The sequence below is a fragment of the Glycine max genome, chromosome 6 (assembly GCF_000004515.6).
Source record: "Glycine max cultivar Williams 82 chromosome 6, Glycine_max_v4.0, whole genome shotgun sequence".
Lineage (NCBI taxonomy): Eukaryota > Viridiplantae > Streptophyta > Magnoliopsida > Fabales > Fabaceae > Glycine > Glycine max.
In genome coordinates, this window is record NC_038242.2 from 3,742,148 (window position 1) to 4,015,046 (window position 272,899).

Genomic DNA, 272,899 nt, shown 5'->3' on the forward strand with positions numbered 1-272,899 from the left:
TGTAAATATTTTTTTGTTTTATCCTAAAAATATAACACTTTTTATTTTAGTCCATGATAACATCATCACAATAATATGTTTATTAAATTATTTTTGAATTACTTATCAAATTATTTATTGAATTTTGTGTAAATAAATTATATTTTATCTTACAAAATATTATTGAAGATTAATAAAAAGGTTTTAAATATTTTATCTTGTAAAATTAATGCTTAAATTTATGTAACAAATTTATATACAATAAAATAATTTAAATCTGATTTTAAATTATTTTTTATTGATTAAAATATTCTTTGGACATTTTTATAACTAAAGTTTTTATATTTATATATTTTAATACTTTTATTTATTTTTGTTATCATTAAAATAAACTTATGTATATTTAATTAATTTTCTATAAATTTTTATTTTAATCAATATATTGTTTACTTTGTGATACAATTAATTTTAAACATTTTTAAATTTTATTTACCAAACAACTTTCGGCATAAAATAAGCTTTAAAACTAAAATTAAAAAATACCGAACGATATTTACTTTATTTTTAAAATATCTTATTTTGAGCTTTACTTTAAAATAAGTTTAAGTTAAAAAAAAGTTGAGTCGAACACAACTTTAGGGAAAAAAAGTTCCAATAGATATTTTTAACACATATTCAATGCTCTTCATATTCAATTATTCATATATATAATAAGCAACCCATGTTATCTCAATTTTATGCAATCTAATCATTTTTTCTTTCAATGAGAATTTCTATAAATAAGATAATGTTTAACTCACAGGTATTCTCTCTAATCACCATTCCATATTCTCTCATCTATATTTAACACACATGCTAAGTAATTAATAAGGAGTCATTGCTTATATAATTAATTCTTTCCAATTTTAAATAACCTAAAATCACACTGACACTTCCTAAAAGATCACATATTTTGTAAAAAAAAATAATTACATATATGACACCCCAAATAATATTTTAGTAATAAATAGCAAATGTAGCTAAGATCCCATTATAGATTAGCTTGGAGCTATTTGGTAGAAACATTTTATATAATAATTAATAATAATAATACTATAATATAATATAAAATAAAATCTGATTAGTAGAAACTTTTGTATGTATTGAGAGCTAATTTAGGAACCAATTAATAAGAAGACTTTGTTTATATTTTAAATGCAACATATCAAAAAGGTAAAGATTCTTCTTTGAAATTTACGTAAGTATTTCAGAATTTTATCTTAATTTCTCTTTTAATTCACATGTTTCACCTTATATGTGATTTTAATCTACCTAATTTTACAAAACTCAATTTAAATATTACGCTTATTAATTAAATACCACTACATGACGCCAATATGCCCGCCTTTCAGTTCACTATGTTATATTTGTCATTTTCTTTTTTTACCATGCTATATATATATATATTATATATATTAGGAGATCATTTGATAGTGATAAAATTCTGGGAACAGCAAGCAATAAGGCAGTTCTGCCTTGTCCCTATATGTAAAATCAATGTTATTACCAAAATTTTGCTAAAATAATGCAGAAGCTGCTAGCTTAAGCCTTGTTTTTAAGATAGCTTTAGTCAATTTCTAATTTATTCTGTGGCAGAGTAAAGTTTGTTTTTAAGCATTTTTTAAAATTTTAATTTTTTTTTCGTTGTTGTTACAATTTTCCTGCTGATAAAAGAAAATACGAACATATTCTCAAAAAATGTAAATAAATTAATATTAGAAGAAAAAGTTAGTACGTACATTATATTTAACTATTTGTATATATATTATAGATGCAGATAACCTCAAAAGAATAAAATAGTTAAATATGAAATTAGTTCCATATTTTTACTCACTTTTTAATGTTATCTTAAATGGTTTATTCCGTATCCACTCTTCAATTAAATGATATATTAAAAATGTAGGAAGTTATGGGTAATTTATAGCAGCTTAAAGTGAAATACGTGGAGAGCTAATGTTAAAGAGAGAATAAAAAATAAGAAAATAATTTATTAATAAATCATTTAATGAATGTTTTAATAAATCAATAATTTTTTATGCGTAAATCAATAAATTTCTAACAAAACAACGTTGTTGTTAATTAATTAATCGGTCAACCATTGATGGGTGCAAGAATTCCATAATGTCAAGAACAACAAAAAAGATACCTATAATGCCTATAATATGGAATGTCAGACCTAGCTTCTTGCCGCAATCTACGTGCCTTATAAATATAAATTATATATTAATAATTTGCTTATAAATAACAAAAGAATTTAATTTTACTTCTTGGTTTTAGATTTGAAGACTATATCTTTGATATTTTAGCAAGATTGAAACCACTGTATAGCCTGCATATTATTGTATCAGAATATAAAAACATGTCAGCTTAACTATATATATATAAAAGTTTAAGATAAAATACCAAATTACCAACAAATATAACAATAGGAATTTAAAAATCGAAATATTATTTTTATTTTTTATTTTTTAACCAGGTACTAAGACACAAATAATTACCACCATGCACATACGGACTGCAGATTGCTTGATGATGTCAGAAGACGCGGTTATTCACATTGTCGGGCTCATGTCTCATAGTGTTCTTGCCGTTATAAATACACAACCCAAGCAGACTATTATTTTCACCATACCTTCCTAAGTTTTTGTTCCATTACCCGTGATCACTCACTCACAATTGTGTTTCCGGTTCTCGATTAGGTTTGCTTACGCAGGCTAATTTAGTAGGTACACTTTGTAGTGTCTGTGATATGAACATGCTGTCTAGGAAGGCTAGTCATGACTCTCATGGCCAAGACTCTTCTTACTTTCTAGGGTGGCAAGAGTACGAGAAGAATCCTTACCACCCCATTCAAAATCCAACCGGAATCATTCAGATGGGACTTGCAGAGAATCAGGTTAGCTTATTCGTATCTTGAGTTAAAACTGAAGTTGTGGTTATAACTTATATGTGTGATTTGGATTCAGAAATTAGGATTCCTTGGTACTAACAAGTATTACTGTTATTTTTAGCTACTTTTACCGGGAAATAAAAGAAGAAAATATATTAACATGGTAAGTAATTGTTGATAGATAATTATGTTCGTTAATTAAATATGTGATTAACAGGTTAATAATATAAATTACATATATACCTTAAGAAAAATCAATTCTAATCTATCTCAAAATAATAGTCTTTATTCTTAACTAAAAGATATATATATATATATATATATATATATATATATATATATATATATATCGAGTTATGAAAAAAGAAAAGAAGTAAATATACATAAACTAGAAAAAACAAAAACAAATAGAAAGTCCCATATGGGAGACACAAAGACAGGAGAATGTTTTAAGCTTTTATTTACAAGCATGCTTGACCAGTTGACCTAACAACAAGGGGTTGGAACATGTCAACACAATGTTTTTTAAGTGCGGTGCACATGTGAATTTCCTTGGTGTGCGGCTTAATTATAGCAGCTATATTATATATCAATTATATCAAGCACAACAAAAGGGAGCTATATATTCTCAGTGTGTATTGTTTCATTCTCTATATCTAGCTGTGTCCAAAAAATTTGCTGACATTTTTTAATTTGCAGCTTTCATTTGACCTTCTTAAATCATGGCTTCGAAGAAATTCTGACATAGTAGGGATGAAGAAAGATGGAATATCCGTCTTTAGAGAGCTTGCTCTATTTCAAGATTACCATGGGTTACCTGCTTTAAAAAATGTAAGACGAAAAAGAGAATGGGGTGATCAAATTTTCTTTCCTTTAATTTTGAGGTATATTTTTTAAAATTAAAACTAAAAAGTAAAATTGAAATTAAAACAAAAAATAATTATATACAATGTCACATATAATATTAATTATTTTATATTCAAATCATAGAATTACAATGAATTATCGGTTCAGTTCAGTGTTTTATTTTCTACCATTCAAACAAATAAGACTAACAGTTTACTTTAAAAAAAATAATAAAGAATACATCTTCTTATATACAATGATAGTATTAAAGTTTTTACTTAAGATCTCATACTAATCGACTAGCAATTAATATCGGGGCACATATATATATATATATATATATATGCCCCATTTTTATTTTTTATTTTTACTTTTCATTTTTTTACATTTACTTTACACTTCTTTTTATTTGTTTCAGTTCTTCCCATATTACATTTATTAGAATTGAAAGAAGAAGAAACTAAAAACATTACCTATCACTTTTAATATTTTTTTCTCTCCTCGTACAAATCTATCTCCTTGCAAAGGTGCGCATATGTTAATTAGCTGTTCAATGGTATTTTTTCTTAAATGGTACGTGGAGACTTTTTCACTTCCAACACAACATACTTGTTTTGCCATCGTATTGTACATGATCTTGAAGTAAGCTAAGAGTGACATTGAACTAAAAACAAAGAGATAAAACTCAGGTACACTTATAAGTTATTCTTTTATTAAAATTTTATCTTGGAAACTAAAGTTGATAACTTTTTATAGTACAAATTATTGAGATAAAACTTTATTTTTTTATTAAAAAATAAAAAAAATGCAATATCATATTAAATGCATCTATGTTTTCTTTTTTCTTTTATATGCATCTTTCTTTGATTTTTTACATTTTAATTGTTTTATATTTATTTATACTTCATTTATTTGTTTCAGTTTTTCTTATTATATTTCTTGTCACATATATTATTTTCATCTCTTCTCTTCGAATGTCTCTGGCTCTCCTCCCAAAGGTCGTGCGTACGTTGTTATAAGGTGTTCAATGATATTTTTCTTATATATGGTACATGAAGATTTTAATTTCTTTGTCCAACATGATATGTTTGTGTTGCTATCATTGTTTGTACTAGATCTTGAAATAAATCTAAAAACATTGAACTTAAAAATAAAATAAAAAAACTCATGTGGTACAATGCTATAAGTATTTTTACTGCTATTCTTTCATTAAAATTAAAATTTTATCTCAATAACTTGTATTGACTTTTATTATAAAACTTTGGTTTTGATTCAAAAAAATACAACAAACGTATGTAGTATTGTATCTAAGTTTTTAATTTTAATAATATTGGGACATATATAGATGCACCATTATTTTTTATATTTTTTTACATTTCGTGTTTGATATTTAATTTGAACTTTTTTTAATTTTTTTTAGTTTTTCTTATATTACATTACTTATCATATCTATTATTTTTTCCTCTATCCTTCCAAAGGGTGTACAGACATTGTTAAGGTGTTCAATGTTATTTTTCTTACATGATATATATATGAAGATTTTTCTATCATCTATAACATTACATGTTAGTGTTGCGGGTTAAAATCTTCTACATTTCTTTTCTTCTATTCATTTACTCCATTATTAATAAGGTTTTGGGGAAATAAATGAAAGATGTTGAATCCACAAAATCCACAAAAAATTATCATTTTGTGGTAAATTTTAACTAATAAGATAAAATATGTTTAAAAGAGTGTATCACATAATATATTTCTAACATTTTTCTTAATGAAATGGGCATAATACATATTTCATGAAAATATCATTTATTTTCTAAAACCATAATAATAGATGAAATGAGATGATATTTTTCCCTGTGTTGCTGTCGTTGTTTGAACTTGATCTTTAAGTTGGGTAAGAGAAACATTTAACTAAAAAAAGAGAGATAAAACTAAGGTGCAATGATATGGGTTTTAATGTTATTCTTTTATTAATTTTGTTTATCTTGATAACTCTTATTAACTTTATTATGCAAACTATTGAGAAAAAAAAAACTCTAATTTTGATTGAAAACAATAAAAAAATAGTTATATAACACCTACATATGTTGTTTTTCTGAAGAAAAAAAAAGGTAATGATAGTTATAGTGTGATAGGGACTAGGAAAATAAAAATAAAGTATTATTTTAAAATTTTATATGTATACAAAATATTTATTTTATTAAAATATAATTTATTTAATATTTATTTTTTAAGTAATTAAAAATATTTAATAATATACACTAAATATGTTACTTAGTAAAACTTTTCAAAACTAAGCGATGAAATTAATTGTGTTGACATGTGTTGCATGCGTGCATGCAACATCTAAAGGTATTTTTAATAGCATATGGGAATATTCCAGCGTGAATTTTTAACAATTAATCTGTTAATTTGACATTTAAAAAATAGATATATTTTTAACATGGCTCTCGATCTACCTTTCCTACGTAACATAACGTATACTTTTTATAATAATAATAATAATAATAAGAAAAATCTAGACAGTTATTTCAGATGTTTTTTAGTTGCTTTTATTTTGATAATTTACGTAATAAAAAATGACATTTAAAATTACCATAGACTTGTTGAAGTAAAATTTTAACTTTGATAGGAAGAATTATTTAGATTCATTAGTAAACTGTTCCTATTTTTTTTTTAAATACCATCATTTATATTTTATTTTAGAAGATATATTCTTAGTTACTAAAGTTTTTTTCCCTTCCTTCAAGGAACTGGTGGACTTTATGGCAAAAATAAGAGAAAATGGCATCAAATTTGCTTCGGAGAAGCTCGTTCTCACTGCCGGCGCAACTCCCGCGAATGAGATTCTGATGTTTTGCCTTGCTGATCCTGGGGAAGCTTTCATTCTTCCCACACCCTATTACCCTGGGTATAACTTCCTTTCATTTTTAAATAACGCTAACTTTGAATATCTTACACTTCATACACGAAGTTGAGTTTGATTATGAAAATCACTGATATTTTTAGCTTATTTCCCATATAACGTTATATGACATGTGTGTTTTATTGCTCATCTACTTCATTAAGTGATTTTAATATTTTAAAAAAATTGCATTTCTGTCCCAACGTCTTATTTGCATTATTATTTTTTATATAATATTGATTCATCTGTGTGTTTGACTGACAATGAAGTTTGTGATGCAATATTCTTAAAAAATCACTTGACATCACAGATCACAGTCATCGCACTATTGTTGAAATGCTTGAAATAAAAATATTATATTGCCCTTGTAATTAAGCAACGAATTGAAGACACAATAAGTTATAATTTCATCGACTAAATAAAAAGAAAAATCCAAATCCTTCTTAACTTTCATTTCTTCTTAACTTTTCATTTCATATTACATTAGCATGCATGCAAGTTTCTCATTTTCAATCATTTTGGCAGGTTTGATAGAGATCTGAAATGGAGAACCGGGGTTGAGATTGTTCCAATGCATTGCTCCAGCTCAAATGGCTTTAGAATCACTTCCTCTGCTTTAGAACAAGCCTACCAACAAGCACAAAAACTGAATCTCAAAATCAAAGGGGTTTTAGTAACCAACCCCTCAAACCCACTGGGCATAACCATGACCAAAACTGAGCTCAACCACCTAGTAGATTTCGCAATTGACAAAAACATTCACATAATAAGCGACGAAATCTACTCGGGTACTGTCTTCGACTCACCCAAATTCGTAAGCATCACAGAAGTTGTGAACGAGAGAATTACTACTGTCAACAACAATAGCATTACCAGCATTTGGAACCGCATTCACATTGTTTATGGTTTCTCCAAAGACCTTGGCATACCAGGATTTCGTGTGGGAATGATTTTCTCCAACAACGAAACTGTTGTGGCTGCTGCCACCAAAATGTCAAGCTTCGGATTGGTGTCTTCACAAACTCAGTATTTGGTGGCAAACTTGCTTAAGGACAAGAAATTCACTTGCAAGCACATGGAAGAGACTCAGAAGAGACTGAAGAGGCGAAAGGAGATGCTTGTGTCTGGCCTCAGAAACGCGGGGATTAGGTGTTTGAAAAGCAATGCTGGGTTGTTCTGTTGGGTTGACATGAGACACTTATTGGGCTCTGCCACTACTTTTGAGGCAGAGAAGGAGCTTTGGATGAACATTCTTTGCAAAGTTGGGTTGAACATATCTCCTGGCTCTTCTTGCCACTGCTGTGAACCAGGTTGGTTCAGGGTATGCTTTGCCAACATGTCTGAAGACACGTTAGAAGTTGCAATGCGGCGCATAAAGGCTTTTGCGGACTCAATTACCATCTCTACTAGTGTCGTAAGAGGATCCATTGCTAAGTGGGAAAATTAATTAATGTGGTTGAAGTTGATGAGTCTGTTTTCTCTCCAATTTAATAATAGAGAGAGACGTAGAGTGAATGAATATATTATACGAATTATAAGGGTGATGATTTCCTAGAATATATATTGCCGTAAGAAATCCTCCTAATGATCAAAGTTAAAATCACTCTTTCATGTTATGATTTCTTAAATATGTACATGATTTGTTAAATATATATCTACTAATTAATTATATGAAATTCTCTTAATGTGCCTTGTAACTTATTTCTTAAATGTGTATATAACTTTCTAAATATTTGCAAATATGTATATGGAACATGGGAATCTCAAATTGCCTAGTAGAGATAATCAAATTGTTTGTCAAGAACTTTGGTCAAGATAGTGCAAGCTAACTCTATCAGGATATAGCCATATGGGCATGTGTAGTGACAATATTACTAGCTTGGATTTCATCATAATGAAGTAATTAATACTCTACCTCAATATTAATGAAAATTGTATATGATATTAGTAAAATATTTGCTTCACATATTTTCTTGTGTTCTTGTTTTATTATTCATTGATGAAAACGAGTTTTATAAACTTCAGTAAAAAGATCCAATACAAGATTAACGTCAATATTTTGACAAGACTGTTATCACACCCTGAAGAATAAGACGAAACGTCATACTCTGAATGGAGAGAAATGTTTCTTTTGTTCACAACAAAAGTGACTTTTAAGGGAATATTCCGTTGAAACCTTCTATACGTCATTTTCTTAAATTCAAATATTATGAATTCAAAAATAAATCAAACAAATATAATTTGAATGAAATAGTATATGTTTACTTTTCTTTTTCGTCATACTCAGTTGTTGAAACTCGACTCGTTAATTTACCTTAAGATATTGTATTATACTGATTTAGATGAGGGTAAACCCTCACAAGATATAATGCGTTGAATGCTAGATTAAAATAGAACATATTTTCTATAAATGTTGTAAACTCCTTTAACATAATAATCCTATCCATTTGTCAAAACTCATTAAAATATCAATAATTTATACTTATTATGATACATCAAAATTCAAGGTGGATGAAATGAGTGATCGTCCAAACCTAACATTACTTTTATAATTCTTAATATATTTTTTGTTGATAAAAAATTCTTTTTTTTTTTACAAATTGATAGAAAATTATTAAATATTATTAGTATAATTTTTTCTTGCAAGTGCTTAGTTTTCAGCCAAAAATATGTGTAATATTTATTATAGATGGAGTATTTTATATCTTCAATAATATTACATAATTAAACTTAAAAAATTTAAAATTATTAAAAATATTATTTTAAAATAATTAACAATTATATCTATTTAATACAAATACACTATTTCAATAAATTTTAATTTTAATAATAAATACATTTAAAACTTTTTACTCATTAACATTATATTAACAATAAATAAAATAGATATAAATTTAATATTTATGTTGTATTAAATATTCATATTTATTATTTTTAGATTCTTTTTGAAATTCTACTTTTCATATAGAAAAAATATACTCGAAAATTAAAAAAAATTATCATACTTTTACTCTCACTTACTTCATATATTGATTATGAGTGATAAATTATTAATATTATTATTATTATGTTTTTAGAACTATTATTATGATTATGTACTATGAAATTAGACTTGTATCCTTAAGGATTTTAGAATTATGCTAATTATTTTAAATTTTTATAATTTTCTTGTTATTTAAATTTTGATAAATACGATATGAGAAAATATTTGATAAGTTTATTTAATAAATTATAATATTTGATATATTTTATTTTTAATGATAATCTCATGCAAAAAATTGAGCCCTGCTTAATTTTTGTTAAGTTCACGTAATACTTACAAATTACATTTATAATGAATTGTTTATAATAAATGATAAAATGATAACAATATTATTTTAAAAATATTTCATGTATTTAAATGATCTGTTAATATTTAAATAAACTAGTATAAAGAGCAAATTTTTAATAAAATGTAATCTAAATAATTATAAACTTATATTTATTGTGAATTATATTTCATATATATGTATATTATCACTATTGTTACCTTCACACAAAATAAATCATGATAAATTTCAAATAGGCTTAATATTTTTAAAATAACATATATTCAATTAGAAATATAATTAATCTTTTATACAAATTTTTAATGTAAGCCCATGACATACTTACTTTGTTGACTGGACTGTCTTCAACACAGAGATAGAAAGAACACGTTATCATTAAACGTTTAAACCAAACGCATAAATGTTCATGTTTCCCTTGAACCGGTTTCTGCATAAAACCTTTCCGTGAAGGCGAAATCCGTTCACGTTTTCTTTTCTTCGACACTGGTTTTTCTTCCAAAGTTTTCCCTAATTTCACGCCCTTCACCAACCAATTGTTCATTCTACGCAGGTACATTCTTTCTCAAATATTTTTGTGCTTGTTTTCCCCTGTTTTACGTAACAATGAAGTAACCATTAATTTTGTGTATAGGTGCCTAAGTTTATTTAATTTTACTAATTAGTATTTGTTTGAAAACTTTTTCAGTTGAACTTAACGCCAATCCATCCTCCTCCCCTTTCCTTTTATGTTTGTGCATTGGAATGTTAGAAACCTCCATTTGACAGGGTGCAAACGGATTCCCAAACACACCCTAGGTAATTTACTGCACAAGTTTTTTGCCCCTTTTTTTCAGGTTTCCTAATCCTACCTTTCGGTTACGTACACTACCAGTTTTAACTCTGATTTCATGAAAACCAAGTAGATTAGTTACAATACCACATTTATGAATTATATAGACTCTCTGGTTTTCTTTGGTAAATTGCGCGAGGGTATTAACTATGATGAAAGGTTTGCAATACTTGATGCAATGTGGCTTTGCTTTTAAGCTTCACTTCTTTCGATTGGTTTTGGTGTGTGATAGTTTCAGATGAATGATCATTCTTTTCATTTCCAAAAAAATCCTTTGCTTCTCTGTATTTTTGCCTATTGTTTTTAAGGTAAAATTCACAAAGGTTATAAGGTGCAACTTAACCATATAATTAAAGGAAAGGATATTTCAATGCCGTGCTCCTGAACTTATCCAAAGAAAGCCATTTTTTACTGGGACATTAATTAGAGTTTACTGTCAAGTGATGGATATGATTTTGATACCTTATGTCTGTTTTCTCAGGTAACGAGATCTGTCGAGTTTGCCTCAGTAGGCAGAGATGGACATTGCTGCTCTTTTAACTTCTGCTGGAGTTAACATCTCTGTGTGTCTGGTGATCTTTTCACTCTATTCAGTATTACGGAAACAACCCAGCAATGTCCATGTGTACTTTTGAAGAAAGGTAGCTTCTCGGCGTTCAAAAAGCCGTGATCTTTGTTTGGAAAGATTTGTTCCCTCTCCGACTTGGGTAATGAAAGCATGGGAAACAACTCAAGATGAAATGCTGACTGCCGGTGGTTTTTAAGAGAATGGTTGTGTTCAGGTTGTTCAATCATTTTAAAATTGAAACTTTTTTGAAGCTTCATGTCTTATACTGTGGCAGGCTATGGTGAAATGGTTATACTATAAGTTTTAATCTGAAATCCACAAGATGTCAGCCTACTAAGTGAAGTTATCTTAATCCTATATAAGTTGAAGTGAATAGATGGTATGGTATTAGGCTCAATTATTTTGATATTTCCTTTGTTTTTGAAGTCTACTTTCTGGATGCACCTGGTCCCAGGAATCATATGCCAGGAGTACATGTTTTGATAACATGGCACCAACATCATGCACTACAAAAACTCTTGATCAATATTTATTAAAATGCTGAATGTTTTGCATAACAATTTTATGATTTGCTCAAGTCTCAGAAATAAAGGAAGCCAAACATTAAAAGTGACCAGGAAGTCCAAAGCGGGATAGTGTTGCAAGTCACACTTCACCAACTGTATTTACCCCTAGGCCTAGACTCCGAGGAGTCCATCATGGTCTCTCCCTCCTGATTCAGGTGTAATCCAAAAAATATTTTAACACATAGACTCTACCTATGAATTATGCAATACACACAATTACTCAATTATTTTTCAAAATTATTTTAACTCATCGCGCCTCAAGTGATTAAACTCGTCAGGTTTTCACCGTGGAACCCATCACAAACTCATTGCGCATTAACTCGAAGGATCTTACAGTTGTATGATTGCATAATTCATGACTCACAACTCAATACATACAACATCTCAACATCCATGTATTTCACAATTCATTACATACTAAAATTTATCAATTATAGACAATCTCAATCATAATTTCATAATCAATAAAATGGTTAGAATTAATTCATTGAGACCGTGCAAATCAAATTGGAATGTCACTTTCGGTTATATACATATGATTATTATTATTATATAATTCAAATTGAAATCAAAGCATTGAAACAACAAATAATTCACATGAAATCAAAACTTGCAACATAGGTAAATAAGTCAAATTTGCACAAGTGAAATTCAATCACAATGACAAGCGAAAAATTTAGGAAAAATAGAGTTTAATTTAAAAAAGAAACAACCCAAAATAACTTAAAATTAATCCTCTAGGGATCCCTATACATGTTCATTCTAATCCCTAAGCGTGAGTAATTCATCACTTATCTCGATGTAATTGTTCAAGCGTTATTTGTTAGCAATGTTGGCGTTTCTGGTACTCTTTGGAGGTTCTCCTCCGATTGGGATTCTTGTATGTCAAAGAAAAAAAGAACAAAAAATGTTGTGTAAAAACTCTCTAGGTTAAAAGTTTTTTTATACAGTGAGAGAACTAATGAGTTAATTTTTATTTTTTTTTTATTTAAATGAAAAATCAAAAGACACAATTGTTCCATGGTGAACTACCATGCTAAGAAATTTCTTGATCTAATTCTAATATTGATATCTAAACCTCTTTATCTCAATTTGATTTTTGGTGATTCACTTAATTATTTTCTCTTCTGTGACACTGTTTACCTGGGAAACAAGTTTAAACTGTTTGTAACAGAATTTTGTCTAGGCCTCCAACATAACGTATAATTACCTTTTAATGTGAACATAGAAAAGCCAGGTTACTTATGTAACTTGGAGGAACAAAACAATGAAAGCATCATCAAAGGAGCTTCATTCTTTGAAATCTGTAGAATAAAAGTCGTTCTTGGACCAGCTCGTAACCATTTTAGCTGTTAGAACGAATTGGTTCTTGACACAGTATTTAAGCCTTTTTTTTTAACTATTTAAGAGTTTGATCTTGCTGTTTCCGTTATTTATCATTAAGAATTAATTTTAGTATATGGTAAAGTTGGTCTGTGTATTAGCTAGACTCCAAGTCTTAGGGGCTCTAGCTTAAGGGGGCGTGAGATAAAAGAAAAAAAGAAAGAAAAAGCATTCAAATGCCTCAATCTAACAACTTGAATTATTAGGAGAGTTGGTCTTGGACAACTGGACAAAGATACCATAGATTGGATTATTTAGGGGCGAATAGCTGACAAATAGTTTCTTTTGGGGTCATTCTTAGAAGATTAATGTGTATTAGATTGATAGATGTCTATCCGAAAATAAGAAATTTAAGAAAGTGACAAGTGCTGAAAATATTCAATATATTATAAGGTTCATCATGTATTTTGCACAGGTTCGTGACTTTATTTCAAACTTATTATTTGGCTGAATCTATCTCTAATTTCTAAGCCTCTGGATCTGGTCGTCTGATACATTAAAATACTTGTAATATTTACTACTTGTGTATTAAGCCACAAATCAGGCAGTCATTACTGGGATTTGTTTGGACACTGCAATTATACAAGTACATATAGAATCACACTCCTTTTGGTCCTAGAATTGCATTTTATGTGATGTTAAAAGTTTATGCCCATTTAATAAATAAAAAAACATGCACACGTTTTGGACTCTAATACAGGAGTGCAGCTGCTTTCGTGTTCTTTAAAAGTCGGTATGCTGCTCTTACGGTTGCCCAAAATCTTCAAACATCAAATCCCATGTTATGGGTCACAGACCTAGCTACCGAACCACAGGATGTTTACTGGGCCAACCTTTGCATATCATACAGGCAACTATGGATTCGTAGGATATCTATATTTGTGGCTTCTGTCACCTTCGTGCTTGTATTCCTTATCCCTGTCACATTCGCACAAGGCTTTACTCAACTGGACAAGCTAGAGAGAATGTTGCCTTTTCTGGCAGGAACGCTTCAAAAGTAAGATTTTGCTCTTTCACAAGGGACAAGTTTTTCTCAATATTTATGGATTTGAATTTTGAAAGAAATAATTATGCATGATAAATTAAATGTGGAGATTTATTTAATAAACCCTTTCTCTGAGCAACAAAGGTGCATTATATTGGTATCCATATACGATTCTAGGCCTACCACAAATTTTGTTTTGCACATTTCAAGATTTCTGAACTTATTATATACTCTATAACTCTACAAATTATAGAGCTAAACCTGTAATTGCAATATGCCCCCATAAATAGATGATATTGAAGAATTTGTTAAAGCTGAGTAGATCTTCAAAAAAAGCTATAAAGAAGAAATACAAAACTGTAATTCTTGATAAAAATGTTTCCATTTAGGAATTGATCAACTCACTGCATGTTTGGTTGTGGATTAGGGACGTGAATTTCCATGTCCAAGTTAATGTTGGCTGTCTTAGCTTTAACGTATTCTTGAAAATTGACGTGGCTTTTAGGTTCTCAGAAGTGTTTCCAAACACGCTGTCAACTGGTTAACTATGTTGATGAGTGGTTAGTGAGTAACTACTTGCTGACTTAACTCTTTATTCGTATTACCAAAGGTGGAAGTATTTTTTTTACCAAGAATTCATTCTTTGTAATTTCCCCCCTAGATTTTAAGCCATTCTATTAGTTACTGTCATCTGCTCTGCTTGTTTGGCAGACCTGGTGTTTGTATATTTGAATACTAGTTGAAGTTGCTTATTGTTTGTCCTTCTACTTCACCTAATTTTAGTTTATAATTTTACACATACGCACTTTGTTTTTTACCTGATAAAAGAATAATTCATTAAGCCAAAGAAAAGAACTACAAAGAGATGGGAGGATGAAGGATCCTCCCTGGCATAAGAAAAAAACATGTAACGACAAAGGGAGAAGAGAAAAATGAAAACAGCAAAGGGGGTGGCTTAAGAACAATTTTAATGAAGATAATCTGGATTCCAAATAACTGCGAAGGAAATAGGAATTGGACTTTCCGGGAAAGTTTATCCTATTTTCGATGTAATTGTAAATTGTGAATATGCATTATATGATAACAACACAAAGGCTAATTTTTTGTTAAGTGCTAAATATATAAATAAGGATTTTACCTCCTTATGCTCTTTTTTAACGTAAATAAATATGCATGATAATTAACAGCATGTTTGGAGACGATTTCTGACCCACATTTGGCGTAAAAATTCACGTATTCACAGAAGCAGCTAGCTAGCTGTTGCTTTCACGTTTTTTATCCTGTGGAAGTGGAAAACTGCGTGTTCAAATATTTTTTTTCCAAACACCCACTAAGGTAATTTAGAGAAAGGCTACTTTGTTTGGATACGCGATACTGAAAGCACAAGTATTCAGAACGAAGTTCTTCTCAAAACATGTCAGAAAGGGAAATTAAAAGACAACAGTTCTTGGGTTCTTATTATTTGGGTACAAGTCTTGGGTCTTATTTTTCATCTGTATTACTTTAATTACGTGAGATTTTACTTTACAAAATACTGGAGTTCGGCTATCGAATGTAAATTAAGGAATGTTTAATATATTAAACATTGTTCATTATTTAAAAGAAGAAAATAATATATATTTTCTTAAACATGACTATCCTTGTGTTGCAGTAATCTGGATCACCCTATAGATGTGTTACGAAAAGAATGGTTATTCTTCTTCTTTTTTTTCGACAAAGAATGGTTATTCTTTTGACACTAAGCCAAAATTCACCAATTCATTTGCGAATAGTTAGTTCTATTGGAGAACATGGGGAAAATAATTTTTTTAATGTGGAATTAGTCAAGGAACGAGTGTGTCTGTCCCAATGAACGACGAAGGTAAATCCTATACTTTCTTTATAAAAAGTAAATCATTTACTTGGATTATAGATTCTAGAGCAACAGATCATGTTTGCAGTTCTTTCCGTCTGCTTGAATCTCATAAGCAAATCAATTTGCCTGCAATTATTAGAATTTCAGAAACTTTATTGCTAAAAGATATATATTGCTTGTCCCACATTTTGGCTTCAATTTGCCGTACGTGGAAGCGTTTGTTTAAGTTAAAAAATTGTATTCTCAAGAATTACATTTCCAGGAATTAATATTATTTCCATAAATATGTCTGGTTATCATTAGGAATTTTAGAAAGAAATATTTAATTAAAAAATCAAAAAATAAAAGTGAAATAAGAAATCTGAAGAAAGAAGTGGGAATAAATAATTATTATAGAGAATAACTTTCATTCCCATAAAAATGCAAGATGTTCACCTCTTAGCATGTATGAAAATAGAACATAGCATAAACATGTGCATTTCATATTTTCTAAAAATCAATTATTTCTGAAAATATTTTTGTAGAACTTGTGGACTTGATAGCAAACATGAGAATATGATATTCTCAAGTTTATATTCTCAAAAATATTGGGATCTCTATTCTCTAAACTCGTTGGATTAATGTAGTGCTTCTTCATTTTTATTGTCTTTAGTTGTGTTATTTAGTATTTTCTTGTGAGGAGGATTAGTTCGAGTAACTTACATCAAGGCCTTCATCATGTTTTAAATCTCAAATCTAGAATAATTTTTAATTAGTTACTGATGTAAAAATCTTTAAAATAATAACATATCAACATTACTATTTTTTTTTAAAAAAAACTATATATTGAACATATTGTAGATATTAAATAGCATGAGCCAAAAAAGGCTGGAGGATAACTGTTATGCATAAATATATTTTGTGATTAAATTATATAAAAATTGTTAAATTTTTCCTCTTTTATTGCTTCTTTTTATGTGAATAATTAAAATTTTAACAACATTTGAAATTTTGTCCAATAAGTATTAAATTGGTATATTTATACTATTTTGATGGTGTATTTGTTGCAAGAACACAGAAGAAAACTTAGAAGAGAAATTGAAGATTTGAAAATTCTCGTTCAACGTATCATATGCGCTCAGCGGACAACACTCGTTCAGCACAAAGAAGTCACATGGAGAAGTCCGATACATGAAAGCGTCCTTAGAACGACTCGCACGCTAAGCGCATGACCACCGTCTCACTCGCTTAGCGAGACAGTCGCGTTTAGCGCAAGGTAGCGTAAAAATTAAGCTAATTGCGCCTTATAAAAGAAGGAGGAAGCAAAGGAAAAAAAGACACAACTAGACACTAAGATCCATGAAATTAGTGCACGAATATGAAGAATCCACCCTTAAGAGTCGTTCCTTCCCTTCATCTCCATCTCTCTCTACCCTTTTCTTTTCTCATCACCCTCTTACAATTGTAAAGTTTCTCATGACAATAAAAAACTAAACCTCCATTATTGGGAGCCTGACAACCAAACCATGAGTTTAATTTGATTGATTGTGACTTAATCACCTATATTCATAGTATGTTTTAAGGGTTTAGGCACTGAAAAATGTTACTCTCTTAGAAATTGGGAAAAAATATCTAAATAGCTCATGTCTAGGGATAAAATGATATTAGTCTATTTTATGCATATCTGTTTCTAATGCAATTATTTACTTAGTTTATTCTCTTAAGGGATTAAGAGAGAAATTAGATAAATTTAACTTTTCACTTGAAGGATCATGATTAGAGTATACAGGTAGATGCATGTGATAATTGAAATAATATTAAATAGAGAAAAATCATTATTATATTAAGAATAGTTTTGTTAAGTTATATCCAAATATATTCGCATCCTGAATCAACCTTCATGTCACAACCCTCAAAGTGTTTATTTTTCTTGCTCTTGCTTGTTTTAAATCATTAGTTTAAATTTATGTCAATCTATTTTTAATTTTCCATCTCTTAAATCTTTAAATCAATTCATTAATTATTTGAAAATTAAATATACATCAATCTAAATATAAATAAGTTCATGTAGACTCAAGGTTAGAATTTCCGTTTTACTCTACTAATTGGAACAATTTGATGAACTTTGTCAATAAATTAATGGAAGAGAATGAATCACGATTCTAAGATATGATATATTATCTTTGGCAACTTTGACAAAAAAAGAAATAGAGTGAGCCAACGTCGGCTATCATTTTCTCGGTATTAAAAATTGTCTGCAGCTATTCTGAGGCAATGTAAGAAATGCAATTAACGAACAAAACATGTTTGTCAGGTCTAAGGGCGGGACTGAATTTTGATATGTTTACATGTTAGTGAGTGTCATTATCACAACATAAACAAATAAGGCCATTTCAAATTCCCATTGATTATATGATACGGATTTAAATTTGCTTAGGATTCAGAATCCAGATAGAAGGTGACTTATTATTAAAAGAATGACAGATGAAATATGCTATAAGAGAAGTCGTCGTTTGGCTGTTGTCAGGTTTAGGGCATGCCCTTCCTATATGGCCTCAATCACGGATCGGTGTTAATTAGTTTTGTTTTGTTGTTCAATTATTAATTATTATATTTCTGTAAAGTATGAGCTAACTCACAAGTCAAGTTTTTAAATCCTTGTTTTATGTTGTAGGATTGTTCTTTCATGTTTTTTCTGGCTTTGGGATATTCCTTTTTACTTTACAGAACGAAATTATTCATATTGTAAACTATATTTTTTAAATAATTACTAATTGCTTATAGTTTATTAAGCATGCATTTTTTAGATGTTTTTATTTTATTTATTTTTTAGCTCTTTGGCGTGCTTCAATTAAATTTATGTAGCTATATATGCAATGTTAAACTACTTGAAAGTTCAGTTACTGATGGTTATAGATATTATGTGTGCGTGTCATCAGTTAATTAGAATTAAGGAGAAAGTATTAATTAGAGCTTTTTTTTATGATGTGATTGAATAAAATGCTATCTTCTTTCTAGAATCACTTCAACAGCTCTGATCCTACCCAACACACATACTCCTCTAGAATCAGTTACTTCAATGTTGCTATATTATTAGTGTAAATATTTATTCACATCATTAATTGAGGCTAGGAAAATATGGTAAGGAAAGGGAACTTTAGAGGGATATTCTAAGAAGTTAGTAAATTATATATTGAAGAGGTTGGATCAGTTAATGGGACCGAAGTTTAAAACTGTTGACAAACTCATAATAATTAGACCCGGATCATTCACACATATGTCAACCAATTCTAACAAATCATGACCATTACTTACCAGATAATATCCATAGTCAACAAAAATTCATCTAAAAATCATTACAACTGTAATCAACTACACATTTGCACACGCGGTCAGTCAAAATATATATGAGCTATTATATGACAATGACTGCTTTGACCTTTTGAGCAAACAAGTAAAAAATGGTATCGGTTGGTCCATAGACTAAATATTTCGTGTTGGATATGCGATATATATGACCGATGATGTAAAGCTGAATCATCTCTTTGTTTCATCTTTTCTTTGTTTTTCACACTAGCTAGCTGAGATTCAGCTAATTAATAGGCACAATATTTGAAAGTTACCAAAAACTTTTCGTAATTTTGGGAAGTGTGTATAAAAATCCCTCATTATTTGAATACATGACTAAAGTGTCTTTTTAATCGACTCAGGGTTCTTAACTTAACTTTAGAACTTGAGTAGTAAAAACTTGATAAACTTTTAAATAATACTACAATAATTGTAAAAGATGGTGAAACCCGCACTAATAGTATGTTGTCTTAATGTTTTTTGTTTTAATTTCTGTACTCATACCAGAATTGTTGTAAAAAAAACATTAAGTATAGCAGAAATCAACGACTTTCTTAATAATGATGGAAACCAACTATTAGAAGCTCCATGTGTTATTATCATCTATCAGTAAGTCTTAAAACTTGAAGCGCGCACATCACTATTTATATCCTCTATTATTTTCTCGGGGAAGGGGGGGAGAGAGAATAAAATACATGTGGGATATACCTTGTTTGTAGAACATATAATCAAAGGGAATTTCTCGAACTTGCCGCAAATGCAAATCTAGCTAGCTCTGACCGATTGAGCAAAGATATACAAAAATCAAGTATGGGGTTGGAGTATAAACTAATCTGATTTTGGCAGCATTTACTATATACTTGCATTCCAATCTTGCAAAGAAAACAACCATTATTAGACGAATCTTCTGAAACGTTCAGCATTCCAGTAGATAATATACATATAACTTCACAATGTGTACGTTGTTACTTGTTAGTTGTTACTTATAATTGTTTTCGTGGTTAAAAACCATATCGTACGTCCAAAAGATAACTAGCTGTGTACTTAGCTTCGACTAATCTGAATAAATACATGATGAGATTAATAAGTGCATGCTTAGATACTTCATAAGAAATCTGGACCATATATGACATTTCATTGTTTATAATAAAGATCAGTCTCAAAGGTTAATCTCAAGCCCCATCGATGTTAAATATTAGTGCTAAAGAGGAACTAATCCCTAAGAAGGTATTAGTGATAAGAGAAGAGTCATGGTAGGTTGTTTAAGTTTTGTACTCAAGACCAATTATTTTCTCAGTGACACTGAGTCGATAATGATCTAACTGAGCTTCTCACCCATAGAAGGCTACTCGCCAATAATATAGAATTGCGAAATTTCTACGTAAAAGTTACTTAACAATATAAAATTTACTTATTGATTGCCAGAAATATAATGCTAAACAGAAATGAACTTCTGAGCATGTGCCCTTTGACCAAAAAAAACCATCTTGCATTTATGAGTCGCATATACCTATACCTACCATGTTATCAAGGGATGACTACAGACTATATGGCACCGTCCCTAGTGCCCCTTTCCAACGATTACCTAGAATTTAATTTTATCTTCTATAGGTATATGAATAAATAAACGTGTGAAAATAATTAAACAGTACGTACATGGTTAAGTTTTTCTGACAAATGCGACCGTTGTAGTAACTAAAAAGGAAATGAATCCTTTATATTTGTCCAGCTTAAAAGATAATGTGAACTAGTTTGTATACTTGAATTTAGGTCTAATGCTGCAAAATACCTAGTTAGCTAGCTTGGAACATAAAAGGATATATTTAAATGACTCTCAAGATTACAACCAAATAATACACAAACAAATCAGATAATTAAACTGCACTGCCACTAAGGGATCAGCACATGAGAAAGTCTCACATAGCGGACAAGTCTCTAGTTATATATAAATCAAGCTGATTTTTATTATCTATATGGGAATCAAATACAAAGTTAATTCCCTTTTGCTAGCTTCAATTTGGATACATATAATCCCAACCTCCACCAATTGATAACAAATAATGTACACACATGCTATTGCGCCCCCGGGTAGCTCAACTCTTGAAAAGCACATTCTCGTGGCATCTCTTGCCGCACACCCTCGTAATTCGAAGCAACAAGAGAAGGATACATCAGAGAACTACTGGTTTCACCCCAATTAGTACTTTGCCCACAACTTGAAGAAGCACAAGCACCCATTATCTTATTATCAGTAATCATTTCCTCCCCATAGAAGAACTCCAACGACCCACCTAATAACCTTCGAGAATAATCATTAGAAGAAACCATTTCCCCAATTGCTGTGGTAATGAAACTCCCTTGTCCTTGCACCAACTCAGCACAGTACTCATTACTCTGACCAAATTGTACTTGATTGTGGCCAATAGAGTTCATGCACCCTAGTGCAGAAGAACCAACATGGACTTGCTCCTCTTGAATTTGTTGTGTTGATGAGAGAGAATTTGAACCATGTGGGAACTGAAGATTCAACCCATCTAGGATGGGTTGATAATCATCGGAGAATCTCCCTCCAAGCTTGATTAGAAGCTTTCTAATGGAATCTTGGTCGTTGAAACTTGGACTTTGGTTTGTGTACGGTGATGAAAGTGGCAGCACTGGAATCTGTGGCCAACATGGATGTAATTGTTGAGCACTGTTTTGCTGAAGCAAGAGCGAGGAACTGTTCTCCTGTTTAAGGATACCACCGTTTCCTTTGTTGCGTGCCTGTAGTTCCTTACGGTGTTTCCCTAGAAGCTTCTTCTTCAGCCTCGTGTTCCAATAGTTCTTTATGTCATTATCAGTTCTTCCCGGCAATTGTGCTGCAATGACCGACCACCTGCGTTACATGACATCAACAGGGTTCATTGTCAAACTCACATGTATCAAGTTTATTTTAGAAAAATAATATTGTCAAGAACTTTTTGAAGATTTTTTTCTTTCTTTCAAACATTTATCCTCTTTCTGAAACAATCTTAGTGAGAGCTTAGTTACACTCAAGACTTTTCACTCTTCTCCAAAGATGTGTTTTGTGGTGATGTAACCCTTGACTCATTTCGCAAACTCAGACTGCCGGTGTTGTAAACTGAATCTCACACGCGTTAAGTTAGATTATATTGTAAGACCTACCTGCTTCCAATGCTAACGTAGAGGCTGCAAATGATGTTGTCTTCTTCTTCGGAGAAACCACCGTGTCTGATGTTAGGGCGGAGGTAGTTTAGCCACCTGAGACGGCAACTCTTGCCACATCGTTTAAGGCCTGATTCAGAAATGAACATACGTAAGCCGAAAACAAAGAAACTTATAGAAAAGTTAATTTGTTTACTGAATGATATAATTGGTGGTGACAAATAAATAGGGTTACTTGAGTAGTAGTGTGTAATATGTATGTGTATAATACCAATCTTTTGTGGCAAAGCGATCCAGTTTCCTCCGGTTCCGTGCTGTTCGATGTAGGATTTGAGTTTGGTATCTTCTTCTGGCGACCAAGGACCTTTCTTCACGTTTGCTTTGTCACAGCAAGGTGCCCTCCCCATGTTGTTGTTGCTCTCAGCTAGTGCCAATTAGATTGATTTACTTGAGATAACCCTTCTCTATTTACTGTCAGAAATAATTGAGAAAGAGAGAGAAACTTGTGTGTGAGAGAGAGAGAGACAGAGTGTTATTTAATTATAAAACTAGGAGCGGATAAGCATGATTCCAATTGAACATCCCATCGTACAATTTTAATAAAAGGGTGTGGCAGAAAAGGTGTTTATATAGAAAATTCCAGCTATTTAGTATTGCTAGGACAGGAGAATAAGGGTCGTTCTTCTTGTCTTTCTTAAACCGGAATCAATTTTTTCTTGCACCTTTTTAAAGTCCACTCCACTCTGACCCCTTGCTGTACAAGGATATACGAGCATATATACGACATGCCTATAACTCTTTCTTTTGGTCACTATTTCCTGTTTCTATGCAAAATTAATTGGTATGTACATTGCTCTCCTTTTTTTTTTTTATGTAAACACATTGCACTCCTTAAACCATGATTTACATTTTATAGCGTTAATTATTGGAACATTATGTTAACATGAGATGCTGCAACTTTTTTTTATTTGGCCAGGGATAATAGGATGTAGAGATATTGATTTTATAAATTGCTTATGGAGTAAATTGTTCTACCATCTGATTCAATTTTGTTATAAAAAACAAATATTAATTATCACCTTGTTCAACTACATATTTTTTATGGTAGAGTAATAGCATTAAAAGACGTTGAATTAAGTTTTTAAATCTGGATCGATGGAGGATCGAGTTTCTGTAGTTTCCCCCCACGAAGACATACCAGAAGCATTTAAAATTTTATTTGTTCTAACATTCACTCAAAAATACAAATAAGCATATTCTAGTATGGTTAGATAAGTTTTTGGACAGAAGAATAGGAAGAGTTGAAATTTCTAAAAAATTAACAATCCAAACACTTCTGTCAGTGAGTGATTTATGTTTGAAGAGAATACAATATTAAAGCATTATATATATATATATATATATATATAAATTTCATGCAGCAAGTCTAATTATATAATTATGAAAGGTTACAAGGTTCTATTTTAAAACACATGTATGGTTTAGCATGTCATTAAAAACGAAGGAGATTTTACTGTTCATCATATTGATTTTCCTCAACTTAATTTAGATTATTCCAATACCATGTAGCGTTCGGATACTGGAAGTCATAAGAAATAAAAAAAGATTTAACAAGTTAGAAAATATGATTATTTTTTTATAACTCTTGCTTTGATTTATATAGCCAATTAGCCATAATAAAATTTGTATAATTTTTGTTAACCACTACCCTCAATAAATCAATTGGTAAAAAAAACATTGAAGATCATAATAAAAATGCGTTGTAACATTATATTTTACATTGATTAACTATTTTTAATTCTTTCCATTTCAATTAATCATTAATTTTGCTCAATATTCAATTATTTTATTTTTTTGTCTATCATTAAAACTCTTCTCACGTATTACGTCGATGTAACGTTCTTTGAGTTGCTTTGCTGTATCACTTCAATAACGGAAACAATAATTAATAGAAATGAAAATGAAAAAAATAGAAAGAAGAAAATATTTTTTGGGTATTTATAAATTCATAAGGGGAATGACGAATACAAGGAAAATATGGGTAAAAAACACTTTTTCCCTTAACTATTATCTTATTAGTTCAATTTCTATCCTCCTATATCAAATTAAGTTTAATTAATACACTTTAACTTAACACAATTTATTGTAAAAATTCTTTTCCATCCATTTTAATAGTAAAGTTTAATTAATCAACCTTAGTTTAGCACAATTTATAGTAAAAATACTTTTTCATTCGTTTTAGCCGTTAATTTTAATAGGGTTACACGCACATGCTTTGCACATAACTTTTTGACAAAAAGATGTTAAAAGACGAAAACACACTTATAGTATATATTTGGAAAAAGGACTATAAGCTCTTTAAGCCATAGGAAGCAAGCAATCCTAGAAGATATATAGATGCCGAGTAATTGATGCTGTTCTTGTAAGCTTCAAAGAGTACGCTTTGACGGATTTTGGAGGGTAAAGTGAGAGTGTTCAATTTCATTACGTAACCTCTTTTCTTTCTCTCTCTCTCTCTCTTTTTTTTTTTGCCTTAATTGTGGGCAACATTTGGTAAAAGTTTTTTTTCTCTTGCAAATACATTTGTTTATCATGGTATCCGTATAAAGTAAGTCTCATTAAAAATTATGATTTATTTTTGTTGAAGATCATAAAATTCACACAAAATGAATATTTTCTTCTCAATATAATTTATTTCATTCTAGTCAATCAAGACACTTAATTAAATTAAATGAAAGATAAAATTATATTTCCTTCGTTCTTATATATAAGACTCAATTATCTATTTCGTTACGATTAAAAAATGATTATTTTAGTTTATAGTAATAAATTTATCTTAAATTTATAAATTATTTTAAAATTTTTATTTCTCACTCTTTTAATGGATGTTGTTAATATATTTTCTTCCTTCTTTTAATGAGGTGTATTTTTAATTTAAAAATAATTAATGTAAAGGATATTATAGATTGAGTCTTATAAAAATGAAGTAAATATCATTTTAAATTTAGATATTATAAATAAGAATGAAAGGAGTAATAAGTTGCGTTAAATTGAAGTATACTAAGCTTATTTTGATACATGATGATGAAAATTACATGTAAATACAAAGTTTTTTTTTTTAAAAAAAATGTGTCATTAATTTGTTTCAGAAGTCCAATATTTTGGAAGGAATAATACTGGAGGAACTTGGAATATAAGCGAGCCTTGTTCCATTGGTTTTTTTTTTTTTTTCATCGCTCCCCTCTTGTATGGGATAAAGACTTTCAAAAATTGTTGCGAAGGCAACTGTTGACACCCCTGCCTTCATGGTTAGGCTCTTCAAAAAAAAAATCAAAGCCTCTTAATTCCTCTTTTCAAAGTAGCCTTTTGAAAAAAAAACTATGCACTTCAATAAATAAAAACAAGAAACAAAATTGACGAACAAGGATTTGCATAAGCCCATAACAGCAAAAAAATGATAAGATATGTATAATTTAACTCTCAAAAGAAGAAAAGAATTTGCTTGGTCTAAGATTTTGATAGAAAACCCTGAATACGGGATTATTTTCAAATCTGTGAACAGAAGCTCCATTTAGTTGCTGTGAAAAAAAAAAGAAAAAAAGAAGAAGCTCCATTTAGTTAAAAACTCCTCTGAGTTTGATTTGCCGATAAACAAATCAAGTCGTCCATCGTCTTTTAAGGACGTTTGGATTATATGTTAGTTCACATTTTTTCACGTCATTCTTGATGGTACTATTTTTTTATTATTAATGAAATGATATAAGTTATCTTTCTAAAAAGAATTTTGATAGAAAAGGAGAAAAGTCAGACTTGAGAGAGGAAGAGAACTTAGATGTTAATTTTGTAGGGCCAGTAACTCACTAACCAAACTTCACCCAGACGAGAAATTTAAAAGCACGATGTTGAAAATTATCATCAACTATGAAATCAATCTCGTTGCTTTTGCAATCCATGTATTTTAAAATTGGAAGGTTATAGAGTTTCTAGAAGCAAGAAATACAAGATACAAGCAGCATTGAAATTATATGGAAAAATTGTACGATTTTCTTCGTTGTGGTTGGTGAACAAATAACCAACAAAGCAACAAGATAAAAGAATGCCGTGAGGACCGAGGCAGCAGGTTGACCAACGAACAAGCTTCCACTCTTTCCCCTGTATTCTGTATACCGCCCCCAGTTGTCTGATTTTCAAAGTCCAAACCATGACACTAATAAAAAAAATAGGAAGGGTAGAAATAAAAAAAAGTGTTATATAAATAAATGGAAGTAAAAAAAAAAGAAGTACAATAGAATTCTGTTTATTTGAATAAATAAATTATATAAAAAAGTAATATTAATTATAAAATAATTTCTTACTCTATTAATAAAAAATATACTAAATTTAAGAGATTAAAAACGTAATTAAATTTTACTTTTTTATATATTTCACAAAACGACAAACATATCCCTATCACACGTTTCTTCTCATCCGTACAATATTTCATGCCATTGGAATAAATTTTAGAAAAATTTCCTTTGGACACCCAAGGATACCCAATATGTAGGGAGATAAAAAAAATATAAAAGATGAATTATCAATATAATTAATTATGGAACGTAACAAGAATATAGAGATAAGAAAAATACTATCAATCGAATACGTGCCTTTTTATTCTTTCTCTCCCATTTCGATTTTTAATTTTATGCTCTTGTTATACATTTATTTTGTGTCTCTTGTTATTATTCTATCAAATTACTTATTTTATTTTTATATTAGGAAAAAAAGAGAGAAACAACTTTATACCTCTTCATTTTTTTAAAATAAAACCACACGCGTTTTCCAAAATCAGAACAAATTTAGGTTGAATGGAAATAATATAGGATCTATTAGTACTTTCTTATTTTATTTTTTCTTATTTTTATTTATCTCTTTATTTCTTTTCATTTTTTCTATATATTAACACTTTTAATTGTAATTTATTTTTTACCTATTTTCATACAATTTTTTTAACCACTTTATTTCCGTCCATTATGCCAAATAAGCCCAAACTTTTCTGCTGTTTAGTGGGTAGAGAGGCTAGTGTCACGTCAGGGACGTCATTTGATTGACTTTTGGGTTCTGTGTATCCTCAGCGTCCAGGTTGGTTTGGTTTGGCCACATGTTAGTGCCTTACAGACTTGAATGAGAACCAGCGCAGCCATGTAATAGTAACCATTTACAAGCTTGGCACGACGCAACAAAATTTGTTATTTCACACGTATTTCACGCTCGAAAAATGTTTGATAAATACGTATTGTGCTATTTAATACCTAGAAAGAAATAAAATAAATAAAATAAATAAATATAATACAATTTATGATATAATAAAAAGAGAGATAAAAAATAAAAAATAAAAAAATTTATTTTTTCAGATCTAAGATTTTTTATATGAAGATGCCTTGTTTTGTCTCTTTTATCATTTATGAAGAGACATAGGACTGGTTGCTATGTTGACACTTGACAGCGCCGAAAAAGTCTGAATTAAACAACACATATCAAGCTAATTCATGTTTTTTGTTAATATTTTTATGTGCATTAAAGGTATATACTTTTTTTTTATAATTAGATATTATTTTTTTCAAAGACTTAATTTATATTTTATACATTGACATTACTAAACTAAGTTTTATCAAGCGTGACGGGCTTTATTAGTAAATGGCGTGTGTTTTTAACCCATAGTAAGTAAAGAATTCCTACCACTTAGAATACTTGTCTTTATTGACCAATCATCATTTAAAACATAAAACAAAGATGCAGTCAAAATTAAAATAAAATGATGCTATAGAAAAAACGATGATATTGAGGGGGGGGGGGGGGGACAAAAGCTTTGTAATAAGACTTGCCCAAAGAATCCGATGGTTTGGCAGAAAATACAAGTAAGCTCAAATGTATAATGGTAAATAAATAATTGAAGAATAACGACAGAGGTCTCTGCTGACTATTTGGGCCATATCATGCTCTAATTTCCATGCTTGATTTGACCTGCAAGTTTGAAAAATCAATCATTTCTTGACAATCTCATTCCTCAGTAGTCACTTGTACAGCTGAAGCGATTTTTCTCTCTGAATTTATGTTTTATTTTAATTTTCAAAACTAAAAGAAACTTAAATGTGTTTGGATAGAAAATTTTAATTGAGAAAAATAATTTATCAAAAAAATTAAAATTCTTTAATTTAAAATTATTGTTTGAATTTTTTTTATGAAGAATTTAAATTTTTTAAATTGTAAAGCATAATTTAAACAATTAAAAATATGAAATTCTCTCGTACCTTTCTCTTCACTAGCTTGCTTTCGTCGCAAATGAAACACGGGCTGTGCGTTTTAACCAATTCTAGAACCATCGCCAATGTCACTCTCCATCAACCTTCTTTCATTCCCGCCAATGCCACTGTCGTCATTGTCACTTTTCATGGCCACTTTTTGATATCCTCTCCATGTTTGCCACCTTCCTCCACCACGATTCTCCAGCGGCAATCTTGAATGCCTTTATCGTGTTCCTTCCTGGACCATAAGGGTAGATCGTCAGTAGACTCGTTGTAGGGAGACTTCTCGTTGCGAGCACAGTGTTCGTGATTTTTGCGTTGTTCAACAACTTGTTGTATCATCGGCTTTCGTCAGAGGAGGATGCACAAAACAACTCTCTGGCAACGCGCAGAGACGTGCAATCTCCACCGATTTCCAATGGCGATGTGGAAAGCGAGTACATTCGAGCTAAGTTATGTATGTATAACTGTCGCCTTCCTTCGGATGTGATTTAGGCTCCAACCTTAAAGAAATTTAATTTTTTTTATTCAAATACAAAATTTTAAAAATAAAAAAATTTCGAATCATTTAAAATTCTTAAAATTTTAAATTAACTTATCCAAACACACTCTAAATAATTTTTAGAATTTCATTTCTAATATATTCCTACAACACGTATGGTTGCATTGATCAGGACAATCATAAGTTAGTTACTTAGAGTGAACTTAAGAACGGAATTATAGTTGAATAGAAAAAATGATTGATTGGATCATATTCCGCATTGAAGAAGAACCAGCTATAGCTTCTTATGAAGCTGCTGGTTTAATTGTCATAAAGTGACTGCGGATTTGGAACCTCGTGGGAAACTTGTGGGTGCTGAAAAGGGTTAAAGAGTCGGACAACTTGACTTTTTCATGGTGGATTGGGATGGGTGCATTGAACAGTGATTAGTAGGCTAATTTTTCTACGTGACGGCTTTGAGTAGCTGTAGGTCCTACTAGGCTTAGTTGATGCGTTAACATAGTGCATGCACTTGACCCAGCGAAGGTTTATATACTTTTTTTAGTTTCTAATTATAACACATTTTTAATTAATTTATATTCTTTTTAAAAAATAATTATCAATACTAACATTTAAAAATTACTATTTTACTCTTTTTATTCACTTATTTGTTTTTAAGTGATATTTAAAAAAATAATTAAGTAAGGATATATAAAAATAATAATTAATATATTTAGAAATTAAAAAATAATCTTATAAAAAGATAAATAATTTTTTAAAAATGATCTTATAATTAAAGACAAAAAAAAGTATATTATAATTTATAGACAGGAATTGATAAAAAGTTGTGGTACAAGTAGTTTTATACTTCAGGTTTTTCACAAAGGTTTAAGTTTCATAAAAAAAAAGTTTCAGTTTCGATTCTCAGTTTAAGAATGAATTACAACTAAATGTGCCATTTATTTTTAAAATGGGCTTAAGAAGAAGATATTTTTTTTATCATTGAGAATAACCAAAGAAAAAGATTAATTGGGTGTCTAATAAGATTTTCGAATATCTTTTGATTATATAAAACAATAGATTTTTAAGATTAAAGTTCGTTAAATTGAGTTTTATTATTTAAATTATTTATACACACAATTAAAAACTAAATATGATCGATATAATTAAAATACTCAGTATTTACTAATTATGTCAAGTTTTATTTGTAAAATTTACATTTTATGTTTCCATAGAACGATAAATTTATATTAAATTTCTCTATTTTTTTAAAAAAAATATGCCAAACATAATGTTACAAAATATGTAAAAAAGTAAAAATATCTTTATTAATTAATTAAAAACATAAAATAATAGGTAAGAAACTTTAAAATATCTTTTTCCTTTTTTATTCTATAATGTTAAATTGAAGAATATAATAACAATTAATTTTTTTTCTTAGAAGTAAATTAACTAAATTATAAATTATAAATTATAAACGTATCGAATAGATCTATTTTATTATTTTAAATTTAAAATAATTTTTGTAATTTAACAAAAATCAGTTCAAACACTACGTACATAAATATTGAACATTATTATGTGGTGAAAAATCATGATAAAGTACCACCGAGCAAACAGACTCAAGTGATACAGGTTTGGTAGCTAGGAATCAAATTACATGTCTCAATCAAAAAAAAATTCTCTAATATATAAAAAATAATAACACATTAGTGGGGAAAAACTAGCTGGTATTTAAAAAAGAAATGTTGAGTAGTGAATTATTTTTCGTTTAGCAAAAGAGAGAGAAAGATCAGAAAAAGATAGAAGGTAATTGCAATGAAGGTTTCTTTCTAAAAAAAATCTATATTTGATCTCAACAAAAACAACTTCCTTTTGCCGGTTTTTTAATCCACTTCAGTAAGAGAGAAATACACACAAAAGAAAATATAAGTGTGAATTTTTTTTATCATTTAATCTTTTATATGTATCCCCTACTAAAAATTTCCAATACTAGAGAATACACACTCCCCACCCATACACAAAGCAAAAACAAGCTTTAAATTGTTTATGAGCCTACTATATATGGAAGTATATATCATGCTCAAGGCCACAAATAAGAAATCTCGAAAAACAACACAAACAAACTACAATATACTTAGTTTATGGTTCTTTCGCATTGGCCATGTTCAATCTAATTGATTATCATTGTTGCGGCTATTTTATTTTATATATTTGTCTCTGTTTATTAATTGGATTCAGAATTATAAGGAATCTATCTCAATTAATTAAACATAATGTATGAAATTTGTAAATATTTTAATATCATATTCAATTTTTATAAAAAAAAAAAAAAAAGAGTTCAGAACTCTGAAAATGCAAGATGTATTTTAGAAGACAAACTGTTAACCGATAGTTATTGATTAAACAATCAGAAGTTCAGAACAAAGAAATGAAACGAAATCAAATTCTTTTTTTTTTCATCTTTTAACTTTATTTTTTTTCTTTTGCTTTTATATTTCCATTTATTTTCAACCCGAGTTATTTTCTAATTTTTATTCTTTTCCATCTTTACAAATGCTGTGTACAATTTGTGGCATTCGCCCAGCACCAAGCAACAAAAGTTAACAGCTAAAAATAAAAATAAAAACTTGATAATTAATTTATTATAGAGAGAAAATGGAATTTAGAAAATACATTGAGGCATTGACAAATAGTGGTAGCTAGTTAGGGAGGAGGAGATGAAATCAACGACAGAGAACATGCATGGGAAACGGAAGAAGAAAGCGACGGGTTGGAGTTGTCACCGGGGTTGTTCACCGATTAAACGACGATATATGATTAAGAAGCTGCCACGTGCATTCGATTATCTTTGATCACTGAGTCAGAAGAATCTCCGTTTATGAGGTCATGAAGATGTGAACGACAAGCTAGCAAGTCAAGAGCGAAACATAAAAAATAAAAAATAACCAGAAGTTCATATTCGATATTAATTTTGATATCCATCAGAAATACTATCTGAGGAGAAATATGGTTTTTGTAAAAGCATATTTCTAATTACTACTTCTCAATCAAATCAAGGGAAGAATGAATGTTTAAGTGACTGGAGAAAAAAATATAATTTAAAGGAGGAAACCTATTCTCTGAAAAAGTATATTTTATTCTTTTTTTAAAAAAAATATTAATGCTATGAACCAAAAATCCCTTAATGGATTTCTAAGTACATGTTGTGAATTATTTATTTATGTATTTATTTATAATAAAAGAGATAGAAGAGGGGCAAAGGAGATGTGGAAATTATATCTCAATTATATTGGCACTCCAATCTCAACAGTTCCAAAACACTCCCCTTTTCCAAATATATTAAGTAACAGAGAAGTAGAAAACAATTGATAGCACCAAACAATTGGAAGTACAAAACGTGTGGTAGTGAAACTCTTATTTACAAGAGGCTTGTGAAATAATACTTTGATTGAATTGATATGTGAAAATTAAATTCTCAAAAAAATTTCTCACTTAAATGTAGATCGAGTAGATTTATTTTTAGACGTTTAAATTTAAAATGATTTTTTAATCACGTAATTTGAAAAAAAAAACTATTTTAGCCTCTATGCCTAAATAAATGTCTCATGTGTCGTCAAAATCAATACTTTGAAAGAAAAACACACGTGATAAAGTGTTTGATAATAAAAATACAAAATCAAAGTGAATTGTTGTATAAGCGACTTATGATTTGTTAATTACATAGGTAAAATCTATAATGATATTAGGGCAAAAGAATTAAAACATACTCTATTTTTTTCAAATTACAAAGACTGAAAATAATAATTTTAAATTTGGATGAATAAAAACATATTTTTTGACAGATTTAAAAGATTAAAAACATATTTAAATCTTAATAATGCATGCTTGATTAGAAGTATATGTTAGAAGGAAGAAATTATAGTGCATTAAAGACTAAAGAAAAACTATAGATAAAATAAAATAACAACTCAAACTTTTCATTCATACCAAAAAGATAAAGGGAATATAATTCAAAACCTAATTAATACTAATGATGATTCTACAAGTGTCATCATCCTATAACCTAATAGATATTTTAATATTTTAACTCCAACCTATAAAGTCTTTCAACTATTTTCTTTTAGGCCTAAAATCCATCCTGATACTAATACAACTTTTACTCATAGCAAAACAACATTAAAGTTTAAAGAGAAATCTACAAGAAGATAAAATAACGATTAAGATTTTTTATTCATACCAAAAGGATAGAATTTTTCAAATTACTTTTAAAAAAATAAATATTTTTAAAATAACTTTAAAAAGTGATAAAAAATAAATGCTTATTTGTTTTTTCTGATTGAATGGGGATTAAAAGCCCAAAAGTTTAATAAATGTTTATTTCTTAAAATAAAGTAAAACAAGCACGTGAACGATTTATTTAACAAAATTATAATGATTTAATATTTTAAATAAACTTTAATAAATAGAATAGAAAACAACATTAGACAAAATAAAATTCAAACTTTTTCGAACTCAAATTTTTCTCGGAATATGATTTGCAAGTCCTTTACTTTATATAATCATTATAATTTATAATGTGCACATCATTTTACATATATATGTATCCAAAAAAAACATTTTACACATATAACATGCTTTTAGATAACGAACAACAGTATATGCGCCATTTTTCGTATGGGCAATCATTATTACAGTTTAAAATTGGTTTAATAACATTGGAATAAACAATTATAAATTATAAACACTCGTTGTTAATCAACTTCGACAATCCATCCCTTCTTATCTTCAATAGTACCCGTTTGAATTCCTGAAATGGTATTGTTCAGCTCTTGACAAATGGTTCCAGAACCTGTTATATATTCCATCCTGCATATATACAACATAATGTTTCATGAAAATTTGGACCCGTGTGACGCATTTATACTCGCGTGTTTCCTGTTTCTTTTCTGTTTCGTGAATTTAATTTCTGAAGCATAAAAAAATACTCTCGTGTCCTAAAAAATACAATAAGACTGATAATATATGTTTCTCGTCATAACGGCTATTTTTAAATTCAAATATACATTACAAATAAAAACAAATTAAAGAAAATAATAATTACTTTTAGTATTAATAAAGTTCAAATTTCAAATTAGAATTAAATGGAAATATAACTTTAATTATGAGAAGTCTCTGTTTTTACTTTTAGTTAGTTATGTGTAAGCGTGGGTGTTACCGTTATTTTACCTTTTATCCTGGTATGTGATACTCCCTACTGGAGCAACACCGACCGCAGTTCCTGTGCAGAAAACTTCATCAGCCTCAATCAATTCATCCACGGCAACAGCACGCTCTTCTACCTGAACAAATTTCTAACTTGGTAAAATCTATGATGTCTTTCTAGTAACTAAGTGTGTGTTTGTGTTTCGAATGTCAGGCCAGAAAAAACTGTCTTGTGATCAGTTTTCAACTTTTTTTTTTACTCTTCAACTAAATAATTTTTTTTATCACTATTTCTATTTTCTCTCGTCTCTATTTTCATAGTTTCATTCAAATAGACAACTTTTTCTTTTGCCGCTCATCCAAACAGACAATTAAAGAAAATTCATTTTTAATGTGAGTAAATAAATAAAAAATTGTAAATTTCAAATTAGTTTAACGTATACCATGACTTAAATTCACCAAAATTTATGATAAAATAAAAGTTCTTACTTATTTTAAAATAAACTTACCTTACAAGAGTGTTTTTCTTTTATCTTTATAGCATTGCTTTTTTTATTTTTTTCTTTTGACAAATAATCTTTTGTAACGTTTATTTTACTAGTTTATAAGACAAGATTAGCTATCCTTGTACGTGTTTGGTGAAAACGTCAACAAAAAAGGATTCTTCAAGTTCACACTTCACACTGTATGTGAGAAAGGGTGGTCAGGAACTTAAAAAACATTAAGCAAGAAACTATTAAAGGCTGAATGAGTAATTATATAGGTCCCGTTATCATGTAGGAGCCACATATATGCAGCTATGTATATAATACCTGGTAACTTGAAGCAAAAAAAAATAAAAAATGTATTACCTGATAGCCATGATCGCGAGCAATTTCAATGACACTTTTTCGGGTAATTCCGGAAAGAATAGTTCCATTAGTAGCAGGTGTTGAGATGCATTTGCCCTGTGAAATTGGAAGCAAGTTAGATTAATCGGTCAGTTGTAAGCGTATATGGCTGAAATTGTCGTACAGAGTAATTTCAATTTTCATCAAATTGTTAGGAACGTGCTCTATTGGAAAAGTAACAATTCAACCCAACTGCAATTATCTAAAATCCATTTTTGTTTATCAATCTTATGTTTCTTATCCCAGGCTGCATGATTGATTATATAATCTATTAAATATAGTAAATAGCTCTCCTTCATTCCTATCATGCATATTAATTACTAGTAAAAAGAATTTGATAACACTTTTCGTCCTTTTACTATCTGCTTTCTTTCTTTTCTCAGTTGTCACTGTGTGTACTTTTCTAGCATTAAACTAGATGAGCAGATGGCACCTTAATATGTTAACTAGTGGTTCTGAATGACTTGACATATATGCCCACATTAACTCACAAACACTAGTTTTAACATCGTGTATTTTTCTTCTGTTTCTTCTGGTCACACATCATATATCGAGGCGCAATATGTTCAAACACACACGCTAACACACCTGAACACACATGATCTGTCTTTATAATTAATTAGAGAGAAAAGATGAATAATTGGAAAAATACCTTGGCAATAAAAATGTTACAAGAAGAGACCTCCTCGAGATTTTTCTTGGTGTCTGAATCAAGGTATAGCACATCCGAAAATCCTCTTTTCTTGGCTTGAATTTGTGCCATCAAGACCTACACGTCAAGACAAGAAGTAAATTGAGTACGTTAATATGCATAAGATTTGAAACCCATCAAAGTCATCTCTGCTCCTTTCATTTGTTGACGTGTTTCTTAATTAGTTAAATTAAGGATAAAACTTATATCTAATTTCATAGGTGTTTTTAGTGTTAGTTTCACCCGGCTAATTTGCGGTATCATTAAAAGGAAATCTTTATTATATCACATTACTAAAGTGAAACTTCAACATGCACCTAAATTTTGTCCTTAAATTAATCTAGGATCCACTAAAGAAAAAATTATAAGTAATTTTTTATCCATAAATATTAATTGTTAACAATTAATTTTTTTATGAGCGGGAGAATAAATCTACAACATTTCCCTCCCTCACTTCTCCTTTTACCATAAGCGATTTGCAACAATGTTTTGTACACATAGCAAATTCATTGATTTATGTTTTTGGTCAAAAGACATACCGGTGCATAATTGGAAATGGTTTTAACGTTTCCAGTGCCGCGGCTAGAAGCACGGTCAAAGTTTTCCTCCACGTACAAGTTGAGTGGAGCAGAGCCCTCCTACGATGCGAAAAAACCATTCGAAATGTTGAGGTAATTGTTAGATATAGCTAGCTAACCACAACGAGCACAAGAAAGAAATTAAAGTTTCAGAGACCTTGAAATAGTTGCGAACAGGGGAAGCAAATATGAGGAATGTGTATTCAGGTGCAGGAGCCAAACCCAAAACCGGACCAGTTCCTAGGAGCAGAGGCCTAAGGTACAAGGATCCTTTGCCCGGTGGAGGAACCTGCTCGATCAGTCCAACTACACATTAAGTTCAATATGCAAAGCATTCTGTGTCATTTATTTTAGAATTGAAACTCGAGATTAATAAATATTAATATTAATACCCAACGCTTATTAGCCAAGACAGTTTGCTTCAAAGCATCAACAAAATGATCAATGGAAGGCGATGCCATGCACATTCTTTGGGCACCAGTCTTCATGCGAATGGCATTTTCTTCTGGACGGAAGAGTAGCAAGCCCCCATTTTCTTTTCTGTATGCTTTCGTGCCTTCGAATAAACCCTGTTTTCAGATTTCAACAACAATACCACCACTCAAACATAAAAATGATTAACAAAAGAAAATTATTGAAGAAGATTTTAAATTATATTTATCACTCCATACAGGAATTGAGTTTGCGTTTGTTGGTTTAGTTAATTGTATTTAGGCACATGATTCCTAAGAGAATTATGCGTGGCTTAGGTGTTTTTTTTTTTCACTTTTAAGAATGATTTATTCCAAAAATAAAAAATAAAAAAATTCAAGCTGTATTATCTTTCTTTTTTGGATTTGTCTTCACGGTTATACCAGATATGGTTTGGCACCTTTAAAGTTGAAGTAATTAGTTTCTTAAGAGAATACCAAACCATACCTGACCATAATTTAGGACACCAGCTGATGGACTGAGTTCAATGTTCCCATAACGACTGAGTTGTCCTTGTCCAAAATTTTGGCCCTCACAACATTTAGTAATATACATATAATCAGTGGGCATCAGTCCAAATCCAAGACTGTCCCAGTCCACATCAGCATACTCGTCATCACTGTTAACATTATTTAAAAAAAGAAAAAAACAGAATGAAGAGTAATTTAATACACATTAATCCTGAATAAAATTAACTTTAAATACTATATATTAACTTTTGTGTCAATAACTTTTTCATTTATATTTGTAGGAGAAAAAAACAAAATAAATAAATAAAATAGTTTGAGCTTTTCTCAAAAACTAAAATTAATGTATGTATTTAACTAATAGAAGTTCAGTTTATTTTGTATTCTTATTTTTCTTTCCTTTTCTTTTATTAGCATATGTGAAGAAATTATTCTAAACAAAATCATAATCAGTACTTATGTATTTGTAATCTTGTTAGTAGGTAATATGTTTACTTTACCGGTAACTAGGGTTGTGGCTCGGTAGAGGGGAGGACTGAGAAGCAAAGCAATTGTAAGTTCCGATCTGTTACAATATAAATTTGTTTAGATCACAGTCTGAATTAATCTAACAATCCACTCCACGATAATAGGATTTATTTTTAGTGAATCAAATTATTTGATCCAAAAAATGAGCAGTCTGATTAAGGAGCATTAAATATCAATACATTTAATCTAAAATATCTTTATTTAATGTAAGATGTATATAAATGTAACATGTGGTTTATTGAAGTGCATTTTAAATAAGATGCAAGTGTAATATTTCTTATTAATATCAAATCTAATTGTTTTAAATAGCGTAATAATGTCGGCTAAATAATTAAGTTCCATCTTTATTATTGCTATTAAACACACAAAAAAAATCTAATTATTTTTAATGTGGGTACATTAAAAAAAATATAATTGATAAGACTTAAAATTTATAAAACATCACTAATTAAAAAAAAACTAAAACATAAAAAAAATAGAATGGAAGAAGTAAGAAGTAACAATAGAAACGTCTAATTAAAAAACACAAAACAATAAAGCGAGAAAAGGAAAACACTAGAAACATCTTCCCAACAGATGAGGATAAGGGAGGTGGAAGCATCGTCATCGACATGGTAACTGGCAAGTGAGGGAGCCTACCAGGATTAACAAGATTATCTGCATTCTGATTTGTCGATGATAATAAACATATTTAATTTGGTTTTGTTCTATTGATTACGTGCTCCACAGAAATAAAGAGATAATGTTTTTTCCTTAAATTTCTTACACAAAATTTATAAACAAAAACAAATGAATTGAATACGCAAAATACTTAGATTTCCAAAAAAGAAAAAATATTGTCGCATAAAAAATTTGGTAATTTCAAATTATCCAGTGAAAGTTTATAAGTTATCATGAGAAATAACAATTAAAAACTTGGATAATATGCCAACAAATCAAAAGTTACCTTTTGACATAACTCTTAAGATAATAGTTATTATAAAAGTAAAAAAATTAACATATATAATAATTTATAACTAGACGATAATACAAAGAAAATTATAATGTCAGTATATATATTATATTCTTTTATACTTAAATGGTCAATGATAAAAGTTAATTACTAGTATTACTCATAGGATTAGTAAAAATATTTAATATTTTAATTTTGATAATTTAATAATATATTTACTTTTCGGACTAAATGGAGTTTTTAATTATTCGATAAGGTTCATTCCAAAAGTAAGATAAGGACAAGATTTAAGTAGAGTTCAAAACGACAACAAGTTTCTCGTCCTATCCATGCTCCAGAGTTCGTACACTTGTGCCCACGGCGGCATGGGTCACTGCCCATAATGCCAACCCATATTTATAAAACTTCTATCATGTTTGGAAGTGCGTTTGGGAAAAAATCCACATGCGTGTTTGAAAACACGTGGTATACTATCGTTAATGCGTTATTGAGAAAAATCACGTCCAACACGCACAGTATGTGACTTAGATCAGATCCGAAAACAACCATGTCTTCTTGCATTTATTTCAGGACTCGACACAGAAGTTACTTGAACGCTTCTTACATTTAAATTTAGAATGAGCATTTGAATTTAGAATAATGTAATTACTCAAACTCCAACTATTATGGAATATGGACTATAGTGGATTTGAGTTTGAATATAAGCCACTAAGGGGCAGTGGTTTAAGTCTAATGCATAAAAAAAATTGTATTGTTTTTATTTATTATTAATTTAGGTGATAATTTTGACGATAATCTTCAGTAAGAATCTATTTTATGTTATCTAAAAATTAAATGCCAATAAGTGTATTTTTAAGAAAATAAAAGTATAAAATAGTTATAAAAAAAGTACTATTTATTATTTCATCTGTTTTTATTAATAAGACTCAAGTTTATTTCATCTGTTTTTATTAATAAGACTCAAATTTAAAATGATGTATATTTTTTTATAAGATTTAGTTTATAATGATTATTGTACTAATTATTTTTAAATTAGAAATATTTCTCATTAATATATATATATATATATATATATATATATATATAATATTAACAAAAGAGAAAAAAGTATTAATAACAATGATAATTTTAGAAAAAATTATAAATTTAAAATAAGTTTATTGTTATCAATTAGATTAATCTTGATGAATTAGATATTTAAGTCTTATACATAGGAACAAGAAAAATATGTTAAAAAAATATTTAACGCTCATTTGTTAAAATAATTAAAAGCATTTATGAATATTTGCATATTTATTAGTCAATATCTTCAAATCATTTATTACAATGGTATTTTGCCCCAAAAAAACTTCTTACCATGGTCTTAAAACAATTCCTTGGTCAACATAATGAATAATGCTGGTTTTGAATCTTATAAATAAATTATTATCGTAATTATCTCAATTAATTATATTCTTAATAACTATTTTAATTATTATTTTCAAGCATTGTGACCTGAAAAATAATGCAAAATTCTTTCAGTCGTTTTGACCTCTCCTTAAACTTAATTATCGCCATTAAAGATAAGAAAGATAGAATTGAAATGAAAAAATATAGTATTATTCAAATAAATAAATAAAAAATATAAATATAAAATTTATCTCCACTTATTTAGCTAAATGAAAGAAAATATAAAAAATAAACTGATATTTTAGCTCCAAAACCTCCAAACTTTTTATCCGTTATTGTTTTAGCATTAATTTTTTTTTTTTGTGTTATACTAAAATATTTAATTTTTTAAAAACTCGAAAGAAAAAAAATACCACCTACCATTCTGGTATTTTGGAATTAAAAGGTTAAAATCAAATATTCAAAATGAAATTTATATTAGCCATGGATGGACACATTATTAGATATTCACTGTAAATAATCCTGAATTATATATATATATATATATATATATATATATATATATATATTGATAATGTAAAAAAAAAAAAAAAAAAAAAAAAAGCGTGCCCATGCAACAGATAAGGAAGCGGAAAACAGAGATAAGAATGTGTTGTATTTCAGCCTTAAATGAAATATATATGGATGAAAGAGAAAGAGTAAGCGTAAGAAAGTATGACATTGATCACCTTGGACGAAGCAGATTTAGAACAACCAGCCCGAAGAAGCAATTTCCTTAAACTGGGAAAGGACACAGTTCTTTGAATCATTCTGCTCTCTATCCTTCTGCTAAAACTCAGTGTTGGTGGTGGTGGGGTGTGTGTGTGTCTAGAGCATGCACACCAAATAATGGAGAGAAATATATAAATAAAAATGGAGAGAGAAAGAGATACGCACGATAGATAGGAGGAGTAACGGGCAACGCCAGCTCTACAATCTGAATAGCCATTTATACAACCTCGAGTGTTTTGCTCCTTTTTGGAACATTGCATATAGAAAACATTATTTTCAATTTTATATTAATGTTAGGAGCCACTCACCTACTTTTCCTAAAACAGGACTAACGTATTAATATTTTTTAATTGTTAATTGTCACTTATTTTGTTATAAATATTCATATTCAGACACCAGTTAAGAATTTGAATTGAATTTTGAGTATTTTTCTAATATAATTGAAGATAAGGATAAAGAAAACTTTACCATCCAATTCGCTTACAGGTTAGATACTTGGATGTAAAAGTTAAACGATGAATACTAGAAGGCCAGCACTGATAGAGGTGGCAGTACATATCCAAAATGCTCCATTACCTACCTCCACGTCGATCACTCCATCCATATCCTCTTTTAGCCGTTATAGGAAATTAATAATTCTTAAATATAAATATCTTACACAATGTAAACATCTTATTATCACTTTTAATTGAATATATAAACAAACGAGGGACTAAAAACAATCACTTTGTAAAAAAAAGAAGTTACTGCTCCCTCAAACTCTCCAATGATGTAGTGAGTTACTAAGCTGTGAACATCACGTCATCACTAGTAAGGATTATTCACGAATTGGATTAAATTGATTTTGAAAGAAAAAAAATTTAATCCAATCAATTTGATTTTGTTAATTTATTGTTCAATTGGTTCAAGTCAAAATTTTAATTTGATCCAATTTAAAATAATTTAGATAATTGATTTTTTAACACCTTTGTCACTTACTTAATAACACTAACTAAGCCTGTTAAAAAAAAGGGGACAAAAACGCTAAAAGAAAATTAGAGAATTTTTTTTGTCTTTTAACCCTGGTTCGTTAAAGATCAATAACTTGGTTTAAGTTTTTTAGAGATTAAAAGCAAGAACTCGAAAAAAAATTTAGGAAAAATATATTAAACCTTAATTTAAGGACAAAAAAGTTATTTTACTATATCATTGAATATGATTGGATTAATACTTCATTAATTTGATTTAAATTAATCCGGACCAAGTTTGATGTATCCGCACTTGCGTCGCAGGCCCAATTAAAATGAAGCAAAAAACATGAGAAAACAAGTAAACAGAAACGCAGGCTCAGGCCGAGTTGTAGCGGCGCAAGAAATGGGCTCTGATCCCAATCACGTCTTTCACAAAAAAAAAAAAAAAGGCAAAATAAATGGTTATACTAAAAATTAAAAAAGAAAAAAGATGAAATAAGCCGGGATGATGTTGTACGGAGTGGAGTTCGGTTTCTGTTTGGAGTTGATTGGATCGTTGCTCACTCAAGCGTTTTTTTTTTTTTTTTTCTTTTCATTTTTATGTCTCATTTTACTATGACGATGAACAAATAGAACTGATGCTGCTTGTCTCATTCATGGATGGAACATGTGTTTTGTTTAAACTTTTTTTGCTTTTGGGAATAAGTTACCCTCTCCGTGTGTGTGTGAAAGCAAATTGCAAATTGAAATTACAAGCACAAATATACACACAAGGATTAAAATAGCGAGAGTTGTGTGTTCCAAGAATTCTTTACCATTTTGGTCCTCTTGATCTTTCCCTGCTGCTTTCACTCGTTTCCTTTCCACACTTAATTTTCTGATATTTTGAGTCCCCAACCTTATTTAATTCAATGATATTTATTTATAGGCTAAAAAAGTGCTGAGGGTTAGTCAAAATGATCAGCAAAATATTGGAGAAGCAATTAGGACAATTTTTCAGCATTTTATTTTGGAAATGGAGTGAAGTTTGCAGGTAATGTAATGGCTGAAACTGAAAGTGTACACAGCTGCAGGGAGTCGGTGAGAGCTGACCTTTGTACCAAGAAAAAAAAAACATTTTCCATTTTTATTACTCTTTTTTTAAAAAAATTAAACTTAATACCTCATGCAATTAATCATATTTCATGGATCTTTTCTAAGCACATGTGCAATTCGTTACTTTATCGTATGGAAAACAAATTCTTCATCAAGGTGTCGTACGGTACGGAATTACGGGTAGACTCCTCACTGAAAAAGAAAAGAATGTATATCATGTTTTAAACGTTCTATTAATTTACAGTATTTTAAGTTAAATCTACAGTTCAACTGTCCTTAAAATAATAAATATTATTCTACCCCACAACTCGCTTGAATGTGGAGCAATCTCTAGGCTTGTTTAGTAGTTTTGGTGTGAAAGTTGTGTTGCAGAGAAGATATAAACTTGTAATTCACTAGTTACATGAGATTCAATCTTGTAAAATTAATTTTTAAATTAAGAATTATTTTTTATTTATATATTATTTTAATCACATTAATGTGAGATCTTCAACACATTTTTTTATTTGGAGAATTGAATCTGCAGGTGATCCAATACCAATGACACAATAAATCCACCATCACTTCCTATTAAAATAAGCTTTAATGCTATTTTAAAATGTATGTTATAAGTTTAATTTAATCTTATAAAATAAGAATTATCTTTTATTTATATATAGTATTTTGACGATATCACTTATCAAGGTGAGATTTCTAACATTTTTTCCAATATTTTATTCAATTTGTTGAAAGGAAATGTCGTCGCCCTTGTTGTTGAGTGCGTGACTAGTGTGGGTGGTAGCGTATGAACAAAACATTTGGAGACAATCGGACTTGAAGAAACAAAATAGCATGATGCTCTGTATTCAACCTTGGAGTGTTTGGGTTGCTGAGATTCGTTGATGAGGTGTACAGCTTAAAACCCTAGAAGAGTAAGAGATTTGGACCACACCATTAATTAATTGCGTAAGTCAGATTCAATTTATGTTGAAACCTAATAAGGTGTGGTTATTGTTTGGGAGGATTTTAATGGAAGAGCAAGTGATGATTTGCAACACCAAATTTTGGGCAAAGACAGGGTAGAGAAGAGAGAAAATCTCACATGATTAGTTGTACAGGAGAGAGAGAGGAGTGGTGCAATTAAATCCGGCAATGGTGCTGTGTCTAGGATGCAATTGACAAAACCCTCTTTCGTTTTTAAAATAAATAAATAAATATTTTAACAATTATATGTGCAAAGTAATTAGCCTTGAAGATAAGCCCATAACATTCGGGCATGGGTTTCTTGCTTTGATTCTATTTCTGACCCTCAATGTTGCTTTTTTTAAAAAAAAATAAAAATCCTGAGCAATTATTGCACATTCAAATCTAATTCTTGCTTGTATATGATGTTATATGTTATAATGTTTTATCTGTTATGTCTCATGTACGTGATGAACAGAAGAAGCCATTTGTGTTCAACGCTTGATCGATAATTATCACAATAGACAACAAAATTATGTGAAGATTTTTTTTACACTTTATTATAAGGAAATGAGCTAAAAAGAAAAAGGAGGGATAATATTTAAATAAGATTTTTTACACTTTATATCATTTCATTTATTTTATTATTCTCTTTTCCATAACAGAAAAAAGAGAAGAACGAAGAACACATACAAAAACAGAAGACTCGAGGAAAAAGAATCACCGAATACAACCAGCTTGTGTGCCAATCAGCACTTCAATTATAGTAATCTGAGGAAGTTTTTAGGGAGATAGGTGCACTTGAATTGCTTAGTCATCTTTTTTTATTATGGACGTAAGATTATATATTCTGTCATTTGTTTTCCGTCACACATCCGTTAATATATTAATTTTTATTCAGCACCGGGTAGAATTTTTACATTAAATTTATACATGCGGCACTCATTCGATCTATATCCGCCAAAATTTCATTCAATTACTTTTTTATTTTTAGAATACCAATTAAAGGGCTTCCAAAAGGTAAACAGAAAAAAATAAAATAAAATGATATAATTATAAACATTTGTATAAAGAATGATGTAATTAAGTCTATAATTTAAGTCTCAGATGTATGGATAAGGAATTAGAATCACAGGGATGACATGATTCTGGAAAATTTTCGTCCATTATTCTTTTTCATATACTTCATCCGTTCAGTTGGCTACATCCAAGGTGCATTTGGGGCTTTAGCTTTTCCTTTTGCCAATCACATCGCCATCTAATCATATTATGTGAATGAGCTGTTACGGACTTACGTTTATGTCATTAAGAATTACACACGCAAAAATAAAATCCGATAGAGAATATCTGCTATATAGGTTGTTTCAGTAATTTTATTATTTTAAATTCTTTTCATTAAATTTTTAATAAGTGATAATGACCTTTATACCCTTGATAGGACTAAAACTTTGTGAAATTCTGATGGATTAGAATTTTCTCATAATTTTTAGTTAATAATTTTGTATAAACTAGTTAATAACTTAATTTGAATGTTTAATTATGATAAATTTAAAATCAAGATTTTAATAAATTGTAAATTAGTAGTGATATGTAACCCTAAACTTAAATCCCGTTTATGAACCTTGCACCTCCTTCCGTCGCAAGATCCATAACTTGCCACAGAGAGGAGAGGGGTGCGGTCATCAGCGTCCAACCTTGCATCATAGTAACAGACAAAGTCCCCATTTTTGCCTTTCCATACAGAACCCAAATTTCTGGATACACTTCTTCGCACGAGAAAATTCTGAGAGAAAAACCTAAACATGGATTTTTTTTCTTTTTCTTCACCCCGTTTGGTTTTGTGTTTTCCTCTTCCCCTTCCTCTCCAGTGAGAAAATTGCACATGTGAAGAAAACAATCCAAAATGAAGGGAAAAGCAAAAGTATTGATTGGGTTGTTTTGGGATCAATAGATGCGGTGGTTGGCTTCCCCAATGACGATCCAGAAGACGGTGGCGGTGCACGTCGATGACAACGGTAACGGTTGCGGACCCAAGGTCGTTGATGCACTGCTGATGAGAATCGTCGCATGTGGTGCCGTGGTGGTGATAAAACATTGTATAGAGATCAAGTCTTATGGTGGTGGTTTGTAGGGCTCATAGTTTTTACTTCCGCAAATGATTTTAGATCATACAATTCTTATGCTACTATACTTCTATTCCTAATAAAACACTATAAAAAAAAAAAGTAGAGAAAAGTTATAAAGATGATAAGTAAATTTACTTTTTATTGATAATCTGAATAGAATGTAAACATTATATTATATAGTAACTTTAATAAATGACAAACACACACTTGTCATTATCTAATATTTTTAAGAAATATAAAATAAAACTAAATATTGAAAGAATAATGTCAAATTATATTATATACTCTTAAAAACAATCTATATGGACATAGATAGAAAGGCTCATTCTATCGGCTAATGGGGGATTTCAAACGTGCATTTAGATGTAGTTGAGATATAAAAGCTAGCAATTATCATATTCTTGTAACTACGCAAATGGCTTAAGATGTTTGTAAATTTTTATAAGAAATTAATTAAAATATACTGGAAGCTAGCAATGTATGTATGTATGTGCTGACGTGGAGTGTTGAAATGCTGTTATGACTCTCAATTTTTATATTTAACTCAGCAAGAACTCCGAAATTGTTTAATTCTTCACGCACAAGCACAACACATTGTTACTCTACTCCCATTCATACCATATTACAATTTCCAATCCATTATTAACATTACCTTTTTAAAATTAAAGTCAATTCGTCCAAAAGATTATTGGCAAATAGTAATTAATGCACATGAAATTAATTAAGTAACTAAAAAGAATTTTTTTTTCTTGAGATATATTTCTTCCGTCTTTAATTATAAGATTTTAAAAAAAAATTTATTCGTCTTTTTTATAAGATTTTTTTTAATTTCTAAATGTATTAATTATTTTTTCTATATATTTTTATTTAATTATTTTCTCTCCAAACATTACTAAAAAATAAGTATGTAGTTAGAGATAGGAAAAAAATATAATTTTAAAATGATAGTATAAATAATTGACAAATTTAATGTAATAACTAATTATCTTAAGAGATGTTGATTAATTAAAAAAATCTTATGATTAAAAATAAAAAATACAAAATTACGTTATTCATTATTTTTTATATTTTTTTTTTATCAGTTTCACAATAAATACTTTCTTTTTTAATTCATTAACTAATATCCTAAATATAAATATAGGATAACAAGACCCAAGATTATAATCTACTTATACAAATCAAGAAAACATTAACCAATCCAATTAATCTACTATGACAATTATGGTTAACGCACCAAATATGCCGCGGTGCCAATAATTACCAACATATATCTAAATGTATTCTAATAATTACCACATCATCAATATTTAATATTACCTCTATTTCTATATAAGATATTATATAAATTATAAAAATTAAAAAAAAAAGTAATTAGTTTAGTTTATATTAATAAATTTGTCTTAAATTTATAATTTTTTTCAAAAATATTATTATCATTAATATTTACCTTAATTATTCTCTTTCTTTTCTTAATGAAAAATATTTTTAATCTAAAATAATTAATGTAAGAAACATTACATATCAAGTCTTCTAGAAAGAAAAAATCATTATTCCAAAGTTGAGTCTTACAAATGAAGAGAGTGATATTAGAATTTAGAAGTACCACTTTATCCAAATATCTAACAAAAATTAATAGTAACAGAGATAGATGATAAATATCAAAGAAGTCTAACTTAATTGGTTGATTGATATGTAAGTTGTTATAAATAATAGACTAACCCAATAGGAGGGAGATTACATCTTTGTTATAAAAAAAATAGTAGTAGAGGTAGATCATAGATATCAAAAAAGTCTAATTCATTTTATTAATATGGAAATGGTTATAAACCTTTCATATTATCATTAATTTTTTAATTTCTATGGATAAAGGTTGAGGGAGTGGGTGGGTTTTGTAACGGCTCTCTATAACCTCTATCTCTCTCTGGTGTTGGACCTGGGCCATCGCTCTCTATTGGATTTCATTGCTGTTTATTTGATAATAAATTTGTCAGCACTTAGGCTATTCTGATTTGTTCTTCTTGTTTTGTTTAATTTATGAATGATTATGAAAAAACTACTACTAAATTATAATTTCAATCTTCATAACTTCTATTATGAGATTTTGGTCTCTTTTTTTTCAATTTTAATCTTTAGATTTTAAAAAAATTGTAATTTTTGTCAAATTTTCAATTCCACGCATGTTTTTCTTTTTTACATTTTAATTGATTAAATTATATTTAAAGGCATCTTAAATAAATATACAATTTAAGATTTAACTAGAACAATTCAAAAGAAATAAAATATACATAAATATTGTAGATTTTTTAAATTTTGTGGACTAAGATTACACAAAAAAGATGTTGATAAGGAATTAAATAGATGATAAAGTTACAATTTAGTCAAATAATTAATAACAAACTCAATTACATTGTTCAACAATATGTTTGGATTAAAGTTTGAAAAATATTTTTACTAATTTTAATGCATAATAACGAATTTCAACACATCAAATGATAAGGGAAAAATGTTGCTTTTGAAATAAAAACATTTTTGGTCTCTTTTAATTTTAATTCAAATATACACTAAGTCTATGTTTAATTTTTTGTTTGCGGTACTTCAAACTCAATTTAGAGATTAAACTTATATATATATATATATATATATATATATATATATATATATATATATATATATATATATATATATTGATTAAAAGAAACATATAATCAAATTGAGTTTCCATTATATATTTGGTTTTTCACAAAAATTTAAAAATAAATAAGTAATGTAGAAACTCGTAAACACAATTTATTTTATATTTAATGATGAATTCTGTGTTGTTGGCTCATTTATATCTTGTTAATGTTATATCATTGTCATTAAAACTTTTTTTTCATTTGCCATTAAAAAAAAAAGCACTTTATTTTCATCTGTATCTTGTCCTTATTTAAATATAATGCAAAACTAGGTTTTCTTCCCTCTACCGAACAGAGGCTACAATCATTAGTTTCTGTAATATATTTATTTTGGAACACATTTCGAAACTAGTTTCCATAGTGTATTTCGACACGACCACATTGCGTTTTGGTAATGCATAGTTATACTACTGATTTAAGATTTTACCTTTGAGTGTTAGTGACATAAGCTACCTTTGCACTTTCTAATCAAAGTTCCAAACAATCAATAGACTGGTAAAATCGAGGCTGAGAACAACTAATTTAAGAACAAAATCAGTAAATCTTATTTGATTTCTTTTCCAGGATGGCAGTGTCCAGCAAACAATCATAACATTACATAACCAAGTTTGTATGCAGCAAACCACACAAAGAATTAAGAAAATGTTTAAAAACACGAATGCATGGCAACACAACCAAGAAATGCGACTTCAGGGACGCTTATAAATCGATTGATACCACGAGAGATGAGTCACCCTTGTCAACAACGAATGTCTTGGTAACTTTCTTTGCTAAGGTCACAACTTCAACGTTGTATGTTCCACTGAAGCCTCTGAAGCTGAATTGCCCTTGCTCATCAACATAACCATGGCTGTGAGACAACCACTCTTGTTTAAGAGCAAGGTATCTTTTCCCAGCTTCGTTGAGTTCCCCTTCTGCATTCACCAAGTGTGAATTTTCCCTACTCATAAACAACTCCCAAAATCCCCAGAGCATAACACCATCTATAGCAGGGTGTGCCAAAGATTCCCGCAGCATAACTTCAAGATCATCAGCTCTCACATATTCATTAGTGGAAGACACATCAAGCTCAGTGAACCATATTGGTATGCCAAGAGTTCCCATTTTATCAAGGGCAGAACAAACAATGGGCCCCACAGGGCTATCTATGTGACCTTGAATTCCTATTCCACTAACTGGGGCACCTTGCTCTTTCAAATCAAGAATGTGTTGAATGTACTTTTCTGGTGATGATCTTGTGTCACATCCATCTTCAACATGATAATCATTCACAAAAAGGGTAGCAGATGGATCTATTTGGTGTGCGGTCTTGAACATGTTTGCCCTTATATCTTTGCCTAGTCTATCTTGATAAAATGAACCATGCAACATTTCATTGTTAACATCATAGTGCTTGAACTTGCCCTTGTAGCGAGTTAATAAGCCATTTAAGCGGTTTTGGACAGCTGTCATCAAATCAGTTTTATTCAGTGATTTGATCCATTGTTGAACGGTGTTGTCCACATCCCAGAAGATGCAATGACCCCGAGTGTCTATCTTGTTCTTCTGACATAAGTCTAACATTTCATCGGCATCCTTGTAATTCAGATTCCCTTGTTGTGGCTCAGTCCAATACCACTTCAGCTCATTCCCGAAAACAGCCCAGTTAAAATGTTTCACAAAGAAGTCAACAAAATCTTCGTTGTCAATGTTGCTTCTACTAATGCACGATCCAATGGGGAAATCGTTTTGTACTTGTTTAACTCTCACCAGGGTTCCAAGATTTCCAATTGAATCCAGACCAGAGAATTTTAGGATGATCTCCCGCTTACGGATCTGCATTGGAACAAGTGAGAAATACTTGAAATGAGAAACCGGGGAAAATTACAAGGAATGTAAATGGTCACAGTCACATATCCTATGATTGCAGAATGAATGTAATTAAAAAAAAAAATAGTCATTATAGTCTGAACATAGAATAATAGTAAGCTTCCTGTAACATTTTTTTCCTGCAGTGTCTATCATTTTATTGTTATAATAAAAAGGGCATGAATTGTATCAATTGGCAAAGGCATGGGAAATGGGAAGGAGATAAACATGCATTCTGGTCCCATTTTTATGGACAAGACAACATGGTACATTTTTAAACATTATTCTGCTCCCATGCCAATCTATTAATCATTTTCTAAACATGTTATGAGTTGTGACTACCCTAGGAAGATAAAAACCAAGAAAAAAAAATTTAGGGTTAAAATCAACTTTAGTCATATATTCAGGATTAAAAACATTTAAGTTTAAAATAGACTAAATTTTACCTTGTCTGTCTGTCTCCTTAAATATTTAAACCTTGCATGTCTATCAACAGCAAAAATTTGAAGTCCAGCAAGCATTAAGTCAACACCAGAAGCAGGACCTTGAATATAAACCATAACCTTAGATGGCTGCTTTTCAATTCTAAAGGACCCACCAATTTCATGCCACCTGTCATCAGCAACCTCAACTTGTCCTCCGTTGACCCACTGGTTGTCAACACTAAGGGCAACATTCACATTTTGAGGCCCACTTGATCCATTACCAATTCGGACCCAAGCAGATACTTGATAAGTTAAAAAGAGTTTCAATTTCTCAGTGATCATCTGAGCAGGACCCATCCATGTTTGTGTGCGGTTGGTTACAAGGACGTAACGCCCACTTAAAGATTCATGAGGTCCAAGAGAGTCTCTTGCCATTGGTGGAATGATACGCGGTGAACCAGTTCCAACGCTCAAAGTACAATTACCAAGTGGAAACCACCCATTGGTGCCATTGGCCAGATTACTGTTTTCAATTATATTAACACCAAACGCAGCACCCTGCAAAAAGAAAATCAATCTTTAGGCCATTGAAAGTTGAAACATACATAAATTGGCCATAAACAAAAACTATATCCACATGTGCAGAAAATTTAGTCATTTTTTTTATTTAATGTTTAAGGTTCTCTAACAAGTGTCCTTAGGGGACACTGGTTGGTTAAGGAAGTAAAAAGAAAAAGTATTTAGTATTTAGTATGAGAATCATAAGAGAATTCAAAAAAGAACATGGACAATGTTATTTTATGTATCCCAATAAAAATCTGAAAATCTTTCTACCTTAAGTTTCGTGACTAATGTCCTAGTTAGCATTTACCAAAGTTTAAACAATGAATGAATACAAAGAAATTCCAGGAATTGCAAATTTTACATACTAAAGTAATTTACAGACAATAATTTGAAAGCCCAACCTCACAATCCGGGGGAGTTGAAGGTGGTGTTTTATCTGCATGTTTTATAACAAAAGTATTGACAAGAATGTCAGTGCCTGGAGCGGGACCTTCTAAATAAACTACTACTTTTGATGGAGAACCATTTAGAAGGAACTTTCCCTGCATTTGAACCCAATCTTTATCTGTTGCCTGCACACTTTCAAACACAAGATTTAATTAGCAATTATAGAAGCATTCTGGTATCAATTATTCATGATTTTGAACTACTGCACCAAGCTTCTTTTCTTGTATATACAATTACCAAGAAAATAACCACGACAATCATATATCATTCAGAGTTTTTAATGAAAGGCGGTAATAAGGAAATAAGATAGACACTAACTTGGCAATTCCTATATACTGCTCCCGAAGATCTGGTGCTTGAACATACAAAGTAGCCCTAACATCAGAAGTTGTGACATTGTTCCCGAATATCCGAACTACAGCCGTAACCTCGTAGGCAAGCTTCCGCTGCACTCTTCCAGTGATCTCCTGCTGAATTCCGTTCCAGCTTTGTGTACGTTCTGTTGCAGATGCAAATACTTTACCAGTCTTCGGAAGAATTTTCCCATCTCCCATAGAATCATGTAATGCAATCTTGCAGCCTCTTCCAGACCAATTATTCAGGCCATCATCAAACTGGGGGTTTATTATGATGCTTTCATCTTCACTGGAAACACATCCCTTGCTTGTTGTCTTCTGAAATAAGGGGAAAATGCATCACAAGTTAGTTTGTAGAAAATATAAAAATTTCATGAAACAAAATAGATGTAAAAAAAAAAGTCACATTTATATTTATATTTACAAGGACAATAGTGGGTAATTTAGTTCTAGGTAAACTGTTTATAATTTTATATGATCCATTTATTTCCAATGTTATTATTTGCTATGGTTCCCTATTCGCACACCTTAATGGGTTAATGCGGGACTCTTTCTAACAAATTAAATAAGGTAAAGCAAAACAAGCATATGAAAACTTGCTGAATATTGAGTAGTAAAAGTGCTTGCCTCGGAGTGGTTTTCTGCATTGATCTTCTGCAAGTTTTCCATAGCTTCTCCAAACTTCTAAGGCAATACAACAATCAACCAAGAGACCTTCAATTATGAAGAAAAAACAAATTAATTCATCGTCAAACAAATATGACTCGCTAAGAGAACACTCATGGTGAAGACCATTTTCTTACAGTGGGAGTGAAAGTTGGAGACTCTGCTTGTGAAGCCAAAGGACCACAACCTCTTCAATATATATATATATATATTCCCTGACTCGGCAAATTTGTGAGTGAAGGCTAAGAAAAAATGTGGGGCCAACCGGCCTAACTCATCAACGAGAACCCCATTGTGGGAATGCCGTTAGCTTTTCGTCTCAAATGAATTTCAGAACTGGTTATTATTAATACCCTCTTAAGTAATTAAGTAATCCCAATAAAAGGGAGAAGAAAATGAAGAAAGAAAGAGTTGCCTTTCTGTTTTTGCTTTTATTTTTCCTTCCCTGTTGCTTTGTCTTGCAGATAAGCAATGCTTGAATTGGAATGGAAGCCTAAGTCTCGCAGGTCGAGGAAGAACGCTTTTGTTTCTTAATTTAACATTACCACTGATTCATTCGCACGAGACTTCAAGGTTTTGCAATTGTTAGGTGGACATAGCTGTTCGATCCATTTATTATGTTGGCGAACTTAATACACCTTCAATTTCCTCATGTTAACATATATAAACTCGAATTGCAGACACCCAACATAGAACCATCATGACAATAGTGTCCACTGTTAGTCAAAATGAATAAATAAATGGCTATTAGGACAGTAATGCCTTATCGGCTTAACCACTGATCACATAGATCATTTCGTGCAAAGTTATTTTAACTTACTCAACAAGTTTCGAGTTTGAATCATAAATACGCAACTACGTCAGGGAGGAGGGTTTTATGACTCATAATGGTATTATCCAATTTGAACAAAATCATCCTCCATAGGAAATATCTATGATTTCTTAAAAAAAGAAAACATTGCCTTCGGCTAGGCTTTTTAAAATTATGATGTAACGGAACTCCTGAAGAGCATGTCATATTATCATTCTGTTTTGCAAAAGCCAACTTGCAACCGAAAAAATATCATGGTACAAGGTAGCCAAATTATCCAATTTAGATAAACGAAAAAGGAATTGTTGAAGTTGAGTGTTATCTGTTTGTGTATGATGATCTGATGTATAATGTGACAAAAGATTTCTCGTAAGTTAGGTAAACCGAATATAGCCTTGTGCACACATTGGGGGTTCCTGCTTCTTGAAACTTGCGGTTATTAACAACGATTCGATTATTCACTAATGATGACTGGGTTGACTTAACTAAAATTCACTTTCATTTTTCATTCAACAATACACTTATTGGAGTGGAAGACACCGAAAGAGAAAGAAATCAAAGCTCCCATCATTAAAGAAGGGAAACAATAACCAATGTTTTTATCCTTCGGATTCTAATTAAGGAAGGCAAGAATTGATAATGAAATGGGAGATTCAATGTAAATAACAGAGGCACCTTCCCCCTGCTACATATCAAACAAGTAAATGCATGTGTAAATTTTGAAATTTAACGAAGGTTTTGCCATGCTATATAAAACCACTGGTTGTTTTGGAGCAGCGAAACGAGAATGAAGAACACGGCATTCCATGGTTTCAGCAGATTGTGGTTAAACAGGGGAGACACCACACAAATTGTAAACACAAACGTTGTTCTTTCTCTTTTTTTGTCTTTTTTCTTTTCTTTTCTTTAATTTTTTTCAGCTGAGAAAACTTTTTCTTTATCGACTCTGTTTTTGACTTTTCGGTTTACAATAGTTTATGAAAGGGATATGTTAGAGTGACATCCACTAATAAGCCCAATAGTGCGGATCAAGATTAAAAATCGGGCACTACTATTGACACCCGTATTGCTATTTAGACAAAAATATCTTTTTGGTATTTACCAGTTAAAAATACCTTGACGAAAACATATTTCTTAAAAATTTAATGCAGCGAAAACTTGCTTTAGTTGTATATTTTGAATTCGCATTCCCTACTAATAATTGGAAACTTGTTTTCTGCTGTATTAAAATTTATAAAAAAGAATATAGAAAACATTTTCGTAATGAAAAAATAAAAGCGAAAAGTTGGAATGTTAAAATAGCAATGAGGAAGATGCCAATAGCAATGTCCTTAAAATTTTGAAAATTCAAAGTGTGAATGACTTCGTGCATTTTGTGGCTTGTCTAAATCTAATAAGGTATTACTATAGATCTTAGTCCGTACCAGCCAAGGAGCAAATACCAAAATACCTCTTCCACCCCACCCAAAATACTTCTTCCTTTCCTTTCTTCATTCCTTTTATCTTTTTCCTTTTTCTCCATCTTCATTCATTCATTTCCTCTTTCCCTTTCTTCACTCCTGTATGTCTTTGTTGTTAAGGTATTTTTTTTTCCTTTTCCATATAATGAAATCACAATTTTGTTGTATGACAAAATTGTTACACAATAAAATTTTGACTCCATTGTGATTACATTTTTTCTTAAAAAAAAATGTACAACGGAAGTTGGATTTCGTTGCAAAGTGTATAATGAAATCTCTTTTCTGTTGTATAGTTTTTAAGGAAAAAAATGCACAACAAAAAGTGTGATTTCATTGTATTTTGTGCAACAAAAACATACTTTCATTTTTTATGTTGTATTTACTCCTCCTAACATAATAGGATCACGATTTCGTTATGCGCTTTTTTCATAAACTCATATACACAATGGAATCACGATTCCGCTGCACTAGTGGGAGTAAAAATCAATACATTTTTCGCACCCTTTTAATCCAGTAAAATTGTGATTTCATTGTACATTTTGGGATGGGGCAATTTTGGAATTTTTGAACAACAATAGGGGCCAATAGCAACTTCCGATCAAATACTCTTCAAAATCCAATAGTGATTTGTTTTTGTTCCAGAAAATCCAATACTTTTGTAGCAGCCATCCGTGCTACTTTCTTGAGCAGGATATCATTCTTTTGACCCACCTTACTCTTCGTTTGTTTCTTTCTGTACTTCCCATATTACTTCCAGAATGAAGACTCCCGGAGCAATTGCCTTACTCTTCTTTATACTCCCAGAGAACAAAATAGTATTGCTGATGCCTTTGAATCACCGGGTTTCATTAGTTCTCTGATACACACTGATCTTGCAAGCTGTGTGCTTGCTTCTTGTATAGTTTCTCGGGCTGTTGTACCCCTTTTCCATAAATAAAATAACGTTATTAACAAAAATAAATAAATAAACGCAAATGTCATTGGAAAAAATATGTAAAGGTTGTCAAGATGATACAAAATCTGATAGAATCATAGAACACTATCACAAGTTTGGTACAGATCCATTCTAGCCGATCTATACTGATATTAATTAGTTTTTTTTTTTTGTATTTTGTTTATAACTCTTACCCAAAAAAATAATATTATTCTATATAAATTTATGACATTTATAGGATTTCAGGTTTCGTATTCATAGTACCATGACCGTAATGTTTGATTTGGTTCAGCATTATGATAAACATATAATATATATGATATTGCATAACTTTATGAGTTTGATCGAAATAAAATATAATTCTTTAAAAAAATTAAAAGTTGTTATAAGTAGTTATATATATTTTTTGCAATGGTTTGAATATATTGGGATAGGGAATGGCAAAAGCAAGAATGGGAAAACTATAGAAAATTTAAACTAAGGGATAAACCAAAATAATAATAATTTAAGCTTAACCATGGTCAATACAAAATCTTCATAAACAACCCGTGGGTATAACACAGATTGTGGGTAATTAACCTCACAATTCAATAAACCTTAATTAATTTCATCTTTTTTATAACGTTTGAAGAAACTGCAGCTAGGTATGATTTTTTTTTTTTTCTTATAGTCATAGAGTAAAGGCAAAGAAATGCAGCATTTGTGTCTTAAAGACCTGGAAGACAGTCGCATCCGTTCTTATCCAGAAACATGATAGATGAGTCTAATGTGGCAATATTTAATTTTGCATTGAAATAAACTTGAAAAAATGTATTAAACTAGTCATAACAAAGAAAAAAAATGACCAGTTACAACCTTAAAGTTTAAATTATAAAAGCTCCAATTATACGTACCAGCCTATCACAAATCTAAAATAGATAGAATAGCAAAATACAAAAGCGCTACTTTTTGTCCTGCACTATGAACATTGAATGGCTTATGGCTGGCATTTGTTGTGGTGGTGAGGCTGAAAGTTGAAACTCTAGGTGCAATTGAGCCTAGTTGAGACAACCATTTGGTTCACTGCCCTTACTTGTAACAAAAAATCATCACCTTCAATAACCTACCACCATCCTCGTCACTAGCCAGTTTCATGTATCATCGAAATCGAAAACTAAAACTAGAACAACTACACCACCCTCAAACAGACAGATTCTAGCGTGCAAGACCTGAGGTGCAAAAAGAATTTTAGGCCATTGGATATAGGAGCAAATTGGTTAATGGTAGAGATTTTGCACCGTGCAAGACCTGAGATGGTTTTGCACGCTAGAATCCGCCCCCTCAAACATCCTTCACCACCGACTCTATTTATCCTGGTCATAGGCTCATAGCCCCAGCCACCTATATAAACAGAAGAGTTTTATGTTTTGTCTTTCTATTGTCCATTTATGACTCTAAAATGTTTCTTCGACAATGCTCAGGTCTTATTTCCTTTTGCATAAAAATTAACTAGTTTTTTATCCGTCCAATGCATTGCATGGGTTTTTTTTTAATTACTATTTAAGAATTATTTATAATATAGATTTCATAGATTTAAGAAATAGTAAAAAAATAATTTCATGTTATATTATACTAATACATCCAGCATATTTAAAAAAACAAAGCAAGTGTACTTATCCAAAATGTAGGTGCGCAATAAAAAAAAAATAAGATATTTGTCTCATTTGAATATAAAAATTAATTTTATGAGAAGTATGTTTTAACTTTGTAACTGACTTCTTCCTAGCCAATCTCCTATGTGTGTATCCACATCTAATTTAGGATAAATATGTTTTCCTTTGTCATTACTATTATTTATCAAAGCAGTCACCCTATTAAAATACCATAAACAACAACTAATGAAAAATTGGTATATAATAAAAAAAACAGTAATTCATCTTTAAATTTTATCTCAATTATAATTAACACCTATAAAATTGACATTAAAGTATCAATGGAAAATATATTCTAACCCTTTATTTAATTAAATTTTAGTTATTACATATTAAAATTATAAAAAAGTATTTTTTATAAAAGTAAATAATAATATAAATATACAACACTAGTAGATATATTATGCTGCAAATAATCCACCATAATAAATATATAACACTAGGATCGGAGAAAGCTGATGTAACAGTTAAACTAATCATTCTATTTTTTTAAAAAAAAACCAGCATTCCACTCTTAAACAAAAATCCAAACAAGCCTATATTCCTTTGCAAGTTCCTCATACACGTGCATAGATAGTAACTATCAACCCCGTAACGGAGTATCAATGACTTAACGGAGTTTTAAGAAAATTGAAATAATATTTGTCGTTTTATTGAACAGAGATATATAATGGTCTTAGCGATAAAAACAAAGAAGCTAAAGCTAAAGACGAAGGCTTATAATGCAAGCTAAACAAGGCATGTGGAGAGTGGACACATACATCATCGGGGACTATAGATATTTTGTTGTTACTTAATGTTGACTCAACCCTGGTTAAAGAAACTCTTTATATATTTATTATTGTTACTGACCCAAACAAACTCAACAAAACCATGATCCCAAACGTTGAAATCCCTCACTGGGACGCCGACGGAGGAGGACCACTCTCTCCGTTCATCTCTTCTTCTTCCAATGCTGACAAGTGCTCATTATTATTCTCCTCCGACCATTTCCGAATGTTCCAGTTCAAGGTCCGGATCTGTCCACGTGGCAGGTCCCACGATTGGACGGAGTGTCCCTACGCCCACCCTGCCGAGAAGGCTCGCCGCCGTGACCCCCGCAAGTACCACTACTCCGGCACCGCCTGCCCCGATTACCAGAAGGGGAACTGCAAGAGGGGCGACACTTGTCAGTTCTCGCACGGCGTCTTCGAATGCTGGCTCCATCCTTCTCGCTACCGGACCCACCTCTGCAAAGACGGAACCACTTGCCGCCGCAGAGTCTGCTTCTTCGCTCACACCACCGAACAACTCCGCCTCGTAGTAACGGATTCATCATCGTCCTCCTTTGTTTCCTCTCCCACTTCGGTCCTCAACTCTTCGTCCTTCTCCGATTCTTCGCCGTACAGCTTCGTGCGCGAAATAGTTAACTCAACGCGGAATGTTAAAATCGAGGATTCGGGTTTGACCCGTTGCGTGTTTGGGTCGCCACGTGGCGGGTTTTTAAGTGTGAATGGGTGCGAGGAGGAGCCTGCTATGGAGAGGGTGGAATCTGGGAAAGACATTAGAGCGAGAATCTATGCCAAGCTTAGTAGGGAGAACACGATTGGAGCCTCTGACCCTGACATTGGATGGGTTTCGGAACTCGTCAAATGACCGCATGTTTGTTTCTCCCTTGTTAGATTATTATGTTCGAGACAAAGTCATTTTATCTTTTCTAACTCTAAACCAAATATGCACTGAATGGATTCCGTTGCTTTTCATTTGGGTCTGTATGTATAGTTAAGTTGTATAATGCAATTTGAATAAAATAAAATAAAACTCTATGTACATAGTTGAGACCGTTTGGGTCTCTGTTTTTGTAATTTCTTGTCTGACATTTTTTTTACCCTTGTTCCTGGCTGCCGAAGATTGGGTAGCACATTGTTAGATTTTCTGTTACGATGTATGTGTACGAGGGACATCACAAGATGACAGAAGAATGATGTTTTTTTTTTTTCTTTCTGAACAATCATGTAACGTAAGTATTTTTTTATTCGAGACTTGGAAGCAAAATTCGATTAACTTGGAAGCCAAATTGGTCCAATGTAATTGCTCAATTACCTCATTTTCTGCTTAATTTCTTACCTTCCCGCCTACATTTCTGTATATTAAATCGTTGTGAACCTTAGTTCCTTCAAGTATACACGTTTTGGGATTCTACTAGATTTTTTTTAATGCTCATGTCCCTTTTGTCTGATTTTGGGATTTTTCAGATCATTCACTGTTTAGGGGTTTGAGACCATTTTTTTGGCACTCTATTGTATAAAGTAGAAAGCAAACATTGCTTATCAAACATAGATTTCGCGATTGCAGTGTTTGAAATCTGTGTGCTACAGGTGCGAGCGAAGTTTTGTAATGGATTCTTTTGTTTAAAAGAAGGTATTCTAAGCGACATGAGGCAATGATGGTGACATTTATTGTTTCTTTATCCGAAGGTAAACAATTTGCCCAACGAAACCGCTTTGTTATCTAGGTTAATGTTTGCTTGATGTAACTTGGGGTCTAATAAGTACTGAAACCAAAGATTTTAGATGAGCACTCAATTTAATGATTGATATTTATGAAGCTTCTTCGTGAGTATCAACAGAAATGATAGTAATACCTCCACTCTACTTTTTAATATACTAATTTAAATATATTTTATGATTGCATATAATAATTTATATTAATTAAAATTTATTGTAAATCATAAGATTGCCATAATTGAAGTTTAAAGTAATCATATAAAATTAATTCTAAAAATAGTATAATTATATTGATTAAATGTTTTTTAATTTAGTAGAGAAAAATATACTGTCAGTAAAATCCTAAATTGTCATAATATTGAAAATTATTGGCATTTATATAATTATTTTACAAGTTAAAACCTAAAATGTTATTTTATTAATCGATAGTATAAAAATATTTACATTGATAACTTATTAAAACTAAAATCGTCGTGTTTAATAAAAAATATTATTTTATCAATATTTTTTGTGTCATTTAATATAAACTTCAAATTAGGAGCAAAATTATCAAATAAAATAATCTCGCTGGCTAGATTCAAGAAATTAAATTTTCTAAAAACGTTAGTATTATGTATAAATCACAAACTATATACTCGTTCACAACTAATTTGAGAGTTGAGTTTACTTGATCGTTTGGAGTTAGGGATGAAAAGTGTGTCGAAGTATGATTATTCAAATAATTATGTCAGTGATAATGAAGAAATAATAGAATATTATGAAAATCTCATGACCAGTTGCTTATATATTAATAACGCACTAGATAGGGTTTATCCGAAGCTAGATCAGCTATATTCAAATCAAATTTAAAAAATATATACGATTCAATTTGATTAAATTTTTATTTAAAATAAAATTTAAGTTAAAACAAACTAATATTTTATGATTTGGTTTAATTTAATTTTTTTTTATTTTACTAAAATATTATTTTATTAAAATTTATATAATTTTTTATATTTTAAATAAAATTACATTAAAAAAATTCTTAATAACAATCTACCAAACTTATTAATATGTTAAACCTTATATAATAAAAATTTACAAATTTTTTATTTATCTTAAACTAAATGTATCTAAAAAAATTATATGAAAAAAATAGTATATATAATATAAATTTCATATATATAACACTACAAAAAATGATATACATATAAAATAAATAAATACATAACAGTAAAATAATATAAATCTTGGTATAATTATTGAGATTTGATTCAATTTGAATTTGTTTAAAAAACACAAATCATAAATTAAATCAAACCAATCGATTTGACAAAAAAAATCCAAATAAATAAAAAAAAATCAATTTGATTTGATTTTAGATTTTTTAAAAAGTTTTTAATTTTTATTTTAGATGAATTTGAACTTTAACATCCTATTAAATACAGGACGCGGATGGCGATGCTGACAAGGCGGGACTTATCTCCTATTCTGAGAGACGAATCTTATAGTTTATCCACTTGGTGACATTTGGTGTTGGTACTTACTCTTTCTTTATCGTATTCTATGAGAAAAAATAAAATAATGTTTGATAATATCCACTCATGTGAAAATCTAAGAGTTGGAAGAGACAAGATGTGGTCAAGGATGCATCATTTGCAATGGAGGGGCCCTTTAAGTTCAAACAAAGCAAATGTGGTTGTTTAAATTTAAGTAAGAAGCAATGAAAAAATAGGCTAAGAGGGGACAAGAAGGAGCGATGGTAGGCGACAAATTAGCGTTAATACCTATCGGTAAGAAAGATTATAAATGAAAAACGAGACAAAATGGACGGTGGTTAATTTCTCAATTCCATCGAAAATCGACAACGTTTTCTGAATTTTTAGGAAACGGACGAAAGGTTACTCGAGTTGGTAGATGGAGTGCTGCGTGGAACAATGCCATTATGCCATCGAGAGTATCCATCAACAATCACAATCCACACAGGAAAGGTTTCTTCACCAAGCAATATCCGTATTTAGGATAGTTTGGTGGCTGAAATTTGCTATCAAATTAATAAATCGGATCAATAATATGACAATCTTGCATTGCAAAAAAAAATAAAAATCAGCATGTTATTCAAATAGTTAAGATTATTTTTGACAAAATCAGATAAAAAGTTAGTTAAAGCTTAAAAAAAATTAGTTTTAACTGAAAAATTAATTAGTAATTGAGAGTCGAAAGCTTAAAAGCCAATATAATAAATGAGAAGTATTTGATAAAATTAATTATTAGGGTAGTTTAAAAGTATAAAATGACTGAAAAATAATAAAATCATAATTTATTTTAAAAATGTAACAATGAAAACAAATAAATAAATATATGATGAAAAAAAGTGAAAAAAATATTAAAAAAACTAGAAGCTACTACCATTTTAAAAAACAGGACTTAAGTTGTGTTTTAAAAAAATGATAGAAACTAGTAAAAAAAATCAAAAGTTAGTTTAAATGTCTTATTGAACATAGATTATATTCAACAAAACTAGTTAAAAATTGTAAAACCAAAAAACTAATTGATAGTTGGAAGCTTAAAATTGAAAAACTACTGTGTATTAAATTGTAAGTGTTTAATAAAACTAGTTGTTGAAGTAGTTGAAAAATATAAAATGACCAAAAAATAATAAAATCATGATTAATTTAAAAAAGTAACAAAAAAAATGAATAAATATATCAATGACTAAAGTGAAAAAAAAAACATGAAAAACTAGTGTTTTAAAAAATATTATTTCAAGTAACATTTCAAAAATTGTTAAAAACTACTAATGAGCTACTAAAAAAAGTTTTTTTACTAAACAATCACATAATTTTTTTTTCAACTATTAAAAAAAATTAAAAACTAACTAAAATATCTTATTGAACATAATCATAACCTAAGTTTAGATAATAACACATTAAATTTGAGAGTTAAATTTTGATAGTAACACATGTTAAGTTTGAAAAGAAAATAGTTTAAGTTTGATTCTGACTTTAATACATCATAAAAAGTAATAAAAAAATTTAAACATAACTAAATTCCGAAAAGAGAATTGGTCCTGTTGTACATTTAAATAACTAAAACTTGTTAATGTACTTAGGGTCTTGTCTGTTAAAAAAATCTAACATATCCTTGATTTAAGTATAATTCATCATGAATTTCTTAAACAAAATTTTGAATTTTAGTTTTATAAAAAAAATATAATTAGAAAGAAATATCCTAATAAACACCAATAACATAGAGACAAAAATAATATTATATATAAGAACATAAAATAAAATTTGTAAATCCTACATAAAACATAATAAATGTTTTTATATTTTCTTTTATTACTTTAAATTCGGATATAAAGTTGTTTGATAAAGTAAAAATCATTATTTTTTTGGTTACAGAAAACATAATGAAAGCAAGAAATCATTAAATTGCCATTATATAAAAATTAAACTATAATTTAAATCTAATACTTTTTGTTCAAATTTGATAGGGTGTAATTTTGGTACCAAAAGAAGAAAAAAATAATATAAGTGTTGTTGTTGTTGTTTTAAAAAAATGTTTAAATAAAATAAATCTTGTTGATGAAAAAACGATATAAGCATTTAAATTAATTTAATTTTGACGTTTTGAATATATATATATATATATATAACAAATTTCTATTGCAGTAATATTTTTTATTATGATTTATAAAAAAAATCATATATAATATTGATTAAATTTAAGTATTGAGTAAAAACATTGAAAACAATAATTAAATCACTGATTAGAGAAACATACTAATTTAACTTAATATAGAAGGTCAGAAAACATGACCCGTGTAGATTATATGAAAGAGATTATAAACATATCTTGTGTTCAAAAAATGATTATTCAAAATGTATATCAATAGATGAAGGCAACCCACATTATAACCGTTCATTCGTCTTTCACTTTTATTTGTTTAGTTTATTCTAAAATCTTTTTATATGTTTAATACAAAAATAACAATAATTATACACAAATCAGAAATAAAAAAAGAAAAATATTTGATATAATCTCCATTCATCTAGCCAATTTTATCTCTTTCTCTCAATTCCACCCACTCTCACCAACAGAAGTTACCTATTTACAAAATAATTACACGGCTAGTCACGCTCTCTTCTTTCTTACTTTTTTTTCCCTACTCTTTCTCTTCTTCTCTTTCTAAACCACTCTCTATATACTTTTTTTGACCATTCCATCCCTTTCCCCCTCTAATTATTTTCTTCTTTCTGTGTTTTAACTGCGAATTTGACTATTCGATTTATCAATTAAGGTAATTAATCTGTAGAATAATAGGGAATGGAGATTTGTTTTGCTTTATTATTAAATGTATACTTCAAATTTTTGTTCTAACTCAATTGATTAGTTAAACAGAATGAGTATTATAATTTCTGTCTTGTCCAATTTCTACATATAAAAAAAATAATAAACAAAGGTTAAATAGTGCTAAAAGTAAGAATTTTGAAAAGGTTGTGGATATGCTCCGAGTCCCAGCTTCCCACTTAGCCCAAGAGAATTGGACTGCGGCATACACATTTACACAAATGCAAACAGGCTCTTACTCCCTGCACCTCCATGTTGCTTCATGCACCTTTTACAGAATGCTTTTTACCTTCTGAAAACCCAAATACGACGCATTTTGTAATGTAATTTTACATTCCGAATTGATCATTCTGCAAACCATAAAAGAGATGCAGGAAGTAACTGGGAGGTGCAGGAAGCAATAGCCTATAAGGCCCAAATCAAAGGCCTAAATCAAAAGTAAGTATAAGGGCCGAACCAATTCAATGCAGGAGACAAAGCTAAAGCATGACAGACCAAACTTGAACAGAAAGATCCCCAATGCCTCAGTTTAATGAATGCATTACCTTTTTTTAACACACGAGGTAATGAATGCATTACCTGGTCATCCCTTGAAAGCCAAACACTTTTGTCAGCTATATCTAAAAAAAAAAAAAATGTAAAAATTTACAATTTTTTCAATGAATTGGTGATTATTAAACAACGGGTAATTGGTGTTTCAAGTAAAAAAGGCTGGCAAGGCTTCAATGGTTTGTGATTGTAGTAACTCATAACAAGTGATGCTATGACGATGTTCTGGTGTTTATTATCTCAAAAAATAAAATTTTTATTATAAAAAAAATATTCTGGCTTCCAAATGGATGTGTTCAAACCCTAACTTAATGTTCTTTAAATTAAATTATCATTTACTATTAAACCAAACAGAATAACAGATTAAAAATAATGAATGCCAACAGTGATATAAAATATATAGAAATAACAGGCAAAAATAAACTACCGTGAGACAGAGTGATTTTGTCCCGTTAAGTGTCTAAGTGATACGCAGACTTATTTTAATAATTTATAAATTATTTTCATAAATTGTAACAAAAAAATAAGATAGCATTTCAACAATCACACTTACTTGACACAAGTGATAGGAACATGTGTTCTTTAATCAAGTTTTTTAGAATTTATATTCTGATTGATCAATGAGTATAAAATAAATTAGGTTGAGAAATGAATATTTATTTTATCTATGTGTGCTCATACGTTGTTATTTTTTAATTTTCTCAATTTTATTCTTTTTTTTAATCTTTTTTCTCAATTTAAAAGTCCTTTTGCCCATTTTATTACTCTCACTAATATTTTGTTTAAAAAATATTATTAGAAACCATTTAAATACTAAAGTATATTTTAAATAATATAAGTTTATTTAATTAAGTTTTACCTTTTTAAAGAAAATAAATAAAAATTTGATTTAAAATAATATAAGTTTATTAAAATAAATTAAAAATAGTACTACTCTTTTATAAGTACAATCATAAATTTTTTACTATTCTTTTATAATACAATTTATTTAAAAAATATTTCCCTTTTTTATGAGGACATATTGACATGTTATTAGAAACAAACTAAAATATTGAAACACATATATACATACATATATAATTAATTAAATATGTCTTTTTATTAATTTATTAGTTAATTTGACTCAATAATTTTAATTAAATTAACTATATTATAGACTGGTTTTACCAAATATATTTTAATGTCAAAATGAAATTTTACTAGAAAAAAAGAGTGTTTTGATTTTTCTTTACCTTAAACTATATGTTTTTATCATGAAAAAAAAAAACGCGAATGAATTAAACAAAGTCCAAGACAAGTCAAAGAAATGTACATTGGAAGTTTCAGGCTCTCACATTACGCATAAGAAAGAGTCTTGCAACAAAGAAATGTACAGTTTTTTAATAATAAAAATCACAATAAATGAGAAAAAAGAACACCAAAACCATTTACACCGTATAAATGGCCTATTGAGAAAGGAAATGATTTTGGTATGCAATTCACTAATACAAATCCCATTAATCATTTATCAACCCATCGAATCAATGAAAATATATCATTGTATCCAAAACAAATGGTAAATTAGACGAGGAAATCTAATATTCTTAAAAAAAAGACGAGGAAATCTGATAATATGTTCATTTTTTTATAAATTTCCAAATATGCCCTTAATATAATTTTTCAATACTAAAAATCTCAAAAAATATTTGAAAGAATTATATATCCTTACATGAGAGAAAAACAGCCTCCTCCCTAAAGGTGGATCATAAAGTGAGATTATATTGGATAAGACATTTTAATTAATTTTTAATTTTTTTATTAACCGAATAGATTATCAGCTTAACATATAATTTTATTAGAGGAAATCTTAACATATATTTTTAAGAGAACTTAACATAATTATGCACTTAAGTTTCGGTATTTATTCATGACAATTGATTTTTTTTTACGCTGATCCATGACAATTAATTAAGCCAACGTTGTTTTGTTGGTCATACATCAACCTTCCTTAATTACAACACGTTATATCATATGGCATTTCTGAAAAAAATAATATTATATCATGTGAATATAACAATGTAGTTGTCTCGCGAAAAAACAAAAATACTATTTATCAACAATACTTTCAGTTTCAACCGGTTGTCATTGACAACTTGTGCTTATCCATATGCCAATGTCAAATTTTTATAATAGAAGTGTTGTAATAAAATTAACTTAGAAAAGAAAAAAAGTTATATATTTTTAAAAGAGTAATTGATTTATTGTGACTACTAAATGCCAATGTTCCCGCAATTGGTCGTATGCTCCAATCTCCTTGTTATCTAGTCTTTATTCTGGACAGGGACAAGGAAATTGTGCAAATATTTTATTTGAATTATATAATGTTTTTTCTGCGCTAATTTTAATGAACCTTAGTACAAGTTTTTACTGTCTTAAACAATGTGAGAAAGATTTTTTATGACCTAAGATAGGCATGTTATCTTTGAGAAACAGGCATGGTTATCATATTTATGTCTTGTTAATATGTTGAGTCCTCCTGAGAGAACCATGCTAAGACTTGCATGAAGATATGATATATATAAAAAGTGTAGACCGGAAGATATTCTGCTTAACTGCTAACCGGTTACGTAATGTGATCGGAGATCCTTTGATTTTGGTAGTTAGTGGTTTATATATCGGTGCTTACATGTTCCAACATGATCATATATAGCTCCAGACGCTCAATATTTTCATCAAAGTATTGTTCGTTTTACATAGGAGTTGCTTTACCTGAAAGAGTAGGTGCTCTGTTTTCTCTGTGCTTGGGAGGAGGGTTTTGACCCTTATATATTGCTTGCCTAGAAAACTAGAGATTGTCATACCTATTAGCTGTTATTTCATGTAATCGATCTGGCAGTGGAAATGTTAATCCACTCGATTTGCATCTGATAAATATTTATACAGCTTTAAACATTTTCTTCCCATGGGCACGCGTGCACACCATTCCAATTATTAGCGGATCTCTCTTTGCTTCCGTTTCTTGAATATCGTTAATTCAAATCTACATTCAACGCAGGAGTACGCGTGAACACCGATCAAGGTCCAGTTGATGATTTGAACTAAAGCGAGGAAGAAAATTTAAGTTGGTTCGGAATTTAAAATCACAAACTTAATTCAGTGTTGAATATGGGGACATGGAACTCGATCCAATCCGAATTTATACCCTTTTTATAAAATAATGTTTGTTGTATAATTGTATGTTTCATAAACTCGTTCAATTTTTTTTTTAATTTTCCATTTTTTATTTTATTCACAGACCTAATGACTAATGAGTCCATCATCCAAGTCTAATATGATCAAATTGTATAAAAAAAATGAAAAATAAAACTCAATTGAAATTAAATTGTATAAAAAATGAAAAATTTAACTCAATCGAAATCAAATTGATCATTTTGAGTCTAAATGTTTCATAAACCTGGTTTAACCCTGCCCAGTAGAGGAGCAACCTCCCAATACTGTCTGTAGCCTCACAAGAATAATATGCTGTTCTGTTCATGTTGAACATTGCATTCGTAGCACCTAGGAACTGTGTATGAAAATTACGGTATCATTTCTGGCTATATTTCCAAATTTGCATTCAGTTTCGATTAAGATTATATTATTTATTGTAAGAAACTATTACATAGCGACAGTTTGGCCGAGTGGTCTAAGGCGCCAGATTTAGGCTCTGGTCCGAAAGGGCGTGGGTTCAAATCCCACAGCTGTCAACATGCTTTCTTTTTTATTTAGTTATTAAACTATTGTCATATAATTACTTCATCTTCTAAAAGTCCTAAAATTAATAATAATGCGTTCAAAATTACAGAATATTTATTTATTTATAAGAATGGAAAATGAATTAAGGACAAAAGGGTGGGTTTCGTCCGGGTCCTCCAAAATAAAAGACAGGTTCCTTCCCATAATGGACGTCGTTGAGGGAGCTGTAACAGTAGGGCTCTTCAGCCATAGCATATGCATGCTCAGGATACTTAAGCTGTAGCGAATAATCCTTAATCCTCACATTGCGCATGAAGCACGCGTTCTGAAATCGACCACTTGCGGCATGTCCACTTCCCATTTCTGTTCCCGTGTGAGGGCTTTCATGATTCTTTATATTTGTGCTTGATACTTGTCCACCCCATTCAACCAATATGGCACTGTGCGTTAAAGAACCCAATATTTCAGCCGGCCAATAACCCACTGGGACGTTGTTCTTAATTTTAAGATACCAATTTCCTGAGTCTGGTTCCTGTATCACACCCCCAAAATAAATTGCCACATTAATTTTTTATTATCAGTGTTTAAGATAATTCAATATAAATGCGAATATTAATTACCAGGAACAGTCCAACGTTAAGCTCATACTGTGGGCCCATAATGGATGATATAGGTCCTATGCTAGCACCAAGGGCTACTTGGCCTGTTTGCACAAATCCTGGACAAGTAAGATCAAAGCAACCTATTGACCTGTATGAATCCCTCTGCAACACAGTTCACAAAATCAAGAAATCAAAAACCCTATTTTGATTTTCTCCTTGCCAATATTTGAGGTTATAAATGAACTAAGTTAAGTTATATAATCTTGTCAAAAAAACAAAAAAAGTTATGTAAGAAGATCAACGAACAAAATATATATATATATATATATATATATATATATATATATATATATATATATATATAAATGAATACTTACAGTCCAGGAGACAAAAAACCGGGTGGCTCCGTCATGATATAACTTTGGATTCACCTAAACCATAATAGTAAGCTTAGTCACGTGTGTGTATATACATGCATCAAGTAGTAAGTCAGAGTTTTCATGCAATAAAGTCTAAAATATAAGTAGTAAGTTTTATGACGGGAACTCACCATCCAACCTGATTCTACACTTTCAAAAACTTCACCGTTGTTGTTCTTAAGCCAGATTTGAGCTGTGGTGAAATCGTTTGGCATGGTAACCTTTGGATTCCAAACGTTGATGTCTGCTTCTGCACCGATATAATTGTATCCCAATGTCACAAGATATGATGACTGCATGAGATCACATCAACATATATACCATTAATTGTATTTGCTACATGCAGTATATTATATATATACATTTATGCTGCATAACGTCAAAAAAAAAAAAAGTTGGCTTGCGAAATAAAAAAGGATCATATATGATACGTGTCTTCACAAGACATGCGTTAATTGAGATATATACCGAGCGATTTACAGGAATAAATTCACTGTCGGCATTGGAAAAATTGAGAGAAGCTGGGGGTTTCTGCCCAAATCGGCCAAGAGAAGAAGCTCTGAGTAAGTCTTCCTTTAGAATTCTGCGAATAGGAATGGTTCCTTTTGGACAGCTTCCACTTTTTTGCCATGTCTGAAATATCACTGACTCAGAAGCATCTTCTGTGCTTGGATTTTGGGATTCTAGCAAAAAATCGGGCATCATCTGCACATTCCAATATTCATTAAATTAATTAATATGCACAAATCTATTGATTTCTGAAAGATATTAAAAAATAAAAAATAATAAAAATAAGATGGAAAAAGAAATTGGATATATGTCAACCCCCCATAGGAATTATTCACTTGGCAGACTATAGTTATACTATACATGCTGTGCCATGGCAGAATGGGTGGGACTCTAGAATTGAAATAATAATAATATATAATACCTTAATAGTGTGGTTTTTTAAGGCTGGATGATCAAAAGCAGGTTGATCGTAGATGTTGACGCAATCAATAATATCTCCATCTTCACTCTGCAGGAACAAAAATAATAAATTTTATATATGTCACATATATACTATAAAATAAAGCCTTTCTAACTGATTTTTATTGCTAAAATCAGATATTATACATTCCACATGTTTTTTATTCATTTTTTAAAAAAATTACTATCAAAAGATATCTTTAACAATAAATGTTGAATGAGATATTTCAGACTCTATACAAATAAATATTAATTAATTAATTTTCTAATAACTAATCATATTCTTTAATTTGAAAATACTAGCAAGTACGGAAGTACCGAGATTTATCAGTCAATAATATATATTTTGTACCACTATCTTTTTTATTATTATTTTTTCTCGTACATTGCATGTATATGATCACATTTAGATTTTAAGCAGTTTTTTTTATAGGTTTAGTTAATTATTTAGTCATTATATCTACACCAACTTTTCATTTTATTTCCTACACTTAAAAATCTTACATTTTTTTATGTTTTAATTCTTATGTTTCCATTTTGAGGTAATTTTACACTGCCAAAATACTAGCAACAGAGACTAAAACATAAAGAACTAAATTACATACGGATTAAAGCATAGAATTTTCAGGTATAAGAACTAAAACTAAAAATTGACACAAGTATATGGATGAAATGATTAATTAAATATTTTTTATTTATCATTATTAAAAGTTGTTTTTATTTAACTGCTATATAATAAATTAAGATTTCGAAATAAACTTTTCTATCAAAACTTTCATATGCATAAGTATAATGTTAAAAAATAATTTTAATATTTGTTATAGGTTATTCTTTTCACTTGATTTTTTTTTATAAAAAAAGTAGCACTTTCTCCTTGTGAATTTATTAATTTTTATTCTACATTAAATAATTTCGTTAGTGGCTTCTGCCTTCGTGTGGGATTTTTTTATGATATGATGCTTATGATGATGTAGGTATGTAACAAACCTTTTTATGAAAACGGCATGTTTTCAGAACGGATTGCATATGAAATTCTTTTCAATCTTCGTTAGTTTTATTTAACAAATAGTAAATATTCTGAGAGCATTTAATAAGGTAAAAGCTAGAATGACAAGTGTAATACAAAAGAGTAACTGCAAACCTTAATGGTTTTCACGGCAGGCTTGTTGAGTTGCTTCAATTTGGCTTCGATTTCTGTTTCTAAAGCTGATGATGTTCTTGCTTCAACATTCAACTGCAATTTGATACACAAGACCCAAAGCAACAAGATTGCAACCTTAGTTTTTCCCATTCCACTTTGATATTTTCTCTCCATTTCTCCGTTAATTAATATAAATCGCACCCACATGACAACTTGACAATGCAAGATACATATACATACAATGTGACGTATCAAAATTAATAAGTGCCATTTATTGATGTACTCAATATAAAGTTTTTTTTGACAAAATGTATTCAATAAAAAGTTAGTTCATTTGTACTATTATAATTTTTCGCGGCCAATTCTATTTATCTATTATTATTATAATAGCATAAACAAGTTTGACTACACTACCAACTATATGAGATAAGATTCGTTTAACAGGTGTAAAATATTAAAATATTATATTAATTGTACACTAAATTTCAATCACTCAATTTAAGTAATCTAAAAACTAAAATTGATTCACTTAAAAATTCTAATTAGTAAATAAAGAGATATAATTTTGTTATTTCTAACTAAACTAATTAATCAAAATTATTAATAATAACACCTAATAATATTTGTCAACTTTATCTTCATTAAAATCAGATTTTGAATTCCATCAAAAAAATATTTTTATGTACGTCTTTCTTTGTAAAAAAAAAAAAAATTGAATTTTCTTACAATTTAAGATTGATTCATGCATGCTCAATACATCCAATAATTATTGAATCGTATCAGTACCATAATTAATTTCTGCATAGTTTTATTAAAAAACAAGTAGAATTAGTTTTCTTTAGCCAATAGTAATTCCGTGAAAAATAATATATATTTAATGATACATTTATAGATAATAATTTAATCATTTAAACCCAATGAAACATACTTATTAATGCATTTATCAATCAAATTGAATTATAATGTACATAAAAGATATTTATACTGATATTTAATTATAAATTTTATATATGGTAAGATAGATTGCTTTATTAAATCATTTGTGCGCCAAATCGACTTTTATGGATATATTATTTTTAATTAAATATGAAATTATTTATTACTATATTTTTATTTGTCTTGATATTGTTAATTAAATGATTGAATATATTAATTATATATTAAAATAATTATATTAGTCAATTGATAGTATTTATTTAAGAATTCTAAGATTTTTTAAGAGTTATAACTTATAACAATTAAGATACATATTTAATCAGAACAAGTGTTAATTATATAATTCTATCAAATTTTCTATGAATATTTTTTGTTGGAAAGTAAACAAAAATGGTAGTTGATATATTTTATTAAATATTTTTTGACACAAAATATATTCAATACATCAATACGTTACAAGTCAAATTACATTAACCCAGTCGAATAAAACTTAATATTCAATAAATCAATTTAGCATGAAATTAATATTTAATTATACATTTTAATATTTATTTTTACTTTTGACTAATGTATAAAATTAACTAAAAAGGAAGTAAAAAAATGATCGAAAATTCTGAAAATTAAAGAGATAAGTTAAAAGAAATAAGTATATTTTAATAAGTTAAAATAAATAAGTTAACAACTTAAATAAGTTAAAGAGATAAGTTAAAAGAAATTAATATTTAATTATACATTTTAATATTTATTTACGTTAACTTATATATGCATATTTTAAAAGAAATAAGTTAACAACTTATAATTACAAAATCTTTAAGATATATTTAAGGTGTAACTTGATTATTTTTTTCCAAAAAAAAAACAAGTGAAAATATGTTAACAAAATGGGTATATTAAAAATATAATTTATTCTATAATAATTTATAATTAAATTTTATAAAAAAAATAGTACACACATTTGGGAGAGAGAAAAATAAATGGCTATATTTTTTTAAAAATGACCATAATTGATATTTTTTTAAAAAAATTACCAAAATGGATTAATCGTATTTTAATATATGATTTCATAATAAAAAAAATCATATATCAAAATACGATTTTCATTTTTTTCCTGTAAAAACTAAAATTATATGATAAAATATGATTTCAGTTTTTTTAATAAAAAATAAAATAAACATGTTGAAATCGTGAGACTGAATAAGATTTCAACATTTAATTTTTTGAAAAAAAAAACTCAAATCATGATAATATACACTTTCAGTGTAAAACTTAAAAAAAAAAGGTACTTTGAAGTATAATTTCTTGAAAGTATTTCAAAGTTTTGGTATAAATTTATCCATCATGATGGTGCAAGAGCCTAAATAGAAGCTTTAGACTAAGAGATAAGAGACAGAAGAGTGAGTGGGGGGTGGGCATCTCGTGTCGTGGAATGCGTAATGTCGCGACTTGGCCTTTTCATAAACAGCTGTAAACAATGTATAGAGATTCAAGTTCCATTTTGCCGCTGGAATCCCGCTATTATTTTGGTTTCATCTGTTCTCTATTTTTTTTTTTAATTTCATCTTCTAATTTTTTAAATTAATTCAACTTGTTAATTTAGTAATATTAAATACCAAATACAAAATAACATAAAAAAACATATTTAATTATTTTTTTAATTATACAAACTAAAATTTTTGTAACCATAAAAGTAAAAAAAAATGGTGTTAACAGAAATAAAAGAACATAATTTTTTAAGCTAAATTTGAAATTCTGGCATCAGTATAAATTTTGTATATAATCTATTTTTTGTTTGTTTAAATAAATGATTTTTTACCTATTTTTTATTTCTATTTTAATATTTTTGCAAATAGAATGTTAAACAAAATACACACGTTTAGAAAATTGTTTATTATGCTATTTTTTATGTTAAATATACTTTTATGAAATAATAACTGATTAATGTATTTTAAATTAAAATTTTAATAAATAATTAATATTTTTAAAAAAAATAGATGACAAATAAATAAAATTAAAGAAATATTTTGAAAATGAGAAATTGTTTGTTAGGTACAAGAATTATTGTTCTTTGTACCTGGCGCGTGCTGCCCGTTAGAAGAAGGCAGGTCCTCCTCCTGGCACCAACACCAAGTCACCCTCCTCTCACAATCCTACATGAGTTCTACTCCATCCGTACTAAATATAAAACTGTTTTTTTTAATAACTATATTTGGTGATGGAAAGTGTGATAGGATGAAAAATCGACCATTTGAAAGAAAACTGTAAATTTCATTTTTCAATATGTAAAAAAAAATATAATAAATTAATTCTGTAGTTAAATTTGTGATATTATTTTTATTAAGTTATAAATTTCAAAAATCAATAAGATGATGAGTTCTATTTTTTGAACATTAAAAATCAATTTATCTTAAATTTTTGTAGGATTAAATTTTTATAATTTTATATTTAATGATTAAATTTAATTTTTTATCATTCAATAACCATTTTTCTAGTGTTTGATACTTTAAGGAATAAATTTGATTATTTATTATTATTTTTTGTTTCTTTTTAATAGACTTTTTAAATTTTTATTTCATATTAATTATTTTTTAATACAAATACTTTTAATTAATTTACAATAAATATTTTGTACTAAAGGATAAATATATTATTTCTCTTATAAGAATTAGATAAGAAGAGTATCACACATTAATTAATTGATTAAATGAAAAAATAATTAAATAAGAAAAATTAAGAGTCTTAATAATTTTAAGTGTAATTTTGATAAAATAATATAAATTATTAAAGAAATTAATATTATTAATTATATTAATCAGTTTTCTGCGCAAATTAATTAAAAGAATTTTTAAATTTAAAGAGGAAGAAAATATATTACACTAATCATAAATCATCTCTTAAATTTTGTAAAATTGCATAAATTTACATAATATTTGTAAAGATTAACAACAACAATCTGATTTAGTGTAGAATAGAAAAAGAAGTTGCAGTTGCCTAAGCCTAATTTTGACAACAAAACCAGCTGGCACAGCACAACACCCACTCAAACCACTCTGTTAATTCGTTTACCTTCCCAAACTACCCTCGCCTTCTCTTCTCTTTTCATTTCCCATTCTTTCTTATATAAACATTCTTTCAGACCTCCACCTTCTACTTAACTTCATTCGCCTCAACAATGGCTTCCTCTCAATTCCTAATCATGACCACAATGGCGGTCTTTCTCGCCGTCGTCTCCGCCGCTCACGCCGCCGATGCGCCGGCACCTAGCCCCACCTCTCCCGCCTCCGTCATCTCTCCGTCCTTCGCCGCCGGTTTTCTCACCGCCGCCGTTGCTCTCGTCTTCGGATCTTCTCTCAGGATCTGAACATGTTGCGCTTCGGCCTCTGGATTTTCATTTTCTTTCTAATTTTTTTTTGTGTGGATTTATCAGAGATCGAGGCTTGACTAGTACTAGAGTATTGATGTGCAGAGACTTTATGTGTTCGTTTCTGGATCTTAAGTAATTTTGCTATTTCATGGCTATTATCATTTGTTATCATTGGTTTGGTACATAATGAATTTTATTTGATATTCTATTTTGTGCTTCTTAGTTCTTTCCATATTTTATTTTCAATTTCAATTATATATTCCTTTTCAGTTTTGCTGTGAATTCTTGGCGTGTGGTTAATTCTTCCTAGTGGGCGCTCAAATTTATAATGAATACTAATATGTAATGTCAGAATGATAAATTTGTAAATTTCTATAACATCATTCAATCACAAAGTAGAGATGATTTCGAATTAAACGAGAGTATACTTTTTTCTTACAGACACAGTCTGTAAGTAGTGTTGGTGCTTTTTGCAATAAAGTTAGTTCACAGAGACAATTAAGTGTTCAAATTGTAAGGTCACTGAGATATGTTCATAAAATAAATTTTGAATGGTCTTATACTGATTTTTAATTGGGATTGATTATAAATTAAGTGCTGTCTTAATTTTGTTTCGAATGTCAATTAGAAGTGAAGGAAAAAGAGAGAAGAAAAGAGAAAATTGTTATTACTAACTAAGTTTATAAAATAAATTCTATTCAAATTTAAGTTTACTTGTGTTGACCCTTAATGAACAAGTTTCCGTTCTGAGCAGAACAAATTTGAATAAATTCTATTCAAATTTAAGTTTACTTGTGTTGACGTTTTCTTGAACAGGATAAGAATAGAATACATGAGTTCGTGAAAACTTTTTTTTTTATGCTTCTAATATGCGGTTGCGCCTTTTTCTTTTGGGTATAATTTCGTTCTGCTGAGAACGGAAACTTGTTAAGGGTCAACGATCGCTGCTATTCTTTGCTTGACTTGTGCTTATACTGTTATACATACATCAGTTAAATTAAATAATGCGTTAAGAGCCAAACAGAGACACGTTGCAGCGTTAGTGAATGATATTATTAAAATTTTGATTTTCTGGTTAACAAATGGTAGTACAATGAGACACACAGTACAATCTATGAAACACGGATACTTTCCGACACCGACACGACTTACGTTCTATATTTTGAATATTCCAGATGTCCACGTGTTCGATGTCCGTGTCGGTGTTAGTGTTTTATAGAGTACAATCCACGGTTGGACATTGAGGATGAGCATTGTTCTAAGAATTATTTAAACGCTTACAGGATATCCATCTCAACAATGAATTCCTCTGTCAAACTATTACAAATGTCTCCGATAATTGCCGCGTAATTAGCAGCATTCGGCCTGTCTTTGGAGGTTGTATCTATGTTGAGAAGGTAGGCCCCAAAACAACCTCAACGACTCAAACCAATGTTCCTCCGTCTGTTTCCCACTATAGTTCACAATTAAGCAACGAAACTATCAACGGCTCAAATTATTATTATTTGAACAACATAAATCAATTCAAGACTTCAAATATTATGACCTTTTATAAAATTGAAATTTTTTCAATCTCAATAACATTTTTGACACCAAGAAAAAATTCTGAATTAACACTAACATTTAATAATTGCCTTTTATTTTAACCCGTAAGTATGAATAGCAAAATGGGCTTTGCTCACTAGGCCAACCAATCTTACCCAATTTTTTTAGACGGATTGGAGTATGCTTTTAGCAGGACAAGGCAAGGCCACCCGAGCCAATAATTTTAAAGTAAAAAATAAGTTGTTGTAAGATTTCAAATTTACATTTTAATATGAAAGTAGTGTTATATTTAAAACTCAATACTTTAAGTTAAAATGTTTTTTTAGTTTTTAATTTATAATTTTATTTTATTTTTTATGGTCAATCTATAATTTTTTGTTTTTAAACCCAAAGTACTTATAGAAAACACCATCAAAGAAATGATGAAGGCGAGGAGATTAAGCAGCGGCAAAGCTAAAATATTTTGTATTTCGATTTGGATTCGTTGGCACCTAGCTGAGATGCCATGCCATGCATTTCCTACACATCCTTAGCAAACATAAAGCTTACTTAGCACCTTCACTCATTCTCTATTCAGAGTCCGAGTCCATGTTTCCCATTGCTTTCAAACCTCTTGGTCTCTGCTGCATTAAAACAAAACAAAAATATTTATTTATTTATCGTGCCACAAAAATAATAGCTTCTCATTTTTCATCTAATCAAAGACAGTTTGTAGAAACAGATATTCTTTTTCTTTTCCTCCCTTTCAATTTACCTTTTTGGATATCTTCTTCTCCCTAACCTCGTATCGTTCCAAGGTAAGATCGCACAACCATGCGCCAGGACTAACGAGCTGTAAAGCAAAGCAAAGCATATTCAGAACACAAATCATGCATTTGTCTAGAATTTCAATTTCAATACATAACATCAAAATAACACAAAAATAGAACACAAATAAATAACAGAGTATGGTAGTTAAAAACTTGTCAACAAACTATATGCAAGTAGGGGTTTGAAAACGGGGGAGAGGTTGAGAATTTATAAGAGTAATGATTCTCTCACCACCTAAAGAGTATCCCAACTAATATATACCTCTCATTTCCCTTTATTTTTGTTTCTTATTACAGCAGAACATCAATTATATTAGTTATTCATATGTTTTTTATTCCTATCTTTATTTTCTGGGTGGGTATCTACACAGAAAAGTGGTGAACTAATCTTTTTCCTTCATGAAAATGCCAAAAGAAAAATTTACTAAAAAGAAAGCCAAATATTTAAATTATAAATAAATGTCTTTCATCTTTACTTAATCAAAGACAGGAAAAAGAGTTTAAAATGTGATATGCCTCACACTTTTATCATTCTAAAACAGCGAAAAAAAATGGAATAAGAATGATTTAAATCTTATTTAAAATTTATTACTACACAAGTTATAAATTTAATTTTTGCAACTATTTGTTTACCATGAGTAATAGTGTATTTTCGCTAGATTAGAGTTTCTTCTCTAGTCTTCCAGCTAATGAGACTCAATTTGTCGGTTAGTAAGAACTCGTAGTCTTTTGTTGATAAGTCTCAGTAAAGAGTAAAAAGACTATTCCATCCATCATCAGGGCCATCCATTACAACTGGCACCACTGACGATGCAATCCAGTATGTTCGCTCCTACTTTTCTAACATATATATGCATCCAAACCCCTCCACACGTGTTTTCACACACATCGTCTGTTGTTTCTTTGTGTCTTTGTTTTTGTTCCACCAGAGTCCAACTAATGTGGTGTTGATTAGATAGACATCAAGTGGCCAAATGTCAATAATCCACAACCTCTGTTATGATCCTAATAATAGCATAATAATTTTTATTAAAATGTTTGAATAAGAACACAGTTTATTTTTGCCTTAAGAACCCGAATTTTCACTACCTTGTTTAGGATAAAGCAAAAATTAGAAGACACGTACGACACAAAAAGAGCAACGTATTTTTTTTTAAAGAAAACAGTACAGTGCAAAGATTCTTATAAAAGTCCGGGTAGGTGTGGGCAACTGGGCATCAAATTGAAGTATACTATTCACTTTCCCATAACTGGAATTATTAGTACTATTTTATTATAACTTGTTAGCAAAGAAGTTTATTTTTTATAATTTTGGTTTCCATAATGCCCGTTCCTATTAACTTTCAAATGAAGGTCATTAGTTGTTACTAATTTTTTTTCATAAATTAAAAAATTTAAACGTGTTACGAAAAAACTAGGAACTAACAGGTGGTGGTGGTGTGAGACTCCCTAATAATTTAGGTCAGTCACTATTCGGTGTGAGCCAAGCTCCCCTTGACGCGTGTAAGTCACTCCACAGCTGCCAACCATGTATGGCTTTTCCAGGAAAAGGGAAAAATGAAATACCAAAGGAAAAAGGGGCACTCACCGTAAAGATTAAAGAATATCACCACAAATCACATACTACAATTAAAATACGCTTAGTTTAGTTGGTTTCACAGTTCACACCCGCTCTAATATTTATTATATTATATGTTAACTTACACATCAATTTTTTGCATCAAATGAATTATGCAATTTTCTTGTTAAGGTCTTAAAGCCTCAACAACCAAAGCACTTCATCCAAATTCTAAATTTGGATTCGTCATTAAGACTATTTTTTTGTATTATTGTCATTGTATAAAACTACAAGTCATACTAGAGAATCAAATTATATACTGGACATAAATAAAAATGATCATGTTCATGATGCAATGGATAATAATTAAAGCAGAAAAGGGGCTTACATTGAGGGTTCGTTGAATGAATTTAGCTCTCTTCTTGGGTCTCTGAGGCAGCTTTGAGCCCTTAATGGCGAGAAAATCTTCTTCCTTCTCCTTGTTGGTCAAGGCAATCACGAACTTGGGTGGCCACACCGGCGGAGCAGCCGCATCTCCGCTGCCGGACGGCGACCCTCCCTTCTTGCTATCGTGCGCAGTATCCGATGAGGCCGCGGACTTGTTATTGTCATTATGGGTCCCTCTCTTATCATGCGCACCCCTGTCCGGTGAGGCAATTCCCCTAACACTAACGCCCCCGTTGCTTTGTCCTCCTCTCATGGCACTTGAACTTTCTGAGTTCCTAATTTACAAACAAACACAAAAATTCAAAACAAAACTTCACATGTATAAGTAAGTACTAATTATCTATCCTATCCTATGTGTATTTCTTAATCGTAAGAAGGTGAATCACATCACATAACATAACACGACATAATAAATAGGGCAAACAAAGATGCATTCAGGTGTTTATTTTAGAGTTAAAAAGTATAAACAAATAAGTAAATAAATATAGGGAGTGGTGAGTTTACGGAATTAACCTTGGGAGCTCCTTCGGGAGACTTTGTATTTGTATTTTGCTTTCAACAAGGAGGAGGGTAGTTTAAATTATTTTTCCTTAGATATTTGAGGGGCCTAAGAGAGAAAGTGCGTGTTTGGAGGCGTTGGATTTAGAGAGCTTTTTATTAGGTAACTGAAGATGAAGAGTGCCACGTGGTGGAGTGTTGAAGGAGACGGGCCGGATCTGCGGCCTGGTCCCTCTAATCGAACGGCTATAATGGAAAAGGACTTTTCCTGAACACGTGGAAGGAAACCGTCCATTCCATGTTTCCAACAAAGTCTAATAGTAATTCATGTGAATATGAGGTGCTGCTTCTGGTTCCGCATCCTACCAGAAGCTGCAAATGCCTCTTATCTAAGGGATATTGAATAAACTCGTCCTTAATTACTTTTCTTTCTGAAAATTGAAAGATTTCTTCATAAACAGTAACAAAAACACGAAATTCAATTTCACAATAAATAGAATATCAGGCGAAGATTTCAAAGAGTGAAAATAATTATCCTTGCATCTTCTAGGTTTATTTTACAGATTGAAAAGTCAGAAAATATATAAAACTAGATCTAGCAAAAAAAATAAATGTCGAAGACTAAGTATCACGAAGACCAACCCAAACCTCCTAAGAAATCTCAAATTCCTTGTTAGACGTCAGAAGCAAAGCAGAATGATTGTTAACTTGATTTAGATTATTAGACTTGCTCGTTGCTACCAATGATTCCAAGTTAAAATGTAAAGCAACACATATGATCTCTTTTATTTAAAAAATAACTGGATACCCACTACTAAAGCAATGTCTAAACTCTAAAGGATAAGGATTCCCCTTTGGACTTTGAGAACTTACATGTTAATGTTTCAGCCAACAATTAAGCTAGAATCATAGCCCAACTATATTTCTCTTTATTTTTTTATGCTAAATATCATATAGATTAATCCAAACTCAGAACCCAATATTAATACCCTAGTACCTATTTGTGAGGTAGACATTAGAGTAATGTGTATCTTCTTAGCTTAGTCGTAATAATATCTCTAAATAAATTTTGAGGAAAATAGAAAAGGAGATCTCATGCACTTACGGTGAGTTCCTCAAAAATTCTTTAATTTGGATGAGACATCCGCAAGGAACCTGATCAATTGGAGAGTAGACAGAATATAAGCTTCATTTGACTAGTCACCCAAATTTTATTTTATTTATACTTGTATTTTACATTTTATATATACAATAACGTTTGAAGCTTAAGATTCTTTGCCTGACATGTGTAACTTACAAGTTGCCTCCATGAAGGAAATTTCGTGGCAGACATAGGCACTAAACAAATTCAAAAGCACTGCCAAATATGAGGATGATAGTTCCACGTATCTGCCCCACTACTTGGCACTACACTTTCAACTCATGCTATGGGCACGCTATGCTTTTTCTACTACTTTTGTTTCTAGTGTGTCAAGAAACCACCACTACTTCCACACACGAATTCACTTCCAAAGACTTCATCAGATATTTGACACAAACCCATGTGCTGCTTGGTTGGAATTAATATCTACTGTGAATTTTATATTGAAATATCATCGATGATAAGAACAAAGAAAAAAACATCTTTTCTTTTGCTGAAAAATACATCAACAATACATGTACACGACCGCAATCCAAACTCTGGTTTATTTATTTAATTTAATTAACAAAATAAGACAGAACAAAACCTTGGAGTGAGGAGATATAAGATTTATTTAACAGTTGAAAATGATGAGCTTAAGGATGAAGAGAGGAATCACGAGTTCAAATTCATATTTTTAACAAATTAATATTTTTTGATAAAAAAAAAATGACCCACGCGGCAGTGCGCCACCAACACGAACCTTGCTCTCAAGATAAGTATGGATACTCAACTAGAGAAAAGAAAATAACACGATTAAGATTCAATTTAAGTAACGATTTTAAACTTTATGAAAGTGAACAAAAAAATCATAATTTTCCCCTCTTTTCTAAGTATAAAATCCGGAATCTAGCCAAATTGGCCTCCACCTCATTTCAGATCTCAACCAGTGGGCGTGGGGTAAGTTAACCCATCTCAGTCTCAATCAGAAGGAATAAAAACCAAAGATTAAATCACATTTCATTTCATTTATCTATAAAGCAAGACAAAGTAACAAAGTGAATGGTAGTAATAGCGTTACCTGAGAATTCGTGGTTGCGGCGAAGATGGACGTTGACGGAGATTCGGATACCCGTTACTCTGATGATGATGATTATTATTATTGACACCGAAAGTGAGCTTATTTAAAGAATCCTTGTCGGTTCTAACGACCCGGCGATCCACCCGAACCGTAGTCCTCTGAACCGGACCGGAAGAATCGTCCTTAACCTGCACCTTCATGCACCTTAGCCGCTTCCGATTCCCCCACTGCAACACCAAATCCGACGTCGTTGCTTGCCTAGCGCTATCGGAATTCGCCCTCAACAGCAACGACCCATCCCCTCCGTTTTTTTCTCTAACACTAGACATTGTGTTCGTATTGTTATTGCTCTGAATAATTGACTCGTTCTCCATCTCTTGAACCCGTTCCTGCCATCATCATCATCATTCAACAGATCACTAATTACTAACTCTAACAATAATAATTAAAAAAAGGGAATTGTGCACTGTGAGCATCTGGGACAAGACAAAAATGGATGATGACAATTACGACAGGGAGAACCAGAGATTATGAAAATCTTTTATTATCTTGAGATTCAGTTTGCACATGGAAAAACAGGTTCAATGTTTTTGACAGTATAGCTAAAACAATGTGAAAACGAGGCATCAATTGATTCAATTCAACTGGACTCGTAAGGCTCATCTTTTCAAAGCGACACTCGTTATTGTCTTGTGAGCGATTAAAAATATGAGTTGAGTTATGCGAAAAAGAGATCCAGAAAAACTGAAATGTGTTACCTTAAAAAAGTAGCAATCGTCGAGCAATCAATTCCTTCTGAAACTAAGGGGAAAAGGAGCTGATTTTTCTATCTCCTGCGGCAAATGAGGGCAGGGAGAGAATTTAGAGAACAATAGGCGGAGGGAATGAACATCTAAACTGAATTAACTGCTGCAGCGAACACTGCAAGGTCGCGGTGCGAAACAAATCAATTATTTAGTTATAATTTTGATGAAATACATTAGTTTCTCTCACCTAAGTCTGCTCCTGCTAAAACTTTGTTCAAAGCTGTAGGAAACCTGGAAAATTATCCAGATTTCAGTTCCAGAGCTATGGAAAATGCAAATCTATGCCGAAAACTCAACTACTAATCACATTTCTGAGCTTCTGTCTGCGACGATGGCCAAGTAGCGATCGTCCTTGTCACGTACGACTTGCAAAAAGTTCAGAGTTTCAAAACCCGTCTGAAGAGAAATATATCTGCAGAAGCCCAAAAACAAAAAACAGATAACTTAGCACAGACGCCAAATACAGAGGAACGGAACAAAACAAAAAGCTCTTGGCTCTTATTTACCAACCTTCAAAACTGGGAAATCTTCTGCACCTCGAAAAAATCTCAATGAACAAAGGAAATTTCCACAACAGATTTCAATTGAAAATTTACAATGAAATTCATCTGTGAACAAAAATGAGCCCAAAAAATTAAAAAAAAAAAGAAAAAAGAAAAGAGGGATTAGAGAGTCAAACTACACAAAAACAAGCTTCATGCTTCTCCGTGGCAAAAAAGGAGAAACGAAAGAAGAAGATGAAACAGATATTGAGGCTGTCTAAATGGCAAACCTCATTCTATCTGAAAACCTCATTCTATCTGAAAAAAGTGTCAGATCCTCACCATTTAACTTTGGTTTTATGTGAGTTAGTGTTGTAAATTCCAGAGCAGCGTGAAAGTGGTGGGAGATGATGGAAAGAAGAAGGGTTGAAGAGGAAGCATATAGAACGAACGAAATGGTGTGTTTCCATTGAAGGAGCTTGGATATATATATATATATATATATATATATATATATATATATATATATATATATATATATATATATATATATCTTGTACTACACTTGTTTGCACCAACCGTCCACTCTCTCTCTCTCAGAGTTGATGACCGTAGATCAACAATCTCACGGCTTTCCTCTTTCCTCCCTCTAACCATTCACGGTTTCGCCTCATCCATGCCCTCACGCCGTTCATTGTTTCTCACGACGTTAACCGAATCTCTACACCCCTCCTCACATTCCAATTATTATTTGAATTTCAATCATTTTGAGTTAACCATGCTTATAAAAATACTACTATTGCTTAATAAATCTAGCATATGTATGCATATATAATTCTTTTATATGTTTTTTTTTCTCTTTCTGAAAACAATAAAATAAATTTTACTTCATCCAACAAAATCTTTTAATATAGAATCGAATTCCTGTTTAACATAATTAAAAAAAACAAATTATCTCTCTCCCTGTAAAGTTTTTTTCTCTCACTTGAGTTCATCGCATTCCCGCGCCCTGAAATAATCAGGGTTAGTTAACCTGCTCTTCATATACTAAACCAAACCAAAAACATCGGTTACCTGGCATTGGCAAGTAGCCAAATCTGATTACTTGAATTTAGTAACTACGGACTGACCAAATCCTGGCCATCGATTTGTATATGCCAGCAATTCATAAATCCATTTTCATCTAATTAAAATAAAAATTTAAACATGCGATTTCTTAAATTAAATACACTAAAATATAGAGTAAACTAAATTCCTCCTTACTTACGTTTTTATAATTTTATTCATTTTTAATACTTTTTTTTTGTTTGCTATGTTTTATGTTATCATTGTATTATATTTTTACCAAATACATTTTATTAAGAATTATCCACAGAAAGGGGTTACCATAAAATAAAAATAAAGCGTTGGCTTACAAACACGATATTGTGCCCTGTCATATTAATCAGAATTTCCAAGGTCCTTATGGTTCCACTGCCTCTCCCCAAGTAAAAGTAAAATGCCTTTGTTACAGCATCTATTTTGCACGAAATTACAATGTAAATAGGTTTCCCCAGCGTCCCATGCTTATTAACAGGGTTGGTATAAGAAATCATGTCCAGGTACAGTACATAACGCTCGTAAAGAATAATGTTACAACGACTATACTCTGTCTTCAATGGAGCGGATTCTAGGAATTATGCACTGAAACCCCTGTGCAGAGAACTCCAGGAACTTGCAGGGATACTGACACATGCTTGTGCCGAGGCCTCAGCCATTTGCTCTTTCCGTATTCCAGCGTTGCAGAAGTTTGCAAAGGACCTCATATGTTTCATCCCATACTGAGACAGAGATCCACAATGTGTCTCAAAAGTCCTAACCTGCATCAATAATAGATTAAGGCACAACTCTGTCAGAAATCAAAAGCTTCAGTGCAATCAACATACAAATGCTAATTTATACTTAATAGTTCAAATCAAACATCGTTCATTGGAAGAATAAACTGTTGGAGGCCCTGCTGACATCTCCTACTATAATTATGTGAACTGTACAATTATAACAAACAGAAAAGCAATGATTCAATCAGTCGGATTCTTCCGTGCACAATTCTTAAATTGGAGCATGCATGCACCTAGATTTTTTACTTGTTATTGTAGCTGGCCCATCTATCGTGGACACCTTTCTTTGTCAAATCAATGGCTATAAATTAAAGGTGCATGTTAGAAATAGAAAGGGACTTATACTAACAAACTCAACAAAGTGAATCAAGGGAAACGGTACCAGTGTTTTAAGGCAGTCCCAGTCATCAACAAGTGGTTGCCCAGCAGGTCTAACACTGCTAAGCAGTTCTGGACCCTTTTCAATGCCAAATAAGAGCTTTCCAATAAGTTTCATGTTGTCATCTATATGCATTCTGTGAGACATTGCTTCCAGAATTTCTTTCTCAGCTGCAGCTTTCCTAGAAGAACCCACAGGAGCTTTGCGGAACTGCCAAAGAAGTGAAGAGGAAATCAAGAAGATAGAATATAATTAGCAAAAACAAAGGTTTACAGTAGAAAATAAGCATCAAAGATCCCCCCACCCCCCACCCTCTTTTTCTTGTAGTTTTAGCATTAAAGCAAATTACCAACATTTCAAGAATTAAAAACGAATGACCACTTACTCATGTTACATCTGCATGGGATTCACACAACTTTTCCATATTTATCCAATTAGTTTTATCATTATCTGTTCCAAGATTTCTTATCTAGCAAGTTAAAGTTCTGCTGCATCCCAATAGCTAAATATATGGTTAATGGAAATCAATATATCTACTCTTATGGCACATTTTATACAAGCAATGGGCTAAAATGGAATAGCCATTCCCAGTCTAAAACTCGGCAGCTTCAAAAATGGGATGACACTCAATTGTTTGGTACATGAAATGAATGTGGAATGGAATCAATGGGAATCACCATTCTATTGATTATCTTCTAACTATGAATAGGTCTCCATATTTATATAGTGGGAGCAAAATCATGATGAGGATATGCTTAAGCAATCATGTCATAAAATAAATAATAAAAAAACTATGTTTCAAACATATGATACCTTATCCCAGAAATGGATGAGATCTGCATCACGTTGGTTGACTGCTTTTGAAGGTGGCACCAATGAGTTTTTATGCACAAAAGTAAAATTATCATTAGCAGGATTTGTACCCAAATATAAGACAAGATTGTTCTTGCTAAGCCCTATGTCACCATACTGCATCACGTGGGAACCATAGATTGAATTTCCATTCATAGTCCTTTCTTTGACCTGTGAGCATAGGAGTAAAAAGATATATATCTGTCACACAACTGAAAATTATCTTCTACATTCTTGGACCCATCAAATTTTATACCAGAAACTATATCAAAACAGACAATTTTTTCCCACGTATTTAAGCAACCAAGGCATCAAGTAACATTCAGTTTATATTAGTTGATTGCAAACACGAACTAAGTTAGAAATGGTATCTTACCAAGTCGTATTGTTGATGTAAAGTTTCTGTTCGCAAATTGTGTATGTCACTGTTCAAGAGTGTAGTGGAAAAAATATCAGTCCATAAAAGACCTCAGAGCATTACTCATTAGAAAAAATAATCTTCTAACAAGAAAAAAGTTATAAAGGGCACGAAGCAAAAGTTTTTTTATATATAAAAAAGGGTTTGGTAAAGTACAAAATAATAGGCAAATACAGTTTCATAGTAACATGTTCATGTCACAGGCCTTCAACAAGGTCATGGAAATTCCCTGGGTAAAAGTATTGCATCCAATATATCTTATTTATGACCCCAATATACTTTTATAATAATTTAGATTTTGAGTAATGACTAATATAAGGTAATGCTTCTTTGTTACGCTCAAATAGTCATACCTATCTTCCATCCAAGCAACACTGTACAGGTCACCCAGGCAGGTTTCATATTCAGGGGGAGGACTAGGATACTCCCCAGGACAATATGTTCCCCAACTGCTTTCTTCAGCATTTGAAGCTGTTGTTGCATAGATATTCAGACCTTCTGGAAGAAGACCTTCAAAGATACTCCCAGATTCACATGCCTCTAGATAAAATACCTACACCAATCATTGCATAAATCATAAATACTAAGAATTAGTAAGTAAATAGCAAGAATGAAGATTGATACAAACAGTAAGCAAATCATAATTACCAGTAACTTACTAGGCTTTTATAAGTTCCAGAAGCATGCTTCTTCTTCAAGACTTCAATCAGATCGGATGCATACATGTATGGATTAGTAGGCATCCCTGAAATTCATCCCCAGTTGCCCCACCCCCAATGAAAAAATACCGCATAAGAAATAGAAAAGGGCAGATATTAGGTGTGAATAAACACTGTTGAATAAAGAAAAAAAAATGATACTAGAAGAATCACCAATAAACAGTAGTATGCACTAAAATGATCAAGACAAAATGGATAATAAGGACACAGACACTGAAGACTATATACTCTACTTCACTCTTCCTCTCACTCCTTTTTTTCTTTTCCTTCTCTGTTTTTCTTGGGGGGGTGCTTCCCATTTCATTGTTTACCCTTCATGTTACCCACATAAGGAAGAAGAAATAAACAAACAAATAAATAGAAAGCAGACTTTAATTCGAACATTTTGAAATGCTATTGTTGTTTGATAACATACCATGAAATCAACCAACAAATATGTTACACTGTTCCAGTATGCTGCATAATACAATACTAAGTTCCCTCTTTAAATAAAAATCCAAATTAAGCACTTGAGACAATCTTAGGGATCAAAAAATATCCATAAAACTGGTATGAAATTTGAAATATGTGTTACCAAAAAAAGAATTGAAATATGTTATTTGCAAACCATCATCTTAAGTTCTTAACCAACATATAGAGACTTTTATCTTGGGAAGTATACAGAAATTCCAATTAGAGGAAACTATGTTATAGGTTAGGCTAAAAAATTTCCAATAACTTCATTCTATTCAGAATCAAGCAAAAACATGCATAATCAACCCACCAAAAAAATATGGGAAACACATTTTCCATTAATAATTTCTAACACAAGAAAGCTCACACCATGCTGAAATGCATGTTAAACATACACAATCCTTGATTTTCATAACAAAGTTTCCATGAAAGGATTCAGAACTACCAACCTAGCACTCCCGGACCGCCATGATCAGAGTAGTATATAAATATATGATCATTGGGGCCACTATCCACAACCTTCCCACTGCCACCAGTAAGAGCTGACTTATTTCCAAGTATAGCAGCAAAAAAGTTGTCAACAGTAACATCTTCACCAACGTAATCCTGCCACAACAAGGTTCATATTATGAGTCTATAAAGCTCGAATTGGAAACACAATATGGGATACCCAAGAGTAAGTCAACAGACCTTAGGAACTCCCTTGTAAACATCATTTCCGTGTGGACTGTTAATAATGACTCCAGGCCGTGGGTTCTCTTCATTGAAAGCAATGTCATCATACATAAATACAACAATATTTTCCTCTTTCACACCACCTTTCCTCAGTAGTTGATATGCATGGCAAACATCAGACTGATGAAATGGTAAAGGCCAATCAGTCATCATCAAAATTAACAGGGACATCATGTTCGACGAGAGAACTTTTATAAAAAGTTGAAGTGCACAAGTTGATTTTAACTTATGAGAGAACTTTAATTCATTTTACCTCCTTATTGTCTTCTTCTATAATTTACTTACTAGAAATCTATTCCGTATGATGCGAGTAGAAGGATTTCCTTTCAAATATCAAACTCAAAACCAAGGCAAAAGTCACACTCACAAGTTTACCTTTAGAATACAGTGTCTAAAAGTAATCTATACGAGTGCAGTAATGAACTACATAGAAATCAACCAGACAAATTAAAACAAAATATTATATATATATATATATATATATATATATATATATATATATATATATATATATATATATATATATATATATATATATATATATATATATATATAACTGAGCTCATGGCCGAAATTAAAAAATAATAATTTGATAATTATGATGGAATGATTGAATTTCATGTCCTACCTAAAAGACAGACAAATTAAGGGAAGAATTGAACAGTGAAAAGAGGAGAAATCAGGAAAGTGACCTGGTGCCTGTAATTCCAGTAGCCATTGGAACCGGCAACTAAAACGGCCCACCTGGTGCCCTCATCGTTTTGATCGGCATTAGCAGGTGCTTTGAAGAACCTGGAAGCTTCGGAGGGTAACCGGAGAATATCGTGGCGGGCACCGGAGGCGAGGGTGATGAGGGTGGCGACGAGAAAGAGGATCGGAAAACGGTCCATGATGGGTGTGAAATTGAAGAAGAAGAATAAGGGTAGGTTGGAATGAATGATTATAATGATGATGGGAGGTGAATGAGAGTATCTCCTACCCCCACCCAACCAACCAACCTTCCTTAAACTAGAATTTCATCCTCTATTAATTTAATTCAAGGCACCCACTTGCGTGTTGTGGGAAGCTTCCCTCGTTTTCCGTTATAACTTACTCAAGCCGATTGCTCATTGTATTGCCTCTCTCTCCTATTTTCGAGTCATGCCATAAACAAATTACTAATATTATTATCGATTAATTTAATCTTTGTCATTATACAAATGTTATTTTAATTTAAAATCATTAATAAAATTTAAAAACAAAATACATTTTCTAACACCTTATTGATTACAAATTACTAAAAATTATAAATGAAATTCATCAAAAGTATAATCTACAAATTTTTATATTTCTTGATAAATAAAACTGTAGTAGTATTAAAAAGTGTATCAGTATCATCTCCCTAATTCTTATTGTTAAAAAATAAATCATGGGATAAAAGATTTCCTTATTCAATCGAAAGGGTGAACATCTGCTTTTTTCTTTAATCTAACTTTCCTTTCAAGTTTCAATGTGTTTGACTTTGTTTAAACTTTTGCCTTTGTATTCAAGGTTTGTTGGATTGTTTCACCTGTTATACACTATTATATACTAATCAATTATGAGGGTGAAACTTTCAAGTTTTTAAGTACATAATTTGCATACTTACATCATCTAACTTTTATATTACTTTTTAATATAGTTTTATTTAATTATTAGTTTGACTTTATTGTTCAATCCCAACCCAATGTTTTCATATATCCTCGTTTACATGTAAGGCCCAAAGAAATAATTTGTTTAAATACACTCAAACTTCTTCGGCAATGCTTGCTTCTCGTTCAAAGTTCACTAAGGTGAATTCTAATGCATCTCAGTGTAACAAATGGGTTCCTTCTCAAAACTTTGGTGGAAGAAGACACACCAATAAAACAAACATGCACTTTGTAAGTGAAATCAAACGAGAAGTGCTCGTCCTACAACCCTCCTTGTCTGGCTTGATTGCATGAAGAAAAATTACAATATCTTCTCCGCCTCACTTGCCCTAGGTTAGAGTCTCTTTGGTCTCATCTACCAGTGTCTCTCATGTTCACCACCCCTACACAACCAACTTCTGACTCACTGTTAGAAATATAGTTGAAAAGAAGAGAATAAAGAACACAGTGCCGTGGTAATATAATAACCATTGTCTTCAGAGAAAGTTCCGGTGGACTTCTGGTGTAACCCAATATCTTGTTTGTTCTCCAAGGTTTATACATCGTCGTGTCTGGACTCGTGCACTCAAGGCCAAACACGTTGAAGCCTCACAAGCAACAATGCCCAGAAAATTTACAAGAGAAAAATATATCTAACACCCACCACCGAAACTCCACACAAGTAATTAACAAGGGGTGATCAGAAAAAGAATTTTTCTTCAACGGTAACAAAAAATATTCCTACTGTCATGAACTTTATGGAGATATAAAATTGACATAGCGGGAAATGGTGGGAAATGATGAAGGGAGAGAAGCATATGATGTTGCGTGTCCAATCTTTCGGAGTTAGTGGGTCACCTTCACATGAATCCAAGCTCTACTAAACACAGATCCTTCATTTGATGCAAAAATCCAACATACTTAATTAATTTTGAACACCTTTATCGTTTAAATTCGCATTTAGATATTAGGTCACAAAAAATAATTTTTTATAAATATATATTATTAATTCATGTATTATAAAATACTAAATTTAGACAAAATTCTAACAATTTTGTAAAAGAAATCCCACATTCATGCCTTTTCAAGTTTATTTCTATAAGAAAACACACACATTAAATTACGGTAAAAAAAAGTTTAATATACAAAAATTGTCTATAGAATTATGTGAAGATGTTGTTTGATGTTAATCTGAATTTCAAGAGTAGGGCAAGACTTGCTGCAGTTGCCTACTACTCCGCTTCCTCACATTGGAGCAGTCTCCATCATTCTTTCGGGTTTGATTTTTCACTCAACCCCTGCACTGCAGTTCCAAGGTAACCCTTCAATCCTTTCAATTTCATTTCTCCATTGTTTTGTGTGTGTATCCTTCGTGCAATCGTGCTTGCCTTTGGTTTAAATTCAATTAGTTTTCTTAATTTCTCTATGGAAATAAATGCATACAGCGTTAGGGTTTGGGTGAATATTGTTTTTCTCTGTTGGATGAAAATTGGACGCGAACTTTCGTCTTTTATTTTCTCTCCAATTCTTAAGAGTTAAGCCAATTAAAATCTCAATTTCATCTCCCTTCTCTTTTGTCATTTTTATAGTTTTGTCTTTTGCCTATTGTAGTTGAGATTAGAATTGCGTTTTTTATGTGCTTTGGTTGTGTTTCTGAATGCAGGCTAGCTGTTTGTTATGGAGGACGGGGATAACATTCTGGATGCCATATACGAGGAGGATACCTTAGATGATGACGTTGACATGGTTGATGTTGAAGAAGGAGAGTTGGTGGAGCCTGATTCCCAAAATGTTTTGGGACAAAGCAGTGCCGGAGATATCAACGAACCAAATCAAGAACCTCTCAGTAAGAACCAAAAGCGTAGAGCTAACAAGAAGAAGAATAAGAAGAAAAGGAAGGGTTCAGGATCTAATGCCATGGACATAAACAGGTTTAACATTCTGCACAATTTGAGTTTTAAAAGGAATTTTCTTGTTGGTTAAAATATGATTTACCCACTTAAACTTTAGTTCATGTATGTTTGGCTCCCTAACTTGTAAGGTGTAGTAAAATGCCATGGAATTTATTACTAGAGCTTGGGATTCCTTATTCACAAATGTCATTCAAATAAATGGCATTGAAACCACCAAAAAAGACACTGTTTCAATTCACCCCATATCCAATTTCTGCTGCTCAAAGTTCTTTGCATGAGCTCTAAATCACCAGCTTGGCAACAATTGGAACATGCAGTTGCAACTTTCAATTCCTTCAGCCTTGCATTTTTGCAGTTTTTCTTTGTTTCCTCATACCTTGCCTGACATTTTTGTTTCCATGTTGTGTCTTGTGTGTATTATGAATATATGGCCAAATGGAAGCATAAGTGATGGTAGGTGGAGTCTAGGGCCATATAAACCCCGCACCAGAATCCCATACTTCCAATGTGAGGCTCAAGTCATACCTAGCAATTGGATCCTAACACACTGCTTTTAAAATCATGCAAGTTCTATAAACAAACATGGAAAAGTATCTGCAATTTAAGGGTTGTATCCCCAAAGGCATTACTGTTGGCTTAATAAACTCATTTACCTTTGTAACCCAATAGTTTATGATTGTATTTTGCTTTAATAACGATTCCACAGCTATTCAAATCATGCAAGTTCTATAAGCAAACACGAAAAAGTATCTGCAGTTTATTGGTGTAGCCCCAAAGTCATTACTGATGGCTTAATGAACTCATTTACCTATGTGACCCAATACAATTTGGAATTCTAATATTAAGTATTCAAGAGTTATGTATTTGTTTGTCCTTTTTATATAGTCATATAATGGAGCTTCGCTTACTGCTCATTTGTTATCCTAACTTTAACCTATATAGCATTAACAATCCTCAACCCTGTATGAATATAATATGGATACAAGGTTGTTTTTTCTGTTCGTCCCTTTAAAAAAAGTTTAGCAGCCTTTCTGTCCCTGTGATTGAATTTCTAACAAACTGTATGTTTTTCAGATTTGTGTTAGATACATGTCGACGGCTCAAAGAGAAAAAGTCATACATGGTATACACTGCTGTGGGTTGCCTTGGGGTCTCTGCATTAAGTGATCTTGTCAATGAGGTAGTGAAACCCTGTTATGTACTCAATTTTGATTGAATAAGCCAGCTTACTGTGTTTGTTAGTATCTCTGTTAGATTTTCTGTGAAATACAATGGCCAATTGGAAGTTAGAAAATAATTTAAGAACCACCTAACAACAATGCTTCATACGACTGAATAATATTGATATTTGATAATAGTGTTTAATAACTGGTGTGATAATTACTATCTACCCACTGGATCGACCAACCCAATGATTTGCTTCTGATTGCATTCCAGTACCGGAGTGTGATGTCTCCCTTCAATAAATTTCTCACGTGTTTCTTGTCTTAGTTCCTACTAGTTGTTTCTGTCATCTGTACAATGATTTCATAAGTCTGAATTCTTGCTTTTGCTAAATGTATCTAAGCTTTTTGTTGCTTTAATTGATTTTCTATGGTGATGTTAGTTTGATGGGATTACTCCAAGGTAGCTGCACAGTTGTGATGATTTCTACAACCTCAGCTCTAATCTGACAAATGTTTTGGGGTTTACATGGTCCTATGGCTACTTTCTGAATACTCCAGATCTTGGCTTAAGTCACTGGCATAATGGCCTTCTCTGTTGATTTCCCATTGGAACGTGCTTTGTGTTTCTCGGATATAAATTTTTATTTTTGCGAATTATTTTCATTTCTTCAATGGGCATGTGGTTATGGTTGGGAGGATACATAATTGGTTACCTGTTGTAGGGTTAAGGTTCTACAAGATTTGGGTGAGCCTTGAGCTGGTTATTCTTGTCCACTCTTTCAAGCACCATACGGGTATTCGTATTCTCTGATGTGTGCAATTTTGTCCCTAACCTTGCAGATTTTTCTTCCAGATGCTAGTTTGCTCCTTCCAAACCCCTGCTTGAGCTTTGATGTTCCTGTCTGAACCACTTCATTTTTACTAATTGTGAAGGTTGATGTCGATATTTGTTGTTGCATATTGTCAGTTGTGCATGTGTGGAGAATGTTTTCACTTTTTGGCCCCATAAAGAATTTACTAAGTATGTGCGTTGTTGTGCTGGTGAAGGGGAAACTAATGTTTCCCAGAGGACTGTTTGTTTAAGCGAAAAAAAAATTGATTCTATTATACAATTTCTTTTAATTTTCATTTCAGAAGCTATTAGACTTCTGAAAATAAAAAAGTCACCAAAATGACTAAAGAAGTGTTTTAATTAATAAAACATTTTTCTTTTAAAGAAAAAGCACAAGCAAACAGGGCATTAGTAATTTTTGTTCACTTCAATGTTGCAACTAACCATTTCAAAGCCAAAATTGAATCTCTCTTTAAATTTACTGCTTGTTATTGTGATTATTATTTCACTTTGACAAGATCTCTTCTTTTTAACATTCTTTTCTTTTTCCGAATAGCTTACAGATAAGGAGCTATTGATGGTACAACTAAGAATTTAGATTCAATATGGTAGGCATTATAAGGAATTTTTTATGACTGGGCAGGCAGCATTGAGTTTAAATGGGTTTACCCTAAAACCTAAATGTGGGCTAATCACACTGGTAGTTGCATTTAACTGTGCATCTAGTTTTTTTGTTGGAACAGCCTTTGACTTTTGGGCATCTGGTGGCTTTCTTGTATTATTTTCTTGCCCTTGATCCTGGTTTTGTTCTTCTCCAAACCTGCATCTTCTGTTATGTATTTTCGGACCCAAGGTTCATCATCTTCACTTTTGTTGCTTGACTCCCTGTGCTCTTGCACCTCTTCGGTTCTTCCCATTCCTATACTATTGATCAAAATCATACTCTGGTTGGAACTTTTTGAGCGGCACCTTGACAAATGTCCACCAGGCTGCATTCAAGTTGTGTCATTTCCATGTTAGCTACCAGTTGAGAGAAAGCATCACCGCTAGCTGTTGATAGCTTCTCTTTGTGTTCCAATGGCTTCAAAATACTGCTCTACCTAGATCAACCACGAGTAAGTCTTTTCTCCATCAAATGGTGGAATCATCTTCAAGATTTGATACACAGCTCGAAGATCAGGCTCTGATACCAGTTGATAGAACTGGTTTATAATCATCTTCAATGTGGTTGCAGCTTAGGCTAGGGTTTGAAGATACAAAATGAATGATTTTCTTGGATATTCGAGAGATCAGGACTCTTTCCTCTGTCTAGGAGTCTAATCCTTTCTCAAATCTCAATATCTCCTCTTTGTTTATAGGCAATAAGCTATATGGCTTGTTTCTTTATCTTTTTTATACTATCTCAGCCTGCCCAACTAACCCAACTATGAACTAATTCCCCCCACTAACAGACTCTCAACTAATGGGTATCTATCAGGTTCCCTCCTAATCCCCCAAATCATCATTTTCTACCCAAATATCAGAATTTCATCAAATTTACGGCTCATGAATCTTTCAAATTATTTAATATCTTAAATTCACCCTAAACCACCATTTTTTTTTTTGAGAAATGAAGATTTTTGGCTTTTAGGCTGTGGGAAACAAATGGAAGGACTAGATGTAACAATAATATATATTATGGGACTAAATTTAAGTAAGAAATTACCAGGGGACTGAAATTCATACATTAACTATGGTAAAAGGATCCATAGTACAATCAAGCCTTATATTTTGTTTTATGTACCTCGTGGTTTGTATGGAATCACGGTGGATAATATCCACAATTTGCATATTATTTACTAATGAGTCAAAGGACCCATTTTTGTTCTAATTTATTTTGTTATTTTTTAATCTGGTCAAGTTGATACATTGTAGACTTGTATAATGATGCTTGGAATTTGCAGGTGGATGCAATACAGACTTGTGGAGGCCAGAAAACTGCTGATGGTAGACGATTCCGGACAGGGGGTGGCATATTGTGGAGCATCTTGAAAGTTAGGGAACCAAAGGTCTACAAAGAGATAATAAAAAAAGCAAAGGAGTTTGAGGTTTGTGATTTAACCTTCAAATTTTTGTGATGATACACTCTTTTAAAAAGAAAAGGTGTTATGTTTGGGTGCAACCCCTTGATTCAATTTTAATTAAATGAGGAACCAAGTCTCTGGAAATTGTTCATTGTTTTATCATAACTTTTTGTTTTTGCTATTGTGCATCGTGTTTATCATAATACAGAAACAATTCAGGCAACCTAATGTGATGCAACGACCGGTGCCAAAGAAAGAGGATTCTTCTCAAGGAGTGCCAGTTTCATTTTCTGGCAGGGATCTCGGCAATGTTTCGGACAGCAATATTCTTGCATCCCAGATGCAAAATCAACATCAACCAGCAACTTTGGAAGAAAAACCTGTATCTGCTCATGACAGGTTAAGGATACCTGTATCATATGATGATGATCTTCTTGGAGAGAATCCAATCAATGATGCAACCTGAATCTGGAAGTGAGTGGTCTTATAACTTGGCAAGATTTTCTTTCCTCTTAGAGGGAGATCTACCGATACATCTCTCTCATTCACCTTTGGGACTGGGGCTATACTACTTTCTCCTTTCTTCTGTTCCATTTTTCTCTCCGTCCTTCTCGTTTTCCTTTTTTCGCTTTTGAGAAACGAGTTCGCGGATGGAGCAGTATTTTCCGTTTTGATTTTTTTATTCCCGAAGGAAATTTGACATTTATGCTAGAGAGGTATTTATTTACTTTGCCTTCTAATATACTGGTAGTTACGAGGGGAAATTAGTATGAACCAAAAAATAGAAAGAAAGGAAAAGGATATTTACTGCGGGATGTGTTGTGATTCCTATTGGTCAACGATGTCACAAGTAGCTTTGGTTAGTGCGTGTATACTTCACTTCACTTCAATTCTTTTTTTTTTTTTTTGCCAGATTTCTTAGATTTTTATTTTAAAATTACCTTAAATCAAGTGGATACCGTTACCAAAAATTTATTTAGTGTTAATATTAAGCGCTGAACTAATTGTCTTATTCCAGATGGATTTCTACTGATAATTGAACCTCCAACGTTATGCAAAAGAGTTGAAAACTTAAAGGCCCTTTGTGAAGTCTGAGTTTTATATTTTCCATACAATTGTTACGTATTGGATGCATATATATCACATTTTTTAATATAAGTGGTATGAGAAGATATAACTTTTTAGTTGTTTTGTAAATTTTTATAATATTTTTTTTTTATAATGTCGCTTATTTTAATTTCTTTGAAATTCTGTATAAACTAATTCTACAAAATTTATTCTTCTAATGATATTACAATACAATATTATATATATATATATATATATATATATATATATATATATATATATATATATATATATAAGCCTTATCAATTATCATCCGATTACATTACGTATCAAAATTCTAAGAGAAGATATATATGACACATTAACTTGGTGTGGCTATAATCTAAATAAGAGAGAAGTCGTGTAGAAATAACTCAATATTGTGTATTAAATGGAATAAAAGATTATATGATACGAGATAGATATGATAGGAGAGACACATGGATACTTATAAAGTAAAAGAAAGAAAGTAGAGCAAACTAATAGAAAAACAGAAGCAACACACCCTCTTATCAGCTTTCTATAACTTGTATCTGTCAATGTCATCGAACATCCCAACTAACATGCCAGCTACCAAGTGATGATGTACCCAGCTATAACTTGATGTTCACATGGCAACTTTGTTAGTTACCAAGAAACTGTGGTTTCTTGTGGAGGAAGAGGCAAAGCACAGTGCAGTCATCTACCTTAGAAGAAGGATACTTTTGTTTCCATGCTGCGGTTGCTGCTTCCACTACTGCCCTTGCTGCATCTTTTTCAGTGTCTGCCTCCCACACAACTGAGGAAACCTCCTTGTTGCTTAGTACATCCCACACCTAAAACCAAAATGCAAAAATAAGCAAATAAATCTTACGGTGCAAAATAAAACTATCTTAATTAATCAAGCAAATAACACTTAATTACCCCATCACTTGCAAGTACAACAAACTGGTCGCTGGATGTCAGCGTGCGATATGAAATATCTGGGACGGCAATGATGCCATGGTCTTTGAGCATGAAATCTCCAAAAGCTCGAGACATGGCTAGGCCTGGTGAGTTCTCATTGGGTAACCACACTCTCTGGATGTGTGGTTCTTCCTTCAGCGCAAATACACGACCGTTGCAACTTCTTATTCGTTCTGCCTCGCCTGCATTTCAATATACAATCACAAATATCAGTCGCTTGATCACACGACGTAATTTACCTTTTTTTTATTGGTTTTTTGGTGGGTTAAATTAATTTAATTATTAGTTTTAGCAAAGAGACTCAGCAAGAATGATCATGATATCGTGAAAGAAGCTATATATATATATATATATATATCCTTACGAGGTAATCCAGGTTTCATATCCGTTGTCAATTGAATGGGTATGATTTCACCGTCAGAGATTGTCCCCAAGATTGCTCTCGAGTCACCAAGGTTTGCTATGACAAGATCTTCACCCTGTTAATCAATTATCGTTATGCATGCGTATTACTTATTACACGGGAAAATGAATAGCAAGATTTGGCGCGATGGATGTTTAAAACCTTTACGGTTTGTTTGTTTACCTGTCTTATGACAACTACAGCCGTGGTTCCACTGCAAGTGGAATCTATATTCTCTTGTAGCTTGAGCTCCTTTTCCATCACCCTGAAAGCATCAAGAATAGCCTCTTTCCATTCATGACAATTCGTGTTTGGAGCTGATGAATTGTCTTCATCTGTGTCCACATGGTTTATTTTATCACCCTTTTGAACCGTGTCAATCTTTGCATGCACTTTCTTTTGGCTCAATATGAGCGGAGACAAACGGCTGTTTACTATTTTGCTTACTATGTGACCATTCTTTCCATGCCCATCAAATACGCCACAAAATGCTGCGTTTTCCGTTCCATAACCCTTGTAAATTAAGGCATGGAGGGTCAGGGGAAGAGAATTAAGTTAATTACGCTATTTTTTAATTTATATTAAGTATATGTATACCTGAAAAAGAGTGGCAGCATCTTGGTTAAGTCCTTTGCTACCTTGTTTAGTGTAAGCAGAGCAAAGTCCACTTAGAACCTTGGTTGCTTCAAACACTAACACATTTTCATCACGAGCCTCTTCAGGGGCTCCATGAATCGCTGAAGATTCAGAGGATATGCAGATACCCATTCCACCTGATTTGAGACTTTTTCTTCTCTAATTTATTCTATTCAAAAGATGGAATAAGCCTAACACTTACGAATTTGAGGACCCAATATATAGCAATCATTTGCAATTTAATAAATCAAAGTTGCTTATGTGGTTCCTTGTGGGAAGCATAAGCTAATGTAAATGTAAACTCAATAATAGACGGTTTTTCAATGGTTGTTTATTCAACTGGGATGTCCCAACGCTGGCTTTAAGGGACATGTACGGGTATTCTTCAAAATTAATAATAATCAAATGGGTATGACTTTCTATATTTTAAATTAAGATCTCTAACACCATGAGAGATTCCAACACTTGTGCAAAACTATTCTCTCGTTGAACGAATCATCTATTCTATATTACTATCCATGCGATAAAGTAACATTTTAACTATTCTCTCGTTTGAGTTATGGATGGGCCTTTGGGAAATACGGATATAGTGGGTATTTGGCTTAGCTTATTTTGAAAAAATAATTGTTTATTTCTTGCCACTTTTTTTTTTTATAAAGTTTTTGAAAACTAGACAATTATTTTCTCCCTAAATAATTGTGTCCAAACATGTAATTAATAGCTAAAAACCAAGTCAAGTTTCTTATATTCTTGCAATCAATTAGTTCTTGAATCATATAATGATAATTGAACATTTTTCCCAACATTTTTTTTATGATGATACATTTTTCCCAAAATTTAAAAACTTTTATTGAGTATACGAAAAAATTTAAAAATAATAAACTTTAGATACTTTCAGTGTCATTCTCTGATTAAAACTGACATTTTATTTTAATAATTTCTATTTTCATCTAATTAACTAAAAGTGGTAGGTGTTTTTTTGTGTGTGTGGAAAAAAGTGGTAGGAGCTAATAAGATGAAATGCTGACTTTAATTAAAGAATTACACCAAACAATTCTTATGATATTATATTTAAATTTGTCCATAAGAATAAGTTGAAATTAAAAAAAAAAACATTGGCATGACACTCATTAATTAAAGAGCTTAATAGTAAAAGATAAAGAAATTAATGAAAGTATTGTCCTGATTTAGTTATGATTTTTTTTTGTCGGTAAAGGTGATTTAATTATGATTTGATCTGGTGAATTCTACAACGCACCTAAGAGGTTAAGATGCGTGGAAGCATCTAGTATTTTAACCATTTATTAATTTGACTTTTAAATTAATAAAAAAAATGAGTTGATCGATGATTGACATTATAAACTCTTTGGATGCATGTAGAAGCATATTTATTGATCCTGTAATTAGTACCTTGGCCAAGTGGAACAACATTTCAATACTTAATTGGTGATTGACTTTCTTAAGTGTTATCCCACCCCCACTTTATTGAGTGTTTAAAGTACTGTTTTTTTCCAACATATATTAATTTATCAAGATATAGAGATTTGTTTAAGAATTTAACGTGTTTCAATAAATTCATTTTTATATACACAAATCTAAAAATCAAGTATCTGATTATTTATTTATTTAAGATATATAATTATCTATCAATCATATTATAATAAGATATGTGATTTTTTTCATTTTCCTAAAAATATAAGTTTTTTGTTTTAAATATTATTTTTTTAATTTTCATGTTATTGATAGGATGGATCCAAATTTTTCATATGATTAATCTTCTTCGGTAAATCTGATTAGTCTCAATTTTGAGGCCCTATCATAATTTAGTTTCATTATTCATTCAGTGTCTCTTTTAATAATGTCATCAGCGAAAAATCTCTTTTAATAATGTGTGATATGATTAAACCTGTTAATTTGAATCAACCCAACAATCTGGACTGATTCATCACGGACTAACACAATCTTGATGGGCTGCAAGCCGAACAAAGCTGGCCCATAGGCTACGGACATTTTAAAATATAAAAAACTATCAAAATAAATTAATTTTGATATAGTAAGTAAATAAATATTTTTTACATTATAAACTAAAAAAACCACCATAGTTTATCGTTTGTATAATAGAATAGCTAAATATAACACGTAATAAATTTATAAAAATTTAGATAAATTACACGGTAGTACATCCTATTATAGATCGATGAATTCTTAACTACTCGTGTCCCTTAGGCCAGGCCTGTTTTCTTGCACAATTTCTGAAATGTATACGGTTTCCACTTCAACCTTTTTAACCGCACAAAGTTTTAACCAGATTTATATAATTTATTTTTGAATCCCCAATACATATCATTATAACATATCAATTATCAAATATTTCAATAACCTCATGATATGGCAATGAATACATCTTCTTCTCAATGAACAGAGATTTCTGAAAAAGATTAGGAAAGTGAAAGCATACTCGTTTGCAATGTAAAACTGATACTTCCCCAAAATCATCATATTCCAAATATGCCCTGGTGTTACTGACCAAAACCAGAAAAAAGAAACGGAAGACATATACGTCTAAACGGAGAAATTTCAAAAAACAAAAATTGGATCATTTCTCGATTTGTGGGTGTCATCTTGTGCAGGGCATGCTAATCTTCTCTTTACCCTTTCCCACAAGACTCAGCGCATGTTGTCTCGTCTCATCCAAGTCCCACACCGCCTAAACTTAACACAATATTAGTATTTATAATGACATACAACATTCAAGATGTTGTCCCTTCGGGGACATCCGATAAAATTGGAACGATACAGAGAAGATTAGCATGGCCCCTGCGCAAGGATGACACGCACAAATCGAGAAATGGTCCAAATTTTTTTTGAAATTTCTCCGTTTAGACGTATATTTCTTCCGTTCCTTTTTTCCCCTGCGGTTTTGGTCAGTAGGAGCATATTTTAAACGAGTATGGAAGATTTTAGGCATTTTCATACTTGGGTGTGGAGTGAGCATCTGTTCAGTTCAGGTGCCTTCTCTTTTTGGTTTCCCTACTTTTTCCCATGATTCTGGTGACTAGGGGTGCATTTCAAAGGAGTATGCACTCTTTTTCTTTTGGGCATTTTCATCATTGTTTGTGCTTGCTTTTGAAGTGAGCTCACTACGCATTGCACACCTTGTGGTTTTATGACATTATAAAAATTGGCAGAGTTTCCTTTACATTGCAGAGATAATTTTGTATTTTACAAAAGTTTAATGATGAAATATCATGAGGTAATTGAACTATTATTTAGTTGTGTTCATGTCTCTTATACTACATAACATAATATTATTAATATGACACCGTTTGTCAGCTCATTACATGATTCAGCATTTGAATGAAAGAGTGAAAAACTTGCTCTTCAATTTAAATCGGACAAACTGAATTAATTTGATAGGTGGTTGGGTTGGCTGCATACAAAGATCATCAGAAAACATGTATAGTTAAGTTGGTTGCAGTGGCTCCATTATGAATACCTCTAGTCTCTTATTTAAGCAATTTTTATTCGTACCTTCTGAGCTTCTTAGAATTTATATGCAATTCTTATGATTTCTCTAAAGCAGAACAACGGAAAAAACAGACAAATGTACTGATAAAGACCATATTAGGATGTTTTCCTAGCAATCTATGCCTACCTTCCTTTTCACTTTTCATTATTTATATTCCTTGCATCAATTGCGTTCCACTCCCAGTACGTAATTATTAAGGTGAAACAAGCATGATAGTTAATTGTATGCGGTGCAAGCAGGGTGGGTAAGCTCATCTGCTATGATGCATCCAAAAGGTTCTAGTAGTATTACTATGAATTGGATCATCTTAATGAGAAGAAAAATTTGTGTTTTTGAATTGAAAATTGTACATTTTGAAAGTCTACCCTTTTTGTTCAGCAAGAGTCCTTTTTAGTCTCACATTGATCTGTTAAATGATATGTATTGGTATTTGGGGATTCAAAAGTAGATTACATATGTCTGATTTGTCTGATTAAAAAGGTTGAAGTGGATACGGTATGTGCATCAGTTCAACTATTGACTAATGTTTTTAAAATTGAATAGATGATTAAACCGATTAACATATTGATTTTAGGTTGAATGATTCAATTCAATCATAGTTAAACTGTGGTTATTAATTATATAATATACCTCCTTAGGAATCATATTTAATATAAACATTAATGCTATTATTTTATTGGAAGTATATATATATATATATAAAAGTTATTATTTGAAATATGGTAACAACATTAAAGAGTAAAGACTAACAAAATTATATATGTTAAAATATAAAAACATTGCTAATGCTTACTTATATTAAAATAACTTTTTTATTGATATAAAATCAATTTCAATTATGAAATTGGAGAGAGAAAGGAATTGGGGTAATAATGAAAGGACATATTTTTATTCTCGAGGATGCTGTGGGTTTCCTTGTTAGGATCTCAAGAGAAACTCATCACCGCACACTCAGTCTTTTAGACTTCCAGTAGAGATATAAATAGGATCAAAGGATGCCAAATGCCTGCTGAGTATTTTGCCACACTTCCAGCAGCTAGTTTGTGCATGAACGGAACTTACGTAAGGATCGAAGTAGCTTCATACCGAGAGAAGAAAAAAACTCAGCTGAACCACCTTTTGGTGGGAGCAGCAGAAATTATCACCCACGATTCATTTGGGTTGCCAGGCGGTCACCGGTTGGACCGGCCGGTCCGCTTTTCAAAAACCTTGCAATTGATAATCCGCATTATTGGCCTTAGTAGCAAAAAATTCATCAACTTATTATAGGATGTACTGTCTGTGTAATTCTATCTAAATTGTTATAACTTGTTTTCATGGAGAAATTATTGAATAAAACTAAATAAATAAATTATATATACTATAAAAATAATTTTTATGTTAGATTGAATTAAATACAGTATTAGTGGATATCCTTTAATAAAATAATTTTAGGAAAAAAAAATATTCTAAGCATTAATTAATTATCAATCAAACATAATTAGCCTGCATAAAAAAGTTCAAATAGGAAAATAAACATATTCAATGACACATTTAAAAATGATAAAATGTAAAAGATTAGGTACTTAACATTTTTCTTTATGGGCAAATAAGATTTCATCAAAAGCCAAAAGAGAATATAAGCAATTTAGCTCTAAGATACGCGAGTGTTATAAATTTATTAATATTGTCTTTGTGTTATAAATTTATTAATATTGTCTTTGTCTTTGAAAGTTACCGACAAGAAAAATAAAATAAAATCTAACAGCTTGTGTATAATCACATCCCTTGCTCACTTTCATTACCAGACCTAAACGCTTGATTACTAATGAATATGGATATGTTTGAAAGTACACTTTTCATACATTTGATTCAAAATAGTAAATGGTATCAACTTGAGAACGAAAGAGGGTTGTAGGAATCGAATCCAATTTCAGAAACTGTTACGCTAGTAACAATCATTCCCTTGTCAACCTAGTGACACTAACCTCCAACTTGAACATTGCTGAATTATGATCATATTCCATTCCCCTTAAGAGGTTGACCACATGCAACTGCCATCCACTTCCCAACTCCTGAAATTGAAGTGAAGGAAAAATCAGGTAGAAAATTTGGTGTCAGCATAGACATAGTCTGCCAGCCAGATGCAAAAACTATGAATTAAAACACCAGTGAATTGACCAAGTGGCAATCCATACCCAATAATTTACAGAAAATTTTTCTCTGGTGACAATTTTTCTACAATGTGAATATAAAGAAAATTTAACAGGACATGTTAAACATTATTTTTATTTGGGTACAATAAGGTTTGAATTAAGACCTCAGACAAAAAACTCTCTCATCCCCTCCCCCATTAGACTGACCCTAGTGGGGAATGGGTTCAAGACATGTTAAACATTACTTATATAACATTATCACCAAATCAATACCCTTTGCATATATAAGAAGCAATCACCACATACATACACATGAAACCAACAACTTAAATGACACGAGAGAAGTAACTGTGCAATTACATAGTATTATTGGCTTGATATGGGAGCACTATCTTCAGTAGCCATAGGCTCCACCTGGGGAGGCTTCTTTGCAATTGACTTTGGTATGTCAACATACTCTTGGATGCAACGCTGCTGAGGATGTGACAATAGTATCAGCACATGACGGAATAGAACACGTGCCAACCCCTGTCCACTCTCCAAGATATAACCCTCATATTCACTAACATGTTCAAGTGCCTCCACCAGTGTATCGTAAACCTCCTGGGGGCAGTTATCTGGTCCAGGTTTATCATGAAGGTACATAACATCCAAAGTGAAGAGCTTCTGGTTCACAGGCCACTGATGCTTTGGTCGCTCTGATGATCTACAGTAGAACAAAATCTACAATGGAGTAGTATATTAGGATTCATAATCATAATCATAATACCATGCTAGTGTTATGTTACTCATACATTTTAAATAGAATAAACCACCATTGTTGGTCCCCCATGAAGCAAAGATAAGATACGTGTAATTTTGAAAGTCATAAAAACAAATTGCAAGTTATAAGAAACCATACGTGTAAGATAAATATTTAGATACATATAAAAATTCATAAAACATAATATAAGAAATATATATAATTGCAATTTTGTAAATCCAAGTTAAGAACATAATTCTATTGATGTGTAAAGATTAGTGAGCAAATGCAGATGATGATAATGAATGGACTTACGACTCTTAGGATGCGACCCTGAAGACGGGATTTCTTGGCTTCATGAGCGGCAAGACGGAACAAATGAGTGAGATCGGGTTGGCCGGCGGTGGTGGAAGAAGAAGAAGAAGCTGAAAGAACACGCATTGCTGCAAGTGTTGACTCAATTTCACTGCTAAACTCTTTCCTGACCTGTAATTAGATATTGTTAGGAAATAAGAAAGAAAAGCCCTAAACCAAAATTAATTGAAGGAGAACAGAATAGAAAGAAAGAAACCCAAGAGACGAGGGTGTTGGAGAGAGTGGCGAAGGCAAAACGGTGTTCGGGGTTGATGGTGAGTTTGGCATTGACGAAGAGAACGATGGCTTGTTTGATGGAGTCCAAACGGGTGAGGGGTCTGCCATTGGGACCGGTGGCACCTTTCATTTCGACGAGGCACTGAGGATCGACGTCGACGCAGATCAGAACATCTTCGTTGCAAATTCGCGAGGGTTTCAGACTGTATCTGCTGCTATTTCCTTCAATTCCCTCCATATCTCTCTCACTCCTAATCGCCGATTGCTGGTTTCTTCTCAAAACTAATCTCATCACACCCTTTGCCTTAATCAACTCGCTCTCTTTCCGGATTTTTGTCCCCTTGTAGTATTTATTTATTTCTTCCCCAATTTTTACACACTAATTAGTAGTAATAATTTGGTCTAATTTATATAAGTTATATTTAGTAAAATCGTTTTTTTAGCATTAATGAAATGGTTATTAAATGCTAAATTAGGGTCTTAAATTAGTTTGGTTTTTTTAATTAGGTTCCAAAGTAAATTAAAAAAAAGTGATTTAGTCCTTTAATTTTTTTATAATTGGGTCCCTAAAATTTTAAAAGTGTTAGAATTTAATATATTTTTTATAGTTTCAACTTTCAAGTCATCATAAGTTAATTATTAAAACTTAATTAAAAAATATAAGATCAAGGTTCAATTTCAAAATTTAAAATTTTAAGAACTTAATTACAAATTTTCAAACACTTTAAGACCTTTTGATTAATTTAATCTTATTAAAAATGAATTTAATTAGAATCTATTGATAATATTTTTTATATTTAATAATAGATCGTTATGTATAGTAAATTAGTTAGATTTTACAAATAATAAATTATCCATTATCTTAAGATTTATTTCAACGACAGTAAGTTTTAAGGTTATTTAAATATTACCCTTTACTTCATTTATATCAACTCAATATAACAATATTTTTAATAAATACTAATAGAACAATCTATTTAACCAAAATTATCGAGTTTCTTAACACTGAAAACCGTTAAATATTTGTATAACATTCTCTTTTTCAGCATCTTTAATTTTTATAATGAATCAAGGGTGTTAAACAAGTTATTATCATGCCTATCAAGTTCCTAAGGAATTGTTGAACTTGAGATTTATTGACCTTCTAAATAGTGGAATCAAATGTTATTATATCGCAATGTGCTTTCTAGCATACATGATTTAAGGAATTATTATTACTTTATCTTTATTTAAGTATCTTATGGGATTAATCATTAGTTTTAAACTAAAAAATAGATTGACTTCACAAAAAAACCAAATTAGTTACCAAGTGAATTGTTAGTCTTTCCCGAAAAGTTTTTTTTCCCATTATAAGTAGTAAAAAAATAATATCAATTCTCCTAAAATAGTACAATATAATAACTCAAAAAGAAACAACACTTTAACAAAGGATATAAGGCAAAATTTGATTTTTGTTACAGATTTTATTGTGGATGAAGGGTTGTCTCATTCATTTGAAATTTGTCTCATTAATTTTCTTTGGGTCATCTGGACTATCACAATCAGCTAAGATTTGACAACATAATTGTTTCCTTTAGTGAGATTAGTATTTTCATCTTTGTTGTCGCTCACCTAGCAAGTTCTTCTTCGACATCCAAGCTAAAGTATTTAGTTGAAGAATTCTCTATCCTTGAATCCTTTCCTGTTCCCATTCACCCCCCAACTTGAAACTGATTAAGCAAGTTGATTGGTTCCCTCTTGTGCTCAATACCATCAAGTGTAATGTTAATGGATCAGCCAAGGGTAATCCCGAATATGTTGGTAGTGGTGACATTTTTAGAGATCACGATGGGGTCTGATCGGTTGCTTCTCTTCTTACATTGACATCCAAAGTTTTTGTTTTATTTTGCTAAAATTTTTACAATTATATTGGCTTTGGAGGCTGCTCTTGCTCACAACTGGAGTAGCATTTGGATGAATGCGACTCCAACTTAGTGATTCAAGCTTTCAATAAACCTTCTTTAGTCCTCTGATAGCTCTGTCATCACTGAAAAAATTGTCTTTTTTTTTTGTAAAATATAGTTTTGGTTTACTCTCATATCTTTGGGGAGGGAAACTCTTTCGTTAATTATTTTCAGTGAAATGATACTCGAAGTTTTGTTAGGAGCGAATTCCTTCATAATAGGACAACACTTTCCAATTATAGATTACTTTAGCTTTTTAATTGGGTTTTGGTCTATTCCCTCAATTTGTTGATCCTTTTCTATTATCTTTCAATGTTACTTGGTGTAATCTATGATGGTTTATATGAGTGTCAGCATATTAGTGTATCACTAAAAGACAAGAAAATGGGGAGTTTTTGTGAAACCTCGGTACTCGGTGCGGTGTCCTTGGAATTTGGAACACGTAGACGTTTCTTTCATTCTTTTCTTGGTTTGGTTTGGTATTTGGTATTGACATTTTAACTTTACTTCAACTTTCTTTTCTTTGCCAACACTCCTCCTTTGGTTAGGGGTTTCGATCCGAAATTCCAAATCGCCACGCCATGAACGCAACCTTATACTCTGCTGCTTTTCCTACCACGTTTCGCAGTCTCGATCATCGCAATTTCTCAGCGTAAGTTTCCATCTCACCAATTTTTAACGCTCTCACATTTACATTTCACTTCGATTTAACATCAATTTCCTAAAACCTTCACCAAACCCTAGTTGTGTTCTCCGCATCTTTCTTAATTCGACTTGTGACTTGTTATGATTATTTCTTATTGAATTTCGCCGCCTTAGTCGTTCTATACAGGTTTTCGTAATGAAAGGTGGTGGATGAGGCCACTTTTCATGAAATTGTTACTGCGGTTCCACGATCAGGTACTAGCCTGGATGCCTGCTATATGCAGTAACATTGGCAGCTTTATCAATTGTGGGTTCATACGGCTACACACAACTTGTGTTTTGGCAGTTTTATCAATAAACTTTTTTTGGCTTAAAAAAAACACAAAAACTGAGTCAGCCATTCAATAATAAATAATATGTCATTTTTTTTTTTTTTTGTGAATGTCTACCTGCAGCAAACACTGGTTTCGGATTTATCACTTGTAAGTAGAGTTTGCTAACTGAAATGCTTGGTCACTCCTTATTTTCAGGTTATGTTCGGATATCCAAAATCCTGGCTATGTTGATTACCATTCAAATTCTAATAAGTCTACATCTCAAGCGTCTTTGTTTTTGCGTTCTGATTCCACCAATAGAAGCAATGTCGTGCTTGGTGGAGCACTTTGTGTGAACCCCTCTGGCAGGAGAAACCTAGTTGGTCCGGCTTCTTATTCTGTAGAGACGAGTGCTTATGATGTGGCTTCTTTAGAATCTCCTTCCCATGTCGCTGAAGAAAAAGTTGGTGTGCTGCTTCTCAATCTAGGAGGACCAGAGACATTGAATGACGTTCAACCTTTTCTGTTTAATCTTTTTGCAGATCCTGTATGTTAGTTTGTTTTTGTGCTTTTTCTACGGTTGATTTTTTTTTTCTTTTCCTGTTTCTGTAAATTCCATGTTAGCATTAGTACATGTTCATATGATTTGTATGCTAATGTGTTTCTTGTATTGACATAGGATATCATTCGTCTTCCAAGGTTGTTTCGGTTTCTCCAGCGACCATTGGCAAAATTGATTTCTGTACTTCGGTCTCCTAAATCCAAGGAAGGGTATGCTGCTATTGGTGGTGGCTCTCCTTTACGCAAAATTACAGATGACCAGGTGGAGTTCAATTTTTTTGGTTTTCCCGTTATCTGCTTTGTGGAACTTTTTATCTTTCTGCAACAGGAAACTTTTTTGGCCTTTTCCTGTTACATTCCTTAAAAAATCTATGTATTGGTAATGTGCTGGAACTAACTAAGCTTTTATGGTTCATTGTTCATGTGCAGGCACTCGCAATTAAAATGGCTTTGGAAGCAAAGGGCATCTCTTCAAATGTCTATGTTGGGATGCGGTACTGGTACCCATTTACTGAAGAAGCAATTCAACAAGTAAGTTCTCTTGTTTTTTGGCCAAACGTTGTCTTTCTGCTTATTCACATCATACATCCGTTTTCTCCTTTCATAATTAAATCACATGCAGGATAATTAATCATAAATTACATTATTTATTCTGAGCTCCACTGTATCACCTTAGACATGAGTCTAAAATCAAAAGCTTGTCTTGCGTGACAGATTAAGAGGGACAGAATAACAAGGCTTGTGGTACTACCCCTTTATCCCCAGTTTTCTATATCCACAACTGGTTCAAGCATCCGCATTCTTGAGCATATATTCAGGTACTGCTTATTGGCACTTTGTGAATGCTCTTGGGTGATTCAAGGATTATTCTTAATCAACTGATATCATTTAATTGTCAGGGAAGATGCCTATTTGTCCAAGCTTCCTGTTTCCATTATAAACTCTTGGTATCAACGAGAAGGTTATATTAAGTCAATGGGTAACTTAATTCAGAAAGAGCTTCAGAGTTTTTCTGAACCAAAAGAGGTGGATTATTCTTGTTGAATGCTTTCAACATGGTTCTTACATAAATTGAAGGCTATGTGATGTATTTTACTCCAGTCTGAATCAGAGTGTATCTTGTTTATTCTATATATTAGGTAATGATATTTTTCAGTGCCCACGGTGTACCTGTCAGTTACGTTGAGGATGCTGGGGATCCATACCGAGACCAAATGGAGGAGTGCATCTTCTTGATCATGCAAGAGTTGAAAGCTCGAGGAATTAGTAATGAGCACACTCTTGCTTATCAGGTTTGTTTTGAACCCTTTCAACTTGCTTTTCTTGCATCCTGAGTTAAATGGAGATTTCATATTTAATTGCTGGGTTGTATTCTTGCTTTCTATGGTGTACTTTTTATTTTTCTGATATCATACATTTTTGTTGGATGAATTTTCAGAGTCGAGTGGGTCCTGTACAGTGGCTGAAACCATATACAGATGAAGTTCTCGTTGAGCTTGGCCAAAAAGGTGTGAAGAGTCTTTTAGCTGTTCCAGTGAGGTACATTATTATTATCGATCTTTTATGCTTGTTGATTTCAATTCTAGACAGCCATATGCATTTTTGTTAGTACGTTACCTGTTACATCATTGTTGCAAGTTGTGAATATCCTAGAGAGTATAAGTAATCCTGTCTTCTTGTATCCCAGTTTTGTGAGTGAGCATATTGAAACCCTTGAAGAAATTGACATGGAGTACAAGGAATTGGCTATTGAATCTGGCATCAAGAATTGGGCACGTGTACCTGCCCTTGGTGTTACCCCTTCCTTCATTACAGATTTGGCAGATGCAGTAATAGAAGCTCTCCCGTCAGCAACAGCAATGTATGCACCAACCAGCATCTCTGAAGATGTTGATCATGACCCAGTTAGTTATTTTATCAAGATATTCTGTGGTTCAATCTTGGCATTCATCTTGTTCTTGTCACCCAAAATGATCATGGCATTCAGGAATCAAGTCATTTAGAAGAATTAGAAACTGTTTGCTGAATTCAATCTGCAAGCATATAGATGAAGCCTATTGATAGCAACAAAGTATACTTGGATTTTTTTGTCTTTGTTTTACTCATTTCAACCTCTACTGTATACATCAAAGAGCTATGAAGAAGCAATTTTCCGCAGAGAACTTGAACCTCGGCTTAAAGAGGATTCAAAGAATAATTGTTGACCAGGGATCTATTCAAGAGCCAAGAGGCATTGTCTCGATCTCCGATTTAAACCCGAACAAGTTATTGATTTTTGTTTATTATTTACTTACACTTTTTCTACATTTTAATATCTGCATAAACTGTTTAATTGAGCAATGTTTCTTTCACACGCCAGAAGAATGGGGTGTGAAATGGATGAAAAGAAGAGAGAGAATTAGAGAAATGGGGAAGAAAGAAAAAGTAAGAAATGTGACAGATATTGTGATAACTTGCATTTCTTTTTCATATTTGGCCAGATCAAATCACTCCTTATGGGTATGCAAAATGCAATTCCTTATCAGATAATTCTAGCGATTATGGATAAATTTTTTAAGTATTTTTTTTCACGTTGAAAAATAAATTGAGGGAAAGAGAAAAATATGAAATTCTTGATTTTTAGATGAAATTTAGAATTCTTGAATTTTAGTTAATTAAAATTCTTAAATTAAAATTCCATTTAATGAAATACCCAAACAACAAATTATAGTCCAGAAAAATTTTAAATCACCTGTATTATTTTCCCTTCTTAAAATACTCTATCCAAACCCGCTTGGTGTTCTCTTTAAAGTAAAATAGAAAGAAATACAGCAAAAAAAAGTAAAATAGAAAGGGAAAGAGAAAAAACCCGCCTTGGTGTTCTCTTTAAAGTAAAATAGAAAGAAATACAGCAAAAAAAAGTAAAATAGAAAGAAATACAGCAAAAAAAAGTAAAATAGAAAGAAAGGGAAAGAGAAAAAAAAGATGGAATGATAATAAATAAAAATAACGAAAAAATCGTTACTTGGATAAAAACAAGGGAAAAAATCACTTGTTTAGATGAACCTAGAAAAAACTAGATGAAATAAACTAAAGATAATGAACATTTTAAATTATTGTCACAAGTTCAAATAAGCTTCCCAACTAGTTTTTTCAGTCGCCTCCAAAATGAGTTTCTATTTAACCGTACAAGATATTCAAAAAGTAAAAAAAAAAAAACAATACACCATTTCTTCCATCTAAACAATGCAATGCTACATTGGTGTCACTAGTACCATAAACGGTGAAACACAATAAAAATCGTCTATGAGAAGGGGAGGGGAAGGGTGGCCAAAATATCAAGGGGATGCTTTAGCAATGGCACTCTGGGGTGCCTGAGCATTCCCATTACCATCACCGGTATACGCCGGAGTCTGTGTATAACCAGCACCATAAGAACTGTTGCTGTATGAAGGCAGCGCCTGACCATAACCAGGCTGGCCACCCTGCGGAGCACCATATGTTTGAGGACCGTACCCTGGTTGCACTGCACCACCATAACCAGGCTGTGATTGATTGCCATAAGCTGCTTGGGATGTAGGGGGAACCCCATAACCTGGCTGAGGAGTTCCTTGAGGTGGGTAGTTGGCAGTGTTTGAACTGGGCAGTTGGTTGGTAGGATAACCTTGCTGCGCTACGGTAATTGGTTGGGCAGAAGGAGCTTGGGCTGAATCTCCCTGTACTGCATAGTTTGCAGTGTGGCCCTCTTGTGCCGGGTTGCTTTCACTACCATAGCCTTGCTGCTGATCATATGTAGGTGGCTGCCCATACCCTGATTGTGATTGCGCATTATATGCATTATAGCTGTCCTGTGCATAACCCTGCTGTGCTGATTGGTTATAACCAGAGGAAGGTGGCTGACTGTAATTGTATGCAGAGCCATCAGCTGGAGGGGCAGGACCCCCAGGATTTTGTGGTTGCTGTGGCTGTTGACTATAGTAATAATAACCACCACCATGAGTAGACTGTTGGTGAGGTGGTGCAGTAGACTGATCCCAATTGGTGGAATATCCATCAGGTTGCTGGGGAGGATAGCCTGCATATGGTTGCTGAGGCATGTTATACTGGGGTGATGGACCAGAGTATGCTCCAGGTTGCACGTAGCCATAACCAGGTTGCTGCGTTGGAGCAGGGGGAGCCCAGTTAGATGGTGGTCGAGATTGGTAACCTTGTTGAGGATAACCACCAGACATTGCTGGATTTCTAACACGATTCTGTGGAGACAAAGATTGAAACCAACAATAAAAAGTGTGAATTCAACCAAGGTTCCACATGGTACAAAGTATACAAAGCAACAGATGCACACACATACACAGGATAAAGTTACACAAATAAAAAAAACATATCGAACACAAGATAAAGGATATATGTCTTGCATTAACATTTAGCGTATGGCAAACAAGATCCGAAAGGGATATAAATAACTACATACCGTACCAGTTCGTGATAAAACTGAGTTACTCCAGCAGAAGAACACCCTTTACCTATTTGAATTGAATGGGTACAAAAGGAAGCACAGACCATAGAAGTAGACAAGCATACAATATTTATTGCCTTAAAAGGGTAATCCCTCGTAGTATCTCAAAATATGCAAGATCTTATTCCAATTGCTACACTATATAATATATCATAATCATATTAATTCAACAAGAGACTCTGGACTACAGATATTTCAGTGTATAAGATGGAGCAACCCTAAATGCAAATATACAGACTGCCAAGACAACTTCTCTGTGCTCCCATGTACATCCTCTTAACCTTTCCTCAACCCAATCTAATAGATCAACCTCAAAAGGATCATCAAATAAAAGCAAATAAAATTAAATATTATTTTAATGGAACGGGAATTTAAAATAGGGATAGGGGTAAAAGGCTTGTAAACATATTTACTACGTGCACCTCAAACTTCACAAAAGATTACAGTTAAATGACACAAGAATAAGAAAAAAGAAAAGAAAAGCACACAAGAAATGTACAACCCATTACACACGTCAGAAACAACATAACTTGTTAGTTGAAACAACTACGATTTAAAATGGATAAAATAATAGTATAGGAAAAAACTTAAAGTGCTTCACAATGGGCAAATTTCAGGTTGATATGCCTAATGCAAGTCCAGTATAAGACACAAGGATAAAATACTATTTCAAGTATATGAAGGTTTTTTTTTAGGAGTGAACTGAAAAGCACAAATGGTATAGTTGAAAAGGATTTCAACACAATAATTCAATATTCACTCTAATAATGACACTTTATAGAGTGAAAAATATTAATAGGAGACTTACTGCCCGTGATAATAAATATCAAAACTGAGATTTAGAACCATACCAGGGCATGCTGAGGGAACACCAACAAAGGAATTCATGTTGGTGTCACCAATGGTCCAATAGACACTATAACCCTACAATAGTCCCAATAACAAGATCAGTCATAGGATACACAATTAATAAGCATATTCCATAGTTGAACAGGCTATAATCCCAATGAGTATCCACTTGGACCAAAAAATTGCAACAATTACAGTAGCCTTCATGGCCCCAGGAACCTAAACCCCAAATATGACGAAGGACCCACCTCACCAAAGCACAGGGCTAAGAGCAAAAACTTTACCACAGTTAAAACAGTCTTTGCAAGAGCTTGGTATCTTGGTCAACAAAACTGAACAATGTAATTCTCAAATATTCCCACCAATGTCCTCAGTTTGTGGATATATAAAAAGAGATAATGAGCAAGACATATCATCTACTTATAAAGCAGACAACAGATACACACACAAACAAAAAAGACACGGTTAGCAAGTCAGAATTAGAAAGACTCTGAAAGTTTATGACCATCAACAGAAGCCTAGACTAAACTTAAAAATATATTTGTACATAGTGCATATTACTAATATATCAAGACGGCTAATTGAACAACACAACATGCAGTTGTCAACACCATAATTTATCAAATAAATGAAGGTTACTGTCATGGTCAGTCTCCCTAATCATATTTCCACTCAGCGAGTGAATGCAATTGGAAATTACAAGCAGAAACACCATAACATCCGTTAGCAATTTAATGTATATTCTACCTTTGTGCATTATTTTTATAGTAGTCTTGAAACAACTACACAAAATGAAACTATGCACTAATTTTCTTCTGAGAACAAAATAAGTAACAGAGCTACAACCAATAAAGATGTATCGTACAAGTTAATTAATAATGGTCATGATATGATGCAATACCATAAAAAAAATAATAAGACCCAACAGGCAATCACAAGCACACAGTATTCATCTAACAATCACATAAAGCATGGACATAAATTCACCTAGTTTGATTAAACATTCAAGATTATTAGATTTCCACAATATACAAAACAAAAAACCCAGTAGAAAATCCACAATTTTAAACACTAAACTAGACTTGGCACAAGGCAGGCAAACATGCTATAAGCTAAATGTAAGAAAGAAAGCGCCCTTAACATACCTCGCCACTGATGACTTGATAAACCAACTGCTTTGCAGACTCAATTTGCTCAGGAGTACCATCAATTTTTAATGTTCTTTCAGTTGATGTGTCACCCGGGGGAAGATGCAGAGGTATCACCTGAAAAAATACAAAATATTAGTGAAAAGCAACTGACTATTTTCAAATTATTAGTAATCACAAGGCCACAATAAAAAAACCATAGCAACTAAATCAAAGCTAACTAGGGTTATCCACCTACATCTAACACACAATGAAGATAACAATATAATATTTATCACTTAGAAGTGAAAACCTGAATCCGTGCTCCAGTAGAAGCTTGCATATTCTTTATAGTTTCTCCACCTTTGCCAATTATAAGGCCAACCTGAAGATTCACACAACAAACCATATCAATTCCCAAACACACTGGAGAAAAAAATTATCCTCGATAAAGAACACACAAATAACATAAAACACTGTACAAAGCATAATAAGTTTATACATGTCTCCTTTCCACACCTTATTATTTGGGATTTTCATGACAAATTCATCCGACCCAGCTTGTCCCGTGAATCTTCGAGTAACAATGCCAGAACCCCCAGATTCAGCCTGGTACAGAAACAACTCATCAAGAAACATTACATCAATATCTAAGATAATTGAACAAAATCCTAACCAAAGTGAATAACGTGCAATACCTCAGCAAGAACTTCATTGATGAGTTTCTCGGCAGAGGAAATTGCTTCAGGAGTGCCCATAAGCTCAACCGTCCTAGTGGAAGAATTAGGGTCCGCATCAATATCACGAGTAATTTGAATTTTGGCACCAGACTGCAACTGGAGATACTTAATAGTCTCTCCGCCTTTACCAATAATCACACCAACCCTGCCATTAGGGATATCAATCTTCTTGCTGGAACCTTGGTGACCGTAGGAGACGGGAGGAGGAGATGCGGAATACAGAGGCTTCAAATCTGCGTTCGTTCACCGAAATCAGAGTATAAAAACCCTAACCTAGAAGAGAAGAAGAGAGAGGGATAGCTATTAGTTAGTTAGTTACCGAGAGAATCGAAGCCGGTGTCGGGTTTGGGACGCTTGGCGTCGAGTGGCGGAGGAGGAGCGGCGTTGAGGAGGCGTGCGGCGACTTCCTGAGCACGCTGCTTGGCAAGCTCGATGCCGGAGGGTTGGTCTTCGTACTTGCGCTTGAGGGGCGCGGAATCGGGTCCCGATGAGTACTGTGCTTCCTCCGCCATTGCCTACTCAGTGCAAGGGAGGGAGAAAGATCAGATATTTTGCTTTCCCTGTGCTCTGCAAATGCAACGTCAACCAAAATAATAAGGCCGTCATCGTTTGTGTGGAAAAATAATAGAAATAGAGAAAAATTAACATAATTTAAAACTTTCTATGACTGTTTGTATAAATAATTTAATTAAATATTTTTTTTAATGATAAGCTTTTATTAAACGCATAAAATATAATATTTTTTATATATGGTATGAAACATTTTTGTTATTTTTTAAGATTTAATGTTAATAGTTTTCAAAAATATATTTTAAAAAATAAAAGAATTAAGTTTATATTAAATATAATATATAGAAGTTAACAAATATATAAATTTAAGCAAAAATATGTTAATGCATCATTTAAAATTTATTCAAATATACATACAAATAGATTTTTTTTCTTGTATAGATAGGCACAATTTTATTAATTAATTGATAATTTTAAAATTAGTTTATAAAATATATTACAAAAAACAAAATTTTAAATATATATGTTAACATAATATATAGAAATTGATAAAAATATTTATATAGAAAAATAAAAATAACAATTTATCTCTTATTATAAATTATTTTCAGTATTTCTATATATTTATAAATTTTTATATTTTATTTATTATTTTATATACAAAATATTTTTAAAGTAACTAAATTAAAATACATAGTTTAAAATTATTTAAAACTTTATTATATGTTACTCGTGAATTTTAGCTATTCAATTTTTGTTTATTGTATTTTTCTTTTATGCATGCAATATGGTAAATTTTATATATTACAAATAATTAAAACCACAAATGCTATGTTATTTATAAGATAAACTAAGTCGCTTTATTTTATATGAAAAAAATAAAACAATGGGGTTAAATACTATTAGTTGAGAAAATAATTTTATGTTTACCAATGATTTAGAGAAAAAAACATTTGCATTTTATTTTAATTTTCATAAAATATGTACAGAAAATATTTTCTCAAATTAAATTGGCCCTCACATTGCAAATAATCTTTGCTGTCAATTTCATTTCCCATGGCAACCAACCACTTAATTAAGTTCATTTGATGATTTTATAACATTATTTTATAAAGAAATAAAGAGGAAAGAAAAAGAAGAACGAAAAATTTAATCAAGTTCACTCATTTAATTCAAAAAATAATAAAAGAGAAAGGAAGGGGGGGATAGTTCCTTCATTTGGTACAAAAATAAATGACGGAAAAAATTTGAGGGAAAAAAACAGAATAATAAGGAGACCAAAGTCCGTCCCTCCTCCCTTATTTTTGCTTCCTTTCGACACTTAATAGTAAATTCAAACATTAAACTGTGTAAACGCATTCTCTGTATTAATTTCTTTTTGAAGGGCGAACAGTGAGGAGGTTGAGGAAAGGAGGTGCGGAAGGTATAAGGTAGAGAAGAAACCTTCAATTCAAAATTATTATTTATTGAAACGCCATTAATCAGGAATATGCGAGACTGTAATTGGTCCAATGTAAAAACCGTAACTTACAAACCAAACATGAGTCATTCAGAAATTGTTTACACTCTCAGGTGCAGATTAAGCATTGACAGATAACAATAAACATCCATTATTCAACTTCAAATGGGCCTGAAGCCCCGTAAAAGCAGCAGCACATAAAACATTCAGAAACTGTGACAAAGTATTGTACGGACACAATCTCCATCTAACATGAGTGCTTCTTAGCAAGGTAAACTACCATGTAATTGCTTATTATAAAATAGCTTCGATGCCAAGAAAATAAACCGAATCGACCTCACTTTGTCCACCAGTGGAGGAAGTCTTTGCGCCTATTGATCTTTTTCTGCAGCTGGAGGAGTCCATACAGCAAAGCCTCAGCAGTTGGAGGACAGCCTGGAACATATATGTCAACAGGAACAATCCTGTCACATCCCCGAACTACGGAGTAAGAGTAATGGTAGTATCCTCCTCCATTAGCACAACTTCCCATTGAGACGACCCATCTAGGCTCAGGCATTTGGTCATAAACCCTGCAGGAATTGTAAATTTAATTAACTTAGTTTCGCCATGTCTAAAACAGAACATGACTAAAGTTCCAAGGCAAAAACCATAACAAATTAACAATAATAACAATAACAATCATATAGGAACCAAGGAATTTCAGAGGGAAGAGGAGATAGAAAAAGGGTAAGAGAATTAATTACTAATGTTTCATGAACATCTATTGTAGAAAATCCCAAAACCAAATAGATGAGGCATTACAATGGATGTAACTGCCAGCATCATGATATATGTTCTTAGGATTGTAAAGAAGTAATTTAGACCTCAAATGAAAAAATTCTGACAATTGAATTTTTTTTTTTAAAAAAAAGGTTGCAGAGTCTTGCAAGTGGTACAACAAGCTGGCTAATGTTCCAGAACAAAACTTAAAAGGGGGCACTTGGAAGAACTTGCGGAGAGTTTATTTGAGCATAAGGAAACAACTTACAACTCTCATAAACTATATTTAGCTTATTCCTATAGGTTTCATTTCATGAACAATGCTTATTGAACTAAAGCTTAATTAAGCTGTTTACGAAACACATCCACAATATAGAGATAAGGAACCCATAACCTGTGTTATAGAAGAGTATAGAAATTAACAATTGATATACTCTTGTACTCCTTTTCTGTAACAACAGAAGCAACTTAAAACCCTTGTTTATACTTTGTAGTTACATGACATAACTGATAACTCAGAATGTTCAAACTTCTCACTCGATGCAATAAATCATCATCCACATTAGGAAGTCTTTTGACATGCATTATCATTCAATCAAATTGATTTCTATAGCAGCATATAAATTGATTTCTATATTAGCCAACCACCTATTACTTAGGTGTATGTTACGAAGAAAGGAAAGGGTAGCAAGGAATTAGTCTGGGGGAGTCTGATTCTGTTAGTGATACAGAATAACAGGAAATGTTTAGTTCAATTGGGAAGGTAAGAAGCAAGCCCCTCAAAGAACACCTACAGAGTGTGTCATTTCCATTTTTTTTTTCAATGTTCATCTTCAGTATTTTGTGATCCTTATCCGGTACTGGTATCAGCATTAGCAGAATAACGAACTCAACAAGGTTTCTTCCTTAAAACAGTGTCCTAGTTCCAGTTTCCTACCCGTACTAAAGTCAAAGTAAGCCAAGGTTACATCACCTCGATTAAAACAAACAAAACACATGGCCATTAGCAAGATCAAATCTCCCTGAAATGCAATTTAGTCTCAGAAGCCCTCAATTAACAGACATTCATTCACCTCAATCAAAATTTCCTCAACAGCCTCCAAATGGAATATTATTATTTATCCACGCACAAACAAAGCAAATCAGTGCATCGAGTGAAAAGGAATAAAAATAGGGAAGTAAAAAACCCTAGAAAAGGGAAAGAGGGAATACTTGCGAAGAGCGGGAGCCATCTTGTTGGTGAGAGTGCCGGCGACGATCATGCAATCAGACTGGCGAGGGCTGGGCCTGAAAATGATGCCGAAGCGGTCGAGATCGTAGCGGGCGGCGCCGGTGTGCATCATTTCGACGGCGCAGCAGGCGAGGCCGAAGGTCATGGGCCAGATGGAGCCGCGGCGGGCCCAGTTCATCAGATCGTCCACCTTCGAGATCACGAACTCCGCCGCCTTCGAAACGCCGGCGGGAGAGGAAGCGGACGGAGGCGGTGGCGGGGCATATGGTGTAGGCGTGGCTGTGGATGGGGATGCGTTCAGAGATGGGAGCGTTGTGTGGAGTGAAACTACCCTTTGAGGGGAAACCAGCTGAGGGAAGCGTGAAGAGGCTCGACTCAGAAGAGCCATAGTGATGTGTTGTTGTTGTGAGTGAAGGAATCGCACCCAAGTTTCAGGACTCTCTCTCTCTCTCTCTCTCTCTTCTGTTTACGGCGAATGCCCAACCAACCTTTTTCTATTTGGAAAAATGGTAGCGACACCGTTGACAAAAGCTAAACCAAGCTACGTGGCTGATTTCGGCTTCATTCTTTCATTTGTGTTCCTAAGTTGGTTAATTGATTTGGTATTAAATAAATACTGAAAAAGGTATTTCATTGAATTTAGAGTTGGGAGTTTCCAGGCTTAGATTTTTTTTCTTATTTTATTTTTCAGTTTCTATGTTTCTAATAATGATTACAAAAATAATACTACGAAGACAATAAAAGCATATTTAAAAAAAAATCAACTAACTTTTTTGAAGGGCATAATCGATTATGTAGTTTGTTTTTAAAAAAATTACAACAAGAAACATAACTTGTTAAATTATTTTTTCAAAAATAAAAGTTGGATGACGCAAAAAAATATTCATATATTTTCCTAAATGGAAATTTTACAAATATTTTATTTTTTACCTATCAAATTATTTAATTTAAATATTTCACCTATCTTTTATTCTCTTTTATCTCTATCAAATCATTTCACTCTTCGTCCTCTTTCTTTCATTTTTATCTCTTTTCATTCTTCACAAACAAACAAAGGGTAAGTACAGCCTGAAAGATATCTACAAAAAGAATGATAAATTATAAAAATGTAAGGATGTATTTAGTAAAGATGGATGTAATCAAATGAAAGTGTGAAGAATGAAAATGAATAAAAAGAGATGAAAGAGAGTATAAAATAAAGTGGTTTAATAGAGATAAAAGAGAATAAAATATTTTGATTTGAATTCAAGTAAATTGATAACTAAGAAAAAATATATGGACAACAAAAGATAATTAATCATGCATAATCAATTAGTTGCATTATGTGTGGAGGCAAGAGAGACTCATTTTTCTATCACTTTTTTTCTCTTCCACTCTTCTTTCTCTTATATAATAATATATACCGTATTTTTATTTTATTTTTATCCCATTTCATCTCATTTTGGATAAAAATTTTATCTTATGAGGCTTACACTTTTTTCAAAAATTACAGTGCCAATTAATCTCTAATAAACATTTATTTCATAACATTCATCCTTAAATTATCTAAGTTTAATTACATTTTAATTTATTAACATGTGAGATGTTAATTAATTGAGATGATTTAGGGATGAATGTTGTTTTATCCTATTCACTGTTATATTTCACGGGTGATTCTAATTTTCAACTGCATAAGGAAATAAAGGTAGGCTGACTTCTCAGTTTTCATATTGTTTTTATAGTAACATTTTTTACCATGGGAGATAATTAAGCTACACTCCGTTGATTTTTCTGTCATCTCCTAGTTCAAATTCTTGATGAACCTAACATGTCTATGGTTTTTATTTAGTTTACAATGTATGAAAGAAAAAAAACGTGTAAAGATAGAAAAACAAAAATAAAGGAAACAAGATAAGGGAAAAAAGTATAAATTTAAGAATTAATTAACAGTTGACGTCTAAGTTGCGTACAGTAGTGTATATATCATCGGGATTGGGTTTTAATAATAAATGTTGGGAACTAAAAACAAGTAATGGCTTATTGAAATTTGCAGCCTGCATGCTCTGAGATCGGCACCATGCTGATTTTGAGCGATTCGACTTGGACTTCTCGTTATTAATGAATTCTCTTAACAATGCATCACTGAATCTATTGTGCATTCGTAGACCATTTAACTTGTACCGTAGATTTTGAGAAACGAATGACCCTGATTAAAATACTTACTAGTACTACTCCCATGCAAGTGATGCAACACAACATTACACAATACACTCGTGTCATTCCCTTTAATTGGTATTTGTTAAGTGTTATGGGAGCTTCAAACTCTTCACCTCTTATTCCTTTCTTTCTTTACTTTTTTCAACCAACCACTGACCAACCTTATAAACGGCTTGGGCCTCCATGCAAGCTAATTAAAGCCGACGCTAAAAAACGATTCAGCAATTTTTATTTTCTAAGGATTAGATTGTAAATTAATAAAATATATGTGGCATATTCCTCAATCACCTCATGTTTTAAAAAATCATTTAGGAGTTTTTCAATTTGATTTTTTAAAATAATATAAAAAATTATTTCAAAAGAATTAATATTTGAAAAATAATTTATGTTCAAAATTAATATTTTAAAAGTTTGTTTAAAATAGTTAATTTTGTTTGAATTAAAAAATAATAATTTTAAATGTAGTTAAATGCTTTTTAAAACTTATAAATCTTACACCAAAAATAAATATATTTAATCTTAGAAATCTTACACCAAAATGGGCTACTAAGTCCCATCGCTAGAGAAAAAAGACCATCAAGCATCAATAGTTATAGTTAATATACGTCAGATCAATAACTTACATTTAAAAAAAAAATAGATTTCTAGTTAAATTATAATTTACGTGGTAGCTAAGATTTTACCTACCACATCTTCCTTTCATTTTAAAATGCCTTTTCAGATATTTTCTACACATTTATAACCATCGTTAAAAAGATTGTCTCTTATAAACATTTTCATGTGAACCAAGACTGTAACAATGTAGAAGTTTCTCAACTAAAAGGGCAAATAAATTAAGAAGGTTTGAAAATGAAAGTTAACTTTGAAAAGTTTGATATATTTATCTAGACAATTTAAATTCTTAAGAATGATGGTGAGGTCAAACTGATTACAAAGTCTGTCCAAATCTTCAGTGAATAAAAATTATTTATTTATTTCAAATGTATGAAATTGTTAAATTATTTAAAAAATTTATATAATAATTACTTCTTTTATTTTCCTAACTAATGAAGAGAACATATATTTTAAAGGCTCACATTCAAAATCAAAACAGGCGATTGGTCCAGAAAAGAGAAAAAGAAAAGAAAATCGGGTCCATGGTCCATGTCGACAAGGGCAGTGGGAGGCAATTTTAATCAATAGTATGAAAAAATAGCATTATTTGAAAGAATAATGATACATGAATTATTTAATATTTAAAATACTTTATTAATTAATATATATATATTTTCCTGTTTAAAAAAATGGGAAGGAAAAAGAAAAGTGTCGGCTTGGGAACTATGGTTAAGCGAAGCAGAGTGTGGGGTTAAGAAAGCAAGTGTTAATGCGTAGCGCTTGAATTGAATTGGCACGGGGGGTTGAGCGTCGGTGACTCGTGCGAGACAAGCACGGAATGGACACATACTGGTACTAACAGAACTGCTATAAAAGCAAGAATCAAGGAATGGAGTGCAGTGACATTATTCTCTACGCTATTGGGACTTAAATGGCGGATTCAGTGTCGGTGGACATGGAAGCCATCTCTCCTCCACCTGAGGTACGTAACCAATTCCTTCCTCGCTCGCTTCATTAAGCAAAAACGACTTTCTTCTTTTGCTTTTCATCTACTTGCACTTCTATATATCACATAATGTTGTTTCTTTCTGAATTCAGTCTATGCGCTTACTTTAGTTTCTGTTTTAGCTGGGACCTGACTTTGGAAACTCGCCATGTGAATTTCGGTTATTAATTCTTCACTTCTCAAAGCGTAAATGTTTTTGAGTTAGTGAAGACATTATTATTCTAGTTAAATAATTTTTAATTTTTCTTTTATTGTCCTACTTTCTATCACTGCTAAGATTCTGGCCCCTGCTGATTAATATAGTTTTTTAACCTCTTCGAATGCAGAAAGTTTTGCACTTTTTTGTTAACTTCTATTTTTTGGGTTTCTCTCTCTCTCTCTCTCCTCTCTCTTTGAATGCGAACTCTGAAGGGCCAGAGGATTTACACGCTTCTGTTACCCATGCTGAAAGCATACATGTGGTTGAGTAAAGAATGATTATTTATTTGGCCCCTTTTTCTTGTTGTGTAAACATGAAGGAGATGGTTTTTCATGTTCATATTTGGTTTTCTTGTCTATTCTGGCTAACGAGCTGCTGAGATATTTTTGCAGGAACATATAATAAGAACTCGTCATGGTCGTGTCTCCGTTGCTGTGTATGGGGACCAGGACAAGCCAGCGCTAATCACGTATCCTGATTTGGCTTTAAATTGTAAGTTAAATGAATTTTACTTTTTCTGTATGATTCTTCTTCGAGCTAATGATACCTTTTGGCCATGATTAACGTCATTTTAATACATTTTATTGCACGCTTATAATTACTTCAAAAAGAATTATTAAATCATTTTGTGTTTTTAATATAATAAATGTTTTATTTTCTATTATTAATTTTTAGATTCAGTTTCTTTACTAGCTAGTGTAGTTCTAGTTAGCATTTTCCTTTATATATAATAATAATAATAATAATAATAATAATAATAATAATAATAATAATAATAATAATATAATAATACCCCCCAAAGTCAAAAGATTGTTTTTTTAAAACCAAAAAATAATTGGCATTTATAGATTTGTTTTAATCATTAAGTTGAAAACGCTGTCTCATTTCTTTAAAGTAGATTCAATGCTAGAGTTTTGAATAATGGTAGTTATGTACTTATGGGTAATTAAATTATGGTTTAGCTAGTTTTCTCTTAAAAGATTTTATGCTGAGAATATAAAAAATATAGAATGATGTTTTATGACTTTGCTAACACTGTTTGTTTTGTTGACAAACCAATAATCTAACCATTTGTTTTCCTGCATGTGGTTTCATCAGATGTCTCCTGCTTTCAGGGGTTATTATTTTGTCCAGAAGCCTGTTCACTGCTGCTCCACAATTTCTGTATATATCATATTAGTCCACCTGGGCATGAGGTCTCTAACTTTATGTCTTGAAATTGTAATATGCTGTTGCTTGCTACTTATCTCTCCTCATTTGTAAATATTTTTGCTGTTGAATTTATCTTGTTCCTTATCATTTTGTACTTTTTCGTGAGTTATTGCAGTTGGGAGCTGCTGCCATTGATCCAGATGATCCAATTCTTTCTGCTGATGACTTGGCTGATCAAATAGCTGAAGTTCTTAACTATTTTGGGTGAGCATGTTCTACCTTACTCGTCAATTTCTTTCCATTTAGGCTATGGTATAAAGTTTTAGAGATTTTGGAACAGAACAAAAGGAAAGGGAAGGTATGGAATGAAATATGAAATGGAAAACAGTTTCATTCCCTATGTTTGGAGTCTTAACTACTAATGATGGAGAACATGAGATAATAAAAGGTTGAAAGTAAAATTTCAATAAAACCTTTATAAACTTAAACTTTTTTCAAGTAACCAAGTTTATGGAGTGAAATAGTGAATGACAAGTATTCAAAATAGAAGCTAAGCTGTACCCTGCACAATCTCTTCCTCTTTGGAAAATTTTGAACTCCTAAACAAGAGTCTTATTCCCTATGTCTATTCTTTTCCCCTCCAGTCCTCTTATATAGCATCAAGACAAAAATGTTAGATCGATTTCCATTTGGCTTCAATTTGATTTATTTGCTTGTTTTTATCTTTCAATTTACTGTATTTGCAACTGAAAGTTCCTTCTGTTGTGCATTGAAACTTGATAGTGATGGGTTTATAGCTGGTGCAACTGAGGCTAGAAGCTGATGTTGCGTCTCCTTGATCTGGAGAAGGCAATCTAATATCTTTCCCCTCTCTCTTTGCAGTCATAGTACAGTCATGTGTATGGGAGTAACTGCTGGGGCTTACATTCTTACCTTATTTGCTGTGAGTCTTTATATATGTTGCACTTTCTCTCTCCTTTCCATTCTTTAATAGCCTAGTTTCAAATAATGGGATCTCATATCTTTCTCTTTTGGCAACAGATGAAGTATAGACATCGTGTTCTTGGTTTGGTACTAGTTTCTCCTTTATGTAAAGCACCATCTTGGACTGAATGGTTGTACAACAAGGTTCTTTTTCTAAACTTGCAAGGCTTTGTCTCCTTATGAAAATACATATCACCTTTTGCTAAAGACTGATAATTGCAGGTCATGTCAAATTTACTCTACTTTTATGGCATGTGTGGGGTGGTAAAAGAAATATTGCTAAAGCGGTACTTTAGCAAGGTATGACTATTCTTCCAAAAGAAAATTTCCCCCCTATTTCCTTCAGTATGAGATTGAGTCCGTCAATTTAATGTGGTGATAGGAAGTTCGAGGCAGTGATTATTTGTCAGAGTCAGATGTAGTTCAAGCATGCCAAAGGGTTAGCCCAATTCATTTTTGTTTCCATGTGTGGACTGGGTTAATAACTAATACAGCTATTTTGAAACTGAAACATTGTCTGACTCTCTTTGAAATATTTCCTGACAGTCATTGGATGAGAGGCAGAGTTTGAATGTGTGGCGGTTCCTTGAAGCAATTAATGGGTAAGATAACAAACACTTCAAAATTGTGGTTTTCTTCCAATTCAAAAGTGATTATCTACTATGATATATATGTAGGTGGGGGGGAGGGGGGGGGGGGGGGGGGGATAGGATTGTAGTTTTTCTCTGTATGATACTACCAATTATTGCTAGAAGCCTATGCCTAGAGGTGAATGGTTTCACAGGTTCAAACCTCCAAGCCATCTATGTAGCCAAAACAAGATAATTGCTAGAGTTTCAACATCAGTCAGAATTTAATAATGCACGCACACGTTGCTCTTAATTTACCACTTTTCATGCAGAAATGTATATGGTGATGCTGTAGGTTCCACATAGTGTGAAATAGCAACGTGCCCATAACTTTGTATTGGCATTTTGCAGGAGATATGACATAAGTGAAGGATTGAGAAAATTACAGTGTCGTTCACTAATTTTTGTTGGGGATATGTCTCCTTTCCACGCTGAGGCTCTTCATATGACGTCCAAGTTGGATAGACGACTCAGTGCCCTAGTCGAGGTGTGTAAGATAATTCAGGTTCATATTAATTTGTTACAAAATGTGTGTATCAACAACAAAAAAAGATCTAGATTTAATAGCTATTGTTGTTGGCGGAAGTGCAGGTTCAAGCGTGTGGATCAATGGTAACAGAGGAGCAACCTCATGCCATGTTAATACCGATGGAGTATTTTCTCATGGGATATGGCTTGTACAGACCATCTAAGCTGAGTGTCAGCCCAAGAAGTCCCCTGAGTCCCTCTTGCATTTCTCCTGAGCTTTACTCTCCAGAGAGTATGGGTTTGAAATTGAAACCAATAAAGACACGGATTTCCGTGGAGATATAGTAGTAGTAGTAGGTGAATAAAGATTGCCGCTCTTTTTGTTTTGATTGTTGAACAAGTTTATATATAGTTCTTTGTTTTGTCAAAAATCTGACAAGGGAGGGATGTCATAACCTTGTAGATAGAGGGAGACTTGGAAAGAAATAAACAGAGGGAAAAAAAGGGGGAAGAGTTTAGTTGAAAGCAGCTGTAGTCATTCTTTGATTTGTAATCATAGACTTTCGTTTGGTTGGTAAAGCTTCGAAATTGTTGTTTTTGGACAAATAAAAATAATAAAGTTCTTGTTACCACTGTAAAGCTAACACGGTGAGCAAGCATAATGCCGACACCATGCAATGCTACACATTGTTTTCATGTCGTCAGTATCTTTCTACCTACTGATACTTTTATAGTTTACTTTATTCTTCGTCCCGAGGTTCCTGAAAATGAAATAATGAAGCAATTTTGGATTTTTTTTTTTCGTTAACACAGTTATGGGAATTAATTGGTTAAAACATAAAAAATTTACGTAATCATTTTTCTCCAATGACGAACTTCTTCTATTTCTTGCAAGTATGCCCAAACCTCCAAGTAAAGACTTTTATCGTCAATCCGTAAACTTTATCTGACTTGATTTATCTTGTTAGCCTTTATTTTTGTTGAAATACAAGTGGAAGATAAAATCTTATCTCATATGTAAGAGTGTAAACATTAAATATTACATAAGGGAAGATAAAACTTATAAATTTAAATTTTAAAATTTTAAATTAAAATAATATATTAAATTCATTTATATGATTTATCACTCATAAGTAATTCTCCTCGGATGCACAACAATTTTGGTGTAGCATTAGCTCAGCGTTTAGCCATGTTGCATTTGTCGTTTTAGCACATGAATTTTCATAAGCGATTTAACCGGCACTTACAACTTATACCCTTAATCTAATTTCTACGACTGCACCGCAATATAAGGAAAAAAAAATCAAGCTAAAACGAACGAGTTAGTATGGACAGTCAAATAAAAGCCGTGTTATTTTACTGAGATTCTATTTTTTTCATGGACATCCTCGTGACTAATATACCCAACCATGCAAAAAAAAAACATTATGCGTAGACTTTGGCTTCAGTTCTGTTTTTATTTTAGCATAGAAAAGGGTCCATGAATATCATCATGTGACTTTGTTCGCCTATAGTTGACACTGATTAAACCTTTCATTGGTCGTGCTTATCCTAGTTCCGTGGTTGCTCTGCATTCCTTCTTCATTTCGACAGGCCTTTCTTTTATTCATTTCAGCATACATCTCTTCAATCATAGGTTTCCACAGCCGAACACGAGCATTTATAAACCAATTGGATACCTGAGTTTGTTTGAAGACACAACCAAATCAAGCATATCAGATTGTTCCTCTTTAAACATAGTAAGAAACAACAAGACTAGTAGTAGGCCGGTAAAATACCTGACTTCTCGTCAACCCACTTTTTACTGCAAGTAAATGCTTCTCTGCATCTTTAGGATACCTGAAAATCCATCATCAAATAATAAATAAATAATTTCTTTAAGTTCATTTCATGTATAATGTGATCTTCTATGGTTGAAACTCACGGGTGCAGGAAATTCTGAAACATCCAAGCCCGTAGAACCGAGACGGATCTTTCTGGCAACCCTCTTTGGGGCCTCCACAACTGATCTTTTCTTTTCAACTGCTGGAGAGCCCATTGCTTTTGAAGGAATGAAGTTTCAACGGACCATTCATTCTCTTCTGAGCACGAGTTGTTGAAATTTGATCCCATGGCTAGAATGTAATTGCTGATCCTCTCTCTTAGGTCCCTGTAAAGGATAGAGATGGTTTGAAGAGCAAAATGTGCATGTATTTGAGGGTCCAGCTCCGTAGCGGCCTGGAATGCAGATACAACAGTGTGTATCTCATCCAAGCATTGGCTATATCGATTGTCCACCTAAGTAAAAAAAAGAGATTACTAATTTGAATATGGAAAAGTGCAATGCAAAGCTAGCATGATTCTGTCCATGACCATAATGAAGTAGTTTAAGATGTAGTAGCATCATACCAGTTGTAGAAGTGTCAGGAGTTGGGATTTCTTTGATTCAGCAGCATGCCTTTGCAATGGAGACTCTGCATGAGCTTCATATGTAGAATTTGCATTGTGATCTATCAATATCCTTCTCTTGGGTGGGAAGGCTGAACTTGACTTGTTTCCACCTGATCTATGGTTACCAGCAGAATAATTCAACTGTTCTAGATTTTCAAATGAATATCTTCCAATTTGAGCAAGTATCTCTTGAATCCCAACGAGATATCTTGATTCCAGTACTTCTGGTGAAAACTCTACATACTTATTACCACCCAAATTCATAGAAAGTTCCCTACTACTACTGCAAGAGGCTTGCTCCAACCCTGACATGGTTCCATTCATGCATGGGGTCACATTAGAGCAACTCACCTCCGAGCACATTCCCGCGGTTGTCGATGTTGCGAGACTTAGAGAAAGTTCCTTACTAAAGTGTGAGGAATGGTAAGCATGATTGGCCATGTTTGCGACATTTGATGATGGCCATTCATTTTGATCCAGATTTGCTATAAAAGGATAAGGCTGACAAGTTCCATCAATCTCTGGAGCTTTAGGAAACTTGTTAGCATTCCACTTACTAGAAACTTCATTGTAACCACAGTCCTCAAAAGTTGCAGACAAAGGGTTTGAATTTGAAGTACCTTGCAAATTGTTGAAGAATGCCCCCAGTGCCCCCATTGAGCAGAGGGAGGGAGGCAAGGCTGATGATGAGTTCCCCAAATTTTCTTCAAGACCAGTTCTAGCAGCAAGAATGGCAGCAAGTGAAGAGGGAGTGATTGGCATTCCTCCAGCTAAATGCTCTTGAAGCTCAGTGTTCTCCATAGGATTTGAGGCATCTCCCACTGCCACAATAGTCTTTCCTTGTGATATAACTAGTGGACTAGAGTCAGCAATAATTGAAGGATTAATGAAGCAAGCATCAGCATGGACATTATTTATGGGTTCACCTTGCTCTCCAGAAAGCATTGAAATTCCACTTATGATGTGGGATTGGTTGTTAAGGTCAAGTGAATAGCACTGAATGAGAGGATTTGAGGCGGAATGTTGGGAAATTTCATCTATTACTGTAGCCTCTCGCCCAGAAATGTCCAGTGCAGCAGTGTACATATCACTCTCCATCACTCTTGATTTTGCAGTGATCTTCCAGAAAAGCTTTACTTCAAGAGAAGTATGATCCACAATAGTAAGAAAATAGACCTACATAACTAGAAAAGAAAATTGGAAGGAGAAAGGGAGCAAATGGATAAATAATTATGCAGCATGTGGACTTAATTGAACCTACTTTCAAAATTTAAAATAGATGATACTAACAGACAAATGAATTCAAATATCAACCAACCTTGACTTAATCTGCAAAAGAGTAGTCCATCATCACCCAACAAAGCAAATGAAGCCACTAAAACACGAGACTTCTCTTGTCAAACCAGAAATCCTCTTAAAACTTAACAACTCCTTGCCAAGATATGTTGTCCATCGAGAACCTACAGGAATGTAAAAGAAAAAAAAAAGGCTATTTTGTTTTTCTATTAAAAAAAAAACAAGGAAAAGAAGCCAAAGCATTCCAAACTTGCTTACACCATGCCAAATAAAAGAGCAACACCAAATTTGTGTTGATTTTGTTTTGCACGAACAGAAACATGTTTTTCTTCTTCAAGCATCCCAACCCGAAAACACGAGTTTCATTTTCTTAGACCCCATAAAGATTTCCTCCTTTGTCAAATAATGTTATCTAGTCTTTGCACATTAAAGACAAGAAGTTGAAGAAGAAAGCCATGAAAAGAAAAGGAAGAAAGTGGTTTGTGTATAAAGTCCAAGTGAAAAAGGGAGTAGGAGGGATGCGCCAGTGTTGAAGTTGAATGGAAAATATAAAAAAGCCATAAATTAAGAGGGAAAGTTAAAAGAGTGAAAACAAACAAACAAGAAAGGAGAGGGGGGGGAAGAGTGTTTGGTGCAGTGGCACTCATTTGTGTAGCAGGCTTTACTGGGCCCATCTTTCTTTCTCTCTGATCTCTTTTGTCGTCCTCAACACCCCTTATTATCTGTTTCCCTGCAATCATCATATTCAAAATATCTGGATTCTCTCTGTTCAAACTCCTGTTCATGGCAGGTACCCTCAGAAACATTTTTCAGAGAAAGCCCTTTGCTTTTTAGCTATTTTTAAAACCAAGTGACGAGAAAGGAGAGTAAATAAAGAAATAAGTTTGCAAGCTTTCCCTTCAGAATGTAACAACTAAACACACAAGGCAAATGAAATGAGAGGGACAGAGAAAGAGAAACACTGTTATAGTTATTATAGCCTTATAGCTGTGTCCTTTCTTGGTGGTGGCCAGACACAGAGGAGATTAATTCATTCATTCAAGGCTGATGTAAGCAAACCAAACTAATGAAGACAACTTTTGGTAGGATGAGATGAGATATGATGATCCTTCATCATCAATTTATTGTTGTTCGATGTTTGTTAGTATTATTACCAATACTGATGATAAGTGGATTACACTACGGAACCTGGTATCAACTCTTTATTGTTGTTGCTGCTATTGGTTGCATGCCACTTGCCACTGCCTACTTAAGATTTTCTATCTTTGCATGAGCAAATCCATGACTTCATACAGAATTATAACTTTGCATATCGGGTAATCATCATAACTACAAACCACAAACTTTATGTTCATTGTGCAAATGAAAATAGTACCACTTGATATGTATTTTATGTAAAAATATACATACACTGATCTAAACATGCAAATAAATTTAAATAGCATATTTAGATCATGCAAATAAATTTAAATAGCATATTTAGATCAAACAGCGGAAATTAAAAAGAATTACGAGCGAAAGACAGTATCCTTACTTAGATGGTGTATTTTTGTGAGAAGTGGGTTTAGTGATACAAAACTGAGAACACCCCATCCTATTTATAGAGTCTGTCCATCAGAAGCTCTCAACTTGTTGTTATCAGAACGTGAAAGTGAGATAGGAAGTTATCAGACTTGAGATAAGAAGTTATCATTGATGGTATGTTGTTATTTGTTACTGAAGGTGGTTCCAAATATATTTGCAAAGATATGGGATGAATGTGGATGTAAAATGGACCAGATTCAAAATAACTAAATGTTTCAAAATAATAAAATAAAAAAGGAACCTGGGACGTGAATGCAACGTGGGATTCCAACATTTTATTTCTTAAAAAATATACTTTTTTCAAGCTTTTATTATTAAATAAAATTTGTGTGTGATTTTCTGGAACACACATAGTTGTATGGGCTTTATGTGAACTCAATTTAAAAAAAAAAAATGTGTGTATGCTGAAAGAGTGAGTCGTCAACATAGTAATGCATATGTGTTTTTCTTTTAATCCTACGCTTCCAATTTCCCTGTCTATTCATTTTTTGGACTGAAACGCTGTCGATTTCTTAAAGAATAATTAAATGTTGCTTAAAAAAAGAATAATTAAATGTAATGTTATATTTTTTTTCCACTGCTTTTTTATTTAAAAATGAAGTTTTACATTAATAACTGGTATTTCCTCGCAACCAAACAAAGTATTAATGGAAAAAATTATTATTTATTAAGGTGAAACTTTTATATTTATTCTACAAATAAAACAAAATCATAAATAAATTGTTTAAAATATATATTTATATTAAAAATATATTAGGATGACTTTTATATTTAGTTAATATGGTTTTTGGTCTCACATAAAAAAGATGTTTTTTTTATCTTAATCCTGCAATTCATCGGAATTTTTTTATTAATTCAAAATTTGATAATAAAATAAATAAAATTTGATCATTAATAATCGAACTTATGCTAATATTCGAATGATTCAATATTATCAATACATTAATCATTTGTACTAAAAAAAACACTTGATTAACTATAAATTAATTTGATTAACTTATAAGTTAATTTAACTAAAATGCACTTATTTGATATACAGGTAGCTTTTATTATTTGCTAAAATAAAAAAATCTTTTACCTTATTATTACAAGTTACTTTATCTAGTTGATAACTCATAAGTTATCATTTTTTACTCATTTCTATCCTCGTTAGTTTACTTGAAATAACTTTTTTTCTGTTTTCTTTTTATATTTAGAAACACTTTTACTTATCACCCACAGAGCAACAGCATGCATCGTCAATAGCAACTTTAAGCCTTACTTTAGTCCTCTTAGAAAATGAAATATTTGGCACTAATATTTATACAACTTTTCTTATTAGCTGATTTAGTGTAGTTGTTATTAAATTTTGTTTTTTTCTTAGTAAATGAGTTCAAACTTTGCTAGAAGAAACATTTCTATTTTTTTTTTGTGAGATCCTGTTTTTTTTTATTTTGTTAAAATTTGTTTTAGACTTAAGATTATATGGATTGACCATGCCGACACCATGATCCGATGATCGTTTCATCAATCGTCATTATTATACAATTTTTTATATAAAATCGTTAAGTCTTTAATTTATCATCTTTTTATAATCTAAAGTTTAAAATTTGTCGTCCTAATTTTAAGATAGTAGATATTAGAAGCATATTCAAGTGTTGCAAGTGATAATATACATATATATGTGAATGAAAGTTTATAATTATTTTTCTGTGAAAGAGAAAGACTGTGCACGTGTTATATAATTATTTGTTTGGTTTTTATTTCCTCTTTTGGGAGATCTGGTCAAATATGTTATTGGTTTCTTGATTGGTAGGCGATCAGTGCAGAATGCTCTCACATGGTTCATTAAGTAATGAATACAAGGTCGTATATGGGCTCTGTGCTACCCACGCTTCACAAATGACAAGGCCATATCTGCAATGTGGGCCTCGGCTGTTGCCACTGGGTCCACCCATTATTGTTAAGCTTTAATTTAGCTTAACAAGTAGTTTAATGTAGTAAACAAAGAAACTTGGGTCAGGTCATGGGCCTAATTTTTCTTCTTGTTATAATCATGGATTAAACTTCCTACGTCTCCAACAATTAATGCATTGGAGGTACTGGAAGCAATTGTTGGAGGCAAAGCTTTCCGGAATTCATTAGAGGTGCTGGAAGTAATTGTTGGAAGTGTAGGAAACAACACTCCACAATCACTTGTCTAATGCTATTTCAACCCAAGAAAATGGCCCACGTACAGGCTGAGCTCACTTGCCAATGTTAATGGCTTTGTTATTCTCACCCTCTTTTTGTTCTTTTTCCTATTCTCACATGCATTTTTTAATTAAAATTCTTATTCTGCTTCATTCCTACCCCTCACCTTCATGTATACTTTTTTATCACACCTGGTTACTTATTCTTTGACTTTGTCTATAACTATTGGAAAACCTAATTGGCCACAGACCCAAAGAACGTTTTCTTCATCTACAACAATCAAACATGACACATTACTTAAAAAACTTGAGCTGAATTTTATTTGGATCAACATGTTAGTAGTGATTGTTATCATTTTGTAATTATAGAAACTATAGTAATTTTTAATGATTATTTTCATGAGATGTTGTAAAGTGTTAACAGAAGATTGATATACTTAATATTTTTGAAAAATATTTTGATATGGTGTTTTTGCATTTCATACATTTTTACATAATTATTAAGGGAAAAATTGATGAACTAAATGGAATTCATACTTAATGAATATATAGCAAAAAATCCTATGGATCAAAGAATATGTACAAAGCAAATCTTTTTTAAAAATGCAAAAAAAATATTAATTTCATCAATGAAAATCATTTATGTCCCTCGAACTTTTCATAAAAAAATAATATATTTTCTTAAACTTTTAAATAACTATTTAAAAAAAAAATTCAGCGATGCCGATTTTACGTGGATGAACCTTCACAGTCACATGTTCCTCAAGGTTGGTCACAAGCGATCATCACAAGATTTTGTAACTTTTTGTTCTTGGCGTTGAATTCAGGGTTAACATATGGACCGCACGAAAAGGTTTTAACCTCAACTACCAGTTACCTTTTTCTTCCAATCACCTTTATTTTTCTTTTTCTTCTTCTTAAATAAGGTAAATTTTGTTTAGTGATTAAGGAAAAAAGAGTACAAAATATTTATGGTATAATAAAACATTTAATATATATATTTGTAATTAATTTGAAACATATAATAAAATACATCAAATGTTTCATAATCTGTTTTTTAATATTTGTCAATAAATTCCTAAATATAGTTATATTAATATGAATTCATTTTGAATACAAGTGTAAGTGTATTCATTTTTTTATTATAATTTTAACAACATAATATTACAATGTATTATAAATTAAATTAAAGATCTCTATATTGATCTTAAAATAATTTTGCTTCGTACGTACTTCCTTTTTCATGTTTTTGGCAATATCCAGAATTACACACTTATGATATGAGCTACACTTATTGGATAATTCTTGTTTCATACTTGAGTACACGAAAGCTCGCAACAAACTCGCAAGTTGCAATGCAAATAGCCAATAATCCATCCCCAATAACATACGCAAATGTTAAATCATATTTCCAAGTGATGGCAATTGTCAATTATCTCAACCCATCATGACTACTAATCAGTAATCACTAACATTCTTCGTCATCGTAATCTTAAAATTAAATACCTGACCTTTTCTTAAACGCAATCTATTTATCTTTCTTTATATGTCAAGTTCTATTAGACTTTCTAAGCCCCTGGCCGCAATACCAAATTAATACAAGATTTTGGAGGCTATATACCATAACAATAATTAAAAAAAGTCGAAAGTGTACGTAATTTATTAGATGCTAATGCTATTTCTATAAAGAAGGGGCGTAACTGTGTAAGTAACAACCATAAATCGGAGATGATTAACTAACCATTTGACTTACATTCAAAATCAATATTCTTGGAGCCTAGCTGTTAATTCAATGTACGAGGCATGCAAATTAAGCTAACAATTATTTTATCAAAATCTATCCAATCGTAATCAAGTAATTAAAGGCAAAAGAAGTAAGATTATTAAACAATGAAAAGTAGGAGGTTGCAAGCAAAGCATGCATGATGCAACACTTAATTAATCAATTAATAGTAACAAAATACTTACTAATGGCAGTGATGGAGGAACAAATTAATATTATGTACTACTTAGTATGTGTTTGTTTTATTTTTATTTTTTTTGTTGAACAAACTCCAAACATAAGTTCAGAAGTAACAATATATGCTGTTTCTCAGAAATTGGTGCGTTGGAACGTGTGACAATAGAGAAAAAGAAACACATCCTTAGTTGGTAGCCATAGCGACCTCGCCGAGTTTCTGAAGGTTAAGCTTAACGACAGTGTCAACAAACATCTTAGTATCAACACCGGTGTTTCCTTCGGGTATGTCGACGACGTAAGACTCCAACACAATGGTGTAAACCTTACCGTTGTCGGGTCTCTTGAACTCGTTGACGGAGGTGACGGAGCGATAGTTGTGGAGGCGGTGCTCGCCGCCGACGACGCGGAAGCTGAGGAGGTGGTTGTCGTCGTCGAGGATCTCGAGGCGCTCGGTGCTGGTGGAGGCGGGGAGGCCCGAGACGACGGTGACTTCCCTGATGCTGCCGACGCCGCCGTCGCCGGAGCGCATGTTGCAGCTCTTGACGAAGTGCTTGTACTTCTGCGGGTTCTCGAAGCTCCGGACGAGGGGCCAGACCGTGTGCGCCGGCGCGTCGATGCGCTGCGCTATGATGGAGCTGCAGATTTCAGGGGAAGCCTCGAACTTGTGGTGCGTGTTGATGGTGCTTTCGAGTTCGGTGAATTCCTCTGGGGTTAGACCCAGCACAGGATCATATGCTTCTGAAGCCATAATTATTACTACGTATTTTTCTTTCTTTCTTTCTTATGATTTGGTTGAGATGAATAGTGAACATCAAATCCAAGAACACGCTTGCTGATGTGACTCTTATTTATCTTTCTTCCAAGGCTACCATGCCATCACTCGTTACTCTTTTCTTTTAGACAGATATGCCCTCCACATTTTCTTTTTATCTTTTTAAAATGGCTTGGTTATTAATTTGGTATCTAAATTGTTTAAAATTAGGAGTGTTCAATAATTTTATTAATTTTTAAAAAATTAAAAAAATAATATTAAATAATAAAAAGATGCAACTAGAATATCATTTAATTACATTTCACGCATCATATAATTACAAATAAAGTAATTTAAAATATATTATGATAAAGATAGTATTAGAGATCCCATATTAATTACAAATTTATAGTGAAATAATTAAATGAATAATTTATTTATTCATTTAAAAATGTATGAAAGTCATTAAAAATGGTATATATGTGGTTAAAATAAATTTTGGCTCCTTATCTATATTTTTGTTCAAATTGAGTCTCTTGAGTATAAAATGTTTTATTTGGGCCCTTATAAAATATTTTGTTAGACCAAATTGATACTTGATTTAAGCTATTATACTAACTTGGTGAACTTACTAATACATTGCAAATTGTGAGAGATATCAACTCAGTCAAAATTAACACCATTAAAATAAAAAATTGATGGAAGAACAATTTTGATCTAATAGAGACATTATATGGGATTAAAGTGAAACTTTTTTAAACTTAAGAAACCAGATTTATAAAAAAAATATAAATAAGAGACAAGAGTTATATTTTAACCTACATAATATTATGTTTTTCTATTCTGATTTTTCTTCTTTTGTTTGTATTTTTTAATTTTATTTTTTCTTTCAAATAAATCATTCACATTATCAAGAAGCAAAGTTGGTGAAGAGGGGATTTGAAAAAATAAGTAAAATTTGAGCTAATAAATATACTTAGATATTGTTTGACCATGGGAAGTTAAAATAAATATAAGTTGCAATGTCGTATTAATTAGTATAAAAAATATGTTTGTTTAATATTATATTTTAAAATAATAGAAAATATTAGTCTTCACACGTAATTAATATATCCAGGGAACATGTGCTAGTATATATAAATTTCAATGTTCAGCCCCTTCCATTTAATTTCTTCCTTAAATAAATAAAATGTAAAAATAATGAAATGTTTTGACGTGAAAATTTTATTATTCAATGTCATGCCCATTAGTTTATGCTGCTTGCGTGTAAAATAGGGTTTAAGCTGCCATTTGTTGAAGTGAGGAATGTTAGGAAATGATGAATTTAATTTTAATTTGCTGTCATCTGTCAAGTGACTTAATTAAAGTACCGGTTAAAAATTCTTGCATTAAATATTAACTAGAAACACTAACACTATAAAGAATCATTTAGGGCAGGAAATAATTAGTTAGTGATTAATTAAGAATAAGTGGATGGAAATGCAATTTTAAAGATGAGATGAGACAGAGGTGGGAGAGGAGAAAAAGTGGTCGCAATCGTTGAAAAGGAAAAGGCTGAACTGCAGATACGCGGTTCATGTGAACTCCTTAACGAACTCTCACCTCAACTCAACTGGACCCACCATTCATTACCTGTAATTTTGTTTTTTTATTGATTATGACCAACATAATAATGTGTGTGTTTTTAATTTTGTTGCTACAATATCATGTTTGTTTTATTTTGATATTATATAATATAAAAAAAATGAGAAATCGTACATTACTTATAGATTCCTTTGCTTATCAGTGCTATCAAGCGTTGCGTTGCGACAAGACGATATTTACTGTGGACTGTGGTGTGAGTGTGACTTTCTTCCATGCGTACCAAATATAAATGGGCTGGGTTAGTTGGATTATAAACCCTAAACTTGACTGATTTTTGAAATTAGATATAGGTGAATTTTTTAAATTTGACCAGAGGGTTTGGACTGCATGATAATATATAGAAGAGAAATGATAAATAATGTACATCCTAAAATGAGGTGGATGGAGTGAAAATAAGAGAAAGATAGGAAGAAAAGAAAAGAAAAAGGGAGAGGAAAAGTAGTCAATGTGATTAAAAAAAAGGGAAAGATAGAGAGAAAAGTAAAATGAAAGTGAGATGCAAGAGAAAGTGAATGAATGCTTATTATTTTCCTAGAAGGAATGGATTGGGACATAAAAAAAAACCCCTGCTTTATTCATATTAATAAACTTAACAACTTGAAAAAAACGAAGATAATTAATAAAGTAAAATATCATTTGAGTGGTTGAAAGTGTTTAACATTTTCACGTTAATCCTTAAAAATAAGAAAATTAAACAAAAAATCTTGGAAACATAATTTGTCATTAAAAACTTAAGTCACATTAACTTGTTAAGTTTATGAACTTATTTAACAGATTCGAGACCGACAAAAGAGTGTATTTTTTTGAAATTATATTTTTAATTCCTTGCCTATTTAGATAAGTTAATGATTTCAAAAAGTACGTTCACAATCAAATGCAGGCATGCAGATATCAGTTTTTTCTGTCACTGGAATAATTAATTGAGGATACAAGGAGTACTGGTCGAAAGAATTATGTGTTAAAAAGTGAAATTGCTAAATTATTTCTTCCACTTAGAGGACTATAGGATACATTGATACAAAGGGGGAAGTTAAAAAAAGAAGAAGAAGAAAGATAATAAAGAAACCGAGTTGGCAAAACTAGTGGCTGTTAAAGAAAGATCAACACTAAGGAGGATTACTTTCCTAGATGGGGACAACTGTTAGTCACATATAAGCATATGTGATTATAATCATATAATCCCGTCTTTGTGTTCCAGCTAGCTATTTTTCCAAACAGGTTAAGAAAACGAAGTTGGCGCTGGTGGTTGATCATCGTATAAAATGCTAACCAGTGTTTTGATAAAGAATAAAGAATACAAAATTTTCTATTTTAAAAAATACAGTAGAATCATTTATTATTAGAAAATATAATAGTTTTCCGTGATTTTTAATGCGACTCTTTAAAAAAAAATATTTATTAATTTCTTAATTATTATCCTCAGGTTACTACTCAACAAGATTTTATATTTTAAAATAAACACGTGGAAAATTAAAATAAATAGATTTAATACTAATTAAAAAGGAATATTTTTTTTTATATATTTTAATGTACTGAGTTTGTTAATTACTGTTCTCAGCTGATGGGTGATGTAGTGCAGGCATGAAATGAAGAATAATTCTCTTGATCCCCGCATGCCTAATGTGCCACTTGAAAAGGTGGCTTGATTATGTATTAATTAAGGATAAGCTTTTTATAAGTTTATCCAATTATAGTTGAAAGAGAGTACTTGGGGTTTCTTTCTGTTTTTGGTTTCAACTGCAAAACCTTGGGTTGGAAAGTGTCCCAAAAGAAAAACTATGTTCTCTAATATAATTCCACTTTTTTTACTCCAATGCACACTTCCACTTTGCACATCAACAATAGCGCCACCAAAGACCGCACATTACAAAAATGTACGATTTCTATGCCTTTCAGTTTCTCTTTGTTTTTTATTCTGATTTCTGAGTCTATATATGCGTGTATGTTTTGGGTGTTAATTAGGTATTGTGTGGGTGGGTTAGTAAGTAGTTTATGCGAGGCATATTCTTAATTTGTCTCGTTGAGAATATGGGAATAGCAAGGAAATGTTCATATTGTGGTAACTTAGGTCACAATGCAAGGACTTGTAAAAGTACTCCCGGTCAAGGACAACTAAAGCTCTTCGGAGTGCAACTAGATGTTTCTTCTTCTTCATCATCCTCGAATTCTTTTTCATCATCATCACCTTCATATTCTGGCATGAAAAGAAGTTTTAGCACGAATTACTTGTTGTCTTCATGGGCATCTTCATCTGTACCCTCCTCCTTTTCCTCGCCTTCCCTGCTTGGTGCAAATGAAAATTCAGATAGTTACTTACTCAATGCCAATAGCCTCATATCAACAATTCAAGACACAAAAAAAGGTTATTTTTCTCACTTCATATTTTCTTATCTGTTATGGATATATTCCAACTAGTTTGTTTCTAGTCATTAAATTGTGTTAATTTTTTGGTTGTCTGTGGTCAGGTGTCCCGTGGACAGAGGAGGAGCATCGGATATTTCTTATAGGGCTTGAGAAGCTGGGGAAGGGAAACTGGAGAGGCATATCTAAAAGTTTTGTGACAACAAGAACACCTACCCAAGTGGCTAGTCATGCACAAAAATATTTTCTCCGTCAATCTCAGAATAGCTTCAATAAAAGAAAACACCGCCCTAGTCCCAACCTGTTCGATAATGTGAGTAAATTAAAACATTTGTCCTTAATTTGTTTGATTTGCAATTAGATATTAAGTTCCATTTTGTCTTTAAGTATAAAGATTGGTTAATTACATGCCTTTAAATTATTGTTGCGCAAAGATTACTTTTAGATTAATTTGGCGTTTACCATTTGGCTAGAGAGTCGAGTTTTAACTCATTTACACACTTTTATGGATTGCATGAAACAGGTATTTTCTTTAATTAATCTTGGATATTTTCTGTAACATATTTTCGCAGTGGGGAATGAAAGTAAAACCACGTTTATTAAATTATTGTTTTTCTAATTAAACCAAGTTAAGCTTTTGGTCCATTTGGGTTCCCTAATTCTTCAGTTTGATCACTTCAATAATGATATATCAACAGCTTCAGCCAATTAAGTAGCAATTGAATTTTTCTTTGATATGCAGTGGCTTTCGCATCGTCCTCATTCATTGCTGAACTGGGTTACCACTTTAACTTCAACTAATAATTGCACTGTTCAGAGCGCGAGCCCAGATTTAGAACTCAAACTTGCAACTCCCACGCCATTGGAGCTATCAGTAGCAGATGCATAGAATGTGTGATATTTGACTTCTAGCCAGCAATCAGCATGTTTTACTTTTTGTTACTTCAAAATTATGTATATTTTCCTGGCACTGAATGTAGTATTATATATATTTATCTTTATTTTTCACTTATACCTACTTAAAGAAGAAATTTTTGTTTCCCCAATTAATCTCTTTGTACACAAGACAAAAGACGCGACCGGAAATGAAAGATAATGACTATATAAATTTAAGAATAAATAAAATAGAGAATGAAAGCTAAAATTTTTTAAGCTAAAATTTATCACACTAAAATATATCAACTTTTAAACATAACAAATTAACAATAATAACTTAAATTATAGATTAAAATCTGAATATAACAAATTAATACTACTTTCAGAATGAACTTTGGCGGGTAGTGAACTTTGGCATGTTAGACGGGTAGTATGTGAATTTGCATATAAAGCCTGGTAAGTCCGTGTAATTAACAGACTGAACTAAAAAATTCAATATAATTATATGGTTTTAAAAAAAAAATATTATCCGCCGAAAAAAAATTTATTATCCGCCAGCTTAACCAAATGATCTGTGAGCTTAATAGACCAATCCATAGACCTGAATCCTTAATGGACCAATCCATAGACCTGGATCCCTGATCCGTATACACACCCCTAATTTCATTTCGTTTGTTTTCGAATTGTCCGAAGGAATTTTTTTATAAGTTTGTTTTACTAGTTCATCATGCAAATACATTACAAGAAAAATTTTGATTACCAAATTATATTAAAATTAACTAAAACGTGGGTAATTATTAAAGGTATGAAGATCAAAGTTGCTTCCCAGACAAAATATGGGGATGGATTAATAATGCCTTAGCAAAATTCTTCTCATAGTCATTCCTACTCAACACTCTTAAACCATATACATTAGAAAATAAAATTGAACAAAATATCAATTTATTTCTAAACAAGTTAGTACTTGATATTAAGAAAAATATGAATTTAACTTTTAACATTACAAGCCGATCAAAAATAAAAACTTTTTAACATTACAAAAGTAAATTTGTTCTCTTAAGTTAGTAGTTCTCAGTCAATCTAATCCCTAATACTAAAATACATCTAGAAATAACACAGTATATTGCTAGATGATACACTATGCTAATTAGACGTATATATATATAATAAAAAAAAATCTGTTGCCCACAACAGCTTTTAAGTTGATACATGACCATGTATCATATATGCTTTCACTTTCAGTGGGTTCGGTCATGAGTGTGATAGGCACCGGAAATGACATTATTGTCGGTCCATAGAAGCCATAATCCATAAGGCGCTTTGCAACATCTTCAGGCTCTATCCCAGCAGTATTCTACCTTAGAAATACCTAACAATTTAGCAGAGTATGAATAATGTAACAGATAATTAATTACAAACAAATAGAAAAATAAACAATATAACTAAACACAACAAAGTTGCACAAGTGCTAGCTTTACAGGGATCTCAGTTTGACCATATGAGATTGAGACAGGGAGAAAACAATGTCATCCAGTTTCAAGGATGTTAAAGATGATTTTTTTTGTGAGAACAATGTTCTTTCTAATGAATATGAAACTAAAAACATGTATGCATGTCATAGATAATATGAAATTATCACACGTAACAAAAATTATGTGGAGATTCAGATGGCAAACATCTTCTCCAATCCAACCTGGGCTTGTAAGTCAAACCTGTAAATATAAGTAACCAAATTCAGCATGATAACTAACCTCAATTTGAAAATTAGGCACAAAATTTTTAAATTGAAGACCAAAATGATATACTATAATACAGAACAGCGACAACAAAAGCACCAGTTTCTGTACTAACTAATTTTGCAAGGCACTATGATTAAAGAATTAAATAGAATGCAAAGACGTGCATAGAAAAACAAACATGTGCGTACCATCCATATATACTTGACCTCCGTTACCATAAATAATCTTACATATCTCATCAACACCTTCTTCGTAAACACCATGGGTTGAAGGATATGTTACCTATAATTTAAATCAAAACCATCACAAATGAATATTTAAAAAAGTGGCGAGTTGGAAACACCCCTTCCCTCCAAATTCCCAGGTTATCCAAATAGTCGTGCAAGTAAAATTCCAATATAGGAAGCAAATTGTACCATAAGTGCAGATAAGTTGTCCTTATGTGTTTCAGCAGCCTTCCTCAACTCTTCAATATTGATGTTTCCCTTGGCATCAGTTCCAACAGATACATTTTTCATTGCACACATGGCATCAGTGCTGAGACAGGTATAATGCAAACATTGCAGTGGTGGCCGGTCTCCCCTTGCCAAAAGAAGTAAGCATCACAGAAATTCCAGAATATTTATCAAAGGCGGTAATGTAGGGGAAAGCATTTCACCTGCTTTAGATATGCAGGAATAGGTAAACACACAAAAAACAAAAAATTAAGGTAATCGTTTTTTGGTTGAATAGCTACATAAAAGGTTTAAATTAAATAGCAACCGGAAAATTCTTTATCTAAAGTAAATCAGACAAAACTATGAATAACTCGTGAACTTAAAATATCAATAGAAGCCACACTACCCGAGTAACTAACATTGACCCCAAAAGACAAACATGTTCATAATAATGACTAAAATCACCATACCAAATGATGTTCGTGAATAATTATCAGTCCAACATATTCTCCAGCAGCACCAGCATTAGGTTGCAAAGAGAAGTAGTCAAACCCGGTGATTGTAAACAACAGTTTACCCAAAGTTTTTAGCATTTACCAGATTTGCTTGTTTAGACACCAAAAAATATCTATCCCATATTTTCCTGAATACAAAGAAGTTTTATTATATTTAACCTTGTACATACCTGATAACCTTGAGCATGTTCAATTGTTATAAGGGAGCTGGTGGTTGGAGGGAAGACATAAGAGTTGAAATGATAAATAGGTCTTGGATTCGAATCACCCTACTAACATAATATTGATAAAAAAGAAAAAAACTAAAAGAACAAAGAGACAAGGGCTCACATGCAGGTCTCTAAGCACTGTTGTAGTACAAATCCATTCTATATGCTCCTCCAGCCATAATGGGACTCAAAATTTTGTATTGCGATTTAAGTTTGTTAGATCCACAAAAAATATGGAATTATGCTTTACTGGTTTTGACATAAGTTCTTTTGGACGATCCAATAATTATTACTTCTTCTATGATCACCTGGACTGGTCTTAAATTTGATATTTTTTTGTCTACGTTCTTCCATTTAGAAAAAAGTTAAATTCAATAGTACGAAGTAAGGTTTAAAATATCAAAGGGTAACTCAGAAATCTCCACGCGTGAAAAGCTTAAGCTGGATAGCTGGTAATGACAAAGAGGGAGAGAGAGAGAGAGAAAAAAAAAAAACGGATATGAAATCAAATATTGAACAAAGCAGTAATTACAACTATATAGGGGAGGGACATCATGCCCAAATTGCGAGCGAAGACATCAATCCAGCCCCAAGGAAAAGCATGCAGTAAGACAGTATCTGCAGCCTAAAGTTACAACTCATCCTCTTGCTAAGAAAATCCGCAGCGATCAAATCTACCAAAGCCATATAAACCAAAATCCCCGACGACAAGGAATCCAAGATACCTTCGGCGATGAGTGCACCGGGGCTGTAAGGGTTATACCCCGAAGAGATAGCCATTCCAATCCCAACACCCAAGGGTGTAGTCAGTGCAAAAAAACAAGCCATTATAGTTGCTGACGAGGCTTTAAACTGCGCTTGGGAAATGCAACCTCCAAGCGCAAACCCTTCAAAAAACTGATGAAAAGATAACGCCGCAATTAATGGCCTTATGGTACAAGGACTTTGCGAAACTCCTAAGGACAACCCAATTATAACAGAATGTGATACAATCCCAAGCTCCAACACCTGCACGCACACACGTGTGTACACATGTTAATATTATCTCCACTACCCACAATAGTATCTACTTTTTTTTCATTATAATAAATAAATAAATAAAAAACAATAATAATTTTAAAATTTAATCTTATTATCATCATATAATCGTATAGATGAAAAAAAATTAATATTATCCTGAAATTAGTGGAGTAATAAAGAGTTAATTGATTAAATTAGTTGCCTGAGAAACGACGACGTGTCGAACGTCAGTATCTTCTCCATCTTCGATGTGGGAGTGGGAGTGTCCGTGGGAGTGGGAGTGGGAGTGGGAGTGGGCGTGGACCTGTTCCTTGATGTTGCCAATGCCATGACATGCATCATTGCCATGAGGATGGTTATGTCTATGATGTGCAGCATGTGCATGCATCCCCACGATGTGCATTCCGCCGCTTTCTTCTTCCCCAAACACCTTCCCATTCCCACCGGGTTCGGATGAGCCGACCCGTACTGGTTCTTCGGAGGGGGCGCGGTTCATCCCCTGCTTGCGCTCGTAGTATTGCGTTCCCACGAAATCTAGGAGGAGCGTGAGGAGCGCGGCCAACATGGCGAAGAAACCGGTGAAGGGAAACTTGGACCACGGGAACGCTGGCAGGCACGGGTGGCGAAGTGCCTTGGTGGCGTCGGAGAGCATGTGCACGAATCCGGTGGCGAGAATGACGCCGGCGGCGAAGGCCTTGGCAGCGACGAAGAGGTTGCCGTCGGTGCGGAGGAAGCGGCGGTGTTTTCCGATGAGCGGGATGGCGATCCCGGCCATGCCGGAGAGGAGAATGGAAGCGATGGCGACGAACTTGAGAACCAATGCGGCTGATTCATCTCGGCATAGCTCCAACTCCGCGCCTCCGCAACTTGAGTTCGTCATCGATTCCCGAAGGTTCTGGAAGAAGGACGACGAAGCTTCTAATTGGAAAAAAGCACCGTCTCAAGAGTTTAGAAAATAAATAATCGATTCATTATATTAACCTATAACTAAGGATAGAACTTGCAAATAGGTAGGGTGGGTGGATTGAGAGCGAGCATAAGTTTTACCTGATGATGAAGATGAGAAGAGAGGAGTTTTTCCAACGAGTTGCTGGAGCAGTGGCCAGAGATCCTAAAATAAAAAAGAGAGAAAAAAGAAGAATCGTCATCGGTTACATCGAAAGTGGAAGGGGAATAAAGAGAGAGAGAGAGCAAGAACAGAGGAAAGCGGAAGAAACCTCGGTAAAAATCATGGGAGTGAGACAAAATTGTTGGGGGAAAAGAGGGGGGAGGCTTGTTGTGGTTGTAGGATGAGGAGAGAAACTAGAATCGATTAATAAAGTGAAGAGGATTGGGAATTGGGATTTGGAGGTGATGAATGCTAGGAATGGCATCAAGGAAAGGAAGCGTGTTGGCGAAATGAAGAAGAGTGTCGTCATATCCAAGAGAGTAAGCGGTGGATGCTTCTTCGCTTCGGACTTTTAGCAATCAAATCAGCTCTAAGTGTCGACATTCTTGCATCACCTGTCTGTTTCTCTCTCTCTCTCTCTATATATTACTACCTGATGCTTTCGTCTTTTATTCTGCTTACGCCGCTCACGGATAGTAATACAAAATACAAAGCCTACTTGGTTATATTTTTATTCTAATTTGTAAGATTATTCTTACTTTTCCTTTTTATATATTTTATTATTTATTAACATCAAATATCAATCACGTTATATATATATATAATAAATTATATTTTTAATCCTTAAATTTATTTTATATTTATAAATTTGGGTCCTTAAACTTTCTATGTCAGTATCTCTGAGCTTTTTATTAATAATTTTTTGTTTGTGATTTTTTATTTGATTTACACAGATGTGTGCTTTTTATTTGGTTTGCTTTGAATTGAATTTAAATTTAAAATATAATATTTTTTTGTGCCTAAAAGATAATAGAAAATATTTAGATCTTTTAAATAAAGTTATTTACATAATTTATGAAAATTTTTAATTGTCAAAAAAATAATAAAAATAACATCACGTTATTATTTAATGTTTAAAATAAACAAAAACATTAGACGGAAAAATGTTTTGGAACATTCCCAAAAATTCAAGGATGAAAACTATAAATGTTAAAAAGTTTGAAAACTAAAAATATAGTTTATATTATATTATTTTAAAGTTATATATGTATATATATTATGTTAACAATAAATAAAATCATATTTATAATTGTTAAAGCATTTGTTTAATTTATTAATTTAACTATGACTGCTTTTTTAACATTAGAACTAGGGCATCTATGCATGATACAACCACTAATTTCCAGACTTCCACTCCGCATGGTATCATTATGACAATCCCACCTCCCTTCTTTGACTGTTTCTGCTCCATTCAATAATAATAATAATAATAATAAAACAGTAATAAAAATAAAAAGAAAAGAATTATGTTTACTAATTTTTTAGGACACAGGTAACCGTTAATTATTTATTTATTTTGACTGCGACATTATTTTTTGTAAGAGATCGTAAACATCAAGTTCCATGCCACACGACATTATTATAATTGTCACTGTTTTCCCTCTTACTTCAAACCAAGTTGGCGGTGATGATTGGTCATTGGATGAAAATGCTAACCAGTGTTTTCGTAAAGAATACAAAATAGAAATTTTTCTATACAGAAAATACGGTAATTTTTTTTTATTGAAAATATAATGATTTTCCCTGATTTTTAATTCAAATCTTTAATAAAATATATATTTATTAATTTCTTAATTATTCTCTGCTTAACAAGATTCTAGTACATCTTTGACTTAATTTTAATATTTATCCACAACTTTTTTAATTTTTAACAAATTTTACACTCAATTTTTTAATTTAGCGTATTTTATTTTTAAGTTTTAAAATCTTGTGATTTTTATCTCCTATCATAACATAATTTCACTTTTTACCTCTAACTTATTATTTTTTTTAGTAACTTTTATCCCCTATTTTTTTAAATTTTTTTAACGAATTTTACCTTAATTTTCTAACAAATTCTATCCTCAATGAGAAAGAATAAAATTTATAAGATTCTTAAAAATAAAAATAAAAAATGTCAAATTAAAGCGTTAGGAATAAAATTCGTTAAAAATAAAAAATTAAGGATAAAAAATATAATTAATCCTTAATCTTTTCACCTTTTTAAGAACATTTGTCATAAGCCAAACTTTGAGAGGTTTCATATCATAAATAAGCATGAAGTATTGGGGCAGCATATATCAGTGAGTCCGTAGTCCAAATTGCCAAACAATTAATGGTTTAACGTGAAAAAACTCAAAGCACATATTTGATTCTCCCTGCATAATTGTGTAGATTGAAGTTTAAAATATTATCTGCATGTTTTAATGTAAGTTTAATGCTTACAAACAAAATAAAAGTAAAAAACAACTTTTGTCACAAATATTTTTTCACTAGAAAATCAAACATACATATTCTCTCATATTTGTGTATTTGACATGAATATAAAAAGCTACCAAAAGTAGTTTTGGATGGAACATGACTTAAACGTAGCTCCATGGACGTTATTACATTTTAAGCAAATGCACACTAAATAATTTTAGCTTTTAATCATCGTCATCTTAAAATCACTATATAGATTAGACTAGGTTATTCTTCAAGTCTCACTAATCGCATGTTTGGAATCTGCATGTTTTTTTAGCTATTTAACACGGTAGCTGAGGGTAATAGCTTATAAGGAGTGCACGTTTTATACCATCTAGACTCTAGACATGTGGGTCTAAACACCTACCAATTTATAGAATATTTGTATTATTGTTCTAAGACACTCAGATTTAAGTATGTTTAAGGTTAAGAAATGGATCGTCAATGTAAAACAAACTTTTTATACATGCAATCAATAGTGTTTTGCCATGTCAATTTATTTTTTTAATTAAATGAAATAAAAATAATTAAAAAAGGAAACAAATCAGGGTAGATTAACTTTGGAGGGTATAACTACTATGGAGGTGCTTTCGGAAGCTGTCTCTAGGAATGCAAACACAATGGCCACGACTAATGCCTTTGGGTGACCTAATCGTTATATATCTTAATCTTCTTCGTCGGAAACAAAATCGTTTGATAAGGGAGTTATGCAGTTCGGCGGGGATGAATTTGAAATTAAAAAATATTCGTCAATCAAAGCATATTTACCAGGTGGATGTGTGTTATCAACTATCGAATACTTTCCCTGAAATTAGCATAATTATCGAATAATTTATTTCTTTTTTATTATTATTTTTATTCCTTTTAATTAAAGCAATAAAAATAATGTGACAAAACAATATAGACATTTTTTCTCTAAAAAAAATATAAAGAGAATACTTATTTAAAAGCATGTTTCAACGGGTGAAAATGTTAATCCAAATAGCAGATTAATTGGGCCTGACTCCAGTTATGACGAGTTTAATTTTTAAAAATTATTTCGACTGAGAATGAATTCACACTGTATGTTGAGTCATAATTAATTTGGTTTAGTACTCTATATTTTTTATAAAAAAAAAATATAAATATATCTTAATTTTATGATTTTACAATGCACAACATTCAATTTTATATATTATTATGCCAATATATTCAATTCTAGTATTATTCTATACAGTAATCTCAAAAGATTGATCAAATGAAATAGAACGAAATATTACATCTAAGAAGTTTTCGTGCTTTGTACTAGGACACCATCCTCTTCTTTCTAAATTTATATCTATAAAGAATATCATTCCATAAATTATTAATTATACTGGGTATTGATGTAAAATAAAGGACTTTGTTAAAATTTAGGACTAGACAAGGATTAAACTCCACAATCTCATCCTTACTTATCTCGTAAACTCTTTAATATAGATTCTTAGAAGATTTATTCCCAAATCCCAAAAAAACAAACGAGTTAGACATTTCAGCTACCCCACCCTGAAATTTTCAAGATTTTTAATTGAATGTTGAATTACAATTTCAAGATTCTCTGTTTTTGTGCTTGTAAGTTTGAGCTCTTCAAACAAAAATATTCATAGAGATCAAACTATGTTTACATGTGTTTTACTTTTACCTCAAGAACAAGAAATACTCACACTATATTGGACAACAACAATAGAAAAAATCTTCTTAAAAACAATTAACCTCTCAGGCTCTCACAATGTTGTCGCTTGCTCATCGAGATGTAAATTATAATCAAACAAACAATATCAACAAATCCTGCATCCTGCCCTATCATATGCATTTACTGTATGTGTCGAAGAATTTTAACTTTAAGGGGGTTGTCTACTTGTCTTCAACCCTCATTTGTACACCAAATAATCAGCCCCTAATAGGCAATTTTTCCCTAAAAGAAAAACTAATCACCAAAACTAAATGACTCGCTAAGATGATTTCGGGACAACTACTTTTTTCGAGACATAAATATCCATTTCTTGTTGCTGGAATAAGTCACATCCTCAATTTTTAATTGGATGAAAAAAGATTAATTAAGTATCTAGTCCATTAAATTGGGGATATTTTTTTAGTCCTTTGCATTTTAAGTCTTTCAAATTAGTAAAATATTTTTTTTAGTCTTTTTATTGATTTTTTGTGATTTGGATGCACGATTTATAATAGGTTTTAGCAGCAAGAAAGACTAAAATTATTTTGTAAATTTAAGAGACTAAAAATGTAAAATTTAATTCTGAAACTAAATAAGTTAGACCTCAAATTTAAATGATTAAAACACATATTTAAGCAAAGGAAAAATTACAATTTCAAGATTTTTTGACGGAGTGCCTGTAAACTCGAACTCTTTGTAACATTATCATACTTCAGGTAACAAATTTAAAACATACATTAATTGAAAATAATTTTTTTTTTGTATTCACAAAATAAAAGAGTCTTCAAACATGAATATAATAGAAATGAATCCAAAAAACATGAATAGAATAGTTAGAAGAATGAAATATTTTTAATAACATGTCCAGTAAATAAATATTGTATTTAATGAATATATGAAAAAAAATAAACTGAGAAAACTATTACTGTATTAAATGTGACTTTGATAATAAAATTAAAAAAACTAAACATATTAGAAAGAAAAAAAAAACTTCTCTTTTAGTTAATAAATTAAAAATTGATTAATTTTTCTTTATTTTTGCTTTATATAAAGCAGGAAATAAAAGTTTAGAATCTATTGAATTCCTATCTTAAAACAGTTTGAAGTACTAATTGAAAAATATATAAGTTCAGGGATTTAATTGGAAAAAAATTCAAGAATTTGCATATTGATTTAACCTTGAAAAAAAAATAGAGTATGTAAAATACAAAAGGAAACATTTAATATTTTGTTAAAATTAAAAACATTTAAAGAAGATATATTAAGAGTTCAATGCTGATAATAATTTTACATTATCATTTAATTATAAATCATCTTTAATATGACTTTTAAAATAATTTAAGAATCCGCATATTAATTTAACCTTGAAAAAAACTAGAATATGTAAAATAAAAAGGAAACATTTAATATTTTGTTAAAATGAAAAACGTTTAAAGAAGATATGTTAAGAGTTTAACGCTGATATACTATCATTTAATTATAAATCACTGTTGATATGATTTTTAAAATAATTTTTTAATTGAATAACATTATAAAATTATTTTATATTGTAGGTGTATAACTTAGTTTTTTTTTCTATATTAAATGTTCTTTAATTAATATTTCTATCATCCATAAAATAATTATAAAATCCAAAAGCAGGAGTATACCGCATTGGACACAAGTCACAACCGTTTATTTCTTTTTTGGATACCTTTCTTTATTGTGTTTGGGTATGGTTCTATGGTTGAATGAAACTTACATTATCATCATTATGATATGATGAAGCAAAGGTCGAGCAGCAACGCCTGAATGATAGGAAGAGTTTATGTACAATTTAAAAATGAAAATAACTTGTCAATGGAAGAAACATTAGGCCGTTGCAGCAGCTTGTTCTTCAACAGCCTGTGATGTTGGGAGAAGTGTGCAAACGAGGTTGCGATCACCGTACACATTATCAATACGTCCTAATACACCCAGCAACATTTTACACTTATTAGTCTAATTAATTGTCAAACACAATAAGTGAAAATTAGAATGAGTACTATTAATATGCCACAGTTTAATGGCATTTAGAATCAATCCGTATCCCCACAAAGAAGGTGAAAATTTTAAGAATTAAATTAAAGTAAAAAATTTCACACCATCTTTAGAGAATAGCCTTACAGTAGAGGATAATGTGGTAGGTTAATTATGAAAGAATCATGTCATACCTGTGGAAGGCCAGAACTTAGAAACACGGAGCCAGGAAGCTGGGAAGGCTGCATATTCTCGAGAGTATGGTTTTGTCCATGCATCTCCCATGAGCACTGGTGGTGGATGAGGAGCACACTGCATAATATTTTAGATAATCACTCAAACTAGATCGAAATTGTAAATAAAAATATGAATTCAGCGGTATAAGTATAACAAAGCTCAACAATAAAGTAGTCATCTGTTTCTTATATCATGTTAATGGAGAATAATACCAAAGAGCCAAGAAACTAACTCATAGTCTCACATACCTTTAGAACATTGTTGTTAATGTCAGCCTTTCCTTTCTCAATCTCAGCAATTTCTTGTCGAATGGAAATAAGAGCATCACAAAACCTGTCTAACTCGGACTGCAATGATTTTTAGTTGAATTAAAGAAAATTTTACATGATAGAAAGTACAAAGAAAAGAGGTCACTCGTTTCTGGATTGTAATCATACCTTGCTTTCACTTTCAGTTGGTTCAATCATGAGTGTGCCGGGCACAGGAAATGACATTGTCGGACTATGGAAGCCATAGTCCATAAGACGCTTTGCAACATCTTCAGGCTCTATCCCAGCAGTATTCTACCATTGAAATAGCTTACAATTGAGCAGAATATGAATAATCCTGATTGGTTGAAAAAACAACCACAATGATCAATTGAACCTACCTTAAAGCCTCTTAAGTCAACAATGAACTCATGAGCAACTGTTCCATTGACCCCACGGAAAAGAACAGGGTAATGATTCTGTAAAACTTAGAAGTATAAGTAAAGTTGCAAGTTAAAGAAACACAAGCAATCAATCTATGACATTGCACAAACCTCCAATCGTTTTGCCATATAGTTTGCATTCAAAATGGCTGTTTTTGATGCTTCGGTGAGTCCTTTAGAACCCATCATGGCTATGTAAGAGTATGAGATAGGCAATATCAGTGCTGAGCCCCATGGTGCAGCAGAAATGGTACCAAGTGGTTGTGACTTGCCGGGGGCAGGAATGCCACCAGTGGAAACCTTCAAATATGGTAACAGATAATTAATTATGAAGGAAACAAAGATATTATTATACAAGAACACTACTGTTACTGCTAGGGATCTCGAGCATATGTGTGAGGTGGAAAGAAAACAATGTCATCCAGTTTCAAGGATGTTACAGATAAATTTTTCAGTGAGAAAAATGTTAGTTCTAATTAGTGTGCAACTAAAAAATGTATGCATGTCATAGATAATGTGACTCATAACAAAAATTATTACCACTGGATGTGATGGTAAAAATGGTGCCAAGTGTTTCTTTACTCCAATAGGACCCATGCCAGGGCCACCTCCTCCATGAGGGATGCAAAATGTCTTATGGAGATTCAGATGGCAAACATCTGCTCCAATCCAACCTGGGCTTGTAAGTCCCACCTGTAAATATTAACCTCATTTGAAAATTAGGCACAAAATATTAAATTGCAGACCAAAATGATATACTATGATACAGAACAGCAACAACAAAACAGCAGTTTGTATAGTTCCTAGTTTTGCATGGCAATATGATTGAAGATTTACATAGGATGTAAAGATGAGCATTCATAAGAAACAAACCTGTGCATTCATGTTAGCACCATCCATATATACTTGACCTCCGTTATCATGAATAACCTTGCATATCTCATCAATACCTTCTTCATAAACACCATGGGTTGAAGGATATGTTACCTATAATTTAAATCAAAACCACCAAAAATGAATATTTAAAAAAAAAATGGCCAAGTCGGAAACACCCCTTTCCTCCAAATTCCAGGTTATCCAAATAATGCAAGTAAAATTCGAATATAGGAAGCAACGCAAGTTGTACCATAAGAGCAGCTAGGTTGTCCTTATGTGTTTCAGCAGCCTTCCTCAACTCTTCAATATTGATGTTTCCCTTGGCATCAGTTCCAACAGATACAATTTTCATTGCACACATAGCAGCACTGGCAGGATTTGTACCATGTGCTGAGACGGGTATAATGCAGACATTGCGATGGTGGTCTCCTCTTGCCTATAGTGTGTCCAATTGCCAAAAGAAGAAAGTATCACAAAAATTTCAAGTATATATTACCAAAAGCAGTAATGTAGGGGAAAGCATTGCATGCAGCAAGAGGGAAACACACAAAACACAGAATTGAGATAATCTGTTACTGGTTGAACAGCAAAATAGAAATCATAATAATGACTGAAGTCACCATACCAAATGATATGCACGAATAACCATCAGTCCAGCATATTCTCCAGCAGCACCAGCATTAGGTTGCAAAGAGAAGGAGTCAAACCCGGTGATTGTACACAACAGTTTACCCAAATTTTCAAACATTTCCTGGTACCAGATTTGCTTGTTTAGACACCAAAAAACATTTATCCCATATTTTCCTGTATAAAAAGAACTTTAATTTTATTCAGCCTTGTACATACCTGATAACCTTGAGCCTGTTCAATTGGTGCAAAAGGGTGAATGTTAGCAAAGCTAGGCCATGTCACAGGCATCATTTCAGTTGTAGCATTCAGCTTCATTGTACAAGATCCCAGCGGGATCATACTGTGGCACAATGAAAGATCTTTTGATTGAAGCCTATGAATGTACCTGAGAACCTCATGCTCAGTGTGGTACCTATTTAAGAGCAAATGGAATTCACGTAAGCTTCCACGGTATAATCACGTGATTGAACTTATGAGCAAAGGGATATACGTGTTAAAGATAGGGTGTGTCAGATAAGGACTGTTTCTAGTAAGTCCAGAAGGAACTGCAGTCTGAACTTCTGGGGCAAGAGATGCAGCTGTGAAGGAGACCTGCATACGAATTAATTGATGTTTTAGATGGCCTTGAGATAATGAGCAATGACATAATTGACAGCATGGTACATGTAACAAGTCTTACAGGCTTGCCATCAGAAAAAACTTTGAAAAGATTATCAACATCCTCCAAGGTGGTTGTTTCATCGAAGGCAACAGTGATCTGAAAAACAACCAAGCTCCATAAACCAAAGAAATGAGAACAAACTCAGTTGATTTGATGCAACAAAAAGCAACACTCACAGTGTTCCCATCAACAACCCGCAAATTGATTTCATTCTTGCGAGCAGCATCAGCAATTGCATGGGCATTGGCAGTCTTAATTTTCACAGTGTCAAAGAATGGATGGTCCTGAACTTCCACGGTTCCAAGTTTTTTTAATCCCTGAGCAAACACCCCGGCAAGACCATGAACCCGTTGGGCAATGGTTTTAAGTCCTTCGGGTCCATGATATACAGCATACATAGCAGCCATGTTTGCAAGCAGTGCCTGATCAGAAACAACAATGATCAAACAAAACCAACCAACTCAAACAAGACCAAAACATGGTTCCCGGAATGACCTAACACAAGGACAAGTCCATTCCCAACAGACTAGTCAAACAAAAACGAATTGAAACAATATAGAAAGTGAAAATTTAGAAATGAAAAATCTTTTAGCAGTTTTTTTGCACGCCACAAGTCACCCCAATGATAAAATAAAACCAAGTTATTATAAACATACACACACTTTCTCTTCTATGTTTCCACTCCATTTTGTTCCCGTTACTTTTTTCCTTTCCTATCACATTACTTGTTACATCTAGCATTTTTTCTTTGTTTTTTTTCCCCTTTTTTGTGTCTCTTTTTACCACCAAAATCCATCCCAAAATGGGATGGAGGTTGAGTATTGTCTTATCTCATTTTCATCTCATCTCTCTCTTTCTTTCTTTCCTGCTATGTTATTAAATTTGTCACTTTTTCTCTTTACATTTTATTTATTTTTTCTTTCTGGTTATATCAGTTATCATATCTGTCACTTTATATTTTTAAATCTTCTTTTTCGTGCTTTCCCCCCCCCCCCCTGCCATTACACCCCAAAAAGGGGCATTGGTTTATAATTTTCCAAACTAAAATTTGATTAGACCAAATCAATCAGGATGAGGAATCAGGGTGTTATTATGTTACCTGAGCAGTGCAAATGTTGCTGGTGGCCTTGTCCCTCCGGATATGTTGCTCCCTAGTTTGCATTGCCATTCTCAAAGCTGGCTTTCCACCAGAATCAACACTTACCCCAATGATCCTCCCAGGCATCATCCTCTTATACTCTTGCGACGTGGCGAGGAACGCGGCGTGTGGACCCCCATACCCCATGGGAACCCCAAACCTCTGAGCAGACCCAACAACAATATCCACCCCCATTTCCCCTGGAGGCTTCAGCACAGTCAGAGCCAACAAATCCGTCGCCATAACAACCTTGACTCCATACGCATGAGCCTCCTTCACAAACTCCCCGTAGTCCAAAACCTCACCCTCAGTCCCCGGATACTGAACAAGCACCCCACAAACATCACCGGATTTATAATCCACATCCTTAACATCCACGGTAACAACCTTAATACCAAAACCAGCAGCTCTGGTGACGCAAACATCAACGGTTTGAGGGTGACAATTATTGGCAATGATAAAAGTCTTTCTTTTTCCCTTGTGAATGTTGTTACACATGGACATTGCTTCAGCGGCCGCAGTTCCTTCGTCGAGTAACGAAGCGTTGGACATTGGAAGAGCGGAGAGATCTGAGATCACGGTTTGGAAATTCATGAGGGACTCGAGACGGCCCTGAGATATCTCGGCCTGGTAAGGAGTATACTGAGTGTACCACGCGGGGTTCTCCATGATGTTGCGAAGGATCACGGGCGGCACGTGCGTGTTGTAGTATCCCATCCCGATGTACGACTTGAAGCACTTGTTCTTCGACGCTAGGCTGTTCATGTGCGACATCATTTCGGACTCCGTTAGCCCCTCGTTGAAGACGCTGAACGACATGTCGCTCAGACGGATTGATTTGGGGACGGTGGCGTCGATGAGGGAGTCGAGGGTGTCGAAGCCGCATGTCTGGGCCATCTTGGTTTGTTCCTCGGAGGTGGCGGAGTTGTGGCGCCGAGGGAATGAATCGCTCGGCTTGAGTGCTGCCAGGGAAATGGATCGAGATGGGACATAGTGTGAGAGTTTTCTGTTGCTTCCTAAGATCGAGTTCTCTGGTTTGGGTCTTAAAAGGGAATGGGAATTATCCCCCGCCGTAGAAATTAGCCTCTTCAGAATCGCCCTGTTTGCTAGCCTCCGTGCACGTTCCATGAATGCGAACGTGGAAAAATCAAGAGTGTAAATAAATATTTAAGGTATTGAGATCTGGTGGTTGGTGAGTATGAATGAAAAGAATGTGATGTGACAGTGTCACTGTCTAGAAAGAAAACATTGCCATGGATCCAAATGAGTGGTTTGGTTTGGTGCGAGATTAGTAAGTTGATTAAATAAGGGACTTTGATCAGTGAATTGTGGGTGAGACTGAAAGGGCATGGTACAAGAAAAAAAACATGGGAACCATCGCAGTCGGATTAGGAGATCTTGATTCTTGGTTCAGACTTCAGACAGTATTTACGTTATGTCAAATCCGGTGAATATGGACAATCCTGACAGTCCGATTATACATTCACCCCAAATTTATTTTCATTCATTTCTATTTTAGTGTTCTTATCATTTCAAATTCATAAATTTAATTTTATATTTTTAAATTCAGATATTTAATTTTTTTTATTTTTTAAAATAAGTAACAAATATAAAACATCTTATTAAAAATTAAACTCATGACTTTTTATTTATCCACAGAACAATAAAAAATATGAAAACATTTATTTTATTTAGTTAATTTTAAATTATCAAAATTTATAAATTAATAATTTATAGTTGATTGGTAGTGCATATCATTTTTCTCTATTATTAAATTATCAGTGGGAAATCCATGGAAGAAATATTGTTCTCAGCGGTAAACAAGGCCACAAGATAAATCCATTAGAAGCAGCGCCGCCTCAGCTACTTCATCCATTGAAAACACTTGCTTCAAAGCCGAGTATCCCTCAAAATTATAACAAAATCCTTCAAATCAATCTTCACTTTCTCCTACTGAGATGTTCCTGCAGCAGTACTAGTACTAGTGTTTGCCTTGCACTTATTCCTGAATCGTGCAAAATGGTTTGCACGAGACTTCTTTTCCTTGTTATGCACTCTGGTCTTTGGAGAAGATGAATTCACGGAAGGAGCAAAACCATTTGCAGCTTCTGCCATTGCCCTTCTTGCCTTCCTCTGTCGAATGTCGCAGGCATTGCAAAGTTACTGCATCACCAAGATGTTGCTAGCTTGTTATTTAATTTTATTTAATAACTAGCTATATATTAAGTAGAACCACAAACACAAAGTATCCAATGTAAAAAATGTGACAAGCAACAAAATATAGTTATCTAGTGCTAATTAGATAAATGAAGGGAAAAGAAATTACTTAGGACAACTCTTTTATGCACGGTCTTAAATTAAATAATAAAATAACGGTAGCAAAATAAATTTAATTAACAAGAATAATGCATTATAATATACAATATAATAAGTATAAGAAAAAATTAAATCAAGAAAAAGAATTAAATAATTTGATTGAAGCGCATAAATGTTATTCTTAAAGAAAAAATACCTTTATTGTATGAGTAAGAAATTCTAATTGGGCTCCTGAAGAAAGAGATGAGGTGTGTTTTGTAAAGATGAGAAAAGAGATATATATAGAGATAGAATCCTTATAAAATATGACCATTAAAAATAAATATGATCGTTGCATAATAATTTAGAGGTATTAAAACAAACTTAATAAAGTGTTAAAATCTTAAGAAAATCTAAAATAAATATGTTAAAATAAAAGTAATATATTTATAAATTTTAAATTATGAGAGTGAATGAAATCTAGTTTAATTTCTATATGTGGATTTTTTATTGATTTATTATATCATTATATGTGAATTTTATTACATAATTATATTTAAAATTTATTACTTGAGCACTCTGAATATTGTTTATAGTAAGGGTACGGTATGATTTTAATTTGCTCTTGCTTGACAATAAATTTTGTTATAATCACTTATTTAAACTTGAATTTGATCGGATTAAGACATGAAATATTTAAGAAAAAATTGAGTTAACTCGATTTGTGAATTTAATATATTAATATTTATATTATGTATAGTTAAATAATAAAATTAAAGAAATGTATATAAATTTAGATATATTTTTAGGATATATTTCGAGATAAATAATATTAATATTAATATAATATCATAACATATAAAACATTATTTATCAAATAAAAAATTGTATTATTAATATATAACTACTTTAAAAAATTATACATTTTAAAAGAATATTGAACTTCCGGACTGGATAGGATAAACCCGAAATACAACCTGAATATGTTCTCAAAATAAATCTAGTTTAATTTCTAAACTTTGTCAAAATTAACTTCGACTTAGGACATATTGATGACTGGGGTTATAAGATTTGTTTAGTAATGAAAAAAGAATGGAGGAGAGATATTTTGTGACATGGATTTAATTTTTCTCATTAATAAAAATTAATCATTAATATTTGACCGATAAAAAAAACATAAAAAATATGTGCTAAGTCACATATACCTCTATGTTTAGTGATCTTCTGACGTGAACTTATTGTGAAAGTATGTATTCGATAGTTGAATCTTGATTTATACGTTCAGTTTAGTTAAAATTAATAATGCATTGGCAAATATAATTTTTTTATATCTAACTATCTAGACAAATATATATGATAGATTATGAATTTTTATAATAAGTATTTAAAATAATTTTTAATTGATTAATTATGTAAAAGTATATACACACAGTATATCAAAGTGAAACTCATGTATCCCAAATTTATCTCGGAGAGCTTTTTGCCTCCTGTATTCAAACTCTAATGGCAGGAACAGTTGTTACCAAAACTTGCCATTATAATTAATCGTGCCTCTGCCCTCTAGTAGTGTGCTAGCTGTGAAAAATTTATGAAATTTGTTCAGTTTTGAGTAATGTGGTGAGGATTTTGCAGATCTGAAGAGATATCCATGAAATTAGCCGTAACTTCTTAGTGTTGCCAAAGAAAAAATCAAGTAGGCAGTCTCAGTGGCAGAGACAGCCTCTCAGTCCCCACACCCTTTTGCCATATAGACACATTGTTTTTTCTTCCACGTCTTGTGGCTAGGTCTCAAAGAATAAAAGGGAACAACAAAAGTGCATAAACAACAGTCATACAACCGATCTAATAAATCTTTTCTATCTTTACTTTTGGCGCCACTCATTAGGGGGTTGATAATGTCGTTCACGGTTCACCAGATAATTAAATCTGGGCTAATCTACAGACATAACTTTGAAGATCAAGAAGCTGGAAGCTAGCTACGTATGAATTAATCACTCCCATGTCTTGAAGCCAAAAAGATTAGATAACTGTTACTACTGATGGTGAGGCCTAACTTTGTCTCAACGTAAGTGTGTCCTAATGCAAGTGGTACCATTGAATTTAGAGGGGGCGATGGAGTCATGGACCATGGTTAGTGTTACGCACGTATTCGGCTAAATGACACTGCAATCTGTGGCCGAATTCATCCTCCCTATTCTGCTGTTCTGACACAGATCCAGCTACTTGTCTTTAAGCTACCACTGTTCCAAGCGGAAAACTTTACATTGGAGGGATTTTCTTACAGCAAATGACGTTAAAGCTACAATGTACTCTGCAGGGGTGTGAAAAAAACATATTCTAAATTAATTTTTTTCTTTTCGAATTAGTTCAAGAAAAAAATATATGATTTTATAAAATAAATTCGATTAATGTAATTATCAGTTCAATTAATTGAATTGATTTTCACTTTATTTTAATTGCCTTTACCTTTGCCTCTGCCATTTGATAGTTCCTTGCCCTTGTGATTGCTTCCATCTAATGTTTCTTCCTGTAATGGTTGAATTCAGAAGCACCTCAGGCCCTCCAAGAATAGTACCATTCAATTGCCTCTCTTGTTGAAGAACAAGACAAAAAACATGGTCAATAGAAGGCAATGGCTCCATTAACAAGATTTGTGTCTTAGCAATGTTATATGAATCTCCAAGACTTTTAAGGAAACATATAACATGCTCTGCATCCTTATACTTCTTCACAAGTTTCAACATATCACAAACTGCACTTGTTTGTACAGGAACAATCCAAATCAGGTCGCAAAGTGTCTAAACCATGCCAAAGAATTTGTAATGAATGGGATAGTTAGACATAACTATTTCACATTGTTTAATTGAATGAATTCCTTGCAACAGATATGAAAGTCTAAAGTGATATCCCTTAAGAAAATCTATCTCTAAGATTATCCAACAAATCGGTAACATTTTTTATATGTACAATATTGAGTAATTGGAGGAGCAAGGGTTCAAGAAATCCAATACAGAACCATTACATTACATTTTTTTCATGCTTCAAACAATTCATCATTTTCATCAGGCATTTAAAGAGGACCAGTGATAAACTTAAAATTTGTTCTTGTCATAAAGAGCTCGCCTCATAGTTTTGCTCCAAGAGCGATAACTTGTGCCATTCATTGGGGTTGTCTGCATTACCACAGCAACAGAAACATGGATGCTGTGTTTGCAATTTTGGTTATTGTGCAGGTGCTAATAGAGCTACAAATATGCTACTGTAAAATTAGAGTAAACCACCATTAAAGCTAAAGAAAAGATAAAAAAAAAAAACTGTACATTGATCGATATTCTTAATTGATAATGAAAGGATAGGGGAAGTACAATTTTATAACCTAATTACTCCTATTGACGATCCTACAAGTGTCACTATCTTAACTTGGGGAATTAGAAATAAAAAATAAATGATATAATAGATAATATTATAATATTCTAATATTTTAACTCTGTCTAATATAGGATAAATTTGTTTAAAGTTAAAAAAATAATTTTAAAATAAACATTTTTCTAAAAAACACATAGAATTTGTTTCATAAAATAAGTAAATAATAATTATTTTTGAAATAAAAATAGTTTAGTCAAACATACTAAAAAAATACTTATTTTATTAAAATAAATATTTATTTCAACAAATAAATTTAAACAAATTGACCCATAATCATTAAATTATTTTATTTTAAGCTCAAAATAAAATAGTTGAAAGATTACATTAGATCACCATTACAAATACTATTTTTATTTTTAGGAGGTAAAAACAGCAGAACATCAGTTAGCTGCAATGTTAAGAAAATTTCTTAAAAATTATAAAGTGGTATTTGGTCTTTAACTTGAGTAGTTATATTTGAACATTTCAAATTTATAAATACCCCAGTAATATTGTTTATTTTTCTTTTCTTTTTACGTCATATCATTAATCTTATTAATTATTTATATTTTCTCTTTTCATATTTCTTTCAAGATATAGACACATCACAATATGTTCAAGAATAATTTTCTGTTTAATTTTATTCAATTTTATAACTCAGTTCTTGTATAAAAATAAGATTTGGTAGCTTAGTTCTAAATGCCCCTAGAATAAAAAATCGATGCCCCAAGGAGTAGGACTAATGCCTTCTAATTCTGGAAGGTCCGTCCTTTTAGAACAGACTTGGAGTATCGGTCCCAATGGGTTCAGTCCTTTTTAGGAGACATGGATTCTAAAAGACATTAGTCCTAGAAGATATTAGATATTGGATTTATGACTAAGCTATGAAATCTTATTTTATAGAACTTAAGTTACAAAACTTGGTAAAAGTTACTTCTAATATCCGCTATTCAATCTCATCGGTTTTTTGTTTTTTTTGTTTTTTACTGATATATTCAATAGTTAAGAATAATGTGATTCATCAATCATCAGTAGAGCATTTAGACGTCAGAAATTACAAGTGAAGGCACGGTTGAGTGGTTGACATAGGATTTTCTAAGAAGATAAGTAAATTATAAAAGATACAAGTATATATTATTAATAATTCTTGAACACTGTAAGCAAAGCGGTGAGACACGTGTATCATTTTTTTATGTAGGATTATAAATGGTGAGACTAGCTTACGTGTAGGCACATCGGATCAAATGAATTGACAAGCACAAGTCATAAATGGTTCATTTATGAAACTTAGTATTTTTTGGTGCCATTCTGATTCCTCCATTAATTACTCTCACCTACGCTCAGTGAAGTGAATGCAGCGTGCGTGCCCATGGAGACGATAAATAGCTTATAGGTATCATTATATTTTTTTATTTTTTATTGTCACATGAATTATAGATTGAGATTATAAATAACGGTCATAATTTTAAATTATAAAATGATTTTTTTTATGAAGATACAAAAAATAACTTATCAATTATGTTAAGTAAAATATTTTAACTAATTTTTTTTATCAGTTAAAAATTTTGTTTAACTGTTTATCAAGTAATTTTTTTTATTAATTAAAGTATCGTTTTTTAAATATTATCTTTTAACTTTTAATTTTTTATATTTTTTTTTTACTTTTATCATCAATATATTTATTATTTTTTTATTATATTTTTTAAATATATTATAATTTTATTATTTTTTATCATTATGCTTTTTAACTTTTTTTAACCGTTAATTTTATTTAACTCTTATAATTTAATAAATTAATTTTTCAACTTCTAACTAATTTTATCTAACAATACTCCTAGCTAAGACTATTAACAAATGTTTTCTGTTAAAAAATTTAAAATGTAGTATTTTTCATCGATTAATTCCTTAATCAAACATCCTACCAAAAGTCCATATAAAAATCAGAGAAAAAAATACTCCCTAATTGCGTGTACTGGCCTTTTTTCATATCATAAAAGTTGCAGCCATGATTGTCCAACATATTTCGATTATTTTCCATATAACTATGCTGTTGAACATTTTCAATTATAAATTTATAAATTATAATTGACTTTTAAGTCACGCGCACATGCAGAATTTCTTTTCATTTGAGAACTAAACGGTTGAGTCTTGATGAGCCTTCGGAATTTCGTTGCCCAGAAACATCTGAGGAAAGAAGCAACATACTGTTTCGAAGACTGAAATATAGCCATGTCAAAACTTCATAATTTTTAAGGAGACTTGAGCGTCATAGTAACATTAAGTAATTAACAACGACGAGACAATATAGTGATATTAATATTTTGAAATTAGATGGGCTCATCAGCAGTCCTTATTGTTCAGCTGCTTGACTGAAAAATAAAAAATAAGATTAAGAAACTAATTTAAGGAGATTGTAAAAGGAAGTCATATATGTTACTAAATATTTGTTTTATAATTTAAAATTTATAAAAATATATTAGTTATATTAATTCTGTTTTGTTAAAATAAAATATTTGTTTTAAAATCTATTAAGTAAAATTAGAATTCCTATCTTTTAAGATTTTTGTTTTTAATGGGTCAATGGAGTTTATTACAGGTTTGTTCTGGCATGCACCGCTGTTAGTTTCCAAGATCATATAGTTTTATTGTAAGATTTTTTTATTGTTGCACAAAGTAGATCTATGTCTATATATCTCTCTCCTCTTCTAACAAACAAATAGACAAAGATTTTGTTTTTTTTTTTCCTCTAAACTTTTTTATTTCCCTTCCTTATAAAAATTATATTTGTAAGAGTAAGAGTATTGGTGTAAGCGCAATCAGACATATTTTACCCGTGAATATTTTTTTTTCTAGAAATAACGTTTACGCGTTTTAATCTAATTAAAAATTTATCTCTTAAATTATTTTTCTTTATACTGATTATATATTATATTGTATTATCGATTCATGTTATTCTTAAATTACTTTGGTCAATATTATTTTGTTATTTAGTTTAAAACTTTGCATTTTCTTGTTACAATAAATATATATATATATATATATATTCATTAGAGGTAAAGAAGGAAGGATAATTAACATAATATTGGAGCAGGTAGATGTACCAGCTAGGATATGATCTCATTTTTGTTGTTAAAATCAAAAGCAAAAGCAGTGACTAGTGTGGAGGACCTGACCCCAACGAAGCACCCTTGCAAGCCAGTCATCCTCGTCGAAATGCCCTTCATCTGTCTTGTCTTCACCGATAACAACTTGAAGCCCCACAGAGTCATTTTGCACCTGCACCGCATTTGACGGCGTTGGTGGGGATGCGATGATCTCTTTGTAAAGCTCTTGCATGAACTTTTCTACCGTTTCTTCTTTGAAACAGAATTGTCCGGCATCATTCTCCGTCTCGGTCAGAATCTCGTCCAGCTTTCTGGTGAGAGCTTCGGTGGAGGAAGCATTCTCTTCCATATCAAAGCCATTTTCTCTCTCTAAGTCAGAGGCAACTACAACAACCGTGACTGAACAGTACTCTTGGTACTAAATGATAAAGAGCAACTGTGCGATGCCACGCTGGTAATGTGGTAGGCGTGGAACCATGACCAAACCATCACCCCTTCGCACATGGAGACAATGTTTCCCTACCGCGGCTGTCTATCGCCCCACCTGGCAATGATTTGCGATTCCCATCTTTTAATCATCAGATGCAAAATTTGGAGATGCCATCATACCTTTTACAAATTACTTTAACAAACATCATATAGTGTTAATACTTTCTTTATGTGTGATCAACTCTCAGATCTATATTTTAGGTTATAAATCTTTCTTTTAGATTTTTTCATATGCTTTTCCTAAATAAACTTTGGTAGCAACTTTCGCTCTTCATTCTATTCATATTCCAATTCGTCATTTTTGTCATGATCCTAGTTGTGGCACCCATCAAACCTAAGACTTGAGCTCTAAGGTTGCAACCCTGTGGTTTTGAGCTTTGCACGTGATCAAATTGTTGCCACCGATGGAGATCGCGACCCATTAGCAACAGAGTTTGATATCCGAATCACACCTTGCTTCCAAGTTGTAAAACATAATTAGTCGTGGAAATCATCACCTAATTATAGTTGAAAATGATATTCCACAAAAACAATTTCATAATAGAAATAAGTAATCTAAAAATCTATTCTAGAACACCTATTTTGAAATATAATAATTGTCGTATTCTGCAATAGGGATACACTACTTCCGAAATGTCCATTTTGTAATAAAGGGAGGGAACATGAGAATTTTAAAACATTTTTGGTGCAGGAAGCAAAAATAGGGTGCAGGAAGCAATTGCCTACGAGGCAGAGTTACACCTTCCATAGTTTGGGCTTATTCGGTTCAGTAAACGGGCTCTAACGAAGAACCCGTAGTTCATGTTTATACGTTACGTTGAGGTGCATGGGAAAGTGTGAGAACGGATAAAACAAACACACTACGGCTTATACGTTATACAGTGACAGCCAAATTAGAAATGCTGTAATACTTGATTTCATAGCCACGTGGGACCTACCTAAATGAAATGAAATGAATCAAAACGAGCATGAGCATTCTTTTTTATTAATTTGCATTCGCATGAGCATTCTTTTTTATTAATTTGCAAAGGAACTAGCAAGTCAAATCAAAATCACAACCGAACTCAAACCCAAAACCCAAACAAACGACAAATTTCCTTTTCGCAGAGGGACACTGTTCTGTTCGGTGTCCAGACAGAAAGAGGCACCTTTTCCAAACCTCCAAAAAACCAACCAAGGGTTTTCAACAAAACCTTTTACAACGTTACAAAAAAATAAAAGTGAGAAAGAGGAAAAGGAAAAAAAATGATGGGTTTAGGTTGGGTGGCGAAGCCGAATAATCGACAATGCAGAAGGTGGACGACAAGTCGCATATGGGGAGCAACGTTTCTTTGTTGCATGTGCTTAATCTTCTTCACTCCCAGAATCCCTCGCTCTCCCAAGCACCACCAATTCGTTGACATGCGCAATCTTCTCGGTAACCACCCACATTGCTTACAAGATCATAAGTTTTTGTGTGAATTTCGTTTTGATGTTTTCTGATGATTTTAGATTCTCCAGGAGTACCCAACACGTTGAATGTGATGACAAATTTCCCGTTTTTAGTTGTGGGTGTTCTGGGCCTTGTGCTTGCCCTGGAAGGAGGTGTCTTCAACATAAGGTTTCGGTTCTTGTGTAAAAAAATTTGTTTTTTCCTTTTCATCAACCGTTAACTGGCATTGTTGTGTTGTGTTGTTGCAGTTCCCAAGGAGAGGTTTGGACATGGGCACTGTTCTATGCTGGAATAGCAGGTGTGGCTTTTGGCTCTGCTTATTACCATTTGAAGCCCGATGACCATCGTGTGTTGTGGGACACTTTACCGGTCAGTTTGTATTCTGTGATTCTTTTCCTTTACCATACTCCAATTGCTTTATTGTTTTCAAAATGGATGATACCGTGACACTTTACCGGCTTTCTGATTCTATTAACTCATCTCAATACTCAAAATACTCTTCTTGCAAGTTGTAATCAAGTGGGATCACTCCTTATTCTGTCTCTCTTTTTCCGTTGTTAAGCTCACTGGTTTTGTCACTGGCAGATGATGGTGGCCTTCTCCTCACTTTTGTCTAGCTTGGTTGTTGAGAGATTGGGCCAGAGGATTGGACTGTGTTGTATGTTTGCACTCAATCTTGCTGCCTTTCTATGTGTAGTTTATGAACGGTTAGTTTTTTATTTTTTCAACTCATGCTTATTCTGCCTTGGAATTCCCATGCATCAAGTGAAGGTGCTGAAGTAGCCAAATTTTATGCTGAATTCTGTCTGCTAGTTGGTTGCAGAATTTATAATGATATTCGGTTCTGCATGATGTTCCAGTTGACTCTGCCTCTAGCTATTCCAGTAATAGCAGTCTTGTACCGCTCCAAATATACTCACTCAAGATATTGGTTTATTTCTACAGGTAAGCCCTGAATTTTGTAATTTTTTTTTATTTTGCTGAACAAAGTTTCTATGTGATTGCTTGTTCCTGCTTTTGAGCTGAAAAATTATTTGTTTGTGTAAATTTTAAATGTTTAATGAATAAGAGTTTATTGTGTCAGTGTATCATTAAGGGAGAGTGCCTAGGATATATTTGTTCACTAGAAAACTAAAACTTTGCTTAGTATTTATCTTTTTATGATGATATCTGTTTTGGGACCTACTGTCATTGCTCTAACGAAGTTAGTAATAGGGATAGAAGACTGTAATAGAAGAAGTAAACCTTATGCCATTGACAGCTTTTGAGATACATTATCTGTTTACTGAGTTTATGTGGATATCTCACAATCTTTTGATTGTTTGATATAAGAAAGAAAGTTGTCAATTTTTCATTCCATTGATAGTTGCATTGGCTATAGTTCTGATGTTTAGTAGTGGATAGTGGATACCTTTAAGGATTTTGTCTTTGAATGGAAACTGTAGGTTTTTAATGATAAACTGGTTAGATTTCTTGTGTACTGTTTCGTTGGGATAAAGGAAGACTGTCTTTTCTTTGATTAAGGTCTTATTTGGATCAACTTTTCCACAAACACTTGGAAGAAATTAAAATAAAATAAAAAGGTAAAATGAATTGAGCTTCTCCCATAAGCTAAAACAACTTATGTACTTAACTTTTATAAGACTCTCTCATCTGACTTTTCCAAAAACTATATGGCGCATAAATTCATTTTGCTTATGAGAGAAGCTCAATTCTTTTTTTCTTCATATTTTCTTCTTCTATAAGTACTTATTGAGAAGATATTACAAACAGAACCTTATCAAAGATTTTAATGTTAAGATATTCTGCTCAATTATGCAAAGAAGAATATAGAAATCTTATCAAAGATGTTGCATGTCATGAGAAGGACGAAGAGTAATGGAGTTGCTTTGACAATTGTGCAGTTTGGAATATAGTTTCCGATCCTGATTTGATGTGTACCTAAAAATGATGTAGGTTTCAGGGCATGCCAACACCATATTGATGCTCTGTCCACTTTTATAGTTTTAAAGGTTTGAGACTTGATTGTACTTTCATTAGTAGACCTTCTTCTCTGGAACAGATAATCATTTATGAAGTGCAACTTCCATGGTTACATATTTTTGGAAGCCACCATTTTCAGTGTATCCATTATACTTTTATCTCTAATTGGAAATGCCGTGCTTTGATTATATTGGACAAAGTTCACCATTATACTTGAGGCATGCATCTTGATGTCTGAAGTTCACCACCTCTTCGATGTCAGCGGTTTTAGTCCTGTGAAAGTTGAAACATTCTTCACTTATAACCCATCACCCCAAAATGTGCTCAGTTCCTGAATCATGCACATTTTTAAGAAAATAAAGCAGATGTTAGCGTATGAATCGAGGATATAAAAGTTAAGAAATGACCATATTCTATTCTATTAATTGTTGTGGATATGCTTTGAAGCCTGAACTCTTTTGGCACAGGGATTTATCTGCTAGCAAAATTTGAAGGTGCTACCGACAGGAAACTGTACCATGTAAATAACTACATTATCAGTGGACATTCTTTGGAACACTTGTGCTTAGCACTGATCCCAATTTTACTCAGCGTAATGCTCATCCACAGGGAACTTAAGTTTCAAAGGTAATGATCAAAAAATATCTTGCTGCTATATTTAGAAATTAGTATGTCAAACTATCCTAGTTATTCTACTTTCGAATTAGTTATAATCTTTGTCTCGTAACTGATGTCCCTTGCTGCTATATTTAGAAATTGGTATATCAAAATATCTTTTTGTTATATGTATATGGGTTTGATGACAGATTAGTTGATCTTAAAGATCGACCATGAAGAGGTAGAGAGAATTGATGATTGTTGAATTGCTCCTGGATTGCTGAGATGTTGGTTGGAGTCATAGATGATTGAAAATGCCTTAGGATTATGTAAACCATGGTCGGCGAACTAGATCAAGTTAAACTTGTCTTCCATAACTGGCAAGTCTAACTAGTTTAGCTGTATAGTGGGGTCAAATTCCTTTATCTTTATTTACAAAGGAATCTCTGTTGACACCAATCTGATTTTGCCTGGTGGGTCGTCATGTGTATGAAAGCTTGTGCATTTCAGATTATATAGGAATATGTATGATTGAGGACCCGAGGAGACGGACAAGAGGTTTCTAACTTGAATTGGTTTTTCTTTGTCGTTCTTCATTGCCCTTGTGAAAATTGTGACAGCATTATTGATTCATTGAGAATTTTGTAACTAGTCTCTGTTGAGTTTGTTTTTTGGGGTGTGAGAATAACTAACATGCAGAAAGCAATCATAGATTCTGTTGTGAACTTGTGAGAGACTTAAGATTGCTCTCTCTGGATTTATTATGGATGAATCCAGGTGGCAATAGAGGATTTGAGATTCACATTAACAAAGGTCAAGGCACGTGTTGGCGCTTTAGATGCTCACCTGGCAAAATATATTATATATGTTCCCTTCACATGCTGTTGCTTTGTCCTTTTTAATAACTTTTAATCTTTTTATGGCTCCTTACATATTCATAATCATGTGGCTTGTACCCATATACTCATAATTATATATTTGTATTACGTTCGGTGATCTTTCGTTTTCTTTTGGCCCCCTCTTCCTACTCCATTATGGTAAGGGAAGATCAAATTCGTTTGTTTGAACTTTTTATGTTTAATTTCTTTTTATATATTTAAGCCATAAAAAAGGTTACTCTTGCGGTTATGTAACTGCTCTGATAGTATTGATACTAATCACTTGATTTGGACTTCTTATTTCTTCTTAAGTGCAATAATCGAACTCCGATCGTTTTTCTATTAACTTATTGTGTGTTGCTAATTAAGTTACACCTATTGGGTATTAGACAACTTCCCTCATCTTGTACATGATTTGATGTGTTTAACAACTTGTTCCTAAAATTAATCTGGAAAGGCAAGTTCAATTGGATAAACTGTAACTCTTTAGCTTCACTAGTTGAATTGAAATTGAAATGGCAAGAAAAGAATTCAAGAAGCAGGTGAAGCAGGATCTGGTCGATGGTTGTAGTACTGTTACGCTCACAATTTAAGGGCAACCAGCTCCTCCAGTTCACGGAAATGGGTTTCCAAGGCTGGCGGCAGATTATAAATTACTAATTAAAAGAATTTTAAGTTTTCTAAAAACCAAAATACATATTAATATATAAATTTAACAACGCTTACTGTATATTTTTCAAAACCTTTTTTGAGTTGTCTAGACAAGCCTGATTGATTTAAGCCCAACCAATTAAACCAACCGCCATTTGGATCCATTTTTAATAGCTACTTATATTTAAGGGGAGAGATTAATACAAGTTTGACAAAATATTTATTCGAAATAAAAAAGAATAACAAATAATTCTAAATCATATTACAACATTTTCTACTAATTATTCTTTTTTTTTTTTTACATATTGAGCACAACCATAATTTCATTGTAGATACATTAAGAAATATTTAATTGATATAATTGAAACTAAAAATATCCTCATTTATTTGTTTGACAAGTTTCTATATTGTAGCTATGTTTGTTTTTCCGTTTAAAGTTATGCTCAATGCCAATCCAACTTTTTTACCTTAGTAAATTACATTGGAAAGTGTTCAAAAGTTAAAATAAACATGCACTATTTTCAACTACTCCATTTATAACTTAATTTAATTAATAAATCATGTCTCTATTGACAGTGACGCCTACCTATAAGGCACACCTTCCCTCTTATGTGATAGAAAATTATTTCTTTTGAACTTAAATTTTAAAAAAATACAAGTAATAAGTTTTGTATACTGAAGTATAAGTAGATTTTACTAACTAATTAATCTTAGTTTAATATTATTATTTCAAAAATACGTTAATTTGAATATGGACACCATATTCAATAAATATCACTGAGGCTAGTTTAGAAAGAAAATTCATAAAATAAAAAATTAAATAAACTTTACTAACATCCTTAACGAATGTAAAATTAAATATATATATATAATTTTTTTTCTTATATTAGGGTTCAAAGGTAGTATTTTTTTCAAACTCTTCCTTCCTTTATCATTATATCCTCCCATTTTCATTCAAAACATCAATTACCCAATTATACATGAGGTTATTTTTTTTGAATCAATTATATATATATATATATATATATATATATATATATATATATATATATAAAAGGATAGTGTTGAGTTTAATCTAAATATAAGTAAGGGTATTATTAGTAGTAGTTGGTTAGAGTGTTAGTTTTATACTAGTTTCTGTTTTCTGTTATAACAGTTTTATTATAAAAACACTATATAAAGATGCATATGTGTAAGTGTTTGATAAGAAAATACACACAAGTTTTATTGAAATATATTCTCTGTTCATATCATATTTGTGTGTGAGTGTGAAAGGGTTTATTCTCCAACAAATTGGTATCATAGAGCTCTAAGGTTTAAGGACCCAATTGAAGGTGCTGCAATGGCTTTCATACATACGTTACCAGTTCTTGATGGCAAAAACTATGATCAATGGGTTGTGAGGATGGAAGTGATTCTTGGCATTGTGAAGGAAGGAAACTCAGAGAAGGAGAAAGATGATGCTGCTATTATGAAGAAAGACTTCAAGGCAAAGTGTCTTCTTCATCAGTGTGTTGATCTTGTTGTATTTGAGAAGATTGCAAAGGCTAGTACAACCAAGGAGGCTTGGGAAATTCTACAGAAGGCATTTGGAAATGCAGGAAAGACCAAGAAGGTGAAGTTGCAATCTTTAAGGAGGCAATATGAACTCCTTTCAATGAGTGATCAGGAAACAGTGGCTGATTACTTTAACAGAATGCAACTGTTAGTAAATTCAATGAAGACTTGTGGAGAATCATTGTCAGATTAGATTATTGTTGAAAAGATCTTGAGAACTTTGTCTCCTTGATTTGATCACATTGTGGTAGCAGTTGAAGAATCGAAGGATCTTGGAAGATTAAAGATTGAAGAACAACAAAATTCTCTTGAAGCCACATGAGAAAAGGTTGATTGAAAAGGCAAATTCAAGGGATTTGGATCAAGCAATGCAGGCCTAGTTTACCAAAAATGATGGAAATAAGAAGAAATGGAAGAAAGGAAAAGGCAATGGCAAAGGGAATTGGTTCTCAAACAAAGAAAAGGACAAGATTGGAGATAAACCTGAATCCTCTAATAAAGGAGGAGGAGGGAACTTCAGTAATCAAAAAGGAAAGAAAGGTCAAGATAAAAGAAAGATTCAATGTTATAACTGTGAGAAATGAGGGCATTATGCCTCTAAATGTTGGCATGGAAAAGGAAAACAAAACAAGAATTTTGAAGAAAAGGCAAACATAGCTCAAGATGAGGATTCAGAAGATGAACACCCTATGATGTTAGTGACAACTAGTGATAGCAACCCACATACTGAGGGTTGGTATCTAGATAATGGTTGTTCTAACCACATGACAGGTCACAAGGAGTGGCTTGGTGATTTTGATGAAAACAGAAGATCCAAGATCAGATTGGCGGATAGCAGAACTCTAAGTGCAGAGGGAATATGGAACATTCTTATTCAGAGAAAGGATGAGAAAACAACACTCATTGAAAATGTGTTGTATGTTCCTGGGATGAGATGCAATCTAATGAGTGTAGGACAACTGGTGGAAAAGGGATTCTCTGTGTCAATGAAGGGTGGAATGTTGGAATTATTTGATCCTAATCTGAAGCTAGTCTTGAGATCTCCACTCTCAAGAAATATAACCTTTCAAGCCAACATTAAGGCAACAAAAGTACAATGTGTAATGGCTACAGAAATCAACCAATTGAGTTGGCTTTGGCATCTCAGGTTTGGTCACTTAAATTTCAAAAGTTTGAATATGTTAGTAACTAATAATATCATTATAGGTCTGCCAAAATTAAATGTACCAGATAAGGTGTGTGATGTATGTCTCATTGGCAAGCAACCAAGAAATTCATTTAATTCACATATGCCAATTAGAGCTTCCAGTGTACTTAGTGTTATGCATTTTGATGTGTGTGGTCCTTTTGAGGTACCATCACTGGGTGGGAACAAGTACTTCACATCATTTGTGTAGAATGATGTGGTTATACTTGATCAAGGCAAAAGCTAAGGTGTTCTCAGTTTTCCAGAAATTCAAGGTGATGGTAGAGAAGCAAAGTGGACAAGCTTTGAAGGTTTTGAAGACAAATGGAGGTGGTGAATACACCTCTAAGGCATTCAACACCTACTGTGAGCAACATGGAATAATTCATGAGGTAATGACACCTTATACACCACAACACAATGGCTTGGCAAAAAGAAGAAATAGAACTATCCTTGACATGGCAAGGAGCATGCTGAAGTAGAAAAAGCTATGTCATTCATTTTGGGGAAAAGCTGTGAGCACAACAACTTATCTGTTGAATAGATGTCCTACTAAGAGATTGAAAGAGAAAGTCCCAGAAGAGGTTTGGTTTGGAAGAAAGCCACTGGTTAGTCATCTCAGGATCTTTGGATCCCTATGCTACAAACACATTGCTGATGCCAAAAGGAGGAAACTGGAAGACAAAAGTGAACCAATGATACTTATAGGCTATCATGTTATTGGTGCCTATAGACTCTATAATCCACATAAGGAGAAGGTTGGGATCAATAGAGATGTATACTTCAATGAGGCAGAGGCGTGGGACTAGAGCAGACAAAGGTGTGAAATCAGACCAATGATATTAACAATTGAAGAAGATCAGAATGAGGTTAGCACTGTAAACACAAAAATAAATACAGAGGCAGAATCACCATAAAAATTAGTAGCCACAAAGATAAAGAAGGATGCCAACTAGATACTCTGGGAAGTGATATTGAGGTAATAGAAGAAGGAGAATTGGTTCACTTTGCATTACTAGCAGATGTAGAACCAATTAGTCATGAAGAAGCATTATAAGAACAGGATTTGGAAGAATGCAATGCTAGAAGAGTTAAATGCTATTGAAAAGAATAACACTTGGGAGCTAGTTGACTTACCAAATAAAAAGAGATCAATTGGTGTAAAGTGGGTGTTCAAGTTGAAACTGAATCCCAACGGCACTGTTGCAAAGCATAAGGCAAGGCTTGTGGTAAGAGGCTTCCTTCAAAAACCTGGCATTGACTATTATGAGGTTTATGCACCAGTGGCAAGAATCGAGACTGTTAGACTAGTAGTAGCAATGGCTAGCAACCACAATTGGGCACTGTTTCACATGGATGTAAAATCTGCTTTTCTGAATGGTCCATTAGAGGAAACTATTTTTGTGACTCAACCACTAGGCTTTGTGAAAGAAGGAATGGAAAACAAAGTGTACAGGCTTAACAAGGCATTGTATGGCCCAAAGCAAGCTCCCAGGGCGTGGAATAGAAGGATTGACACATTCTTGATTCAGAGTGAATTCAAGAAATGTTCAGTTGAATATGGTGTTTATGTGAAGAAGGAGACAAGTGTGATTCTGATTTGCTTGTATGTAGATGATCTACTGGTAACAAATAGTGATTTAAAGGGTATTGAGTTCTTTAAGGCACAAATGACGCAGGAATTTGACATGACAGACCTTGGTACTCTAGCTTATTTCCTTGGGTTAGAATTTGTAACTGCCTCAAAGGGAATTCTGCTTCACCAGTAGAAGTATGCTACTGATGTATTGAAAAGATTTCATATTGCAGATTGCAATCCTTCAAATACTCCAGCAGAGGCTAATAAAAAATTGGAAATAGCAGAAGAAGAAGAAGCAGTGGATCCAACCATGTATTAGCAACTAGTTGGCTCCTTGAGGTACCTATGTAATAGTAGACCTAACCTATCCTTTGTTGTTGGTTTAATCAGTGGGTTCATGAATAATCCAAGGAAGTTTCATTTGACAACTGCCAAAAGAATTTTGAGGTATGTGAAGGGAACATTGGAATATGGTGTTTTGTTTCCTAGGAAGACAGATCAGAGAACAGTGAGTTTACTGGGGTATTCTGATTCAGATTGGTGTGGAGACAAAACAAATAGGAAAAGCACTACAGGTACTTGTTCAAGTTTCCAAGTGCTCTAAGAAGCAACCTATGGTGGCCTCCTCTTCCTGTGAGGCTGAATATATAACAAGCTCATATGCTGCTAGCTAAGCTATTTTGCTAGATTCATTGCTAGATGAATTGAAGTTTAAAGCAAAGAAACCTATTAAATTGCTAACTGATAACAAGTCAGCTATCAATTTAGCTAAAAATTCAGTCTCACATAGGAGAAGTAAGCACATTGAAACTAGATTCCATTTGCTAAGGGAGCAAGTGAATAATGTAAAGCTTGAAATGACATATTGTTCAACAGAAACTCGACTAGCTGACACATACTAACTAAGGCAATTAGGCCTGACAGATTTGTAAAACTCATAATAGAGTTGAGAATTATATCTTATAATGATTTGGATTAAGGGGAAGTGTTGAATTTAATCCAAATATAAGTAAGGGTACTGTTAGTAGTAGTTGGTTAGAATGTTAATTTTATACTGATTTTTGTTTTCTGTTATAACAGTTTTTTGATAAAATCATTTTATCAAAATACATATGTATAAGTGCTTGATAAGAAAATATATATAAATTTCATTGAAATATATTTTCTGTTCATATCTGTGTGTGAGTGTGAAAGAGTTTATTCTCCAACAGATAGAAATGAATAAAAATATAAATAATATCTTGAAAATTCTAAAACAACTAAAATTTTGAAACAAAAATAAAATACTAAAACAATCAAAGTTTAGGAATGGTGGAACTACGTGATAGGAAACTTCATTTAGAAATTTAAATAGTTCTATTTCATTTAATGCAAGTAATTATAATGGAAATGACAATGGGGTGGGTAGGTAGGTAATACTTTTTTTTTCTTCATAAAACCATTTTATTTCTAGCTTCTCAATTAATGTTTTAAAGACTTGTTAGTATTTTCCTCTAATTTAATTTAAATTTCTATATAAATTATTATTATAAAACAAATTCTTAAAACTGTGATACGGCCTATGAAATTCTAAATCATACCAATTATCCATTTGCAAACGCAAACTGTTACACAAACATACCCAAAGTCTTTGTAAAATCCTCTCTATTCCAAGTATTCTTACAACCAGACTCTTTAAATTTCATTTAAATAAAAATCCAAGTGTCGGTGCTCTACCCTGACAGAGTAGAGATTTGGTTAAAACAAAGCACACTGGCACTCAGTCATCCTTCTCTGTGCAAAACCTTCCACACTTTAAAAAAAAAAAAAAAAAACTAAAACTTTTCATACTTTAAATATTACGATAATCAGTATATCGAAGTAGGATTTGAGTTAGAAATGGGTCAGGTTGAGAGGTTAGAGGTAAGGTGATTGTTGACTTTGGAGTCAAGCAAGTGCAACAACGAAAATGATTAGAAAACTAATACTTATAGTTACACTGTCAAGTGTCAACCAGCAACGAAAATCAAAATGTGTGCATATTACGATCTTTTTCACCCCGTTGCAATGGATTATAATAGTTGCTACTTTTAGCCTTATTTTGTAGTAATAGTAATTGAAAATAATTAATTAATTATTGCATGTCAATCGTCTTGCATTACTATACGCATTTGATTTTGACCAATGGAAAGTCGAACTTTTTTTTTGTTACAGTTTAAATGATTAAAAATATTACATCGTTACAACCGCACACTGCGTTACCTACCTTTTCACTCGTCCTAGATAGACTATTTTTATCTTACCAGCTGTTGATGATTGGAAATGCATTTGGTTGCATAAACTTCTATAACAATAGAGATTGGAATTGAGAATGTTATAGAAAGAAAAATTAGATTGGCCATCATATTATACTAAAAATATGAAATACAATTTAACATTTACCTTTTTAATTAACTAAAAGTATTTACAAATGTATTTAATATTTCCTTTATTTATGTGCTCGATAAATAATACTGTATAAAAAATCATTGAAAATAAAACATGGAGAAAAACGTATGGCCATAAGATCCTGGGGCTTGTAAATGTTCCGTATAGCAAGTTGCCAATTCAATGCAAGTCTTTATTATCTCCAACAATAAATTTGCGTTTCAATTTTATTTTGTCTCTAGCATATTATATAAGACATTTGGGCAATTTAATTCAAGTGGAATAAAATTAATATAAACAATTTTTTATTAAATTTCAATATAACTATAATCTTAAGACCAATTTAATCACTGGCAGTAGTTTCGATTTGTTTATGAAAAAATAGACTATGTAATAATAAGTTTTGTTAATTTTTATAATAATTATTCTAAAATTATATGAATAATAATTTATAATCGAATAACAGAATTAAATTAAACTCTTTGTTCACTCAAGCACTGAATTACATGTTAGGAAAGCAACAAAATGAGTAGACGTGTGTGTTGGATGAGGAAATTACTGGACAGAGCACACAAAGCTTGACTTGGTTTTCAAGTCTTATAAAATAAACTAGTTAGATTAGATTAAGATTATTATACAGAGCAATCTAAGTAAATGTAAAGAAAAAAGATTCCAATATTGGTGAGGTGGAAGCATCCACTTTTGGTTCTGGGTACCTATCTCTTCTCTTTTCCCTCTACAAAACTTATTCCTCTCTCAACCCTCTTCACTTCATACTTCATTTCCCATTTTTATCACCAAAATGTCTGACCCAGCCTCCAAACCCAGCGGAAACGGCGCGGCCGCCACTAACGGCAATCCCGGACCCGTCAAGTCTCAACTCTACAACCCCAACCGTCAAGTTTACCGCCCGCAATCACACTACCACCGTCGCGGCCAACGCTCCCACCGTAACCTCTGCTGCTGCTGCTGCTTCTGGACCATCCTCACCCTCCTCGCGGTGGCCCTCCTCGCTGCCATTGTCGGCGCCGCACTCTACGTACTCTACCGCCCTCACCGTCCCGAATTCTCCGTCACAAACCTCCGCATTGCAAAGATGAACCTCACAACCTCCGCGGACTCACCTTCACACCTCACTACGCTCTTCAACCTCACTCTCATCGCCAAGAACCCTAACAACCACCTCGTCTTCTTCTACGACCCGTTCTCCGTGACGGTGCTCTCGAACTCTGTCCCCGTTGGGAACGGTTCCGTTACGGCGTTTACCTCCGACAAGAACAACCAAACGAGCCTCCGCGCGGTGCTGTCGGGGTCGCAAGATCTGGACACGGACTCGTTGACTAGCCTGAGATCGGGGCTGAAGATGAAGAGAGGGTTCCCCGTTGAGATTCAGATGGACACCAAGGTGAAGATGAAGATGGATTGGCTCAAGAGCAAGAAAGTCGGAATTAGAGTCACCTGCGACGGAATCAGAGGAACCGTTCCCTCCGGCAAAACTCCGGCGGTGGCCTCCGTCGTCGACTCCGAGTGTAAGGTGGATCTTCGAATCAAGATCTGGAAGTTCTCCTTTTAATAATAATTAATGTCTTTTTTGATTGATTGATTGATTGTTATAATCATTGCGAAAATTCGTTATTATCTATCGACATCAATTTCAATAATCAATCCAATAATCCATCGATCCCTTTTCTCTTTTTTTTTTTTAGTTTTTGTTTTCATAATTGCCTTGGGGGATGGATTGATTATGGTTACTTACTTTTCATGAAACGTGCACAAGGTCAAATTTGTATGGGGAAATGAATTTTGAGCTTGTAATATGAGATTTAGGGCAGAAAGAAGGCCCTGAATGTAGTTTTTGTATTTTTTAAAAAAAATTAAATTTGTCATTGTAGTTTGGTGATGTAATTTGTTTCAAAGTTCTTATAGTAATGCAATGCAATGCAACTGAAAATTATATCTGGGTTTTGAAATATAAGTCTTAGTCTAACCACTCCTCTGTCACTGTGTCTCGTTTTCTTCACTAGATCTGTGTTTAATGGATCCCCCAATCTGCCCAACATGATTGAATGAGATTCTGTGCATTGGTTTCAGTGAATCAGAATAATACACGGTGTAAACAATTAAGTAACCTAAAATGGAAACAAGAACATTATATTGTAGTATTTATCGATTAATAATCTATATACGATGGTTTATTGATTAATGATACATTAATTACTTTTTATTTTAAATATTTTATTAATATTTTTTTAATCTTTCTTTTTTTATCATAAATTTTATTATATTAATATTTTTTTAGGTGTTAGATAAGAGATGTTCATCAAACATTTTTCTTCTTTATTCTAGTATGTTTCAAACTTGTTAGCACTTTGATAAAATAAAAATTATACAAGTATTATGAATTAAATGAAAATGACTTTAGATATAAGTTTTAAAATAATTATTATAAAATCAATAATTTTCAATTAAAATTAAAATAAATAATAAGAACAATAGCATAGGCATATATAATTTGATTAATTTCACATTTGCACTTTTTAACGTCCGCTTATAACATGTTTAACTTATTTTTTTACATATTTATTATATCTTATCACTTTATTAGGTGAAGTGAGATGAAAAGTAATACTATTAGATATTTAGATTAATATGTGAAAACAATATATTTTGAAAATAATAAAAATTGCAAAGTGACGATGACTAACAACTGAAGTCGAGAGAGAGAGAGTGAAGGGGTGGATTTGGTTGTTATGACAATGGGAATGTAAGTAAAACGAGGAAAATGACTTTACGAAGATGAGTGATTTGTTGGTGCTGTGTAAGATTTTCCCGCAGACTGAGAGATTTGAGATTTTCAAGTTTGAAGCAATACAGGATTCCGGAATTGATGCGAAATGTGTTCAACGTTAGATCAGGTGCTGTGTTATATCTTTCTGGATTCTGAAAAGTGTCCCACCCACCCTATTGCCACGCTCACTTCTCTTCTCATGTCTGCAGTGTTAAACGTCGTTCCTCTCTTTAATTGTTATCATCACTGTGCTCCCACCCAAAAAGACAAATCGTTATTACTATGCACTTAACTGCTAGCTAATCCAAAAATTAAGAAAGAGCTTTTTACCTTTTTTACCTCCAATTAGCAACAAAATAAAACAAATATTTAGACAAGAGTACACGACACAAACAATGTTTGCTGGGTTTAATTACTTAGTTAATGATTGCTTCATCCCACCCTAATTTACTCGTGTGTAGTTTGATTGAGACTTTGAAGTTGATCACATTCACAGTAACGGATAAGATGCATCAAAACCAAAAACTAGAATTGAATGATTTTCTTTATCAAGTGGAGTGGTCAAATTTTTAAACTTTTTTTTTTTCTCCTGTATATCTTTTTCATTCTTTTTATATCATTTTCATCTTTTTCTATCACATAATGTATCATAATTATAACTTTTTTTCTTCTTTTTCTATTGGGGTGTGAGAAAAATCATAACTCCAAATTCACTTGGGGCCAAAGCAGAGATCCCCCTAAAAAATTGTGCTAGTACGTATTTTTAAAGGAAATGGGTCGTGGGTGTTGTACGAGTCTTTAAAAGCTTTCTATTTTCTACCCTTCCTATGGGTACCTATCTCTGCCGGGGAAATCCCAATTTCCATCCTAAAGAACATGTGAAGTCCTATATTGTATTAGATCTTATGGACCTACCTGCATGCTACATAGATATATTAGATAGTGAGATCGTAAACAATTTAAGAAAACAATGAGCGAGCGAGACAAAAAACAAGTAAGGAGAGAACAAGATCTCTATATACTAAGAAAATCCCTTCCTTTTTCTTCATAAACAACATCTGAATCTCTAACTGTATATGTGATTTCTCATTTATCACCATCAAGTAAAGTGCATGATTGTGATAGTGGGTGTCTTAATTTGCGTGCACGTGGTTACCATGGGTTCTCAATCGGTCTAGTCGGCAAGAGTGTTCGATCTATTGCATCTTCCAATTCTTTTTCTCTGTTTGTGTCCCCTTACCCCGCACTTTTGTTTTTCTTGGTCTCCTCGTGTTACTTGCATATACTTAGTGTGACATATAAATAAAGTATAATACTAATACGATTATAGTAGTATATGATATGTGTGATATGGCTTAATTTTCTACCTAGAATTAATATATAAGTGTGTCTTCACTCCCAATGCAATTGTCAATGACATTAATTCATCCAACAACGTGAACCCATTTGAACCAGAGGCGAATCCAGTTTTCTCAAAGTCACAAGTAAAAGGCATATGTATGTATGTATCCAATTTCAGAGCTGAAAAAACAGTTCTGAGAGTGACATGATGTTGTAGTTTTGGTTCTTGGGAAAGCTTTGTGCTCTACCAAGTACTACTATCAAATTTATGTTGATGCGGTGTTTCATGTTTAATTTTTTTTTTTTTTTGAAGAAATGTTTCATGTTTAATTAATTTGTGGTTTTGTGTGACACGCGCTTAATTAATTTGAGCACTATATTAAGAAATGATAAATGGGAAGGAGGGTGGTCGTTTTGATGATTGTGACCTTAGAGCTAGAACAAAGAATGACAATGGTTGTGGATGGTCAATGCAAATGATTTTGTGCTACTGCTAAATGGTCAAATAAATGATTGAAAGCATTGTTTCAGCTGTATTATTGAACAGCTAGCTTACGTTCAAAGGAACAAGTTTTTCTCAAGTTCTTCGCTAGAATTTAGGGATATTTGGCTAGCTAGAGTTAGAACTTAGAACTGCATTTTTTGGTCCGCAGACAAACCAGATCCGGGGCTGTATTATAAGAATGTGACCTTAATCTGCAAAATACCAAACCGAAAAAACTAATAATACAATTTCTAACGCACTAGTTTTAACATATACTTTATTATTCGTTAAAATTTATAAAAAAAAATTACAAAATTAGAAAAGAGATTTATTAAATATGAAATGTCACCTATAAAAATTTATAATTTTCTATAAAATTTTAACAAAAAATGTATTTAAAAGAATGTTAAAAAATATATTACTAATATTTTTCATATCAAATATTCTTCCTACCTATATATTAATTATTAGCTGCTTTTAGTTATACAAGTATTTGTTTTGGTCATCGGTTAAAAATTTGAATGCATGATTGATTTCCAAATATAAAATTGGGCTTGTAAGAATTAATTATGAAAATGAATAAGGTTGAACAACTGAATTATTGATGTTTTGTTTTTTCTTTCCTAATTACTATGCCTTGCTGGATCTAGCAGATGTTAGGTGGGATTCAAGGGTACGTAATCGGAATTTTAAGAGGAGAAAAATATTTATTAGATAATATACTGTTCAAACTAATCATATATAAATTATTGATTAGTTTTGCAACAAAAAAAATATTGATTAGTTTAAATTGTTTATCTTTAAAAAATTAATTGCATATTTTAAATTCAGATAAGTGTTAAAATAGTTTTTCTAATTATATTTTTTTAAAAGTATATAATTTGTATAGTTTTTTAAAGATGCCTTTTTTTAAAATAAAAAAACTGTTTAAACGTAGCTTTTAATCAAAAATCATTTTTATCCTTTAAAAATTAAAGTATGTGCCCTTAAGTCAAAACCCTGTCAAGCTCCTTGCAAATAATAAATGAAGCAAATTCATTAAAAAGGGAAATAATAATTGTTTGATCCATTCCATGTTGGATGAATTAGATGGAATGATGAGAGATATAAGAAGAAGAAAAATAAAAAGAGTAACTAAGTCCAAAAAGTGATACATTTGATAAAAAGGAAAGAAAACAATAGAAAGAAAACTATATATGAAAATAAAAGGAAAAAAGATATATATATATATATATGACGATTTATATATTCTTTTCTAAAAACTCCTTTAGTGGACTTTTTTTAATTAAAAAAATGCCTTTAAAAAATCATTTTCTTAAGTTTATAGCTATCTTAACTTTTAGGGAAAAAGAAAATAAATCCAGACACTGCCTAAATTTTAAAATAAAATTCATATAATTCTTATAATTTGGGTTATATATGTTTTTGGTTTTTGAAAAATTTACGAATTTCATATCTGATTTTTAATAATAAAAAAAAGTTGACTTTTGGTCCTTGGTTTTTTTGTACTTTATCATTTCCATTACATTGGCTTTGTAAGATTGAACATCATCATTTAATGGATAATATATAGACAGTTATGATAAAAAAAATTTAAGGACAAAAAAATCTTAAAATTTAAGGAACCACTTAATATAATGAATCCTGACATACATGCAGATTAGACAGATTTGAGTCGAATTAATCCACTAACCCACTTAGAAATATAATATTAATTATATTATTTTATTTACTAACAAGTAACTGTTGAAAATAAATTTAGCTCATCCAATCTCATTACTTAGATGTTTAAGACTTTAGTATTTTAAGAATTTTGAATGATATTTTATATATTTGAGAATTGAAACAATTAAATTATTATTTTCATTATTATATTATATGTTTTAATGGTTATTTAACACATTTGTCTATTATTTGTATTTGAATTATTGGAATGTCTTTGGTTGAAAAAATGTCACTTTGAAAAATACAAAAATGTTTTTTATTATTTAAAATTTATTTTTCAATTTTTTGTATTATCAAAAGTTTGATGAGCCAACCCCCAAATTGTGATGGACAAACCGGATTAGTATTTTTCCCATAATGGGTCAACCCGTATAGCAGGTCGGATTGATCTGTTTTGAATTCAACATATTAAATTCACCTTTCTCTCAAAGTCCAAATCAATTAAACTAAATAAAAAATGTATTGGACCCATATTTTTTCTACGAGCAGCATTGCAAGCAACAAACGTAGAAGTAAGAACAGCTCTAAAATCAAAGTATGTAATTTAAATATATGTTTCAATTGATAATAAATGTTGAGTTTAAAATAAAGAATCTGAAATTGATTTGTGTAAAACATATTTTTGAAGAAAAATAACAAACTTTTTTTGGAATGCTTTGTTTTTTTTATTCAAATATATTTAAAAAAAGATAACAAACTTGGAAGTATGTTAAAGTCTCAAACTGAATGTTATTATATTATCACTATCCAAAATATGAAAGCTTATAAAAAAAACAGTTAAATAAAAAGTCTAGAAATAAATAAGTAATATTTTTAAATATTCACTTAACGAGCTGGCCTTTCTTAATTTTTTTTATATACGAACCCAAAATTAAACTTTTGATCACATATTTAAAAGTAAAAGTTATTTAATGTTTGAAAAAATTAGTTTATATGTTAGCTAAAATTCATAAGTTGGCCGAAACTTAAAAGCTAACTAAAAAGTTAAAAGTTTATATAACCTAATTCTCATAAAATTGTGAATTAAAACCTGATTTTAAAAATTAAATTAGAAAGATAATAAAAGAAATACAAATTATCTGTTTGAAATACTATATTTAAAGTTGTTAGTGTGAGTGATATTAAATTTAATTTTTCTAAATAAAATCTTATTTTCGAGTCTTAAAAAAATAATCTTAAAATACAAAACTTCACTAAATGTATTCAATTGATTGTTTTTTGACATAAAATAACCCAAAGAAATATGACATTTAAAGTCGTGTTTTCAAAACACAACTTATCCATTTATGTAATTTTTAAAATTATTTATGTAACTTTAAAAAAACACCAATAGTGTAAAAATCCTAGGGTTTGAAGATTGTAAATTACATGTGGATAAATCTAAAGTAGGGATGACAAAATATTAGTAGAAAAAATCTGCTTTGCATAAATGATGGATATTTCAAATAGGTATCCATTATATATATATATATATATATATATATATATATAATATTTTTCAATTTATTTTAACTTATGTTTTTCTTTGAATTAATGCTTTGAGATATTATAATTTTATTTGTATTTTAAATTTACGTTTATTTATGCTTAAGAGATACTTATTTTATATTTAATTATGTTTTATTAATGCTTCTTTTCAATCCATTAATTTTAGTTGATGTTGAAAATTATCTCTTCTTAATATATATATATAAAAAAAATTTGAAATATCCATGGACATCAATGGATACCTACAAGTATAAAAAGATCCACTAGTATCTTTCAAACGGATACCCAACAAGTATTTCTCCAATACACGGTGTTTGATGCTACCTATTGACATTGTTAATACTGAGTAATATAATAAAGGATAAAATATATTTTTTGTCCCTTTATTTTTCTAAATTTGTGATTTTAATCATCTTATTTTTTAATTTAGACATTTTATCTTTACTTTAAAAAAATATCTACAATCTTAATTTTCATATTTTTTAATTGAGATATTTCATCATTCATCTTTTTAAAAATGTGATTTTAGTCTCCTTTATTAATTTCATACTTGATTATGTACTTTTTTTTATTTTTTTTAACAAATTAATTTTGTTAACCATTAAATAATTAAAAAAAAATATGTGTCATGTGAATAATAAATAAATAGATATAATTCAATATTTACATAGTATATAAAATAATATTTAAAATTAACCACAAAACTAAAATTATAGATTTTTTAAAAAAATAAAAAATAAAATATTTCAATTAAAAAATATCATATTAAAATCATATATTTAAAAAAAAAAGTTGAAAATTATATTTTACCCTAAAATAGAAATATATGTTGTTACTTGTCGATAAGCCCCAACGGAAAGTCAAAATGGAATAACCAACTAAAATTATTTTTTATTTTTTCCTTCCCCAACCTCGGCACGCCATTACCACGTTTAGAAATCAAGCATCTTTCGTTTAGACGTTCCGTGTTTTTTCCTTTCTTTTCTCTCTCACTCGCAGAAAATTGACGCAATTCCACAAAAGCGGATAAGCTCGGTGTCTGGTTTGAAAGTGAAATAAAAAAAATAAAAAAGTCTGGCATGATGGGCATGTTCCCTTTTGAGCAAAGTTTGTGACTTGAAGAGAGAAGAAAAAGGATGAGCGCAGCGGATGATGACGAGCCAGAAAGGAGAAGAAGATTGAAAGCGTCGAATAGTGGTGGGTTGAAGAGCTTTCAGCGCGATCTGATCGCTGGGGCGGTGATGGGTGGTGGGGTGCACACGATTGTGGCCCCAATCGAGAGGGCGAAGCTCTTGTTGCAGACCCAAGAGAGCAATTTGGCGATTGTGGCGAGTGGGCGTCGCAGATTCAAGGGTATGTTGGATTGCATAGCCCGTACGGTCAGGGAAGAAGGCATTCTCTCTTTGTGGAGAGGCAATGGCAGCAGTGTTATTCGTTACTATCCTTCTGTCGCTCTCAATTTCTCTCTCAAGGTTACCCTTCTTCCTCTTCATTTCTATTTCTTTTCTCTTGCCTCTCTCGTTATGCATCTGAATCAGATTCCTCCATTACTTACTTATGTCACCACTGTTTGAGAGTTGAACTGGTTTTGTTAACTTTGGAGGAATTGTCAGCCTTTTCTTGCTATAGTTTATCCTATGGCTATTATGTTGTGTCTGCTTTTGTGTCAACTGGTCCTTGTGAGTATTTGCAATTGAATATCATCTGAGATTCTGAAAATACAACAAACTAGTCTCTCAAGTTACTAGCACCCATCAATTTTAAATTTCAAAAAAATATATTTTAATTCGTGAAATAACCTAACATTTGTGATTTTAATCCTTTTTCTGCAATTTCAAGGAATAATTTTGTGTATTATTCAGGGAAAATTGCAGTTAACCTAGTATTTTCACCTTTTGTCTGTATTTTATTACGTTTTTCGTTGTACAAGAGGCTAATTTAGACATTAATGTTGTGTTGGGCAACAAAATGAAGAACCCTGAAAGATATCATATTGCAAAATGCAAATACCCTGTTACTAAATACTATGTTTCATGGAAATGGAGATTCCCCACTAATGCACGTTATGCAACCATTTGGAACTTATATTTCTCGATGGTATGTTATGATCCACTTGTAATTTGTAAGGTATGAGACTTGAATCCCAGATTAAAATTATGGGATTCATGTGTGGGGTTAATAATGCCTTGGGTTCTCCAACTATAATGCCTAGCTTTTGTGGTGTGGTTATCCTAAGGTTCCTATCAATTGGTTATCGAGCCTTTCACCATGTCTCTCAGCTGTAAATGAATGCACAGCCACTCTGTTGATAGGAACGTTGCAGTGTTCACCCGAAACTATTTAAAGGGCTGGTGCACAGCCACTCTGTTGGGTACAAGGGTTATAGAGCATGGTGGAATGTTAGGATCCAATTCAATGTATGGGACTTAGGCCTTTTCATTATATGAAGGTAAGCTTCATAGCTCCAACCTAGACAAGGCCTTTTTTCCCCTTTTTTTAGAAAGTCTCACATTGGAAGTATGAGATTCTAGTGTAGGGTTTATGTGGCCTTGAGCTCTTTAACTACACGGGTAGCTTTTGTTGCATGGTTTATGGTTCTTCAAAAATTCTTATCATGGTCTTTCTTCCCACCTTTTTATGCATATCAAGTTTGTATGATTTTGCATGCTAACTCCGACATCATTGATTCAAGTATGACCTGATATGTTGAATGGAAAATATCATGTTGTATTTAGTTAATAAGATACCATCATGACTTGAGAAAGACAAAGGGAGTTGAATACGTCAATTATGTATTCAAACACCATTATTTGGATCCTTTTGGGTTTGGTTATCTCATAAAAGATTGGGATGAAGGCTATGTGCATAACTGTTGGTTGTACATACTATTTGTATTAATTAGTCAGCTAGTTTCTTCACTAACTGTTTTGTTGACTTGAGATAACCTATTTTTTATCCTTTACCATATTATAATTTTTGTTTTCCTCTATCATTAACAGTTTTGTCTCATCCATCAAGTTAATTGTTCCTCACTTATTGTTCCTTTCTTTTTGCTTTTTCTGTCATCCATGTACCCTCCTTGCTTAAAATTGTACCATCCTTTATTACTCCAAACACCTATAATCCAGGAGCAAAATCCCCCAAACTGCAGTTTCTGACTGGCAAATATTTTTCAGGCCAAATGTTCCCCTTACGAGATGGATTTTGACAAATACCTGTTGACATAATGAGTAATTACTCTAGAAACAGTGATTGAATGCACACCTTTCACTCATTAAATATGAGAAGGGGACTTCCTTTTTTTGGGTTGTGTTCTTGTAATTCCTTTTTCTATTTTATTTGGTACTTCAATATCAAAGCTGACTGTTGCTTTTGTAATTTCTAAGAAGTGGAATGAAATCTTTTTCATGTGCTGCACCTTATTTTCATGGTACTATATTACCGTTTTTTGAGATGTGTTTTTTCCTACCTCCCTTGCCTTTTGAATATTATCAGGGACTGGTCAGTTTTAATGAATATGCCTCTTTCTTTCTTTCTACTTTTATAGATTTACTGGACCTTTGTTTGGCTTTTTCTTGAATTGCATGATATGGAAACAGATACTTCTCTATGACTTTCTGCATTTTTAGCATTGAGAGTTTGAGATATAAATTACTCACTGGCCAGCAAAACTTTTTCGAGGATTTTGCCTTTTCCTTTTTCATGTGTTTATTAGAAACCTTTTTTCAGTCTTTGGTGGGAGTAAGATCACTTTCACAAATGCATGGTGTAGATATACGTGTATGTATTAATATTTTGCAATTATAATATAAAAATACTTATCAATAAAATGATCAATTCATTGACCTCTTGGTCAATAGGAATTTGATCTAGACACTAAAAAGTAGGGACATAGGTACTTTAATGCCTTGTATCTGAACTTGTGATGCACACAAATGCATCCATTATTTATTTAGTTTGGAGTTTAATTCCTTGATGGTTAGGATTTCCTTTGTCTCTCCAGAATAATTTCCAGTTGAATAAGAATATTTGGTCTATATTTTTATATTTCAGTACAATTTGAGACGAGATAATTAGTCTGTTTTAAGATCACAACTCCTATAGTAGTTTGATTCAAGTAACTATCTCCTTTCTATCTTTTATTTTATTTAATGAAATTATTTTGTAAAAGAAAATAGGGTAAAACTTAAATACAATATCTTGGGTACTGTTGATGTTTTTTCCCTTGCCAATTGCCATTTAATCTCAATAACTGCAACCTTCAACTGGAATTATTGAGATGAAACGCCAATTTTGATTGGAAAATAGTACCAACAATACTTATAGTAATATATCTCTGTTTTGTCCAAACAAAAAAAGCACGCCTGCTACTTATACTTAGGTCATGTCCAAAGGGAGAAAAGGGAATTGATGAATCCTGGGCTAGACATCTGAGACTGAAGAAATTTGCTGCTTTAGAAGCAAAACTAAGGCACTGTTCAGTCAGGTAGATTTTTGTGAAAAATTCCTGAAAATTTTCTGACTGAAGAAATATCAGAATTTTTTTCTGAAAATTTTCTGACCAAATATACACTTTAAAGTTGCTGCACTAATTTAAGACCATGATTCCTAATTATAGCAGTTTCAGACGACAGCAATATTTTTATCACAAATATAAAACAAAGGATTTAAGCATAGGTTCTCATTTAAGGCAATGCATTAGTAGGGACGTGACTATCGTGATGTGAATTTGGCAAAAGATGTATCTTGTGTTTTTTATGTCTAGATGATGACCAGTCCGATTATTGACATATGAATAAAATGTGGGCTTTTACAATTTTGTTTTTGGTGTCCTAACCTAGGGTTGAGATGAATACGTGGAGTGCAATTAAGTGCTAAAAATACCAACCCAGCTATTACACTCTAGAATCAAGGTTAGTAATTATGTTTCCAAAGAACAGTTGTAACAATCTTGGTAATGTATCCTTGTTAGCTTGGCTACTTTTTCCCTTCCTTTCCCCATGATCCTTTATGTCCTTTTACAACAACGTTTTGTGTGATTCAGACAAAGATGTTAAATGGAGAATGACTGGCAGAACAACTTCACTATCTTTGCATTCAATGGAATAACACAATATTAAAAAAAGTTTATTTCCATGTTGGCATGTATTTCTTTTTTTTTTTTGTTCTGCCTGTCATCATTCACTCATACAACTGATGAGAGATTATAGTTGAAGCTTTAATATGTAATGTTACAGTTAATGCTGTCTTGATATTGATAGATGACCTATTTTTTTCAACAGGATCTATACAAAAGCATGCTAAGAGGTGGAAACTCTAGTGACAATCTTTTGCCAGGTGCCACTGCTAATTTTGCTGCGGGGGCTGCTGCCGGCTGTACCACGCTTGTGATGGTATACCCCCTTGACATAGCACACACGCGCCTTGCCGCCGACATTGGAAGGAGAGAAGTGCGCCAATTTCGAGGCATTTACCATTTCTTGGCTACCATATTCCACAAGGATGGCGTTCGGGGGATCTACAAGGGCCTTCCTGCATCTCTACATGGGATGGTGGTACACAGGGGCCTTTATTTTGGAGGCTTTGATACCATGAAAGAGATCATGTCTGAAGAATCAAAACCCGAGTTGGCATTGTGGAAGCGTTGGGTGGTAGCTCAGGCAGTCACAACCTCTGCTGGCTTGATATCTTATCCGTTAGACACGGTCCGTAGGAGGATGATGATGCAGTCTGGCATTGAACAGCCAGTGTACAATAGCACCCTGGACTGCTGGAGGAAGATCTATAGAACAGAAGGGTTGGCTTCATTTTACCGTGGTGCAGTTTCTAATGTGTTTAGGAGCACAGGAGCAGCAGCTATCTTAGTCTTGTATGATGAGGTTAAGAAATTTATGAACTGGGGGAGAATTTAACAGCACCAACGTTCATTGATTTCATTTTGACACCCGGAAATCAACTTCAATACGTCAACATGTTACAAATCTTGAGGCTTAGGATAATTTTGTAAAAGCACAAATGAGCTCCATTACAGTTCATTAGTAAATGTGTCTTTATTGGCATTCCAACGCTAAGGCCACTTACTGATTTTGTGGCTTTGCTATTACTAATTTTTCTTTGTATTTTTTAAGGCAATGGAAGATCAGAAATTCGATATGATGAAAGGGGATTTTGATTGGTAACAAAAGAAAATTGTTCTTTGTCTAATTTTCAAGTGTAAGGTGTAACGCGCGAGGACACTTACTGGCAAAAGGATGTCTTAAATAAATACTACTAAATTAGCACACAAGTATTTGCATAACGTAATCAGAGTTAGACTAGCCTAAAATTATTAAAGTGACAAAAAGCCACTAAAATAGTGAAGAATAACATGAAGCTGTCAAAGGTAACACAAAGCCCCTTTGCGAAAAGGTTAACAAACAATTTTTATTTTAAGCCAAGAAAGAATTGGTGAAATAAGAACCAAAAAGCTTTGTAAAGTGTTGAACTGCAAAGTGAGAGAGCAACCACACGTATGTGGCTCGAAAATAGCTGGGCAGAAGGCAATTGGATTGGATAGGAGCATGAAGTCGTAAGTTTAAGGGTAAAATACAAAAATATTCCTTATGGCTAACTTAATGTTTAAATTAATTCTATATAATTTATAAATGTACATTTCAACTCTTTAATTGTTTGATTGCAGTAGCAACCGAATGGAAGAGCTTATAGACATAAATAACAGCAAAGATGATTCTATATTATCGCTTGAAAATGTTAATTTAACCATTTTCTGTTTAAGTTGTAATTTAGTCAAAACTAGAAGGAGATGGAATGTAAGTTTCTAAACTACAAAGGGCTCATTTGAACATTAAAGAAATTATAAGGAGTTTTTGGTATTTCAACCTAACTTAAACTTATTTTATCAGGTACCGAAAAAGTATATGGGGTAGACGGATACGGCATTAAAACTCTTTAATCCAGCAAGTCGCATGACTCCAAACAAGCCCCAGAAGCAACAAGTCAAAATGACGTAACAAGGGAGAGATTACCGGAAAATTATTAAAGTGACAAGAAGCCACTAAAATAATGAAAAATAACATAAAACTGTTAAAGGCATTCGATATATCTACCATGCACACCTAACTAATTGACGCATTAAGCAAAAAGACGAACAAGCAGCCGTAAATTGCTTTTGAAGCAGAGCTATGAAAATCCCCTAACCTCTTTTTCTTTATCTCTACAAACAAAACATAAGTCCCAAATAATTTAAAAATAACTCAGCTATCCTTCATCTCAATTAACCGAATAGACTTTCTTGTTATCTTTTGAGAATTGGGAATATTTTCCTCAAGTCTAACATTTCGATAATTACAATTTTGATTAGCACAAAATTTCCATGAGCATAGTCATGCGCTTTGTTTTGGTTTTTTTCTTCTAAAATAAATCTCACAATAAAAATCAATATTACACATTAACATTAGTCATTAAAGAAAAGAATTTAATTAAAATATATGGACAAAATAATTTTACGATGTTATGTTTCTTTAATATCATATTATGTATTCTTTGATTTTTATTATTAATTTTTTTATATTAGTTCAATCAGAGTTGAGCCATTGAGCCTTAAATTTATGGTTCAATGATCAGTCTTATTTTAAAAATATTGTCAGTCAGCTTTGGTCTCTCTATTAAAGTTGGAGTAAAATTTTAGGAATTAACTTTTTGCTTTGATATAAAACTTGGAGTAAATTATACTGGTATTTCTTGTTATTTTTTTAGGTTCTACATGATATATATCGATGCCTTTTTAAGTTTTAACCCTTACAAAAACCTTCCTTGGTTGTTTGAAATACATTACACCATGTATTCTTGTTACCCAAAAAACACACCACACTGTGTATCACTTCCAAGGAGAGTTGATGTACGTTAAGAAAACAAGGTATCAACAGCGCATTTTCAAGAAAGCACAGGGAATACTGGTGTAGTTTGCTTTAAAATTAAACTTAAGTCTTCGTGGTATTTCTAAAAAAAAATATAACATTATATTATTAATTTATCTCAGACGAACACTACATCTAAGGTTAATTACTTCTTATTTCCTTGAATTTCTTATTTTTTTTACTCTAATATTTTATCTGATAATATATAAACATGTAGATTTCGTACTCATTCATGCAGAATCATTCCGTACCATAAAGTATATATCAATATATAAGACAAAGCAATAAAGAATGAAATGTATATTAAAATTTACTAGAAAGTTTTCCGGGTGATCATCGTGATTATATTTACCTATACACAGACAAAATGATATGAAAAAGTATAAGGGAGAGGTGGGAATTCCATCAAGAGTCTATACATGAATAAAGCTAAACTCTTTGTTAAAAAAAATCGTGTTTATATATGTCCTGGTGTTACGTTCATAACCATTAAATAACTAAAGAGACTTTTTGATGTCGAACTATGTTTTAAGAAGAGAGTGCAATACCTAAAAGGCCAAGCATTATGGAGCATTTGATTATGACTTCAGCGGCCTAAAGCAAACGTGCAAAGCCTATTGTTATTTTCACGTCGGCTGCCCAATTTGTGTTTATATATGCATTATAAGCATACTTGCATTTTAAAACCTTGATTGATATATATGTTGAATAATTTGGTTCGTCCAATTCCATACTTGTGTTTGAAAATGGAATCATTATGCTTACGTGAGGCTCTAAGATTCTAATAAGATCCGCCATTTTTTTAAAATTAAAAACCACGGCATGCTTGCCACGTCTGATTTTGCATTATAGAAAGCCAAAAATTTAGAAAGTGAAAGACGCACTCACTCACTCTTGGATTGTCGCTGTAGTTAGTTGTAGTTGTAGTGGTTGGTGTTGTTGTTGATGTCATCATCTTCTGTCTTTTCCCAACTCAAAGGAGAAATAATTGGGTCACATAATCGCATGGTGGGAAGTGGGGTTAGGATTTAGGACACTTACCCTTAATTATCATATCTATGCCTCCCTTGGTTTCCTTAATTGGGAATAGATCCTGCCACCCTTTGTTTGTTTTCTTAAATTTGTAGCCTCTGTTTAATACACCCCAATATCATGTTGTGCTATGCTGAACCAAGGACGTTTTTTAATTAATCCCCCACCCCCACACCACATGCACACAGATTTTAATTTAAATTTCTTAGACAATTCGTTTTCGTACTACTTTTTTCTCCAGAATACACATTAATAACTAGTTTTGAAAAAAGTATGTGTTAAAGATTTCACATTAATTAATAATATGACTAAAATAATATTTATTGATGGTAATTCTCACTTTATAAATTATATTTTTTAAAATTAAATTAGACTTAAACCAACATTTTTAGAGCACCTCTTCAGTCGTTGTCTAGGTTCATTGATGCTATATATGCTTATCAATCAATAAATCTGCACCAATCTGCAATTTGTTATATACTTCATATACTTTGAAAAAAAGGATATGAAGAAAGCTCGGTGCTACGTACTACCGCTTACTGTTTTTGGTTTCCCTTTGATTTGTAGTTTGTAGCTGAGTTGGCATAGCTAGTGCAATGGTGATTCTTACTAAATGCTGATGAAAGTTGAGACCGAAGCTTAGGTTTATGGCATGATGCCAGTAATTTGATACGATTATTCTTAACAAATGTTTTAGCTTTGAATCTATTAATGGTTTTTATTTTTATTTTTGTGCAAGTTGATCATCAAACAAAACCAATGAAACGATAATTTTGTCTAATGTATGGTTATTCCCTTAACTAATTAATTTTTAATGTGGGGTTCTGGCGAAAGTTAAAAACATACTACGTAAATAAAAACGAAGATTCTACCATTCAAAACAAGTTAATTTTGTTTTTAAAAGAAAAGGCAATTTATACCGATGCAGCCAAAAAAGCCTAAAGATAATAAGAGAATATTTCATCACCAAAGATAATAAGAAGCAGGATTCCGTGTCTTCGTGTGTATCAAAGTATCTTTTAACCTATAGTTAAAAATTAATTTCCTTTAAGATACAAAAATTAGCAAATTTAATTTAATTCTGCTTACAAAGTCTTCCCTTTTCTAAAACACGTCAATATGTTTAACTAAGGATTTCAATTATTTACTTGCGACTTCGCGGGTTTCCAAACCTTCTAATGTAAAATGGTTCTGGCTAATAAAAAAAAAATTATATATCCAATGAATTTTGGGTGGGTTAAAGTAGCATATTAATTGATTTCACGAGGACGACATGGAATTTGAGAATGGTGTGTATTTAGGGGGAGGTGACCCTTCCTTTGGTAAGCTAAAAAATAAAAATAAGTCCCATATTTTTAAGCTCTACTTAAATTTAAAATGTTCATCTCAATTTATTTTAACTTAATTTGATTTGATTGTAGCAAACAATACCTAAGCTAGCACAGGACAAGGGGAAAGAAAAAAGAGGAGTGTGGAATTGCATAAAAATATAGTTAATTTGTTTGCAATAATTGGAGGTTGATGGGTTTGTTTGAGAAACATGTTTGTATGATTCTATCATCTTTTATAAAGTAGTACAGCTTTGGGTCTTGAGAAGTGTTGTTCCTTGTAACGACTTAACCCCAGATGGGACAAGCAAAATGAAAAAGGCTATAAGATCATCCCTCATCCCTCACGGTGGTGCTGTTACGGTCCCACCCACCCAATCCAAACCAGATTGCCATCATTATTCAAACAAAGTGCCATAATTTTAACCCGGAAATTAATAAATTTACATACAAGTGAGGAGATAAGCTTAGGATTCCCCAAGGAAACTGACAAACCCTACGGTCCCGATTGCTTAATAATCGTGAATGGGACCCAATCTACGGACAATATCAATCCACTCAGTGGAAAGTCCAAAGCCAAATTTACCTTGTTATTATTACCATCACCCGCTGCTCATGGATGCCATTCCTGTACACGTGTCACCTCCCACCCGTATACGGCGAGTCAAACCAGATTCGTTCACTCACCCAAATTCTGCCATACTAGTTTCAATAACACAAATTGGGGATTTCACAACCCTAAATTATACAATTAGTAATTTTCTTTTTGGAACAACAACAATACTAGCTAGCTAGCAAGCTACTAGCAATAGCTTAGCGTAGCATATATAAAAATTAATCATACCCAGAGAGCGCCGACTTGGACCAGTTTGGGGATCAGGTGGCCGGTGACGTGGAGGCCGACCAGGGATTCGAGGCCGCCGATGCAGGTGCCGCCTATAAAGGCCGAGGGGGCGCTGGTGTCGGGGAGGGCGGCGATCTCCTGGTCGTCCAATTCGATGACGGTGGGGTGGACGCCGATGGTGGCGAGGAGCTTCTTCATGACGTGGCACATGCAGCAGGAGGATCGGGTGAAGATGATGACCGGGTGCTCCGATATCAACCGTTGGATTCTGCTCTCCGGGGACTCGTCCAGCTCCATGGATAGCGAGGAGGAGGAGTTGCTCATAGTGGGACTCAGCTCCAGCTGCCCTACGACGTCGTTTTGGAAGCAGCCTATGCCTATGCCTATGCCTTGCATCCCCTCCTCAGTACTGTTCATTCTCTGTTGTTGCTGGTGCAGCAGAAGAAAGAGAGTGTGTGTAACTCAAGGCAAGTGGAACCGAGTTTAGGGGAGCTTTTATTTTATAAATAAAATCCAAGAGGGGAAATCGTGCTTGCTTACATCACAAACTACTGTTTCTTTTTTCTGCCATCACGCGCCCTTATATGCCACTCTTTTCTACCATTTTCATTTTATTCTACCTCTACTTCAAAAACGCAACGCAAAGCATTCCTTATCATAATTTCACTCACTTCTTTTTTTACATACCACATGAAAAATAATCATCTTATGAGTAATCAAATTTTCTATTCAAATACTTTAAATAATAATATATCAAACTCTTCAACTTGTGATTATTATTGTTTAAATTGGAATTATTCTACACTTCACTTGTTTATTTATACACTTGTTGGTTTGTTTACTTATGAATCAGTGTTTTAATTAGTTTTTTTTTCCTTCTCGGGAACAATATTTTAATAAGTAAAAATCACAAGTACTGGGTTTTTATATGAAAATACAATCAATGTCATAGTAAAAATATAAATTATAAAGATTGAAATCATCTTGATTGGCCAAAACTCAAATCACTAAAATTATAAAGATCGAACAAAAGTGTATACTGCAACGATTAAACTCCGATGAGAGGAGAAACTTTGTGAGTATCGGAATCTTAATTTAATGCTTGGTTTCATATGTATGTGTTACGCAATTTGGATTCGTCAAACAAAGAGATTCGACTCTTTTTTTTTTTCCTGTTAAAGTGTACTACTGATCCCTCCATAATAAAACCACCCCTGCTTTATTTTTGTATGTATTTTATTAGTTCTAATTTCTAAATATTAATGTTTGACAAGATGCACAGCATAGGCATATTCTAGGTAGACATGAGTTTTTTTCTTTAACTATATATCGCGAAACATCAATTTAGATTGATACATGCATATCTGGATACGAGATCTTTAGACTCCGATCGCAGTCTTAGTGGTTGTTACACTTTAGCGAGGACCATGACCAAGACCACCCAATGAATTATTACTTGACAGTAGATAGATACTATGAAGAAAATCGCCAGGGGAGCCACGAGGGCGCGTGGCCATGCAATTTACCGTTGTTTAAGGGCACCGGATATTTTGGGGTGAAACGAAAAGTAAATAATCATTTCAAACTATTCTTCATCATTTTAATTTTAGAGTAACGATAAATGATATATCCTTCTTATTCATCCTCCTACAAACTCTCCAATTATCTTTTTATGATAAATATTGAATCAAAAGTAAATCATTTATCTTTTATTTGGTTGGATGGAAGGAAAATAAGAAAGAAAGAAAAAAATTAAATTTTTTATTTCTAGAAATCAACTTTTTTTTTCATTTTCATTTTCTTTCTTCTCACTTTCTTTTTTATCAAACGAATCTTAAAAGTATAAAATATATACATTTAAAGTTTACTATAAAAAAAAAAGACTCTTCTTTGGATATAAATTCATTCAATTGTAATTTTATAGGAAACTCAACCTCCACATCAATGTTGGATATTACAGGTCACATCAAAATTCAAATTTTGATACTCAAACGTCAGTATTAAATTTACTTCTCTTTAAGTAATATTTTAAATTTAAATCTTATTATTATAAAAAAAAATATAATTAGAAGTATGAGAATATTTCATTAAAAATAATCAATTATATTTTTTAAGAATATTTAATTATCAATTAAACCGTTATTACTCCACACAAATAGAATGATAAAAAAACATCTTAACTTGTTTTCTTTCACTCAAAAATATTTCTATCCGTCATATGTGAAAGAATGGGGTCATTTTTGGTTTGCAGATGAGATAAGCAATTTAGCTTGAATCCAATATGCCCTGGTGACGTCACATTGACTTGGACGTGGAAGTAAAAAGTTAAGCCTCATTGTGTGTAGTGAAAAGGTTGGCGTGGTGGTGAGATGGGGTGAACGCGCAGAGGGTGGGTGTGGCCATGATAATAATCGGAGAGTGACTCTACTGCGACACGTTCAAGGATCTTTTTCCCTCCCTTCTGGCAGGGAGCCCCGGGTTGGGAATAGTAGCCAATAACATTGCCACCTCGAAACCTCATGCATGTTAAGCCTAATACCCATTGATTGGACTCTGAGGGAGGTAAAGCAAGTGAACTTGCGGACTGTGGTCCCCACTCCCCACCATTCACGAATATAAGAAAACGTCAAAGATGGAGTGGAGCCTAACACATCTCAATTTAGTTGGGTGCCAAAGTAGTTCCGGGTAAAGCAAGTGAATTTGCTTTGAGTGTGAAATTAGTTTCACTTTCACACTTTAGACATCATCTTGATTTTCTCATTTTATAAATAGACGGTAATGATTGTATTTTTTTTCTCAAACAATTTATGTTGGATGCGAAAATAATTTTACTTTCACATCCTAGACACCGTCCTTAATTTAATTACATTGATGCATGTCATAGATTAGATTTGCAACAAGAGAGGATCCATATGTTTGATCATTCTTTGTCTAAGAAATACTATAGCAAGGGAGCAACAAAGAAATGTAATAATACATCTAAAATTTTATTTACATGAATTATGCATTTACTATTAAAGGTGAAAATTTGTTTTTTTTTCGAGAATTCATTTCTTAATTATATTTTTTTATATATTTAGAAACTAGTTCTTAAGGAATCCATTTTTTAATTATTATTTTTTTATTTTCTTTTATGTGTTTTTAAAAATAAATTAGATTTTTTTAAAAAAAAATTATTATTAATTGTCTATATTTATGCTTTGCTTAAACTAAAAATAATATTATTTTGCCTATGTTGTTAATTTTTAAAAATATTTTATGTTTTATCATTTTTTGAACAGTTGAAATCCTTTGTATTTTTGTTTTATTTGATTACTAAAATACATAATTGAAATTAAAAAATACATATTTAACCAACAAGTTGAATGAACTAAAATATTTAAATTACAAATAATACAACACAAATTTTAAAATACAAACAATATGACATAAACTTAACGTAGTTGACTTGAGCCTATAGAGTGGGAGCATTTATTTTTGGAATGGTCTCGAATGCGACACATAAACATCGTTTTGGTTGACCCAATTCTCAAACATCCATTTCGCTGTGTATAGAAAAAAAAAACAAAACGACAACAACAAAGACTAAGAGTTATACTTCCGTTGTTTCACCCTCGACAACAACAAAGACTATTAGAAGGATTTCATTGTTGTCATCTTGTGTAACTGTCATAAGGAAGGTCCTCTTGCACTTACCATACAACCATGTTCCATCAACCTAAACCATGAGTTTGCAATATTGAAACCCATCGATACACTGTTTGAAACTAAAAAAAAAAACGATGGAATTTCATGAAACTCTCTATTGTTTGACCGTCTTGTGGCGACAATTGAGTGTTTTCTTTTACACAATCATACCTGGAATAAATTGTTGCATAGCTTGCAACAATCTTGATAAATCGTGGAACGATCATTCTCAATTGTCATACATGTTTTCAATGGGCTTTTGCTCTGCCAATCGTGTTTTTCGATATGTGGTAGTGTATCCTTCAATGTTTTTTATATGTGTTATCAAGGACGCTGCTTAAGTTGATGGATAATTTTCAATTAACATGTGGATGCTTTTTACTAATGAGCAAATAAGACAACTTTGCATGATCTTGTGTATGGGGTTCACAAAGGTGTTTCTGCTTTTCCCATCTGGTTACCTGGCATAATGTATGTTGTCCTGCACCTCCAAGTACAACCATTGTCATCACAAATGACAATTAACTTTGTTTAGTTCGATAATTGTGTCTTGTAGCTAACTCTTTTGCTCACATGATACAGATGAAAAGCATGTTGTACTTTTTCTTTTGTTTGAAAATGCATCACTTCAAAAAGACTCCTCATTGAATGTTGAACTTCTTCACGATTCAATGTATGATCATATTCAAAATCTTCAAAATTAGATTCAAGGTAAACTAGTTTTTCGAAACAATTTGACATCACATTGTTTGCTCCAAGACGATGTAAATGAGTTATATTTTCTACGAGACAATTTGACTAAACATTGCTTTTTTGTATTATGCAAACCAACCATAATAGATTAGAGACGTAATCTAAATTATTTATATTGTCGATGTGATTTCAGTCGTTGGTATGAGTTACAAAAGAACAGTTGATCACCTAATATAAACAGCAGTAGGGATTAGATGCTACTCAATATTTTTGTCTGATATACACATTATTGCTTAAAATATGGAGAATGTATTTGCTCTTGTGTATTACGATGCTAACATGATTTCATTATATGAAGGGATAGTTTTTGAATGCTTCAGTAGTTCCTAAAGTCATCACAATAAGTGAGGACATGTCGCTTGATGCCTTGTAGAAAACAATTTTTTACGCCAATGAAGGTTGCAAAATTTTACTTAATATTTTTTAAGATAAAATCCTTTAAAGATATGATCTTTATTTGATAATTTCTTTATAAATTTGATAGTCACGTGATATTTTAATAAATTCCAATGTAATTTATTAACATCTATTTTAATCCAACAATAATTATTGAATGCTCTCATCTCTCAAAATAAAACACTCCACTTGTCTCTTACATGATTTGGATATTTGTAAACGTCAAATTAAATAATAGTAGTAGTTATTTTTTTCTCTTATATCAGAGACCACAAGTGTCTCTCAACCCACTAAGCCAAAGACTAATCTCTCTCGTAGTGCGTGACTGCCGCTAACTCAAGGAAATTGTACACACAGGAAAAATCAAACATAAATTATTCTACTAAATAGATCATTCTCACTCATATAAACACGACAAAGTCTTACACCGTTGCATCAACCCTTTGGGTTAATAATAATAATTATTTACTTATATTTTACATAATAACACTATATACATTAAAAAAATATGTTGACCGATAAATTAAATATCAATTAACATTTTAATAATATGAAATTTCATCAATTTGGTCTCTTTAATAAAACCTTTGAATTCAATAGCTAAATTCATTAAAAAATTTATTTTTGATAAAAAAATATTAAAAAAGGTAGTTTATTAAATTTGATACTTGATATCATTTCACATACATACATGAATGATGAAATTACTTAGGTGAGAAAGCATGATTATTAAGATACGAAAAAAAGGACGATATAAATTTTAACCTAGTCCAATTATTATAAAAAAGAAAAGAAGAAAAACAAAAATATAATGCTTTTAAATTCTACTTTCATTTCTTTTCATTCGTCTTTTAATGTTATTGTATAAAAATTCAGAGATATAATAATTTTTTGTTTTAATGAAATAGTTGTGAAATTTTTTATTTAATTCCTTTTTTTCTTTTTGTTTCATAATAAATATATATATATAAATTATTTAAAGATAAAAAAATAAATTAAAATATTATTATTTATTGATAAAAAATAATTAATGTGGTATCAAATTTTGAAAATCACAGATAAATATAAAAATAAAATTTCTCAATTAAAAAAACCGAGGGAGTAACTTTTAGAAATCTCCATCATTATATAACTACCACCAAATAAATTCATTGCACTAAGCTTTAATGGATTTGACACTTGGTGGGTTCAATGGACTTTTGATTAGAGGTTGATTTTATAAGTTCTAAATATCGACACACCTCATGTCCCATACTCTTCCATTTTAATTCCGTCGTGACTCCCTATGTCTCAATCTCTAAATTTATGGAATAAACAAATCTTGTGGATCTAACTTAATTACTTAGCATATGTCCCATAAAGTGGAAGTCACATGTCATGGTTCCGGGCATTAACCACAGTTTGATTCCTTGACGTATGTTAGCTCCTTTCATCAATTTCACGCATTTCTTCGATCGTATAATAACCCCATACAATTGTAAATTTAGGTTCAGTTTGTAATTCATTTTGTTTTTTCAAATGTTACTTCTTCAATCTGGAGAAACAAAACGAAAAGGGAAAAAAAGTGCTGGTTTGTACAATTTTGTTTTCGTCAAATTGTACAAACCAGGAAGTGACTTAAGTGGACAAATAAAAAAAGAAATGCAGGAGATGGAAAATTGGGAATTAACATAAAATGTGTAATGTGCATTGAGTATTATACCTCTCAGATAGATTAATAGGCTCATCTCTTAAGGACACGACAATATTATTACATATGCAAGTTTTGAATTCAATATTTTTAACCAAGTTTTTCAATCAATATTTTTACCTTTGTGGATTCACCCTACCCAAATATTATTTCACAAGTCTTTTTAAATTTCTTCTTACAACAATCTTATCGTAAAATTACACAATAAATTAGATCGATTAATTTTTATAAAAATAGTTAGACGAAAAAACTAAACTTAATTTAAAGATAAATACAAGTTCAATTATTAGATTAAAAATAATAATAAGTTAGTTAACAATTTTTAAGGTGTCAAAATGTTCAACCATATGTGGAGTAATTTTATTGAGACACTGAAAATAGTGAAAAAATAAGTATATTGACAAAATAAAAATTTAAAACTTTGGAAGTAAAAACATATTTAAATCTTACTCAAATTAAAATTTAATTTTTGAAATTTATAAATTCTAATATTGATTGATATTTTATTATAATTTTTAGTGTAAATATTTTATTATAATTAAATTCTTAATTAATATTATTTCTGTACACCCCTTAAGGAAAACATCAGTTTGTTTCTACTTAGGCTTGCATGTGGGTGACGCAATCTGACGCTTAGGCTTGGCAAGTGGGTGACGTGATATGACGAGATTGTACCATTTTTTTTCTTTCAAACATAGTATAACCGATCTAGAAGACTACAATCCCTTGATCCAGATTTTACCGTGTAGTATTATACATTGAGTAAATTTGAGGAGACACGTGTTTTTTTCCCTATATTTTCGGTAAGGAAAATATAGTAAAGGTTTCCGTATTTTTTTTTTATAAAGATATAAATTTACTGCCTAACTTTTACATAAATCCAACTCAGTTTCACTCTATTAACAACTTATTGATAAATAATACATGATCTAACATTTATAAGAATTCGTTATATTTTTTAAAAAGTTGCAAGAACTACAATTTTTAAAAGTTTAAAAATCAAATTAATTAATATAAAAGTTCATATAGCTTTCTCATGTTTAGCAACAAAAAATATAGGGACTACATAATACAAACACATTTTTTCTTTAATTTTATATCTTTCCAGTTGTGTTACTCCTGCAAATGTATTTTAGTGATTAATAATTTTTTTTATATTTTCAAGATATTAATTATATTAAATTTTTATTTCATGTTTTATTTAATTAATATGTAATATTAAAAGAAGATAAATAAAATAATAAAACAAATTAGTTTTAAAATATAAAAATAATAATGGGCTATAAAAAATCTGGAAGATTTGCTAAAAATAATAATTTAATAACATATTTATCATTAGATATGTCTTCCTAATATAAATTATTTAATAAAATCTAAATTACTAATATAAATGTTATAATTTTGTATTAGTGACATTATAACATAGTATACAAAATTTAATTTTAATAATGTAAATGATTAACACAATATCAATCATCATACTTTTAGTGTAATGTATTCATTATTAATATAAACACAGAATAAATATTATTAATTTAATTTTAATTATAAATACTCTTATTGTAGTTATTTAAAAATTAGTAAATATTCTTTTATATCTTTTTAGTTTATAAAATTAAAATTCTCATTAGTATTTTAAATTTACTTTTGTAAATGTTTAAGGGTGGAAGTTACATCACTAATATTTTGTTTGAAATTGAAAATAAAATAAAAGAAGAAAAAGTAAAGTTAAAGAATAAAGAACAGGATAGAGAAAGTAGGCTCCTAGGATACAAAGGCCTATGATAAATGGCCAAGCCCAGTGATCCGGCAGTTATGATGCTGAAACCTCGGATGTTCCATTCAATGCTACTGGTTGAGTTTGACGTGGGCTTCGTGGCCCATCAAGTGTTATTTGGGTTTATTAATTGCCAATATAATTGGATTGCTTTGTTCATATTGGGTTATATTTCTACTATCGGATAGTTAGATTTTAAAATATTAAATTTAAATAAGTTATTTAATTATTTGTAGGAAAAAATAAATTAATTTCTTACATTGTTTAGAATTAATTATTACTCAAAATGGAAAATATTTATTGTAAAATAATATTTGGATTAATTTTGATTTTTCTAATTCAAATAAATTTATTTTTGTGGGCTGATCCAATACACCAGGAAGCTAACCCACAGTTGGATAAAATTCGTGGTAAATATTTTTGTTTCATTTGATGCAATTTTATTTATTTATTTATTTATTTTACGGTAAGCTACTCCTTATGGCTTCCAAAAATCACATAAAATGAATGAATTTCGACAAAACCGTGTTAGTACAGTATTATTAAAAAAGTGACGTGATTACACGCGTCGAAGCTTCTGACACACTTGTCTAGAATCTTCCTTAAATTGCTTCTTCCCTAAGCCCCAAGTAATAACCCTTCACAAACACCAACAACTATGAAGGTAGTTACGGTGAAAGTGGAAGAAACAATGGCATATGCTGCTGCTTCAAACCTCTCCCCCTCCGTCTTACTGAAATGTAATTTTACTAATTCCCAAGTCCCAAGTGTTGTTGAAGCCAGGGTCTTTAATGCATTTGATTAAAAAATTCACTTGGGCTCAAGCCTGACCATGGAGCCATGGAGGAGTGCTCATTCCATTCAAAAGTCCGCTCGCTTAATTGGGAATAATGTAAATAACTATATTTATAAATTCAGTAGACATCTAATAGGGATGGATGTACGTGTTTAGATCTCTGGGCCGGTTTGTTAAGCCCACACACAAGACGGGTTATGAGTTTTTTTTATAAACTTGTATAATTATAAACTATACTTAAATCGGTCCATTAAGTTTGTGGACTTACGGCAGGCTCATACTAACATGTATAAGATAAAATTAATTTTAAAATAAAAATTATTCCAATTGAGTATTTGAGTTGAGAGTTAAGGTTTCGGATTTCAGAGTCTTTACTTTCAAATTCTCATTTCGTTGTGAGACCTATGACATCACTTTTTCTTTATCAGCTCCCGCACGACCTCCCTATCGATCAACATTGCACCGCACTTTCCTTATCCCAGGTAAACACAGTGAAGAAAGTCACTTCCTCCTCCTCGACTCACATATGCCACCTCTCTCTACACATTATATCTCTCTTGCACGTCGCTCCTCCCTATGCCATTGTGTCTTCCACCGCATCACGCATCTCTATTGTTTGTGGTCGTGTCAAACAACAAAAAATATATTTTTATTTTTTTAAAAAAATTATTAATTAGATCTGTTTATCCATAGATTTGACGGACCAGATACAAACATTAAAAAAATTTATTTATTTCATAAAATAGATTTATCAAGTTCACTCAAAAGGTAAGTTTCATTCATGGATGAGCCTTAAATGGACCATACTAGTCCTTATGTCCACCCTATATTTTTTTTTTTGTATTGATGAATTTAAAAATTCAAGCACTAAACATATATTTGAAAAAAATGTAATTATGTATCAACTATCCTACTCCATGTCAGACTTTTATTCTTTAATTTGGTATTTGTCCACCGAAATGCAATCATATCATCGTGGTGGTGGGTTCGTACGAAATTTTGCCGTCAAGAACAAAATGTGCTCAAACGAAAAGGCAGGCAAATTTGGCCCCCATCCTACCAAAAATAAAAGCAAGATTATTCATTATCCAAACCCTCCCCCCACCTTAAAAAGTAAAACAAAAAATAAAAGAATGTGGAAGAGATGAAAAACCAGTACCAAGATTATTAAATAAATTTCATGTGTATTTTTTCCAAACCCAGAATAAGACTTATTCAATAAAAAATGAAATTTAAACTATATTTTTTTATTTTAACCTTTTTCCTACCATTTATTTAATTATAAACTATTTTTTTTACCAAAGTTGATTATAAATGAATTAAAAAAATTAATTATTAGAAATAAATTTATAATTAACTTAATAATTTTACCAATCATAATTATTAGTTAATAATCTAACAAATGAACTAAAATTCTTCATTTATAAAATTAAGAAGATAAAATGTTACAACTAAAAATTAAGAGATAAAAATTATAATTTAACTTAAAATAAATGGTGAAATATTCACTAATTAATCAAACATTAAAATATTACATCTCATTTTAAATCGTAAGTTTAATATAATTTTGCAATAACTCGAACAAAAATTATGTAACAGATAACAAATTTCTAGGTTATGTAAGTTTTTTTTTTGAAGCATAGGTTATGTTTGTTAATTAATAATTAATAAATAATCTTAAATAGACAATAAAATAGTAAAGGAGTTCAACTTAATTAGTTACACAGTGATATTTCAACATTGAATCTGAAATTAGATGAAATTCAATAAATTTTGTTAGTTTTTTCAGTTTTTAGTTGGTTTTATTCCGTTATTGATATTTTATTTCAATTTATCACTGCTAGTATTGACTTTTAAAAAAATTGAGATAAATTTCAATAGATTCTTTAATTATAAAATTTAAAATGCCATTAAAACTAAATCCTAACTCATTTATGATGTGATGTTAATGTATATATAACTATTTTTCATTGGTTTAGATCATTGAGTTACTTAAAATTAAAATGAGTATATAAACTCACTTAAAGAGATAAAATAAGTTACTTATATGAATAGCATTAGAGATTTTTTTTTAGGATGACATTAGAGATATTTTTAACGTCAATACACACATATATTTGATAATGAATGTCATGATCACTTAGAGGTTTGGATAATTTTGAGTAAAATAAATTGAATTTAAAACATATATAATATAAGATGTCATTGTTGTTAATAAATTCGTCTTGCAGAAAACCGCAGAAAAAAAAAATAGGGATCATTGCCGTTAGTGGAATTCGGAGGGAAGGGGGTGGAAATTGGTCCCTTCATATCATTTTCTTACTTTGTTTACTTAGATATATAAATTAGAGGAAAGATGAGTGAAAATAAAAGGATTAAAATCCCCTTCTTTCTTATTTTTTCCACCTATTTCTAATATTCAAAAGAGTTGGAAACAAGAGGATCGGAGGACAAAAATGATTTATAAATTTTAGATTATAATGATTATATATCATCTTAAGATTTTATGTTAACTCTCTTCTCTTGGATCTATTACTATTTAAAAAAACAAAACACTATACTATTTATATTTTTGTCCTTTTTTCCTCTAGTAGACTAAATGAAGCTTCCTTTTCTTCCCCTCTAGATCTCACTTTCTCTTAAAATTAAACAAGAAAACATCATCTTACTCTCCTTTCTTTCTCCCCTCCACACCCTTATAACTACCAACCAGATCATGTTAAGCAATATTGACCCATGAATGCAGTGGACCAAAGGAAATCAAATCAAATACTATATATATAAATGGCGCACTATGTTGAGTGACGACAACCATCGTTAACAGAACCTTCAGTGTTTGGCGAAGAATTAATCATGAATCCAATACCCACGTGAAATTGATCAGTTTGAGGCTCCAAGCGAGGGATAAAACAAGATGTTCGATCCGTCCATGAAAGATCCTTCTATACGGCGAATTTTTTTTACCATAAACTTTAGGAGAATATCATGACACTATCTAAGGTGGATAAGTAGAGCTAGTAATAAAATGCATGTCTTTCAAGTTTCAACTAAGAAAATTAGCACCCACAGGACACCGTAATTATTTTTTTTGAAAAAATTAATACCATAAGTAACAGAGGAATATACCTTTAAGTAAATTAATATATACACAAAACCATGTCCATTAAAATTTTATCGTGAAACTTTTTAAGTGTGTATACATTATATGCCCTTTATCTAATTTTTGTCTCTGATGAATTCACCTAGCTCGTAATTTATCATCAATAGGAAATTTTCAACTAATTTTTTTGTCAAATTCGTAATAAAAATTTAAAATTAGTTTAGCTAAACCAAGCCAAATTATATTTTTAAAATTTAAATGATGTAAATTTAAACCAATTAATTGGTTTACTTTTTTTAAAATTAATAAGCAGTTTGGTTAACTATTTTTAAACCCAACATTTCTTTTTCACAAAATAAAATTAGTTTTAAAACCAGTTTAAGAGCAGTTCAACCAAAAACTAAATTAGATTTGAAAAATAAACGATTTAATTTTGAAATCCAATTCACATAATAGATTTAGAATATTAGATTTGGTTTAGTTTTATGTAAAATCAAACCATACTCGTTCCTACTGTTTAGTTTATGAATTTTAAGAAAGAAGTTTGTTCCAATAGAACATGATATGGTACGGTACTTATTAGTCAACGTGTTGAAAAATTAAAAACATATTTTATCAACTAAATTTTACTTCGCTGCAATAAGGTTAAAAAATATGTTATTCTTACTTAATTTTTTCGATAATTTTTACAAAACCTTTTCTCTTTATCATCACACATTATCTAATTAATAAAAAACTTTTTCTATTTTTTTATTATACCTTTGTTTTCCTCCTTTATTGTAGAAAGTATTTTGATAATGTTAAATGAATATGCAAGGCATATAAACTATATATGGGTGGGAGGAGGGATTATGTGATAGGTTTTTCCCCATTTGTCTCCGATAATTAAGATAGAGAAATTTATAATAACGGGAAGAACACGTCTCTTGGTTTCAAACATTTTAATATTTTATAATAGTGATATTCATTTATTTATATGATGTTTCTATTTCTTATTCACTATTTTTTTTTTAATCTCTGTCTATTATCACTTTATATATCATTTATGGCATTATGACATATGCATTTCCTTGTTCGTGCCTTTCACTGGATTGATATACCTAGCAAGCGTATATCTGCAAAAGAGACGATGAAATATGTAAAATTAGAGGGTATTTTTAATTACTTTGTTAAGTATATTTAAAATTTAGGATAAATAATTATTTTTGTCCCTCAATGTATAGTTGACTGATAAATGCGTTCCTAAAAGATAAAAATATAAAATTTAGTCCTTGAAAGTGTAAAAATTACGACAAATATATTTGATCGTTAACTTCCGTCCGTCATGTGGTACGGAGGGACAACTTTGTCACTGAAATGATTGCCAACATAGATTGCTAGCATAAGGGCATATTTATCATAATATTTTTTTAACTTTTCGTCTTCTCACTCTACTGACAAATGCGTTTATGAGAGATGAAAATATAAAATTTAGTCGCCGAAAGTATAAAAAATGCGACAAATATATCCGAACGTTAATAATGAATTGTATAGGAAAGAAGTTAGGAAAAAAAGATTAAAAAAATAGTAAAATACAACTTAAGATTTGTACTCTTATACTTTGATTATCTATTTATTTATCAATCTACTAAATTGTTAATTACTTTTTTAATTAATCAATATAACTACTTATTTTCCAAAATAAAATAAATTTCTTTAGTTTTATGATACAAAAAAATCCAGTTACCATTTAAAAAATGAAAGTCTTTTATTTCTTGAAATTTTTTGTTTTTTCAATTAATTGTTAATCTTTATTACGGACTCTATCACAGTATGTCAGATGGAATGTAAGGTCGCTGTAGCAGGCCCTAAATAAGCTAAAGATACTACTCTATGTCCTAAAGGCAAAGAATAAACTTATATATTAGTTTTTTTTTTTGTTTTGAAGTTAACATATAATATTAGTTTGAGCATTATTGTATTTTTTATTTAAATTTATTTGGGTTCTTTATTTGTTAGTAACTGTTTTCATTTCATTCATATCATGTATAATAAGTGTTGTCTCGAGTAGAAACACGTAAGGTTTATCCAAGTGATTATTTCATATTTGAGGTATATATATATATATATATATATTTTATTGATTAATAAAAAAGACTTGTAATTCCACTTCAGCTTTATCTAGTTTAGACTTTATGAGACTTATTTTTATAAAAAAAATAGTTGATTAAATTTGGTCCCGCAATCGGTTGTATTTTTTCTACTCAAAACTCTCGACATATTATTTTCAATCTAAATATGACGGTACTTAAGTTAGAATTGAGATATGAAATAATTTTAAAAATTAAAAGTGAGAATTTAGTAGAATTTTGATAAAATTATAAGATATAAGATAAAGTTTTTTTAACAACAAAGATTAAGGTTTGACAAGAAAATTAAAATAATAAAAAATGTATATATTAAAAGGCAATTTAAAAAATATATTACATAAGTACTAAACAAATATAAGTAGTAAATTACAAATACATAATAATAATAATAACTAGTCATAATTTATTATTAACGTCCGGATATATTTGTTGCATTTTTTATATTTTCAGGGATTAAATTTTGTATTTTCATCTTTTAGAGACGTCATTTGTCAGCGGAATGAAAAGACAAAAAGTCAAAAAAATATTATGACAAATATGTCCATACGCTCACAATCCACATTGGCAATCATTACAATAAAAAATTTATCTTTTCGTGTCACGTAAACTATTTTATTAACAATGACGAATAAAATTTAACGACCGAATATATTTATCACATTTTTTATACCTTTAAGAATTAAATTTTATATTTTCATCTTTCAGGGACTATTTGTCAATCAATTATATATTAAAAGAAAAAAGTAACTATTTATCCTAAAAAGTTATAATATCCCTGACTCCAGTAAGATTGAGTGGTGTTCTGTGTGCTATGACGTGTTATTAATAGTGCCCCTGAATTGAATTCGTTAAATTGTAGGTGCGCGCCTATTACTAACAATCCTAGCTAGGTCATGATGCAGTATCTCGCATTCTCCTCGCGTCTATACAAGTTCTTCTGTACATTGTCACAAGAAGGCTCTGGAGTGACCTGATGTATATGATATTTGCTTGTGGTGGACCAATAATAGTTAATTGAGCTTGATAAGTGCTAGGATGTTTACTTAAATAGGCCTCCATAATCCTAATAGTGGCTGACAACAATATCAGTTTTCAATATTTTATTAATAATAATGGGCAAGGTTGAGGTAATTAATGCTAGGTCATATATAATATAGTATAAACTATATATTCTGATAAACTGTGTGTGACGTAGATTCTAAGTGCATTAATTCATTGGTTCCACACAGCGAATAGAAAGCATAAATGCTGATCAAAACCACCAAACTAGAAGAGGGTTCACGGTGATTCTTACATTATCCTTCTAGTTTTAGGCTAAGGATAAAGCAATATTGTCATATTGAATTACTCATTAGCTATCGCTCTCGTGACTAAACCACGACTCATTTTCATGCTGGGTATAGGAATAGGATACATAGTGGATAATGTTGTCTGTGTGTCCTGATTCAGGTGAACGTGCATTTATACCCCCACCCACACAACTCAACACATGCATGAGCTGCACTAGCTGGGTATCTTTTCAACGGAAAACGATGCTAAACCATTATTTTTGCCTTCCCATAAAAACCATAATTTGTTTGCTTAATTAATAATAATAATAATAAAAAGATTTTGTTTGATTATATGAAAAGAATGAAGGAAACGGATTGGGTACAAGGGTATCTAATTCGTATATGTCATCATTCACATAAAGACAAAACCCCATCTCGATCTGAACCACTCCTTAATATATAGCTAGCCTCAAACCATGAGGCACCAAGAGTAAAATAAGGAGACAAGAGTCCCCCCCCCCCAAATTAATAAAGCCTCGCTCTCTTTCTCTTCATTTGTAGATTCCTATACTGTTGCAAGGAAAATAAAACAAACAAACACACATGGTATTCATGGATTATTTGGAATGGTTGCTTCCAATTCCAAGTGTCCCTTCTGCTTCAGCAATGTTCACCCTGCTTGCTTTAATAGGAGGATTGTTGGTTTATCTGTATGCACCCTATTGGGGTGTAAGGAAGGTTCCAGGCCCACCATCTCTGCCCCTTGTGGGACACCTTCCTTTGTTGGCTAAGTATGGTCCTGATGTGTTCTCAGTCCTTGCCAAACAATATGGTCCGATTTACAGGTTAGTTTACTTACATATATATTTATCGTCAATTGATGATGATGATCAATTTGTTAGTATATATTTATGCCATTTTTCTTCCCCTTCACTGGATTGATAAGGAAAAAGGTTGTTAGTCTTGATTGGATATCGATCTTTTTGTTTTTATGTCCTCTCAAATGCCTCAAACTCCTCTTGAAGAATGATATGATCTTAGGCAGAATCACGATGGCAGATAAATTTTGACTTGAGAAGGTTGGTTAGTTGTGTCTTGTGTGTGGTTTTGGTATTGGTATTGGTCGCTGTCTCTATGTCTATGCCCCGAAAGAAGTAGATACAAATATTAAAAAAGTGATTATTCTATGATCCAAGTGTCGTACTCGTTCTTTGATTACTCAGATGCTTGCTTGCCTCCATACATTAAACTGAAAAAGGGCCCAGCAAGCGTCTTATATGCTTTGGTGTCTTTCTCGACTCAGGCAATAAACCAAATATTTTTATGATAAAATATTTTATGTTGCGACTTGGAAGAATATAAAACTGTTTTTCATACTCATCTGATTATAAATTATCATATATATAATAAATTTATTAATATTTATAATAAATATTTTAAAAATTTTAATTTAAATTTATTAACAGTGTAAATTTTATTACATCGACAACATATGATTACTTTAAACTTTATTTTTTAATAAGTTTAATAATTATATATTAATAATATAAAGTAATTTTACATTGTCGATTAACTACAAAATAAGGTTGATGATTTTGTAAGTAGTCATTTTATGTAAAAGTTAATATATAATATATAATAATCTGTGGTGGAATGAAAACATAAAAATATTTTAAAGAGTAAATGTATAATCTATATTTTTTTTTCTTTTTTTAATATTATTCTGTTTCTAATTCTGTTATTTAGCGATTTTTATATGAAGCCGTCAAATAAACAGTGCCGGATTGGGAATAATATATCTATAATTTAAGAGTGACCATAAATGCCTACTTTAGAGAGAAATTGTCATGTCTAATATGATTCTAAATTTCTTTTACATGATGCATAATTGATTCTTCCTTTTGCTATTATATGACTCAAGTTTAAAATAATTTATTTTTTTATAATATTTAACTTATAATATTTCTTTTATTAATTATTTTTATATTAAAATATTCTTTATTAAAAAAAGTTAATATATTGACAAACTAGAAGAGAGAAAAATATTAATGACAAAAGTAATTTTAAAAATATTATAAATTTAAGATAAATTTATTATTATCAACTAAATAAATCACTTTCCTTAATCTTAATAAAATAAATAATTGAGTTTTATGTAATAACGAAGGGAGTATTTATTAACTTTTTAATTAAAACTTAATTAAATTTTATATAGAAATTAATTGAAACTATTACTATCTTAAACAACTTCTACATGAATAACTCAATTATGTATCATGGATTAACTGAAACTATAAAAAAAATATGCAGTAGTCCTAAATCACATGATAATTTATCCATTTTTAGATGGATTGGGGTGGGAAGATGACAATAAAAAAAAAAAGTGGGAATATGCGCGACTGCATGAGAGATGTGAAGAAAAAAAAAGTAGAGATATGAAGAAAAAAAAGAGTAGAAAGAAAGTGATAAATATAACAAGTAATGCAATGGAAAAGAAAAGAAAAAAATGGAGTAAAATTGAGATGGAAAAGAAAATGATTTTTTCGAAACAGTTTTAAATAGTACGTGAACAGACAGACAGTACAAAAACTTATTAAATACACGTGGGTGGTTATTTGAAAAGTTATATATTTAATGGAAACAAAGAAAAGAGTTTTGGATGCGCGTTGGTGCAATCTATTTTCGTGACAAACAGGATTTCCAAATTTATATTTTTTCATCATTTAATAGGTCCTACCACTAGTCATGTCAATGGACCGGGCTGCGGCGCCAAGTACTGTCCCCCTTCACGTTCCCGCCCTTCAACTAACCCCGTCCTTGTCTCTGATTTTTGTTGTAGGATTTTTTTTTCTGTTCCCATTCCTGCGGGTTTCTGTAGTCTTCTCTTCGTGGGGCCTCAATTTTTTTAAAAATATTAATTTTAAATTTCAATACAAATCAATTTTAAGAAGACTTAAAAAATCCAAATACTATTAAACTTAAATAAATAAATATGGACAACAAGTTTAATTTAAAATAATACAAACATAATATTCAATAATAATATAAATAGTTTAAACTACAAATATTTTCTTGTAATATCTTAAACAACTAGTAAATTGAAGTCCTCTAATTTTGAAACCAACAAGTCAATAACTCTCTAATATTATAAGTCAGTAAATTAATAATATATTAGTATATCATCATCCATATTCTCAACAATAGATTCAAATAAATGTGTTATGTTTGAACAACCTAACAAATAAAAAATCAAATAAACTTTCAAGTCATTTAAGAAAATTAAGTGAATTATATATATATATATATATATATATATATATATATATATATATATATATATATATATATTACCTTGCATTTCTTTACGTAATTAATTTTGGGTACACATTAAAGCTTCTAAATGATCTTTGAAAGAAATAAAAAAAAGCCTAAGTAATCAAAACATGAAAACAAACTTGAATTTAAACTAAAAACTTGAATCTGAGCAACCAACTAACCAAAGAAAATATAAAATTAAAACTTTCAAATGTAAAATATAATTTTGAAATGATCAAGCAAAATCATGAGAAAAACAATAAAGACGATATATAGTAAACAAATCTATTAGTAAGAAGAGAGTAACTAGTACTTACACTTCAAGGTGACTGTGGGATTTGGGAAGAAATAAACGACATGGCAAGGTTTAGGATAAAAAGTAAAGTGAATAAGTTATTTGAGAGTTTGAGTTTTAAGAGTAATTGAGTTGTTAGGATTTTTTAAAATATAAGGATAATTTTATAATTTTTTCAAATCAAGTATACACGGTGGTAGGGGGGTGATCCTTGTCCCTGCCGTAGCCGCTCGAAAATATTTATTCCTGTTTCCATTCTCGTTGGGGAAAAATCCCAATCTATTGGGCCCAAAACAAGACAGAAATTTCCGTTTATAATACAAATTGACATCCCTACCATTGATAAATAACTACATTATTATATATTCTATTACATCTTTGGAGGATATTATTGGTCCTTGGGGCTATTAAATTATAGGTTCCCTTTATATGAAAATTTATTGGAGTGACTATCGTTAAGCAAATCATTTCGGAATCCAAGCTAATTATTAATGTGCCACGATAAAAAAATCATTTATTAAGGCAATCAATCTATCATCCTCTCCAAAAATAATCCCTTTTTCATCATAGAATTTAGAATTGGTGTATTGTTAATATAAAAATTACTATATAAATATTTAAGAGGATATATCATAATGTTAAATAGTATAAAACCTTCTTATATATTGTACAAAAATAATAACTTTTAATATTGACATTACATTAAAATAAATTATTATATTTAAGGTATTAAGCTTTGCTTATATTGTCTTTTTAAGGCTTCAAGCACAAAAAGTATATGTTTATTCTACACTTAAGTTTATAAAAATAAGCTTTTAAATTATATATATAATATACTTTTTGTTAAAAGTATTTAGTTATTCTAACAGGACATTATAGTTTAATATATAAAGTATTTTATATAGCGTGTACTGTAACGATACTTTAACACCTAAATATATGCATGATAGTATTCACCATTTAACACAACAAATAATTGATATAAGATTAATTTGATGAAAAAAAAAGAAAAAGAGATTATACATTCACATTTTTGTGCTAACAAAAAGAAGCTAACAAAGACAATAAATTAATAACTGATATTTTTTAATTAAAAAAACACTCAACAAACAAATTAATAGCTAATATTTTTAATTAAAAAAACACTCAACAAATAGTAACTGATATTTTTCAATTAAAAAAACACTCAACAAATAGTGCTAGTAGTGCATGCTAGATGATAGAAGGAAAAAGTGGAAAAAATGAAAAATAATTAGCACAGTGTGATATCATATCAATGTACCAAAAAATATTATTATCAGTAATTTTTAAGCAGCACGTGTTAAGTTTCACAAAACTTGTTGGGGTTGGCGCTTCATATATATATATATAGGTCATTGCTCCAGTAGACCATTTTGATATATGGTCTATTTTGGACAAGAATTGTTAGCCGTTAGATTAAATGGTTATTATAGGCTAGCACACCGGATTCTGCAACCCTCTCCCACCAATTTTGTTGAGGTCCATGGCCATGTGGTAAAAGATGTAGGAGAGGCATTCAGGTTGTGGAGGACGATGGTGTCTGGGGGATGGAGGAGGAGGTGCTCGCGCTAGTTACAGACGTTGTCGATTTGGAACCCGAAGAAGAGGGCCAACCAGTCCAGAAGGTGGTCAGACATGGAGGTGGTCGAATGGGTGGGGGTAATCGAACGCTGCCGCCGGAGGGAGGTGGGGGAAAAGGCAGAGAAAGGTAAGCTGCCGGAGAAATGAGTGAGAGAGGCTTGCGGGATTGAGTATGCTGATCTATAATAATCATTTAATCCAACGGCTGAAAATTATTATCCATAGTGGACGATCTTTCAAGTGGTCCACGCTAGCCTTGATCATATATATATATATATATATATGGGAGGGAGTTTACTTGTTCTAAAGATATTTTTTATTTTTTTCATTTTTTTTAGATGATCTTAAGAAAATGAATAATAAAAATAAAAAATAATTATAAAAAAATTATTTTTTAGAGTAAATGGATCTATATATATATATATATATATTTAAATGCAACTGTTTTTTCTTAAAACGTGGAAGAATTTATTTTGAATTTTTTGACATTTTTTTAGGTCACATGTTAAAATATAAGATATAAGAATTTTTTTATATTTTTATTCTAGTTATAAAATCCTATTTAAGTTCTTGAATTTTACTTTCAGACAAAAATAATAACTCTTTTTTTTTTCAAATGAAATTAAAAAACAATATTTTTTGACAAAAGTGAAATTTTTGGATTTTTTTTCTTCTAAAATCCAACCTCAAACTGATGCTCTTAAACAATAATACTAATAAATCATAAGAAGAAGAGTTCTTCAGCTCAAAAAACCTAACTTAAAAATTCCTATTAACAATGTTATTACTTGCATTGTTTCTTTATCCCATGATTTCCCTAGTTATGGTCGTAAATGCTGTTCTTATTATTTATTGGTGCAGATTCCATATGGGAAGACAGCCACTAATAATTATAGCAGATGCAGAGCTTTGTAAGGAGGCTGGAATAAAAAAATTCAAAGACATTTCAAACAGAAGTATTCCCTCCCCAATTTCTGCTTCTCCTCTTCACCAAAAAGGCCTCTTCTTCAGCCGGTACGCAAATTACGACTCAACAGTGTTCAATAATATAGTAATGTTATTTCTACAACTAGTGTAGTGTTTGATAAGTAATTTCAGTACTTTATAAGTTGTTTTGACTAGTTTATAAGTTAATTGAACTAAAATTATACTTTCTTAATTTAATCACTTCCTTTTCATATATATTGTAGAATGAGATTTAAAATTATACAATTTTATTTTATTTTTCCTTTTAATGTAAATAAATTACAGATTTTTTTCTCTCTCTCTCTCTCTCTTTTATCATAAAAAACCCCATAACTATTGATTTTTTTTAGATGCCTTTTTTGAAGAAGTTTAGAAATTTTCAAGCTTTTTAATCTTCACATGTCACGCCTTATTGGGGGAAAAAAGTATAAACTAAACAGGAAAACACGGGTGCTAGTGCTTGTTTTCCTCTTCAAAAAAATAATTATTATAGCAATTGGTTATTTTCCTCCAAATATGAGAGGAATATGAAGTGACATAAACTTATACAGTATACCAGTAAGAGTTATATTTTTCATACTTCAATTTTTAGGAACTGGATCCTCTCCAGCCCTCTCCAGCAAAAGCATATGAGCCGCTGGATTAATTCAATGATTCCAATTTTAAAAGAAAAACATGACAAACAAGGATGCATACTCACGTTTCTTTTGCCATTCAAATCTTATCAATATTAATACAAAGAATAAGCTATCGCAGAGCAAAACTCTAAACTCCATAATAAAATATTAAAATTATATTTCACCATCAGTCATCGATAATAGTAAACAAAAAATAATTACAAAATTATGTAAATTAGAAAATATTAATGAGTTAAAAAATTAAGAACAAAAATGAAAATTGATCTTTTTTTACATTATATTCCAATTTAAATTATTTATCATGAATATAAAATACTACTATACTCTATATGGTTAAATATATTATTTATTATTAATTTAATTATATACAAATATTTATAATGTCCGATTGTAATATAAAATTTATATTTTAATTAAGAAGGTTTCATTCTCTAAATTGTATACTTTAATTTTTATAATATATAAATAAATTATAGCTTGAATAACTTATTTGATTATTTATCTTATTATTTTTGTTTGGTTTGATTTTTTATCGTTTAAAAAGTTTAATTTAATTCTTTATCTTATTTTTTTAGTTTAATTCTTAATATTTTTAAAAAATTTATTTGATCTTTTATCTTTTTTTTTTCAAAACATTTTGTTATTTTTTTTTATTGTTTAGTTTGGTCTTTAAATTTATTTAAGATTGACATCATTAAATTTATTTATGATTGACATCATTAATTATTTAAAAATATATTTTTTTGTTAAGTTTTCTCCCTTTCTTCTCCAATTCATTTTGAAAATAAAAATTTTATTCTTAAATGATTAACAACATTAATCTTAAATGCACTGAAAGATCAATCTGAAAAAAAAAGATAAATGACAAAATTATTTTTTTTAAAAGATAAAAGACTAAATTAAAAAAAATAAAATTAAACTTTTAAAAAGATAAAATACTAAATTGTAAAAAAATAAGATAAATAATAAAATATTTTTTTAAAAAAAATATAAAAAACTAAATTGAATCAAATAATAAGATAAAAAACCAAATATTCGTTCTAAATTATATTATATCTATACACATGGTTTAGTTTGGATTATATTTTAAAATTCAAATTAGTGTTGTTAAAAAGTTCAGTTTTTTTTTTCAAGTCTTAATAATTTAATTTTTTTAACTTACACCAATTCATAATTATGTTTTTACCTACTATTGTTATTATTATTTGTAGTGGTCCACTATGTTGAATATCATTTTCTTTCCCTTTTGTGGTCATTAGTCGTGAAATCCATACGTCAGAGCCCATGTGGCCTGCATGTTAATGCTTCTCCAAAAACTATATATATATATATGTGTGTGTGTGTGTGTCTGTCATATAATAGTCAAATTCAAATACACCGACTTAATTCATTTCAAATCAAAATTTTAAAGAGTTTCTTGCAAATTGATGGTGCAGGGATTCACAATGGTCTATCATGCGAAACACTATATTATCAATGTACCAGCCATCATACTTGTCCAGATTAGTGCCAACAATGCAGTCCTTCATAGAATCCGCGACCCAAAACCTCGACTCTCAAAAAGAAGACATTATATTTTCCAACTTGTCCCTAAGACTAGCAACTGACGTGATTGGACATGCAGCATTTGGTGTTAACTTTGGCCTCTCTAGTCCCCATTCAGTTTGTGATTCCATCAAGAATGTTAATGTTAACAATAACAATAACAATGCAAGTGCTAGTAGTAGTAATAGTAATGATAATGAAGTATCAGATTTCATCAACCAACACATATACTCTACAACACAGCTTAAGATGGACTTGTCTGGTTCCTTGTCCATTATCTTGGGTCTGCTTTTGCCAATACTTCAAGAGCCATTTAGGCAGATTCTGAAGAGAATTCCTGGCACCATGGACTGGAAGATTGAGCATACCAACCAGAAACTAAGTGGTCGTCTTGATGAGATAGTGGAGAAGAGAATGAAAGACAAGACACGAAGTTCGAAGGATTTCTTGTCACTCATACTTAATGCCAGAGAAACAAAATCTGTTTCAGAGAATGTGTTCACACCTGAGTACATAAGTGCTGTTACTTACGAGCACTTACTTGCTGGCTCAGCAACCACGTCCTTTACTTTGTCTTCTGTTGTCTATTTGGTTGCTGGACACCCTGAAGTTGAGAAAAAGTTGCTTCATGAGATTGATGGGTTTGGTCCAGTGGATCAGATACCAACTTCTCAAGATCTTCATGACAAGTTTCCTTATCTTGATCAGGTTTGTTCAAAATGAACACAAAATCTTAGACAAGCTTGATGTTCCAACATGCAAGGGCAGAGTATGTAGATTCATTATTATAATTTTGTAAGCTCTTAATTTAATTAATGCAGGTGATCAAAGAGGCCATGAGGTTTTACACTGTCTCCCCATTAGTTGCAAGAGAAACATCAAATGAAGTAGAGATTGGGGGCTATCTTCTTCCAAAGGTAATACAAAATACTACACAATTATCATAACAGGTGAATATAAATTTCATAAATGAGGTAAAATAAATAAGTATATAAAATTCATGATTAAGTTAAAAAAATATATGACGTGTTTGAATAAACTTGTCCATAGCACTTATAAAAGAAGAAAAAAATAATTGAACTTTTCCATGACTTATGTATTTAAACTTTTACAAAAACTTTTTTATTTAACTACAAAAACTCTTCTTTAACTTCTCCACATGTCAAGGTGCATAATTGTTATAAATAAAATATAAAAAAATCCAAACTGACCATACAGAATTATTATTGTTTGGTATACACACTCTTCACAAATCACAATCAAATTAACGAGTTTTTACTTATGCTGTCACTAAATATGGTTTTATGTAAGCAGGGGACTTGGGTCTGGTTAGCACTTGGAGTTCCAGCAAAAGACCCCAGAAACTTTCCTGAGCCAGACAAGTTCAAACCGGAGAGGTTTGACCCCAACTTTGAAGAAATGAAACGAAGACATCCTTATGCTTTTATACCATTTGGAATTGGTCCTCGGGCATGCATTGGTAGACAATTTTCCCTGCAAGAGATCAAGCTTTCTCTGATTCATTTATATCGAAAATACTTGTTTCGGCATTCTCCCAATATGGAAAACCCCTTAGAACTCCAATATGGGATAGTCCTCAACTTCAAGCATGGGGTCAAGCTCAGAGCCATAAAAAGAAAAGAGGCTTGCTAAGTAAACAGTTCTGACTTCGCATTATCGCATATACTAGTAAAGAGTTCAGAAGATGAATTATGCATTATTATCTTATAGTAATATTGAGTGCGCTAAAATCCAAAAACGAACAATTGTGATGTTACATAGAATCAGCCAATAAGTGTTTAAAAATAATAGGTCAACGAGTGTGTTATTAGCATTTCCCAAATATAGAATGCAAGTTTATAAGAGTAAGAGACACTCTTCCTACAAGATTATGAAATGGCATTATCATTTGTGGTAAAAAAAACTCAAGGGACAAAAAAATCCGTCTAAATGTGTTAACCAAAGGAGTGTTTCCCCATATAGTTATGCTTAAGTTGATTTATCTGGATAAGCCTCTCAGCACTGAGTAATATCAAAACCCACAAATAAACAATTATACAAAATGGAGACCCCTCACAAGTATTCCCAAACACAAAAGCTACTTCTAGCCAGCTAACTAACTCAATTTAAATTGCATGGAACAACAAGATGTTGAACTTCTTGGAAAAAAAAATAATAACAATAAATACACAAAGATGTCGAGCTTCCACCAGATTCTATCCCTTTCACCGTGCCATCACTGAACTCTTGTCCAAGTGAAGTGGCCTAGAAAAGTTGATTGAAGGGTCAGAATCCGCAGTGGAGAAAACCGCTGCCCTCTTGAGGAATTGAAACCCATCCATGGATTGCTGCCTCTGAGCTCTATTATATACATGATTGCCACTTGTCTTTTGCTTTGCCTTTGTGGACTGAGTCAGGTTCATGTAATTAGGCCTAGCAACAACAGCATTACCATTACTATCCTCAGTCCTGTCACAAGTGTTCCCAGACATTGGTGTTGTGGATGTACAAATGGAAGATGATGCAGAACTCTCATCGTATCGAAACTCAGAACTTGGACTTGAGGATGAGCGAGTAGCTTGCCCAACAAGGGGTGGCCTAGCTGAAATCCTTGTTGTGACGTTGTTCTTCTTGACTTTGACCATGCTTTGTTTGGAATTAGAGCTCACAAAGGATTCCACAAACTTCTTTGGAGGTGGGGTTTTATCTAAGGCTTCAGCCTGAGATTGTGATTGTTCCATCAATCTACTCTCCCAAGGCTTTGCTGCCATCCAACGCTCCAACCAACTCCACCCACAGTTAGCTTTGTTCATCTCATGACTCTTAAGAGAGGTAAATGAGGCACGTGTTCGTGGATTAGGGCTTGGTGTTGATCTGCATTGCTGGAAATTTAAATGCATATCAAGAATGTTAAACATCTTTCTAAACTAGAAAAAAAGTGGCTTAGTTTATAGTACTTTGTTATAGCCTGTTTGAATTCAAATTATATATATGATTTAGAATGACATTGAAATGTCAATTAACATGATTTTAAGCAAATGTCTTTACATTAAAGAAATAATTCTGAATCTAGAATTAATTTGGAGTTAAAGTTGATGCCACTTCAACAAAAAGGGTCACCCCAATCACAACAGAAGCAAGCAGATATAGTTACTTTGTGAGCAAGAGAGTAAGCCATTGCTCTTTCCCTTTTGAAAGCTCCTTCTTGCCTCATTTGTATCTTTGTCTTAACATCTTCCAACGTTCCTCTGCTGTCACACCATCCTTCCTGCAGATTGTGTTAGATATATATAATGCCACGCCACTGTATGTAACTGAAACACAAGCTTGCATTGCATATTTGCATAAGTGAGGGATGATACCTCAGCTTGCTTCAAAAGATCAAGCTTACTGCGTCTTTCATTGAGCAAGTTCTGCACAGTTTGGCCCTCTATGGACATCCTGACACGACGGGCTCTAACTCGGGCCTGAACACGAACCAAGGCCTGCATGCACCTCAATGTCACCGCAGCCTGCTTCCTCACCTGTCTCCCCCGAACAAGAGCTTGAATCCTCACCACTCCCTTCAATGCCCTCAAAGCCCTTCTTGCCTGCACAAGTAATAATATTTAATACCAAGTCTTTCTTATTATGTGAAAAGATACCACATTGAGCAGTGATAATACCAAGAGGGCGCGGAAAGCAGTTTGGATTCTTATAGCGGCCCATTCTTGCTTGACGAGTCTGAAATCTTTAGGTGGAGCTCGAACCACAGTGGCTACTGCTGCTGTGAAAGCCGCGCCTGTTGCTGCTGCTGCTGCTACAACATGTGGAGAAGAATCAGACCCCACTTCAGAAGAAGCTACCGCGCTGTGGTTTCCTCCTTTGAAACCCTTCCAAGAAACCCCCGTGTCCCCAGAAGAACTCCTCCATAGCCTCCACTTCTTGCTCTTACCACCACCCTCTTTCACCTACACACATAAACCAAACAAGTCATAAAAAAATAGTTGATTTTGGATGCATGCATTGAGCAATAATCAATAGAACTAACTGACTTACATGCTCCTCTTTGTCTGGTTTCTTAAGTCCGATTAATGCCTTTACCCATTTTCCTGAGGCACCCATCATGAAGCAGGTGCTGCTTCTACTTCTTACTTCCTTGAATGAAGTGTCTGTCAAATGAGCTCAAATAAGAGCCAAAGTTTTGTTAAAATGTAACTGACTCAGTTACAGCCAGCCTAGGATGTTGGGGAGAGAGAGGGTCGTGAAGGGATGTAATGTAACATAAGTTGGCGTTGGCGTTACGAGATTTGAAATTCAAAACGTGCAACGGACAAAGGGAGTTGACGTAGTTGGTCCCGCATGATGGACGGTTCTTTGTTGTTGCATTGGAACAGTGTCACCTCGTCACGTTGTGGTTCAGGGTTTGTGTTTACGTTTTGATGGGGGGTGGGGCCCAGTGCCTTTGAGGGAGGGTAATAAAGGCATAAATAAAAAGAGAGGGGTAATTGGCAATTGGGCAAAGCCAAAATGCTAAAGGACAAGGGATCTTTCCTGCAAACACAGAGTAGTCAGTGCAGTAGAGAGAGATCTGACGCTATCTATAACCCCCACCTTCTTTTCTTAAAACTTTCTTGTGTTATTTCGGAGACAATTTTACCAATAACAAAACAAAAAAGGCTTCTGTTTGTTTTGTCATGCAGTAGAAAACAACCTTACAAAAGGAAATTAATTACATCTTACCTGTTTCGAAATCAAAATTGGTTTCGGACCCTAGCAATAGGCCCTATATCCTATATCCAACTGTTCCAACCATTTATTTATTTGTTTTTAAGATATTAATTAAGAAAAATATTGAAATATACAAAATTATATTGTTCATAATTTTTTTAATGTTTTTTTTACTATCTTTGTATATATATATATATTTAGTTCCTTGACAATCTTCTAAAACACTCATTAACAAGATCATTATTTATTTTATGCTTCTCATTGATGACTGAGAGCACCTTGGCTTCGAGGGAGGTTGCTATTGAAAAATTTGGAATAATAATTACAAGAAAATGTCAACCAACCAATGTCTCAATAACATTGATTATTGATTAAAAATAAGAATAACAAAAAAAATATTGAAATATGTAAAAACAATGAGTTTTTATGTGTTTTTTTATGATTTTCAGAAGAAAAAAAATGATTTCTTAACCAATATTTTGATGACACTGATTAATAATAAGACTTTTTATTTTTACTTACAAAGTACAGTGGTAGGCTAGTAGAGGATCGAAGTTCAAATTTTGGCTTTTTGGATATTAATGAGAGTGGATTGGCCTTCCTCATGTCGAGGTCACCCCATTTGTAGTAATGAGAGTAATATTTAATTTAAAGGGGCATTGATTTTATATGTTTTGTCTTTCTTCTTTGGTTTTGAGGAGCATTCCAATGGATACTGCACGGATCAGCGACATGTTCGACGAATAAAGTAGTAATTGAAAATCCGAAAAAAATGTACAATTTGGCTCCTACTTTTTTATCGCATTAGCAGGGATTCGGATTTCGAAATGCGATGACCAGTAATTTCCATCCTCTGTGTTTTCGAGAACAGTGAAGCATTCATCATATTCGCAACTGCAAGCCTGTGTCCACTATTCTAGTGTTCTTAGGAGAATCCAAAGACAATCCAACAACTCAAATAAATTTATAGAATGCTGCATCGATTGGCTGCTCAAAATTGAAAGGCCAATTTGAACCCGTGCTGTGACTTCCAACACTTGATAATTTAATGGACAATTTAATTACTTTAGATGTTGCTTTTTTCTTTTTTCAAATGCTAACCAATATCCTTAGATGAATTTTTGTTTCCTTAATTTAATTACTTCAAACAAAAATTGATTTCTAAGTGAGTACTCTGTTAGTAATTTTTAGTAATCTAATTTTTGTTTGAATAGCATTATAATATTCAATATTGTTTGAAAACTTGAAATTAAAATTGATTTTGAATTTTTATAAAACAAAATGATTTGAGCCTAACTAAGAATACACACGAAACAAATAATATGACTAAAGAGTAAAGATTCATGTTTCTCTAAAAAAAAGTAAAGATTAGTGTTAACATAAAAATTATTTGTGACCTGAGCCTAAAATTTAAAATCATATTTGCAGCACAATATCAAACACCATAGTCAATGAATATAATTATATTTTATTCATGCTAAACTCGTGATGACATATGTCAAATGTGAATTTAATCATATCCTTAAATTTCAGCATTATCGTTGGCATTAAAAAAAATATTGAATATTGTCATATATTATTGAGATAAAATTTTAATTTTATTAGATAATAATATATTTAGTAAACTACCTCTAAATTTTATTCTGACTACTGATATTTGGCATAATTCATTTCTTACAGAAGAAAAAAGATAGAGGTAATAACTTACACAGCTATTTGGTTTAATATATAGAAAAACTTACTATTCTGTAAATATGTTAAAGTAAAAGATTTTTTTTTTCATTACTGTCATGACTCATTAGAAGGTAAAACCTCACGGCAGCTGGCAAAAGCCCACAATTTATGGGTTATAAAAGACAGAGCATCGACAGAAATAAAAAACGAAAAATTATTATACGCAGATAGTCAACGGACGAGGTGACTCATTTCTTGTTTTTTCCATTTTCTATTATTCTTTGAATATTCCACACACCAACTACGCACCCAACCTGTCTTGCCGACTTCCTCCACTGTCTAACTCAATAAAATAATCTTTTTAACTCTTATTCTTGAAACACTTATTATCAAGCTTAATGGCAAATATTAATCTACGACATAAAACCTTGTGGGCATTGTAATTCAGCAAAAAAAAAAAAAAGAACCGTATATCACAGTTTTCTCACTTATGCACAATGTAAATACATATTCAATTATTCAATGAGTTAAAATTAATTTTACCAAACTTCAAAACAAATGGACCGTATATCAAAATTGAAGTTAAACACAATAAAAAGTATATACACAAATGTATATACATTGATAAGGAAAGAAAAGTTTAAATTTATAATAGAATTTTTTTAAAAAAAAATTTCCCACCCATGTTTTTCTTAATTTTATTTAAATTTTTAAAATAAAAAATTTTCATTTCTCTATCATTTTCCTCTCCTACCCAAGTGCTTCAAATTGTTTGTACTCATAAATAATATACTAGCACATTGTCGGACGGGCTCCACAATAATGTACTCATAAAAGAAAATCTGACTTTTCTGTCCCTTCTAAACTACATAGTTTTTATGATTTTCATAGAGTGGATCCACAATTAAATATTAACACAACTGTTATGTAATGTTGTTTTGAATGAACATCAGAGAGACAGTTGAAAAAATGACAGTTGGGAAGCCAGATCTTAAATTTCAATCCTCAAAACCCCATGACATGCAAAAAAAATAAAAAATTGGCACAGATAGTAGTAGACTTTCTTTTTTCCTATTATAAATGATAAATAATACTGTAGTAGTTATAGACTTAATTGAGGCATGAGCATGATCATAAATATTCACAATAAAAATAAATAAATAAGCGCTACCTCGTGCTTTGTTAAAGCAAGCCATTAGCATGTTGTACCATGTGTACATATACATATTCCTAGCATTGCAGTCATCTAAAATCTTACCCAGTGAAAATCCTTCAAACAATGATGATGATGATTCATGTGATTAACTATAATGTTCAAATAAAACATTAGCCATCCCTAGGCTTTGACAACTAGAATTTATGCTCAGCCTCAACAGAACATCTCCTAGCTTATTCATGAAGATAAATAAATAATCAGGAATAGAAATTTCAAGGGGAAATAGTAAGAAAGTTACCTTTGTATTGCATCCACTATTTAGTGTTAAATCTATACAGGTTACGTTTTAAGTTTAAAGAAGCACTGTGAAGGAACTTTCCAGATATAATAACAAACAAACTTCTAGCATTAGTTAATTTAACCAAAAAGGGTTTCCTCTAATAGTAGCCTGTGGAAATCATATGCAGTAATACTCAGTAAGAGACATTCCTGTAAAAATTAGAGCCAATTAGAAGGTGACATTGTAACTTATTGCCATCACGGGTGAGCACTGAGCAATCATGCTGCCGAAACTGATTGAGACTTTTGTTGAGGTGGTATGCCAAGCCAAGACTTCACCATGTCGTATGTGGTGAAACTAATTGCAGCTGAAGGAACAATCTGTGAACATACCAGGTAATGTTTAAAATAGAACCTTTATGGAACCAAAAAGAAAGCATAGATGCCACCAACAAAATGGATAGGACTGCTCAAGTTGACCATGAATATTTTCAGGAATCAGCCACAGATTACTCGTGACTATTTTTAAGGGTTTCTTAATATGAACATGCTTTTCACAATTTACGTGAGTACCAGTCGCACAAGGTTTTAAAATCAATGCATTATTTGTGTAGTTTCTGAACTTGGATAAAGAACCTTAGTCACTATCATTATTCACCAAACCATTATTTTCAGTCCTAGGTTGTTGGCAAACAGAAAAATTGGTGTCCAAGAGGATTAGTCATATGGTTTACTGTCCAAACTCCAAATACAATGGCATACAATTTATTCAACTCAATGCTAAGAAAGAGAGAGAGTTCTGCACACTCCCAGATAACAGAGTTACAGATCAGTGATATAGAATTTGGCTATTGAAATATCCTAAAATTTAGTAAACAAGAGACAAGAGAAGAAGAAAAAAAAGCATTTTTGTAACACAACATTGAAAGAAGCTTTTAGCCGCAAGTTGATCTGCTTGTGATAGGCAAAGCAAATAACAGCAGTTAAAACATGTGAAATAGTAATCTAAAACTCAGCTCACATAAAGTTGGCTATGGTAAGGTCAGCATTACCCTTATATAGTTAATGCTTACGCCATGAAACAGCTGCTTCCATCCTTGATTACAAACAATAGTCCTAAGTCCATCAATTGTATTTTTGTATCTGACATCCTCATGGGCAGCATTTTGCAGGCTGCCAACCTGCACAAAGGGAAGATGTGTAAAAACTTCAACAAGGGGACATTTGCTAATGTTACATAGTTGTAAAACTTGAATACGACCTAAAAGGGCTCTAACATCAAATTTTATAACCAGCAAAAGATTGCAAAGCTAATTTGGATAGACACCTCTACCCTCAGTCCGTCACCACCTAAAATGGAAAAAAGTTATCCAACTCAGGAAGACCTAGAAAGAAGAATAGTACCTGCATCTGTCTCTTGACAACATCTAAAGGGTATGTTAAAGTCTGCCCAAACAATCCAGCTAGAGCTCCACAAGAAAGACGCATCATAATGGACTTTTGATGTTCTTCAGGAACATGAGTCTTCAATTTCTCATACATGTAGAACTTTAAACCAGCATATGGAAGAATTCCAGTAAGGGTTGGTCCTAAGGAAAACAAAAAGGCGAGGTTTTCAATCAATTTACTCAAAAATATGGACAAGGCACTAAGGCAGTAAAATACAACAGATGATAACTGAGATATGTTACAAGAAAACATTATTCCACAAACATGTATTCCAACAGAATTCTCCACCAGTAGCCAATTATGATTGTCATGCATAAAGGTTGTCTAGGTGGATCCTGTGACAGACATACCTGCACCCCTATAAAGTCCACGAACTCCCCCTTCCTTATAGACACTTGTAAGCACGCCTTTAATGCCATTATGTGCAGGTTGAACTCCTTTCATACCATCTTTGATAAGTCCTCTTGTGTCAGCCACCTATAAAAATTTAAACAGAAAAAAAAAATATGATAAGATTTTATACTACAAGCAATTCTTCCCACAGAAGTTATCCCCCCTATAACTAAACCATAACAAACAAAGATTATTACTTGCAAGGATAATAAGTCCAAGAAGAGCAATCAATCATAGAGGCTCACTTAACAGCTAAATGAAAAATGATCTATTACTGACACACAACTAATAAAGCTAGGTTCTTAATTCCATGATTGTTCCAAATTTACAGCGGATATCTAAAGCAAATGGATTGACAAATAGAACATTGTAAGGAAAAGAAGTTCATACTTTCCTATCTAAAGCAAATTCTAAGAATATATATGTGCATGGATTAATTTTTTAAAGCTAATCTTATCAATTTTAATTAACTTGGGTCATTGTGTTTATTCCATCCAGATTTGATTTCAACAAAAAAGCATTGGAATTCATACTTTCCTATATTACCTAGGAATTATGATAAACCATTAGGGATTACATCTGTTAAATCTCTTTTAACAAATTATAAATTTAAAAAGAATAGTATATTAATTATATTAAGTGAATGACTACAAAGTCATTTTTATATGTCCATACGAGTATATAAAATAAAGGACAATTTGTCATTTTTAATATACAAGGACTTTGCAATCAGGGGAGTATGACCCTAGTCCCTGTTCTCAAATATGCTTTGGGGGAATTTTTGTCCCCATCTTGTTGGGGGAAATCTCCAAACTTGGGGCCCCAAATGAAGCAATCCCCACAAAAATCCCGAACCCCTTGTTTGGTAAAAATACTGTAGCATGGATTTGAGAAGAAATTTTCAAAAATTTGTGTGGGTTCCACACCTCCACCACACTACTTTAATTCAAATATTCCTTCTCCGTTTCATTCAATTCCATTCCACTCTACCAAAGCTATCCCAAGTGATCAGAAAAATTGTAACCCCAATGGACCACGAGTATTGGAATCAAGATACCATGTTTCATAGTGTCTCTTACTAAGCCATGCTGAAGCATTCTGTGAATGCCAGAAAAGTTTTCTTAGTCTCTCTTTTGAAATTGGAAGATGTAAATTTAATAGTATTATTTATTCTTCATCTCTCTTTCTCTATTGCTTTTTCCTGGTTGTACAACCTTCCTTAAACTTTAATTCAACTTTGATTAAATGAAAAAAAGAGAAATAATGAAATGGAAAGTAAGGGATTCTCAATACTTATAGCATATGCGCATGTGTTTGAGGTACCATCAAGTCTATTTCAAAGCTCCAAATATGTTCAAATCAGATGCCTACCTGGTAAGCAAGTTTGGTACGAGCAAGATCCAAGGGGTAGGTACATAAAACTGAAGTTCCTCCTGCAGCAGAGCCTGCTAAAAGATCAATAAAAGGACCTGTACCTAACACAGGATAATTATTCAAGATCCAACTTTTGTAGCGCTCATATGTCATAAAATGCAAGGCTGCATACGGAACAATGCGGATAACACTAGCTCCATTTCCCCTGAAACCACCACCACATAAACACAGGTTAACAAAAGAGATATGAAGAATAAATAATATTAAATTTACAGGATAAAAATCCTAGAAATTTGAGTCTTACTTATATAATCCTAGAAAACCTTCATGCTTTAGTAACTTATTCATAGATTGATACACCCCAAGAGAATGAAATCCTGGTGTCCTTGTCTGTAGATAAAATAAATTAAGTTTAAAGAGGAACATACAAGATACACCCACTCAAGAGCATTCTGAAGTTGCAACGAAAGCAACGACATCATAAATGAAGTATTATACCTAGCAAGTGACAACAAATATACCATGAAACCAGAGTTAAAAAAATCTCCTTGAAAAAAGAAGCAAAAACCTCTGAAAGTTACTTCATGGAAGTATAAATCAATAACTCGAAGATCCCGGCAAGAGGCACAAATCAAAGATAAGAATTTAATTGACACCCCAGGCAAGCCCAAGCATAACAGAATCCTCTGCTTACACACTTAAAATTCTCTCCCCCTTCCCTTGTGTTCCTAGAAGATTCTAGATCCAAGATACCTACATAGTACATACCTTAAACTTACATCACATGTCACATTTGTCAAGTATATCATTATATCAGATATTTCCCTCCAATAAATCACAGGATAAAAATATTTAAATCAATTTACATCAAACTTATAACGTGATCTGATCAAATAAGCCTTGAACCATGCTCCACTAAAATAAGTGAATCAAAAGAAAAAGGGAGAAAGGGTGGTGAACCTGCCAAAGTATCTTAACCCGTTCGAGGGGTGCAACAGAGGTCTTAGAAAGCGCACCAGCAAAGCCTCCGGCAATTAGTTCCTTAACATACACGGGAACGCCATCAAAACTAGACTCATTTCTCTTAATGGATGCATTGTCCACGAAACCAGCAATGGTAGACCCTTGTGAAGAATCCATTGATTCCAAAATATCAAAAAACCACAATTGAATTGTTATGTTATGAATCTGATTCAGATACTATCCACTCTGGAGCTCAGAAAACTCCTTATCCCATCTGCGTTTAGAGAAAGACGAGTGGGTGTGTTGCAATGGCGAGGAATTGGGTGTGTTCACAATCACAAGCCAATTCCCATCAGCAACAGTAATAGACATCAACAACAGTAGACAAGAACAGACAAAGGGACCCTTTTCGATTGCAACAAGGAATAGGAGTTTACACCGAAGAAGAAAAAGGGTTTGTGCGACAGAAAAAACATAATCCCGTGAATCTGAGAGGCATGAAAATGAAAATTGAAAGAGAAAACCCTGGCTTTGGTGGATAAAGGGGAAAAGAAGGAGAACAGGTATCAGGTATGTGATGGAGAGTTGGGGAAGATGAAGGAACAGATACCTGTTCTCCTTTGAATTGGAATTGAATTTTTTTGGGTTTGTTTGTTTTGATTTGATTAAATGCGCCTCCTTTTTCAACGTCGGTATTCTCTCTTCCTTGCAATTGCCAATTGCCAGTTTGCAATTACATCGTATCTTTCGTGAATGTCTCACGTGGTATGCCCCCGTCAACCATTTATCATGTTCGCTTTCAACGTAGTACCTCACGTCATTTATCATTTGTCCACGTGAATTTTAAAAAGGAAAATATCTCTAGTGTTACATGTCTTTCTTTTATTTTTTATTTTTGAAAAAAAAATCGATAAAATTATATGTTTTTTTAGTTTAATCAATCGTCAACAATCAATCAATTATCTCTCAAAATTATCTACAAATAAAGTATCAATTGTATTATCTCTCTAAATATAAATTAGAATATTTATCTTAAAAAATATATATATGTAAGAGTGTACTTGTAATGACTTTCAAATTATTAATATTTTATTCGTTGATCTTCTTTGATTCTCTTTATCTCTTGATATATTTTCAAATGGTGGATAGTAATTTTAATTTTTAAATTTGGATATTATAATTAAATTCTATTTTAATATTGAAAATCAATTTAATGTTAATAGGCTAAAATTATTTTCTATATTACTTTTATTTTTACTTAAATTTAAAAAATTAAATTAATTGATAAAGTTAATTTTAGAGACTAAATTAAGATTTTACTTTTATATTATATATATACATATTCCATAACATTATAAATATCTATTATTGATGTTCTTATGCAAGTTTTTATCTTTGGACATAAATATTTATTATGCGATTTAAATATATAGGTGATATAACTTTATGTATATATTCATGCATCAATATTCATGTATATAGAGGCTAAATTATAATTTGTGTTTCTTTATGATATAAATATTTGTTTTTATAGTTTATATGATTGTTCTGCATTTAATTATTTGATAAGAATATTTTTTCCATTTTCTATAATAATTAGTTATAATCATTAAATTAAGATATTAAAATTAATCGTATAATGTACAAACTAAAATACTATTTACATTATAATTATTTATTATAAATCTAAATATAAATATATAATATTATATTCCTATAAAAATATAATAGTATATAAATATTATTTATTAAAAATTATAATTAAAATATAATCTATATATTTAAGGTATTTATTTATTAAAAAATTTAGTTATATAAAAAAATACATTGTGCAATGCAAGGCTAAAATAATTCTAAGACGTTGTCATGTGACATACCTTAAAAAAATATAAGTTTAGAAGCCCAATTTAAAAAGGGTTGTCCATAATTATCAAATAATTTAGGAACCTACGTATTAATTTTACATTTAATAAATTTTTGCAAACATTCAAAATTATTAGAAATGTAAAAAATATTTTTGATGCTTCTATAATTTTTGAAATTCAATTTTAGTCCTTTGAAAAAAATTGTCTATTTTTCGTCTCCCTAATTTTCAAATGCTTTTTTTTTCATTTATCTAATTTAAAATGCATCACTTCTTATTTTTGAAATAAAAAATGCTTTAAATGATGTTTTTTAGAGGGATGAAACATAATTTAACAAAAAAATGAACGTTTCAAAACTAGATAACTAAAAATAGACACAAAAAAATCAAAATAATTTTTTTAAAAAAATAGAGGAAGAAAAATATATTTTACCCCGTTCAAAAGAGGTAAAATAAGATAAATACTTTCCTTTTACCTATACTTGCTCTGCTTTTTCTTGTTTCTTTTTTTCGGCGATGGCTAACGCGAAGTTCGTTAACCTGGTGCTTGATGGGTCCGGTAGTAAAATGACCTGCAATAGAAGGTGGGGAACCGGATGAATTACTTCATAAAAATTTGTTTTTTTAATTTGCAAATCAGTCTTAAATTTATTTTATTATAAAGGCAGAAAACCTTACTTATTGTCAATAGGTACCGCACTAAAATAAGTTTACAAAATTTTTTGTTTGGATCTGGACAGTCTTGAATGCAAAGAATAGCAAAAGAACAGAACAGTAGAAGCATACCAATGCAGAAGAAGGCTCCATTATCTTATTCTGATAGTGCTCCATTTTATATAAACAATTATGTTTTATAAATATACAAATTTTAAAAAGACAATTGGGATTTGATGTTTGGGTCCGGGCTTATGAACGGTTCCATCTTCTCAAATGGTTCAATGCCTTGGAGAAATTAAGCCTATATACGGGGAAGTAAAGGAGGCAAAATTTGGCTCCAATTTTCATTTGTGAACAACTCGATCAATCAATACCCGTGAGCACACAATTTTTTACATGCTTTGTTGGTGTTTGCATCCATTTAACGGGGCGACGACGGTGGCGCTGTTTCATATGGCGACGGCGGAAACCTCTGAGGTCACAACCTCTTTGCCTCAGCGTCTTTGGTGGAAAACCCAGATCGACGAAACGAAACGAAGATTTAATTGAGAAGAGAGTAGGAAAAGGGGAGAAAAGGGGAAAGTGAGGAACCATCAGTGCAAAACTCTAAATGAATTTATATGGGGACTAAAATGTAAAATTACACAAATCGGTAACAAACGGTAATAGGTAAAGGATCTCATCCGTCTATTATTTTTTATTAATATATCTAACGCTTTATAGTCAATTACCACAGCTGGTGCCCAATTCGAAATCTTCACTGTAGCCACCGCCCTTTTTTTCACGTATTCTTCTATTCTATTTATTTTTTTCTTCGTTTAGGTCTAGTATTGCTTTGTTTCAAGTCTCTAAAAATAGAAAATCTTAACCCCAAGGCAAGTTTTTTATTTTTTATATCCTTATTAAAGGTAACCTGAGTCAAACAACCTTCGTTTTTTTAAAATGTCCCGTGTCTCACTATCAACGTCTGATTAATTATTGGGTAATTAACTACACACATCTCAACATCACAAATTATTCTATTCATAATATTCTTTTTTTTTCATCTATTTTCCTATCTCGTTACATTATTTATTTCACTTATACTTTTTCTCTCTTCTATTTTGTTCTCTTTGAAGAGTGTTGGGACAGATTATTTGTGTCCCTTTCAACTATTTTGAGAGGAAAAAAACTGCTTGAAAAATGATATATATCGTGTTTGAGACATTAGTAGAAACTTGTAAACAATTTTTTTTAAATGTCCTTTTTCAATATTCTATAGTGTAGTAACTTAGGATTTTTTTTCCAACAATTTATTTTCCGTTAAACATATATATTTTCCTAAATTATCCTCAAATTTCCTAATAAATTTTTTTTCTTTCAACTTCACATTTTCCCATTTGTGTTATTTTATTTTCTATGTACAGGTTTTTTTTCTATACAAATCAAATTAATTATCTTAAAATTACTTTTCAGCCAACTTACTCAAATAAAAACTTATTCTTAATATAATCAATTATTAACAATAATTAATTATACATATAAATGATTATTAGAATTATCTATTTTTTGCAAATGTACAGTATCAAATAGTGATGTACACAAATAATGCTGCTTTTAAGTTTCTCTCTCTTACTCTCAGTTTTTCCTCTATTTAAATTCTTCATGAAATAAGTATGGTGGATATAGATCCTCTAGACTTCAAATATAAATTGCAACTGATGCAGTTGGGATTCAATGGTTTGTATTAATAACCCACAACTATTTAAGGGTCAAAGATTCATGAAGTTTTTCTATATGTATTAAAAAATCCATGCAGTTTCAAAAATAATTGCAGAGGATCTAAAATTCTAAATCCAAGTATGGATGACTCTTTTTCCATCAAAGTTAGCACCATTCTGAAAGTTATGGCCGAGTAACTCTTTCTCTCAAGGTCAATAACTTTGAAGTCTGTCTTATGGTCATTATTCTCATGTTATTTTTTATGCATCATTTGTTTAATTTTTTATGATCCATACAAAATGAATGATGTCGTTCTATACGCGACTTGTTCATATACAAGAGAGCAGAGAATTCGATTAACCAAAAGCACAAGACGTGTACTTGTTACACGAGCAGAGAATTTGTTCGTATGCATTGATGCGAACTAACTACGTGGAATGACAGATATACAATGGGGGGGGTGTCAATGAGAGATTTTCAATGAAATGGTGGTTATTGCGTGTTGTGTATCCCTCCCACCACCTCCTGTGTTTACAGAACAATATTAACTTTTATGAGGACTAAGAGAGGATGCCTTCAAAGTCCTGAGAAAATAAATAATTGAAATTTGGGATGTCAAATACAAAGTTTTGGGTTTCATGGGTGTGTGAAACTGATTGCTTGATGGGAGAAAGAGAAACATAGAGATAAGAATTAACAAGGTCGAGACGTAGATGTTTGTTCTCTACTCTTCCAAAATTTGGCAAATGTGTGTGCCAACAATATTGTTATTTGTTTGCCTTTGGAAAACCTAAAAAATATCGCTATGCTGCAGGGGATCCTCTCCTCTACATTAAACAAGGGACATTATTGTGATGAAAATTATTTAAGATTTTTTATATAATATATAATTTTTTTTAAAATGAAATAATTGTATAATTACTTGTTTATGAAAATTACTAATATAATTTATGTTCTAAAAAAGTTGTATTTGATATAAAATCTAGTAATTATATATTTGTAATGATAACAAAATGAAATTTGTAGCACAAGAATACTGTAGACAAACAAAAAAAATAGATAAGCATGCCCTAAGTAATTGGAACAATATTATATTTTTTACTTCATAAAAAATAATAAGATGGAGGCCAAAAAAAAATAATGAGACTTAAATAATAGCCTAATATTATAATTATAATAGTGTAATTTTTTTTAATGCGATGATGGGACAAAGTTAAAAAAAATGAAACTAAACACTTTTTAAAACAAAAAGATAGTGCGGTAGATGCCCCAAAATTACTTAAGGTGGGTTTGTCCACGGTCATAATACATTTTTTCTTTCAAAAATATGTTTTCCATACTTTAAAATTAACAAACTTCGGAATTAGTTTTCGTAATTTTTTTTCGAATTTTTTAGTTCTCATGATATTATAATAGTATGTTATTTTTTTTTTTTTATCTCGAATTAAATTTGATTCATTCTTATTGTAACTCTCCTACTTATATATTCCATTGGTCACATCATTTGACTATTTTTCTTCTTACAATTTGTAGGAGTTAGAAACCATTACAAATAATAAAAAAAATCACTAATTTTCAAATTCTTCTTTCCTAATTTTCCATCTTCTCCTCAATTTATAATAGCAATTAAAAAAAAGAGATATGTATTAATGAAAATAGTACATAATAATAGATTAATCTCTCTGGAGATTGATGAATCAAACTAAAAAAAGAAAAAAATGTCACATGTAATTATATTAAACATTGAGAGATATAAAAGTATCAAACATATCATGTTGAGAAAGAATATTTATTTTGTGTGGACTTATGAAAATAATTTTATATTAATATCATAATAAAAAATACAGAAGAAAATAAAAATATAATTTATTCAAAAAAAAAAATTCACAACTCAAATATAAAACATATCATGTTAAAGAAGAATATCTATTTTGCGTGGATTCAAAGAATAACTTTATATCAATATCATAATTAATCCTAAAATACTGGTTAAGTAAGAGAAATTAACATTTATTCGACAAAAAAGAAATTCACGACTTAAATATTAAATTTAACTTTTTCATTCTTTTATTTTCAAAAAAAAAAGAAATCATTACCATTTATTTAATATTGGCAATGGTTCAAAATCAATCTTATTTGATAGCATATATAATTCTTATGTTTTCCAAATGACTTCACATTTTCAGGAAGCCACAAAGATGTGGCAAGAGCAAAAGTATAGTTGCAAAATAGTAGGCTAGATTTTTTTTTTCTTGGTCAACAGTAGGCTAGAAATTATAATGCTAGAAAAGTGGTAGTTGTTGTTCACTATGCTAGAATGGTTATACCCAAAGGGGTTTGTGCTAGTGGAAATGTTGTAAGTCAACAAGGTTTAAAAGTGTATACAATTAAGAATATAACATCAGAAAGTTTCTGACTCGATTCATGAAAAAAAAACATCCTCTTAAATAAGGAATTTATCTATATCATTGTAACTCTTGAACGTAAAATTTCCTCTCCACAACTTTTTTTTACAATAAAACAAAAATAAAATGACTATAAATTATAGGCTAAATTATACATATTTGATTCCTCTATTTTTACAAAATCACAATTTTGATGCCCTGATTTCTAATGTAGACATTTGATCTTTCTTTTTTGAAAAATTCAAGATTTTAGCGTGACCGATAACTAAGATATGTTAACTGTTAGGATGTGTTGTTTGAGATGATTTGACATGTTTAAGGTATGATTGATTTTCATTTAATTGATATTATTCTTCTAATTAACTAATAATTATGATTAGTAAAATTATTAAATTAATTAAAATCAGTTTTTTTTTTAAATTATTACACCTGGAAACACCTTTCTCATATCCTTCCCCTTCTACACCTTGATTCAAGGAAATGCAACAAGATCAAAGAAGGAGTTAGGCGGCAACAAATACTCAAAAGATTCATTATTCCCAGCATTTGAGATGTTGCTCCAAGAAGCAGAAAAGTAATTTGGTTTGAAGCAAGAGGGTATGCTCAAAATCAAATGACCATTTATCCCTTTCACCGAAATCATATAGATCGATGTTCTTGGCTTCCCGTGTTGTTGCCTGTTGGTAAAGTCCACCTCACTTCACTTTGTTGGAAGCCATTGTCAATAGTCGCTCCTTCTCCTCAATCATCGCTGCAATGCTGAACAACATCACCCAATGCCTCCAAAACAACCACATCTCCACCCCTCTCACACAAGACTCAAACAAACTTAATTTGGAGTGCGTTTGTAATTAGATATACAGATAGATTGGGATTGATTTGCTTTGAGTAGCTTGCGGTGGTGTCGATTCCTTCCCTAACCCTAACTCCTCTTATGAACATGGAAGTATCTGAAAGCTTCGTTAATTTTTCATTGTTCAATTTTTGAGTTATTAATGTTAATTACTCATTAATGAGACACTGATCATCAACCAACACAAACGTCTTACACATCAGCACGAGTCAATGTTAATGTTGACAAGCAATACATCCAATTTAATAGAATAACCAAAATCCTCATTTTTCAAAATCATGGCATGGGAACCAAATGTCTGAATTAGAAATAAGGACCCTAATCACGATTTTGCAAAAATAAGAGGACTAATTAAATAGTTTAGCCTAAATTATATCAGCCCGGCAGCAACCGTCGTCCATTTGGCAGACTGTGGCACATCATGTTCAATTTTGGATGTTTCCTTTTTATTCACCCTTTTTGTAGTGCCGTGCTACACTCGTGCACTCTCATCAGTCTCATGACGTGGATATACCTCTATTTCCTACACTTGGTATTTTTAGTTTCCTAAACTATAATAATTCAATTAATAAAGCTAATACTTTGAATGGTAGGGTCACATACACTTCATTACTCAAATCAATTCAATTAAATGTCATAATTGTAAATTATGTCATGGGTGAGTTGTTCTCTCAGAGAATTGACTCAAAAATTGAACTTACATGTTGTTCCTAAGAGAAGCAGTTCAAATCCAGCAGCTCATGTCAGTTTAAAGCGCATATATTTCGTTGATAACAAAATAAAATCTGCAGACTTATATGTGGTCCACAGATAAGCAAAAAAAGCAAAAAAGAAAATATGAAGGCATTTCTTTGGATTTTTTTTTCCGATAACTGAAAGGAGCCATCTCTTTGGATTTTGGAATAGCTAACAAACCAGAGGATGAAATTTATTCGATACCTCACAGCAACTAGTGCGATCATAAATGTTTTATCACACACACAAAAAAATCATAAATGTTCCTACACCTTTTTTTTTTTTTTCCTTTTCAGGTTATATTTCTATCTAGCCTTATTTGATTTGATCTTTTTAGAGAAAATCTATCTTGGATGTTCTAAACTTCCAATGTCTCATATCTTTCCTTATTCTCCATCACAAACTACAACAGTGTCCGGGTATAAATAAGATTAAAAAAAAGCATATCCAAATAAAATTCACAGTTCTACATAAAACCACGAAAACATCATTATTATATATAGTTTTTGGAGGGGAAGCAGAACCCTAAAAATTAACGTATCAACATGGCTGAATAATTTCAATATAACTATTGATTAATTAAAGACAAGTACGTTGTCGCTGTTAAACTTTTGAACTTACTAAAATTCTTGAACCAACACTAGTTGACCATGATAGAAAGAGTTTGTACCTCATCGATGATCATTTCACGCTTTTTTCCCTATCATTTCAGAGAAAATTCGACTACTTTCTTAATATCACTAGCAATATAATCACATTTCATTATAATATAGTATTATATTATTGCGTGTATATATGATGAGAGCACGAGACATTAATTAATCTTAACTAAAAAAAATCCTTAAGAATAGTCAATTTTAGCGCCTTTTACGAGAAGATACTCTCACCAGACACGTCTTCACAAAATTCTATTAAAATTAAAATTTAATGGTCAATTGGTATCATGTATGATTGAAATTAATTAATTACTATCTCGGTTAATGAATGACATAGATGATAATGGTCATAGAAAAGAATAAAAAACAACCCTAAAATTCACACTATTCTCTCTGGCAGTGTCAATTAATATTACTGTGTACATTAAAGTTTACAAAGCCGACAAAAAGACGTAGGATTGGAAAAGAAATAAGAGCATGTTCTGGGGTGGGCGTGCTTTGCTCACAAAAAATGAGTCCCCGTCTCATCGATGATTTCTCTTACATGCTCTATTTAGGATCATCCCTTCAAAGAAAGTTTCTGGCTTTTCTTCATATGTAGCTCTAAAAGTTACTCCATTAAAGTAAAAGCACAATACTATATATATATATATTGTATATATATATAATCTTCATACGCGGTTAAGCCTTGCAATTTTTTTTTTCAATGAATGGTTTTCGTTTGAATTGAAAAACCCGCAAAGAAAGCATCGATTTTGAATGGAGGAAGGGTACCCCAGAAGCAAGTTCAAGACCGTGTGTGTCTTCTGTGGCAGCAACAGTGGCAACCGACAAGTCTTCAGTGACGCTGCGATTCAATTGGGCAATGAACTGGTTCGTTGCATCACTATATTATTCTGTTCTTCAATCTTTCTCACCATAAAATGGATTTTTATATGGTCTCAGAGCACATCCTCTGTGTTGCTTTCTTCACTTTTGATGTATTCTATTCTACATAACTGGTGCTTAACGTAAAGGAACACTTGTTTTCTATGATGATGAATTTGTTTACTTTGTTAAAGAACACTTTTTTTTTTCGGGGTGCGTCTTTTTTTTTTTTATAGGTTTAACAATTTTGTATGAATGCATTTTGTGCCCTGTATACACAGAGTGAAGAATTCTTCATCATCATTATTTTGTTTTTTATGTCTATTATTATATGGTGTGAATTGCAGGTTAAGAGGAACATAGACTTGGTGTATGGTGGGGGCAGTGTTGGGCTAATGGGCTTAATATCTCAGAGAGTGTATGATGGAGGCTGCCATGTCCTAGGGTATGTGCATAAAAAGAAAAAGAAAAAAAACTTTTTAGTGTTACTGACAATTGATTACATTGTCTCATCGTTTGTTTGTTTCTACTTTACATTTTACCCTCATTCCACGTACAGGATCATTCCAAAAGCTCTCATGCCTCTCGAGGTATTTGTACCACCACCTTAGCAACTTCTTTAACAATCTTTAATCATTTTGTTTATTTTTCTGTCCACATGCAGTTAATTTAATCAATTGATTTATTTATTCCTAGGATTTTGTGTTATTATTATATGATATGATTACCACCAATGCATTGGCATGTAACTTGTTACTTGGAAGCAAGACTAATTTATGGTTGTTCTTTTTGATAATGACCCCTTTGCCATGGAAATAATTTCTAGATGCTTTTGATGGAGAAAATATGATCACTGAATTCTTGCAATTTTGACAGATATCAGGTGAAACAGTAGGTGAAGTGAGAATTGTTTCAGATATGCACGAGCGTAAAGCTGCCATGGCTCAAGAAGCTGATGCATTTGTTGCTCTCCCTGGTACTTTTACATCAACAGCTCTCAAATAATTTTAAGAAATAATTGATGATTACATGTTTATACATGTGAATGCCACTAAAATTGTTCTTAATTGTACGGAAATTTGTTTGGATTCATGGTGTTTTGGATTGTTGTTGTATTGATTATGTACTATATGGACTCTCACTGTCGTTATTATGCCTCCCCTTATAATTAGGAGGATATGGAACCATGGAGGAGCTGTTGGAGATGATAACTTGGGCCCAACTTGGAATCCATAAAAAACCGGTAACATAGTATTTTTACTGTGTAGTACAAAGTCTTTAATATAACAATCAAGTGCTAACTCAATATTCATACTGCACAGGTTGGTCTACTGAATGTTGACGGTTACTATAACTGTTTGCTTGCATTATTTGACAATGGTGTTAAAGAAGGCTTCATTAAGCCTTGTGCACGGGATATAGTTGTCTCTGCTACGTCAGCCAAAGAACTTATGATGAAGATGGAGGTCTAATTTCAACTAGCCATTTTCCACTTACCCTTTTAAAAGGAAAACACATTAGAAATGTGTACATATAATTTTTTGTTCAAATTAATGGTAAATTGGTTTACTAGGGTCATGAGGAAAAAATAATTGAACATCTATCATTATTATGAAATGCTAATATTGTAATGCATAGACATAAGACTCTTTGCATGACTTGTTACTTGGACTAGTGAGAATAGATTGGAGGTCATATTTTTTCTTAAATTCTCCCCCCTTAGGCACTTTGTTGTGTGGCAGTTGTCAAGTAAGACTTTGCTGCCTTAATTAAGCACTTAGTTGAGTAATTGTTGTCGTTTAGGACTTTTCTGCTTACGTGGCAATCGTAAACATGAAGGCTTATATAGCATATATGATTTTAAAAAAAAAAAAACTCTCTCAAAATGATCATACACAAAGGGACCGTGTTTTCTCTTCTCTCTCTCTTTTGTCTTATTTCCTTTGAGGGATAAAAGAAGTGTACAAGTTACTGTGTTGAACTTGAATTCTAGCTGACTTTTCCTTTTTGCAGCACTACACTCCTTCGCACGAACATGTTGCCCCTCATGAGAGCTGGCAGATGAAGCAATTAGGTAATTATCCAGATGCAGAGTGAGAGTACTGTTATTGATGGAAGGTTTTTTCTCCGAAAATTGATTTATGATGTGATTCTTCATCATTCGAGATGTATACAAGAGCCTGCATAGATGGGGCCATATGTTGTTTGTTACCGTGTACTACGTTGTTTTTATGACTGGAGTGCTTATATTTTGGCTTTGCTGCTTTTCGTCATTTTCTTTTTCCTTCATTTAATGGTGGATTGATTCCCTATGAGATAGTCATATCTGGTTGTTACCACTCATTAAAGGCAAAAGTACTTGGAAATGGAAAAGAGATGATAAGCATTTCGTGAGCAGAATTTCAGTTGTGCGTAATGGGTTGGCTCCACTTTGTAGTGCCTTAATTAGACAAGATAGGTTAATCAAGGACAACCTACAATTTTGGCCAACCTGAAAAGGTACAATAGTATGTAATTCGAAGCTCATTCTCTTTCATATTGAAAATCAACTTAATTTGTTTTTATAGATAAATTATTATTATTTTTACTAAAATAAGAGATGATAATAATAAAGTCTTGTCCCATTAAGTGAAAATAAATATTTAGATTACACCATATTACAGTATGATTTAACTTGGTTAAAGATCAAAACTTCACCATAATGTTTCACTTTTTTTTATGTTCTTTTGGGCTTTCATCTCTTCCTTTTTATGAAACTAAAAATTATATTATTTACTCTTTTTATTAGTGTCTCACTTGCATGTTTTTTGTAATTATCTAAATTACCTTTATTGAATTTTTGTTATCTTTTTTAATCTCTCCTTGTATACAATTATTTCACATCCTATCTTACTTGTATGACCACATCTAATTTAATATTTTCATTTGTGACTTTGACTTTTTTTTCTTATTTGTTCCTCTAAAGTCTAACATTTACTATCTAGAGTATAATCAAACGTATAACAATAGGATAAAACTTATTTTTTAGTTTAGTAGATGTTTTATGATCACAAATAATCTTTGATGTTTTTTTCCATTTTAGTCATGCTACTTATGTGTGACATGCATTTACATAATTTTTTTTCATTATTTTAGAGTATTGATTACACGAATATTTAAACTTAGGCTTCTACGTACGGCTTGACATCTTCTCCTATTTTTACTTCCATATCACATTCTTCTGGTTTTTTACTAAAATTACAAGCAGTGAAGAATGATTGAGTGTAAACGTAGACATTGCATGCATTGGGTAATAAATAAAATTAATTTTTATTTAATTAAGAAGCGTTTTCTAATATTTTTATATAATAAATACTGTATCTCTTTAATTATATCTTCCATAAAACACGTGATAATATAATTGGTTAACACTGAAGACAACTTATATTACAATTAAAACAGGGCAACTTTTTATTGTTTTGAATTTCACAATTGGTTGTTGTTTGTACATTTATAGCCATTGAAGTCTTTTCTACATGTGAGAAAAGATGGCAAAAAAGTCCAATGAACAAGAACAAAATTACTTTTTGTGAGCATTGAGCAATGTGCGGAGCTAAAGAGTAAAAATATCAATAATAAAACAATGAGTGCAACATACATAATAATGGCATTCAAGTTTATAGTTAACCATAAAATAAATATGGTTGGATAAGGATTGAAACGTAATTACTTATGCCTCTGAGGCTCTGACTAAGTAATGAGGGCTTGAGTAACTAATTAATGTCATCACAGAGACCAAACAATATTCAACAATTAAAACAAAACAAAGTTCATAGTCATTATAGTTAAATCAAGTTCAAGCAAGCTAAAATGTCACTGACCACAGGATATGGATTATTATTAAATTGTTTACGTGGCAAAATATTAGAGATCCAAGTAGTTGAAATAACATTTTCATAGCTAGATATATTATATATACATGGATTTGACTTGAGTTTGTTTGTTTGAATTTTTCTTCTATTCAATCAAAGCTAAATGTGCAAGAAGAATAGCTTATAACACAAGAGGAAGAGGAAAATTAATTAATTAATTACCAAGGATAAAATAATATTAAATCATCAGTTTAAGAATGCTCCAAATTAAATCACATGACTATACATGGAGAAGTGCATATTTAATGCATAATGAAAGGTTTTGAAATAGTAAAATTCGCTAACATGAAAAAAAAATGTTGATAGAAATATAGAATTGTTGAAGTATCAAAGTTATAGTCTGCGTTTGTAACTCTCTTTGTTTTGGTATTGTTTTATTCTTTTTAAATAATGATATTTCAAATCTTTCCAATGTTAATGGCGCAAACATACTCATTTAAAGATACTGTCTCTGAAACATTATTCCATCCTTGTTTCCATGGTCAAGTTATTCAAAGTGAAAACAATGCAGTTTGTGGGAATAGACTCTAATAATTGAGTTTGAAAAAATAAATAGTTACAGTTTTGGAACTATGATACTCAAAGTACAACCACTCTCTGTGGTAAAATATGCTAGGTGTGACAAAAAGTGGACACGCCAAATAAGTATAAGTCATTTTGGTATAAATTACAGAATAAAATTATTATAGATAACAAATTTCTCTCTCAATATTAAACATGCAACTGCATATTACTCCAAAACGCAAACTCAATATCATTGATTAAGCTAAAATAATCTTATATCATTTGATTCACACGCTCGATAATAATATACTTATAAGTCATTCTGAACTTCATCCAAAATATAGTAAGTTTACTGACATTAACTATAGAAATTGACTCTTGTATACTGAATCAATTTGTGAGCCATTAATCTGATTAATATATGTAGTCCTCAATAGGACAAGAGCGGCCATGTTTGAGTGTGCTTATTGGCATTGCACCAGACATGAATTCTCAAAGAACTATTCAGCAGGACCTGCATTGTATGGTTCTTTCCCTTTGATCAGTCATTTAATTGGCTCTTCCGCTGTCCTCTTGTGTCGGTTAAGTCCCCTTGAGATTGGTCTCAGGTCACGAGTTTCATGATGCCTATAAGGGATGATTATCACTTATCAGCAGTGGTGAGCTTGTTATGCATCATGGATTTTTCACTGCACAGTACATTCCGCGTCTTAGTCCTTGTCATGGTGGACCAACAAGATATGGTTAAATCACAAGATAAAGCCCAGTGGAGAGTGCTATTACTTCCTTGAGGGGTCCTTCTCCCCCCCTTTGTTCTTTCGTGATCATAATTTGTTTGCTGCCCTCTTGAAAAGTTGTTAATTAACTGTTTAGCAGACCCACTATGAAAGGATTGCAGAGGTATTCAACTGCACATTTTGTGTTCTTGGGGTCCCTACCATATTCATCTCTCAATCTCATCGTGCTCATATTCAACCAACTCATGTCACTATTCAGATAAACTTTCGTCAGTTGAAGTTTCTTTTAACCTCCGGATTCGCAGTGTGAACCCATGAAAGGGTAATGATATTCAAGACACCATTGACTTATTTTCTATATGTGCCACTTCAGTTTTAGTATTGAGTATTGACTATTGACAATATACTTCAAATAAGAGGCAATAATAACCACATATGACGTAGAGATCACCTTATTGGAAATGGATTCTCTGTATTCGCACATTCTCATGAATTTGAACCTTTGAATTATGAATATTATTGGGATAAAATATGAGTGATCTGATCTATATTTAACTATTGCGATCAACTGAATGCGTGAATGCGGGAATTTTCGGACTGCAGCAAATCCAGATCCCACCTTACTCTTTTGTTAAGTTTAAGATCGATGATAGTCTTGACAACTGACATGTGAAACCTGTCCAAGAATTGTTGGGAAAATTAACAAAAAAATAGACATATGGCAAAGGAAATATTGAGAATTGTCGGACTAATTTTTTTTCTTCTAGAAGCTCAAAATAGGCACAGAATGAGGTGAAATTAATAAGTGTAGAAAGGTAGAAGAATGATAGTAAGAAGTTTTGATGTGAAAAACTCCCTTACTGTGAGTCAGTGTCAACCTTTATAGCAAGAACTTGATTGTCTTAATTAAATGACAACTTGATCAGACCGATACAAAGAAGTTTGTGTCAACCTTTATAATTTATGCCACATGGTCATTGTTTAGCCAACGCTTGTAGCGTCGACTTTTGACGGACGCTTAATCAACATTTGCTTGCTTTGTTCTAACACTGTGATGTATTATACTAACATCTAATGTTATGCTAATATATATCAATTTTCTATACTAATAAAATTCTTTATTTGTATAATTGTATTTTACTGTTAGTGTGAACTAACAAAAATAGTATTAACAATTTAATTTTCATTAAATAAAAGTTTTACCAGAGAAAGCTAATCGAACTGTTAATTTATAGTGACAGATCCAAAAATCTGTCTTGTCAAGTTTATTCACTCATCTAATGCAATATTTTTAATATTCTTTTTCTTTATACTTGAGTAATACATTTTTATCATAAATAACACCTAAGGCATTCATTCATTTTATCCATCTTGCTTGAATATTTTTTCCTAAAAACATCCAATGGTTTACATCTCTAGTTTTCGTTATGCATGATGATTGATGAACCTTAAATACTTAAAGGATTCGCAAGTTTTACTATCACTGAATTAAATCATGACTTGAGTCACTTGATCATCTGCATGAATTATCTCGGCTTGAAACTTATACTATCACTGAATTTCATATTTGAGTTCTCTAAAAAGAATGTGCAATCATCAAGAAAAAAAAGTAAAAGAATGTGTAAAGTGAAAAGGTAAGAATATATCTACCTCTTGATTTTGATTAAAATACCTCACAATCTTAACTTTAAATTAAAAGGAAATAAATATACCCTCTCACTTTAGAAATGTCAAATAGTAAACTCTCCCTCATCTAACAATCAGGATCAAATCATCATTATAATTCCCTTCAACGGAGGGTTTGTGGCCTAAATTTTGATGGAATCAGCACTTTTGCCACGATGATAGTTTCCAGAGGATAAAGTACAGCCTTGTCCTATTACCCGGTAACGGAAGTCAAACCTAATCTCAAAGAACACTGCTACTACATTAGCATAGGAAATTAGGAATAAATCGTTCTCCACTGCACCCTGCAATTTGTTTCCATGATATGCTAGCATTCTGCATCTGGCTATACCATCTTCATATACAATATTGAGAAATATTGGAAGTTCATGAATTATACAAGTGGCATCAGAAAAGGTGATGATTTTTCACGTAAAATACGTGAGCCAGAAGGAATGATCCCTAAAAATTCATGCCCTCTGATAAAGCAACCACTGTACACAAACAACCTAACCTTACAAAAGGGGTCTTCTTCTTTAAGGGGTGAGGGTGATTCCTGAGAATGGATGAAGGATCATTTTCCAGCTCAAGTCAAATCAAGCTTTTTCTTTGGAAGATGATGAGAGTAAATGATTTAAGGTCGCTGCTTGAATGACAGCAGTTGGGCTAGGTTCCCTAACACGGGAAGTTCCAGATCTTCTAGGGCCATAATTCTTAAAGCGGTGTGAAGAAAATCGAAAGAATCTCACTAGCTTTGTAGAACCAACAAGTAAAATCACGCCAACAATTATAAGTAGCCTGCAGCAAAATATTTCCGATTAACATATTCCTGACACAAGAACATGAAGGTGTCTATCTTGTTCGAGAATTACCATAACATTGGTGATATATATATATATATATATACTCAACCAAATCAGAAAAAGAGTTGCATCAAAGATTAGAAGCAGAACAGAAAATGCTCGAAAATGAAATGTAACTATTTGCAGATGTAATGAAGTATAGAAGAGTGGAGTTCATTTCTGCGTAGATCAGCTTTATAAAGCAAGGGATGTAAATGCACAAAGAAATAATAGCATAACATTTATTATTACCATCCAAGAAGAAGTAACAAGCGAGCTTTTGGGGCCGAAGGGAGTCGCTCACCCAAAGCAAGCATCCCAGCAAGTACACCAGTCAAAATTGATGCCACTGCGGCACATGTAGAAACTACAATAGCCCGCCCATGTTTTAGACCACGTGTCTGCATGTTGGGGAAGTAAATACAGAAGATGTTAGTGTATCTTAAATTCACAAAGCAGAACTTGGACAAATATCAAGCCAGTTTGGCTGAAATCCCACCTTCCCACCATCCATACAATGAAATGCCCCTTAGGCTTAAAGTATGTAACAGTTCACACAAAAGTAAATGGCATGAAAGACGCCTTCAGAATACCTGGTAGTAAAAGCCTGTACCACTTGAACAGACACTTATGATGATGCAAATAGGAACCAACAGCTTGGGGAAGCCTTGCTCCAAGAACAGAAACCCCATCTTTGATATTACAGATGCCATCCTGCATTTTCATAATAACACAATTAAGAGTAAGGACTTATGATCAACTTGCGTTCTCTGTGTGTAAATAATACTCTTTCGGGTCCTTTATATAAAAAACAAATGAGTACATAGACCTACTTTTAGATGTGTTAATTGTTAATTCTCTTTTATACCCTAATTTATTATGAAAGCAACTAACGAGATGGTCACTCATTCTCCATGCAAGTGGATGCATTTATTGACCTGTTAACCATATAAGATACACTCATTGGTGAAAAAAATATTATCCCTTGAAATATGTGTAGCATCATTAAATATTACCACTACTAAAATAATTTAATTATGAGTATTTTTGGAATGAAATTTAAATTCTAACATTATTCATTAAGATAAACTAACTTATTTTTATTGGTCTTGATGAATTAATTATTTGTTTCTTATATAAAAGACCGGATGGTGTATCTTATAATCTAATTATCTGCAAGTTTTGTTCATAGCCAACAGAAAGTAATGACACACAATAAAAACTGACAAATCTAAAAACTAAGGGTTAGGCTTCACAAATAAACTTTTGTAAGCAGTTATATAAAATTGACTATTTTTAAGAAGCTGATAATTAACAAGAAAACAGATCATGTTAGTTATAAATGGAAAGAAATGATCACATTGAGTCATCTGTTTACATATGTATGGAATAGAGTTGTATCTATGATCTCTCTGACTATGGTAATCTGCTGATAATTATTTTGAAGAAACTTCCAGTTCTTGATTTGTATACACTATACAGATAGAAAGGACAGTTTTGTAGCATTTTTTTCCTTTTACTTTTCTATTCTACATGACTTGTTATCCTTCTAGCTGCATTATTCTCTCCAAAACATTATTTATTTAAAAGAAAAAAAAACATTGACAAGTACAGGTAATATCATTAAGGGTAAAACACTTATTTGTCATAATCTTCATGACAATATTAAAGAGTTGAGGCAAATGAAGGAAGTGAAATGTGTCCATCCGAGACCACAATATATAAATATAGTAGGGAAGTAACAGTACCCAAACAAAATTCCAGATTCTAAGCCGTAAATAATTTCCTCAACAACATCATATTCCATCTGCATCACTTAAAAATGTCAAGCAACCAAAGAATTACCATAAGTGGTATAAACATGTAAGAAAGGCTTCTTATCATGATTAAAGCAAGAATTACCATCTCTTGTTCTCTTCGATTGCGTTTGAATATGCGAAGCCATCCATTAAGCATTATCTGTACAATTGTTTCTAACAATTAGGAACAATAACTATTTTATAAGATAGTAATGTTACTTTGTTGCATCAATGACTCCACACTCTTTAAAGAAAAGTTAATCCGATAAAAATACTATAACTATTAATAAAATAATGTATCAAAACTATGAGTCTTGTAATCATGCAATCAGGTTTGCAAAAAAAGAAATCATAATGCTGCATAATTAGTTCCAAGAGACCACAGTAAGGTCTTCATATTGACTTCAAATAAAATTGGTAATTGATGGACCAAAACATAAGACAGGGTACCTACAAACAAGATGAAAACAACAAATGCCAGCCACGGTATGTGAAATATAGATAGAGCAGCAGCCTCTTGCTCCTCACCTCCAGCACCAACTCCTAAAAGAGCATACAATAGTTAACAAATTGGAGAAATGAACATAAATCATATTTCAACAGATTGATACATGATGTTGGTAACTGATTCCAAAAGTTAATTTTATAAGCTGCTAGATTAAAAAAAGGAAAATTCCATGAAATCTCTATCCATTGCTACAAAAAACAAGTGCATACTGCACCATAAAGAAAAATAAAATGGTCACACCATAACTTTTAGGTTTCGATTCAAATTCTGACCTATATAAAAACCTAGAAATTCTGTTAGTATATCATAATCAACAAAAAGAATTGTTAATAAATGCACAAGATTTTTCTGTCAGTGACTTAGTGTCACATGATAACACAACACAAAGAAAGGGACAGACCAATAGAAACAGAATATAGACATTTTATAATTACTTCAACAGCCATGTTCCTTGCTGTGTTAAAGGAAATACAAGCATTAAACTGAACACTCTACTTTGGCAATCTAAAACTTGCATTACCTATTGTGCCAAAACCTGCCAAGGTAATGCCCACCCAATCAACAATATTCATAACTTCCTTGAGATAAAAATGAGAAAAGACTGAGAGAATTGCCAATCCACAGCCAGAAACTGGTTGGATGACGGAGACCTAAATCAGAAAAACAACCAAATTACACATGACAAAAATCTTGGCAAAAGACTATAAGATCCTGCTAATGATAAAGAAATATCCCTTCAAATTCAAACTATAGTTTTTTCTGCATTATTTTTCTATTATAGATATAGCTAGAGCACTTACAGGAGCAAGAGCTAATGCCCTTAACATCAACAGTGCCCCAAATATATCCATTACAAAACCTATGAGCCAGGTTTTGTTCAAAGCATATGCCCTTATGACCTGCAAACACAATTGTAAAAAAACAAATAGCAATGTTAATCCTTAACCAAACAGTGAATTACTGATGCTTCAACGAAAAATTGGATCTTTACCCAATTTTCCTCCACCCAAAATCCCACGTTAATACATATGCACGCGCATGTACCCAATTTCACCGTTCCAAAAAATATCAAAATATACAACCGCAGAAATGGTAAACGGGAACCAAATCAAGGGCATATGAAAATGGAAAAGAAAAGAAAAAAAAAAAAAAAAAAAAGCGGAACTAAGAAAAGAGAAACATGCCTTGAGCTTGAAAGAGAGAGGGGGAAGAATGACAGTGCCCTTCTTCTGAAGGATTTTGCCGATGTTGTTGCCGGCAGTGGCAACCACCGTCAAAACAATTGATTCCCACATTCTCTTCGACCCTTTCTTCCTCCCTCTGCTCTGCGTGCCCGCCCCACTTTTTGTTTTGTGTCTAGGATTTGTTAATTGTGATTAATTATTTATTCAATACTATCATTCTTTAAACGGGTTTCAGAGACCTGATAAAGAAAAACGGTTTTCAGAGGAGTGATAACAAAATTAAAACCACTGTTATTTTTTAATGTATAAGGATCATTTCTCTGATGAACCCGCAGAGTAAAAACTTATACAATGATTAAAATTAAAATCTATTATAAATATATACCTTTAAATGTATAAATTATTGATTGATATTTTTTTTAAAAATTATTAAAATTTCATTTAGAAATACAGTTAAAACTTAAAAGGATGTTAATCTGAGATAGTGGATAAGAATTTTTTGAATCAATTATGAGTAATATGTGAAATACATTTTTAAAAAAAAGACAAAATATTGAGAAAGTCTAATTAAGACACTTGGAACAACAGCCAAAATTAGATTATTTCAAATTATTTATAACAAGTATAATTTATTACTGTTTTAATCAATTTTTATTATAATCAAAATCAAATTTTGTTTTTGATAAGTTTGTTGGGAAATGGCTTTTAGATGTGTGTTTGACCCAATTTATTTTTAGCTTAACTTAAGTAAAAATTGAGTCAAACACTAATTATAAATACTCTTATAGGATTCAAATCGTGGTCGTTTGAAAAATAGTTCCGGATAAGCTAAATTTGAGTTTCTTTCATTGGCTATTTTATAAGCTACTTGTTTTTAACAATTTACTCTAAAAATAAGTGACTTGTTTTTTTTAAGTATTTTTGTATAATGTTATGTTTAGCCCAATTTTTATTATTTTGAGGACAATAAAATTAAAAAAAAGGATCAAACACACTTACAAAACCTTTTTCTTGAAAAAATAGCTAAAATCACAAAATTTAAGTTATCAGAAAAGTGAAAACTTTACTTTCTAAGTTGTGTATTATAATTTTTAATATCTCTGACATGACATGACTTTTAATTTGAGGTAACAAATTCAGCTCAACCCAATAGATTGACCCAACCAATTTTTAATTAAGGTCAGGTTTGGGTAGCCACCTACAGTACTTAGCTTGTTACATAGGACTTTGCATATTTAAAAAATTCTTTTATTTTTTATTGACTTTTAATTAGGACTAGTCTAGTGGTTCACTAGTATGACACAAGGCTAACTTAGACCCAATAAATTTTTAGCTAGAAAGAAATGGGCCTAACACAGCTCCAATTCAACTTTCAACTAACAAGTTTAGATTTTTTATTTTATTTGTTATCATTAGGACCATACTAACTCTAATCATATGGTAAAGTATTTCACAAGCTTTTGTTGACTGATTATGAAATTAATTTTTGATTGAAGTTTAATCATACTTATAGTTTATTGTTTTTTTCTAAGAGTGTGAGAACTCTTTTAAGAGTGTATTCCACCGGAATCGAATTAAGGTTATTTTCCATAAACTCATAATGAACAAGTTTAGATTGATCAACCTAATTTGTCAATTCTATTTTTAATTGATCTTCTTTTGTTAATTATTATTGGGATAAATATGTTTTTAGTTCATACGCACATTCCTTTTGGTCTGGTTGTGGAAAAGAGTTGTGAATTTCGAACCACAACTCCTATGTATAGATATCGTCAAGGAACCGTGCAAATTCATGAATTTGCAACACAAACTATTGAATAATGAAGGTGAAAAAGAACACCTAGTAGTTAAAAATTAGGATTCAATGTATGTGGGGGAGACATTTTAATAATTTTCTTTTTAAAAAAAATTCATGTCATTGTTATTAAGTTAACAAAATAAAAAATTCCTCACAGTAATACATACGGGGGAACTAAAAACATATTATTAATAAAATATAAAAACTAGATTGAATTATATAAAACTTGAGAGACTAAAAATAAGAGAAAGTGAAAGTACGTGAACTAAAAACATATTTTTCCTGTTATTATTTACTGTCTTAATTACAGTACATTGGCATGTAAATTCCTAATTTCTTTTATTTTGATGCTTCGTTCAAACTCACACTTTGATGCGTTTTTTTATGCTTACACTTTGATGGTTTGAGAAGATACCTTCAAGCCACAAAGCCACGAGACTGCGAGATATAACGTAAAATTGTAATTTAAAATTATTAATTTTGCATTTTAGTTCCATATAACGGGTTAAGTTGGGTTCACCCATCGAGTTTTTATAGATTATTTATTTTTTAACTGGGAATTATGTTTTATGAAGTATTATGAATTTTATTTTGTTTTGTTGCTTTACACTATATTTATTTAATTCATCATATGATAATTTTTTTAAGAATTCGTGATAAGACAATTTATTTATATTATTTATTTGGTAATGAGTAATTTATAACAATATATTTAGATTATTTTTATTTATTTATTTTATATAATTGGTAGGCCATTTTATGAGTAATTTATCATTATTATTTTAAAAAAATTGGATTTGCCTAGTTAATATGCTAATTTGAAGTTTCTTTCTCATGTCACAAATCAATAAAATAATCAAAGTATACGAAGCTAACAAAAGAAAAGAAACTAAAAATCGTGCTTGTAACGGTGACAATGAGTGGTATTTGATAGCGTGGTGATGGCATATATTCAGAATTCAGACGGTGAAGTTGCGTAATGAGGGCGACGTCATTGGCGCGTAAATGGAGCTCTCATAGTGTAAACATACCTTTCTTATAGGCGGCGCCGAATATCCTTGTTACCTTGACGACCAAGACAATTCCATATGAGATTTTAAAATTTTCAAATAAGTTTTTTCTCTAGTGGTACAATTCTTAAGAAGTTAAAATGGATCCCGTAATTGTTTTATACTTTGTTAAAAACGTTGCTTTTATATAAGGATTTTTTGAAGCAAAATATGTCGGTAATCACAAGTTATGAGATTAAACATAAATTAAACATCTATCAGCATGTTTAGGAAATTCTACCTGCCATTGATTATATAAGGGGTTGTTTAACTTATCCTAATTAGTAAATATAAGTGAGGTTAATGTTAAATAAATTATACCAATAATCTTCAAATACTTAATTGAAAGAGCTCTTGTCCAGCAACAATGAAGTCAATACAAATAAATTCTAAATTTGGTTTGCTCAAAATAAAAGCTATTTAACAAATAAAGGTAAACGATATCAACCCATAAGTTATTTCTTTTCGTGTAAATGGATGGGAGTTGACCAACTTAATTTAGAGAAAAAATAGTTGAATTAGTTCCACAATTTAACTTGGTTTAAGAAATATCAAATCTAATTTAGTTTGACACAATACACAACTTGATTAATTTTTCAAATATTTTTATTCTTTATTATTTTTTAAAATATATGTTACTCAATAAATAAATAAATACAAATCCAAACTAAAAAAGAATAATCGGTTTTCTAGTCAATATTCTTTGAAACCCAACCAATTCATCCCTACTAGTACCAGCCAGATTTCACAAGAGAACAAGAGAAAGATGTAAAATATGGCTGGCTCATCAAAATCGCATCCATTAGACTTCCTTTCTCCCAACCAACATACCAAACACTAATAAGAAAGCAAGTAATATTTTCCCCTTTTCGTTTCCTGGCCACTGCATTATTTAAGTACAACCTACAAGAAACTTCATTTCAAACCACGTACCATATCTGTCTTGTGGCTTGTGGAGTTGTGGTGCATATCACACCAGGCTATTCCTCCCAATCATTTCTTTTGTACAATAGCAATATCCATGCAAGAGCAAGTATAGCTTGATCACCAAAACACACAATTGTTTTTAACACATCAAATGTTAATAAATGGGGCAACAAATATCTCGGACGAAATAAATGCCGATAAAAAAAAGTTACATTAAGTCATTCAATTTATGCTAGAAGCATAAGAGGATATATCAAATGCATGTTAGAAGTGTGCATGAATTTAAAAATAAAAAATATATTTGAAATTGGATTTTGATAATCAGTCATAGTTTATTAAACTGTTTGATATTAAAACTATTGGAGGATATATCAAATGCATCAAGTGTGCTGATTTTTTTTGGCTAAGTTGGATGCTAATGGTGTCTCCAATCTCTTTGTCATTCAAAACATTCCGGATGGCTTGAGAGATTTGTTGTTTGCGGATGAGATGGGTACTTGTTTCCCTCGAGGAGATTAGGTGTCTTTGTTGTTTTCTGGCTTTTGTTTTCCTTTTTCTCTCTTGCAACCAAAACAAAATGCCAAATGCAACATAAGAGGGTTGAACCTATCACTTCACGAGAGAAAAACATTTAAATGAGAGTGAATGTGAATGAAAATGAGGAGAGTGAATGCATGAGAAAACAAAAAGTTTGACAGTTTACACACTTATGTATACAAGAGGATTAGAAGGCTAAACCTTTTTTTTTTATTTAGAATGAAATAAAGAAAACAATTTTTTTTTACAGCTTCATTTGCATGGGAAAAAAGAAGAGAACGAAAGGGGTAACAAGATACGACGCCGTAACACTTGTGGGTCGGGCTGCAATTAGCAGAAAAGATCAGGGGTAAAATCGAGAAATAAGTTGAAAACTAAGCATCGAAATACATTAAAATAAGGAAAGCATTTCAAATTTCCAATACTCACTCTCTCCGACGCCTTCTCTGTTACGTCCTCCTCTCACAGCCACAGCCACAGCCACAACCACAACCACAACCACAACCCTTCGAGTTTCAGAAACCCTAACCCCACAATAACCTCTCACAAACTCACTATTTTTCATCATTCGATAATTCGAACTTCCACCATCTTCCCCAAAGGTTTGATTTCGTCATTAGCTGCTATTCAGATTTAGTTTATAGATTACTATCGCTCTTTTGCACGGATCGATTTATTCTCTGGCGTAAAAAAACTTTTTTTTTTTCATTTTAGAACTCACATCTACCATGTAATTCAAACTAACATAACTAATTGGGTTGTATCAGTTTTCTCTTGTGCATAAAAGAAACGCCAACGATTTTCTGCCTCCGTTTTGCTTAGTACTATTTATTCACAACACTATATCGGATTATTCATTTTTTTTTCCTATTGTTAATTTGTGTTATGAACTATAGTTAGGAGAATTCAAATTTTTCATTTGTGCAATACCAGTATATAAACTTTGATCTGTAGGGTGTGAAATGAATCGATGTGTATTTTTCTTTGCAGTTTGCTATCATGGCTGGGTCGGCACCCGAAGGATCACAATTCGATGCTCGTCAATATGATGCTAAGATGAATGAGTTGTAGGTTTCCCCTTCCCTTAGATGGATGCTTAATAGAGATGCCATGGCTTGAGATATGCCTTTATATTATAATAATATGTATTAGTGATACCATCTTATTATTTCATGTGTAATGCCTACCTGTGAACTGTGATACATCCATGCCTAGAAGAATTATATGCTCATTCTTGGTTTTATGTTTTCATGGGACCAGACTTGGAACTGATGGGCAAGATTTTTTTACTTCTTATGACGAAGTTTGTGAAAGCTTTGATGCTATGGGATTGCAGGAGAACCTTCTGAGGGGTATTTATGCATACGGTATGTTCATTAATATATTTGAATGTACGATAATTTTAGTTCTTGTTTGAGAACTTTAGTTTCTATTGTTTAGCTCTGCATCAAATCTGAGATTAATTTACAGTCAAATTATATGCCTCTTAAGAATCTTGAATACTTGCTGCACTCTCTGTTTTGATTCATGTTGTTGTTATTATTTGTCATTGATAACTGAGCATTTGTGCGGATGTTGTATTACTTCTGAGAAGGTTTTGAGAAGCCCTCTGCAATTCAACAAAGGGGGATTGTTCCTTTCTGCAAGGGGCTTGATGTTATTCAGCAAGCACAATCTGGAACTGGAAAAACTGCCACCTTTTGTTCTGGAGTTTTGCAGCAGCTTGATTATAGCTTAGTTGAATGCCAGGCACTGGTTCTTGCTCCCACTCGTGAACTTGCACAACAAATTGAAAAGGTCATGCGAGCACTGGGGGACTATCTTGGTGTCAAGGTCCATGTTTGTGTTGGTGGGACCATTGTTCGTGAAGATCAACGCATCCTCTCAAGTGGGGTTCATGTTGTTGTTGGTACTCCTGGTCGTGTATTTGACATGCTGTGCAGACAATCTTTGCGCCCTGATAACATCAGGATGTTTGTATTGGATGAGGCAGATGAGATGCTCTCTCGAGGTTTCAAGGATCAGGTCCTCTCATTTTCCTATGCTGCTCTCTTTTATTGGCTTCATTCTATTGTTTGTGGATTTTGGCTTAAAAATACTATTTAGTTTTTTATTTGAATTTTCACCAAATGTATACAGATAACTGAGCTATAATGGCTATCAATAAGTTGTGCTTTGTCAAACAGTACATTTTGATGTACTAGATACACTACAACAATATAGTAGCCTGTTAAAGATGCTAAAGGGCATCTTTGACTAGATTTTGAAGCTGAAAGAATAGGGGAAATAGATATCCTGTTTCAGTCTCTTAACTCTTTTCTTTTATATATTCATCTTTTATCTCTACAAAATTTGGAAAAAAAAATGCCTGAGACTATTATTTGGGGCAACTTAAATTTTCTTTTTCACTAAGTGTTAGTTTTAATGTTCTTATGGGCAAGAAGATTTAAATACTTACTTATTCTTTGTCGTTTTGAAAATTATGTGTTTTGGTTTGTGGTCTGCATTGGTAGCATGTACATGTTTAATATGAAATACAAATACCTACAACTTTATCTGCCTTTTGGTTCATTAAGATGTATCTTTCTGAATTCTGACTTTCTCTTTTACCACCTTCCAGATCTATGATATTTTTCAGCTGCTGCCACCTAAGATCCAGGTTGGGGTTTTCTCTGCCACAATGCCTCCTGAAGCCCTGGAAATCACAAGGAAGTTTATGAACAAACCTGTGAGGATTCTTGTAAAACGTGATGAGCTTACCTTGGAGGGGATCAAGCAATTTTTTGTCAATGTAGACAAGGAGGATTGGAAGCTGGAGACACTATGTGATCTTTATGAAACATTGGCAATCACCCAGAGCGTTATCTTTGTGAACACCAGACGCAAAGTAGATTGGCTGACAGACAAAATGCGGAGTCGTGATCACACAGTTTCAGCCACTCATGGAGATATGGACCAAAACACAAGGGATATCATCATGCGGGAATTCCGTTCTGGGTCGTCCCGTGTTCTTATTACCACAGATCTTTTGGCCCGTGGTATTGATGTCCAGCAAGTCTCACTTGTTATAAATTATGACCTGCCAACTCAGCCAGAGAACTATCTCCATCGAATTGGTCGTAGTGGACGGTTTGGGAGAAAGGGTGTTGCTATCAATTTTGTGACAGGAGATGATGAAAGGATGCTATTTGACATCCAAAAGTTTTATAATGTGCAGATTGAGGAGTTGCCAGCCAATGTAGCTGATCTCATTTGATTTGGTCTTCCCATCATTGGTATGCTTTTTATCATGGAGGCCGCCGTCATTATTTTGTTTATCATGGCCCAGGGCAATGAGGGCATTTCTCTAGCCAGACTTTAACTTAACCCCAAATCGTATCAGCGGAATGCGTTGTTGCAATTTTGTTGCTTGCTTGTTTGTATGTCTTACTAAAGATTGTAGATTGCCGCTTTTCTGTGCGTTCTGTTTTAATATCCGTGAGGTGCTTCTGTAAATTTGAAACTTTTTTAACGTTACGTTGGAAATATACTGGATTTATTTTCATTGTCATCCCCAAGAATTGACTTATATGGTTATATTTACCTGTCAGTCATATGATGCTTGTCCTTAATCTACATATGGAAGCTTTTTCAAGTTACAGTCCTATTAAAATCCATTTTTAGGACCAAAGTATTAGCACAGGGTTTCTCTTAATTGAATTTGTCCGAGTATGCAAGGATGTCTTCGCAATTTATTTGTAGATAAGTACACATTTACTTGTTTACTAAAAATATAACTTTTGGTCTGATAATGTATCATGCTTCAGCTTACAATGAGATTTCCCTTCCGAGTAGAGAACTGATTGCTCGTCACGTTTTGTGAATTATGAAGTAGGGGGTATTTAGAATGGAATCAAACTACCGAGTGCAAAATTGAAAATCTACCTAAAAAATTGAAAATCGCAGAAAAATCAATGATCATACGTTTGGATTAATTTTTATTTTTTAAATTGTGTGATTTGATTTGGTTTGCGAACATGCTAAAATCTTAAAAAAATCAATGATCATACGATTGGAATATCCGTAGACATCAATCATTTAGTAATTACTTTTCTGTTATTGGATATCTATTTTTTAAGTTTTCATTATTAAAAATAAGTATTATGAATGTTATTTTATTGATTTTTTATAAAAAAAATAATGGTTAAAACTTGAAAATAAGTATTATGTATTGTTTTTATTTTTAAGTTGAATGATTGTTATTAAAGTAATTTAATTTAAAAATAATTATTATTTTACTTTAAATTTAATTATTGAAACTTTCGTTATTTATTTAAAGGTTAATTGTTAAACTAGTTATTATTTAAGTTTTGTCTAATTAGTAACAAATTTTTACACATTTTTTAATACTTGACATAATTTTCAAACAACAAAAATGAAATCAAGATATATCACAAAAAATTGCTTTGATTTAATTCAAATTGAATCAAATCATATAACACTTAATTTTCTTATTTTATTTAAACTAATTTTAAGTCAAAATTACAAAGTACCAATATGTGCACTTTGCAATCGTAGCAATTGTTTTCGGTTGCTGGGTCAACCATTAGCTAAACCACTCATACTACGTGTAGTGACTTGTCGCATACGCTTTCCATGTTAGAAACATTTTGGCATTTAGAACGTTAAGAATTTTCTGATAAGGATTATCAACTAAAAAATTATATAAAAAAATATTACCAACTAAAAAAAATACATGTAGCTCATCTTTGTTTGGTGAGTGCTCATCAAATTTTAAAATTGGAGTTCAATTTCTCATTTGATTTTCTACAGTAATTTCTTTTATTTCTTAAATCTTAATTAATTAAATTATTTTTTTATGATATCTTAAAAGAATGTATTAGATTTAGGATTCAATAGGATCAAAATAAAATAAATATATAAAAAATTGAAAATTATATCAATTATGAATTTTCTAAAATAAGATAATCGTATTTTTATTTTAAAACAGGAATAATAAAATTACATATAGACTAATTTTATTCTACCTGAGGATGTTTTGAGGAATTATATGATTATTGATTTTTTTTTAAAAATTATATTTAAACCTAAAAATTATTAAACACTTTTGACCTACGAAACTGGAAAATTCATTTTTGAAAATGGGCTTGTGAAAAAAAAAAAGGCTTTAACTATTTCCACTATCCTTTTTAGGGAGAGAGTTACAATTTTATGAAAGGTATTTGTTGGTTTTCAAAAAGGATGGGATTGTGATTTTGGATTCATGGTGTTCGGCTTTTATACGAGCGTGTTGGGATTTGTTTTTTTTTTGGGTTACTGTAATTGATTAGTCTATATGGGTGGTGTTTCTCGAAGACTATCAGAGACAATTTATATGTAATTTTTGACAAGCAAATTCTGTAAATCTTGTGAGTAAATTGATCCTCTTTGATAAACTTGTTTTGGGGTTATAATTGTGATTTAAAAAAATCCTGATTTTAAATCTTATAAATCTGTCAAAGTTTTTTTAAATCGTTAAATTTTTAATATATAAATTCATTAAAATAAAATCTTAATCGCAAAAATCTTTTAAAAAAATATGATAAATAGTACCCCAAATTTATAATTTTATTTATGTCAAAATAAACTTTTAAAATCTTAATTGAATATAGTTCTAAATTTTTCCTTGTTGCATCGTGGCCACAAGAAGCAAAGTTGGTGCAAGAAACATGATCGATTTTTCACTGTTGCCGGGTTTTCCTCAAATTTGCGTCATTGCTTCAGTTTCTCCTTTCAAAATGTATTGTGATCTCGAATTTCGATTTATTTGACATAAAAAGCTTTGAATTTTTTCTTGATCCTTTTGTAATTTTTTTGAATTTGATGCAAAAAGGTGCAAAACTTGTGTGCTTTAGGTTGTTTTCACGATTGTGGAGGGAAATGTGTTTGGATTGATGGAAGAGAGGGAAACTTGTGTGCAAAAAGGTGCAACAAGTATTCTTTGCATAAATTGGCATCAGAATCAATCTTCCAAGACTCAAGTCTCTCCACGACCATTTGTTGCATCCGGGGTGGAGAAGCCTTCTCTCATCGCCAACAGACTTATGGAGAGAGATGAAGGGGAGTGTTTTTATGTGATATTTTTGGAAAATAAAATTAAAAGGATTGTCTATTAGCAAATAAGGGAGGTGCAAATAGTAATATCCGAAAAAGAAGTCGCTTTATCTGTTGCTGCCGTGGGTTATTGAAAAAGGTTCGGAATTCGTGGCAGATAAATTATCTTACGGGGAATCCTTTGTCCGAGTCAACAGCAAAATCCTCAAGAATTTTAAAAGAGTACATCGTAGACAATGGAAAATTCTAAACTTGCAATTTATAATTTTAATCCTCATTTAATTTTTTATCAGCAATTTTAATCTTCATATTTTACAAAATTTACAAATTTGATCAAGTTATCAATTTTGTATATGTTTATCTTTTATTTTTTACATTTTAATTAATTAAATTATTTATTTTATGACACTTCAAATGAATAATATTAGATCTAAGGTTTAATTAGATTAAAATAAAATAAATATAAAATATATAAAATTATATGTTAACTCAAAATTATAATTTTTTAAAATATAAGAACTAGAATAAAAAAATCCAAAAATAAAAAATGTAGATAAAAATTTAAAGGAAAAAAAATAATAAACATAATTAAAAGAAACATATTAAGATAGAAAGAGAGAAAAAAAAAAGTAAAACTAATAAACATAATTAGAACAAAAAAAAGTCCTATTTGTTTTTTATATGAAAGAGTAAAAGATAAGGCATAAGAGATTATATAACAGAAAATAAAAATAAAATGAATAGAAAGTAAAAAAAAATGAAGTATTAGTAGTTTAATATTTCTTTCGAACCTATATATAAGTAAAAAATAATAATTATAAGTATAAATATAAATAAATAGTAATTAATTTTTATCTTGATAATATTTCTATTATGTCTTTCGTTTAATAAAATTTTATTTCTCAAATTATTTATTCCTATTATACAAGTAGTACTATAAAATGTATTTTAAAAATAGTTTTTAAATTAAATATTATTAACTGGATTACATAAATAATAATCAATCTTGCAATTTTGGATTCCCCCCAAAACACGGCACCTAACAATGAATATATCAATTCTCCCTATGGAATTTAATTTAATAGTAGTAGAAGTAGACAAAGCTACAATAAAAATTGAAAGTAAAACTAAGCCTGCCAAATCTCCTAAGGTCTTTGTTGGACCCCACGCCACCACTGTCCCTCATATTTTGATCATCTTTCTAATAAAAGAAGAAAAAAAAACGGTCAAGGGTTGAAAAGAGAGATAATAGATAACCCCTTTGGGTCTTTCATTCTTCTTTCCTTTCTGCCCAATTTCCCATGGAGGAGTTTCAAAGATCAAGGTCTTATGCAAATGGGCAAATGATGCAGATAGAGAGCTACTATGGAGCCCCTAGGCCTTATGATCTCAGTCTCAGAACTTATAGTGCTTCCTATGCTCAAACTCATATGGGTCCTAATAGGGACTTGAAGTTGAAGAAAGGAAAAAGCATTTCTGCAGGGTCTTCTTTCTCTAAGTCTTGGAGCTTGGCTGATCCTGAGATTCGGAGGAAAAAGAGGATTGCTAGCTATAAAATGTATTCTGTGGAAGGAAAGATCAAAGGGTCCTTCAGAAAGAGCTTCAGGTGGCTTAAGAACAAGTACTCCCATGTGGTTTATGGCTGGTAGTGGTTTAATTAATTGCTACTTGTATTTAGATTTCTGGTTTTTACATATGTGAGATGTGTTTATGAGAAGAATTGTAGATTAATCATTGATGGGTTATGATCGGTTTACTTGAGTTCATCAAAGGTTGTCTATATGTGAAATATTTCGTTGCTTATTATTGGGTACTGAAATTAAAATTATATTTATTTTGTTGTTCATGTTTTTTTTTTAAAACTTGTTGAAGGGTCTGAAGGATTAAATCATGCGTAGTAAGTGAGGCTTTTGTTATTTGCATTTACGCAATCATGTCTTCAATTATTATCATTATTTGGTTGCAAACAACCCTCTACTTTAAAACAGAATTAGTTTTGCAACAAATAGCTTCAAGAGAATTTACTTACATATATGTTTCCCCTAAATGTTTGGTTCTAACTTTTAATCTATCATTTTTGATATTTTTAATTCTAAGTCGAATTTTAATATGTTTTTTTTAAATTATCAATAATTAAAAATAGTAACATATCACAATATAAATTATTTATAATAAATTTAAAATATAATTTATTAGTTCACAAATATTATTTATTATAATTTTATTTATGTAAAATAAACATTTATAATGTGCATGCTAAAATACTAGTTAAGAATGTGTGTCATTTTAGTTTTTCAATTTTTATTGAGTAATTTTTATTAAAAAAATATTCTTTTGATTTTTCAATTATTAAAATCATTAAATTTTTTTTATATAAATAATTAGATATTATGATGAATCTGTGATATAAATTATTTTGAAAGTTTTAAAAGTAAATATTTAGTCAAATTTTGATAATAAAAAAAATAAAAGATTTAGTAGGACGTGAGGTTAAAATTTGAAAATGAGGAAAAATTGTAAAAAATAAATGGAGATGAAATTTAATATTTTGGTTATTACCAAATGCATTCTGTTAAGAGTAAATATTGAATGCCACTAAAAAAAGAGTAAATAGTGTATGTTAATAATTTAATTTTTTACACTAATATTTAATAATAAATTACTATGTACAATTTTTTCTCATGTTAGTTATCCTAAAAATTGTAGTAATAATAAATTTTAATTAATGAATGATATAAAAAAATTATATCATTGCTTTATAGAAATTAAAATCTTGCGTAACTTTTTTTTGTCATAGATCGGTCTACCGTAAATGTCCAAATGTAGTGTGCGACTACTACCCAAGTAAGTGTAGAATCGGATTGATTAATTTTTTTTATTCGTAAAAATTAAATATAAAAATATATAATAACTGTTCAACCAAGAAAAGACAAAAAAAATTGTTTAATCAGATCTCTTTGACTGATAAAATAATTTATTTCAATGAACATATTTTAGAATAAATATAAAATCATTGTTATTTATAAAAAATTCTAAAAATTAATTTAAGATATGATTTTTGCATAATACTAAATATATGCCGTTAAAAAGATACATATTTTAAAAAATGCGATTATATCCCATGAAAATTAATCAATATTATAATGATTAGCTCAAAAAGATCCAAATTTTTAAAATTATATTGAGCTTTATAGAGTCAAAAACTTTAATTATGATGATTATTTAAAATAGAAAAACTTTACAATTTATTATATAAAAAATAATTGTTAATAATTAAAATGCACTATGCCTTGTATTTAAGGATTTTTTTTTAAAATAATCTTATATTTTTAAGAACAGAGGAGAAAGTATATCATAAAAAATAGAAAAATTATTGATAAATACCTAATATGCTAACAATACCTAGTGAGAGAGAAAGAAAAGTAAAAATGTTATAGGTAATGAGATTTGAGATATGAAGAGATAAATAAGAGATATTGATTAGATATATATAAAAAAAGAACATAAGTATCCATGTATTTCTGATTTTTTTTAATTTTTATTTGAAAACTTTGATTATAGAAAAATAAATCAAATATTAAGTTGTATATCGATAAATTATTGGTCCAAATAGTAGTGGGTTAAAGTAAATATAAAAAAAAACATTGTTAAGTAGTTTAAGACTATCACGTCATTCATGATTCCGACCAATAATCATAATAAGTGAATAATAATTATTGTATTATTCATTGATCTAAAGGATTTTAATTAATTTAAAATATTAAATTATCTATATGTCACATGATTATTGATTAGGACCATAGATAATATGATAGTTCAAATCACTTAATAATTTTTTGATTAAGAGAGAAGAACTAATAAAGATAGATAATTAGATTTTCCGATAAAGAGTAATTATCAACAAAGTTTGTAAGTATTTTATACCAATAATAGGATATAATAAAAAGAAATATTATGTTATACAAAACATTCGTTCAAATTCATTTTAATAAATGTTGGATTTTTTTCTTATAAATAAATAGTTTTATTTGGCCATCCCTGATTTTTTTTTCATTGAATCCGTCCTGTAGCATTACTCGTAAAGAATAAGAGAAGGCACAGGGTTAAAAAAAAATAAAAATAAAACTTTTTCATTCACAAATCTCTGGTTTTTAGAAGATGGCTTTGTCATTCATCTAACTACGTCGCTGTCGAATATCAAAAACCACAGTCTCGGTACAACTCATCAAAACTACTTCTTATGGACATTATTATATTATTTGGATAAGATTGTTTTTTATTTTGTTTCACTAGAAGCCTTTATGATCAAACTACTGTGTCGTAATAATAGTAAAAAAATTATTCGGTAGTCTACCACTATCAGTGTTTATGATCTCAAACAATTTATGTATAGCATGTATTTGAGCTTTTTAGCTTCTGAAAAAAAAAACACTTAATTATATGTCATGTGATTATTAATTAAAAAAATAGGATAAGTTTGGTGCAGCTTAGAAGTTCGTGAGTCACAATGATGGGTGGGTGAATGGTGGCACAATGGTGGGTTTGAGGGTGCATTAAGTAATTATCCTCACATTTTTAAGTCTTAAGGTGGGAAAATTGGGGATTATATCGGG

General features: G+C 31.5%; 32 protein-coding genes, 2 non-coding genes and 1 pseudogene across 57 annotated transcripts; 15 read left to right on the forward strand and 20 right to left on the reverse strand.

Annotated features, from left to right (window-relative positions):
- The first annotated feature begins 2,642 nt into the window (after positions 1-2,642).
- LOC100803507 (1-aminocyclopropane-1-carboxylate synthase 3) lies at positions 2,643-8,344 on the forward strand. The gene is made up of 4 exons (XM_003527696.4): positions 2,643-2,914; positions 3,608-3,739; positions 6,505-6,665; positions 7,185-8,344. Exons 1-4 carry the CDS (start codon positions 2,768-2,770, stop codon positions 8,104-8,106), a joined length of 1,362 nt encoding a protein of 453 aa, XP_003527744.1. The 5' UTR covers positions 2,643-2,767; the 3' UTR covers positions 8,107-8,344.
- A 12,950-nt stretch (positions 8,345-21,294) lies between these two features.
- Positions 21,295-23,338, reverse strand: LOC778079 (transcription factor RAX3). The gene is made up of 3 exons (XM_003527697.5): positions 22,938-23,338; positions 22,667-22,796; positions 21,295-22,376 (listed from the first exon to the last, which is right to left on the reverse strand). The coding sequence occupies exons 1-3, from the start codon at positions 23,071-23,073 to the stop codon at positions 21,575-21,577; spliced, it is 1,068 nt and encodes a 355-aa protein (XP_003527745.1). The 5' UTR covers positions 23,074-23,338; the 3' UTR covers positions 21,295-21,574.
- A 10,624-nt stretch (positions 23,339-33,962) lies between these two features.
- LOC100782644 (branched-chain-amino-acid aminotransferase 2, chloroplastic-like) lies at positions 33,963-41,622 on the reverse strand. Of its 2 annotated transcripts, XM_006580921.4 has the most exons (11): positions 41,536-41,622; positions 41,328-41,379; positions 38,231-38,295; positions 37,711-37,882; positions 37,185-37,361; positions 36,950-37,081; positions 36,754-36,852; positions 36,176-36,292; positions 35,485-35,580; positions 34,658-34,770; positions 33,963-34,297 (listed from the first exon to the last, which is right to left on the reverse strand). In XM_006580921.4, the coding sequence occupies exons 4-11, from the start codon at positions 37,831-37,833 to the stop codon at positions 34,183-34,185; spliced, it is 972 nt and encodes a 323-aa protein (XP_006580984.2). In that variant the 5' UTR covers positions 37,834-37,882; positions 38,231-38,295; positions 41,328-41,379; positions 41,536-41,622; the 3' UTR covers positions 33,963-34,182.
- An 8,057-nt stretch (positions 41,623-49,679) lies between these two features.
- Positions 49,680-54,107, reverse strand: LOC100784250 (endo-1,4-beta-xylanase 1-like). Its single transcript, NM_001369307.1, has 6 exons — positions 53,602-54,107; positions 53,426-53,512; positions 52,761-53,116; positions 52,397-52,574; positions 51,453-51,989; positions 49,680-50,973 (listed from the first exon to the last, which is right to left on the reverse strand). Exons 2-6 carry the CDS (start codon positions 53,465-53,467, stop codon positions 49,858-49,860), a joined length of 2,229 nt encoding a protein of 742 aa, NP_001356236.1. The 5' UTR covers positions 53,468-53,512; positions 53,602-54,107; the 3' UTR covers positions 49,680-49,857.
- A 4,946-nt stretch (positions 54,108-59,053) lies between these two features.
- LOC100786368 (zinc finger CCCH domain-containing protein) lies at positions 59,054-60,416 on the forward strand. The gene has a single exon (NM_001317634.2). It carries the CDS (start codon positions 59,234-59,236, stop codon positions 59,993-59,995), a length of 762 nt encoding a protein of 253 aa, NP_001304563.2. The 5' UTR covers positions 59,054-59,233; the 3' UTR covers positions 59,996-60,416.
- An 8,956-nt stretch (positions 60,417-69,372) lies between these two features.
- TRNAL-UAG (transfer RNA leucine (anticodon UAG)) lies at positions 69,373-69,452 on the forward strand. The gene has a single exon. It is a non-coding gene; the product is annotated as a tRNA-Leu (tRNA).
- A 54-nt stretch (positions 69,453-69,506) lies between these two features.
- On the reverse strand, positions 69,507-72,792 carry LOC100804570 (uncharacterized). The gene is made up of 7 exons (XM_041016270.1): positions 72,573-72,792; positions 71,394-71,480; positions 70,931-71,167; positions 70,594-70,755; positions 70,421-70,474; positions 70,062-70,205; positions 69,507-69,973 (listed from the first exon to the last, which is right to left on the reverse strand). Exons 1-7 carry the CDS (start codon positions 72,777-72,779, stop codon positions 69,584-69,586), a joined length of 1,281 nt encoding a protein of 426 aa, XP_040872204.1. The 5' UTR covers positions 72,780-72,792; the 3' UTR covers positions 69,507-69,583.
- A 6,059-nt stretch (positions 72,793-78,851) lies between these two features.
- On the reverse strand, positions 78,852-85,700 carry LOC100790617 (uncharacterized). Of its 8 annotated transcripts, none has more exons than XM_041016273.1 (9): positions 85,558-85,672; positions 85,244-85,341; positions 85,041-85,145; positions 84,921-84,964; positions 84,686-84,760; positions 83,928-84,316; positions 81,170-81,503; positions 79,169-79,246; positions 78,852-79,034 (listed from the first exon to the last, which is right to left on the reverse strand). In XM_041016273.1, exons 6-9 carry the CDS (start codon positions 84,299-84,301, stop codon positions 78,984-78,986), a joined length of 837 nt encoding a protein of 278 aa, XP_040872207.1. In that variant the 5' UTR covers positions 84,302-84,316; positions 84,686-84,760; positions 84,921-84,964; positions 85,041-85,145; positions 85,244-85,341; positions 85,558-85,672; the 3' UTR covers positions 78,852-78,983. The 8 variants fall into 8 exon arrangements, with proteins under 8 accessions (XP_040872207.1, XP_014632750.1, XP_006581285.1 ...); XM_014777264.3 differs by having other exon boundaries at positions 78,852-79,037; XM_006581222.4 differs by having other exon boundaries at positions 84,921-85,145; positions 85,558-85,700.
- A 926-nt stretch (positions 85,701-86,626) lies between these two features.
- On the reverse strand, positions 86,627-91,768 carry LOC100791675 (vacuolar-processing enzyme). Its single transcript, XM_003525931.5, has 9 exons — positions 91,341-91,768; positions 90,604-90,768; positions 90,363-90,519; positions 89,401-89,486; positions 89,095-89,294; positions 88,700-88,748; positions 88,285-88,494; positions 87,475-87,681; positions 86,627-87,074 (listed from the first exon to the last, which is right to left on the reverse strand). Exons 1-9 carry the CDS (start codon positions 91,536-91,538, stop codon positions 86,892-86,894), a joined length of 1,455 nt encoding a protein of 484 aa, XP_003525979.1. The 5' UTR covers positions 91,539-91,768; the 3' UTR covers positions 86,627-86,891.
- Positions 91,769-92,497: 729 nt separating this feature from the next.
- Positions 92,498-99,078, forward strand: LOC100805103 (uncharacterized). Its single transcript, XM_003527698.5, has 5 exons — positions 92,498-93,613; positions 93,961-94,228; positions 95,285-95,390; positions 98,152-98,295; positions 98,480-99,078. Exons 2-5 carry the CDS (start codon positions 93,975-93,977, stop codon positions 98,735-98,737), a joined length of 762 nt encoding a protein of 253 aa, XP_003527746.1. The 5' UTR covers positions 92,498-93,613; positions 93,961-93,974; the 3' UTR covers positions 98,738-99,078.
- Positions 99,079-99,742: 664 nt separating this feature from the next.
- LOC100795893 (probable protein phosphatase 2C 72) lies at positions 99,743-101,666 on the reverse strand. Its single transcript, XM_003525934.4, has 5 exons — positions 101,324-101,666; positions 100,910-101,239; positions 100,688-100,802; positions 100,282-100,505; positions 99,743-100,193 (listed from the first exon to the last, which is right to left on the reverse strand). Exons 1-5 carry the CDS (start codon positions 101,492-101,494, stop codon positions 100,002-100,004), a joined length of 1,032 nt encoding a protein of 343 aa, XP_003525982.1. The 5' UTR covers positions 101,495-101,666; the 3' UTR covers positions 99,743-100,001.
- Positions 101,667-103,947: 2,281 nt separating this feature from the next.
- On the reverse strand, positions 103,948-104,044 carry LOC113002018 (uncharacterized; annotated as a pseudogene).
- Positions 104,045-104,122: 78 nt separating this feature from the next.
- Positions 104,123-104,225, forward strand: LOC113002008 (U6 spliceosomal RNA). Its single transcript, XR_003267537.1, has one exon. It is a non-coding gene; the product is annotated as a U6 spliceosomal RNA (small nuclear RNA).
- Positions 104,226-106,671: 2,446 nt separating this feature from the next.
- On the reverse strand, positions 106,672-108,697 carry LOC100527612 (uncharacterized). The gene is made up of 4 exons (XM_003525938.4): positions 108,340-108,697; positions 108,084-108,254; positions 107,387-107,749; positions 106,672-106,945 (listed from the first exon to the last, which is right to left on the reverse strand). The coding sequence occupies exons 1-3, from the start codon at positions 108,649-108,651 to the stop codon at positions 107,393-107,395; spliced, it is 840 nt and encodes a 279-aa protein (XP_003525986.1). The 5' UTR covers positions 108,652-108,697; the 3' UTR covers positions 106,672-106,945; positions 107,387-107,392.
- A 1,593-nt stretch (positions 108,698-110,290) lies between these two features.
- On the forward strand, positions 110,291-114,115 carry LOC100799066 (ferrochelatase-2, chloroplastic). The gene is made up of 9 exons (XM_003525936.5): positions 110,291-110,954; positions 111,478-111,808; positions 111,941-112,084; positions 112,252-112,353; positions 112,537-112,640; positions 112,722-112,848; positions 112,962-113,114; positions 113,261-113,361; positions 113,510-114,115. Exons 1-9 carry the CDS (start codon positions 110,884-110,886, stop codon positions 113,823-113,825), a joined length of 1,449 nt encoding a protein of 482 aa, XP_003525984.1. The 5' UTR covers positions 110,291-110,883; the 3' UTR covers positions 113,826-114,115.
- Positions 114,116-114,887: 772 nt separating this feature from the next.
- LOC100797476 (far upstream element-binding protein 1) lies at positions 114,888-119,679 on the reverse strand. Its single transcript, XM_003525935.4, has 6 exons — positions 119,353-119,679; positions 118,992-119,266; positions 118,813-118,902; positions 118,607-118,678; positions 118,312-118,431; positions 114,888-116,054 (listed from the first exon to the last, which is right to left on the reverse strand). The coding sequence occupies exons 1-6, from the start codon at positions 119,543-119,545 to the stop codon at positions 115,140-115,142; spliced, it is 1,665 nt and encodes a 554-aa protein (XP_003525983.1). The 5' UTR covers positions 119,546-119,679; the 3' UTR covers positions 114,888-115,139.
- A 1,412-nt stretch (positions 119,680-121,091) lies between these two features.
- On the reverse strand, positions 121,092-123,582 carry LOC100802267 (NADH dehydrogenase [ubiquinone] iron-sulfur protein 7, mitochondrial). The gene is made up of 2 exons (XM_003525940.5): positions 122,977-123,582; positions 121,092-121,574 (listed from the first exon to the last, which is right to left on the reverse strand). The coding sequence occupies exons 1-2, from the start codon at positions 123,381-123,383 to the stop codon at positions 121,340-121,342; spliced, it is 642 nt and encodes a 213-aa protein (XP_003525988.1). The 5' UTR covers positions 123,384-123,582; the 3' UTR covers positions 121,092-121,339.
- A 2,998-nt stretch (positions 123,583-126,580) lies between these two features.
- Positions 126,581-130,835, forward strand: LOC100804729 (pollen-specific protein SF21-like). Its single transcript, NM_001253937.2, is given in 11 exon segments — positions 126,581-126,767; positions 127,383-127,482; positions 128,089-128,186; positions 128,318-128,406; positions 129,025-129,085; positions 129,184-129,270; positions 129,349-129,426; positions 129,509-129,565; positions 129,673-129,728; positions 130,107-130,242; positions 130,347-130,835. Coding segments are annotated over 11 exon segments (1,035 nt in total). The 5' UTR covers positions 126,581-126,716; the 3' UTR covers positions 130,569-130,835.
- Positions 130,836-131,426: 591 nt separating this feature from the next.
- On the reverse strand, positions 131,427-134,903 carry LOC100806862 (homeobox protein ATH1). Of its 6 annotated transcripts, none has more exons than XM_006581227.4 (7): positions 134,208-134,903; positions 133,972-134,113; positions 133,580-133,837; positions 132,612-133,474; positions 132,148-132,500; positions 132,002-132,062; positions 131,427-131,902 (listed from the first exon to the last, which is right to left on the reverse strand). In XM_006581227.4, the coding sequence occupies exons 3-7, from the start codon at positions 133,749-133,751 to the stop codon at positions 131,732-131,734; spliced, it is 1,620 nt and encodes a 539-aa protein (XP_006581290.1). In that variant the 5' UTR covers positions 133,752-133,837; positions 133,972-134,113; positions 134,208-134,903; the 3' UTR covers positions 131,427-131,731. The 6 variants fall into 6 exon arrangements, with proteins under 6 accessions (XP_006581290.1, XP_006581289.1, XP_003525994.2 ...); XM_006581226.4 differs by having other exon boundaries at positions 132,612-133,504; XM_003525946.5 differs by having other exon boundaries at positions 132,612-133,174; positions 133,274-133,837.
- A 4,699-nt stretch (positions 134,904-139,602) lies between these two features.
- On the reverse strand, positions 139,603-140,554 carry LOC100805641 (abscisic acid receptor PYL2). Its single transcript, XM_003527699.5, has one exon. It carries the CDS (start codon positions 140,410-140,412, stop codon positions 139,849-139,851), a length of 564 nt encoding a protein of 187 aa, XP_003527747.1. The 5' UTR covers positions 140,413-140,554; the 3' UTR covers positions 139,603-139,848.
- Positions 140,555-143,626: 3,072 nt separating this feature from the next.
- Positions 143,627-145,466, forward strand: LOC100806176 (probable transcription factor At5g61620). Of its 2 annotated transcripts, XM_041016274.1 has the most exons (4): positions 143,778-143,933; positions 144,128-144,421; positions 144,525-144,733; positions 145,163-145,466. In XM_041016274.1, exons 1-4 carry the CDS (start codon positions 143,873-143,875, stop codon positions 145,307-145,309), a joined length of 711 nt encoding a protein of 236 aa, XP_040872208.1. In that variant the 5' UTR covers positions 143,778-143,872; the 3' UTR covers positions 145,310-145,466. The 2 variants fall into 2 exon arrangements, with proteins under 2 accessions (XP_014632752.1, XP_040872208.1); XM_014777266.3 differs by having other exon boundaries at positions 143,627-144,421.
- Positions 145,467-146,309: 843 nt separating this feature from the next.
- Positions 146,310-148,560, reverse strand: LOC106799199 (glycine dehydrogenase (decarboxylating), mitochondrial-like). Of its 3 annotated transcripts, XM_014777270.3 has the most exons (4): positions 147,452-148,560; positions 147,224-147,317; positions 146,990-147,008; positions 146,310-146,665 (listed from the first exon to the last, which is right to left on the reverse strand). In XM_014777270.3, exons 1-4 carry the CDS (start codon positions 147,560-147,562, stop codon positions 146,656-146,658), a joined length of 234 nt encoding a protein of 77 aa, XP_014632756.1. In that variant the 5' UTR covers positions 147,563-148,560; the 3' UTR covers positions 146,310-146,655. The 3 variants fall into 3 exon arrangements, with proteins under 3 accessions (XP_014632756.1, XP_014632755.1, XP_014632754.1); XM_014777269.3 differs by lacking the exon at positions 146,990-147,008; XM_014777268.3 differs by having other exon boundaries at positions 146,310-147,008.
- A 134-nt stretch (positions 148,561-148,694) lies between these two features.
- On the reverse strand, positions 148,695-150,807 carry LOC100812212 (zinc transporter 4, chloroplastic). 2 transcript variants are annotated; one of them, XM_003525952.5, is made up of 4 exons: positions 150,434-150,807; positions 150,264-150,327; positions 149,419-150,134; positions 148,695-149,204 (listed from the first exon to the last, which is right to left on the reverse strand). In XM_003525952.5, the coding sequence occupies exons 1-4, from the start codon at positions 150,632-150,634 to the stop codon at positions 148,749-148,751; spliced, it is 1,437 nt and encodes a 478-aa protein (XP_003526000.2). In that variant the 5' UTR covers positions 150,635-150,807; the 3' UTR covers positions 148,695-148,748. The 2 variants fall into 2 exon arrangements, with proteins under 2 accessions (XP_003526000.2, XP_006581291.1); XM_006581228.4 differs by having other exon boundaries at positions 149,419-150,131; positions 150,434-150,755.
- A 5,148-nt stretch (positions 150,808-155,955) lies between these two features.
- On the reverse strand, positions 155,956-161,987 carry LOC100814366 (glycine dehydrogenase (decarboxylating), mitochondrial). Of its 2 annotated transcripts, XM_003525953.5 has the most exons (15): positions 160,490-161,987; positions 159,567-159,812; positions 159,409-159,486; positions 159,220-159,320; positions 158,946-159,141; positions 158,725-158,850; positions 158,350-158,535; positions 158,097-158,210; positions 157,764-157,916; positions 157,335-157,523; positions 157,182-157,259; positions 156,970-157,095; positions 156,781-156,879; positions 156,490-156,607; positions 155,956-156,243 (listed from the first exon to the last, which is right to left on the reverse strand). In XM_003525953.5, the coding sequence occupies exons 1-15, from the start codon at positions 161,654-161,656 to the stop codon at positions 156,149-156,151; spliced, it is 3,072 nt and encodes a 1,023-aa protein (XP_003526001.1). In that variant the 5' UTR covers positions 161,657-161,987; the 3' UTR covers positions 155,956-156,148. The 2 variants fall into 2 exon arrangements, with proteins under 2 accessions (XP_003526001.1, XP_040872209.1); XM_041016275.1 differs by lacking the exons at positions 155,956-156,243; positions 156,490-156,607; positions 156,781-156,879 and having other exon boundaries at positions 157,045-157,110.
- An 8,857-nt stretch (positions 161,988-170,844) lies between these two features.
- On the forward strand, positions 170,845-174,481 carry LOC100806703 (uncharacterized). Of its 4 annotated transcripts, none has more exons than XR_414574.4 (7): positions 170,845-171,238; positions 171,313-171,421; positions 171,502-171,622; positions 171,839-171,960; positions 172,077-172,198; positions 173,210-173,630; positions 173,704-173,844. XR_414574.4 is itself a non-coding variant. In XM_003527701.5 (7 exons), the coding sequence occupies exons 1-7, from the start codon at positions 171,067-171,069 to the stop codon at positions 174,068-174,070; spliced, it is 834 nt and encodes a 277-aa protein (XP_003527749.1). In that variant the 5' UTR covers positions 170,848-171,066; the 3' UTR covers positions 174,071-174,481. The 4 variants fall into 4 exon arrangements, 3 of the variants coding, with proteins under 3 accessions (XP_040872211.1, XP_003527749.1, XP_006581293.1); XM_003527701.5 differs by lacking the exon at positions 173,210-173,630 and adding an exon at positions 174,043-174,481 and having other exon boundaries at positions 170,848-171,238; positions 173,704-173,863; XM_006581230.4 differs by lacking the exon at positions 173,210-173,630 and adding an exon at positions 174,043-174,481 and having other exon boundaries at positions 170,851-171,238; positions 171,322-171,421; positions 173,704-173,863.
- Positions 174,482-182,559: 8,078 nt separating this feature from the next.
- Positions 182,560-184,041, forward strand: LOC100775320 (NDR1/HIN1-like protein 13). Its single transcript, XM_003525960.5, has one exon. It carries the CDS (start codon positions 182,893-182,895, stop codon positions 183,661-183,663), a length of 771 nt encoding a protein of 256 aa, XP_003526008.1. The 5' UTR covers positions 182,560-182,892; the 3' UTR covers positions 183,664-184,041.
- A 6,771-nt stretch (positions 184,042-190,812) lies between these two features.
- LOC100807764 (probable ADP,ATP carrier protein At5g56450) lies at positions 190,813-196,072 on the forward strand. The gene is made up of 2 exons (XM_003527702.5): positions 190,813-191,388; positions 195,199-196,072. Exons 1-2 carry the CDS (start codon positions 191,053-191,055, stop codon positions 195,826-195,828), a joined length of 966 nt encoding a protein of 321 aa, XP_003527750.1. The 5' UTR covers positions 190,813-191,052; the 3' UTR covers positions 195,829-196,072.
- A 4,540-nt stretch (positions 196,073-200,612) lies between these two features.
- Positions 200,613-201,795, reverse strand: LOC100780137 (glutaredoxin-C6). Its single transcript, XM_003525964.5, has one exon. The coding sequence runs from the start codon at positions 201,451-201,453 to the stop codon at positions 201,031-201,033; it is 423 nt and encodes a 140-aa protein (XP_003526012.1). The 5' UTR covers positions 201,454-201,795; the 3' UTR covers positions 200,613-201,030.
- A 15,326-nt stretch (positions 201,796-217,121) lies between these two features.
- LOC100808297 (cytochrome P450 711A1) lies at positions 217,122-227,182 on the forward strand. Its single transcript, XM_003527703.5, has 5 exons — positions 217,122-217,480; positions 222,709-222,861; positions 224,888-225,704; positions 225,818-225,913; positions 226,311-227,182. Exons 1-5 carry the CDS (start codon positions 217,239-217,241, stop codon positions 226,647-226,649), a joined length of 1,647 nt encoding a protein of 548 aa, XP_003527751.1. The 5' UTR covers positions 217,122-217,238; the 3' UTR covers positions 226,650-227,182.
- IQD18 (protein IQ-DOMAIN 18) lies at positions 226,938-229,377 on the reverse strand. Its single transcript, NM_001317699.2, has 5 exons — positions 229,035-229,377; positions 228,662-228,946; positions 228,359-228,586; positions 228,151-228,264; positions 226,938-227,878 (listed from the first exon to the last, which is right to left on the reverse strand). The coding sequence occupies exons 1-5, from the start codon at positions 229,101-229,103 to the stop codon at positions 227,222-227,224; spliced, it is 1,353 nt and encodes a 450-aa protein (NP_001304628.2). The 5' UTR covers positions 229,104-229,377; the 3' UTR covers positions 226,938-227,221.
- A 3,442-nt stretch (positions 229,378-232,819) lies between these two features.
- On the reverse strand, positions 232,820-237,754 carry LOC100784421 (mitochondrial carrier protein CoAc1). Of its 3 annotated transcripts, none has more exons than XM_003525967.5 (7): positions 236,992-237,754; positions 236,336-236,421; positions 236,029-236,236; positions 234,615-234,741; positions 234,220-234,404; positions 233,868-233,996; positions 232,820-233,196 (listed from the first exon to the last, which is right to left on the reverse strand). In XM_003525967.5, the coding sequence occupies exons 1-7, from the start codon at positions 237,169-237,171 to the stop codon at positions 233,095-233,097; spliced, it is 1,017 nt and encodes a 338-aa protein (XP_003526015.1). In that variant the 5' UTR covers positions 237,172-237,754; the 3' UTR covers positions 232,820-233,094. The 3 variants fall into 3 exon arrangements, with proteins under 3 accessions (XP_003526015.1, XP_040872212.1, XP_025984614.1); XM_041016278.1 differs by lacking the exon at positions 236,992-237,754 and adding an exon at positions 236,530-236,911; XM_026128829.2 differs by lacking the exon at positions 236,336-236,421 and having other exon boundaries at positions 236,992-237,127.
- An 8,542-nt stretch (positions 237,755-246,296) lies between these two features.
- Positions 246,297-249,129, forward strand: LOC100785484 (cytokinin riboside 5'-monophosphate phosphoribohydrolase LOG8). The gene is made up of 7 exons (XM_014777274.3): positions 246,297-246,738; positions 247,080-247,177; positions 247,292-247,322; positions 247,609-247,708; positions 247,905-247,975; positions 248,055-248,198; positions 248,746-249,129. The coding sequence occupies exons 1-7, from the start codon at positions 246,625-246,627 to the stop codon at positions 248,827-248,829; spliced, it is 642 nt and encodes a 213-aa protein (XP_014632760.1). The 5' UTR covers positions 246,297-246,624; the 3' UTR covers positions 248,830-249,129.
- Positions 249,130-253,506: 4,377 nt separating this feature from the next.
- Positions 253,507-258,198, reverse strand: LOC100788141 (probable magnesium transporter NIPA9). The gene is made up of 9 exons (XM_003525969.5): positions 257,883-258,198; positions 257,499-257,597; positions 257,219-257,348; positions 256,645-256,733; positions 256,294-256,350; positions 256,140-256,198; positions 254,985-255,105; positions 254,644-254,792; positions 253,507-254,347 (listed from the first exon to the last, which is right to left on the reverse strand). Exons 1-9 carry the CDS (start codon positions 257,991-257,993, stop codon positions 254,146-254,148), a joined length of 1,017 nt encoding a protein of 338 aa, XP_003526017.1. The 5' UTR covers positions 257,994-258,198; the 3' UTR covers positions 253,507-254,145.
- Positions 258,199-262,596: 4,398 nt separating this feature from the next.
- LOC100790090 (eukaryotic initiation factor 4A-2) lies at positions 262,597-265,743 on the forward strand. Its single transcript, XM_003525971.5, has 5 exons — positions 262,597-262,795; positions 263,184-263,260; positions 263,454-263,560; positions 263,788-264,218; positions 264,814-265,743. Exons 2-5 carry the CDS (start codon positions 263,193-263,195, stop codon positions 265,447-265,449), a joined length of 1,242 nt encoding a protein of 413 aa, XP_003526019.1. The 5' UTR covers positions 262,597-262,795; positions 263,184-263,192; the 3' UTR covers positions 265,450-265,743.
- A 3,778-nt stretch (positions 265,744-269,521) lies between these two features.
- On the forward strand, positions 269,522-270,121 carry LOC100305934 (uncharacterized). The gene has a single exon (NM_001248237.2). It carries the CDS (start codon positions 269,588-269,590, stop codon positions 269,933-269,935), a length of 348 nt encoding a protein of 115 aa, NP_001235166.1. The 5' UTR covers positions 269,522-269,587; the 3' UTR covers positions 269,936-270,121.
- Positions 270,122-272,899: the final 2,778 nt, after the last annotated feature.

Bases quoted from the DNA above. Each gene is read 5' to 3' on its own strand.
- LOC100803507 (XM_003527696.4), top strand. From the start codon at position 2,768: ATGAACATGCTGTCTAGGAAGGCTAGTCATGACTCTCATGGCCAAGAC. The intron at 3,740-6,504 runs GTAAGACGAAAA...CCTTCCTTCAAG, and splicing joins GGTTACCTGCTTTAAAAAAT to GAACTGGTGGACTTTATGGC. The intron at 6,666-7,184 runs GTATAACTTCCT...TCATTTTGGCAG, and splicing joins CCCACACCCTATTACCCTGG to GTTTGATAGAGATCTGAAAT.
- LOC778079 (XM_003527697.5), bottom strand. From the start codon at position 23,073: ATGGGGAGGGCACCTTGCTGTGACAAAGCAAACGTGAAGAAAGGTCCT. The intron at 22,797-22,937 runs GTATTATACACA...TTTCTGAATCAG, and splicing joins CGCTTTGCCACAAAAGATTG to GCCTTAAACGATGTGGCAAG. The intron at 22,377-22,666 runs GTAGGTCTTACA...CATGTAACGCAG, and splicing joins TACGTTAGCATTGGAAGCAG to GTGGTCGGTCATTGCAGCAC.
- LOC100782644 (XM_006580921.4), bottom strand. From the start codon at position 37,833: ATGCCCACTGATTATATGTATATTACTAAATGTTGTGAGGGCCAAAAT. The intron at 36,853-36,949 runs GTCTCTGAAACT...TTCGCATCGTAG, and splicing joins CTGTTCGCAACTATTTCAAG to GAGGGCTCTGCTCCACTCAA. The intron at 34,298-34,657 runs GTAAAATAACGG...GTATATATGCAG, and splicing joins ATCACATACCAGGATAAAAG to GATGGAATATATAACAGGTT.
- LOC100784250 (NM_001369307.1), bottom strand. From the start codon at position 53,467: ATGGAAAACTTGCAGAAGATCAATGCAGAAAACCACTCCGAG. The intron at 52,575-52,760 runs GTTAGTGTCTAT...TGTGTTTGAAAG, and splicing joins CAGTATATAGGAATTGCCAA to TGTGCAGGCAACAGATAAAG. The intron at 50,974-51,452 runs GTAAAATTTAGT...GTTCCAATGCAG, and splicing joins TAAGGAGACAGACAGACAAG to ATCCGTAAGCGGGAGATCAT.
- LOC100786368 (NM_001317634.2), top strand. From the start codon at position 59,234: ATGATCCCAAACGTTGAAATCCCTCACTGGGACGCCGACGGAGGAGGA.
- LOC100804570 (XM_041016270.1), bottom strand. From the start codon at position 72,779: ATGTGGGTGCGATTTATATTAATTAACGGAGAAATGGAGAGAAAATAT. The intron at 70,475-70,593 runs GTGAGTTCCCGT...ATTATGGTTTAG, and splicing joins GTGTAGAATCAGGTTGGATG to GTGAATCCAAAGTTATATCA. The intron at 70,206-70,420 runs GTAAGTATTCAT...ACTGTGTTGCAG, and splicing joins GGTTTTTTGTCTCCTGGACT to AGGGATTCATACAGGTCAAT.
- LOC100790617 (XM_003525930.5), bottom strand. From the start codon at position 84,301: ATGGAGAACGAGTCAATTATTCAGAGCAATAACAATACGAACACAATG. The intron at 79,247-81,169 runs GTAAGCCCCTTT...TTTGCTTTACAG, and splicing joins TCATTCAACGAACCCTCAAT to CTCGTTAGTCCTGGCGCATG. The intron at 79,038-79,168 runs GTAAATTGAAAG...GTTTTAATGCAG, and splicing joins AGAAGAAGATATCCAAAAAG to CAGAGACCAAGAGGTTTGAA.
- LOC100791675 (XM_003525931.5), bottom strand. From the start codon at position 91,538: ATGGACCGTTTTCCGATCCTCTTTCTCGTCGCCACCCTCATCACCCTC. The intron at 90,769-91,340 runs GTCACTTTCCTG...CCATTTCATCAG, and splicing joins ACTGGAATTACAGGCACCAG to TCTGATGTTTGCCATGCATA. The intron at 90,520-90,603 runs GTCTGTTGACTT...TTGTTGTGGCAG, and splicing joins TTTACAAGGGAGTTCCTAAG to GATTACGTTGGTGAAGATGT.
- LOC100805103 (XM_003527698.5), top strand. From the start codon at position 93,975: ATGGAGGACGGGGATAACATTCTGGATGCCATATACGAGGAGGATACC. The intron at 95,391-98,151 runs GTAGTGAAACCC...TGGAATTTGCAG, and splicing joins TAAGTGATCTTGTCAATGAG to GTGGATGCAATACAGACTTG. The intron at 98,296-98,479 runs GTTTGTGATTTA...ATCATAATACAG, and splicing joins AAAAAGCAAAGGAGTTTGAG to AAACAATTCAGGCAACCTAA.
- LOC100795893 (XM_003525934.4), bottom strand. From the start codon at position 101,494: ATGGGTATCTGCATATCCTCTGAATCTTCAGCGATTCATGGAGCCCCT. The intron at 101,240-101,323 runs GTATACATATAC...TTAATTTACAAG, and splicing joins ATGCTGCCACTCTTTTTCAG to GGTTATGGAACGGAAAACGC. The intron at 100,506-100,687 runs GTAAGGATATAT...ATTGAAATGCAG, and splicing joins TATGAAACCTGGATTACCTC to GCGAGGCAGAACGAATAAGA.
- LOC100527612 (XM_003525938.4), bottom strand. From the start codon at position 108,651: ATGAGATTAGTTTTGAGAAGAAACCAGCAATCGGCGATTAGGAGTGAG. The intron at 108,255-108,339 runs GTTTCTTTCTTT...ATCTAATTACAG, and splicing joins CCAACACCCTCGTCTCTTGG to GTCAGGAAAGAGTTTAGCAG. The intron at 107,750-108,083 runs GTAAGTCCATTC...ACTCCATTGTAG, and splicing joins AGGGTCGCATCCTAAGAGTC to ATTTTGTTCTACTGTAGATC.
- LOC100799066 (XM_003525936.5), top strand. From the start codon at position 110,884: ATGAACGCAACCTTATACTCTGCTGCTTTTCCTACCACGTTTCGCAGT. The intron at 112,641-112,721 runs GTACTGCTTATT...TTTAATTGTCAG, and splicing joins ATTCTTGAGCATATATTCAG to GGAAGATGCCTATTTGTCCA. The intron at 113,115-113,260 runs GTTTGTTTTGAA...ATGAATTTTCAG, and splicing joins AGCACACTCTTGCTTATCAG to AGTCGAGTGGGTCCTGTACA.
- LOC100797476 (XM_003525935.4), bottom strand. From the start codon at position 119,545: ATGGCGGAGGAAGCACAGTACTCATCGGGACCCGATTCCGCGCCCCTC. The intron at 118,903-118,991 runs GTATTGCACGTT...TTTCTGTACCAG, and splicing joins TCAATGAAGTTCTTGCTGAG to GCTGAATCTGGGGGTTCTGG. The intron at 118,679-118,812 runs GTGTGGAAAGGA...GTGAATCTTCAG, and splicing joins TGAAAATCCCAAATAATAAG to GTTGGCCTTATAATTGGCAA.
- LOC100802267 (XM_003525940.5), bottom strand. From the start codon at position 123,383: ATGGCTCTTCTGAGTCGAGCCTCTTCACGCTTCCCTCAGCTGGTTTCC. The intron at 121,575-122,976 runs GTATTCCCTCTT...CAATTCCTGCAG, and splicing joins ATGGCTCCCGCTCTTCGCAA to GGTTTATGACCAAATGCCTG.
- LOC100806862 (XM_006581225.4), bottom strand. From the start codon at position 133,751: ATGGAGAGTGATATGTACACTGCTGCACTGGACATTTCTGGGCGAGAG. The intron at 132,063-132,147 runs GTGAGTTTCAAC...ATGGATTTTCAG, and splicing joins TTTCAGAATTTCCTGCACCC to GTATCCTAAAGATGCAGAGA. The intron at 131,903-132,001 runs GTATTTTACCGG...AAACAAACTCAG, and splicing joins GTGGGTTGACGAGAAGTCAG to GTATCCAATTGGTTTATAAA.
- LOC100805641 (XM_003527699.5), bottom strand. From the start codon at position 140,412: ATGGCTTCAGAAGCATATGATCCTGTGCTGGGTCTAACCCCAGAGGAA.
- LOC100806176 (XM_014777266.3), top strand. From the start codon at position 144,052: ATGCGAGGCATATTCTTAATTTGTCTCGTTGAGAATATGGGAATAGCA. The intron at 144,422-144,524 runs GTTATTTTTCTC...GTCTGTGGTCAG, and splicing joins AATTCAAGACACAAAAAAAG to GTGTCCCGTGGACAGAGGAG. The intron at 144,734-145,162 runs GTGAGTAAATTA...TTTGATATGCAG, and splicing joins GTCCCAACCTGTTCGATAAT to TGGCTTTCGCATCGTCCTCA.
- LOC106799199 (XM_014777268.3), bottom strand. From the start codon at position 147,562: ATGTGTGCAATGAAAAATGTATCTGTTGGAACTGATGCCAAGGGAAAC. The intron at 147,318-147,451 runs GTACAATTTGCT...TTTAAATTATAG, and splicing joins ACAACTTATCTGCACTTATG to GTAACATATCCTTCAACCCA. The intron at 147,009-147,223 runs GTACGCACATGT...TTATATTTACAG, and splicing joins AGGTCAAGTATATATGGATG to GTTTGACTTACAAGCCCAGG.
- LOC100812212 (XM_003525952.5), bottom strand. From the start codon at position 150,634: ATGACGACACTCTTCTTCATTTCGCCAACACGCTTCCTTTCCTTGATG. The intron at 150,328-150,433 runs GTTTCTTCCGCT...TTTTTATTTTAG, and splicing joins CTCCCATGATTTTTACCGAG to GATCTCTGGCCACTGCTCCA. The intron at 150,135-150,263 runs GTAAAACTTATG...TTTTCCAATTAG, and splicing joins CTTCTCATCTTCATCATCAG to AAGCTTCGTCGTCCTTCTTC.
- LOC100814366 (XM_003525953.5), bottom strand. From the start codon at position 161,656: ATGGAACGTGCACGGAGGCTAGCAAACAGGGCGATTCTGAAGAGGCTA. The intron at 159,321-159,408 runs GTAAGACTTGTT...ATTCGTATGCAG, and splicing joins TTTTTTCTGATGGCAAGCCT to GTCTCCTTCACAGCTGCATC. The intron at 156,880-156,969 runs GTATGATTACAA...AAATCATTGCAG, and splicing joins CAACTGAAAGTGAAAGCAAG to TCCGAGTTAGACAGGTTTTG.
- LOC100806703 (XM_003527701.5), top strand. From the start codon at position 171,067: ATGATGGGTTTAGGTTGGGTGGCGAAGCCGAATAATCGACAATGCAGA. The intron at 171,422-171,501 runs GTTTCGGTTCTT...GTGTTGTTGCAG, and splicing joins GGAGGTGTCTTCAACATAAG to TTCCCAAGGAGAGGTTTGGA. The intron at 171,623-171,838 runs GTCAGTTTGTAT...TGTCACTGGCAG, and splicing joins TGTTGTGGGACACTTTACCG to ATGATGGTGGCCTTCTCCTC.
- LOC100775320 (XM_003525960.5), top strand. From the start codon at position 182,893: ATGTCTGACCCAGCCTCCAAACCCAGCGGAAACGGCGCGGCCGCCACT.
- LOC100807764 (XM_003527702.5), top strand. From the start codon at position 191,053: ATGAGCGCAGCGGATGATGACGAGCCAGAAAGGAGAAGAAGATTGAAA. The intron at 191,389-195,198 runs GTTACCCTTCTT...TTTTTTCAACAG, and splicing joins CTCTCAATTTCTCTCTCAAG to GATCTATACAAAAGCATGCT.
- LOC100780137 (XM_003525964.5), bottom strand. From the start codon at position 201,453: ATGAACAGTACTGAGGAGGGGATGCAAGGCATAGGCATAGGCATAGGC.
- LOC100808297 (XM_003527703.5), top strand. From the start codon at position 217,239: ATGGTATTCATGGATTATTTGGAATGGTTGCTTCCAATTCCAAGTGTC. The intron at 217,481-222,708 runs GTTAGTTTACTT...TTATTGGTGCAG, and splicing joins CAATATGGTCCGATTTACAG to ATTCCATATGGGAAGACAGC. The intron at 225,705-225,817 runs GTTTGTTCAAAA...TAATTAATGCAG, and splicing joins AGTTTCCTTATCTTGATCAG to GTGATCAAAGAGGCCATGAG.
- IQD18 (NM_001317699.2), bottom strand. From the start codon at position 229,103: ATGATGGGTGCCTCAGGAAAATGGGTAAAGGCATTAATCGGACTTAAG. The intron at 228,947-229,034 runs GTAAGTCAGTTA...TTATGTGTGTAG, and splicing joins AACCAGACAAAGAGGAGCAT to GTGAAAGAGGGTGGTGGTAA. The intron at 227,879-228,150 runs GTAACTATATCT...TTAAATTTCCAG, and splicing joins CTTACTCTCTTGCTCACAAA to CAATGCAGATCAACACCAAG.
- LOC100784421 (XM_003525967.5), bottom strand. From the start codon at position 237,171: ATGGATTCTTCACAAGGGTCTACCATTGCTGGTTTCGTGGACAATGCA. The intron at 236,422-236,991 runs GTTCACCACCCT...TTTTATCTACAG, and splicing joins GGGTTAAGATACTTTGGCAG to ACAAGGACACCAGGATTTCA. The intron at 233,997-234,219 runs GTACTATTCTTC...CCCTTTGTGCAG, and splicing joins TTGTCAAGAGACAGATGCAG to GTTGGCAGCCTGCAAAATGC.
- LOC100785484 (XM_014777274.3), top strand. From the start codon at position 246,625: ATGGAGGAAGGGTACCCCAGAAGCAAGTTCAAGACCGTGTGTGTCTTC. The intron at 246,739-247,079 runs GTTCGTTGCATC...TGTGAATTGCAG, and splicing joins TTCAATTGGGCAATGAACTG to GTTAAGAGGAACATAGACTT. The intron at 247,976-248,054 runs GTAACATAGTAT...CATACTGCACAG, and splicing joins TTGGAATCCATAAAAAACCG to GTTGGTCTACTGAATGTTGA.
- LOC100788141 (XM_003525969.5), bottom strand. From the start codon at position 257,993: ATGTGGGAATCAATTGTTTTGACGGTGGTTGCCACTGCCGGCAACAAC. The intron at 257,598-257,882 runs GCATGTTTCTCT...TTGTGTTTGCAG, and splicing joins CTCTCTCTTTCAAGCTCAAG to GTCATAAGGGCATATGCTTT. The intron at 254,793-254,984 runs GTATTCTGAAGG...CCCAACATGCAG, and splicing joins GTACAGGCTTTTACTACCAG to ACACGTGGTCTAAAACATGG.
- LOC100790090 (XM_003525971.5), top strand. From the start codon at position 263,193: ATGGCTGGGTCGGCACCCGAAGGATCACAATTCGATGCTCGTCAATAT. The intron at 263,261-263,453 runs GTAGGTTTCCCC...TCATGGGACCAG, and splicing joins GATGCTAAGATGAATGAGTT to ACTTGGAACTGATGGGCAAG. The intron at 263,561-263,787 runs GTATGTTCATTA...ACTTCTGAGAAG, and splicing joins GAGGGGTATTTATGCATACG to GTTTTGAGAAGCCCTCTGCA.
- LOC100305934 (NM_001248237.2), top strand. From the start codon at position 269,588: ATGGAGGAGTTTCAAAGATCAAGGTCTTATGCAAATGGGCAAATGATG.